At 38.2% G+C, this 288,358-nt stretch overlaps 2 protein-coding genes across 11 annotated transcripts; one reads left to right on the top strand and one right to left on the bottom strand.

Annotated features, from left to right (window-relative positions):
* Nucleotides 1–28,577: 28,577 nt before the first annotated feature.
* Nucleotides 28,578–44,529, bottom strand: SFPQ (splicing factor proline and glutamine rich). Of its 2 annotated transcripts, XM_081226689.1 has the most exons (13): nt 43,600–44,529; nt 42,706–42,894; nt 41,820–42,121; nt 41,621–41,716; nt 40,466–40,662; nt 40,280–40,364; nt 39,835–39,952; nt 39,374–39,422; nt 39,172–39,293; nt 33,530–36,712; nt 30,390–30,437; nt 29,596–29,684; nt 28,578–28,666 (listed from the first exon to the last, which is right to left on the bottom strand). In XM_081226689.1, the coding sequence occupies exons 1-10, from the start codon at nt 44,422–44,424 to the stop codon at nt 36,575–36,577; spliced, it is 2,121 nt and encodes a 706-aa protein (XP_081082815.1). In that variant the 5' UTR covers nt 44,425–44,529; the 3' UTR covers nt 28,578–28,666; nt 29,596–29,684; nt 30,390–30,437; nt 33,530–36,574. The 2 variants fall into 2 exon arrangements, with proteins under 2 accessions (XP_081082815.1, XP_081082816.1); XM_081226690.1 differs by lacking the exon at nt 33,530–36,712.
* Nucleotides 44,530–93,420: 48,891 nt separating this feature from the next.
* Nucleotides 93,421–271,978, top strand: ZMYM4 (zinc finger MYM-type containing 4). Of its 9 annotated transcripts, none has more exons than XM_081226674.1 (32): nt 93,421–93,756; nt 105,768–105,937; nt 170,830–170,875; nt 206,730–206,787; nt 210,070–210,594; nt 212,288–212,349; nt 212,698–212,868; nt 219,718–219,802; nt 220,033–220,288; nt 224,124–224,298; nt 224,410–224,622; nt 228,149–228,299; nt 228,784–228,899; nt 229,330–229,605; nt 229,779–229,929; nt 230,730–230,902; nt 231,689–231,839; nt 232,396–232,536; nt 232,870–232,907; nt 234,282–234,426; nt 236,916–237,034; nt 237,743–237,914; nt 240,795–240,848; nt 241,258–241,437; nt 242,100–242,194; nt 253,198–253,366; nt 253,548–253,643; nt 255,862–256,013; nt 258,828–258,939; nt 260,407–260,655; nt 268,965–269,094; nt 269,962–271,978. In XM_081226674.1, exons 5-32 carry the CDS (start codon nt 210,081–210,083, stop codon nt 270,167–270,169), a joined length of 4,554 nt encoding a protein of 1,517 aa, XP_081082800.1. In that variant the 5' UTR covers nt 93,421–93,756; nt 105,768–105,937; nt 170,830–170,875; nt 206,730–206,787; nt 210,070–210,080; the 3' UTR covers nt 270,170–271,978. The 9 variants fall into 9 exon arrangements, with proteins under 9 accessions (XP_081082800.1, XP_081082798.1, XP_081082799.1 ...); XM_081226672.1 differs by lacking the exon at nt 206,730–206,787 and adding an exon at nt 179,208–179,292; XM_081226673.1 differs by lacking the exon at nt 206,730–206,787.
* The last annotated feature ends 16,380 nt before the right edge of the window (nt 271,979–288,358 follow it).

Here is a 288,358-nt window from a genome sequence, read left to right as displayed (position 1 = left end):
TAGGTATTACTAATTGATTTGATTTCTTCTCAGAGGGTGCTATTCTTTAATGGAAATGAGAATGATAGCTAATAGTTTTTTCTTCCACTCTGCTTTCTATAACCAGTCAGTGTTTTTTTAATGTTTTTGTATTCTTTATAAAATTTAGACGTGATTCATTATTGAATCCTGTTTCCAATGTCGGTATGTATGTAAACATGATAGTATAGCCCTTTTTTCATACATTAATATAAATCAAATAGTATTTTTAAAAGTACAGTTTGAGCACTATATAGGTTTTTCCCCTCAGATTGTTTTCAAAAGTTTAAAGACTATAATTAACTTAATTTCTCTTTCAACCACATGAATGAGTAGTGACTGTTTCTTGTCAAGTTTGGAGACTGTATTTCCTAGCATAAACTTTCAATTGGAAAATAAACCTCATCCATGAGCTTAAAAATAATAATAATAATAGTTGGAGACTTCAATACCCTACTCACAATAACGGATAGAACAACCACAAAGAAGATAATAAGGAAATAGAAGACTTGAACAACACAATAAATCAACTAGAGCTAACAGACATAAACAGAACATTTTATGCCACAATAAAATACACATTCTTCTCAAGTTCAGGTGGGACGCTCTCCAGGACAGACCATGTGTTAGGCCACAATTAAGTCTCAGGAGATCTAAGAAGATAGATATCTTCTCTGGCCACCATGGGATGAAGTTAGAAATCAATAGCAGAAGGAAACCTGGAAAATACACAAAGTTACGGTAATCAAAACAGTGTGGTATTAGCATAAAGACAAACATATAAAACAATGCAATTGAAGAGGGAGTCCAGAAATAAACTCTCACTTATATGGAAAAATGATTTGCAGCAGGAGTTTGAAGACCACTCAAAGGGGAAAAGACAGTATTTTCAATAAATGGTGCTAAGAGAACTGGATATCTATGTGTAAAATAATGAAGTTGGACTCTTACCTAGCACCATCAAAAAAAATGATAACAAAATGGGGGAAACTTCCCTGGTGGCGCAGTGGTTAAGAATCCGCCTGCCAGTGCAGGGGACACAGGTTCGATACCTATTCCGGGAAGATCCCACATGCAGCAGAGAAACTAAGCCTGTGTGCCACAACTACAGAGCCTGTGCACTACAACTACTGAAGCCTGTGCACTCTAGGGCCCGAGTGTTGCAACTTCTAAGCCCGCGTGCTGCAACTACTGAAGCCCGCGTGCCTAGAGCCCATGTTCTGCAACAAGAGAAGCCACCATAGTGAGAAGCCCGAGCACTGCAATGAAGAGTAGCCCCCACTTGCCACAACTGGAGAAAGCCCACACCCAGCAACAAAGACCGAACACAGCCAATAAATAAATAAATAAATAAATAAATAAATATGAACAAAAAAGGGGGACTTCCCTGGTGGTCCAGTGGGTAAGACTCCACACTCCCAATGCATGGGGCACAGGTTCGATCCCTAGTTGGGGAACTAGATCCCACATGCATGCTGCAACTAAGAGTCCACATGCCACAACTAAGAAGTCCACATTGCCACAACTAAAGGTCTCACATGCTGCAAATAAACATGCCACAACAAAGATCCCACATGCCACAACTAAGACCCAGTGCAGCCTAAATAAATAAATAAATATTTAAAAAGTGAAAATGAATCCATGACCTAAATGTAAGACTTAAAACTTTAGAACTCTTAGAAGAAAACATTGGGCACAACTTTAAGACACTGGATTTGGCGATAATTTCTTGGATATGACACCAAATGTACAGGTTAAAGAAAAAGAAATAGGCAAATTGGACTTCACAAAAATTTTTAAATCTTGTGTATCAAAAGACATTATCAACATAATAAAATAGCAATAAAGAGTGGGAAAATATTTGCAATTCATATATCTGATAAAAGATTAATATTCAGAATATAGAGAACTCCTAAAACTCAACAACAACAACAAAAAAAAACAACCAAATTTTAGAATGAGCAAAGGTCTTGAATAGACACTTCTTTAAGAAGGTACACAAATGGCCCATAAACAAATGAAAAGATGCTCAATATCACTAATCATTAGGGAAATGCACACCAAAACTACAATGAGGGCTTCCTTGGTGGCACAGTGGTTAAGAATCCTCCTGCCAATGCAGGGGACACAGGTTCAAGCCCTGGTCCGGGAAGGTCCCACATGCCGCGCAGCAACTAAGCTCGTGTGCCACAATTACTGAGCCTGTGCTCTAGGGCCCATGAGCCACAACTACTGAGCCTGCATGCCCCAACTACTGAAGCCCGTGGGCCTAGAGCCCATGCTCCACAACAAGAGAAGCCACCGCAATGAGAAGCCTGTGTGCGTACCACAACAAAGAGTAGCCCCTGCTTGCCGCAACTAGAGAAAGCCCACGTGCAGCAACAAAGACCCAACACAACCAAAAATAAATAAATTTTTTAAAAAACCAAAAAACTACAATGAGAGGGAATTCCCTGGGGGTCCAGTGCTTAGGACTCTGCGCTTTCACTGCCGAGGGTCCAGCTTCAATCCCTGGTCAGGGAACTAAGATCCTGCAAGCCGTGCAGCGTGGCCAGAAACAAAAACTAAAACCTACAATGAGTCTAGCTTATATACCTATTAGGATGGCTACTTTAAACAAACAGAAAGTAACAAATGTTGGCAAAGATGTGGAGAAACTTAAACCTTTGTGCACTGTTAGTGGGAATGTAAAATTGTACAGCTTTTATGAAAAACAGTATGACAGTTCCTCAAAAAGTTAAAAATAGAACTTCCATATGGTGCAGCAGTTCCACTTCTGGGTCGATACTCAAAAGAATTGAAAGCAGGACATTGAGGAAATTCCCTGGCAGTCCAGTGGTTAGGACTCCGCGCTCTCACTGCCAAGGGCCCAGGTTCAGTCCCTGGTTGGAGAACTAAGATCTCATAAGCCATGAGGCACAGCCAAAAAGATTAAAAAAAAAAAAAACCAACAAAAAAGTCTCTACAAATAACAAATGCTGGAGAGGATGTGGAGAAAAGGGAACCCTCCTATACAGTTGGTGAGAATGTAATTTGGTACAGCCACTATGGAAAACAGTAGGGTGGTTTCTCAGAAAACTAATAATAGAACTACCATATGATCCCGCAATACCACTTCTGGGCATATATGCAGGAAAAACTCTAATCCCCAAATACACATGCACCCCAATGTTCATAGCAGCATTGTTCATAATAGCCAAGACATGGAAACAGCATAAATGTCCATTGACAGATGAATGGGTAAAGAAGATATGGTACACATATACAATGGAATATTGCTCAGCCATAAAAAAGAACAAAATAATGCCATTCGCAGCAACATGGATGAAACTACAGATTATCATACTAAGTGAAGTCAGTCAGAAAGAGAAAGACAAATATCATATGGTATCACATATATGTAGCACCTAAAATATGACACAAATGAACCTATTTATGAAACAGAAACAGACTCACAGACATAGAGAACAGACGTGAGGTTGCTAAGGGGGAGGGGGTTGGGGGAGGGATGGATTGGGAGGTTGGGGTTAGCAGATGTAAGCTATTATATATGGAATGGATAAACAGTAAGGTCCTACTGTATAGCACAGAGAACTATATTCAGTATCCTGTGATAAACCATATGGAAAAGAATATTTTAAAAAAAGAATATGTATATGTATATGCATAACTGAATCACTTTGCTGTACAGCAGAAATTAACACATTTTAAATCAACTATACTTCAATTAAAAAATGAAAAATAAAAAAGCTGGCATAGCTACATTAATATCCTAAAAATAGGGTTTATGATAAAAAACATGAATAAAGATAGAGAAGGTTACTACATAATGATAATAATTTCAGTGCATCAGAAACACAGAACAATTCTAAACTTATATGTTCCAAATTACATATTTGAAGAAAAAATACATACATTAACTGGAAAAGATGAACAAATTCACCATTATACTCAGATAATTAAACCCACCTATCTCAATTATGACAGGAAGAACAGACAAAAAAGTAAAGCCTATAAAATTTAAAGAATACAATTAGCAGGTTTGATTTATAGATATAAATAGAAGGGACTTCCCTGGTGGTCCAGTGGTTAAGAATCCACCTTCCAATGCAGGGGACATGGGTTCAATCCCTGGTTGGGGAACTAAGACCCCACATGCCACAGGGCAACTAAGCCTGCGCACCACAACTACTGAGCCCGTGCACCCTGGAGCCCACGTGCTCTGGAGTCAGCACACCACGACTAGAGAAGCCCACACACCACAACAAAGAGCCTGCACGCTGCAATGAAAGACCCCATGTGCCACAACTAAGACCAGACACAGCCAAATAAATATAAATAAATATAAAATCACCCCCCAAAAAGATATAAATAGAATGCTGCACCCCAAATTTAGGGAATATAAATTCTTCTCAAGTACAAATGGGACATTTACGAAAATTGATCACCAGGCCACAAATCAAGTCTCAACAAATTTCAAAGAATTGGTATCATACAGGCAATATTTCTTAACCACAATGCAATTGAATTACAACTCAAAGACAAAACAATTATTTTTTTAAAGTGTATGTTTTTAGGTTGCCTTTTTTTTTTCCACACCGCGTGGCCTGTGGGATCTTAGTTCCTCGACCAGGGATTGAACCCAAGCCTTCAGCAGTGAAAGCACGGAATCCTAACCACTGGACTGCCAGGGAATGCCTAAAGTGTACTTTTTTTTTTTTTTTTTTTTTTTTGCGGTATGCGGGCCTCTCACTGTTGTGGCCTCTCCTGTTGTGGAGCACAGGCTCCGGATGAGCAGGTTCAGCGGCCATGGCTCATGGGCCCAGCCGCTCCACGGCATGTGGAATCTTCCCAGACCAGGGCACGAACCCGTGTCCCCTGCATCGGCAGGCGGATTCTCAACCACTGCGCCACCAGGGAAGCCCTAAAGTGTACGTTTTTAAAAATTTAAACATATATCTAAGACTTCAGCTTTTATTATTTGTGAATTAGTAAATTTGGACCATCACTTTAGCTGAAGACAACTAAAAAGTCTACATATAATGGTTTTGTTAAATCTTCCTGAAAGTATCAAATTTCTAAAGAAATATCAGGCCAAAACCAGAGAAGCTGAACTTAACATTTGACACCATTCATAACCCAGAGGACAAACACTAATCAGAAAGAAGCTAAGAATCATTTTTTGACAGCTTTCCAAGCCGAGGACAGAAGTTGGAGTCCAGAGCCTACCAAGAGTGAGGAAACTTAATAAGCCCTCTAACCTTATAGCTGGAATCCCAAAGGGATGTAGTCTAAGAGTAAAGGTGTGCTACAAGTAAACCAGAGCTTGAATACCCTGATGCCAAGCATCATGTCAAGACTGAAGGTGGATTAAGGGGAATTAATATCCTGAAGCCCAGCTTTTTAGTGCCCTTAGGTGCCTAGCAAAAGTAAACAAAAATCCTTCTTGAGAAAGCTTTTCTAGGACAGAAATTATTTTTACAAGTAATTTTTCAAATACAATTTTCAACACACAAGCATAACTAGACTTGTGATGATACAGGACATCACGAATGAGGACAGGCACAAACAACAGAAATTTTTAAAAGATCCACAGAAACCACAGAGAGTCAGATTGCCAGACACACTGCAAAACAACTATTAGTACTATGACCATGGAGACAAAATTGAATTTTAAAATTTCAGCTACATGAAAAGTGACATAGAATTTTGTAAAATACCCACTAGAAATGCTAGACCAGAAAACTACCATAAGTAAAATTCAGAACCTGATAAATGAATAACAGCAGCTTACATAAGCCCTAGCAAAAACTAGTATATGAAAAGGTAGATCAGAAGAAACTGTGCTGAATAAAGCACAAAAACAGATAAAAATTCAGGGGAAAGACAACCACAGAATGGGAGAAAATACTAATAAGCGTTAGTACCCTGAATATATAAAGACCTCTTACAGGGACTGCCCTGGTGGCCCAGTGGTTAAGAATCCGCCTGCCAATGCAGGGGACACGGGTTCCATCCGTGGTCCGGGAAGATCCCACATGCCCCGAAGCAACTAAGCCCGTGCGCCACAACTACTGAGCCTGTGCTTTAGAGCCTGCAAGCCACAACTACTGAAGTCCACACGTCTAGACCCCGTGCTCTGCAACAAGAGAAGCCACCGCAATGAGAAGCCCCGCACCACAGCAAAGAGTAGTCCCCACTCGCCGCAACTAGAGAAAACCCATGCGCAGCAACGAAGACCCAACACAGCCAAAAATAAATAAATAAATTAATTAATTAATTATTGTTAAAGACCTCTTACAAGCCAACAACAAAAGACAACCTAACTTAAAAATACACAAAGGGGGCTTCCCTGGTGGCGCAGTGGTTGGGAGTCCGCCTGCCGATGCAGGGGACACGGGTTCGTGCCCCGGTCTGGGAGGATCCCACATGCCGCGGAGCGGCTGGGCCCGTGAGCCATGACGCTGGGCCTGCGCGTCCGGAGCCTGTGCTCCGCAGGGGGAGAGGCCACAGCAGTGAGAGGCCCGCCTACCGCAAAAAAAAAAAAAAAAAAAAAAAAAAAAAAAAAAATGCACAAAGGATTTGAGTAGACATTTTTCCAAAGAAGGTATACAAATGGCTAATAACCACAGAGAGAGACAGCAGCAGAATTAATATCTGAAGAGAGAATTGCTAAGAATTTTTTTTTAATGAAGAAGGACATTAATTCAGGGATTCAAGAAATCATACATTCCAAACGGGATTAATAAAGAGAAATCTACACCTAAATGCATCATAGTGAAGCTGCAGAAAATGAAACATGCAGAAAAAAATACAAGTTGGGAGTGGGAAGAGTTTACCTTAGAAGGAGCAATAGTTAAACTGACTCCTGGTGTTGCAATACGAACAATAGGAGCTAGATGATCTTCAAAGAGTTGGAAGAAAATCACTGACAACCTAGGAGTCTGTATCCAGTGAAAAATACCCTTCAAAAATGAGGATGACATCCAGGACTTCCCTGGTGGCCCAGTGGTTAAGACTCTACCCTCCCAATTCCGGGGGCGCTGGTTCGATCCCCCGTCAGGGAACTGAGATCCCACATGCCACAAGGTGCGGTCAAAAAAAAAAAAATGAGGATGACATAAAGATAAAGACTATTCATGGATTCTATATTTGCCAATTCACCTACTTGCTAAAATTTATTTGTGATTCAAAAATCAGCACTCGGGCTCTTTCAAGGTCCTTTGTAGACATGCAGACATGTGAGACACACACATTCCCAGCTGAAGTCAAACAAGTGGACCTTCAGCCTTCTTGTTTCAGCTCTCATACAGAGATGACCAGAGGATGGAGATGGTTGGGAACAGTACAGTTTAGTCCAAGAAGCTCCATTTCTGGGGCCAGTTGGATGGGGTTTGAATCCCAATTCTGGTGCCTGTTAGTGGGGCAGCCTCAAGCAAGTCATTTAACACTTCTCTTTTGTGAAAGAAAGAAAATGAAATCTACCAGGATGAGTTGCTTTTAGGATTTAAGATTATAATCTATGTGAGCTCTGTATGTGTGCATGTGTGTGTGTGTGTGTGTGTCCATTGGTTTTGTTTTTTGTTTTGTTCAAAATGGGTCATGTTTTCCTCCTTTTTGCATGCCTAGTAATCATCAATTTAATGGTAGAAATTGTGAATTTTACCTTGTTGAGTACTGGATTTTTTTTTTTTTTTTTTTTTTTGCGGTACTCGGGCCTCTCACCGCTGGGGCCTCTCCCGTTGCCTCTCCCGTCGCGGAGCACAGGCTCTGGACGCGCAGGCTCAGCGGCCATGGCTCACGGGCCCAGCCGCTCCGCGGCATGTGGGATCCTCCCCGACCGGGGCACGAACCCGTGTCCCCTGCATCGGCAGGTGGACCCCCAACCACTGCGCCACCAGGGAAGCTCTATTTTTGTATTTTTATAAACCTCCTTGAGCTTTGTTCTGTGATTCAGTTAAGTTACTTGGAAATAGTTTGATCCTTTTTTTTCTTGCTTTCATAATTTGTTTGGCAGCTCTGAAGCAGTGCTCAGTCTAGGGCTAATTAGACTGAGGCAAAACCTTCCCAAGTATTCTCCCAATGTCTGGTGAATTATGAGTTTTTCTAGTCTGGCTGGTAAGATCATGCACTATTCCCAGCCCTGTGTGAGTGCCAAGCACTGCTCTATAATCCATTTTAATGGCTTGTTTGTTTTTTAATTTTTATTTTATATTGGAGTATAGTTGATTTACAATGTTGTGTTAGTTTCAGGGGTATAGCAAAGTGATTCAGTGTTATATATATACATTTATCTATTCTGTTTCAGATTCTAATTTTTTTTTTTTTGCCTGACTGTGTGGCTTGTGGGATCTTGGCTCCCCGACCAGGGATCGAACGTGGGACCTCTGCAGTGAGAGTGTGGAGCCCTGACCACTGGACTGCCAGGGAATTCCCCCTAATTTTTTTTTTTTTATCTTGGCCTCAGGAAGGTTCCTCACACACATGCACTGATTTGTACTCTGCTGAATATTTGAGGGAGATTCTCTACAATTGTCCAGTTTCCAGTCTGGCACGTAAAGAGCTTAGAAGTCATCACTCCTGCCTTCACAACAAGAAAAAGCTGAACAAACTGACAATCAACAGCTCTTCTTACATTCATCAGATAGTTGAAGTCACAGGCAAATTGCTGCCCCCCACACTGGAGAGGCAGATAGGCAGATACAGCAAATCACAGTTTACTGGGAGCAGAATCCCAGGAGGAGAAGCCTGCAGCTGAAGCCAGCTCCAGTAGGAACACTTTAAACTGTAATTAACGATTTGCTGGAGAGTCAGTGTAGACAAGCTTGAGTTATAAATTCCAGGGACCCACTACCCCACTCCTAGGGAAGGGTCCACACTTTGTAAGTTTTACCTCCAGGATCCCCACTAAGTTCTCCCAGCGAAGACTGGAGACAAATCCCCCCGGTGCTTCCGGCAGAAGGAGGGGATAAGTAACCATTTTGAAATACTTGCCTATCTCTGTGTCCTCCCTAACAAGACCTGTGCTCAGGAGAAACCATTTTGCCAAAGCCTAATTGACTTGGGTTTTACTAAAGCCTGGCTGGCCTGGGGGAAGGAAAATACCCAACTCAGGCCCACTGAAAGATGGAGGCGTCTGATTATAGGACTGCAGAATACCGCCTCTCCCCATGCCTTACACCACCTCCATAGGGTTCCTGTGTAATAATAGGATTACAGCTAAAAGGAATGCAAGCCCAACCCTACCTAAAGAATCTCTAGAGACATGCAGGAGAACAAGAGAGACAAAACAAGGACACCAGAGGGAACTTTAGCCTCTGACATCAGAGCCACAGGAAACAGTAAACACAGCTTAACCCCTGTTAGCTTGTTAAACATAAAATTTCACACTAAAATCCTATCTACCTCAGTTTCTTTTATTTGATTTTTCCCCCTTCCTTCACCACAGCCTGGACACTCTCTCAAAGCGGTCAGCTGGGGCGGTCACAAACCTCTCCTCATTTGTTTCTCATGTTTCAGCAATCACTGTCCTTTGTGCCTTGAAAACCATTACTTCATATATTTTGCCTGGATTTTGGTTATTTGTTTCTGTTTTAGGTAGGAGGGTATATCTGGTTCTTATGTTTGGCATAAGTGGAAGTCTTTTTAATTTTGATACCTGGAATAGATTCTTGATTTTTTTAATATTTATTTGGCTGCACTGGCTCTTAGTTGCAGCATGCAGGATCTTTAGTTGCGGCATGTGGGATCTAGTTCCCTGACCAGGGATCAAACCCAGGCCGCCTGCATTGGGAGCGTGGAATCTTAGCCACTGGATCACCAGGGAAGTACCTGGAATAGATGCTTTTAAAGTGTGTTCAAGATTGCCCCATCTTAAACAGATGGATCCTAAACATCATCGGGCCATGATATACAGAGAGTCCTTTCTTCAAAGACAAGTAACATGTATCAATAGAGGACATTCTACCCTACAGAAACAGCTCCAGGTCACTATGTTACTTGAGTTAATTGATCTACTTTCCAGTTTTATGTACTCTCCACTGGCTCTGCACTCAATTTCAATATATATTTTTGGGGGACTGCCATTGCACTAGGCCCTATGGATAAAAAGATGAGTATAATCTGGTCACCTTCTCAAGAAGTTCACATTTTAACACACACACGGTCACACACACAGATTCATAAAACAAATTTGATGTACTTTATAAGAAATATGTTTAAAGCACCATGGGGAATTGTGAGGAGAAATCAGTTGACTCAAGGAACTGGACAAGGGGTAGGAGTTGATAAATAAGGATTGGAGAAGGTATACAAAAATGGTGACACTTGAGGCAAACTTTTTTGGCCACTCCACACAGATTTCAGGCTCTTAATTCCCCAACCAGGTATTGAACCCGTGCCCCCTTCAGTGGAAGGGCAGAGTCCTAACCACTGGACCACCAGGGAATTCCTGAGGCAAACTTCTAAGTGCCAATAGAAGTTACCTAGGTAGGAAAGAAAAAAATCTCTGCAGAAGGAGCTGCCTCTTGGCACGAGCAAACATATGGCAAGTACTCTTCATGGCCAGCATACCAAATCAAAGCAGCTCTTTTCCTACTTTACTGCTTCTGATTTGCTGGAAGCTTACAAACCAACCAACAAGCTTGCTAAAACTACCTTAAATTATTATTAAAGAGCTCAGAGGGCAAGACTTAGGGGCTTTCCTGTGAGAAAATTAAAAGTAAGAGTTTTAATACATAACCTAATAAAAACTGTTTGGGAATTAACTGATTACTTGGACTTGGGGATATTCAGATTGAGAGAAGTGTGATTGTATGTCAGAACTCATATTCACAAAAGACACTATTTGAGTTCATTACCTTTAAAAAAAAATCATACGTTTAGACCAGATTTTAAATATCTATATAATCTACCTATTTAAAGACTATAAACTCCATTATAAGTTATAGAATTTAAACAACACTATAGAGGGACTTCCCTGGTGCTCAGTGGTTAAGACTCCACGCTCCCAGTGCAGGGGGCCTGGGTTCGATCCCTGGTCAGGGAACTAGATCCCACATGCATGACGCAACTAAGAGTTCACATACCACAACTAGGGAGCCCGCATGCTGCAACTAAAGAGCCCTTGAGCTGCAAATAAGGAGACTGCCTGCACACTAAGACGTGGTGCGACGAAATAAATAAATATTTTTTTTAAATAAACAAATAAACACCACTATAGAGATGGAATATACATTAATGCCTACTAATATATATTCAAGGGATGAATTAAATTCTAAAGTTTTCCAGATGTAGGGTACAAAAGCTCTAGAAAAGTTCCCAACAGTTAACTCTTGACCAGCTCTGGACCATCCTGCCTAGGTTCTTTCCCTGTTTCTTGACTACTATGTGAACTTGATTAATTTACTTCACCTTTCCAGATTTCTCCTTCCTTATCTGTAAAAGGAAGATAATACAAGAACCTACCTCATAATGTTGTTATGAGGATTAGACATAATGTGTTTAGCCAGTGCATCAATCTAAGGACTCAACACACATTAGATAACTTTTTTATCACAACCAAAGTGTTGCTACTGTCTTTCCATTAGCTTCTCAAATTAGTTTAATTTTTCAGCAAAGAGAATTTTACTTCAGAGGCAAGTTAAAATTTTCTCTCTTCTATATTTTATTGCCTTGGAGCATTAGTTCGCAAACCTGGCAAGGCATAAGCTATTCAGATGGATTCCCATGTCTTATACCTGGAGATTCTGACTTAGTAAGTCCGGGGCAAAGCTAACGAAACTGTAATTTTAAAAGTTCCACAGGAGATTCTCATGCACAGTCAAGTTTGTGAATCACTGTGTTAGAGAAAAACTTTCAGATCAGTTGTGTCCTCTCAGGTCTATTCAGTTTGCCTGAACGTGAGCTGAAGAAGCACTTTCTATGAAAACACTGAATATAACAACTTGATGGTTGGAACCTGATACATTTTGAGTGTCTCAGTTTCCTCATAAACAAAAGAAAAGGCTTGGACTAGATGACATTTTATGGTTATATCTGCACTTAGAACATCCTGTGAAGGAAAGGCTGTGCCAAATAAGACAAGTAAGGATGACCAACAGTGAAGGAGGAGGAGGGGAAGGGAGAGAAGAGGGGAGGGGCAGGGAGGGAGAGTGAAGAAGGAGAGGGAAGGAGGACCGGTACTAAGTGGGGAAGAAAATCCACAAGAGAGAAGGAGGAGGAGGAGATGACCACAGTGGCTACATTTTAAAAGATTGAACAGGTTTGTCCAGGGAAGAAAACAAAAAGGGTGGAGGAGGAAACACTACAAGCAGTCTGTGGAAGTATGACAGCAAAGGGACCCTAGATGGTACAAAGGAAATTTAGGCTCAAAGAAAGGGGAAACAAAATGAGTATTGAATGAAATTAGAACATTCTCTAACACCATACACAAAAATAAACTCAAAATGGATTAGACTTAAATGTAAGCCCAGACACTATAAAACTCTTAGAAGAAAACATAGGCATAAATCGCAGCAATACCTTTTTGGATCCACCTCCTAGAGTAATGAAAATAAAAACAAAAATAAACAAATGGGACCTAGTTTAACTTAAAAGCTTTTGCACAACAAAGGAAACCACAAACAAGATGAAAAGACAGCCCACAGAATGGGAGAACATATTTGCAAATGAAGCAACTGACAAGGGATTAATCTCCAAAATATACAAACAGCTCATGCAGCTCTATATCAAAAAAACAAACAACCTAGTAAAAAATGGGCAGATGACCCAAATAGACATTTCTCTAAAGAAGACATACAGATGACCAAGAGGCACATGAAAAGATGTTTAACGTCGTTAACTATCAGAGAAATGCAAATCAAAACTACAATGAGATATCACCTCACTCCAGTCAGAATGGCCATCATCAAAAAATCTACCAACAGGGACTTCCCTGGTGGCACAGTGGTTGAGAATCCGCCTACTAATGCAGGGGACATGGGTTCGAGCCCTGGTCCAGGAAGATCCCGCATGCTGCAGAGTAACTAAGCCCTTGTGTCACAACTACTGAGCCTGCACACCACAACAACTGAAGCCTGTATGCCCTAGAGCCCATGTGCTGCAACTACTGAGCCCAAGTGCCACAACTTCTGAGCCCATGTGCTGCAACTACTGAAGCCCATGAACCTAGGGCCCATGCTCCGCAACAAGAGAAGCCACAATGAGAAGTCTGCGCACCACAACGAAGAGTAGCCCCTGCTCACTGCAACTAGAGAAAGCCCCCACACAGCAACAAAGACCCAACACAGCCAAAACTAAATTAAAAAAATTTTTTTAAATCTACAAACAATAAATGCTGGAGCGGGTGTGGAGAAAAGGGAACCCTCCTGCACTCTTGGTGGGAATGTAGATTGGTGCAGCCACTATGGAGAACAGTATGTAGGTTCCTTAAAAAATTAAAAATAGAACTGCCATATGATCGAGCAATCCCACTCCTGGGCACATATCCAGAGAAAACCATAATTCAAAAAGATACATGCACCCCAAAGTTCCTTGCAGCACTATTTACAATAGCCAAGATATGGAAGCAACCTAGATGTCCATCAACAGAGGAATGGATAAAGAAGCTGTGGTACATATATACAAAGGAATATTACTCAGCCATAAAAAAGAATGAAATAGGGCTTCCCTGGTGGCGCAATGGTTGAGAGTCCGCCTGCCAATGCAGGAGACACGGGTTCATGCCCCGGTCTGGGAAGATCCCACATGCCGCGGAGCGGCTAGGCCCATGAGCCATGGCTGCTGAGACTGCGCGTCCAGAGCCTGTGCTCCGCAACGGGAGAGGCCACAACAGTGAGAGGCCCATGTACTGCAAAAAAAAAAAAAAAAAAAAAGAATGAAATAATGCCATTTGCAGCAACATGGATGGACCTAGAGATTATCATACTAAGTGAAGTAAGTCAGACAAAGACAAATATCATATGATATCACTTATATGTGGAATCTAAAAAAAATGATACAAATGAACTTATTTACAGAATAGAAACAGACTCACAGTCCTCGAAAACAAACTTTTGGTTACCAAGGTGGAAACATGGTGGGGAGGGATAAATTAGGAGTTTGGGATTAACAAATATACACTACTATAGTTAAAATAAATAATCAACAAGGACCTACTGTATAGCACAGGGAACTCTACTCAGTATTCTGTAATAACCTATATGGGGGACTTCCCTGGTGGTCCAGTGGATAAGACTCCACGGTCCCAATGCAGGGGGCCTGGGTTCAATCCCTGGTCAGGGAACTAGATCCCGTATGCCACAGCTAAGAGCCCACATGCTGCATCTAAAAGAGCCCTCATGCCGCAACTAAAGATCAAGCATGCCACACTGAAGATCCCACGTGCTGCAACTAAGACCCGGTGCAGCCAAATAAATAAATAAATATGTTTAAAAAAATAACCTATATGGGAAAAGAATCTGAAGCCTGAAGAAGAATAGATATATGTATATGTATAAAGGAATCACTTTGCTGTATACCTGAAATTAACACAACATTGTAAATCAACTACACTATAATATAAAATAAAAATTTTTAGGGCTTCCCTGGTGGCTATGTGGTTAAGAATCCACCTCCCAATGCAGGGGACAAGGGTTCGAGCCCTGGTCCGGGAAGATCCCACATGCCACGGAACAACTAAGCCCATGCGCCACAACTACTGAGCCTGCACTCTAGAGCCCGTGAGCCACAACTACTGAAGCCCACGTGCCTAGAGCCCGTGCTCTGCAATGAAGAATAGCCCAAGAGTAGCCCCTGCTTGCCACAACTAGAGAAAGCCCACGTGCAGCAACAAAGACCCAACACAGCCAAAAATAAATAAAGAAATAAATAAAATTTTAAAAAAGAGTAATCACCTTAAAAAACAGTGTTTGCAGCTATTGTGTAGAACATTCCTGTTTGCAGAGTTGCAGTAAACTCTGAAGATATCCTCAGTAATAGCAGGTTTTCATCCCTGAAAAGTAGATTTGTCATTTGCTTTAAGAATGATAGATAATAAAGGATATCAAACTATTAAAAAAATAATGGAGAATACTGACATTTTAGAAAATTATAACAACTGTATAAATTAGATTGAAATTCATATGTACAAAGGAAAAAGTAAATATTACTACCAAGGATTCTGTCATGGTAACTATAAAAGAAAAACTTGCAATTTATTTTTTTTACAATCTAATTTTAAAATATCACAATCTATAAAACTTTAATAAGAACATATACAAAAAATTGGAATGACCAATCTGAATGAATAGGTTTGGCAAAGATTTCTTAAATAGGACAAAAAAGTACAAACTTTAAAAGGAAAAAACAACAAATTGTGCATACTCAGAGTTTAAAATTTCTGCTCTTCAAAAAGAGTGTTGTGAAAATGAAAAAGCAAGCCACAGACTGGAGAATAATATTTGCCAAACATATCCAACAAAAGACTTGCATCTATAGCATATAAATAATTCCTACAATTTAATAATAAGAAGACAACCTAATTTTTTTAAGTTTGCAAAAGATGTAAACAGACACTTCACCAAAGAAGATGTATGGATGACAAATAAGTACATGAAAATATACTCAACATCATTAGATATTAGGAAAATGAAAATTAAAAACTCAACGTGATACCAATATACAACCCACTAGAATGGTTAAAATTTTAAAACTGGCAAAATTTTAAAGTGTTGGCAAGTTTATGGAGCAACTGGAACTCTCATATACTGCTGGTGGGAATGTGTACAAGCACTTTGGAAAAGTTTGGCAGTTTCTTTAAAAGTTTAACATACACCTACCATATGACCTAGCCATTCTGCTCCTAGGTATTTACTTAAGGAAATGAAAGCCTACATCCATACAAAGACTTGTACACAAATATTCATAGCAGCTTCATTATAATAGCCCCAAACTGGAAACAGTCCAAATGCTCATTGTATTAGGATTCTCCAGAGAAACATAATAAGATACACACACACACACACACACACACACACACTCACACACACACACACACACATATATATATGAATATATAAGAAGAAATTTATTATAGGAATTGACTCACATAGTTATGGAGGCCAAGAAGACCCACCATCTGCCATCTGTAAGCTGGAGAACCATAAAACCTGGTGGTGTGATTCAGTCCAAGTCCAAAACTCCTAAGAACCAGGGGAGCTGATGGTGAAAGTCCTAATCTGAGTTTGAAGAACCAGGAGGAACTCCAAGGGCAAGAGAAGATGGATGTCCCAACTGAAGCAGAGAGCAAATTCACCCTTTCTCTGCATCCTCTGAATAAAGGGTTCTATTCAGGCCCTCAAGAGATTGGATGATACCCACTTGCATTGGTGAGGGTGATCTTTTTACTTAGTCTACCAATTCAAATGCTAATCTCTTCTGGAAACACCCTCACAAACACAGCAAAAAATAATGTTTTACTAGCTATTGGGGCATCCCTTAGCCCAGTCAAGTTGACAAATAAAATTAACCATCACACCCATCAACAGGTAAATGGATAAACAATTACAGTATATCCATACAATGGAATACCACTCAGAAATGAAAAGGAACAAACTATTGATACAACTACGTGGATGAATCTCGAAATAATTATGTTGAGTAAAAGAAGCTGGTTCAGGGCCTCCCTGGTGGCGCAGTGGTTGAGAGTCCGCCTGCCGATGCAGGGGATACGGGTTCGTGCCCCGGTCCGGGAGGATCCCATATGCCGCGGAGCGGCTGGGCCCGTGAGCCATGGCCGCTGAGCCTGCGCATCCAGAGCCTGTGCTCCGCAACGGGAGAGGCCACAACAGTGAGAGGCCCGCATACCGCAAAAAAAAAAAAAAAAAAAAAAAAAAAAAAGAAGCTGGTTCAAAAAAAGTAAATTCTGTATGATTTCATTTCTATTAAATTCTAGAAATGTGAACTAGTATAGAACGAGACAAAGCATCTCAGTGTTTTCCTGGGTGGGGAGAAAGGGATGGATTACAAAGAAGCAGCAGGAACTCTGGAGGATGATGAATATGTTCATTATCTCCATGCAGCGGTGGTTTCATGGGTGATCACTTAGGTCAAAACTGATCAAATTATACACTTTAAATATGTAGGTTTTATTGTGCATCAATAATACCCCAATTAAGCTGTTGTCTGAATTAGTGACTCTCTGGCACTAGGAAATCTCTAGGCACTCAGGGATACATTTTAGGGACAATTGTCAAGTAATACAAGAACATCTGTTTCATATCCAAATCGTATTTCTTAGAGGCAGAATTGGTGGGTTTCTTAAGTTTTATTCCCCCAATGCAGCACCTGAGACAAGGAATTGGATGTAAGTAGTTTATTTGAGAGGAAATCTCAGGAAGCAGAAGTGAAGGTGTGAGGAGAGTGAAATAAGGAAAGGAGTTAATGAACTGGTCACCACACAGCGAGCAAGAGCAGCTCAGTCCCACAGGGACTCTCTTGGGACCGTGCCCTGGGACCATCCCCCTGAAGGACAGGCACCTAGCCACCGATTGCCACTGCTTGCCCCCCAGAGACATTAATTTGCCTCACTTCTGGGTTGTGCCTTCAAATGGCAAGTGGTACCCTCAAGGCAGGAAAAGAGATACTCCCATATCCCTTGCTTGATGTGGGCTGATGGCAGGAGCATGAGCATTTCCACAGATATCAAAGCTGAAATTAGGTGAGCCTCTTAGGCAAGTGGAGTAAGTGCATAACAGTGGTTAAGAGCACAGGCTCCAGGGTCATTCAACCCCCAACTCCTCCACTTCCTACCTGTTTGAGCCTGAGCAAATTTAGCTGTATTAAGCTTTAGTTTCCTTGTCTATAAAAGGGTGATAAATGTTAGTACCTATCATCACAGAGTACTGCAAAGATAAATTTAGATAATGCATGCCAGGTACTTAACACAGTACTTGCCACATAGTAATAATCAGCTCAGTTATGTACCTTATTCACCACAGAAAATTCCAGATAACTTCACCCTCAAAAGGCAAAGATTGTTCATCACTAAGGATATTCTTAAATATTAACCATGGGCTTAAAGAATTAACCATGGGCTCTGAAGGCAACTGCAATCAAAGGGTACAAAAATTTAGGGCTTCCCTGATGGCACAGTGGCTAAGAGTCCACCTGCCAATGAAGGGGACACGGGTTCTAGCCCTGGTCCAGGAAGATCCCACATGCCGCGGAGCAACTAAGCCCATGCGCCACAACTACTGAGCCTGTGCTCTAGAGCCCATGAGCCACAACTACTGAGCCCACGTGCCACAGCTACTGAAGCCCGTGTGCCTAGAGCCTGTGCTCTGCAACAAGAGAAGCCACCGCAATGAGAAGCCCACGTGCTGCAATGAAGAGTAGCCCCTGCTCGCTGCAACTAGAGAAAGCCTGTGCACAGCAACGAAGACCTAAAGCAGCCAAAAATAAATTAATTAAATAAAAATTTTTAAAAGGTACAAAAATTTAACTTCTAAAAAATAGAAAAGAGAAACCTAATCAAGGTGGCTAGTCAGAGAGAAAAATGGGGATATGGATAAATAAAACAGGCTGAGTTCTTTTAAAACTGATTGTAATTCTTAAGTACGGTAAAGGGAGCACATCTTAAAAGCATTTCCAAAAATTTATTCTATCAGTTCAGTTTCTTGAGATGGAAATAAAAGAAAATGTGATTATAAGTAAATATGTTTCCAACATATTTAGGAACAAAGCCATATCTGATTTTCTGAGAAATAGGAGGAAGTTCACTTTCTTATCTAGTTGTACAAAAATATTCCATTTTAATGCTAACATTAAAATATAAAAGATCTTATACAACACACCCATGCAAGTAAAGAAAGAAATTACTCAAGTATGTTTATCTAGGAGCGAAAAAAACTCACTTACTGTCTTATTCTAAATCATGAACATGTTAAAACTCTTCTTATTTACTGACTTCTGATTCTATACTGTATTCCAGAATTTCTAGTATCTACCAAAAGATACTAAATAAACAACCTACAACAGATCTTCAAACATCTCAGGGTAGAGGAGGAATTTCTGGATACTCTTCACAAATTTAATCTGTAACTCTAATGAAGACACTGTCTCTGTCTACAAAAAAGCATCTTTACCTAAACAAGACAGCAACAATAGTCTCAAAAGTAATATGTCCAAGAATGTTGGAAGGCTCAATATATGCCTGTGACAGGTAAAGTTCTCCTCTTAAAAAGAAATAATTTTCTACATAGTATTATAAGAGTAACATTATTTTTCTCTAGGTCTTGAAGTATTCCTAGCCTTTGTTAGTTAATGAATGATGTTTAAATAGTGGTTGTCTACAGCAATGGGACGCAATGGAATCATTCTACACTATTCCTTTTATAGAGAATTTCAACTGAAAGAGGTAGAATAATTAGTTTCAGGTGCTGCTTCAAAGAGCTAGTCATGTTATTTAACCTTAAAGAAAAATGAAGTTCCTAATACTTTAGAATCTATAAATCCCTCAATTAACAAAGTAAGTCTTTATGAGGAAATCTAATGAGAAGTTGGAAAGCAAAAGTAACACATTTGTTCTAAAGTGACATTTCTTCAGAAACATGGAAATGTAGAAAATTAAACCCAATGCTCTAAGAACTACATGCATAGATATGAAGAGAGGTCACAGACTATTGAATTTTGTTTTACTCTGAACAGATTGGGTAAGTTTTCTTGGTAGAAGTTGGTGAAGTGGTAGATGAAATTTGCTCAGCAATGCATAGTGTGGAATAGAATAGCTGACAAGTGCAATTCTCTGATAAGCGGTTTTCCCCTGATGAAAGATAATTGTACAATCAGAATCAGAAACCTCAGCAGCTATGGTTGAAGCAGCTATGGTTATTCACACTAGAAAGGGAAAAAACAGATTTAGATAGAGATGACTTTTATTTATTTATTTATTTTTAATTTATTTATTTCATTTTTGGCTGCGTTGAGTCTGCGTTGCTGCGCCCCCAGGCTTTCTTTAGTTGCGGGGAGCAGGGACTACTCTTCACTGTGGTGTGCGGCTTCTCATTGTGGTGGCTTCTCTTGTAGCGGAGCACGGGCTCTAGGCGTGCGGGCTCAGTAGTTGTGGCTCGCGGGTTCTAGAGCGCAGGCCCAGTAGTTGTGGCACACAGGCTTAGTTGCTCCGCGGCATGTGGGATCTTCCTGGACCAGAGCTCAAACCTATGTCCCCAGCATTGGCAGGCGGATTCTTAACCACTGCGTCACCAGAGAAGTCCGAGATGACTTTTAAATATTGATCCTTTCTTTTGTAGAGCTTTTCAGCATTGAAATTCAATATTATATTGTATATTATGTTTAGTGCTTGACTTTTGGACATCACCAAATCCCTTAAAAATTAAAAAAATATATAATATATTGCATTACATATATATATAAACTAGACATTTAAGCCAAAGTGATATTATTCCATCCTTTCAGTAAACTGTGCACTCTAAACAAAAAATTCTAGGAGCGGGGCACCTATGCCTCCACTCTCTGTTCTGGGTAAAAATATCATCATCGATCACAGTATTAAGCCCAGACTTACCTTCAGAATCTTCACAACACAATGGCATAGCTAGCCACTACACAACCTGGAGTTACTCTGCCGAATAAACCTTAATTTGCCATTTCTGCCTAATCACTAACAAGTAGCCCTGTTCACAAAAACTTCAAAGTCAAAACCTACAAATCCAATATTCTGAGTCTCATAAAAAAAGAGTATGTCATCTCAATAATTCAATAAATGCTTACATATGCAAAGTACTTAAAATATGTCTGACCCGTATTAGGCAATACACAAGTGTTTCTGTTATGATTACTGAGTACCTATTATGACAAGACACTATTCTAGGTGGTAGGGAAACAGCAGTAAACCAAGATTTCCTGCCTTTATGAGGCTTCACTTCTGGTGATGGAAGACTGACAGGCAGAATTAATAAGTGCTGGGCTGCACCCCACAGGCCTGCAAGCTTTGTAGTTGTCCAGCAACGAGATTGAAGAAAGAGCCCAAAGAAAGAGCCCACAGGCAGCGACAGAGACATCAGTGGTTTACTGCATATGGAATCTTACAAGTCTGAAGCGAAAGTTCTGGAGTGACACCCCACTGTGTATGGCAGCAGACAGGACACAGCAACAGTCTTCACTACTTGGGGGAGGAAGAAGGCTACCTTTTATAGGGGAATTGATGTCAGGTGGGCTCATCAGTTACCAGGGAAACCAGCAGCTGGGGTGGGGGCAAGCACCTAGGTAGTTACTGTTTAAGCCTTATGATTGAGAGGATTGGAGAGTCATGTGTGTAAGATGTAGGTGATGTGCTGGGACTGGTCGAGCAGGGAATGTACAGAGAGCAAGAGAATGGCCATCTTGAGTGGCCTTACCATACACTATGTAAATTATATAATTTATTAGGTGATATATGCTTCAGAGAGAAACCAAGCAGGAGAGAAAAGCGAGGAGTGCCATATAACCCAGCCATTCCACTCTTAGGTAATTATCCAAGAAAGCTGACAGCATATGTTCTCATAAAGACTTCTACATGAACATTTATAACAGATTTATTTATAATAGCCAAAAATTGGAAATGAGTCAAATGCCAATCATATGTGAATGGATTTTTTTAAATGGTGGTATATCCATAAAAAGCAATACTTCAACAACAAAAAGGAATATATTAATAACATGAATCACTCTCAAAATAACTTATGCTGAAAGAGGCCAGATCCCCCCCCAAAAAAGGAGTTCGTGCTATATGATGCCATTTATATAAAGTTCTAGAAAATACCAACTAATCTATAGTGATAAGAAAGCAGATCAGTAGATTGGTAGAGGAAAGGAGGGTTATGGAGGGGCAGGATTCAGGGATGGCTAAGCAGCACAAGGAAATTATTGGGGGATGATGGCCATGTCCATTATCTTGATCATGGTAATGATTTCATGGTACAAACATATGTCAAATGTATCAAACTTATACTTAAAATATGTGCAGCTTATTGTATAGCAATTTTACCTCAACAAAGCTGTTTTTAAAATATATGTGTGTGTGTATATATGTGTGTGTGTGTATATATATATATACATATATATATAACATGTTTTCTAGTGTAAAATGGATACTTCTGTGAATATTTACTTTTTCCAACTTGTTCTGTCCTCTAATAAAACAAATTTATTGGATTCAGCTTCCAGCTCAGATAGAGAACTGGTACCAGATTTGCCCGTCTGCTACACACAACTAGAAAATTATGCAAAGTATATGAAACAACTGTTCTTAGACTGTGTATTAGATTGCTAAGGCTGACATAACAAAATACCACAGACTGAATGACTAAAACAGCAGAAATTTTTCTCATAGTTCTGGAAACCATATGTCCAAGACCAAGGCATCAGCAAGTTTGATTTCTTCTAAGGCCTCTCTCATTGGCTTGCAGATGGGACTTTTTGCTGTCTTCACAAGGCGCTTGCATATGGCCTTTGTACCTCTTCCCCTTCTTCTGAGGACACCATTCATATTGTTGTAGAGCCCCAACCATATGACCTCGTTTAACCTTAATTACCTCTTTAAAGGTCCTATCTCAGGGACTTCCCTGGTGGTGCAGTGGTTAAGAATCTGCCTTCCAATGCAGGGAACGCAGGTTCAATCACTGGTCGAGGAACTAAGATCCCACATGCCACGGGGCAACTAAGCCCATGTGCCGCAACTAGAGAGAAGCCCACATGCCACGGGGCAACTAAGCCCATGTGCCGCAACTAGAGAGAAGCCCACACGCCACAATAGAAGATCCCTCATGCCACAACAAAGACCCCACATGCTGCAACTAAGACCCAACATAGCCAAATAAATAAATATTTTAAAAAAGTTAAAAGAAAAAGAGTAATAAATGAGATGATTCCTACAGTTGTCATAGCTATCTGCCTGGAGACATTATCCAATCCACAGGATAGGAAGGATAACCCAAGCAGAGCATGATGGTCTTGCTGCATTGAAGAGGCAGAGATTGGTTTGATGAGGATGAAGCAGCTGGAATTGGGAATTCCCTGGCAGTCCAGTGGTTAGGACCCTGCACTTTCACTGCCAAGGGCCTGGGTTCAATCCCTGGTTGGGGAACTAAGATCTCACCAGAAAAAGAAAAAAAAGCAGCTGGGATTTGTAGAACAGAGTATTAGAAAGGAGGAAGCTGTGCAGAGAAAGAAATTTGCATTAAAGTCCTTTTGAATGCTTGGCAGAATACTAAACGGTGCATGTATAGAATGAGACTCCACAAGGTCAGACAAAAACAATTTTTGAAAAGAAGAACAAAGAAACTGTAAGATGAACAGTTCCTAGAGCTTACACAGGCCTGAAAGTCATTCATGTTCTGAGCATCCAGAATAGAGGAACCTGTTAAACACCTGGGGCATCTAGAAGAAATTAACTCTAGAGAAAAAGGCCACCTAGACTTGCTCTAACAAATCCCACTGCCTGCCAAAACAAAACTAGATACTCTTAAAAGGAAGATACTCAACAATATAACACTGCCCAACATCCAATCAAAAATTACCAGACATGTCAAGAAGTATGAAATTATGGCATGTACCAGGAGAAAAATCAGTTAATAGTAAAACAAACAAGCAAAACAAACAAAAAAGAAAACAGAGTGACAGAGATGAAACTAGCAGACAATAATGTTAAAAACAGCACTGTACCTATGTTCTTGTATATAAAAGAAAATCTGAACATAATGAGAAGAAAATATTAAAATAGAACTAATGGAACTTCTAGAGTTCTAGAAAAATACAGTTCTTCTAGGAGATACAAGACTGTATCTTTTCTAGAAGAAAAAAATACAATATCTGAAATGAAAAATTCACTTATTGGGAGTACAGTTTAGACACTACAGAAGTAAAGATTAATGAATTTGAGGACATGGTAAAATATACTGCTATGTCTTTAAGTTTGCTGAAGCCCTAAGGGAAACAAAACTAATGAAAAGAACCTCAGTGATCTGTTGGATAATGTCAAGCAATCTAACTTACATGCAATAGAAGTCTAAGAAAAGGAAGGCAGGAAAAATATTTCATTAAGTAGTGGCCAATTTTTAAAAATGTAATGAAACTATAAACCTATTGATCTAAGAATTTCAACAAACCTGAAGCAAAATAACACAAAGCAAACCATCCCAAGGCACATCATAACCAAGATGCTGAAAAACAGAGGAAAAGCTTAAAGAGATAAAGAGAAAAGCTTAAAAGCTGCTAGAGAGAAAATACACATTATAACAGAAGAACAAAGGAAAAGAAAACTAATTTCCCATCAGAAATAATGCAAGCAACTCTTTTCCAGATATTGCCACACAAGGCACAATGAGCAGCATTCTCCTGCAACACCCCTCAAAATATACACCAGTCCCTTTTCCTTTTAGGAACTGAGACATACCTAATCATCTTCTGGAAACAGAAAAAATATAAAGTTTCAACCATCTCAGCAGAGGCATCAGACATGTGAGTGAGATAGCCATCTTGGACATCTACCCCAATATTCTTCAGAAAACAACAGCTCCAGTCTCCATCCACCTTGCTGAGCCCAGTCAACCCTCAACACCATAATAATTTGTTGTCCCAAGTCATTGAGCTTAGGAGTGGTGTGTTATGAAGCATTAGATAATGGAAACTGCTGAAATGGACAACAGTGGGCAAGGGGTAAGACAATTTCGGAGGCATTTTAATAATCTGGGTCATCTCAGTGCCTCTTGCTCAAGCTGTTAGCAAAGAACAAGGAAAAGCTCTTATGATAAAGATCAAAATCCTTAATATGGCCTACAAATGATCTTACCTGTGCCTATTGATCTGGCCTCTTCTTATATATACCACTACCACAGTCTCTTTCTTTTTTTAAAAAACCGTTTTATGGGGATGCAATTCACATACCATCCAATTCACCCAAAGTGTATGATTTAATGGTTTTTAGTATATTCAGATACGTGCATGCATCACCAGTAATTTCAGAAATTTTCATTACCTCAAAAAGAAACCCTGTATCCTTCAGCAACTGCACCCTTATTCCCCACTACTCTCCCCTTTCTCAACCCCTTCCCCCCAGTCCTAAGCAACCACTTATTTACTTTGTAGATTTCCGTTCTGGCCATTTCATACAAATAGAATCATATAACATGTGGCCTTTTGTGACTGGCTTCACTTAGCATGTTTTCAAGGTTCATCTAAGTTGTAGCACGAATCACAACTTCATTCCTTTTTATGGCTGAGTAATATTCCATAGTATGGATATATCAAATTTGTTTATCCATTCATCATTGACTTTGAGTTACTTCCACCTTTTGGCTTTTATGAATAATGATGCTACAAACATTCATGTACAAACTTTTGTGTGAACATGTTTTCGTTTCTCTCAGGTTATTAGACTTGCTGGGTCATATGGTAACTGAGGAACTGCTAGACTGTTTTCCAAGGTGACTACACAATTTTACATTCCCAATAGTATACGAGGGCTCTGATTTCTCCACATTCTCGCCACATTCTAGACATCTAGTGGTTGTGAAGTGGTATTTTTTTCCTCCTCCAGCTTTGAGGTATAATTGACAAACACGATTGTAAAATAAAGTGTACATTGTGATTTAACACTTTGTGAAAGCATTCATCACCTATTTCTCTTTGTGAGAACACTTAAGTTCTACTCTCTTAGCAAATTTCAATTCTATAAAGCAGTGTTAGTAACTAGAGTCACCATGTTATACATTAGATCCTCAGACATTCATCATCTTATAGCTGAAAGTTTGAAGTGGTATTTCGGGGTTTTTATTTGCTTTTTGTTTGTTTTTGGCCAGACCGAGCAGCTTTTGGGATCTTAGTTCCACGACCAGGGATCAAACCCAGGACCCCTGCAGCAGAAGCTCAGAGTCCTAACCACTGGACCACCAGGGAATTCCCTGCATTTTCTTTTTTTTTTTTTTTTTTTTGGTACACTGGCCTCTCACTGTTGTGGCCTCTCCTGTTGTGGAGCACAGGCTCCGGACGCGCAGGCTCAGAGGCCATGGCTCACGGGCCCAGCCGCTCCGCGGCATGTGGGATCTTCCTGGATCGGGGTACGAACCCGCGTCCCCTGCATCAGCAGGCGGACTCTCAACCACTGCGCCACCAGGGAAGCCCCCTGCATTTTCTAATTGACTAATGATGCCAAGCAACGTTTCATGTACTTAACTGCCATTTTTGTATACCTCCCTTGCAGAAATTTCTATTTAAATCCTTAGCCTATTTCTCAATTGGGTTTATTTTTTACATATTCTGGATACAAGTCCCTAACCAGTTATGATTTACAAATATTTTCTTCCATTCCATGAGTTTTCACTTTCTTGATGTCCTTTAAAGCAGTGATTAATTTTGGTAAATCCAATTTGCCTTTTTTGTTGTTCATGTTTTTGGTGTCATTTAATAATCTAAGTTTTATTTCATTCTTACATTTAGGCATTTCACTTTTTTTTTTCCCCACTCTTGGTTAACTTTTGTATAGGTGTGAAGTAAGGGTCCATATGAAACTTAGAATCAGTGTTATCAATTTCAAGAAGTCAGTTGGAACATGGTAAATGAGTAATTTGGGGGAATGCCATGTCAATGAACACGGATGTTTCTCTATTTGGATCTTTTCTTTTCAGTCTTTTTCCCCTCATTCCCTCTTACCTCAAGCACGTCGAGAACCCAACCCACTTTAGATGCAAAACATTACATGCCTGATAAACCATTTGTTAAAAATCTTGAGGATTTGTTCTGAGCTTAAGCTCCCCACTCGACTCCCCATCACACTTAAAATACCAACTAATCAACATACAACCCTGCTAAGCAGGGAATTTTTTTTTTTTTTTGGCTGCACTGGGTCTTAGTTGTGGCATGCAGGATCTTCAGTTGCTGCATGCAAGCTCTTAGTTGTGGCATGTGGGATCTAGTTCACTGACCAGGGATGGAAGCTGGGCCCCCTGCATTTGAGGTGCAGAGTCTTAGCCACTGGGCCACCAGGTAAGCCCCTAGGCAGGGATTCTTAATCCTATTATAACATCATGTTAAGAGGTTATGGAAAAAAACAAACTTTTTGGCCAAACCAATATACAACTTGTCCAAGTCTAATGGCCTCTCCCAGGAATCCCAATCCCCTCAGTCCTAAGGATCTATTACTAATTTCCCCTTGTGGACTCCACGGTCTAAAAGCTTACCAAAATTAACAATTTCCTATTCTCTATAAAATATAAAAATCCTGGACCTGTTGCCTGTGAACCCTGATGACTAGTAAACTTATTTGAAAATGCCACATGCTCCTTTTGTTTTAGTCTCTGTGCAAGTTCATTGATGTACACCCATCTTTTACTCCAATGAAGAAAAAGTAGTATGTTCATCCTATTGATGAGCAAATTGCAATTCAGGCAACTTGCCAGATAATGCAACTGGGCATATTTCAGAATACGTGAACTCCAGTAGCAAGACCCCTTATACTGTAGACTTTTGCCTCGAGACCCATAAAGATGCTAAGCAAGCTGGCAATCAGAAAGGAGTTAACAGTTGAACCAAGACATGGACTCAGATGATTCTCGATTTGGGATCTCTCGTTTGCCTCTCTGAAGATATGCCAACCACAGATAATCAGAATGATTATGAACATTTAGAGCAGGATCTTGGGTCTCGTCGTCCCTGGTACTGACTACACACAGCTTTTCAAAGCAAATTCCATGGGACCAGTGACTGCTGTGGCTTTCAACTCTCTCCCTTTGCAGTTACTTTAAAAACCTAAAGGGAATTCCCTAGTGATCCAGTGATTAGGATCTGTGCTTCCACTGCAGGGGGCGCAGGTCCGATCCCTGGTCAGGGAAACTAAGATCCTGCAGGCCACGCAGCACGGCTCCACCCGCCCCCCCAAAAAAACCACCAAAAAGCAAACCCCGAATTACTTTTAATACGCACCTCGTATTAATTTGGTGTGAAAGATCCCTTTAACAGCTTGTCAAGTTTTAATGAGAGCTTCAAGAATGGAGGGGGTAAGCAGATTTTATAGTAAATTCCAGCAGTATTTTCCTTACATTTATAGGTATCCTGAGAATCTGCCCATTACACTGCATATAAAATTCAACTCCACTTTAAAGAAATTGCTACTCATGGTAACCAAAATATGGTTATTTGGCAAGATGCAATTCAGTCTCTACTCGTTAGTGAAGTAATGTCTGACTACCCATAACCATAATCTGATAATCCTTTTGTAATATACAAAATGCTTTTTAACTGCTAATCACATGGTAATCTCAGGAATAAAACTTACTAAGACTGAAGGCAATTTTAAAATAGTGATGGCTAAATCAGGTGAGTTTGATAGTGTAGGGCCATCAGGTTGATTAGTAATTAAGAGGCTGAAGCAGCTCTGCCAAAAACGCCTCAAGAAGTAGAGTCCTAAATTATGTAGTTTGTTTTATACTTACAACATGGACTGACTTTTGCTGACATATACAGAAAATTCTGGAAAACGGAAGAGTCCTCTACTTAAAAACAAAACCAAAACAAATGGAAGGACAATCTGATTTTAAAATGTCTTTATTAAACAACAGGTTGTTTATTCCTCTTTGCTCTCTTCCTCACTGGTTTTCGGGATATAGTTCACCTGATCCTGTCAATTAAAGGAAACAATTACTCCAAAAGACCCAAGAATCACATATCAAGGTCTCAAATATTTATCAGCATCAACCAAGTAAACTTCCTAACAGCAAAGTAACATTAATCAAGGAATGTGGTAGTAATAGTATTTAATGATCTTTAGATAACTAAGGATTAAAGAAGCAGAAATGATTTTAATATCAGACTCACCCAGTGAGTTTATTAAATTTTACTTCCATTTTCTACAAGAACTTTCTTACAAGGCAGATCTTTAACATTCAAGACACTCCATTAATTGGCACCCTCTTTCCAGGTATAAGATATAGCCTCAATTCTCCCATTTTTGTTAATTTCAAACTGATTATGACAGCCCTTTATACCTAAGTGACACCTTGAACGAATGCAATTTCTATAAGATGAAGGGACAGTAAGGTACCATCTACAAGCCATCTTTTTGTAAAAAAGTTTTATTGGAACACAGTCATGTCCATCTGTCTACGACTGCTTTCCAGCTAGAGCAGCAGAGTTGAGTTGCCCTTTAAAATTGCCAACCCTTCTAGATCATCATTTATTTTATCTTCTGTCTAATCTCAACTGTAGGTAATCCCACCATTTAACTATCTGATGAAAAACAGGGAACTTCAAATCTTCTGAACCTTCTTCTACATGGTCTTAAGGACCAAGAGGTGAATACAGATATATATTTTTTTATTTAAAACTTAAGTCCTGTTTTTGTGAGGCTTTAGCCAAACAGACAAGATCTACCACACCTCAGAAGGCTGTAAAAATGTTTAAATATTTAAGTGTGTGCTATAAAAACATATTTCCTGTAAGAAAGTTTTAATGTAGAATAAATTAAAATGAGATATCCACACGAGTATTTTTATACCACCCAAGAGTCCTCCTGAAGGCAGTTTACAGAGTAAGAATCACTCAACTTACCTAGATATTTCATCAGTCTAACAAGTTGTAGCTTTCCTTCTTGATCAGCTCATGCTGTGTGATGTCTTGAGAACAAATATCTTACCCACCTATCATTAAAATATTAACTGTTAAAATAACATATTCAGCATATATTACATTTTTACTAATTTTTAACATGTACATTTTATTCTGACATCAACAGGTTTTCCCTCCTACCAATGACTAGACAACTGTTCCTCACAATTTATTATGTAAAAAGGAATGGGATTTTGAATTGGTCCAAAGTTGATTTTAAGAGTACTGAAAATACATGTCTCGGGCTTCCCTGGTGGCACAGCAGTTGAGAGTCCGCCTGCCGATGCAGGGGACACGGGTTCGTGCCCCGGTCCGGGAAGATCCCACATGCCACAGAGCGGCTAGGCCCATGAGCCATGGCCGCTGAGCCTGCACATCTGGAGCCTGTGCTCCACAAAGGGAGAGGCCACAACAGTGAAAGGCCCACGTACCACAAAAAAAAAAACAAAAAAAACAAAACATGTCTCCACTAATTCAAGCCTTCTTTTCTGATCTAAATCTTTCATCTTTTTCTTCTATCGTTTGACATCTTTGTAATAAATAATCCCAACCTTTTCTCTTTCCAACTCACATACACCCACACGCATGCACACACATTTAAAAAAAAATAGGGGTATTATCTTAGGAGAGGCGAACATCTTTAAAAAAATCAGTTTTCACCCCACATAGCTAAATCAAATTATTTAACCATTAAAACCCAAAATCCTCTCCAGGTTAAGACTTCCAAGGAAACTTACTTCAACGGAATGAACACTCCAATATCAGCCAACATCAATCATTCTTACCTAAAGAATAATGAGAAAAAGTTAATATAAAAGACAAGGGCATAGAGATTTGAAAATGCTAGTTAATTTCAAAATTTAAAGAGTAAATTCCAGAGACAAAGATTGGGGGCAAGTTATAGCATAAAAAATAGGAAGAAACTTCATGGGGGGGAAAAATCTAAAATCATTCTGACGTAAGGTAGCAGTAGACACCTGAATTCGAATGAGAACTGTATCCTCTTTAAAATACAAAAGCCTAACTGCATTTTCACCAGTCTGACCACAATGAAGTTTGACTGCAACCCAAAATATACTATCCCTTATGTGAGGTATGTGACAACGTTTACCTTACCAAGTGAGTTTTAACATCGTCTCTTTTCATATAAAAGCACGTACCCTGCTCCCCACCAAGCATGTCTTCCATTCTCAGGTGGACTGACCACCTTCAGCAGGAGTCCACCAAGAGTGCCCTCCCCCTTCCACAGTACACAACAATGCAGTTGTTATCCTGCAATCCTATGTATTTGCCTCATTCTTTCCCTCTTATGTCCTCACTGAGTTTTAAGTTAGGGCAGGGAAGCTATGCCTTATCGGGACAGCAAGGAACCTGAGTTTTTCTGAGGGAGAAGACATTCACCTTCACTATATATGCCTGGCAGGGCCACAGTGCACAAAAACCAGAAAGATCAGCCTTAATTCAAATTCCAGGTTTTTCTTCCTCCCTGATTATCAGCGACTGCCAAGGATATATGAAATAGTTCCCTGTTGCACATGTACCATCCATAAGGGATACTATATCGTTTTGCATTCTTCCTCCATTCTCCAGATTATCCTATGCTGCATCCAGGCCCTTTTTCACCCTCCAAATAAATCTTTTCAGCACTGGTGTTCAAAAGCAACATTTTTATGTTTGATGGTTTACCAACTGTGAGATTTCCACAGTTGAGTCTTAAAAATTGCCAATCATTATCTAGCAGCAATGACAGATTAGGAGCAGCCAAATCCTCTGAATTCTTTCCCTAATAGGCAGCCATTTGAGAACTGCACTAGCTGACAGAGCACTGAAACATTATCAGCTAAAGCCCAAACCAAATAAAGGCCCAGAACAAACATCCTGGCTCTCTAAAACCTGTCCAAAATCGTTAAGGGAAAGGCAGTAAATGCAGGACTGTGTATCATGTCACTGCAGCTGACAATGATTAACAATAGGAAACATGCAACCCCCATTAAGGTTAAAAGTCCAAAACTAGTCACACGCATCTCTTTATTGGGGAAAAGTGAAACTATTATGCATTCTTTGTAGGTTTTGCAACCTTATGTGAAGAGCACCCATTGCATTTCTTTCATCTTTCATAAAGCACCGGTACCTGTTCCAAGGGCCTAACAGTACGAAAATGCATTCTGGCATCACACCTCTGAACTTCCGACCGTTCTCATTAAAAATAATTTTGGTTTGTAACAAGAAAAGACTATGAAATACAATGCGAGCACCTCGGTATATAGAGTTATTACTGAAACCCATTTATCCCCAGCTTTTTGACTGAGTGATTTTTTTTAAGACCCTCTGCACTAAGATTCACAAATTACAGCTACATACAAATCAAAACTAGTAAGAATTGACTAAAGTCACAGGTTTCTCATCGAAAGTGCAAAAGCCTATTCATCGAGATAAGCAGAATGAAGCAAAATTACCCCCCCACCCCAATGATGTCCATATGTTGTAACAAGTACATTCTCTCAAAATTGTTATTGACTGTTAAGAAACAAACCTGCGCTTTTATTTCTAAACAATCACTGAACCACGGCAGCAAGTGCTGGCCACCGACTTAATGGATTATGCCACAGGAAAACCCCATCAGGGATGCATGCCAATTTAGTGACACTCTTGTCACTAATACTGAGCATTATGTTTGATGTGCATTGTATTACTAATATAGAGAGCTAAACTAGTCACCATTTGCTCTTTCATCTAGCAGGAGAGTCAAGTCATTTGGTTGAATGGACTACGTATTAAAGTACAAATTTGTCCCCACCTTGTGAATCGCTTGCCAAAGAACAAGCCATTTTTCTTGATACAATGAATGAAAATTCTCATAGTCATGAAGAGTTTTACCGACATTTATGCAAAATAAACCAAACTTTCCAGTTACAGAGCAGAAAACATTATACACGAAAGCTGTTTCTCATGCATGCTAGCTAAAAACCAGTTCATAGACCAAAGTTCAGTTGAATTGAGGTCTGGAACAACAGTCGATGCAAAGCTTAAATCCTAAGCAACAAAGGAAGGTGCTTTTGAAGACTTATTGTTTTGGTAATCGAACAGTTTGGATTGTAACATCACATCCCTAAAGCTAAGGGAACCAAATTCAAAAAGCTACTCTGAACATTTGCAGTTATCCTACAGAATACGACGATGTCTTATGATTGGGAAATGATTCCCAACATGTATTCAATAGGCAAGTCAACATGCCACACCACTTTCCCCCAGGTTTAGAGTATAAACATATTTAGACAAATCACAGAACTTGAACTATTCATGTTAGATTCCCATCTATGCCCCAAGTTAGTAACAGAGGTGTTCCGATGGAGCCCATTAAAAAAAATTTTTTAATCACATTACAAAAAAAACTGTACTTTTAGTCTTAATTCACTCAACCTGCAGAGTAATCACCAAGATTACACTCAAATTGATATTGCTGACCTATGGGCAGGTCAGTTTGCTACAACAGAAACTAATTATCACATGCTATACAGTCTGTGTCAAGATGCTTAAAAGCACTCTTACTTCCGAAGTATGGTATGGTCCCCTCCCCCACACCACTGATGTGTTTGTTATCTGCAGTTACAATGCAACTAAAAACCACACAACTGAATCAGATATACCAAATAATCAAGTTTGCACTTTTTATCTGAGAACTGCAACAGCACTGAATTCTGCCTGACAAATTACAGCTCTAAACCCAAACCCACGCAGTTTTGATATAAGCTAGCTTTATCATACAGGTGTTAGGTGCTGCACTGTAATTTCATTGTCAGAAGTATGATGTCAGAATGCCCACGGAATAAAAGTACATAGCAAGTCACCAAGTTAGATTATATTGCTTGTTACCTACCTGTATGCAGTCGGCAATGAGAATCTCGGAGCAAGCAGGAATACTACATCCGGGTCCTAATGTCCATTGCCATTTGCGGTACTACGTTCCTCACAGTTACGCACTGCAGAAATGCTGGCTAAATGCAGTTATGTAGCAGGCCACTACTTTAATAGTGCATAATTGCAGTCCAAGAACACCAGAAAATATTCCGCCACAACTTAGTGGCTTGCCCAAGAAAAGCCAAGTATCTAAATTTTTATCTGCCATAATATGCCACTTATAAAAATTGCACAGGCGTAACATTACAATTTCCCAAATTATTGTCTGTTTATATCAGTGGTATAATACATCTAATAAAGAGTGGTGGGGCTTATAGTATTTCTTAGAAGTTTATCTAAGCAAAGAGGATTATGGTTTCACTAAACGTTGAGCCAATGGGTTAAGTTTCTAAAACACCTATTAAATACACTGGGATCTCTTAGAGAATGCAGTTTTTAAAGATCAGGAATTATAAGAGGAGTAATAAGTTTAAAAACAATCAGTGTTCCTCTTAAAACAAAATTATGAGAGAAAGTGGAGAAGAGGAAACGGGGGCAGGTGGTTTCTTTAAATGAGAAAAATGGCTATAATACTTCAAAAGTACTACTTTCCCTTTCCCACCCCAAGTTTCATAAATCAGCTTTTAGGAATCTACTTTTAAAGGTGATTCAAATTCACATTAGACTAAAACTATCATATACATTCCAAGACTTGTTGAAAGTCTATTTGAGTAGCTTACGACCCTTGGTACACTGCTGTTTCAGTGATTAAAGTCAAAACTTAGTTGAAACTAAGCAACATTACTTGCTAAACAACGTTTAGCAATTCTACACAGTAAGGCTATCAAAACCACAACTTTCAGATTATCCATTAGTATCCTTCACCACTCTTGAAAGGTACAGTACTACCAAAAGCTTATTTTAGGGGTCTGTGCCAGCATCCCTTATAAAGAAAGGCATGTAATCTGAAAAATAAACTGAAACATTAATTTTATAGGCAGATTTTTCCATTTCCCCACCAGCCCCCGCCCACACATTCAAGTTCACCCTGTGGGTGTCCCATGAACACCCCTTATTTTCTTATCATTAGTGGAGTCCCTACCATACAATTCAATCAAATTGTAATGGACTCCTTTCAAATCAAGACCCTTGTTTCCGGTACAGAAAATCTCATACATTATCACCAATTAATAACTTGACTTGGGACAAAACTTCCTCATTGATATAATTATGGTAGAACTACTCATTTCCAAGTGTCTTGGTGAACAGAAATAATGAACATTTTCTAATGAGATTCTCTCCCTTAATTAGCACACCAGGTACCTGTCAGTCACACAACGAGAATTCGGTGGCATGCCTTTATACTCCACTAGTGTTTTACTTTTAGTATTAACAGGTTTCCTATGCACAAGTGCACAAGTGCTCAACTGTTTCAACAACAGGTTTCCCTTTGTACTCGGGCACAATACTAAGCCTTCAGTATTTAAACAAAGATTTGGTTTAGAATTTTACTTTTGCCAATTAACACCAACAGAGGTGAAAAGGAGGAAGACACATTCCATAGTAAGAGTTCTATAATGTATACATTTGAATGGAAACATAACTAAGAACAAAGCCAAACCATTCAGTTACCTTACCTACTACTTTTAGGAAGTTATTCCTCTGCTAACAATATAAACATGGGAAAGCAGGTTCCCACTGTACTAACAGACAACAGTAACGATCTATTTTATTAGTAAGTCAAAATGTCTCTAATGAAAGGAGATTCAATGAAGTTGACGATAAACTGACAACACCATCGAAAAGCTCCAAAGCTTTATGGTGGGAGGAAGGGATATTTGTACTGTGTAGCACGAGCAACTCTCCAGATTTAGTGCTACATCAAAAGGAAACTATGGAAAAACAGGTTAAAAATATTTCACAGTAAGAATAGTTCTCTGCAACCCTATTTGTTATTAACAGTCACTACCAGCTGTTAGAAAGGAAGTTTTTTTTATAGTCCTACAGATTTTTGCCCAACAGAAGTACCACAAGGAGATGTAAAAGTTACAGAGTACAAATGTATACATAGCCAGACCTACTTTATGGTGACTATACCTTACTTTCGAGTTTAATTATTCAGACTAAACCCCATCTTTATAAATCACTTGAAGTAATACATGAAAAGACTTCATGTTTAACAATCTTTAATTCAAATGTGAAAGTTCAATACAAGCCATTTGTAGGGCTTGGGACTCGTTCTTTAAAAAACAAGAATGGAGGAATGCAACAAAATGATCTTTCCACTTGTTCTTCAGAAACTTTCAAGGAAAGGATAGATCATAGGGCCATAAAAGATCCATTTAAGTCATACCCACTTTCTCCCCCTACCAATAGCCTTACACCCATTCCATAATCTTAATACACATTCCTGAATGAAGATTTACAGTTCAGCTTTGCTTACATAGCCATTTAAAAATACTTAGCACCGGCTTGCTTCCTATAATGCCAAACAAATCAAATCATGAAACTACTTCAATTTCTTCTTTTTAAAACAAGGGGGTACTTAAATGTAGAAAGCAATACTTAGCCTACAAATACATTTCCCAGAAATGGCATATGCCATTCAAAGGCCTAGACACTCTTATGCTTTCCAAGTGGAATACCTAGCCTAATGTGCATAGAAGCATGAATGGCAAAGTTGAAGATCAAAATCTTAACTATTTTTTCTATTTATTTGAAGCACAGTAAAAAAAAAAAATTGGTACACTTTGGAAATCAGTGGCACAAGGTACACTGCCATAAATTGATGGACATTATACAGTTAAAAAAAAAAAGAAGGAAAAAAAGGAAAAAAAAATTCCCGTTTCAAACACTGCATTACATAATTTTACCTGCCCAAACAGACCATTTACAAATATTAGGTCAATAAACTGCTAACATCCATAAAAAGGTAGCTTTCTTACTAAAATGCAAGAATTTAAAAGATTGGTATCTAAACAAGAAAAGACAAAAACAAACTGGAATGAAAGCCTAGATATCACATCTAAAATCGGGGTTTTTTGTTTGGGCCTTCATACTCTTCTCTCCCTCTACCATATCCTGCCGGAGTTCCAGGCCCCATTCCTCTAGGACCCTGTCCACCCACAGGTCCCGCACCTCCCTGCCCAAAGCGCTCAGTACGCTATTGGAACAGTTAAGTAACAGTTCATTATATGTAGTTGATGTCCATGTGTGTTAAGTAAATATTTTAGAAGGTTCCGTAGTCAACGTTCGTCGATACAATCACCAATGAGTCGATCCACAGGTACCGGGAACATAGAAAGGAAAAAAGGGTAATTTGAAAATTAGTTTACGATAATACATGCCTTGTGGTATGTTCCCACTTGAGCCATTCTCATACACCTGTTTCAAAGAATAGATCTTCCCTGTAGTGCTAAAAAATTTAAGAATTAGTGCAGATGTGAAAACCCATTCCAAAATGAGTTTTAAGAAATTTCACATCAGATTAACCCACTGAAAAGCTTACACACTTCTCACTTTCAAGGTCTGAACAGGAAATTTAATTTCCAAGTAAGCCTAACAAGCCCAACCAGACAGATTCAATTCACTCAATGAAGTGACAAAGACCTACTCACCAGTTAGTGGTATGTGCTGCATAAGAAACCTTGTGCTTTTCAAGATCTTAAGACACATCTGCTAAGTTGCAGAAATCTTAAAAGGTTCAAAGTTTTAATAAAATGCTACCAGACTACAAAAAGAAAAAGAATAAAAGACTAATAGATTTAGTCACTTAACCGGCACAGTAACTTGATTTAAAAGTGTGTTGCCATATTCTCACAGGTATACCACCTTCAGAGCCATCACTGTATAACCAGAGACAATTATGTTCACAGTACTGTTCTCTATAGTTGCAAATTGACTGAATATACAGCCCACCCTCATAACAGCCCAACTTTCCCCTTAGGTCTGTGAAAAGTCCACACTGACAGTTATAATTCCGTGTTTTGGGTGTCTCCCAAACAACATTAACACCAAGCTTAAGTGACTGCAATAAAGCAGGACTTCATTATTCCATCTAGTTTTAGGTACTTCTAGTCCTAGAAACCTACGTTCCCAAACAGAAAAACCCTATAGATATGCAAAAGCACAGCAGCCTGAACTATCTCTCAAATTCTATTTAAAACAGACCAGTTATTCTGAGTATTGCTAGGAAAAAAACAAAACCCGAAAACCAGAACAAAAACCCCCCAGAAACTAAAACGGCATCAGGGTTTAACTGTTCCTATAAATGATTTCAACATGCTTCCTACCAAATACTATAGGATTACTATAAAAAGACTAAATCCTAATCCTTCAAACTATTTCAAAATCCTAAAAATTTTAGGTTTTCAGCACATTGTATGTTTTATCTCAAAAAGGTAAAGAGGAACTTTGGGGGTTTTACAATTATGTTATTACAGTATCTTAGAACCCAGGAGCTACGTGTCACATGGACTACAGAATCTTAACTGTGGGAACATCATGTCAAATTACCGTTACAAATTTGATACATACCTACACCTGCCTATTAGGAAGGATATAAACCAAAATGTTACCCACATTATTTTTAAAATGCAATTTGAAGAAGGCCAACAGCGCTACATTTAACCCAACCGGCTATTTATGATTCTAATTCTCAAAAGCCTTAAGTAGACTTTAAATAGATGAGGTCCTCCCATTCTAAATCCTTATGTTCTTATTTGTAAAATGAATCTAGTGAGCTATATGCTGCAGCTTCCCTTCTTTGCCAAAAGCCTGTAGGTGAACTGATCAGATTCAATTCAGTTGTGACAATGTACTTTTCTCCAAACCCACCTCTACAGCCAATACTCAGTTCTTCTAAGGATTGTAAAGTCCTAATACAGCCACTCACACCAATCCACGTGGCTGTTCTAAAGTATCCTGACAAGCTACCTGTACAGCTAACATATGACAGCATCAGGAAGGTTCAGGTCACCTGCACACAACTAGTATGCTGAAAATTATCATGGGCTTTTGCTACCCTGTAGCAAAACAGAGATGTCAGTTCATTTTAGAAGGTACACCTACAGACAGGCCCAACAGGTGGGAAACGACGAGTCCGAAGACTAAACAATTCCTTTTTCAAGGGTCGAAGTCACACCAAATATAGGTCAAAGTCCTACACATTGCTAAAACATGCCTGAAGCTACAAACAAGTCTGATTCACACTTTTGGCAAATACCAGCTTAACGAATGACAGCTTGCCATTTGATTACTCTCACGTGGATGTAGAATGATGTTACATTATCTAACATTTAGAATTTGGATTTGCCATGAGCTATAGTGCAAAAGTACACAAGCAATATAATGGAAAGCACCTAAGTCTACTTATTGCCAAAGATAATTCCAACATACTACTAAAAGCATTGACTTTTTGTTGGCAACCTTATCTGTTTAGGTTACCATATTGAGTTCTTCTATGTTGCCAAAGTATTCCTCAATACTACGATTTACATGATAGGGGAACTAAAAGAGGTCCAGTTACCTACTAAAAAACAAAAACAAAAACAAAAAAACACACACACATAAGTTGTGAAAACGAGAATTTCCTTTTGAACTATGTCCCACAGGATACATTACCATGTCGCTTCCCATCATGGAACCACTCATTGTTGCCGGTGGAACTCCAGGATTAGCTTCATAACCTATGCCACCACCACCACCTAGAGGTGGAAATTTCTGGCCTCCTGAACCATAGGGATCTAGGAAACAAAAATGCTGGTTACAACTCAACCAGAATACTGCTCTTCAATGGTATTACTAATTTAATTTTCATTCTTACCTCCCATGTTCATTGCTCCTCCACCACCCATTCTCATGTCTCTTTCTCTCTGAAAGAAAAAAAAACCCATTCATACACCTGTACTAAACCCATACACCAAGCATTCTTGAATACAAAAGAATTTCCAAAGCTTAAAAAAAAAAACTGTTTTTCAACTTAAGGGAAAAAAACAATAAGGTAATTTTAAAAACCAGTATTCTGAAACCAGGTGAGACTCCATTATCAAAAGACCTATAAAGCAAGCTTCTTCCCAACCAATGAAATCTTTTGGCCCACCCAAGGAAAAGATAAAACTCAAAGGAAAAGGCATATCAATCATAATACACTTGGGTTAAAAAGAGAAAAAGTGGGAGAATGGCTATAATATGAAAGATTATATTTAACTCAATAAAATTTCATCCTAGATGTCTACAAACTTTGTAGAAAACTCCACAATGATAATGCAAAAGAAATTTACTTACCGGATCCATGTAGCCCATCCGGCTGTAACTTTCCTCTCTTTGGCGTCTCATTTGTTCTTCCATCTCACGTTGACGAATCATCATCTCTTCTTCCCTCCTACGTCGTTCCTCCTCTTGCCTAGAAACATTCATCAAACATAAAAACTAAAGTTTTATCCACATTTTAAAAATTCAATTTGAAAAAAACTAGTAGTTTGCTTAAGAGCATTACAAAGTCTAGGTTAGAGCAAATACACACAAAAGCTGGGACAGTGACTAAGAATAGCCCTAAAGGTATTCCAGCAAAGTAAGTGAGCCTTATAACAAAAATCTTACACTCTATTTCAGTTTAAGCATTAAACCAACGCTGCCATAGTATTTAACACGTCTGTATTTCATCTGACTCACCTGCAAAATTTAGGTACATTTAATGGAGAAGCAAAGACTTAATTTAACAAGATTTTACCTTAATTGCATCTCTTTACGTTTCTGCATTTCTTGATTGTGAAGTTCTTCCATGCGTCTTAATTCTTCCTGGCGTCTCATCAGATCTGAACATTGGAAAATTATGTCATACATTCACATTAATGAAATTCTAGTAAGTTCAAAAGGCAAACGACCCTAACGGTAATATTCACAGAGAGTCCTTCACCTTGACGCAAAAGATTTGCCTGATGCTCATGATAGGCATCTTCCATTTCACTTTCCAATTTGTCTTTTGCATCTTTCATGTTTTTTTCAACTTGTTCCCGCTGCTGTTTTTCCATTTCATCCAGGGACTTCCACCTCTGAGAATACTCATACTCAAATGTACCATGCTGGGCAAAACGAGGAGGGGTTTCTCTCTCCCTGAAAATATTTAAGCATGAACCAATTTATAGATGCACACAAGAAATATATCTGATTTCCCCTAAAAACACTGGTCCCTTCACTGGCCTGTTACTGCTAAGAAGTACTGAAAGGTATAGATCACCTTGATTCTTAATAAGGTATTTTTACAATAAAAACAATACATGTTCCAGAACGACACAGTCAACAGTAACATGGGCGCTGAAGATAAATCCTACCTTCCTCACTTTCTAACTCGTTTCCCTAGCCAAATTCTGATTCAAGGAATATTCTGAATATTTTTTCAACCCTTAAAAATGAGAATACTGGTCAGGGAACTAAGGTCCTGCAAGCCGCATGGTGCAGCCGAAATAAATAAATAAAAATTGTTTAAAAAAAAAAATAAATGAGGATACTGGGCTTCCCTGGTGGCACACTGGTTAAGAACCTGCCTGCCAATGCAGGGGAAACAGGTTCAAGCCCTGGTCTGGGAAGATCCCACATGCCGCGGAGCAACTAAGCCCCTGCGCCTCAACTACTGAGCCCGCGTGCCACAACTACTGAAGCCTGTGCACCTAGAGCCTGTGCTCCACAACAAGAGAAGCCACCACAATGAGAAGCCCACGCACCGCAACAAAGAGCAGCCCCCACTCGCCGCAACTGGAGAAAACCTGCGTGCAGCAACGAAGACCCAACGCAGCCAAAAATAAATTAATTAAAAAAAAAGAGGACACCTACGACACATCCTAACAACTATTAAGAACAAAACAAGAATGCATGTGAAATATACCTACCTCAGAAACAACACTAGGTATTTGAGTAACTGCTTCAAAACCTCTAGCTTTCTGAGCCTGAGGTTTTCATTATGCCCATCCATTTCAAAGAACTTTGCATATTTTAAGCAAAATTGAAAAATTACTCTAGCAAGTTCTCGTTTACACTTAAATTAAGAACTGCCCAAAAGTTCAACGGATCTTACTTTTGATACATTGGATTCTTCTGTGCAAGTTTTTCAGGAAGACCATCTTCATCATCTAACTGTTCAAGTGGTTCCACAATGACTGGACGAGGAGTTCTAACAACAAAAATGGTTCCATCTTAATTTTGTTCCAGTTTCATTACATTTTCTTCATACAAGTTACCAAATAAAAGTTATTAGAATAAACATAAAAACTTACGTTGTTAGTAAGAAAACACCTTCACTGCATCTTTCAAATGCTTTTCTTGCTGCTGGTTTAGAAGCAAATTCAACAATGCCTTTCCCTGTAGATCTTCCACGATCATCCACAATTACAACAGCCCTTTCAATAGGACCAAACTGACTAAAGGCTTCTTCCAACAGTTCATTGGAAACGTAAGGTGAAAGATTTCGAACAGAAAGGGCAGCAGCATGTGTGGCAAATCGAACCCGAAGCTGTCTACCTCTCATGGGTGTATCATCAAGTTCAGCTTTAGCAATTTCAGCTAACGCTCTAGATTCCTGAAAGCATCAAGACATACAGTCACGTTAAAGACTTCAAAACTGGCTACTGCCCACCCTAAAATTGCCATAAGCCTAACTCCCGATCCTATTCTTCTGACAGCTCTCAGATCAACTATCTCCAGGCAGCCCTCCCTGACACCATTCAGGGGAGGGAGGTAAATACCTTACCCGCCCACTCCCTTCCTTTCTTAGATACCAACAATTATGCACTGTACAGCAGCTGCAACTTTTGTGTGAGTGATGAAAAATTTAAAAACTAATTTATTCTTGGTTTAAAAAACACTAGGTGGGGCTTCCCTGGTGGCGCAGTGGTTGAGAGTCCGCCTGCCGATGCAGGGGACACCGGTTCGTGCCCCGGTCTGGGAAGATCCCACATGCCGTGGAGCGGCTGGGCCCGTGAGCCATGGCCGCTGAGACTGCGTGTCCGGAGCCTGTGCTCCGCAACGGGAGAGGCCACAACAGTGAGAGGCCCGCGTACCGCAAAAAAATAAATAAACAAATAAACCCCACTATGTTTGTTGTAGGAAAAAAAGACCCTTTTAATTCCACCAAAACAAACAAACAAAAACAAAAAAACTCACAAGCTTAATAAATCCGAATCCTTTGCCTTTGTTGATAAAAACCTCTCCTGGTTCTCCATACTTAGCAAATAATCTTTTGAATTCATCCTCCGTGATATCAGCAGGTAGATTACCAACAAACAACCGACAACGCTGCGTGTAAGTTTTCTCTCCAGGCCTCCTCAAGAGAGACAAGTTGGCTTTAAACCCCTAGTGAAAAAGGAAAGGAATTTTCAGATACCAGTTACCTCTGCAAATAGGAAGACCCAATAATAATTTTCGTTTTTCCCGAACTGGGTATGTTACAGTCAAGTTGCTCTCCTGTTCCATTTCAAGTCAAAGATGCTACTACATTTACGGGATTTCCAATGTAATTAGTCCGAACATCAAAAGCCTAAACCATCCAGAACACTCTCGAGAACAGTCACAGACCTCTCTATAGAGTAGACTCTGTATCAGGAATCTTGTCAGAGGTTTATGCTAAGTGTCAAAATCAAAATCATAGTGGGCAAAAGTTAAAATGGTGGTGGGATATTAAACAAAGAAAACGACCAAAATTCCGTTGTCGACAAGCCCTGGGCCTGCGCGTGTAAGATCAGGACTCCCTCGATCTCTCCAATCCTACATTTCACGCTATACTCCACCCTATTCCGGCTCCCAGGATCCGCTAGCTTTAACAAGGCCCGTCATAGCTTCTCAGCGCCTCCTCCCGTCAGTTCTCCGCCAGCCGGGAGGCCTACCCCGGGGGGGCAGCTGGCGGACCCGAGCCATCCGCCCCTCACTCCAGCAGCCGGCCCCGCCCCCCCCACCCCCGCGCGCAGCCGCCCTTTCCGGTCTCCAACAAGATGGAGGGCGTGGGGGGGGAGGCCGCCGCCATCTTAGGGAAACCGACCCGTAGTGCAGGGAGACACTCACCTCGGAGTCAGAGATCTTCTCCTCGCTGCGGCCCCCGGGCCCGCCGGGCGGCGGCCCTTGGTGGTGCTGCTGGTGGTAGGGCGGGTGGTGTTGCCGGCCCCCGCGGGGCTCCCCGCCGCCTCGATGCGGCGGCTTGGGGTGGCCGCCAGGGGTGCTTAGGCCCGGGCCGCCGCCGGGCTTCGGCCCGCCTGGCATTTTGCCGCCTTTGGGGCCGCCGACTCCTGGGCCCTGCTTAGGCCCGGGGCCCGGGCCCCCCGCGGGTGGAGGCGGTGGGCCGCCAGCCTGAGGGGGGGTGGTGGGAACCCCGCTGCTCGGCGGCGCGGGCGGGGGCGCCCCGGGGGGCGCCGAGGTGACAGCGGGCGGCGGGGTCGGGGTGGGGCCTGGCCCCGTGGGGGCTCCCGAAGTCGGGGGTGTGGCGGGCGGCGCCGAGCCGGAGGCCGGGGGAGCGCTGCCTACTCCGGGAGCCGGGCCGGGTCCCTGAGGGACGGCAGGCTTAGATGAGTCCTGTGGCGGCGGCGGCGGCTGCTGATGCGGCGGCTGCGGATGCGGCGGCTGGTGCGGCGGCGGCTGAAGCGGCGGCGGCTGCTGTGGTGGCGGTTGCTGCGGCGGTGGCTGCTGCTGTTGCTGGTGCGGAGGCGGTGGCGGGATCGGAGGCTTGGGACCACCCTGGCCCGGGCCGGGCCCCAAAGGTCCGCGGTTCTGATTGAGGCCCATGCCGGGTGGCGGGGAGCGGAAGTCGTGGAGGCCGCCGCGGCCGCCTCCCCCTCCGCGTCGGTGGAAACCGCCACCGCCACCGCCCCGACTTCGGAACCGGTCCCGAGACATGTCTGTGATCAAGGGGCGGTCGAGGCAGAAGCGGAGAAGACGTTCAGGGAACGTGGAGGCCACCTTGCTTTGCACAAGATGGCGGATGACACAGGCGGCGCGCCGCCTTTGTCCTCTTCTTATATAGGCCGGCTGACACGGCCCCGCCTACTTCTCGATCGGTGGCTCCAAAAGCCAGTTGCAAGTACTGTACTTGATGACACTAAGTTACGAAAAACCTATCTTTCCTATTGGCTCCCGATGAGAGGCGGGAGGCGTGGAGTGGTTGAAGTTTCCAGTTGGCCAATGAACGGAAAAGGAGTTGGCTGTAGGCCACAGTGATTTGCTGGGAGATATTTGAATGGGTTCGCCGGAGCAATTTTCCCGTGAAAGCAAATAGCCAGGGCCCTATCAGCAGCTCCTAGGGAGAGATGTTAGAAGGCTCCTTTCTTTCTTGATTGCTCTTACGAGCAGCCTGCTGGTATCCTTCCCCAGAAAGAACAGCAGTCTCTGGTTCAAAAGCATAAATTAAGTGCCTGCTATCTCTTCCGCCTTGTGCTGGGCCAATAAAATTAGAGAAATAAAATCTTACCGATTTCACACACACCATCTTACTGATTTCATTTTGGAACCTCATTGGAGTACTGGTTTGGTCTAGCAGTATAAATGTCTCAATAAGCTTGAGTGCCCTCTTTGTTAAAAGAGAAAGGCCTTGATTTTGTGTGTGTGTTTATAGACTAGTAATTTACAAACACGAATCACAGAAGGAATTTAACATTTTTCTTAATTCTGCTACCTCAAAACACTTTATGAACAGATTAAGATACTTTAAAACTACAATATTAAAATATCTAGAATTGGGAGATTGGGATTGACATATATACACTAACATGTATAAAATGGGTAACTAATAAGAACCTGCTGAATTAAAAAATAAATAAAATTCAAAAATATATATATATGGGGCTTCCCTGGTGGCGCAGTGGTTAAGGATCCACCTGCCAATGCAGGGGACACAGGTTCGAGCCCTGGTCCGGGAAGATCCCACATGCCGCAGAGCAGCTAAGCCTGTGTGCCACAACTACTGAGCCCGCATGCGACTACTGAAGCCCGCGCACCTAGCGCCTGTGCTCCACGACAAGAAAAGCCACCACAGTGAGAAGCCCGCACACCACAACAGAGAGTAGACCCCACTAGCCACAACTAGAGAAAGCCTGCGCGCAGCACCGAAGACCCAACGCAGCCAAAAATAAATAAATAAAATTAATAAATTTATTTAAAAAATATATATATATCTATATGGAATCAACAAATAGACAACATCCTTCTTACTTCAAAATCTCCAACTAGGCCGCTGGACCTGCGCGTCTGGAGCCTGTGCTCCGCGGTGGGAGAGGCCGCGGCAGTGAGAGGCCCGCATAACGCAAAAAAAAAAAAAAAAACTCCAACTACTTTGAAGTGCATGAGCCATTTCCTGTAATACCTCTCCTAGTTATTGTCATCTATGGACCTTTGGGTCGATCATTCCTCCCTCAGTTAATACTAGCTCATGGCTCATTGTCTTTCTTTCTACTTCTGTACATCATTTAATATCTGTGTGGATGACCACCCGATACTCTGTTAATCCTTTACCTCCTCACCTCCAACAATCTTTCCCACCATCCTATGTCAGCCACCCCACCCACATCATATATAGTTATTCCTGTTTGTTATTGCCAGGAATAACATCCCTAAAATATCTCTATTTCAAGCATCCCAACTAACATAGTAACTTTGATTGTTTGGCTTCGTCAAAACCTCCAAACCGGGACTCGCCTAGCAGCCCAGTGGTTAAGACTCCATGCTTCCACTTTAGGGGGCATGGGTTAGATCCCTGGTCGGGGAATTAAGATCCCACAGGCTGCATGGCCAAAAGCAAAAAACAACAAACAAAACACCCAACCATTAAATGTATGACTTTTTCACTCTCACATTTTTATATTCATAACTTGTGTCACCCAGTTTAGATGTTACGATTGCCTCAACTCTTGTTTTTCTCTTTCCCCATATACTCACCTGGTAAAACCCCAATTCTGGTTGGACCAAAGAATTCACCTTCTTTAACAACGGCTGAGGCTTTCACTTTAAATTTTGACCACAGACCACAAAAGGGCATTAGACTTTCCCTGGCAATCTTACTGAATTTCTCTAGTAAGTTCACTTTCCCACTTCCAGAGATAGTGTATTTCATGCTTTCTCTGTTCAAACTCCTACACCCTCTTCTCTCACTCTACCATAACTAATGACTTCTCCTCATAGTTCTTTGAGAAAACAAAAATCAGGAACATTCTCATCCAACTAGGAGCTACAAGCCTACTTGCATCTGCACCCATCATCTCTGACTTCCTTCCTGGTACCATGTCTCTGCCCCTACCAAAGGGCAAACCGCACCCCCAGTGCTGTGGATCCCACGCCGCCACCCCCATACCTTCTCAAGGATTTTTCCTTGCTGTAGCATCAGTTACTTCTACTGAATCATTTCCATCTTAAAAATAAACAAACCCTCCCTTTTACCCAGTCATCTCATTTCTCCACTCCTCTTTGCAACAATACTAAAACAAATTGTCCACACTAGAGGTCTCCATTTCCTCACCTCTGTTTCCTCTTCAACCCAACTCAATCTGTCCACCCTTCTCTTAAACCTGAGAAGGATACAAATAAGCCACATGTTGCCAAATCCAATAAACAGTTCTCTATACTATCTCTTTTTACCTGTTAGCAGCATTCAACATAGGTGGTACTCTGTCTTTCATGAAACACTTTTCTTACTGGCCTCTGTGACACCACACCCTCCTGATTTTCCTCTTGCCTAAGTGTCCTGTCTCCTTTGCTGACTTCTCCATCTTAGGACCCCTAAATGATGAGATATTTCAGAGCTCAGTTCTGGGCCCACTTTAACAACTAGGTTCTCTTATCTAGATAGTCTCTTCAAGACTTCAAACACCATCTAAATGTTAATAATCTTTTTTTAAATATTTATTTATTTATATATGTGACTGCACCAGGTCTTAGTTGCAGCATGTGGGGTCTAGTTCCCTGACCAGGGATCGAACCCCTGCATTGGGAGCACAAAGTCTTAGCCACTGGACCACCAGGGAAATCCCTAAATGTTAATAATTTTTACGTTTTATTTCCGTGGTAGGATAGAGCTCTCCTCTGAGTTCCCAACTTATCCAACTACTTATTAGACACCTACATTTGGAGGTCTAGCTGGCATATCAGGTTTAATATGTCCAAACTGGAGCTCATGATTTTATCAACCTAACCTGTTCCTTCCAGTGTTCCCCAGCATGATAAATGGCATCATATAGTTAACAACAACAGGGATTTATCCTCTGCATGAAATCAAAAAATCAGTTCTACCTCCAAAGTATATCTTTTTTTTTTTTTTTTTGGTTGTGTTGGGTCTTCACTGCAGTGCACGGGATTCTCATTGCAGTGGCTTCTTTGTTGCAGACCACAGGCTCTAGGCGCATGGGCTTCAGTAGTTGCAGCACGTGGGCTCAGTATTTGTGACACATGGGCCCTAGAGCATGCAGGCTTCAGTAGTTGCGGTGCGTGGGCGCAGTAGTTGTGGCACATGGGCTTAGTTGCTCTGCGGCATGTGGAATCTTCCTGGACCAGGGATCGAACCCGTGTCCCCTGCATTGGCAAGTGGATTCTTTTTTTTTTTTTTTTTTTTTTTTACGGTACGCGGGCCTTTCACTGTTGTGGCCTCTCCCGTTGCAGAGCACGGGCTCAGGACGTGCAGGCTCAGTGACCATGGCTTACGGGCCCAGCCGCTCCGTGGCATGTCGATCCTCCCGGACCAGGGCACGAACCCGTGTCCCCTGCATCGGCAGGTGGACTCTCAACCACTTGTGCCACCAGAGGAGCCCAGGGCAGGTGGATTCTTAACCACTGCACCACCAGGGAAGTCCCTGTTTTCCCAGTCTTATCTCTCTAGTTCTCAGACCCCATCCACAGGGAGCCCTAATCTTTTCTGAGGATTTATCAAGTTACTTTGTCTGCGTGCTTTTTGCCTCAAGCTATTTGGTCTTGCTGTTTGCTCAGCCCAAAGTGCTCTTCCCCCAACTTTCTGCAGAGTTATGGCTTCTTCATTCTTCTATTTCAGCTTGAATGTCACACAGAAAAGCCCTCCCTGCCTCTGTTACACCATCCTATATGTGATGTAATGTATATGAGAGCTCTCTTCACAATTTGTAGTATTTATCTTGTTTATTTCTTCACTTGTTTATTGTCTGTCTTCTCTGTTAGACTGGGATTCTGTCAACGTTTTTGGTTTTTTTAAAATTAATTTATGTATTTGGTTGCACTGGGTCTTAGTTGCGGCAGGCGGCCTCCTTAGTTGTGGCATGCATGTGGGATCTAGTTCCCTGACCAGGGATCGAATCCTGGCCCCTTACATTGGGAGCTCGCAGTCTTAACCACTGCGACACCAGGGAAGTCCCTCTGTCAGAGTTCTTTAAGGCTGTACCTTTGGTACCTAACAGACATGAGGACAGTGATGCTTAATAAATATGCTGAATGAATGAATGAAAATGTAACAGTTTTCAGGCTCTGGTTTCATCTCCAGGGCCTTGTCCCAAGGTCCTTCACTTTTCTCCCACACTCCTTAGGGAAGTTGTGAGGATTATGTGAAGTGTTTTAGGGAAGTTGTGAGGATTATGTGAAGTGTTTAGTATACTTGCTAAGTGCTCAATAAATACTAGCTATTGTTATGAAAAAAATCAGAGGCTCTTGAATGTTATAGCCCAGAAGACAAACTGAGTTCAGTAATAAAAGTCTGGATAGTGTATTCTTCTCCAAGAGACAAGGTTTGTAATTACTTTTATTTTTTATAAAGCTTATTGAAGTATAGTTGATTTACAATGTTGTATTAATTTCTGCTGTACAACAAAGTGACTCAGTTATATACATATATATAATATATTCTTTTTCATATTCTTTTCATATTCTTTTGTGGTTTGTCACAGAATATTGAATATAGTTCCCTGTGCTATACAGTAGGACCTTGTTGTTTATCCATCCTATATATAATACTTTGCCTCTGCTAATCCCAAACTCCCATTCCTTCCCTCCCCTACCCACCCCGCCTTGGCAACCACAAGTCTGTTCTCTATATCTGTGAGTCTGTTTTTGTTTCATAGATATGTTGATTTGTACTGTATTTTATTCTTTTTAAAAATTTTTACTTATTTATTTTTGGCTGTGTTGGGTCTTCATTGCTGTGCATGGGCTTTCTCTAGTTGCAGGGAGCAGGGGCTACTCTTCGTTGTGTTGCACGGGTTTCTTGTTGTGGTGGCTTCTGTTCTTGCAGAGCACGGTCTCTAGGCATGCGGGCTTCAGTAGTTGTGGCAGACGGGCTTCAGTAGTTGTGGCACGCGGGCTCTAGAGCGCACGCTAAGTAGCTGTGGTGCACAGGCTTAGTTTCTCCGTGGCATGTGGGAACTTCCTGGACCAGGGCTTGAACCCGTGTCCCCTGCATTGGCAGGCAGATTCTTAACCACTGCACCACCAGGAAAGTCCTGGAATATCTTAATATTAGGAAAGTTATTAATATATTAGAGGAAAAGTATTAAGCTAATACATCCCATCAATAAATCAAATAAGAAAAAGCGTTTGGATGAGGAAAAAGCATTTGATAAAATTCAACACTCACTGACTTCTGAATTTTTTTTAAATTTGGAGCAGGAGGATAATTCTTATAAAAAAATCTTTATTATTTTATTGGGTGAAGAAGTATTCAGGTTATACCAGTCACCTCTGGAAGTGGAAATGTGCTAATTTCCTCCATTTCACATAATGGAATAGCTGCCACTTAGTGACCATTTACTTTGTACCAGGCACTCCATTATCTCAATCTTCAAAACAATGCTATGATCTACATACTATAATTATTCCCATTTACAGATGAGGAAACTGGGGTTTACAGAAGCTAAGTAACTTTCCCAGAGTTACACAGCTAATGATAGAGCTGGGATTTGAATCCAGATCTCTCTGACTAAATTTCAGGCTCTTAGCCATTCTGCTATACCTTTTCCTCTTTTATTCTGGATGTTGACTCTTAGGTTCAATTACATGCTTAGTTATTAATTTTAAAAAATTACATGAGTAGCACATTACACACGTTAACTATAAAAGATTCAAGTAATGAATATGTTTCTAGTGTAAAATCCAATCCTCATTCACTCACTCACACCCTATTGTTAAAAGTTTAGTGTGGGGCTTCCCTGGTGGCGCAGTGGTTGAGAGTCCACCTACCGATGCAGCGGACACGGGTTCCTGCCCCCGTCCGGGAAGATCCCACATGCTACGGAGTGGCATGATGGATAGGAGCTAACCAAAAAGTGGTAAGAAGGTAGCTAGGGAAAGATTATTTCAGGTGAGAGCAAGTTAAAAGAACTAAAAGGCAGCCAGTGTGACTGTGACAAAGAATGCAAGAGGGAGAGAGGGCTGGAGAGAAATGTGATGGCCAGGAAATGGAGGTTCACCTTAGGAATTTAAGAGTTTGTATTTTTCTCCGATGGGCAATATGAAGACAACAAAGGGTTTTAAAGAGAAGAGTAAGAAGCATCAGGTTTGCTTTTTTAAAAGATAATTTTGATTGCTGCCTGGAAAATAGAAGGAAAGAGGGCAGTTGTGACACCATTTTTTTTTTTTTTTTGCGGTACGCGGGCCTCTCACTGTTGCGGCCTCTCCCGTTGCGGAGCACAGGCTCCGGACGCGCAGGCTCAGCGGCCATGGCTCACAGGCCCAGCCGCTCCGCGGCATGTGGGATCTTCCTGGTTCGTGTCCCCTGCATCGGCAGGCAGACTCTCAACCACTGCGCCACCAGGGAAGCCCAAAATTGCTTCATTTGATTGGCACCCTGTGCTTGTACTCTCATAACACTCATCCCACTGTATTGTACAGAGTTTCTAAATTGTACTCTCTAGTCTGTAAGCTCATGAGGGCAATGACTGAGATTCTCTTAACCACCAAATCCCTGCAACCTGGTGGTGGATACTCAATATATATATATATATATATATTTTTTTTTTTTTTTTTTTTTTTTTTTGCGGTACGCGGGCCTCTCACTGTTGTGGTCTCTCCCGTTGCGGAGCACAGGCTCCGGACGCACAGGCTCCGGACGCACAGGCTCAGCGGCCATGGCTCACGGGCCCAGCTGCTCCGCGGCATGTGGGATCTTCCCGGACCGGGGCACGAACCCGTGTCCCCTGCATCGGCAGGCGGACTCCCAACCACTGCGCCACCAGGGAAGCCCCTCTCAATATATTTTTGAATGAATGAATAAATGAGTGAATTAACAAATCCATTAATCTCCCTTTTCTGAACTATTGAAGAATGCCCCTAGTCATAAATGACTAATTTCAGATATTAAACATAACTCCATAGTTCAAATGTGTGGAAAATTATGCTGAATGGCATGTAAAACAATCTTCAGGCTGTAATATTCTGAATATGGGTGAACTTACAATTCAAACTATAGTTTCAATAAATAGAAAGTATAATTATCTTCTGGTCTGACTTTTTATGAGGCGTAGAAGGTAGGGGATGGAGATAATATGCTTGATGAAACACATTGCTGCTCCCTAATGAATATTAATTGAATTGGCTAAATTTATGTCTTCAACTCTATCCCAGGACCTGAGTTACCTTGTTGGTCAGCTTAATTTGTGTTAATTTAGCTTCATAGATCCAACTTTGCAGAGGCTATTCAGTTTCCGGATCTATCAGCACTTATCTCTGTAGCTTCACGTAAACAATAGAGATCTCAAGTTATTTTGGAGCAGAAAAGAGGGCACCGAAGCTCCCCAAACCCACCCTCCCTGGTAATAAGGGGTTCCTAGATGGGCCCAGCTGGCAAACTCTAACGATGCAGTAAAGATCCTCACCACTAGGTGTCTCAGTGGCCAGGCCCCTTCCTCCATCTCCTTGGAAAGCTGCTAGCTGCACACACTCCGTCACTCTATTGTTATTGAGCCTCCAAGCAAATAACCTATCGGAAGGCTTGGTCTCAATACCTGGGTAAATCTTCCAGCAGATCTAATCAGAATCTAGATCACCTCTCTCAATAACAAACATTGGATTAACTGAAGTGTCTCACTCTGTTATGGCTTTCCTTTGTTAAGGGAAAACATGCTGTGTTTTGTAGAACATTTATTTATTTATTTCTCTATCTGTTTATGGGGGGAGGGTAGGGAGTCTTGGCTTCAAGTGATTTTTTTTTTTTCTTCAAGTGATTATGATGTTCTACCTGATCTTGATCACCTCTCACCCCCACAGTGAACTAAGTGTCCTTCCAGGCTTTCTCCACACAGGTACTATAGTTTTGAAGGCAGTTATCACTCTGACTGAAGCTAAATTGACCACTTGGATTGATTTCTTTTTTAATTGAAGTATAGTCGATTTACAATGTTGTGTTACTTTATGGTGTACAGCAAAGTGATTCAGTTATATATATACATATATTCTTTTTCATATTCTTTTCCTGGATTGATTTTAAACATCAAAAAAAGTTAGAATTTAAAGAATTACCAAATGGAGGAAGATAGCATAGAGACAGATCCCATATATATGAATTATTATCATAAGGGAACATCAGAAATCAATGAGAAATGAATAGTCAACAAATGATATTAAAATAACTAGTTTACAAAAAAAAAATTACCAAACTAATTCCAGATAGATGCATTAAAGAGGTAAATATATTTTAAAATCAAATCCTGAAAGAAATAGAAAAAAATAGAAGTGAATATCAGATCTTTGTCAGGAAGAGAAATTTCTAAGATTTAATATGATAAAAATAAATTACAAAACAAAATATCAATAAATTTCCCTGCATGAAGGTTGGAAATCACCATGTGAAAAAAAAAGACAAAAATTAAAAGTTAAACTGAAAAAATAATTTCAAAGAAAAATTATAAGTGGTTAATATCTTTATAAAGAATTTATATAATTTTATAAAATCACAATAAAAAACAGCCAAAATAAATGAACAAACATATGGAAAATATTCATCTTCACTGATAATTACAGAAATGCAAATAATAATGAGATGCCATTTTTCATCTAAGTTAACACAAATTGGGGACTTCCCTAGTGGTCCAGTGGTTAGGACTCTGCTTTCACTGCCAATGGCCTGGGTTCAATCCTAGTCAGGGAACTAAGATCCCACAAGCTGTGCAGTGCAGCCAAAATTAATTAAATAAATAAATAAAATTTAAAAATTAAAAAAAAATATGTTAACACAAATTGAAATAGCCACTACTGATATAACCCTTTTGGAAAATAATGTAGCATACTATTTAGCAAATTCATCCTCTCCTTTCTATTCCTTCCATCTCAGTCTGCCTATCCCTCCAGTCCTTTCCCCCCTTTCATTCATTCATTTTTATTCAACAGATACCCTCTGTGTGCCTGCTAGGTGCTGGAATCTAGCCTAAATTCTAAATACAGAAAAAGCTGTATGTACAAATTTGTTCATCTCAACACAATCAGTAATAGCCTCAAATTGAAAATATCCTACATTTTCATCCACAGACAAGGTAACCAAATGTCCTGTTTTGCTCAGGACACTTGGTTTATGCCTGATGTCCCAGTGTAATTATTAAACAGTGCCCCCATTTAGATAACCTCCTGGCTAATGGCAGTCAAGTATCTTGAGGAAGGGCCAACTTTTCTAATTTGTACAGAAGCACCACTAGGATTAGCCACTGCCCATCAAGTTACTGAGATTGGGTGATTTCTGGTTTTGTCTCTATTTTTCTGTAATTTCTGGATTTTCTAAAATGGACTTTATATGCATATGGGCTTTACATGCATTAACGCATTTAATTTTCACAACCTTATAAGGCATACTTTGTTTTATTGTGCTTCTCTTTATTATGCTTTTTACAAATTGAAGGTTTGTGGCAACACTGCCTTGTCAGATGATGGTTAGCATTTTTAGAATTTTTTAATTATGTACATTTTTTTAGACATAATACTATTGCACACTTAATAGACTACAGACTAGTGTGAATATAACTTTTATACGCACTGGGAAACCAAAAAGTCATGTGACTTGCTTTATTGCAGTATTGGGTTTATTGCAGTGGTCTGGAACCAAGCCCACAATATCTCACAGGTATGCCTGTAATTTTTTTTTCATATTTCACTGCTTTTTTAAAGATGAGGAAATTGAAGTACTGAGAGATTACTTATTTAGAGTCACACATTTATTAAGTGGTGGAATCAAGATTTATACCTAGGCAGTCTATCTCCATACCCTTAAACACTATGGTATCCTGCCCATAGGGACAACTATATCCAATTGGGCTTGTTATTCATTTATGGGGGAATAAATACTACCTATATTCATAAATGTTATTTGAAAGGTGCTTACAAATAATAGCCCAAAAAGGTCACTCTTTATCTCTTAGAAACGTAATATTTTCTCTTAAGATGACTAATTAGAAACACAATATAAATAGTTGATTTTTTGAGAAATATAAGATACAAAAATTCATAAACAAGTAAACCGTAAGAATCCCAAGCACCAAGTTACAGATGTCCTTTTTGACATACGATTATATTTCCATTTAAATTTCAACACACCTTAAATACACACAGCTAAAATACATTTAACCGTGTGTATTTACCGTTAATAACATTTAAAATGTTGTAAATGTGTTGGTGGAGGGACTTCCCTGGCAGTGCATTGGTTAGGACTCCGTGCTTCCACTGCAGGGGGCATGGGTTCGATCCATAGTCAGAGAACTAAGATCCCACATGCCTCTCAGCAAAAAAAAAAAAAAAAAAAAAAACATGTTGGTGGACAAATAATATTTTTCTTACGTGATTAATTTAATTTTAATTTTATTTTTGGCTACGTGCTGCACGTGGGTTTTCCCTAGTTGCGGCAAGCGGGGGCTACTCTTCGTTGTGGTGCACGGGCTTCTCATTGTGGTGGCTTCTCTTGTTTGTTTTGGAGCACAGGCTCTAGGCATTCAGGCTTCAGTAGTTGCAGCACGCAGCCTCAGTAGTTGTGGCTCACGGGCTCTAGAGTGCAGGCTCAGTAGTTGCAGCACACAAGCTTAGTTGCTCCCCAGCATGTGGGATCTTCCCGGACCAGGGATCGAACCCTATCCCCTGCATTGGCAGGCGGATTCTTAACCACTGTCACCAGGGAAGTCCCCTTACATGATTAAAGTGAATTAAACAATATGCATTACTAAGTGAGAAAATGTAAAAATACTTTATGAGTGTTATTGAGGATTTATAAAAACAACTGTATAATGCTACCTTTAATTGTCTGTTAATCTAAAATAAATTGTTTAACTTCAAGTCACTTTTTTTTATTATATACTACAAAAGGACAAATTTTACATTTATTTATTTATTTATTTATTTATTTATGGCTGTGTTGGGTCTTCGTTGCTGTGCATGGGCTTTCTCTAGTTGTGGCCAGCAGGAGCTACTCTAAGTTGCAGTGCGTGGGCTTCCCATTGCAGTGGCTCCTCTTGTTGTAGAGCACGGGCTCTAGGCGCACAGGCTTCAGTAGTTGTGGGGCGAGGGCTCAGTAGTTGTGGCTCACAGGCTCTAGAGCACAGGCTCAGTAGTTGTGGCGCATGGGCTTAGTTGCTCCATGGCATGTGGGATCTTCCCGGATCAGGGCCTGAACCTGTGTCCCCTGCATTGGCAGGTGGATTCTTAACCACTGCACCCCCAGGCAGCCCCCAAATTTTAAAGTATCTCCTTAAAAGGGACCCTGGTATATTGAAGTATCACCTTACCTGTCTGAATAATACTATGTTGGTATTAATCAGTTAAATTTCTTTCATGGGCTTGAGTGTTTCTAAGTCTCCTCGACTATAGATTCACAGACCATGGTGAAGGTTGGCTGTAGATGCCTCATGCATTATGTGTTGACATTTCCTAGTTTCATCTCAGACACTGAAAGCAGCATAGGTCAGCTATGGAATGAAACAGGTTCCAGGTTCCCATTCCATCTCCATCTCAGGTCATTTGTCCTTGGGCAAGTTTCTGAACCTCTCTGAGCTTCAGTTTCTTCATTTGTAAAATGATAAGGGTAATAATGCCACCTGGTGTTGGCTTAAGGATTAAGTGAAGTGGGTCATACTCCTAAAATAGAGTCTGGCTTCTGGTAAGTTCTCAATTGAATTTAGTTATTATTATCAATGTGATATCCAAGTTCTGGGAACTCAACTAGGGCTCTTATGTGGTGACTCTGGTTGGACGGGGACAGTTTTGAAAATAACCTCTCTGCTTTGAGTACTTCATTGAGTAAAGGACACAATGGAAGCACAGCTTGAGTGACATTTCCTGAGAGAACACAAGGCAACAATCTAGAAGGGTAGGGCAAAGCAGGCAAGATCATCAAGGCTGGTTGGTTTTTGGCAGGCAGTCTAGGCACGGCAGGGGTGTATCTGGGGCAAGCTGGAGTGAATTTTAATATCCTTCAGACCACAAAGGGGATAGGCTTCCTGGACTTTTGACACTGTAGTGAAAGCCACTTTGGGCACTGGCCCTCCCTTGCTAGTCGCTAGGACTGCAGCATGAGCAGCAAAAGAGCCTTTGTCTCATCTGCCTGCCCTCAGGCCCAGAATGAGGCCTTTGCTCCAGGTTAAGTCTCACTATTCAAGTCTCTCATTATCTTCTCCTAACAGCCTAAAGGTAGTACCATGGGCGGAGGAGGGCAGGAAGAGGCTGTGTGCCTACATTTCCTTTTGCCATCTTTCAAAGTTCAACTCAGGATCAAGCCTGTAAGGATTAAATGAGATAGATAATGCATATGTAGTGCAGTGCCCACCACAAAATTTTGGCTGTTATTCCTGTGCACCCCCATGCTCCCCATGACCTGGAATGCAATGGACATTGGTTAATTGAAGGTCATCTTCCCTGGACTTCCTCAGGCAGGACCTGTCACTTGCTCCTTTTTTGTTCCTAAACACTTTGTTCTTAGTCTGTCATTGTACTTAATCACTCTACATTGCATTTCTATTGTCTGCTGACTTGCAGATTTCCTCCACAAGGCTGTGAGTTCTTTGAAGTCAGGGACTGCATCTTTCATCTGTGAATTCAGCCTGTGAAATCATATCTTAGATGCTTAATGAATGTTTCATGACTGTTAAATAAAGCAAAGTATGTTGAAAAAAGTATGCATTGTGGAATTTTTATAGATCTGGATTTGAATCCCAACCTCGGCATTAAAGCTGTGTGTCTGTAGCAAGTTACTTCACTCAGTGTTTCCGTTTGCTCGCCCAAAAACATGGGAGACCTATAACCCCCTCCTAACATTGTTGTAAGGGTTAAATAGATTAAACAAAACAGTGGAAGAAAGAATATAGCCCCCAGATCTAGCCAATTTTAGGTGCTCAGTAAATGAGTTTCCTTCCCCCTCTAGGAGCTTACACCAATAAATGAAAGAAAGAAAATGCAAATCTCCTGGACTCTGAGTCTCCTTCATTTGCAAAATTCTCTTGGAGTAAGAAGATATGAGATAAATGTTAAGTACATGATGTCTTTGGCCAAACAATGGCTGTGTTAGCTGAAGGAAAAATCTAATGTGTTATTACTGAGCTTAATTAAGTCTTCTCTGATATTCTACCATAATGGATGAAAAGACGTTCTCCTTGGGGTTAATTCAAGGAACACTACTCACAAGAGGGAAAGCCTGGGGCAGGAGCTCCACCCCGCACTTCAGGCTGCAGCGTTTCTTCTCAGCCCTCTTCACAGACAGTAATAGACCCTGCTAAGTGCATCCTCCTCCTCCCATGGGGCTTCTTTGTGAATCACCCCAACCAGACCAAGGCTGGAAATACGACTCAGGATTCATCTGGCCTGGTGGATGGCTGACAACAGGGGCTGAGTCTGACAGGGGGGGTTGACTTTAGATAAACAGAAATCCGATTGGACAGCGGATAAAAGCTGAGGGGAAAAGAGGTAAACCAAAGGGGTAAATGGAGAGACTTTCCTAGGAATGCCGATGGAAGCCAGATCCCGGGGTTGCTCAGTAGCTCCTCCCCAAGTCCTGCATTACCCACCTGCCACCCCTCCCCCACTGCCTTTTCACTGCTGCTGAATTTAGACCATGAACCAAGTGCCGTGCCGGCTGCCTCTTCAGAGCCCTCCCGGGGCGTGAGAATCTGATGCTTCCGAAGCAGCCAGGTGATCCACCGCACAAACAGCCTGCTTCTTCTGTTTTCTACAGTTGGCTCCAATTATTTGGGAGGAAACGAGGCAGTCACGCAAGAGATGACACCAGGAGGCAATGGGCTAAAATTCTGAACAGCGTATTCACAAAACTGGATTAAATCTATCACCCGCCCCCAACCCCTGTGAGTTATCATTTTGGCACTCATCCACCACTGTCCACGGCCTCCTTTCTCTTTCCCACTGTGGCCCACTCAGGGGAGAATGGCCTCTTCAACCCCATTGCCTTTCCCGGGTTAAAACTTTTTTCAGAAAATTACCTCAGCCTCACAAGTCTGAAACCATAATTTTGAAAAAGCTCAAAACTCTTAATTCTGAAACATTAGCACCTTTTCTTGGGATGCTTTATCCAACTCCATAAGAAAATTGATCTATCCCTTGTTTCTCATCCTCTCAAAATTCTCAAGGAATGGTGTACCCTAGATGTCTTTTTTATATGTCATTTAAAGGAAATCAGTTCCTTTTTAATAAAAGAAAAACAACGACAAAACCAAAAATGTTTCAGGACAGAAAAGACTCACTCCTGGGAGGTAAGCTTAGCTTTTAAGCAGTATATAGAATTCTAGAACCAGACTGTCTGTTTGAATACTGGGTCTGCCAGTTTCTAGTTATATGGCTTTGTCAAGTCTCTTAACCTCTCTTGGCCTTGAGGGATGTTTCCTTCCTTGTAATATGGGGATGATAATAATAGTACTTACTTTTAGAATTAGGAGGATTAAGTGAGTATTTAAAACACACAGAACAACACATGAGACCTGCTGTAAACACGTATTCTATGATTTTACTAGAATGTAGATTTGAACTCCATTATATAGATGACAACTGGAACTTATAGCCTAGATTTTTTAAAATTTATTTATTTTATTTATTTATTTTTGACTGCGTTGGGTCTTCGTTGTTGCACGCAGGCCTTCTCTAATTGCGGCGAGTGGGGCTACTCTTCATTGCAGTGTGCAGGCTTCTCATTGCAGTGGCTTCTCTTGTTGTGGAGCACGGGCTCTAGGTGTGCAGGCTTCAGTAGTTGTGGCATGCAGGCTCAGTAGTTGTGGCATGCGGGCTCAGTAGTTGTGGCTTGCGGGCTTAGTTGCCCCACAGCATGTGGGATTTTCCCAGACCAGGGCTTGAACCCATGTCCCCTGAATTGGCAGGCGGATTCTTAACCACTGCGCCACGAGGGAAGCCCAGCCTAGATCTTTAATAGCTCAGCCACCCTGATACATTGTGACAAACCACCATTCCCATTCATTCAAACCTTATACCATTCTCCTACTTGGCTGCCTGAATGCTTGTTCTTAAAAGAATAAAGTACCTCCCATCCTTGAAAGAAGAGGAATGAACCCATCTGGTCAGAATTTCTGCTTTGATGAAACTGTAGTGGCTCAATTTCTAGGTATGAAGAGATTTCAATTCATGGAAATGAGATTGTTTGCAAAGTTGAATGGAGGGAGAGCAGCGCTCAAACCGGAGACCAAGGACTGATCTGTGAGTTAGAAGGGTGAGCAGAATCCATAATCATAGAAACAAAAGATGGATTTCAATGCCTTGAAATTCAGCTTCTTGTGCTTTGAAAGGTCACTGATGTCCCTTTGGAGCCAGTCCACGCCTTTCTTTAGCCCTTATCCTTCAATATTTGTAATTTCTTCTTGGCTCTGCACCAAAGCCTTCAAGCTCCTAACAGCTTGTTCAGGGGACAGTGGCAAAGGCACTGTTGAAAGGTTTCAAGGTAGGGGGAGTTCCCTGGCAGTCCAGTGACTAGGACTCGGCACTTTCACTGCAGTGGCTAGCTGCACTGTGCGGCCAAAAGAAAAAAAGAAGAAAGTTTACCAAGTAAAAGTTGTCACCAGAAAAAAAATTCTAACTAAGAGTGGTGATGCATATTAACTAGACTTATTGTGGTGATCATTTTACAATATATACAAAAATCAAATCATTATGTACACATGAAATTAATATAATGTTATATGTCAATTACATCTTGATGAAAAAAAATTTTTTAAAGGTTACAAGGAAACTCCACTACAACATAGAACAGTGGAGATAATATATAGGACAAAAAGAATGGAGGAAAAGGGATGAACTCTACCGAAAGCTGCTGGGTTAGACTTATTTCCTTCTCCCCCCTTTTCTTTCTATTTGCTTAAAAATTTTTTTTTAAATTTTACTGAAGTATAGTTGACTTACAATGTTGTGTTACTTTCTGCTGTAAAGCACAGTGAATCGTTGATATATATATATATATATATATATTCTTTTTCATATTCTTTTCCATTATGGTTTATCACAGGATACTGAATAGAGTTCCCTGTGCTATACAGTAGGTCCTTGTTGTTTATCTATTTGCTTTATTCATGCTAAGTATAAACTACATTACAAGGAGAAGAGACCTTTCTGGGGAGGAGGCAAGAGATTATAAGTATGTAGAAAAGTTAATAATGTTTTTGTTTCATGATGCTTATCTAATTTATCATTTTATTAATTGGTTTCTTGGTTTTTGTCCATTACTCCACTACATTGTAAGATCCAGGAGGGCAAGGAACAGACCTTCAGTCTTGCTTAGCCTTGTATCCCTAGCAACCAACACAATGCCTGGCATATTGTTATAGATTTTGACATAGAAAACAAGCTATTAAAATACTACGAGGAAATATTGGAAGACATTTATTTTTAAATTCTTGGGGTACATAAAACCTTCCTACACAAGAGGCAAAATCAAGAAGCCATGACTGACTACACACACACACACACACACACACAAATCTTTCCACCTGGAGTATAATAACCAGCAATTATTTGTCACTTTATATGTGACAGTTTCTGTTCTAAGCACTTTACATCTCTTAACTCATTTAAGCCTCCTAATAATCTTATGATGAAGGCACTATTATCATTTCCCTTTTACTATAAGGAAACTGAGGCACAACAAGATTAAATACTTTGCCCAAGACCAGCTAATATTGTGGAGCCCTGGACTAGAACTCATGCAGCCTAGATCCAGGGTCCATGCTCTCAACCATTATGTTACAGTTACCCTTGAAAAATACTACAGCAAAATTTTAAAATTAGGCAAAAGACTGGGAGCAAAATTTTGCCACATATGTAGCAGACAAAGGCTTAATATTCATAACATATAAGAGTTTCTAAAAATCAAAAAGAAAAACATAGATAATCCAGTTGAAATATTGGCAAAGAATATGAATCAAAAATTCCCTGAAGAAATAAACACATATGGTCAGTAAATATTCCTCATTAGTAAGTAGTGATTTCAAAACCTATAATAATAGTGAGCTACTACTTTTTATCCTTTGATTGGCAAAACATAAAATAGTGCTAACATCCAGTATTGTCAAGGGTATGGGGAAATAGAGTAAACTGTTAAAACTGCTTTCTTACTTTATTCACTGGGTTATTTGTCATTACGGTCACTAATGACTGACTAATCGATGACTGTTGACTTTCAAATTGTCCTAGATTTGACCAGTGGTAGCCTCTTCAAGCTGGCTCATGTGTACTTTTGACATGTCCCATCATTCTCTGAGCACTACTTACTTTCTGGCACAACAAAATATTTGCAGGCTCCTTCTGTCCCAGCCCTGTAATCAGTCATTTGTCTAAGTGTTCCTCGTTCCAAGGGTATTCAATGTTATTGTAGTGTCATTGCTTCTAGTCCTCTTGAAGGGCTAGAAAATGAATGTGCATCAAAATGCTTAATGATGGGACTTCCCTGGTGGTTTAGTGGCGAAGACTGTGCTCTCAATGCAGGGGACGTGGGTTCGATCCCTGGTCAGGGAATTAGATCCCACATGCCGCAACTAAAAGATCCCATGTACCGCAACTAAGACCTGGTGCAGCCTAAATAAATAAATAAATACTTTAAAAAAAAATGCTTAATGGGGACTTCCCTGGTGGCTCAGTGGTTTAAAATCCTCCTGCCAATGCAGGGGACAAGGATTCAAGCCCTGGTCCAGGAAGATCCCACATGCTGTGGAGCAACTAAGCCTATGCACCACAACTGCTGAGCCTGGGCTCTAGAGCCCCGAGCCACAACTACTGAAGCCCGGGTGCCTAGAGCCCGTGCTCCACAACAAGAGAAGCCACCACAGTGAGAAGCCCGAGCACAATGAAGAGTAGCCCCCACTCGCTGCAACTAGAGAAAGTCCGCGCCCAGCAACAGACCCAACGCAGCCATAAATAAATAAATAAATAAATAAATAAATAAATAAATAACTTAAAAAATAAATACATAAATGTACCACAGTTTGCTAAACCATTCAAAAAAATGCTCAATGATAAATGTTAAGTAAAATAATCAAGACAGAAAATTGTGTACACGGTATGGTAGTTTTCATTCAAAACACACAGACAGGGCTTCCTTGGTGGCGCAGTGGTTGAGAGTCCGCCTGCCGATTCAGGGGACACGGGTTCGTGCCCTGGTCCGCGAAGATCCCACATGCCACGGAGCGGCTAGGCCCGTGAGCCATGGCCGCTGAGCCTGCGCGTCCGGAGCCTGTGCTCCTCAGTGAGAGAGGCCACAACAGTGAGAGGCCTGCGTACCGCAAAAAAACCCCAAAAAATAAAAAAATAAAAACACACAGACAGATACAGCAAAATTTTGGGGGTAATTTTTTAATTAAAGTATAGTTGATTTACAATTTTGTGTTAATTTCTGCTGTACAGCGAAGTGATTCCGTTATACATATATATACATTCTTTTTTATATTCTTTTCCATTATGGTTCCTCAGAGGATACTGAATATAGTTCCCTGTGCTATACAGTAGGACCTTGTTGTTGTTTGGAATGATGGTTTTGCTTTTTGTTTTTTGGCCGCGCCATGCATGGCTTGTGGGATTTTAATTCCCCGACCAAGTATTGAACCCAGGCCCTCCGCAGTGACAGCACGGAGTCCTAACCACTGGACCACCAAGGCATTTGGGAAGATTTTTTAAATTTCAATTTGTACTCCAAATTTTCTGAAATGCTGCATGTTATTTTTTTTTAACTGCATTTTTTTTTTTTTTTTTGCGGTACGCGGGCCTCTCACTGCTGTGCCCTCTCCCGTTGTAAAACTGCATTTTGAGGCATGTTATTTTTTTATTACTTTTTCAAAAAACTTTTTATTTTAGAGTAGATTTAGATTACAGAGAAGTTGCAAACATAGAAGAGAGAGTTCTCTTATACACCACACTCAATTTGCCCTATTATTAACATATTTTGTCACAATTAATGAACCAATATTGATCATTATAATGAATTAAAGTACATACTTTCTTTAAGTGAAGTGTTATTCATGCTTTACTTAAAGGATCATTTATACTTTAACTCCGTACTAAAAGGACATTAGTTTTTACCTAATGTCGTTTTCCTGTTCCAGGATCCTATCCAGGATACCACATACAGTTATCCCTTGTTTCCAGGACACACGCAGATACCAAAATCCGAAAATGCTGAAGTCCCTTATATAAAATAGCATAGTATTTGTGTGTAACCTACATGCATCCTCCTGTATACTTTAAATCATCTATAGGTTACTCATAATACCTAATACAAAGTAAATGTTATGTAAACAGTTGCCAGTGCACAGCAAATTCAAGTTTTGCTTTATGAAACTTTCTGGAATTTTTCAAAAATATATTTGATCCACAGTTGGTTGAATCTGTGGATGTGGAACCCATGGATGTGGAGGGCTGACAACAGTTTTAGTCATTATGTCTCCTCAGGCTCCTCTTGGTTGTGACAGTTTCTCAGCCTTTCCTTGTTTTTGATGACCTTGATAGTTCAGGGGATAGTCAGTTGTTTTGTAAGATTTGTACGATGTTTTTCTCCCAATTGGACTGGAGTTATAGGTTTAGGGGAGGAAGACCACGGAAATAGAGTGCCATTCTCATCATATCAAGCGTACTTATTTCACTTCTTGGTATGTCATTTTTTTTATTTTTTATTTTTTTGCGGTACATGGGCCTCTCACTGTTGTGGCCTCTCCCGTTGCGGAGCACAGGCTCCGGACGCACAGGCTCAGTGGCCATGGCTCACGGGCCCAGCTGCTCCGCGGCATGTGGGATCTTCCCGGACCGGGGCACGAACCCGTGTCCCCTGCATCAGCAGGCGGACTCTCAACCACTGCACCACCAGGGAAGCCCGGTATGTGATTTTTATAATGAAAAAATAAATGTGCTTTTAAAAGTTCTGCCTAGGAATAAACATAATGCATTTTTGTATATTAGTTAAGGAGGTAAGTTTGGTTGCTATACAAAAAGAAAATATTAAAACATGATAGAAATTAATTTCTTTCTATCAAAAAGGTATGGACAGCACAGGCCAGAGCTGATAAGGCAACTTGCTTCACAAGGTTGATAAAAGGCCCAGGTTTCTTGTATCTAATAGCTTTTTTTTTTTTTTTTCCGGTACGCGGGCCTCTCCCGTTGCGGAGCACAGGCTCCGAACACGCAGGCCCAGCGGCCATGGCTCACGGGCCCAGCCGCTCCGCGGCACGTGGGATCCTCCCGGACCGGGGCACGAACCCATGTCCCCTGCATCGGCAGGCGGACTCTCAACCACTGCGCCACCAGGGAAGCCCTCTAAGAGCTTTATTTAACAAGTAGTTGCTGTGGCTACAGTGGAAGTTTCGGTTGTTGCATGGCTAAGGTGGGTGCTGTAGAGCCTGCCATTGCATCACATTCAGTAGAAAATGGACAATATACTCTTTGTTTTTAAAGACACACCTGGAAGTTGCACATTTCATTCATTCTGCTCATATTCCATTGGCCAGAACCTAGTCACATGGCCATACCTAGCTGCAATGGAAGCTGGGAACTGTAGTCTCATAGTATGCAGCTCTATGTTCAGCTAAAACTTCTATAAAGATTAAAGAAGGGGAGGCTGGATTTTGGGGAGACCATCAGCAGTCTCTGCCAAAGTTGGAGTGCAAGCATCCTAAGGGTGATATGGGAGGGCTTCCCTGGTGGTGCAGTGGTTAAGAATCCACCTGCCAATACAGGGGACACGGGTTCAAGCCCTGCTCCGGGGAGATCCCACACGCCACGGAGCAACTAAGCCCGTGTGCCACAACTACTGAGCCTGCGCTCTAGAGCCCGCGAGCTACAACTACTGAACCTGCGCTCTAGAGCCCGCAAGCCACAACTACTGAGCCCATGTGCCACACTACTGAAGCCTATGCGTCTAGGGCCTGTGCTCCTCAACAAGAGAAGCCACCACAATGAGAAGCCCGCGCCCCGCAACGAAGAGTAGCTGCCGCTCACTGCAGCTAGAGAGAGCCCGCGTGCAGCAACGAAGACCCAACACAGCCAAAAATAAATAAACAAATTTATATATATATAAAAAGATGGATATGGGAAAATCCAACACTTTAGTAGCTATTCATCATTGCCTTCATTACTTTACCACCAAAAATTGCAGTGTGAACACGAGGCATTCCTTTTTCTAATGTTATTTGGCTACCCCAGTGCTAAGGAACTCATACCAGCCATTTTTTTTTTCCAGCCATTTTCACTCTACATAGTCTCCAACCTCATGCCGTTTCCACATTTCTCTGTCCCATCCCAATCTTCTTTCCTCTCCCTCTCAGGGGCAAAACCAAAGTCCCCAATTTGCTTGAAGTGGTTTATCCAGCCACATCATTCCCCTAGGGTTTCACCTTCTACTTTAAGAGGATTATCAAGATATTTTCTCAAAGAAAAACTTTCCCTTAGCAAAGCTGTTAAAATTTTTGCACCTTTTCACTAAGAACATCCTTTTCACCAACAGATGAGGTAAAATTCCCTAGTGTCTAGCACTCCTTGAACATTTCCTCACATGACAACCAGGAGTATTAGCTGAAAACTATTGTCCTCTGCAGGCTCCCTGGCCCCCTGTAAGACTATAATGTTGGAAAAGTTTGTTTTCAGGTACCTTCAGTTTTTTCCTACACTCGTCCCCTCTCCCTCATCCTCTCCCCTCCTTCCTTTCCCTTTATGGCACTCCCAAGCGGTTCTCCTGCCTTTGCTTTCTCAAAACAATTCATGAACCACTTTTGACTAAGTCATAAATAACAGTGGGGCATCTAGTTACTAATTTCAGGGTCATTTACATTTCAACAGAGACTAAAGGTTGAAGCCTAAGAGGTAAATATCTAAATGGGAGAATTTCAGGTATCTCAGTTCTCAGGAGAAACTTGATCCTTGATGGTATTCAGGTAAAAAAAATGAGGTTAAAAACAAACTTTTACTGAAAAACTAGTCCATACTAGGCATTGTGTACAACACTTTCACGTAAGTCAGTGTATTTAATCCTCACATTAATTATGAGTAGCAATAGTATCCCTATTTTATGGATAAATTGAGGCTCAGAGAGATGTCGCAATTGGAACCCAGATCTGTCTGAGTTTCCAAATCTGCATTGTTATCACTATAGCAGCTGTGAATATTTGCCTGAAGAAAATAAATTAAGGATTACCACAATCCCAAGGGGCCAAATCTTCCCTGGAACTACCTCCAGATAGATCTTGGAGCAGAATTGGCAACATAGGGAGTGGTTGCAAGAGATAATTAAATTCTATACCCAGCCAGACCCAGTCTCTTCCGTGGTGTTTCTCAAGAAGGGGCCCAGGGACTTCCCTGGTGGTCCAGCGGTTAAGAATCCACCTTCCAATGCAGGGGACACAGCTTCTTTTCCTGGTGGGGGAACTAAGATCCCACATGCCAGCGGGGCAACTAAGCCCCCGTGCTGCAAACTATGGAGCCCATGCACACGCCACAGCTAAGACCCGGCACAGCCAAATAAATAAATAAATGAATAAATAAAACTGCAGGCACTGTCTTAAACATTAAAAAAAGAGAGAGAGAGAGAAGTGGCCTACATCAGAATCACCAGGGGCCATTAATCAAAATGTGGCCTCCTGAATCCCTTCTCAAACTACTGATTCCAACCTCCAGGGACACAGCCCTGGAATCTGCATTTCAAATAAGACTCTCAAAAGCACACTCAGTTTGCAAATCACTGGTTCAGTGAATAAACACTCCTACTTCCTGTGCCTGCTCATATTTTTGTAATTTTATAGTTTGTTTGCACTCTTGTCAGAGACTGAGAACCAGAAAGGCTAGGATTTGTTCTTCTAAATTATTCATTTAACAATTATTTATTGCATGCCTTCAAATGTGCCACGCATAGGAAAGCCAACACATTGCTTTTGAAATGTATTAGAAGGGAAGGAAAAACAACAGAGGGGAGGGAGATTTGAAAGCAAAGGTCAAGAAGAAATTGAGAAATTATTTGAATGGTCAGTTACTCACACAGACTCTCAGTGTCCCCAGTGAGGTAGCTGGAATAATCTGGGACTATATAGGAGTCTCTGTTTACCCGTGTGCTCCATGTTATGGTATTGGAGCCTACCTGCCTGGATTTGCTGGTCAAAGATAAGGAAACAAGAGAACCATTTCTCTTCTGCTTCCCGTGAAGAAGCCAGATCACTAGCTATTATCTAGCTTGGGAGGGATGTGTTTTTATATATGCAGTGGATCCAGGTTTAGTAGGGCCTGAGCTTCTACAGTTCTGAAGGCCCTTTCCAAGAAAAATAATACAAAATCATGAATACAATAGTAAGTATGAACGTGAATATTTCTTTAGAATGAGAAAAGAAATCAAATTATTGAAGAGTAAGTTTCAGATACTCTTTTCTGAGATCTTTAGGCAATTTTCCAGAAATGCTTCTTGATTGCAAACTACTTCCTCTCCTCAACTCCTAGACTACAACTCCCACCTCTCATGGGGTCCCCTGCACGTGAGGGGTCCTGAAACTTAAGCTTCATTAACTTTACAATAAATCTTATTTCCTTCCTTCTTTCTTTATAGGGCAAAGTGCTAATTTTTGCTCCAGTGGCCTTTGCTTGTAGGCTAGCTCCAGCAAATATGCACAAGGCCAGTTGTTAAAACTGATTTAGCTGGGGGAGCAATCTTCAGAGAGTAAAGTCTGATAATGGTGGGGGTATAGGGAGGGAAAAATGAATTATTGGATCTCAGAGAGTTAGCCCACCCCATGCACCCTGAGGAATCTGAAAATGGCAAAGGGGGTCTGTGAGGATTCCAACATAGTTTATATATTTGCTTCAGCTAGGCTGTGCAAGCTGGGTAATAAAATTCTTTTGGCTTGAATTTACTAATTAACTTAGGCTGCAAGAGGTATCTCTACCCTGCTATTCAGAAATTCTCATTGACTGTCATCCCTCCTCTGAGTAATACACACCAGGAAAGAGAATAAATAATTTCTTAATAAATGCAGTTTGTTCAGTAGATAAAAACATGATGTTCAAAGCAAGGGCCTTAGTGGAAAAATTTTGAGGAGTACTGGTCCAAGCACCTCATTTTACAGATGCTAAAACTGAGGTCAGAGAAAGGAAGAAATGTGTTCAAAACCACGTAGTCAGGCAGTAGCAGAGCCAGAACAGAATTGCTGGTCCAGGCTTCTCTTTCACCAAATAAACTTCCCAGGTCAAAATCTTGGCTTCTAATAGAAGGCACAGGAATGACCCCGGAGGCAAATAAGAATAACCTGTTAAATTGGATTTGAAGCTGCTGACAACCAGGTGTGGAGGTGATGGGCCAGGCTAGCCCTCTGTTTATGGGAAGGCAAATCAGCCTAGCCCTGCTAGAGAGTTATTTGGCAGCTAGTATCAAAAACCTTGAGCAGGAACTTCCCAGGTGGCACAGTGGTTAAGAATCCACCTGCCAGTAGTTAAGAATCCTCCTGTCAATGTAGAGGACATGGGTTCGATCCCTGGTTCTGGGAAGATCCCACATGCCGCAGAGCAACAAACCCCCGTGCGCCACTACTGAAGCCTGCATGCCTAGAGCCTCTGCTCTGCAACAAGAGAAGCCAATGCAATAAGTCCACACACTGCAACGAAGAGTAACCCTCACTCACTGCAACTAGAGAAAGCCTGTGTGCAGCAATGAAGACCCAACACAGCCAAAAATAAATACATTAATTAACTAATTTTTAAAAATTGATTACAAAGAAAAAGAATTCGCCTGCTAATGCAGGGGACATGGATTTGATCCCTGGTCCAGGAGGATCCCACATGCTGTGGAGCAACTAAGTCCAAGCGCCACAACTACTGAAGCCCTAGCGGCTAGAGCCCGTGCTCCACAACAAAAGAAGCCACCGCAGTGAGAAGCCCACACACTGCAAAGAAGAATAGCCCCTGCTCGCCTCAACTAGACAAAGCCCGCGCACAGCAAGGAAGACCCAATGCAGCCAAAAAACAAAAAACAATAAAACCCCAGAAAACAAAAACCATGAACATATGCATGCCCCCAACTTTGAAATTTTATTTCTTAGAATTGATAGTAAGGGCATAATCAGAAGTGAGTATAACGATATATATTTGCAGCATCATTTATAATTAAAAAATTAATATAAAGATTTTAATGTACATGTAATTAAAATATCAGTATGAGCTGGCTTATGAAACCTAGTCATCTTTTGCCTACCAGTGCCCACCCACTAATTCCACTCCCCAGACTCTCAACCGTGCTACCTATATTTTTTTCTGATATTTACTTTCATGTCTCTTAATCATATGCTCATACAACTATTTTTTTTTCCTTTTTTTTAAAGGCTGCTCCATGCGTCATGTGGGATCTTAGTTCCCCAACCAGGGATCGAACCCATGCCCCCTGCATTGGGAGCATGGAGTCTTAACCACTGGATCTTCAGGGAAGTCCCTGTAACCTGAGATTTCAAGAATGTGTGCCTTAAAGTGAGCCTCTTTTCATTCATTTGGTAGGCTCTTTCAATCTAGAGGCAATTTCTCTTAACATAAAGGTATATAAAATATCAATTGTGCATATATTCTTTCTTAATACACAAATAGTAATAACATAGTTTGATTCTCTTACACTTTTCTGTATTAAATTCTAAAACTTCCCAGTCTTAGAAGATGCAGGGGACTTCCCTGGCGATCCAATGGTTAAGACTCTGTGCTTCTACTTCAGGGGACGCAGGTTCAGTCCCTGGTCAGGGTAATAGGATCCCGCATGCTGCACAGCCAAAAAAAAAAAATAGAAACAATGCAGACCAGAAAGGGAGACGTTTACTGAAGTTATGAATGACCACAGAAATACTGAACCCTCCTTAAAATTGTTAAATCAATACTCATTAACTTCAAGTGGAGTATGATAACAAGCCCATGTTAAGTATACACATTTCCTAATTTTTCCTTCTTCTCACCTTCTACTCATATTAATTAATTGACTGAATTTTGCATTTCTTTGGTTCTTGAATATGTATATGTCATTTCTTCCTAATTCTTAAAACCACTGAATTTGAGGGGATCCAAGGATATGTTGTCTTCCACTTAAATTTTTGAGTTTTAAATACTTTGGAACTTGAAGGAATCTTAGAATCTTGCATTCTCACATATTCCTTCAATGAGACAATTATTCATTTTGAATATTTAAAATATCTCATTTAATTTTGAATATCTCATAGATTTTGTGAGACTTGCAGCAACAGCTGAAAACATCATTCTACCAAATTTTGAGTGCCCAGGTTTCTCCAGGGAAGCCTAAAAAGAATCATGAGACCAAATCTGCATGAGGAAAGTGAGAGGACCATGGAGAGAAGACTAGTTTTCCCTTGAAACAAAGAATTTGCTCCAAATGTTCTAACAGCAAATGTTAGGCCTTCACAATCCTAGTATTATTTATTAATAACCAATATCAAGATCACAAACGTTTCTCTAAATCCCCTTGTTGTGAATTTTACAATGCTTCCTATCAAATCTGTTGATTCATCTGTTCATTCAACACATACTGAGGGAAGCAAAGGTCTTCTCATTTACTGAGGGCCTACAATGTACCTGGCACTAGGCTAGGTATCCATAGACATGACCTTATTGAATTTTCCCAGGAACTTGCAAGATGGGCGTCATTATTCCCTCTTTACAAATGAGGAAACCGAAGTTAGGATGGTAGCTAATTTGCCCAAGTTCACCCAAGAAGGCGCTTAGCTGAATATGCTGTGAGGGAAACAGGCTTTTACTCTGGAAGTTCTACGATCTACTGGCAAGACAGATATACAAATGACTATAATATAAAACAAAGGAAATAAATAAGACAGTAAAGATACAAGCAAAATATCCAGAGAGCACACAGGAAGGGCAATTTTTCCTGATTTGGTGGGGACAGGTATTCGGGCTGGACTCTAAAGGATGAGTAGGATTTTAAATAAAATAACAAGGTCGGGGACTTCCCTGGTGGCTCAGTGGTTAAGAATCCGCCTGCCAATGCAGGGGACACGGGTGCAAGCCCTGGTCCGGGAAGATCCCACATGCCGTGGAGCAACTAAGCCCGTGCGCCACAACTACTGAGCCCGTGTGCCACAACTACTGAAGCTAGAGCCCGCACGCCACAACAAGAGAAGCCACCGCAATGAGAAGCCCGTGCACTGCAGCAAAGAGTAACCCCTGCTCGTTGTGACTAGGGAAAGCCCGCGTGCAGCAACGAAGATCCAACGTAGACCCCTGCAAATTAATTAATTAAAATTTTAAAAACAGAAGGTAGTCCCTAGAATGTTGCTTGAGCAAAGCCAGAGAAGTGTGAAAGTACATTTTGTGTTTGGGGAATAGCAACTGTCTGTGTGGTTGAAGCACAGAGAAGTAGACGCAGAGAAAGGAAATGAGGCCAGATCACGAATTGTCCTGAAGGCCATGTTGTGGAGTGTGGACTTCATTCTGAAGGTAATCGGGAGCCCACAGGTGATTTATAGCAACAGTTCTCAAGATGTCGTCCATGCGAGTCCCTGAGACCTTTCCAGAGTGTCCATGAGGTTAAAACTATTTTAATAATAATAAATATTTTGCCTTTAAAAATGGTGGTAGTGGTTAAGACTCTGCGCTTCCACTGCAGGGGACACGGGTTCGATCCCTGGTCGGGAAGTAAGATCATGCATGCCACGTGGTGCAGCCAAAAAAAAAAAAATGGTGGTAAAAAGCACATGCCATAAAAATCTATCATCTTAAACCATTTTTAAGTGTACAGTTCAATAGTGTTAAGTATATTCATATTGTTGTGCCACCATCACCATCATCCACCTCCAGAACTTTTTCATCTTTCAGAACTGAAACTCTACACCCATTAAACAATAACTCCCTATTTCCCATTTCCGCTAGCCCCTGGTAATCACCCTTCTACTTTCTGTTTCTGTGGATTGGACTACTATACATACCTCATAAAAGTGGAAGTATACAGTATTTGTCTTTTTGTGACTGGCCTATTTCACTTAGCATAATTCTTTTTTTTAATTAATTAATTTTATTTATTTTTGGCTGCATTGGGTCTTTGTTGTTGCGTGCGGGCTTTCTCTAGCTGTAGCGAGCGGGGGTTACTCTTCGTTGTGGTGCGCGGGCTTTTCATTGCAGTGTCTTCTCTTGTTGTGGAGCACAGGATCTAGGCATGCGGGCTTCAGTAGTTGTGGCATGCGGGCTCAGTAGTTGTGGCTCACGGGCTCTAGAGTGCAGGCTCAGTAGTTGTGGTGCGCAGGCTCAGTAGTTGTGGTGCATGGGCTTAGTTGCTCTGCGGCATGTGGGATCTTCCCGGTTCAGGGCTCGAACCTATGTCCCCTGCATTGGCAGGCGGATTCTTAACCACTGCGCCACCAGGGAAGTTCCATCTTTTTTTTTTTTTTTTTAAAGCCCCCATCCTGGTCTCTTATTTGTTTATTTATTTATTTATTTATTTATATTGCACTGGGTCTTAGTTGTGGCATGCAGGATCTTTACTTGCAGTGTGAGGACTTCTTAGTTGTGGCATATGGACTCTTAGTTGTGGCATGCATTTGGGATCTCTCTAGCTCCCTGACCAGGGATCAAACCCAGGCCCCCTGCATTGGGGTCTTACCCACTGGACCACCAGGGAGGTCCCACTTAGCATAATTCTTCACAGTTCATCCATGTTGTAGCATGTGTCAGAATTTCTTTCCTTTTTAATGCTGAATAATATTTCACTGTGTGTATACCACATTTTGTTTATCCATTCATTCATTGATGGACATTGGGGTTGCTTCCACCTCTTAGCTATTGTGAATAATGTTGCTACGAGCATCAGTGCGCAAGTATCTCTTTGAGATCCTGCTTTCAATTCTTTTGGATATATATCCAGAAGTGGGGTTGATAGATCATACAATAATTTTATTTTTAACTTTTTGAGGAACCGTCATACTGTTTTCCATAGTGGATGTACCATTTTACATTGTTATTTGCATTTTTAACTGTGTTGACATTTGCATTTGTGTTGCAAATCAAAAGTGGGTCAGCATAGCACAGTGGCCCCAAACTGAATCCGTATTCTTTTTTTTTTTTTTGAATCTGTATTCTTGTTGTGGTTTTTTAAATTATTTATTTATTTGGCTGGCCAGGTCTTAGTTGCTGCGTGCGGGATCTTCGTTGCAGCATGTGGGATCTTTTAGTTGCGTCGTGCGGGATCTTTTAGTTGTGGCATGTGGGATCTAGTTCCCTCACCAGGGATCCAACCTGGGCCCCCTGCACTGGGAGCATGAAGTCTTAGCCACTGGATCACCAGGGAAGTCCCTGAATCTATACTCTTTACTGTCACATAATCCCAGTAAAACAAGTGTTCTTGATGAAGCAGTAAAAATGATTAATTTTAATTTTATTAAATTTCGACTCTCGAGGATATATCATTTTAATATTCTTTGTGGCAAAATGTGATGAAGGCATAAAGCAATTGAGCTACGTATCAAAGTATGAGGTTTATTTCAAGGAAAAGCTCTTGTGAGATTGTTTGAGTTGGGGGCAGATCTGGCTTTTTTCATGTAACACCATTTTTACCTGAAAGAATGATTGACGAATGATGGTTATACAGACTTGTGTAATTGGCAGACATGTCCTCAAAATGGAACGAAATGAGACTATTACCTCAAGGAAAACAACTGACAGTATTTCTTTCAAGTTTTCATGTGAAATTATAATTTTGGAAAACTTGTATCTACTATCATAACCTTGACAGGTTTGCAATACTTGAAGACTTTTATGATAAGATTTATGGTGACATTAATGAATGAGATTTTTGATATTTTATAATGAAATGTGTCAGCATTTGGAAGATTAGCATAACATAATGAATCAATATTTTCCACATGACCTATGCATGGTGTTATAAAATTATTCTTGGGTGGAGCGTCTATTCAAGGTATAAGATAGACCAATGAATTTTAATGTAACAGAATACAGAATTCATTGATATGGCTTCAGATTCCACACTGAAACTAACCTTTCATAAACTACTATGTGTATGTAATACCAAAGAAGAATATCCACCTCCCAAAAGGCTTTTAAAATACTTTCCCTTTTCCAATAATATATCTGTGTGAGGCCAGATTTTCTTCATAGACTTCAACCGAAATAGCATATTGCAATAGATTGAATGCAGAAGATATGAGTATCCAACTGTTTCTATTAAGCCAGACATGAATGAGGTTTGCAAAAATGTAAAGCATTCTTCTCTCTAGTTTTTTTTACACTTTTCTCTCTAGTTTTTTTATTTTGGAAAATATAGTTATTTTTCATAAAATATGTCACTTATATTAACACACAGTTGGTTTATTGCTATCATTTTAAGGAAACTAAAATATATTTTAAAACTTTCTCAGTTTTAATTTCAAATATGGTAAATATACATAAACAAAAGCTCAGTAATTTTTAAGAGTGTAAAGGGGTCCTGAAACAAAGAACTTCAGAACTGGTGATTTTGGGGCTGAGTGCAACATGATTAGGACTTTTTAAGAATGTAATTCTCAAGATGTTATCTGGAAAGTCTGAAAAGGTTAAAAATTGGAGATAGGGAGGTCAGTGAGGAAGCTATTAAAATAATTGTGATGAACATCCTACAATCTGAATGCAAAGTAACAAAGAGTACAGGGAAAAGGTTTCAACCCAGTAGAAACTTTAAGAACACTCAGAACTACAGGAAGATGCCATTTTTTCATCTAACTGGTTGGCAGTGCTCAAGAAGTCTGGTGATAGATTTAGTAGGTGAAGGTGCAGAGAAACAGTCACTTTTATACACAGCCGGTGGATGAACAGATCTTCACAAAACATTAATATCTATCAATATTTAAAGTATCCCTGTATGTTGACCCAGAAATTTATACTTTTAAGAATTTATGGGGCTTCCCTGGTGGCACAGTGGTTAAGAATCCGCCTGCTAGGGCTTCCCTGGTGGCGCAGTTGTTGAGAGTCCGCCTGCTGATGCAGGGGACACGGGTTTGTGTCCTGGTCCAGGAAGATCCCACATGCCGCAGAGCAAATAAGCCTGTGAGCCACAACTACTGAGCCTGCGTGTCACAACTACTGAAGCCCTAGCGCCTAGAGCCCATGCTCTGCAACAAGAGAAGCCACCGTAATGAGAAGCCCGTGCACCGCAACTAAGAGTAGCCCCTGCTCACAGCAGCTAGAGAAAGCCCGACTGCAACAAGGAAGACCCAACACAGACAAAAATAAATAAATTAACTGATTTAAAAAAAAGAATGTATACTACAAATATATGCACATTTGTTCAAAATTACACACACACACACACATTGCATACTTATATATGGAAAGACTCTAAACGTCTGTAGAGAATGGTTAAATAAGTTAAGCTATCCATACAATGGCATAGTATGAAGCCATTGAAAAGAATGAATCAGTTTTATGGGTACAAATATAGAACTATCTCCAAAATATATTGTTAGTAAAAAAAAAAAAGGTTGAGAGCAATGGGCATAGCGTGCTATCACGTGCGAAAAATATCTGTGTGTGTGGCAGATTTGTAGCTTCTGGAAAGATATACAAGAAACTTGTAACAGTGGCTGCCTCTTAAGTGGAGATAGATGGCTGGGAGACAATAGTGGAAGGGAGATTTACTTTTCACTATATAACCTTTTATATCTTAAAACATTTCCCATCAGATATATATGTATTATTATTCAAAATTTTACTTAAATAATTAAGAAAGAGAAGATAGTTCCAGTGACAGTTGGCGAGGGTCTTACCTATGGCTGATGCAATGAAATGGAGAGGTGGAGAGAAGACAGACATCGTAAAAGTGGAATTGATTGGTTCCGACAACTGGTTTGATTTTGAAGGTATGGGTGGTGATGGGGCTGAAAGCAAAGACAAAGAGGCATTAAAGATGATTTAGTTTTCCAGACAGAGTGACTGATGGTTGCCATAACCTTGAAAGAAACAAAAAATAAGGAGCAGGTTTATGGGGGTGGTAGAGAGGGGATGAGAAATCATGAGTTTCAGGCCCAGATGCTTCTATCATTTATGGAGAATGCACATATAATTTACTAAATATATTTTTCACAAACATTGTCTCTTGAATTCAAACCAACAAATAAAATAATTGTACAAGGTAGGAATTACTCTCCCTGTTTGATAGGGACAAAGTAGCCTCTTCAATGTTAAGAAACTTGTCTAAGGCTGAACATCTATTAAGTGGGAGAGGTGGCCTTGAATGTAAGCTGTTCTTACATTCCAGAAATGTTTTTCTTCCCATATACCAAATGCCAAGCTTTAGACTGGCAGAAGAGGCTAAGAGAACAGGCTGTGGACTTGAACAGACATGGATTCAAAACCCAAGTCTGCTAATTCCAACCTGTATGACCTTGAACAAGTTACTTCAACTTTCTAAACCTCACTTTCATCCTCAGTATCTAGTAATGAGATTTAGATTAGTATATGGCAGCTCAACTGTCATATTGATTAGATACGGGAACTATCAGTTCAGTACATTGACACTAAGAACTTTACATCTGGAGTTAAGGAAGGAGGAATATAGATTTACTTCACATAAAGATCGTTCAGATAACGAGTTTTTGCCACAATGGCTCTTAAAAAATTATTCCACTTTTCAGTCAATGACTCATTTTTCCCAGTGCTACAATTTTTTTTCACTTAAAAAGCAGTATCCTCTCTTTTTATCATATAATATTTCAATACTATGGTTTTAGGTAAAGATACACTCACCACTTCATTTGGCACAACAGATTTAGAGAATATCATATGAACAAATTTGAATTGTGCTCTAGATTTAGATGAACACAAATGTTTTGTTCTGTTTTGCATATGTACGCCAAGTGAGAAAAATGAAGCATCTTCTATGATCAGTCAGATGTGTTTATGTCATTTCCATTTTTCAAAGCACTTTTGGATTTAGCCTTTATTTTGCTCTAGAGGTAGTTTTGCTTGTTATAAATTTATTTTTAAGTGTAGTTTAAGTGCAAGAAAACCATGAGCTCCTAGGGACTTCCCTGGTGGCACAGTGGTTAAGAATCCGCCTGCCAGTGCAGGGGACACGGGTTTGAGCCCTGGTCTGGGAAGATCCCACATGCCGTGCACCACAACTACTGAGCCTGCACTCTAGAGCCCACAAGCCACAACTACTGAGCCCATGTGCTGCAACTACTGAAGCCCGCGCGCCTAGAGCCTGTGCTGTACAACAAAAGAAGCCACCGCAATAAGAAGCCCACGCACCACAACGAAGAGTAGCCCCCGCTCACTGCAACTAGAGAAAGCCCACGTGCAGCAAGAAAGACCCAACACAGCCAAATAAAACGAAAAACAAAAAACCATGAGCTCCTAAAAGATTGAAAAATTGGTGAAAATGGGCAACGAAAGAGTACATCTTCTAAAGAATAACTTCCTTGTACCACTCCTCCACCAACCACCTGTCACGGTCAAGTCTTCTCTTCTTCCTTTGATAAGTTTAAAAATTAATTGAATTATATTTTATGTACAAAAGATACTAACTTTCAAATATCTGTTTATTTGAAGATTAATATGGTATATTACATGGTACACTTCATATAATATTATATTAGGCAATGGTATATATTATATTGTAATTATATGTTATATATTATAGTATGTAATGTATATCATGTAATATACCATATAATGGTATATGTTTACAATTATATATTACATTACAATTGTGTATCATTATATATATAATATGGTATAACATATAACTATGATTTTTAAGTGAAAATAATTATATATGTTATAAATCATATTATAATTAAAATATATATACCATTATCTAATTGTATATATATTGTATAATCTATTGCATAATAGATTATACAATATAATATATATAATTTATATGCAATATAATTAATATACGTTATTATATATTATAGATTATGATATACACCATTATAGCATATATATATATATTTATTTATTGGCTGAGTTGGGTCTTTTTTGCCGCACATGGGCTTTCTCTCTAGTTGCGGCGAGCAGGAGCTACCCTTCATTGCGGTGTGCGGGCTTCTCATTGCAGTGGCTTCTCTTGTTGTGGAGCACTGGCTCTAGGCAAGGGGGCTTCAGTAGTTGTGGCACTCAGGCTTAGTGGTTGTGGCCCACAGGCTTAGTTGCTTTGTGTCATATGGGATGTTCCCGGACCAGGGCTTGAACATGTGTCCCCTGCACTGGCAGGTGTATTCTTAAGCATTGTGCCACCAGCGAAGTCCTACAGTATATAATATTATATAAACCTATTTTCATTGCTTAACTGATATATTTCTTTATCTTTAAAAATTGTTTGCATATCTTGGGTTCCAAATTGGCTCCCAAAATTTCCATCCCTTTGCGTACACATTCTATAAAATCCCTACCCTTAAGGATGGGTGGGACCTGAAAATATGATGGGATATAATTTTGTCATTAGGTTATTTTATATAGCAAAAGTGAAGGGATTTTGGAGATGTAATAAGGTTTCTAATCAGTTGACTTTAATGTAATCAAAAGGGAGATTATCTTGGGTGGGCCTAACCTAATCAGCTAGGCTCTTTGAAAAGGGGCCTAGAGCTCAGAAACAGAAGTCAGAAAGATTTGAAGCACCAGAGCTGCTCATCCATTGGCTTTAAAGAGGCAAGTTGCTATGTTGTAGAGAGATCTATGTAGCAGGACATGGTGGTTGGTCTCTAAGAGCTGAGGGCCTCAATCCTACAACTAGAGGAAATTGAATTCAGCCAACAAGCAGCAAGCTTGGAAGAGGACCCTGAGCCTCAGGTGACATCAGAGTCCTGGCTGACATATTGATTTCAGCTTGATAAGAACAGAGCAGAGGACCTAGCTTACCCAAGCCCAGATTTCTGACCCATAGAAACTGAGATAATAAATGTATTATTTTAATCCACTAAGTTTCTGATAATTTGTTATGCAGTGGTAGAAAACTGGTACAGATGTGTATAAATTATCTATCGCCACAATAATTCTGTATAACAAACCATCCCAAAACTCAGCAGCTTAAAGGAACTACCATTTATTATTTGTCATGACTCTAAGGGTCACCCGGGCAGCTCTTCTGACCAGGGCTGGGCTAGGCCAGTCTCACTTGGAGTTGTTCATGAATCCATAACACCTGTTAAATTGCCTGGGGGTTGGCTAGTCTAGAGAGGCCTCAGGTGGGATGACTTGGCTTCACTCCACATGGTCTCTCATCTTTCAGCAGGCTAGCCTGTGTTTGTTCCCATGGTAGTAACAAGGTTAGAGAAGAATTAAAATTACAAAAGCAAATTTTCAGGTGTTTGTATCAAGTTTGCTATTGCCCCTGTAATGGAAACAAGTCACATGAGAAAAGAAATGAAAATATATCCATACAAAGAGTTGTGAAAAAATGTTTAGAGTAGATTTATTCATAAGAGCCAACAACAGGAAACAATCCAAATGTCCATCAGTAAGAGAAAGAATAACAAACAACCCAATTAAAAAATGGGTAGAAGACTTAAATAGAAATTTCACCAAAGAAGACATACAGATGGCCAAGAGGCACATGAAAAGATGCTCAACATCACTAATTATTAGAGAAATGAAAATCAAAACTACAATGAGTTATCATCTAACACCAGGCAGAATGGCCATCATCAAAAAAATCTAGAAACAATAAATGCTGGAGAAATAAAAGGATTGTCTCACTTTAAGATTAAAAAAAAATGCTGGAGAGGGGGTAGTGAAAAGGGAACCCTCCTGCTCTGTTGGTGGGAAAGTAAATTGATACAGCCGCTATGGAGAACAGTATTGAGGTTCCTTATAAAACTAAATATAGAACTACCATATGACTCAGCAATCCCACTATTGGGCATATACCCTGAGAAAACCATAATTCAAAAAGAGACATGTACCACAATGTTCATTGCAGCACTATTTCCAATAGCCAGGACATGGAAGCAACCTAAATGTCTATCGACAGATGAATGGATAAAGAAGATGTGGCACATATATACAATGGAATATTACTCAGCCATAAAAAGAAACAAAACTGAATTATTTGTACTGAGGTGGATGGACCTATGGACCTAGAGTCTGTCATACAGAGTGAAGTAAGTCAGAAAGAGAAAAACAAATACCATATGCTAACACATATATATGGAATCTAAAAAAAAATGGTACTGATGAACCTAGCTACAGGACAGGAATAAAGATGCAGACGTAGAGAATGGAGGTTGAGTGGAAGGGGGCATAAGGGCATTCTCTGGGTTCATGGAAATGTGCTTTATCTTGATTGGGGTGCTGGTTACAAGGGTATATTAATTTATCAAAATTCATTAAATTGTACACTTTAGATCTATGCATTTCACTGTATCAAAATTTTACCTTAAACAAACACTGATGTAGTAATAGTAAGAACATAAGCTTTGGTGTTAAAAAGGCTTGTATGTGAATACCATTTCCAATTCCTAGCTGTGTAAAGTCACTTAATCTTGATAGACTTTATTTTTTTAATCTATAAAATAGGAAATTTGTTTACTTCATTTTTTTTATTATGGTCAAGTGTATATAACATAAATATACCATTTTAACCACTTTTTTTTTTTTTTTTTGCGGTACGCGGGCCTCTCACTGTTGTGGCCTCTCCCGTTGCGGAGCACAGGCTCCGGACGCGCAGGCTCAGCGGCCATGGCTCACGGGCCCAGCCGCTCCACGGCACGTGGGATCTTCCCAGACCGGGGCACGAACCCGTGTCCCCTGCATCGGCAGGCGGACTCTCAACCACTGCGCCACCAGGGAAGCCCTTAACCACTTTTTTAATAACCATATCCCAGTCCCAATTTCTTCTTCTTCATTTTTAAAATATTTATTTATTTATTTTGGCTGCTCCGGGTCTTAGTCGTGGCACGCAGGATCTTCGTTGTGGCATGCATGTGGGATCTGGTTCTCTGACCAGAGATCGAACCCAGGACCAGGGATCAACCGGTGTCCCCTACACTGGCAGGCGGATTCTTAACCACTGTGCCACCAGGGAAGCCCTTCTGTCCTTTTAAAGGCTGAATAATATTCTATTATATGGATATACCACATTTTGTTTACCCATTCATCTGTTGATAGACACTTGGGTTGCTTCTACCTTTTGGTTACTATGAATAATGCAGCAATGGACATGGGTATACAAATATCTGTTCAAATCCCTGCTTTCATTTCTTTGGGGTATATATCCAGAAGTAGATATGTTGGATCATATAATAATTCTATGTTTAATTTTTTGAGGAACTGCAATACCCTTTTCCACAGTGGCTGTACCATTTACATTCCTACCAGCAATGTACATGGGTTCCAATTTCTCTACATCCTCATCAGCACTTGTTATTTTCTGTTTTATTTTTTTATAATAGTCATCCTAATGTGTATGCAGTGGTATCTTATTGTGGTTTTGATTGCATTTTCCAATCCTTTTCTTTTTTTAAAATTAATTTTTATTGGAGTATAGTTGCTTTACAATGTTGTGTTAGTTTCTGCAGTACAGCAAAATGAATCAGTTATACATATACATATATCCCCTCATTTTTAGATTTCCTTCCCATTTAGGTCACCACAGAGCACTGAGTAGAGTTCCTTGTGCTATACAGTAGGTTCTCATTAGTTATCTATTTTATACATAGTAGTGTATATATGGTTGAGCACCTTTCCTTATGCTTATTGACCATTTGTACATCTTCTTTGGAGAAATTCAAATCCTTTACCTTTTTTTTTTTTTTTTTGCCACACCATGCAGCTTGCTGGATCTCAGTTCCCCAACCAGGGACTGAACCTGGGCTTCAGCAGTGAAAGCCTGGAATCCTAATCACTAGGCCACCAGTGAACTCCCACATTTACTAATATTTAAAATTGTTTTGTGTTGTTGTTGTTGAACTGTAGGAGTTTTTTTTGGCTGCGTTGGGTCTTTGTTTCTGCACACAGGCTTTCTCTAGTTGCAGCGAGTGGGGGATACTCTTCGTTGCGGTGTGCAGGCTTCTCATTGCGGTGGCTTCTCTTGCTGCATGGGCAAGAGAGCATGGGTTCTAGGCACGTGGGCTTCAATAGTTGTGGCTCACGGGCTCTAGAGTGCAGGCTCAGTAGTTGTGGTGCTCGGGCTTAGTTGCTCCACGGCATATGGGATCTTCCCGGGCTAGGGTTCAAACCCGTGTCCCCTGCATTGGCAGGCGGATTCTTAACCACTGTGCCATCAGGGAAGACCAGGAGTTCTTTATGTATTCTGGATACCAAATGATATGCAAATATTTTATCCCATTCTGTGGGTTGCCTTTTCACTCTGTTGATAGTATCCTTTGATGCATAATAAAAGTTTTGAACTTTGATGAAGCCCAACTTATCTATTTTTTTTCTTTTGTTGCCTGTGCTTTTGGTGTCATGTCCAAAAAATGGTTGCCAAGTCTAATGTCATGAAGTTTTTCCCTTATGTTTTCTTCTAAGGGTTTTAGAGTTTTAGCTCTTATGTTTAGGTCTCTGATCCACTTCAAGTTAATTTTTAATACAGTGTAAGGTAGGGGTTTAAACTTCTTTCTTTTGCATGTGGCTATCAAGTTTTCCCAGCACCATTTGTTGAAAAGACTATCCTTTTCCTGTTGAATGGTCTTGGCCCACTCTTGTCAAAATCATTTGACCATTTATAGGAGAGTTTTTTTCTGAGCTCCCTATTCTACTGCAATGGTCTACATGTCTGTCTTTATATCAGTACCACAGTATTTTAATTACTGTAGCTTTGTAATTTTATTTATTTATTTTTAATTAATTTTTATTGGAGTATAGTTGCTCTACAATGTTGTGTTAGTTTCTACTGTTCAGCAAAATGAATCAGCTATACATATACATATATCCCCTGTTTTTTGGATTTCCTTCCCATTTAGGTCACCATTGTAGCTTTGTAATTTTATAATCAGGAAATATGGGACTTCCCTGGTGGCGCAGTGGTTAAGAATCCACCTGCCAATGCAGGGGACACGGGTTTGAGCCTGGTCCAAGAAGATCCCATGTGCCGTGGAGCAGCTAAGCCCACGTGCCACAACTACTGAAGCCTGCGCACCTAGAGCCCATGCTCCACAACAACCAGAAGCCACTGCAATGAGAAGGCCATGCACTGCAATGAAGAGTAGCCCCGTCACCCCAACTAGAGAAAGCCCGCGTGCAGCAATGAAGACCCAATGCAGCCAAAAATAAATAAATAAATTAATTAAAAACATGAAATTTATAAAAAATAATAAAATCAGGAAGTCTGAGTCCTTCAGCTTTGTTCTTCTCTTTCAGGACTGTTTTTGCTATTCCAGGTTCCCTGAGATTTGAGATGAATTTTAGGGTGGGTTATTTTAGCTCTGCCTAAAGGTCATTGGGATTTTGATAGGGATTGCATTGAATCTGTAGACCTCTTTGGATAGTAGTGACATTTTGACATTAATAAGTCTTCTAATCCATGAACGTGGGATATGATTTCATTTATTCATGTTTTCTTTAATTTCTTTTGGAAATGTTTTGTAGTTTTCATTGTACAAGTCTTTCACCTCTTTGGTTAAATTAATTTCTAGGTATTGTATTCTTTTTAATGCTATTGTGAATGGAATTGTTTTCGTAATTTCCTTTTCAGATTATTCAATGTTAGTGTATAGAAATGTAACTGATTTTTGTGTTAACTTTGTATCCTGTTACTTTGCTGAATTCATTTATTAGTTCTAAGAGTTTGTGTGTATGTATGTGTGTTTGTAATCTATAGAGTTTTACACATTTAAGATCATGTGTCTGTAAAATCATCTATGAAAATTTTACTTATTCTTTTCCAATTTGGATGCCTTTAATTTCTTTTTCTTATCTAATTGCTCTGACTAGGATTTCCACTACTTTATTGTATATAAGTGGTAAAGGGGAATCCTTGTCTTGTTTCTGGTCTTAGAGAAAAAGCTTTTAGTCTTTCACCATTGAGTATGCTGTTGGTTGTGGGTTTTCATATGTGGTCTTTATTATATTGAGATACTGTCCTTCTCTTCCTTGTTTGTTGAATGTTTTTTTATCATAAAAGTTTATTATATTTAGTCAAATGCTTTTTCTGCATCGCTTGAGATGATCATGTGGTTTATTTTCTTTATTCTGTTAATGTGGTGCTGATTGATTGATGTTCATTGATTGATGTTCATACATTGAACCATCCTTGCATCCTAGGACTAAATCCTATACGGTCATGTGTATAATTCTTTTAGTATGTCGTTAAATTTAGTTTGCTAGTATTTTGTTGAAGATTTTTGCTTTAGTTTTCATGAGGGATATTGGTCTATAGTTTTGCTTTCTCGTAGTCTCTTTGTCTGGCTTAGTCATTAGGGTAATGCTGACCTAATAGAATGCATTAGGAAGTATTCTCTCCCTTCAACTTTTTGGAAGAGATTGAGCAGGATTGTTGTTAATTCTGTAAATGTTTGGTGGAATTCACCAGTGGTGACATATGGTCCTGGGCTTTTCTTTGTTGAGGGTTTTCTTATTATTACTGATTCAATCTCCTTACTGGTTCAGATTTTTTTCTTCATTATTTTGTCCTGGTAAGTTATGTGTGTTTGGGAATTTATCCATTTCATCTGGTTATCCAATTTGTTGGCATATAATTGTTCATAGTACTCTGTTATGATATTTTTTATTTCTGTGGTGTCAGTAGTAATGTCCCCACTATCATTTCTCATTTTAGTTATTTGAGTCATCTCTCTTTTTTCTTAGTCAATCTAGCTAAAGTTTTGTCACTTTTGTTGATCTTTTCAAAGAAACAAGTCTTGGCTTCATTTATTTTTCTCTCACTATGTTTTTGAGGATTAAATAAGATAATGTAATACCAATTTTTAAAGAAGAAATGCAAATGGTCAAAGTCATATTTTAAAGAGTTCAGCCTCCTTAAATAATTCAAAGGATTTAAGTTAACAGTAAGATACCATTATTTTATCTAATTGTCATAGTTAGAAGCAACCCAGCTAAAAGTCACCCCCTTGTGTGTGAGTTTAGTTACTAAAAGGAAAGAGTTAGAAGGGCTTTAAGGAGGCTGGTAGTATTTTATTTATTGACCTGAGAGCTGGTTTGATGTTTTAAAAATTCATCAAGCAATTGGGTGTTATTGTTTACTAGGTACAGAGTTTCAGTTATGCAAGATGAAAAGAATTCCTGAATTGGACAGTTGTGATGGTTGCAGAACAATGCGAATGTACTTAATACCATTTGTACACTTAAAATGGTAAAGTGGTAAATTTTATATTATGTGTGTTTTACCACAATTTATAAAACCCATTGAGTGCTCGCTTTGGCAGTACATATACTAAAATTGGAACGATACAGAGAAGATTAACATGGCCCCTGCGCAAGGATGACACGCAAATTTGTGAAGCGTTCCATAATTTTAAAAAACAAAACAAAACAAAACAGAAAAAAACCCATTGAGTTGGACTTCGCTAGTGGTCCAGTGGGTAAGACTCCACACTCCTAATGCAGGGGATCTAGGTTCGATCCCTGGTTGGGGAACCAGATCCTGAATGCAAGCCACAGATAAGAGTCGGCATGCTGCAATTAAGAGTCTGCATGCCGCAACTAAGAAGTCTGCGTGCTGCAACAAAGAGTCCACATGCCACAACTATGAGCCCACATGCCTCAACTAAAAGATCCCACGTGCTGCAATGAAAGATCCTGCATGCTCCAATGAAGATTGCACGTGCCACAACTAAGACCCGGTGCAGCCAAATAAATAAATAAAAATATTTAAAAAATATAAGCCTTTGGAACTTTCCTTTTGAAAAATAATTTTCATATTATTGAAAGCAATGTTATTATCATTATTGTTATGGTAGAAAATAAAAATATCTCATGATTATTCAGCTAGCCTACAACAATTATTGCCACTTGCCAGGCTATGTCATTGATCTTTTCTTTCTGAAATTTCAAAATATCTAACTCATCAGCGTTAAATATGCTCACCTTTAATATATCCTTGTTAGTCCTGAATTTTACCCCCTCTGCTATGACCTGAAGAACAAGGTTTATACAAGCAGCACTACAGTGATATTTACCTTCTTTCACAGAAAGAAACCAATAACTATGACAACTCTACAGAATGCATTTCCCAAAGATTAAATGTTGGATGGAGCACTGGCTTCTAAAGATGGCTTGACCCCATGATGCATGATTTCCTCTTTTTGACCCACCTCATCATCCACTTCCTGGCCTTTATCCGCTCTTTCAGCCTTGTCTCCATAGCTTGTGCCATCTTGGAGGCAGAGGTCTTTGATGTTGTGTTGTCCATTTGACCTTTCTAATATGTTTGGTGATGCTTTACTATTTTTAATATGCTTTAATGATTCCCATCTTAAGAAGAACTCTCTTGACCCACAATTCCCCATATAGTATAGTGTTGCCTTGAAGGGATTTTTAGGTTCTCACAAGTCATGTCAGGTCCCCATAGTTTGCATTTCATCTGTTTTTAGTTTCTTTTTTTTTTTTTTTTCTGGTATGCAGGCCTCTCACTGTTGTGGCCTCTCCCGTTGCGGAGCACAGGCTCCGGACGCGCAGGCTCAGCGGCCATGGCTCACGGGCCTAGCCGCTCCACAGCATGTGGGATCTTCCCGGACCAGGGCACGAACGCACGTCCCCTGCATGGGCAGGCAGACTCTCAACCACTGCGCCACCAGGGAAGCCCTGCTTTTAGTTTCCTGAAGTATAAGTTTGTGTGCGGACAAAGTTAATGAGCTCAAGTTGAAACATACTTGTAATAACTGGAGCCTACAAAGCCTGGGTACGCTTCCTCTGTGCTCCCTACCATACTGGACTCACTTCTCTCTTACCACCCAGTTTAATTGTCTAATTATATGTCCACATCAGTCATTATCTTATTTATAAGATACTGTGCCTAATAACGTGCCTAATTTCTGGCATGTGCCAGGCTTACAAATAACTAAATTATGTTAAATCATCATGCAGTGGATATGAGGTTCTAGAGCTCAGAGAAAGGTCTGGACTGAAGATATCAATAGAGGCAGCCAATGAATTATGTGGTGGATGAAATTCCACCAGGAAAATTTCCCATCTTCCAGGCCCTGTAATGCTGACTCTCCTCCAGTCTCTGAGCCTCTCTCACACACCTGGAGTACATTCATGCCTTACTGGGTCACTTTTTGTGAAGGGAAATGGGGAAAATATCTTGTTCACATGAAGACAATACAATGTGCACTCATTGTTTAGGTGTTATACCCTTCTAAATATCTGTGATAGGAGATTTGTATAAAGGACACTTCTGAAAAAATTGAATTGAAAATGGGGACATTCTGTTAACAAAAGGTACAGTAAACTTGTCATAAAGAATCCAAATAACTTCAAATCAGTAACAATTTTTCCTCTATTTCCTGAATGCTACTTTTTTGAAAAATGACAAACAAAATGTCCCTTATTTCTCCAATGTACGTCAAGATGTAAGTCAGGAATGAGTCAGCCCAGCCCCCCATACCTTCTGTTAGAGAGCTAGTATGTTTGACTTGATGACCCAGCAGCACTGCAAAATCTTGGAATGTCTTCAAACCACCAAAGCAAGATTAAATTGTAGTCTGAATAGTTTTGTATGTGAATTATACTCTCATATTCTAAATTTTTGAAAATTAATTCATGCACAACATACATATTAACTACCATTTAAGCTGAATAGTCACCCTTTTTCCTAACATTTTTGGTAGATAGATGTTAATTATATTTATATTTATGTATTCAGTCCTCTGAACCGCTCTCCTCAGGCACATAAGTCCTTGAAGCTGAAAAGTTTCCATGGTCCTTTTTACTATTATTTTTTATTCTTTCAAAAAGGAACAGAAATATATTTTATTACTTGCTTAATTTTAGTTTTTCCATTGTCCTCATTTCAGAATGAGAATCTTTAAATTGTTTTTTAATTTAATTTTTTAAAAAATAATATTTGAAGGTCATTCTTTAAGTCAGAATTTTCTGCACAATGGCCTGGTATGTGAAAAGGAGATAAGCAGTATTTTCTCCATTTTAGGACAAGAAAAACAGGGGTTATCCTTTAACAAAAGAATCCTTCTTCTCCAGGTTTTGTTTTTCTTCTTCAGCTAATTAAAAGGCTTTGTTTCAAAGAAAAGCTATAGACCAGATTTCTAGGTCTTCATTATGCAAAGGGCAGTGTCAAATTGGAGGATCAACTTTTTTTCCATTCCTTCTCTCCATTCTCACTGACACAACGGCAAATACTTAAAACAGTGAGATTAAATTGCTTTATCTCAACAGCAGTCACATGAGTTTATAGAATCAAAGAAATCTAGAATTAGGAATAATTAGTAGAGCATTTAACTTAGGGATGGCATATGTGATGGGCAATGTAGCTCCCCTCCACCCCATCTCATCTGTGGCAGACATCACTAATCAATTACTGAACCTAAATGTGGCCCAACAGATGTTTTCTGCATAATGCCCCCAGCTGTCATTACCAAGTAATTGGAGCTGCCATTGAGACCCTACCTGAACTAATCTAATCACCTTACATTATAACATTGAGGCCCATAAAGGCAAGGTGACTGGCCCAAGGTCACTCAGTGGCTGACAGAGAACCCCTATTTTGTATAATGTAAAAATCTGTTCTCTTATGAACCTTGAATCAATTGACTATGTCCCAGTTCCCAGCAAGGGCACGTAAGAGTCTATACAGGGTAGGTCATTTCTATCTGGGAAGACAGGTTCCTATGGCATCAAGAAACCCAAGGGAGCAGCCAGAGACAGACAGCAAGACATTACTGCTCCTCCTCGTTATTCCAGTGAGGGCAGGGGATAGAGAGGAGGAAAATTAAGATCTTCTACAAGCCTTATAATTGTGGAATTCTTGAAACTGTCCCACCAGGTAGCAGGGAAAGAAGGAAGGTGTCCCTCTACAAGTGGCAGTCCACAAGAAGGGTGCCCAACTCCCCTTCTATTGTACTTGTTCATGTTCCCACAACTAAGGTTTAGAAGTTGTTCAGAAACTAAATAACTAAAGTAGTCCTACTTTAGTCACTTTTTATCCCAGCACCCTGTTTTACTTTCTTCTTAACATTCTCAGAATTTATCTAATATATCTAAGTGCGTAATTTTGTTTAAGACATATTTGAATCTGATGGATGAAATTCCTTTAGGTAATAACCTCTTTTGGGAAGAAACACCAAGTATTTCCTACAACTTCTCTCTACTTCTGCACATGTCCCTAAAATAGCGTTGTCGGCGTGTAGGAAGCGTTATCGGCGTGTAGGAAGCGTTATATTGCTGAGGAAGCCTGAGACCTTGGATCCATTTTGTGTCCTTGTACTATTCTCTGACTTCTCTGGATGCTCAACAACCATGTTCATCGCGAGCAGTATATCTTGTAGCGTGGCCTCACTAAGCTTGCTGAGAACATGGGGGCAAACCACAGTTCTTCCTGAGATCCGGCTATTTCTACTTTTTGTTCCCAGCCCGATCTTCAAAGCTACCTCCCCCTATTCTTGCCAGCCAGTTCTCTTGGCTACCTTCCCTATTCCTCCACAGGGTGTTTGGGAACTTCTGGATACATTCCATATCACACTGGAGCTAAGGGCCCCTCACTTGCAGAGCTCCTTCCAAAACCCTGTATCTAATTTTGTATATGGAATTTTGTGGGAAGACAGAGGCATGTGTCTCTCAATCGTTGCCTCTCTTATCTCTCTCTTCCTTCTTCCCTCTACCTTTTAATTAAGAGTCAGGCTTTTCTTTTACTTCCCTATGTCACAGGTTCATGGCAGAGCTGTCCTAGATGGAAGGAGTATCTCCTCTGGAATGTGGGAGAATATGAGATTCTTAAGATGTGAACTTCATAGGTTAAGCAGAATTAAGGAAATTTAGCAAATTCTTTTTCTCTCCACTAAGCCTATTCTAGTCTCTCCTGATTAGGGAAATAAGTCTCAGAGCTACACTTCAGACAATAGTCTATAATGGAACATAATTTAAAGAAGAAAATTAAAATGAATCAGTTTGATATTCACAAAATATTACACCATTATATTCTACATTTTTTAAAGAGAAGTCAGAAAATTGGATTAGTATGTGAAATATCCCTTTTTAAATGTTGGCATATAATCAATATCTTAATTTAAAAATTATAAAAATATATAAAATAATATGCTCTTTTGCTGTTAGGAACCAAAAATGTTCTAAGAGACTTAGAGGTATTAACTAATTATCCAAAAACCTATTTTACAGATGAGGAAACTGAGACACAGAGCAAGTAACCTGACTAAACTGTACATGGTGCAAACCAAATACATGACTGTGAGAAAAATGTCTGCAAAACCACCAATCTGCAACCTTCTGTTTATGATATATTTGCCTAAGCTAGAAAGAAAAAGGCTTTGAATTCTGACTTGGCTTCTCTGCTGAATGATATTGGACTGTCACTTAAAAAAACCACTTAACCTCGCAGTGCTCACTAAGTGGTGGTTTTTTCTTCTCTCCTTCTCCCCACATGGATGATTGCTCTGAACATTCATGGTATGCTTGTATATTATCTGGAATGCATAAATCCTGCCTACTGTTCAAGACCCAACACACTCCCAATACCTCTAGAAACAGTCTGATATAGGAGACAGCCCTAGGCTGTCTTTTCCAGTCCTGATGTTGTTCCTAATTCTTTGTGTGATCTCAAGCAAGTCACATCTTATCTCTGGGCCTCAGTGGCTCCGTCTTTAAAATGTGGAGGAAATCAATGGCTTTATACTGTATTCTGAGAAACAGAACATTTCTCTAACAGTGGGGGCATGAAAGAAGGAGAACAATGAGTGCAAGGGGGAAGCTGGGTGAACAGGCGTATGGCTTCTCCATTTCCACTTCAAATTTAGCAACTCCGTTTTAAGCCGCCAGATTTTATTAGAAGGAAATGACTAGACCTTTTATGTACCCAAATTCCCTGGAACTATCTTTTCTTGGCCTTTTTAATTCCTTCTTGTTCTTAGCATGGAACTGAAGGGTCTGACGCATCTTTTAAATTCTGGCTAAGATAACACTTATTTATTTATTTTTTATGGCTTTCTCTCCTCTTTCCTACCCAAAAGTGAAATTAACAGTGAACAAGAGTAAGCAAAGACCAGCATGGAAACTTCTAGCAGTCTCACAGAGAGTTTTCAGCAAAATGTGATGGATTAGGAAACTTCCTAGTTTCAAAATATCTACCAAGTAACATATAAAAGTTAAAGTGACACACAAAAGTTATATCTCATCATCCTGTAATTTTATGAGTTGCTCATTTGCATTTGAATATCTCTCATCATGGGGAATGCCTTTCAGGAAGCAAATTCTTTGTATTTCTTTCTTATATGATTGCCCCTAAGCTATCATTATACCTCCATTAGGGCAATTTTTCTCCATCTGAGGGTGGGGCACTGGAATGGATGAAGAGGAATGGATCAAGCCCTCATTTTCTTCAGCCATCTTCAGCTCTGGTTTTAGGGCAAGATAGACACAAATCTCCTTCCCAATTTTCTGCTTAGAGAATAAGATGCTCATGCTTTGAGTCAGATTCTTAAAGTTCCTTCGGTGGAGGTGAAGGAGGACACACAATATTTGCAAACCATCACACATCTTCAGAGGATAATTACGGTATTCTTGAAATATCATGAACTTTCATTTTTAATCTTCTAGATTAAAATGAATTTATTTCTTGTTTCGAAGACAGCTTGATGCATTGAAAACCCTGGAGGGTTGTGACTCAAGTCTTGATTCTAATTTCACACCAACCTCTACATGCTTTGGGGCAAATTACTTCCCCTGACCAGGCTGCAATTTTACCATTGGGAACTTCACAGTAGATGCTTCCTGAGATCCTTCTCGATTTAGATATTCAAAGGACAAATTACTACCGGGGAAATTATCTCCAGTTGTTTGTTCAGTCTTCAAAATCACCAAAGGATTTGGCTTTGACATCAGGCTATCAAAGTTGGCCCTTAATATTCTATGTCCTGTGCTTCAGATCGGTCTGTCTAAAGGCAGGTAAGCTGGATCTTCTTGAGATGACTGGCTTGTTCCCTCATTGCTTGGGATTCTTCACATTCAGAGGTCCACTGTGAACTTCAGCTCACCACCATCTTCTCCTTACAATGGTATCTCTGCAGTCAGGTGTAAGATGGTGATCTGGACCCCTCACTGACATTTCACCCAATACTCCAGATAGCCCTTTTACTAATTTCTTTCATTCCTCCTTCATCACTGCGTCATGGTCCCTTTAAGGGAGCGGCCATAGTTGAGTAGTGGGAGCAGCTGCTGGCTGCAAAAAGACTTGCAGGATTTGGCCTACCCTGGGCCACTCAACGCGCACGCTCGGGACCGGGGGCTTGGTGGGAAAGGAAGGAGGGGCTTAAGGTGCGCCTGCGCATCAAGGGCGCGCGCAAGGGGCTGGTTTGGTGATCCCTTTAAGAAACCGCAGGCGGAGGAATTTCTCTGAGAGAAAATAATCCTACTCACGGGGCCCCTTGGAGGCCATTAACCCCCCGAGTCCCGGCCCCCCCCCTTTCCCGGGCAGGCCCTACCGCCTACGCGCGCACCCGTGGGATCTCAAGATCTCCGACCCGGCGCGCGGCATCCGCCCCCTCCCCACTCTAAGCGCCAGGCTCGGCCAGGTCCCGGGAAGCTGCCGCGAGGCGGCCGTGCCTGCAGTGTGGGCGGGGGCCGGGGGCCCGAGAGGTTCCGCCGTCACAGTGCTGGGAGCCGCAGTGGTTCCGAGCGGGGCTCAACATGGCGGAGAGAGAGGTGGAGTCCAGCCCCCGAAAGAGGGTAGGTGAGGTGAGGCAGAACTCGGGCGGCGGGCGGCGGGCGGCGGGGGGCGGGGCGGGGGCCGCGTCCCGGGGCCGGGGCCGGGAATGGGCCATGCGTAGGCTCGTGGAGGGGTCGCCGAGGCCCGGTTGGGGAAAGGTTGCGGGCAGGACTGAGGCAACCTTGGGTCTGGAGCGCGCTTAGAGTGGTCCTTCGGCAGGTGGGACAAAGATTTGCTGCTGGTTGGGAGGGGGAGGGGCGGGGGCTGTTTGTGTTCTTTTATTTTTCCAACACTGGGGGTGGGTTATTTGGGCCAGGGGAGGGAAGGTGTCAGATACTTAAGTGCATCTTTGGTGAACCAGAGTCTGGAAGTTTAACAGGAGAGAGGTCAGGTGGGGGTGGTGGTGGCGGGAATGAGTGGTGGAGGGGTCTTCGGTGATACCATCGCGAATTCATTTTCCTGCCTCCTTTCCCCTCCCCCCCCACCGTTATCAAGACCAAGGTGGAGGTAGTGCTCTTACCTGAGTAGAAGTGGGGTTGTTGGCATGCCCTGATGTATGAGAAAGATTTTGATAACTGTGAATGTCATTTTCTAGTCTAGCCCCTTTACCAACATTTAAGAACGTGGAAGAGTGTGACAAGTTTTGTCATATCAAGGATGTACCCAAACAACCTGCAGAGGCGAAGCCAATTCCACATAGTTGTTGAGTGCCTTTTAAAGTTTGTCTTGAAACTTTTCTTATTAAATTCTGAGTGATTTTTTTTTCAGATGGAGAATAACACAGTAATGTCGATTGAGCAGTATTTTTAGATTTTTTCTTTTACCCCCTGCCGCCCTCCCGCTTAGCGTGTTAAGCAGTAAGTTTACTACCAGGAATCTTCCTTTTTGTGAACGGTATCAAAATGAAGTTAGTGTTAAGCCAACTGCCTAAAAAATTACTGCGTAATCTTTATTGAGAATGCCCTTTCGATTTATCATAAAGTTAGCAATCTCATATAGATAATACAACTAACATTTTGAGTGCTTACCATGTGCCTGGCACTGTGCTTTATAGGAAGAATTAAACCTCACATTTACTATGTAAAACCCATTTTGCAGATGAGGAAATGTAGGCATAGAGGGGTTAAATAGTTAAGATCAGATAGCTAGTTAAGAGGTTGAGCTGGGATTTGAATCCATGTTTGTCCCAACTACGGTGCTTGTTTTGGATGCCACATAGGAGTTTTTAAAATCTATGTTTCTCTCCTTGAAAGCTTAAATGGTAAATAACGAGGGAAGTGTCAAGCAGTATTTTTTCCACAATTTGTTAGGAAAATATTTTCAACTACATAGCTGAAAAAATTTACAGGGAGTGTCCATAGTATCCACCATCTAGATTCTACCATTAACATTTTACTATACTTGTTTTATCACATATTTATCCACATTTATCTCTTTATTCATCAGTTCTTATTTTAATGCATTTCACTGTAGTATTGAGCAATTAAAATTTATTGTTGATAGTCTTAGGTTTATAAAATTTTACATCTCCCTCATATAATAATTAGATCTTCCTCATACATAGGACAAATTAAGCTGTGTGATAGTATGTCCAAATAGTTCACTTATTATAAATATTGGTTATGGAATGCACGTGTTTTGAAATTTTAAATTGTTCTTCATGCTGTGAGCCAGTTTTAAACTGGATCCTCATTATGCTTGAGTGAAGGCTATGGCATGTGGTCCACCAATTAAAATATAAAGAATAAATTATTTTAGATGTGTAATGTTTATTCAAGGAGGTCTCTGAATCCAGTTACTACTAATGCTGTTGTCATTCACAGTATAAGATAGAACGTTTTAGAAAACGTCTATGTGCTTTGGTAACAAATTCAACTAGATATTAAGTACTTCTTTCTCTTCTAATACACTTAAAAGGTGCCACACTGGTAGCAGTCTAAAATTTTATTATTATTATTATTATTTTTTTGCGGTACGCGGGCCTCTCACTGTTGTGGCCTCCTCTCCCGTTGCGGAGCACAGGCTCCGGACGCGCAGGCTCAGCGGCCATGGCTCACGGGCCCAGCCGCTCCGCGGCATGTGGGATCTTCCCGGACCAGGGCACGAACCCGCGTCCCTTGCATCGGCAGGCGGACTCTAAACCACTGCGCCACCAGGGAAGCCCCTATTTTTTAACAGTATGTAATATACAGAGCACTCGTACAGGTTTTCCCCATTATTTTACCAGTTTCATTGTGGAGGAAGGTTACAGTCAGTGTCTTTTAGGCTCCATAATCCATTTTGGTTTTGATAGTTCGGTTAGAATGTTCAGTAGAGTTGTCTTAAATGGTACACATGGTGCATGTGCTTTTTTTCCTTCATTTTTTGTCTGTGCCTGTGCTTAAACTCCACGTGGATTCCATATGTGTACTCCAAGCAGATTAGTGGGGACTGTGTACAAAAGTACAGTATCTTATAAAATAGTTTGCCTTGAGGTAGTTAAACAAACATTTAATAAGTTTAGATTATTTAATCTGGAATTTCATTGATGACATGGTATTGTATTTATGATGCTTACTGCCTTTGACTTTTATCATCATAAGTCACAAAAAATTGTTGAGTACCTGTGCTAGTTCATGAACTATATGCTAGGCATTGTGCTGTGGTATATGGTATTTATGATCATTTAGAATTATATATTCTGGCTCTTCTGCTATATTGTGAACTCCATAAGGGTAGGGCCATTATATGCTTTTTGCATCTCCAACACCTATGACCTTCACATAATAGGAACTCAAAAATTGATTTTTGGTAAGAAAAGTTTACCTGTTGCATTAGAGGCTCTATGGCTTGGGTACCAAGTTATCTGGTTTTTAATTCTGGGACCTTCAGTTATCTTTCATATCACCCTTTACACCCTAAATTCTCTTCTGTGAATCCAGACTTAAGGATCTTGTGATCCTTCTGGATTACGGTTAGATGGGAGAGTGTGTTTTAAAACCATTGAGTTAACAACCTTAAACTCTTTGTAGGTCTGCCTGGTGTCTTGTGTTTGTGGGCACTTAGGACAATAGGTATTAATTAGGTAAGATTGATTTGATTGTATTCAGACTGTATCTGAATGCCAGTCTCTCAATTTGTGAACATGGGGAAGCTGAATATGTGGGTGGGTGGGCACTACATCCATCTATCATCTCTGCCTTAGAAAGAACCAAGTTCAAATGAAGGCCAGTATATATATATATATTTTAAAGACACTGAGGTGTTTTTTTTTTTTTGATGTGGACCATTTTTAAAGTCTTTATTGAATTTTGTTACAATATTGCTTCTGTTTTATGTTGTTTTGGTTTTTTGGCTGTGAGGTATGTGGGATCTTAGCTCCCTGACCAGGGATCAAACCTGCACCCCCTGCATTGGAAGGCGAAGTCTTAACCACTGGACCGCCAGGGAAGTCCCTGAAAGCCAGTATTATACACACACACTCACACTCTCTTACTTTAAAGTCAGGATACTTTTGAGATATTATTTATGAGTTTTTTTAAAGACTGTAAAATTTTTATTTTCTGAAACAAGTTATAAAATTCATTACGTAGGCTTGTAAGTAGAGGGGTTATTTTATGCATGGTTATGATAATAAACTATTAGAAGCATGAGATCTAACTAAATCTGGTGGCCATATTTTTTTGTGAAATCCCTTTATCTTTTCAAAGGTTACATACAAAATAATAATAACTTTTGTAAATGTATGTGTTATTACCTGGTCTAGTAAGTTGTGTCCATTTTCATACTTAAACTTTTCTGTATATCAAATTTGAGGTGTATGTGTTTGGCATGCTTAATAGAAAGAGAAAGCATATGTATAAGTAGTATGCTTCCATTTTTGTAAAAACAAAGTGATCTTTCTTCCTCACATATGTATCTATACTTGTAATATGTATGAGCTTGGAGAAACTTGTGGAGGACACATGTTAGGATGTTACCATTGATTACCTTTAGCAGGTGGGGATGAGAAAGGAAAGGGAGACTAAGGGGGGAGAATTTTGCAAAATGGAAAAATACTCAGGGTATAATATTAAGTGAAAATGTAATCTATTTTGTTATTGTAAGTATGTAAAAATTGAACGTGCATGTAGACAGGAATAGAAAATAACATGAACAAATGAAAACATTGATTTTACTACTGATGGAATTATGGAGAAGTTTTGTTTTGGATTTCTGTTATTTTAATATTTTATAATAAAATAATTGCAAAAGGTTTATCCCTCTTAATTCCTTAATGAACTTTTTATCTTTTGACTTTTGGCTAAATGTATTGCTTAAAAACATGGTGGTATGTATCATTAAAAATATTTGCAGATCATATGTACACAGTGTAAATTATCTACTTTAAGAATGCATTGGCTCTTCATATAGAGAGCATTTCGAAGAGACCATTCTAGTGTTGACAGTGATCCTGAATTGTTTTCACAGTGCCCATCTTGTAACTAGCAGAGGCTTCTGTAAATAATGATAATAGCTGGTATTTATAAACATTTTAATTTCCAGTCATTCTAAATATTTTATATGTAGTATGTTTTTTAATCCTCATTAATTCCATAAATAGTAGTTACTATTACTGTCCCATTTTATAAATGAGGAAACTGCAGCACAGAGAGAGCTCAAGGTCATGATATAATAGTGCAGCACAGAGAGAGCTCAAGGTCATGATATAATAGGCTAAACCAGGATCAAGTACCATTTGAAAAATTGTACTGTTTGATAAATAGTATAGGTTAGAATTCATTATAATAACATGCAGTAATTAATACACATACATTAGTTATTAATATATATGATATATAGTAATATGTATAAATAATAGTATAGGTTCAGAGTTCATTATTTGGAATTTTTGGTTGTTAAAATAATATTGAATTAGAGACTTCCCTGGTGGTCCAGTGGTTAAGACTCCTCACTTCCTCTGCAGAGGATGCAGGCTTCAATCCCTGGTTGGGGAACTAAGATCCTGCATGCCGCGTGGTGCAGCGCCCCCCCCACCCCCCAAAAAAAAAAACCAGGAAGAAACAAAACAAAAAACATTGAATTTTATTTAAATCAAATCGATGTAAATTACTTCTCAGGAAGCATCAGATTAACTTTCTGCCTATGAAATATATCTTGAGATAACCTTAAAACATGCAACTCACATGTTTACTTTTAAGAAATATACACCAAATATTTTAAAGCTATGATTCATTTTAAAGATAAAGCTTATGCTTCCTTTGAAAATAGAATGATTTTATTATATACTAAAGAGAATATAAATAGATAAATGTACAATTGCAAGTTCTCTGGATATTTAGAAGATATTTTTGAGCTCTGTATTAGGAGACCAACTTTTAAAGAAGACTAACTACTACTACTTTTTAAAAAAGACTGACATTTCCCTTAAATATTCTGATTATTTCACTATGAGTTAACAGTATGTAATTATTTTAGCAAAAGAAAGAAAAAGAAAGCATTTTAACATAGTATTGGGCTCTACCATACAAAATTGCTAATATTTGACGTACAGAAATGCCTTTTCATATGGCTTAACCCAATAGTAAGAGCATGTGGGCTTTTCAAAGTCCGGTTATGTTCATCCTCTGGTATTTAGCAATAATATACCCACACTCACTTTCTTATGCTTAGGGAATACTTATAATGTTATTTTAATTTCATTCTTATCGTCTGGCCTCCCAGAATCTTGAGTTAGCTGCCTTCCTGCCTTTGACCAAAGACAGTACCTGAACAAACCTTTTTTGTCCAACATATAGGCTACCCACTAATCTTTGAGGTCAAAGATTACATGTGTTCATCTTCCTTTACATTTCCCAAAATGTCTTACAAATTTATATATATACACTCACATGCATACTACACATTTATAGGCAAAATTAAAAAACTTTGTTTCATAATTCCATATCAATATAGAATATAAAATATAGATTGGTACAATAAACCCCATGTTCTTAATACCTAGTTTTTTTTTTTTATACCCAGTTTTGACAACTAAACAGTTATCAACATTTTGCCATTCCTGTCTCATCCAACTTTTTCCTTCCTTTCTCTTTTTCCCTTTCTTTCTTTGATGAAATAACTTCAAAGAAATCTCAGGTATCACATCACTTAATCTATAAATACTTCTGTATGTATTTCTAACAGATAATTAAAAAAAAATACAACCACAATACTATCATACCTAACAAAATTAAGAGTTTCTTAATCCAGTTCAGATTTCTCTGATTCTTTAAATGTCTTTTTACAATTGGTTTGTTTAAGTCGCTATCCAAATGAGATTTACCATTTCCTTTGGTTTATATGTCTCTTAAGTTTCTGTTAACTTTAACCATCCCCCCCCCCCCCCCCCCGTCCCCTATAGCCCCTGCACTTTTTCTCATGCTATTTATTTGTTTAAAAAACTAGCTCATTTGTCCAGGAGAATTTACCACATTCTAGTTTGGGCTGATCGAATTCTCCTGGTGTTTAACTTGTTCAATTACCCTTCATATTTTCCACAAAATAGTTAGATATAGAGCAGTGGTTCTCTACTTTGGCTGAAACATTAGAATTACGTGGCGAGCTCTTAAATATCCTGATTCCTAGGTCAATTAAATCAGAATTCATAAGGTGGATTCTAGGCATCAGTATTTTAAAAAATTTCCCAAGTGATTTCAGTCTGCAGCCAAGGTTGAGAACTTGAATTGGTAGAGCTTTATGAGATTTAGGTTCAGTTTCTTTGGAAAGAAAAATACATAAATAGAGTGATTGTATAATTTATTTCCCATCAGACAATTTTAAGAATGAAAGGGTGTGCTATTTAATAATTACAGTGGGACAATAGCCATGAACTGGGACTGTCCTGGACTAATCAGGACGTATAGTCACTCTATTAGGTGATGCAGCAAATTCTTAACTGCATCATTCCAGGAGGCAACTAAACAGTTACCAATATTTTGCCATTCCTGTCTCATCTAACTTCTTCCTTCCTTCCTTTTTCTTTCTTTCCTTGCTCCCTCCCTCCCTTCTTTCCTTCCTTTCTATGAAATAACTTCAAAGAAGTCTCAGGTATCACATCATTTAATCTGTAAGTACTTCTGTATGTATTTCTAACAGATAAGAATTAAAAGAAAAATACAACCACAATACTGTTATACCTAACAAAATTAAGAGTTCCTTAATCCAGTTCAGATTTCTTTGATTCTTTAAATGTCTTTTTACAATTGATTTGTTTAAATCACTATCCAAATGAGATTTACCATTTCATTTGGTTTATATGTCTCTTAAGTTTCTGGTGGTTGTCACACTTAATGATACTAAAATTGATCAGTTTAGGTTCTGTCAGCAGAATCCAACATAGTTCTTAACTTTTCACCTAATGGATTTATCAGCCATTGATGATTGTTGCCTAGATCCACTATTTCATTAGAAGAGTGATTTTCTATCATTTCTCCTATATTTATTCACTGGAATTCTTTTTTTATTAGTTTCTGCTTTATAACAAAGTGAATCAGTTATACATATACATCTGTTCCCATATCCCTTCCCTCTTGCATCTCCCTCCCTCCCACCCTCCCTATCCCACCCCTCTAGGTGGTCACAAAGCACCTAGCTGATCTCCCTGTGCTATGCGGCTGCTTCCCACTAGCTATCTACCTTACGTTTGGTAGCGTATATATGTCCATGCCTCTCTCTCGCTTTGTCACAGCTTACCCTTCCCCCTCCCCATATCCTCAAGTCCATTCTCAAGGAGGTCTGTGTCTTTATTCCTGTTTTACCCCTAGGTTCTTCATGACATTTTTTTTCTTCTTAAATTCCATATATATGTGTTAGCATATGGTATTTGTCTTTCTCTTTCTGACTTACTTCACTCTGTATGACAGACTCTAGGTCTATCCACCTCATTACAAATAGCTCAATTTCATTTCTTTTTATGGCTGAGTAATACTTCATTGTACATATGTGCCACATCTTCTTTATCCATTCATCGGATGATGGACACTTAGGTTGTTTCCATCTCCTGGCTATTGTAAACAGAGCTGCAATGAACATTTTGGTACATGTCTCTTTTTGAATTATGGTTTTCTCAGGGTATATGCCCAGTAGTGGGATTGCTGGGTCATGTGGTAGTTCTATTTGTAGTTTTTTAAGGAACCTCCATACTGTTCTCCATAGTGGCTGTACCAATTCACATTCCCACCAGCAGTGCAAGAGTGTTCCCTTTTCTCCACACCCTCTCCAGCATTTATTGTTTCTAGATTTTTTGATGATGGCCATTCTGACTGGTGTGAGATGATATCTCATTGTAGTTTTGATGTGCATTTCTCTAATGATTAATGATGTTGAGCATTCTTTCATGTGTTTGTTGGCAGTCTGTATATCTTCTTTGGAGAAATGTCTATTTAGGTCTTCTGCCCATTTTTGGATTGGGTTGTTTGTTTTTTTGTTATTGAGCTGCATGAGCTGCTTATAAATTTTGGAGATTAATCCTTTGTCAGTTGCTTCATTTGCAAATATTTTCTCCCATTCTGAGGGTTGTCTTTTTGTCTTGTTTATGGTTTCCTTTGCTGTGCAAAAGCTTTGAAGTTTCATTAGGTCCCATTTGTTTATTTTTGTTTTTATTTCCATTTCTCTAGGAGGTGGGTCCAAAAGGATCTTGCTGTGATTTATGTCATAGAGTGTTCTGCCTATGTTTTCCTCTAAGAGTTTGATAGTTTCTGGCCTTACATTTAGGTCTTTAATCCATTTTGAGCTTATTTTTGTGTATGGTGTTAGGGAGTGATCTAATCTCATACTTTTACATATACCTGTCTAGTTTTCCCAGCACCACTTATTGAAGAGGCTGTCTTTTCTCCACTGTACATTCTTGCCTCCTTTATCAAAGATAAGGTGACCATATGTGTGTGGGTTTAATTCTGGGCTTTCTCTCCTGTTGCATTGATCTTTCTGTTTTTGTGCCAGTACCATACTGTCTTGATTACTGTAGCTTTGTAGTATAGTCTGAAGTCAGGGAGCCTGATTCCTCCAGCTCTGTTTTTCGTTCTCAAGATTGCTTTCGCTATTCGGGGTCTTTTGTGTTTCCATACAAATTGTGAAATGTTTTGTTCTAGTTCTGTGAAAAATGCCAGTGGTAGTTTGATAGGGATTGCATTGAATCTGTAGATTGCTTTGGGTAGTAGAGTCATTTTCACAATGTTGATTCTACCAATCCAGGAACATGGTATATCTCTCCATGTGTTTGTATCATCTTTAATTTCTTTCATCAGTGTCTTATAATTTTCTGCATATAGGTCTTTTGTCTCCTTAGGTAGGTTTATTCCTAGATATTTTATTGTTTTTGTTGCAATGGTAAATGGTAGTGTTTTCTTGATTTCACTTTCAGATTTTTCATCATTAGTGTACAGGAATGCCAGAGATTTCTGTGCATTAATTTTGTATCCTGCTACTTTACTAGATTCATTGATTAGCTCTAGTAGTTTTCTGGTAGCATCTTTAGGATTCTCTATGTATAGTAGCATGTCATCTGCAAACAGTGACAGTTTTACTTCTTCTTTTCTGATTTGGATTCCTTTTATTTCCTTGGAATTCTTTCATAAAGAGTTCCTTTATCAATTACTTGGTTACCCTGTAAAATCATTTATGCAAGAGAAGCAGAATAAATGCTTATTTTTTCCCCTTTATTTACCAATTTTCAGAAGAATGAATTGATACCTTAGCAAATCCCAAAGTTGAGGTTTGGGAGGGGATACCACTGTGAACTCATGAATTTTAATATAGTTTATATATTTAAATTTATTGTGGTTAGTATTCTTTTTGATGTTTAAATTTGTCATATTTTTGATCAACGGGTGTCTGTATTAGTTTCCAAAGGCTGCCATAACAAATTACTACCAACTTGGCTTAAAACAACAGAAATTTGTTATCTCACAGTTCTGGAGGCTGGCTATCTGAAAATAAGGTGTTGGCAAGGCAGTGTTCTCTCTGAAGGCTCTAGGAAAGAATCCTTCCTTGCCTCTTCCAGCTTCTTGTGGATTGATTTGTGTTCCTTGATTTGTGGCAGTATAACTCCAGTTTCTGCCTCCATCTTCACACTGCCGCCTTCTTTCTATGTCTTTCAGTGTCTTCTAAGGGTACTCTTCATTGGATTTAGTGTCCATCCTAATTCAGGATGCTCTCATCTCAAGATCCTTACCTTAATTACATCTGCAAAACCCATTCTGCACACATTCTGAGGTTCTGTGTGGACATGTCTTTTAGGGGCCACAACTCAACCCACTACAGTCCACCCTTTTGTCCCCAAACTTCATGTCCATTCTGTATGCAAAATACATTCACCTCATCTCAACACCCTGAAAGTCTCAACTCATTACAATGTGAATTTTTAAGCCCAACTCATCTAATATCATCACCTCAGAAAGTCCCAAATCTCAGTATCTCAACCATCTAAATTAGGTATAGGTGTGACTCTGGGTATGATCCATCTGGAGTAAAATTTCTCTTTATTTGTGGACCTGTGAAACCAGAAAACAAATTTTCTACTTCCAAAATACAGTTGTGGGACAAGCATAGCATGGACATAGCTTTTCTAAAAGGAAGAAAATGGAAGGAATAAAGGGATCACTAGTCCTAATCAAGCTCAGAACCCACAAGGAGAAGAGAATAATTCTCAAGACCTGAGAATAATTCTCTGTGACTTGATCATCTGCCCTTTGGGTCCATGAAGGCACTGTAGACCCCTGTTTTGGGCCTGCTTCTCTAGCCTCTGCCTTTGTGTCTGTGGCTCTGTCTTTGGAGTCATTTTTCGTTTTCTTGAAGAGTAGCACGTGTTTGCAGCTGAGTAATTTTATTAGCTCTTTCCTGCCCATAGAATTCCAGAAGTCAGTTTTTTTTTCCCCCACTTTGTCTAGTCTCTGTTCCTTTCAGAACAGTCTGGCCGTGTTTTTTCTGGTTTAATAATGCTCAAAAACCTGTGAGTCTCCTCTATATATTAAGGGTATCCACACAGTTAGAAAAGATAGTTCTTCAGAGATCTTTCCAGGCTAATCCCATCTCTATTCCTGACTTAAGTTGAGATGATTAATTGGATCCATGAGTCACACACTTAATATCTTCAGTAAGTGGTTGCCCAGCTACACCCTTCACCCTCTCCCTAGAGCACCCTTTTCTTACAATGGATTTCCTAATTTTAGCATCCTTTGCAATCTGGATGGGCTCAAATCATTAAGAGTTGTTTCCTTTTTGCTTAATGGTTCCTTCTTCAGTTTACCTCTTTCCTTTCTCTTTTTCCTATAAGCAGCAAGGAGTATCCAGGCTCACCTCAACACTTTGCTTAGAAATCTCCAAGTTCACTGCTTCCAAGTTCTGCCTTCTACCTGACAGTAGAACACAATTCAGCTGAGTTTTCTGCTCCTTTCTAACAAGCATCACCATCTAGTTCTCAGTAACATATTCATTTCCCTCTGAGATCTCACCAGAAGCACCCTTAACATTTTTTTCCAACATTCTGTTCATAGTATATGTATTCTCTAAAGTAATAGTAGCTTTCTCTTTTTTGCTCCTCACTTCTTTCTGAACCTTCATTAGAATTGGTGAATACAGATATGTCTGTATTTGTACCAACCATCTCTTCAAGGCAATCTAGACTTTTTCTATCATGCTTCTCAAAATTCATCCACCTTCTACCCATTTCCCAATTCTAAAGTTACTTCCATATTTTTAGGTATTTATTACAGCAGCACGCCACCTCTATATACCAAAATCTGTATTATTTTCTTAGATTTGGCATACCAAATCACCAGAAACTTGGTGGCTTAAAAGAGCAGAAATTTATTTTGCATGGTTCTGGAGGCCAGAAGTCCAAAATCACGGTGTCAGCAGGACCATGCTGTCTCTGAAGACTCAGGAAGAATCCTTTGTCTCTTCCAACCTCTGGTGGACCCAGGTGTTCTTTGATTTTTGTGTCAGCATTACTCCAGTTTCTGCCTCCACCTTCACATGGCCTCCTCTTTCTGTTTCTTCTTTTCTGTCTAAGGATGATCTTCATTGAATTTAAGGCCCACCCTAATCCAGGGTGATTTCATCTCAAGATCTTTATATTAATTACATCTGCAAAGAAGTTTATTTCAAAAAGATCACATTCTTAGATTCTGGGTGGACATATCTTTTGGGGGCCACAATTCAGCCTACAACAGGGTCTTTAAGGTTAGTACCTGAATCCTTTTAAAAAATTGTTATTATTTTATATTTAAACAATTACCTTAAAATTTTCTTATGTCTTAAAATATACATAACATAAAGTTTATCATTTTAATCATTTAAAGTTTATAATTCAGTGGCATTAAGTACATTAACAGTGTTGTGTAACTATCACCACTATTTCATCCCAAACAGAAACTTTGTATGTACATTAAGGCATAACTCTCCATTGTCTTTCCCTCCAGCTCTTGATGTGTTTTCTGCCTATTCTAATCAGAATTTGCCTATTCTAGGTATTTCATATAAGTGAAATCATAAATATTTGACCTTTGGTGTCTTAGTTCACTTAGCATAATGTTTTCAAGATTTATCCATGTTGAAGCATGTATCAGAACTTCATTGTTTTAATGGCCTAATAATAGTCCATTGTATATATGTAACACGTTTTGTTTATCTGTTGCTCTGTTGATTGATGCTTGGGTTGTTTCTACCTTTACGTTGCTGTAACCATTGCCATACAAGTATCTGAGTTCCTGCTTTCAGTTGTCTTGAGTATGTACCAAGAAATGGATTTGCTGGGTCATATAGAAATTCTATGTCTGTCTTTTTGAGGAATCACCAGACTGCTTTCCACAGAGGCTGCGCCAATTTCCATTCTTACTAGCAGCGCATGGGGGTTCTGATTTCTCTACATCCTCTCCAACGCTTGTTCTTTTCTTTTGGTAATAGCTATCCTAGTGTGTGTGAAGTGGCATCTCATTGCGGGTTTTTTTCCCCAGTTTTATTGAGATATAATTGATGTACAGGACTGTATAAGTTTAAGGTGTACAGCATAATGATCTGACTTACATACATCATGAAATGATCATCACAGTAAATTTAGTGAGCATCCATCATCTCGTATAGATACAAACTTAAAGAAATAGAAAAAAAATTTTTTTCTTGTGATGAGAACTCTTAGGACTTATTCTGTTAACAACTTTCATGTGTAATATACAGCAGTATTAATTATATTTATCATGTTGTATGTTACATTCATTGTGGTTTTGATTTTTTTTCAAGTATAGTTGACTTACAATGTTCAGGTGTACAGTAGAGTGATTCAGTTATACATATATATAATCTTTTTCAGATTCTTTTCCATTATAGGTGATTACAAGATATTGAATATAGTTCCCTGTGCTCTACAGCAGGTCCTTGTTGTTTATCTATTTTATATATGGTAGTATGTATCTGTTAATCCCAAATTCCTAATTTATCCCTCATTGTGGGTTTTTTTGTTTGTTTGTTTTTTGTTTTGGCCTAGCGGCTTGGGGATTTTAGTTTTCTGACCAGGGATTGAAGCTGGGCCCTTGGCAGTGAGAGCAGAATCTTTTTTTAAAATAAATTTTATTTATTAATTAATTTATTTATTTTTGGATGCATTGGGTCTTAGTTGCTGCGCGCATGCTTTCTCTAGTTGTGACGAGCGGGGGATGTTCTTTGTTGTCGTCCACGTGCTACTCATTGTGCTGGCTTCTCTTGTTGCGGAGCATGGACTCTAGTTGCGTGGGGTTTAGTAGCTGTGACTGTAGGCTCTAGAGTGCAGGCTCAGTACTTGTGGCGCACGGGCTTAGTTGCTCCACAGCATGTGGGATCCTCCCAGACCGGGGATTGACCCCATATCCCCTGCATTGGCAGGCAGATTCTTAACCACTGTGCCACCACGGAAGTCCCAAGAGCACAGAGTCTTAACCACTGGACTGCCAGGGAAGTCCCTTGTTTACACTGTTTTGATTACTGTAGCTTTGTAGGAAGTTTGAATTGGAAAATGTAAGTCCTCCAACTTTGTTTTTTGGTTTTTTTTTTCCAAGATTGTTTTGGTTACTTGGGGTCTTTTAAAATTCCGTATGAAATTTAGGATTTTTTTCTGTTTCTGCGAAAAGTGCCATTTGAATTTTGATAGGGATTGCCTTGAATCTTTTAATCTCTTGGGTAGTATTTTTCATCCCAACACTATTAAATGTCCCAATAAATGGGATGTCTTCCAATTTATTTAGGTCTTCTTTAATTTCTTTCAGCAATGTTTTGTACAAGTCTCGCAGTGTGTAAGTCTTACACCTCCTTGGTTAAATTTGTCGAAGTATCAGTGAGCGTAATACACCACATTGATAGAATGAAGGAAAGAAACACATGATCATATTTGTCGATATAGGAAAAAAAAGCATTTAAAAAAAACCCAACACCTTTTGTAAAAGCACTCAAGAAACTAGGAATAGAAGGGAACTTTCTCAACATGATAAAGGCCATATGTGAAAAATCGTAGCTAACATCATATTTGATGATGAAAGACTGAAAATTTTTCCCCTCAGAATAGGAATAAGACAAGGATGCCCTATTTTGGCATTTCTACTCAACGTATATGAAGTTTTAGCCTGAGCAGTTAGGCAAGAAAGAAATAAAAGACATTTAAATTGGAAAGAAAGAAGTAAAACTGTATTTACAGAGGACATGATCATGTATGTAGAAACCTCTAAAAATCTACCCCCCACCAAAATCAAACCCTGTGAGAAATTCAAAAAAGTTCAGGGTAAAAAAATCAACACAAAAAATCAGTTGTATTTCTATACACTAGTAATGAACAATCCTGAAAGGAAATCAAGAAAATGATTTCATTTATATTAGCATCAAAAAGAATAAAATACTTAGGCACCTGTATCCTTTTGACTTAACTCCAGTAGTCCTTGAAAGAGTCTTCCCTTTTTAGCCAAAAAGATGTTTCTAGGCTCATCCTCTACATTACCATTTCAGATTTGGAATTAACTCCAAGAACTTCCTTTCAGTGGGAAATGGTAGTTATAGACTACAGTTTGAACTCAGGCAAGTCTTTTGACTTTGGAGTTTTTTTGAGATGGTATCAGCTGTATATTTCCCATTCACTGCTTTTCCTTCTGTTTCACCACTGAAATTCTCTTATTTTTAAAAAATTTTTTATTGGAGTATACAGTTGCTTTACAGTGTTGTGTTAGTTTCTACTGTACAGCAGAGTGAATCAGCTATATGTATACATATATCCCCTCTTTTTTGGATTTCCTTCCCATTTAGGTCACCGCAGAGCATTTAGTAGAGCTCCCTGTGCTATACAGTAGATTCTCATTAGTTATCCATTTTATACAGAGTATCGGTAGTATATATATATCAATCCCAACCTCCCAATTCATCCCACGCCCCGGAAATTCTCTTTAAGATCACTGAAATGATCTAATAATCACCAAATCTAATTGATGCTTCTTTAGAACTTTCCTTTTTTTTTAAATTAATTTATTTTTTAATCTTATTTTTGGTTGCGTTGGGTCTTTGTTGCTGCGCGTAGGCTTTCTCTAGTTGTGGCGAGCGGGGGCTTCTCTTCCTTGTGGTGCGTGGGCTTCTCATCGCAGTGGCTTCTCTTCTTCTGGAGCGTGGGCTCTAGGCAGGCGAGCTTCAGTAGTTGTGGTGCGTGGGCTCAGTAGTTGTGGCACATGAGCTTAGTTGTTCTGCGGCATGTGGGATCTTCCCAGACTAGGGCTTGAATCCTTGTCTCCTGCATTGGCAGGCAGATTCTTAACCACTGTGCCACCAGGGAAGCCCCTCCTTTTTTGATCTTTGTTAGACATCTGACCCTATTGCCCACTCCTTCCTTGAAACTTCTCCCTTATTTATAAGAAGGCATTCGCATGGTTCTTCTCTTGAATTGCTTCTTTTCAGTCATTTTGACTCTTTGTTTGCCCAGTAGGACTTGTTCCCTCAGCCTGCATTTTTCTTGGGTAATCCCTTCTACAGTGATTTTAACCACTACCCATTAAATACATTATGTGATTTCCTTTCTTCTTTGCTTCTCTGTTGTCTCTAAAACTCAAAATCAGTGTTTCCAAATGTGAGCTTTGACTTGTATTTTGATGTCTTACAAATATTGCTAAGTCACTATGCCGAAAATGGAAGAACTCTCTCTATCCTTGACAAGTACTTACTCTCCCAAACAGTGCTCTGTTCCTCCATAGCCTGTTTTTCTTCCTGTGTTATCTCACCCAAGTTAGAAACTCTGAGTTATCTTGCTTCTTCCCTTTGTCTTATTAATCCAGTTTTTGTTTTTGATTTTGTTTATTTATTTATGGCTGTGTCGCATCTTCATTGCTGCGTGCTAGCTTTCTCTAGTTGCAGTGAGCAGGGCTACTCTTTGTTGTGGTGTGCGGGCATCTCATTGCGGTGGCTTCTCTTGTTGCGGAGCATGGGCTCTAGGCGTGCGGGCTTCAGTAGTTGTGGCTCGCGGGTTCTAGAGTGCAGGCTCAGTAGCTGTGGTGCTCAGGCTTAGTTGCTCTGCGGCATGTGGGACCTGGACCAGGGCTCAAACCCATGTCCCTTGCATTGGCAGGCAGATTCTTAATCACTGCACCACTGAGGAAGTCCATTAATCCAGTTTTAATTGGTAAGTCTTGTTGAGATTATCTGATATGATTTTAATTAAATTAATTAAATAATAAAAATTAAATTTATTTTTTAAAATTTATTTTGGTTGCTTCGGGTCTTAGTTGCGGCACATGCGATCTTTTGTTGTGGCGTGCGGGCTTAGTGGCCCTGTGGCATGTGGGATCTTAGTTCCCCGAGCAGGGATCAAACCCGAGTTCCCTGCATTGGAAGGCGAATTCTTAACCACTGGACCACCAAGGAAGTCCTATGATTTTTTTTTTATATTTATTTATTTTTTTTGCTTTGTTGGGTCCTTGTTGCTACGTGCGGGCTTTCTCTAGTTGCGGCAAGCGGGGTCTACTCTTCGTTGTGGTGCGCAGCCTTCTCGTTGTGGTGGCTTCTCTTGTTGCAGAGCACGGGCTCTAGGCACGCAGGCTTCAGTAGTTGTGGCACACAGCTTCAGTAGTTGTGGCGCAGGGGCTTAGTTGCTCCGTGGCATGTGGGATCTTCCCGGACCAGGCATCGAACCCGTGTCCCCTGCATTGGCAGGTGGATTCTAAACCACTGTGCCACCAGGGAAGTCCCAACTCTCGTTTTTTTATAAGGTGATTGATCCAGAAATACTAAGTTTTCAATCTTGTTGAAAGTCTTGGAAGTCCCAAGTCCCATGATTTTTAAAACTTTATTTCTCCTGCCACCACCCTAGTTCTGGTACTTGTTTTACGTGCTTTGTCTTTTTACTTTCTTTGCCTTTATGACTCATTTTCCCTTTCCGTTCTCTACTGTTTCCTTTACCCCATTCATTTTATACGTTGGAGACTGATTTATCTTCAGAACTGAAAATCTGTTCATCTATAAGGTAACACATTGGCTCCCTCACTACTATTCTAATTCTCCAAGATAGGTACTCTTTGGATTCTCTCCGTGTGGCAAGCGGCCTCACAGCTCTTATTCTCATCCTAGAAATTTACTTTTCCTTCATGGGAGAATTTCTTTTTGGTTATCTCTGCTACTATCATGTTAGCTTTGGTAGGGGTTCTGCTTGGGCTCTGCAGCCCAAATGTGGAGACAGAATCTTTGCTTAGCTCCACCCAATACAGCTGAGATCAGGCTATGACTTTTACACAAGGCTATTAAAAGTTTAGCATAGTAGGAGGAAATTAGAAAACAAATACAACTGGCTCTTATATATGGCTGATCTAGGAGAAATGGGCAACATTTATCTACTAAGCCTTCAGCTTGTCTAGTGAGCCGAGGATATCTTTTCTTGGGAACTTGGAAGCAGTTTGAGATCTGGGGGAAAGAACTCTTTCCCCCCTCTTTCTAAGGAGCTAACATCCTGAACTATAATTTCTTGTTTTTTTGGCTGACTCACATTAAGAATAGCAGTGCACTTCAGGAGATTCAGTCTCCTTTCTTCGGAGATGTAGTGTCATGTTAGTCTTTGGCTCCAGTGGAGCAAATAGATCAACATTAGTGTAAGAGAGATTGGTTCATTCAACAAATATTTAAGACACATTTCACACATGGTTTTAGGTGCTAGAGAAATAATAATGAACAAAAGAAAAAGTCAAGATTCGTGCTAATGGGGGGGGGCAAGATAGAAAATAAACAAGAAATTGATAAAGTAATTTTAGGTAGTGAAGAACATAAGAGAGCACAGGATAATATGATAGTGAGTGATTGAGGTGGGAAGAAACAATGTTAGATATTTCTCTGAGAAGCAGTTTGTGGTATTCAAATATGAGCTCTTAAAAAGATTCCTTTAACTCCTGTGTGCAGGATGAACTTCAGGGAGCAAGGTGGGCAGCAGGGTCAGTTAGGAGGCTCTTTGGGTGTAATCCTTGTGTGAAGGTAACCATTGTTTGGGGTAGGTGGAGATGGTGAGAATTGGTTGTGATACATTTTGGAGATGGAGTCAGTAGGACTTGTTGATGGATGAATGTAGGAAAATAAAGAAGACTGCTGACTCCTGGGTTTTCACCTTGTTAAACTAGATAGTTGGTGGCACCATAAACTGAAGTGGGAAGACTGGAAAAGAATATACATAGTAATGGGGATGAAGGAGGAAACTATTATTACTTTATATAACAACTTCATTATAAAGTATAGGTTAGAGTTTCTCAATCTCAATTGACGTTTTGGACCACGTAATTGTTTGTTTGGGGCAGGGCGAATTGTTCTGTGCATTGTGGATGTTTAGCAGCATACCTGCTCTCTATCAACAAGTACATGCCAGTAGCCCTCATTCCCCATTTGTGAGAACTAAAAATATCTCCAGGCACGGCGAGATGTCTCCTGAGGGGCAAAATTGCCCCTGGTTGAGTACCAGTTCTCTAGATATTTTTACCATATATCCTAAAGACCTGTCCAAATTGTTCCAACTACTTCTCATTCCATTCTCTTATATAAATTCTGATAATACAGCCACATTGATTGACAGGCCATTTTTCTTAACCTTCGTGCCTTTTTAAAAATCATAATATTTTATTCAGGCATAACTACTACTTATATAATTTTGTGTCCTGAATTTTTTTAACCTAAATTTTTGTCCTAAGCACTGCTTCTGTTATTAAAAATATACTTGTTAACATAATTTTAATGGCATTGTAATATTCTTTCCTACAGATAAACCATAATATAGGAATATTCTCCAGTTCTTAAGTTGTTTAAAATTATTTCCTATTAAAAATGAGGCTAGGGCTTCCCTGGTGGCGCAGTGGTTGAGAGTCCGCCTGCCGATGCAGGGGACACGGGTTCGTGCCCCAGTCCGGGAAGATCCCACATGCCGCGGAGCGGCTAGGCCCGTGAGCCACGGCCACTGAGCCTGCGCGTCCGGAGCCTGTGCTCTGCAACGGGAGAGGCCACAACAGTGAAAGGCCCGCATACCGCAAAAAAAAAAAAAAAAAAAAAAAAAAATGAGGCTAAACTAGGGGAAAATGCTGGGATAAAGGAGTGATAGACAGAGGGTTTGAGATTTCTTTCTGGGGTAATGAAAATATTCTAAAATTGATTGTGGTCATGGTTGTATAGCTGAAGATACTAACACTGATTGAATTGTGCACTTTAAATAGGTGAATTATATGGCATGTGAACTACATCTCATTGAAGTTGTTACTGAAAAAGGCTAAAGCAAACAGTATTCTGTGTAATTTTTGTCTGTAACTGTAGAAGTGAAATTATTGATTCAAGGCATGTGAAAATATATGTAAGGTTTATTGAGGTAACATTTATATAGAGTAAAATTTACGTTTCTTATTGTACAATTCAGTAGGTTTTGACAAATACATATATTTCAATAACTACCAACATAGTCAAGATGTAGAACAATTCCATCAACCCCCAAATTCCTTCATGTTCCTTTACAGCCAGCCTGTCCCCTACCTCTAGCCCCGATCTGTTTTCTTTTCTGTAATTTTGTGTTTTCAGAAAGTTGTATAAATGACGTAATACAGTATGCAGCCGTATGAGTTTTGCTTCTTTCACTTAGCATAATGTATTTGAGATTCATCTGTATTGTTGCATGCATCAGCAGTTGCTTTTTATTGGTGACTAACATTCTATTTTATGGATGTAGCACAATTTGTTTATCCACTTGCCAGTTGAAAGACAATTGTATTGTTTATAGTTTTTGGTGTTTATGAATAAAGTCATAATATTTGCCTATAGGTTTTTAAAAAATACTATATTATAGTAAGAATGTACTTAATACAGTAAGAACATACCTTTAACAATTTGCTGTTTCAAAAATTTTAAAGCAAAGTATACAAATGGGAAAAAAAAACTCTTCATAAGTTTATTATGTTGGGTATAATTTTTTTTTGGCCACACTGCGTGCAGCATGTGGAATCTTAGTTCCCCAACCAGGCTTTGAACCTGTGCCCTTTACAGCGGAAGCCCAGAGTCTTAACCACTGGACCACCAGGGAAGTCCCTGGGTATAATTTCTTTATATTTGTTCAAACTTAACCCTTTCCACAATGAATTTGGGGCAGTTCATAAAAAGATATATGAAAAAAAGATTAAAAGAAATAAGGACAGGGGAGGTGGGAGCAATTAGGAGGGTGGGATTGACACATATACACTATTGATACTATGTATAAAATAGACAACTAATGAGAACATACTGTATAGCACAGGGAACTCTGTGTAATGCACTGTGGAGACCTACATGGGGAGGAAATGCAAAAACGAGGGGATCTGTGTATATGTATAGCTGATTCATTTTTCTGTACAGTAGAAACTAACACAACATTGTAAAGCAACTATACCCCAATAAGAATTAATTTAAAAAAGGGTAGAAACAGACTTAAAAAAGGACTGCAGTAGGAAAATACAGATAATTCTAATGTTGTGATTGATCAGAGAATATGATTACATAAGTGTGTGCCATTATTAACCGGAGCAAACATTACTGGATTCACTTAAAAAAACAGTATTTTCTAGCAGTGATTCTAAAAGTAATTTCAGATGTGAATCTTCAGTAGGAGACACTGAGATATAAGGAACAATAACATTTTCTTTTTAACAGAAAACAACTGAATTTCTTCCTTATAGGTTTTTGTATACACATACATTTTCATTTTAGGTAAATAACTAGGTGTGGGACTGCTGGGTCATATAATGTTTCCTTACATTGCATTTTGAGAGTTATTTATGTATTTTGGATACAAATCTTAGGTATGTGTTTTGCAAATATTTTTTCCTAGTCTATGGCTCAATTTCATTTTTTTAAAGTGTTTTTCAAAGAGCAGAAATTGAGATTGATGAATGTACACACAGACACAAATTTAATTTTGTGGGAATCAGCACACAGATCACATCAAAGGACCCTGGAGAAAACATATCATGGTGTATTTCTTTTTCTTATTTTTTTCCAAAACAAGTAAATTTTTATTGAAGTATAGTTGATTTACAGTGTTGTGTTAGTTTCAGGTATACAGCAAAGGGATTCAGTTATATGTATATTTATCTATTTTTTTCAGATTCTTTTCCATTGTAGGTTATTACAAGATATTGAATGTAGTTCCCCTGTGCCATACAGTAAGTCCTTGTTGTTTATTGTATACAGAGCAGTATGTATCTGTTATTCCCAAATTCCTAATTTATCCCTCCTCCCTTTTGCCTTTTGGTAACTGTAAGCTTGTTTTCTATGTCTGTGAGTCTATTTCTGTTTTGTAAATAAGTTCATTTGTATCATTTTTTTTAGATTCCACCTATAAGTGATATATTTGTTTTCTTTTCCAACTTGCTTCACTTAGTATGATAAATTCCAGGTCCATCCCTTTTGCTGCAAATGGCATTATTTCATTCTTTTTTTATGGCTGAGTAATACTCCTTTTTTTGTGTGTGTGTGTATATATATATATATATATATATACATTTTCTTTATGCATTCATCTGTTGATGGACATTTAGCTTATTTCCATGTCTTCTCTATTGTATATAGTGCCACTGTGAACATTGCAGTGCATGAATCTTTTTGAGTTAGAGTTTTCATCTTTTCCGGATATATGCCCAGGAGTGGGATTGCTGGATCATATGGCAACACTATTTTTAGTTTTTTAAGGAATCCCCAGACTGTTCTCCATAGTGGCTACACCAGTTTATATTCCCACAAGCAGTGTAGCAGGGTTCCCTTTTCTTCACACCCTCTCTAGCAATTATCATTTGTATGCTTATTGATGATGGCTGTTCTGACTGGTGTGAGGTGATATCTCATTGTAGTTTAGATTTGCATTTTTCTTAGTGATGTGGAGCATCTTTTCATGTGCCTGTTGGCCATCTGTATGTCTTCTTTGAAGAAATGTCTATTTAGGTTTTTTGCCCATTATTTTTTGTTGTTGTTTTTTATTTATTTGGCTGCATTGAATCTTAGTTGCAGCATGCGGGATCTTAGTTTCAGCATGTGGGATCTTTCGTTGTGGTGTGCGGGCTTCTCTCTAGTTGTGGGGCGTGGGCTCCAGAGTGTGCAGGCTCAGCAGTTGTGACATGTAGGCTTAGTTACCCCACGGCATGTGGGATCTTAATTCCCTGAGCAGGCATTGAATCCGTGTCCCCTGCATTGGAAGGTGGGTTCTTAACCACTGGACCACCTGGGAAGTCCCTGCCCATTTTTCAATTTTTTGTTTGTTTGTTTTTTTGGTATTGAGCAGTCTGAGCTGTTTGTAAATTTTGGAAATTAATCCCTTGTCAGTTGCATCATTTGCAAATATTTTCACCTATTCCATAGGTTTTCTTTTCATTTTGTTTATGGTTTCCTTTGCTCTGCAAAAGCTTTTAAGTTTAATTAGGTTCCATTTATTTATTTTAGTTTTTGTTTCCATTATTCTAGGAGATGGTTCCAAAAAAATTATTGCTGCAATTTATGTGAAAAGTGTTCTGCCTATGCTTTCCTCTAGGAGTTTAGTATCTGGTCTAACACTTAGGTCTTCAGTCCATTTTGAGTTTATTTTTGTGTATGGTGTTAGAGAATGTTCCAATTTCATTGTTTTACATGTAGCTGTCCAGTTTTCCCAGTGCCACTTACTGAAGAGACAGTCTTTTTCCACTGTACATTCTTATTTCCTTTGTCTTAGATTAATTGACCATAAGTACATGGGTATATTTCTGGGCTCTTTATCCTGTTCCATTGATCTGTGTGTCTTTTTTTTTTTTTTTTTTTGCTGTACGCGGGCCTCTCACTGTTGTGGCCTCTCCCATTGCGGAGCACAGGCTCCGGACGCGCAGGCTCAGCGGCCATGGCTCACGGGCCCAGCCGCTCCGCGGCATGTGGGATCTTCCCAGACCGGGGCACGAACCCGTGTCCCCTGCATCGGCAGGCGGACTCTCAACCACTGCGCCACCAGGGAAGCCCGATCTGTGTGTCTTTTTTAAAAAATCTGTTTGATTGCTGTAGCTTTGTAGTATAGTCTAAAGTCAGGGAGCATGATTCTTTCAGCTCCCTTTTTCCTTCTCAAGGTTGTTTTGGCTATTTAGGGTCTTTTGTGTTTCCATACGAATTTTAAAATTATTTGTTGTAGTTCTGTGAAAGATACCATTGGTAATTTGATAGGGATTGCACTGAATCTGTAGATTGCCTTGGGTAGTATGGTTATTTTAACAATATTGATTATTTCTACCGAAGAACACAGTATATCTTCTTTCTTTTTTTAAATAACAACTCTATTTGTTTATTTATGTTGACTGCGCTGGGTCTTTGTTGCCGCGTGAGGGCTTTCTGTAGTTGCGGCGAATGGGGGCTCTTCTTCATTGTCGTGTGCGCCCTTCTCATTGCGGTGGCTTTTCTTGTCGTGGAGCATGGGCTCTAGGCGCTTGGGCTTCAGTAGTTGTGGCATGCTGGCTCAGTAGTTGTGGCTCACGGGCTCTAGAGCACAGGCTCAGTAGTTGTGGTGCACGGGCTTAGTTCCTCTGAGGCATGTGGGATCTTCCCAGACCAGGGATCAAACCCATGTGCCCTGCATTGGCAGGCGGATTCTTAACCATTGCGCCACCAGGGAAGTCCCCATTCAGTTTCTATCTATCCTAGACCTTTTGAAATAGAATTGAGGGAGAAAGTGGAAGATTGCAGAGTAGGAACCACTGGCAGTAGAATTTGGCTCTGGTCCTTACCAGTAACATGGTTTGTGTTTCTTTATGGGTAAAATGGAAATAAAGACACTCTAAGTCTTAGTAGTTTTCAGTAGGTTAGTGCACATGAAATACACCAGGTGGTGATTTCTAAAAGCAAAGGGGAAAGAGTAAGAACCAAGGGTAATGTCATGGAAGCCTTAGAAGTCATTGCCAGGAACTGGGAGTGAACATTACTCTCTTCTTTTCTTACATTCCATTCTATGTGACACTTGAATTATTTTAGAAGGAAATGTTTGCTCCAATTATTCTTTTATTCAACCCCTTTTTTCTCCTGAAATTGACTGATGTTTTTGGAAGTTCTCAAATTCCAGTATATCTTAGTAACTTCTTTGCTTTTTTTATATGATCTTCATATGAGTTTTCATGAATTTATGTCAAAGTTGAAATGCTTCTCTAAAGATAGTTATAGAAAATATGCGTGTTTACTGACCTTCAGTTTTTCTTCACGTTTGATGCCTTAATATATGTATTAGAGAAGTAAGTACTTTTTTAACTGTAATTTTTATATATGGAAAATAATTTCATTTTAATTGGAAGAGTATTTGACCATAATGAAAAGTAAAAAAGGGTCCTGTGTCTATTAACAAAAGAAGATTTGCTTTATTCATTTCGTTGCCATTTGTTGGAAGGAAAGAATACAGAAAGGCACCCAAATAATTATTTTTAGGGTTGTTGTAAGAAGTTTTATTTGGAAAAAAGCTGCTTGTTTAGTGTGAGGAATACAACTGTGTTTAAGAGGTTTCTACTTGATTACTACTTTTTTTCACCTTTGTTATGAAAATTTTCAAATATAAACGAATTGTTCAACTAATGCTCATGTATTCATTATTCATCTTTTTTAAGAGTCATCAATTTTCTGCCTCTTGTTTCATCGATTCCTCCCACATTTCTTTGCCTATAAAATTTTAAAGCAAATCCTGAATATATTTCTTTTCACCTATGAATACGTAAAGTATGTATTTCTAAAAGATGAATCTTTTTTTTTTACAAATCATAATCCTAAATAATATTATCACACTTAATAAAATCAGCAGTAATTCCTTAATATCACCTAATACTCTGTTCAGTTGTTGAAACTGTTTATTTCAAAAAGTTAGGAGCTTAAATGAGATTCGTGTGTTTCTAAAACAAGGTCTTTGGGTTGCTGTGTCTCTTCAGCCTCTTTTCATCAGTAAATCTCCCCCATTTAAAAAAAAGTGCCATTTATTTTTAGAAGACACTGATTCGTTTTGCAGCATTTCCTACATTCTGGGTTTTGCTGGTTATATCCTGGTGTCATTGAACATGTTCCTCCATCCTTATGTTCCCTGTAAGCTGTTAGAAGTATGATTGGATTCAGGTTCAAAAATTTTTTTTTCCCATAGAGTTCTTAGGTGGTGCTGTATTCTTCCTACGACACCCCTACTGGAAACACGTCACTTTTAGTGATGTTTATCCTAGTTCAGGTGGTGTCAGCCTAATCCATATATTAAGAAATTCCCCTTCAGTTTTGACCTAATGGTTGTTTTTTGTTTTTTTAATTTTATTTTTGGCTGCCTTGGGTCTTAGTTGCGGCATGCAGGATCTTCATTGCAGAATGAGGGATCTTTTGTGTCACGCAGGCTCTTTGTTGCGGTGTGCAGGCTTCTCTCTAGGTGTTGTGCACGGCTCCAGAGTGCGTGGGCTCAGTAGTTGTGGCAAGAGGGCTTAATTGCCTCACGGCATGTAGGTTCTTAGTTCCCCGAGCAGGGATCAAACCCCCGTCTCCTGCATTGGAAGGTGGATCTTTTTTTTAATTTTTAAAGAAACACTTTAAAATTTTCTCCCTTTTAATAAAAATTTATTTATTTATTTATTTTTGGCTGCACTGGGTCTTCGTTGCTGCATGCGGGCTTTCTCTAGTTGAGGCAAGCAGGGGCTACTCTTTGTTGTGGTGTGCGGGTTTCTCATTACAGTGGCTTCTCTTGTTGTACGGTGGCTTCTCTTGTTGCGGAGCATAGGCTCTAGGCATGCAGGCTTCAGTAGTTGTGGTGCATGGGCTCAGTAGTTGTGGCTCACGGGCTCTAGAGCGCAGGCTCAGTAGTTATGGTGCACGGGCTTAGTTGTTATGCAGTGTGTGGGATCTTCCCGGACCAGTGATTGAACCCATGTCCCCTGCATTGGCAGGTGGATTCTTAACCACTGCTGCACCAGGGAAGTCCCTGGAAGGCGATTCTTAACCATTGGCCCACCAGGGAAGTCCTTGACCTAATAGTTTTATTGTTCATTGATTAGTTCTTGATTCACTATTTCATTAGGGGTTATAAAATGATGGTTTCCTAATTCTTTTATTTTTCTGGTATCTGTTAGCTGTGATTATTTTATAGAGAAAAATTTTTTATTGTCAATTAGCTTCCTTGTTTCCTTATTACCTTGAAATATTGTTAATACAGAAAAGACAAGATAAATACTTTATTCTTGTATTTATCATTTTTAAGAATGAGTTGATGCCTCCACAGCCTCCACAAATGACTGTTGAAGGTTGTTTTTTCGGGGTGGGGGGATGAGGGAGCTATCCTGTTCAGTCATTAAAAATGGATTTATGTATTATTTATTGCATTGTATGTCAGTCTGTTGAATGTCTTTGGTCAGTAAAAGCCTACTCAATTAGCTCTTTAGTCGTTTTGTCATGACTTCAGTAGTCTTTGGTATTATACTTGCTTTCTGGTGCAAGATGAAGCAGCGTCATCTGTATATTCTCTGCTGTAGATCTGAAATCAGCCATTACTCCCAGGAGTCCTGGTTCCTTTTGTTCAGAAATGGTATTTAGAGACTGTAACACTTGATAACCCTTTTTTTTTTTTTTTTTTGGCTGCGCCACACTGCTTGTGAATTCTTAGTTCCCTGACCAGGGATTCTAGAGCCTGGGCTCTAGAGCATAGGCTCAGTAGTTGTGGTGCATGGGCTTAGTTGCTCCATGGCATCTGGGGTCTTCCCGGACCAGGGCTCAAACCCATGTTCCATGCATTGGCAGGTGGATTCCTAACCACTGCACCACCAGGGAAGTCCCCTCATTGTAGTTTTCATTTTCGTTTCCCAAATAATAGAGACGTTGATCATCTTTTCTTATGCTTATTGGCCATTTATATATCTTCTTGGGAGAAATGTGTGTTCAAGTCCCTTCCCCCCCGCCCTTTTTAATCAAATTTTATTTTTTGGTGGTGCCACACATTATGTGGAATCTTAGTTCCCCAACCAGGGATTCAACCCATGGCTCCTGCAGTGGAAGCGCGGAGTCTTAACCACTCGACTTCCAGGGAAGTCCCCTTTGCCCCTTATTGAATTGGGGTGGTTTTTTTGTTGGGTTTTAGGAGTTTTATATATATTCTCGATGTTAATCCCTTACCAGAAGATTTGTAAGTACAGTTGACCCTTGAACAACATGGGCGTTGGGGCATCAACCCTCCATGCAGTTGAATATCCATATGTAATTCATAGTTGTCCCTCTGTATCTGTGGTTTCTCCATATGCGTGTAGTACTGTAGTATGTACTGTTGAAAAAATTCATGTGTAAGTAAACCCATACAGATCAAATCTGTGTTGTTCAAGGGTCAGCTGTATTTTAACCCATTCTGTGAGTTGTCTTTTTTTTTTTTTTTTAAGGTGTTGGGAGTAGGAGTTTATTAATTTATTTTATTTATTTTTGCTGTGTTGGGTCTTCGTTTCTGTGCGAGGGCTTTCTCTAGTTGTGGCAAGCAGGGGGCACTCTTCATTGCAGTGCGTGGGCCTCTCACTGTCGCGGCCTCTCTTGTTGCGCAGCACAGGCTCCAGACGCGCAGGCTCAGTAATTGTGGCTCACGGGCCCAGTTGCTCCGCGACATGTGGGATCCTCCTAGACCAGGGCTCGAACCCATGTCCCCTTAGCAGGCAGATTAACAGGCAGATTCTCAACCACTATGCCACCAGGGAAGCCCTGTGAGTTGTCTTTTTACTCTGTTGATACTGTCTTTTGATGCACAAAATTTTAAAACTCTCATGAAGTCTAATTTGTTTATTCTTCTGTTGCCCGTGCATTTGGTGTCATATCCAAGAAGTCATTGTCAAATGCAGTGTCATGAAGCTTTTGCTGTATGTTTTCTTCTAATAATTTTATGTTTTAGGTCTTACTTTTAGGTTTTTGATCTCTTTTGAGGTAACTTTTACATGTGGTGTGAGATAAGGGTCCAACTTAAGGGTCCAACTTCATTCCTTTGCATGTGGAGATCCAATTTTCCAATCATTTGTTGAAAAGATTGTCCTTTCCCCATTGAATGATATTGGCACAGCCTTGTCGAAATTATTTGACCACATACGTGAGGGTTTTTTTCTGAGCTCCTTGTTCGATCGGTCTGTATGTCTGTCTTATGCCAGTACCACACTGTTTTGATTACTGTAGCTTTGTAGTACGTTTTAAAATCAGGAAGTGTGAGTCCTCCAGCCTTGTCCTTTCTTTCAGGACTGTTCTGGTTATTTGGGGTCCCTTGAGATTCCATATGAATTTTGGGATGGCTTATTCTAGTTCTGCAAAAAAAAGTCACTGGGATTTTGATAGGGATTGCATTGAATCTGATTGCTTTGGGTAGTATTGATATTTTAACAATATTAAGTTTTCCAGCCCATGAACACACCATGTATTTCCATTTATTTGTCTTATTTACTTTCTTTAAGAAATGTTTTATAGTTTTCATTGTATAATTTTTTCACTTCCTTGGTTAAATGAATTTCTGGGTATGGTTTTCTTTCTGATGCTATTGTAAATAGAATCATTTTTGTAATTTCCTTTTCAAGTTATTCATTATTAGTGTATAGAAATGCAACTGACTACTGATATTTGTGTATTGGCTTTGTATTTTGTGCTACTTTGCTGAATTCATTTATTAGTTCTAAAAATAATTTGTGTGTGTATAATCTGTAAGGTTTCCTACATTTAACATAGCATCTGAATCATCATCTGAAAAATTTTTATTTCTTCCTTTCCAATTTGGATGCCTTTGATTTCTTTTTCTTGCTATCTAGGACTTCCATTACTATGTTGTAAGTAAGTGGTAAGTGTGGGTATCCTCGCCTTATTCCTGTTAGTAGAGGAAAAGCTTTCAATATTTCACCATTTGGTGTGATGTTTGCTGTGGGTTTTTATGTGTGGCCTTTATTATGTTGAGATAGTGCACTTTTTTAAAAACAATTTTTAGAAATATTTATTTGGCCGCGCCGGCGCTTAGCTGTGGCATGTGGGATCTTTGTTGCCATGTACGGGACCTTCGTTGTGGCCTGAGGGATCTTTTAGTTGCAGCATGCGAACTCTTAGTTGTAGAATGTGGGATCTAGATCCTTGACCAGGGATTGAACCCGGGTCCCCTGTATTGGGAGTGTGGAATCTTAGCCACTGGACCACCAGGGAAGTCCCAAGATAGTGTCCTTTTATTCTTAGTTTATTGAGTGTTTTTATCATGAAATTGTATTATATTTTTTCAAAAAAATTTTTTTTCTGCATCAATTGAGATGATTAGGTAATTTTTTTCCATTCTGTTGTTGTGTTATATTTTGTTGATCCATTTTCATATGTTGAACCATCTTTGCAATCTAGGAATAAATTCTACTTAGTCATGGTATATAATTCTTTTAATATGCTGCTGAATTTGTTTGCTAGTATTTTGTTAAGGGTTTTTTCTTCAGTGTTCTAAGGGATGTTGGTCTTTAGTTTTCTTGTAGTATCTTTGGCTTTGGTATTAGGGTAATCTCGGCCTCATAGAAGTGTTCCTTCTGCTTCATTTGTTTGGGAAAAACTTTGAGAAGGATTGATATTAGTTTTTCTTTAATTATTTCGTGCAATTTACCAGTGAATCAATCCATCAGGTCCAGGAGTTTCTTTTTCAGGAGATTTTTTTATTACTGATTCAATCTCCTTACTAGTTATAGGTCCATTCAGATTTTCTATTTCTTCATAATTTAGTCTTGGTAGGATTTGTGTTTCTAGGAAATTGTCCATTTAATCTAAGTTATCCAATTTGTTCGCTTAAAATTTTTCATAGTACTGTATAAGAGTCCTTTTTATTTCTGTAGAATCTACAGTAGTTATATCTCCACTTTCATGTTTGATTTTAATAATTCACATCTTCTCTCTCTTTCCTCCTACTCCATGTAGCTAAAGGTTTTCAATTTTGTTGATCTTTTCATAGTATCAGCTTTTGGTTTCATTTTTTTCTCTGGCGCTTTTCCAGTCTCTATTTTAAAAATTTCTCCTCTAATCTTTATTATTTCCATCCTCCTGCTTGCTTGTTTAGTTAGTTCTTTGTTTTTAGTTCCTTAAGCTGGAAAGCTATGTTGTTGATATATCTTACTTATTTTATAAGGTTAAGTGTTTATCGCTGTGTTTACCCCTTAGCACTGCTTTTGTTACATCCCATAAGTTTTCATATGTTGTGTTTTGTTTTCATTTGTCTCTAGGTATTTTCTAATTTTTCTTGATTTCTTCTTGGTCCTTTGGTTGCTTAAGAGTGTATTGATTTTCACAAATTTGTGAATTTTCTAATTCTACTTTTGATACTGATTTTTGACTTCATCCTGTTGTGGTTGGAGAAGATAGTTTGTATGATATCTATATTTTAAAATTTTTTGAGACAACTGTAGCCTAACATATGGTCTATTCTAGAAAATATCCCACATGCACTTGAAAAGAATGTATGTGCTGTTGTTGGGTAGAGTGTGTTGTATGTGTCTGTTGAGTCTATTTCGTTTATTGTTTAAATTCTCTATTCCCTTATTTATCTCTTGTCTGGTTGTTGTATCCATTATTGACAGTGGGATATTGAAGTCTCTGTTATTGTAGAATTGTCTGTTTCTCCCTTCAGTTCTGTCAGTTTTTGCTTCATGTATTTTAGTGGTCTATCATTAGGTGTATAAATGTTTATAATTGTTATATCTTTTTGCTTTATTAGACCTTTTATTAATATATATGTGATAGTTTTCTTCATTTCTTGCACCTTTCTGATTTAAAGTATATTTTGTCCAATGTTAGTATACCCACCCTTTGTTCTGTTTTAATTACTGTTTTCATGGAATATCTTTTGCCGTTTATCTACTTTCAACCTATTTGTTCCTTTGGATCTAAAATGAGTCTCTTGGGAGGGGGAAGGGTAAGGTGGGACAAAGTGAGAGAGTAGCACTGACATATATACACTACCAAATGTAAAATAGATAGCTAGTGGGAAGCAGCTGCATAGCACAGGGAGATCAGCTCGGTGCTTTGTGACCACCTGGAAGGGTGGGATAGGGAGGGTGGGAGGGAGACACAGGAGGGAGGGGATATAGGGATACATGTATACATACAGCTGATTCACTTTGGTATACAGTAGAAAGTAACGCAACGTTGTAAAGCAGTTATACTCCAATAAAGATGTTAAAAAAATAAAAGAAGGTATTCAAAAAATAAAAAAATAAAAAATAAAATGAGTCTCTTGAGGACAACATATAGTTAGGTGATGTGTTTTTATCAATTCTGCCAATCTCTGTTTTTATTGAAGAATTTAAGATGTTACATTGAGTAATTGATGATAAGGAGGGACTTGTCATTTTGCTAATTTTTTCTACATGCCTTGTAGCTTTTTTATTCTCATTCTCTGAATTAGTTTTCTTTTGTGTTTAGTTGATTTTATTTTGTAGTGACATATTTAAATTTCTTTCTCGTTGCATTTTGTTTATATTTTAGAGCTATTTTCTTTGTGGTTACCATGGGGATTACATTTAACATCGTAAAGTTATCACACACTAATTTGAATTTATACCAGCTTAACTTCAGTAATATAGAAAAAGTGTGTTTCTTTATAGCTTCAGCTTCATTCTTTTTGGTTACTGATGTCACAGAATAACATCTTGATACATCGTGTGCCTAAAAACATAAAGTAAGAATTTAAAAAATTGCATCCATCTCTTAAATTATGTAGAAAATTAACTTTGGAGTTATAAACCAAAGTTATAATAATACTAGCTTTTATAATTGCCCATGTATTTACCTTTATGAAGATTTTTTTTTTCGTATGGCTCTGAATTACTTTTCGTTGTCTTTTCATTTCATTCTACCCAACTTCCTTCAGCAGTATAAACTTCCTCAGGTTTTATGTATCTGGTAATGTCTTAATTTCTCCTTGAAGGAGAGTTTTACCAAATATAATATTGTGGGTTGTCTGCTTTTTCTTTCTTTTTTCTTTAAAAACATTTATTTATTTGGCTGCTCCAGGTCTTAGTTGCAACATGCGGGCTCTTTTTTGTGGCGTGTGGGATCTTTTAGTTGCAGCATGTGAACTCTTAGTTGTGGCATGTGGGATCTAGTTCCCTGACCAGGGATTGAACCTGGGCCTCCAGCATTGGGAGTGTGGAGTCTTAGCCACTGGACCACGAGGGAAGTCCCTGCTTTTTCTTTTAACATTTTGAATATATTACCTTGCTTGCTTCTGGCTTCCAATGTTTCTGATGAGAAATCTGCTTATATACTTATTGAGGATACTTCATATGTGGTGAGTCACTTGTGTCTTGCTGCTTTCAAGATTTTCTTTTTGTTTTTGACTGTCCAAAGTATCTTTATGTGGATCTCTTTGAGTTTATCTTTATGGTGTTTGTAGAGCTTCTTGGAAGTTTATGTTCATGTCTTACATCACATTTGGAGAAGTTTTCAAGTATTAATTTTTCAAATACTCTGTCTGCCCCTTTTCTCTCTCTTCTCCTTCTGGGACTCCCACAAGGTATATGTTGGTCCACTGGTTTATGTCCCAGAGATACCTTACTCTCTGTTCATTTCTTTTCTGTCATTTTTCTTTTTCTTCTTCAGACTAGATAATTTTCATTGTTTTGTCTTCAAGCTTGATTAATCTTTCTTCTGCCTGCTTAAAGCTGTCTTTGAATCTCTCTAGTGAATTTTTCATTTTAGATATTGAACTTTTTGTCTCCATAATTTCTTTTCAGTTTTTTAATAGGTTTTGCATCTCTTTATTGATGTTTCTATTTTGTTTATATATCGTTTTGTTGACTTTTTCCATATCGTCCTTTAGTTTTTTGAGCATCTTTTTTGTTTTTTTGGCTGCGCCGTGCTACGTATGGGATGTTAGCTCCCCGACCAGGGATCAAACCCATGCCCCCAGCATTGGGAGTGTGGTGTCTTAACCACTGGACCTCCAGAGAAGTCCCTCGAGCATCTTTAAGACAGTTGTTTTACTGTCTTTCCTTAGTAGATCCACCATCAGGTGTTTTCCAGGCACAGGTGCTGTTAGTTTACAGTTTTCCTTTGTATGGGTCATACTTTCCTGTTATTTGTTTTTGTTTTGTTTTGTTTTAGTGGAAAACTGGACTTGTGAATCTAATGGTATGGTAACTCTGGAAATCGCATTCTCCTCCTTCCCCAGAATTATCTGGTTTTTGTTTTCGGTGTTGGTTTTGTTTTCTGATGTTGTAGTCTGCCTTTGGGCTTAGGATCAGCCTGAGGTGTAAACTTAAGTTCTTCTCAGGTCTTTTCTCAGTCCGTGCCTTACCCTGGACATGCATTGTGGCTTTCTTGTTTTTTTTTATAAGTTTATTTAATTTATTTATTTGTGTTGGGTCTTGGTTGCTGTGCGTGGGTTTTTCTGGTTGTAGTGAGTGGGGGCTACTCTTCGTTGTGGTACACGGGCTTCTCACTGTGGTGGCTTCTTTTGTTGTGGAGCACGGGCTCTAGAGTGCAGGCTTCAGTAGTTGTAGCTCGTGGCCTCTAGAGCGCAGGCTCAGTAGTTGTGGCACACGGGCTTAGTTACTCTGCGGCATGCGGGATCTTCCCGGACCAGGGCTCAAATCCATGTCCCCTGTATTGGCAGGTGGATTCTTGACCACTGCGCCACCAGGGAAACCCATGCATTGTACCTTTCTAATTTCTTTTGTATATGCAGTTGGTTTTGAACGTCATGGTCTTTTTTAAAATCAATTAACTAATTAATTAATTTATTTTTCGCTGTGTTGGGTCTTCGTTGCTGTGCGCAGGCTTTCTCTAGTTGCAGTGAGCGGGGGCCACTCTTCGTTGTGGGGCATGGGCTTCTCGCTGCGGAGCATGGGCTCTAGGCTTGCGGGCTTCAGTAGCTGTGGCTCAAAGGCTCTATAGTGCAGGCTCAGTAGTTGTGGCGCATGGGCTTAATTGATCCGCAGCTTGTGGGATCTTCCTGGACCAGGGCTCGAACCTGTGTCTCCTGCATTGGCAGGCGGATTTTTAACCACTTTGCCACCAGGGAAGCCCCAATATCATAGTCTTTAATGTCATAGGCCTTCAAAGGGGAAAAAGAAAAAAGAAGAGGAGGGGAAGGGCACTGGCTGTTATGTGGAGAGAGTTGTACAGTGGGGTAGGTGCAACAAAAATGGCCACCTGCCTCTTTGTCTTTATATCTGTGACAAGAAGCTGCAATGTGGAATCAGACCACAGATTCTTAATATTTTCGGATACAGTCATTTTTGCCCCCCTTGGCTCTCACAAGCTGCTCCCACAAGAAGGTGTGTACAGCTGCCTGCCATGTAGTTGGAGGTGGAGGATGGGTAGCTGTTAATCTGCTAAAAAAGAAATTGATGAAAATTTTCCTTCCACGTCCTCCCCCTGGAAGTTGCAAGCTTCTGTAGCCTCTAGAGTTCCAAAATAATTTATCAGACAGACTCTACCTGTGTAGTTGTTGTCTAGCTGGGGAGATAGAATCTTGGTGCTTTCTTAGTCTTCCATCTTCTCAATGTTTACATTTAAAAAATTGAGATATAAATGACACATTAAATTGTTTTCAGATGTACAGCACAATGATTTGTTATTTATATATATTGAAAAATGACACCACAATAAGTCTAGTTAACATCAATTCATACAAGTTTTTAACATTTCATTTTTCAGGTATTTGTTGCTGGTATACAAAAATAAGATTAGATCTTTGTATTTTTATCTTTTTAACTTGGGATCTTGCTAAATTCATTAATTGTAGAAGGATTTTGGTGGTTTCTTAGGATTGACCATGGACATGATTATATTGTCTGAATAAAGATGGTTTGGGGGAATGCTGTGGAGGTCCACTGGTTAGGACTTGGTGCTTTGGCTGCCAGCCCCCACCCCCTACCAAAAAATATGGTTTTAATTTTTCTGTACTGTTTACTTTGCCTCTTCTTTGTTTTCCTTGCAATATCATGCTGGCTAGATCTTTCAGTACAATCTGAATGGAGGTGGTGAGAATGGACATTTAGATATTCCCACACATATTATGTTAGTTGTAGGATTTTCATAGATTTTGTCTCTCAGGTTTACAAGTCCCTTTTCTTTTTTTTAACATCTTTATCGGAGTATAATTGCTTTACAATGGTGTGTTAGTTTCTGCTGTATAACAAAGTGAATCAGATATACATATACATATATCCCCGTATTTCCTCCCTTTTGCGTCTCCCTCCCACCCTCCCTACCCCACCCCTCCAGGTGGACACAAAGCACTGCGATGATCTCCCTGTGCTGCTTCCCACTAGCTCTCTATTTTACATTTGGTAGTGTATATATGTATGCCACTCTCTCACTTTGTCCCAGCTTCCCCTTCCGCTTCCCGTGTCCTCAAGTCTATTCTCTATGTCTGCGTCTTTATTCCTGTCCTGCCCCTAGGTTCTTCAGAACCTTTTTTTTTTCTTTTTGTAGGTTCCATATATATGTGATAGTATACAGTATTTGCTTTTCTCTTTCTGACTTCTTTCACGCTGTGGGACAGTCTCTAGGTCCATCCACCTCACTACAAATAACTCAATTTCATTTCTTTCATGGCTGAGTAATATTCTGTTGTATATATGTGCCACATCTTCTTTACCCATTTGTCTGTCGATGGACATTTAGGTTGCTTCCATGTCCCGGCTATTGTAAATAGAGCTGCAGTGAACATTGTAGTACATAACTCTTTTTGAATTATGGTTTTTTCAGGGTGTATGTCCAGTAGTGGGATTGCTGGGTCCTATGGTAGTTCTATTTTTAGTTTTTTAAGGAACCTCCATACTGTTCTCCATAGTGGCTGTATCAATTTACATTCCCACCAACAGTGCAAGAGGGTTCTCTTTTCTCCACACCCTCTCCAGCATTTATTGTTTGTAGATTTTTTGATGATGGCCATTCTGACTGGTGTGAGGTGATACCTCATTGTAGTTTTGATTTGCATTTCTTTAATGATTAGTGATGTTGAGCATCATTTCATGCCTTTGTTGACAATCTGTGTATCTTCTTTGGAGAAATGTCTGTTTAGGTCTTCTGCCCATTTTTGGATTGAGTTGTTTGTTTTTCTGATATTGAGCTGCGTGAGCTGCTTCTAATTTTGGAGGTTAATTCTTTGTCAGTTGCTTCATTTGCAAATATTTTCTCCCATTCTGAGGGTTGTCTTTTGGTCTTGTTTATGGTTTCCTTTGTTGTGCAAAAAGCTTTTCAGTTTCATTAGGTCCCATTTGTTTGTTTTTGTTTTTATTTCCATTTCTCTAGGAGGTGGGTCCAAAAGGATCTTGCTGTGATTTCTGTCACAGAGTGTTCTGCCTAGGTTTTCCTCTAAGAGTTTGATAGTGTCTGGCCTTACATTTAGGTCTTTAATCCATGTTGAGTTTATTTTTGTGTATGGTGTTAGGGAGTGTTCTAATTTCATTCTTTTACATGTAACTGTCCAGTTTTCCCAGCACCACTTATTGAAGAGGCTGTCTTTTCTCCATTGTATATTCTTGCCTTCTTTGTCAAATATAAGGTGACCATATATGCGCGGGTTTATCTCTGGGCGTTTTATCCTGTTCCATTGATCTCTGTATCTGTTTTTGTGCCAGTACCATACTGTCTTGTAGTATAATTTGAAGTCAGGGAGCCTGAATCCTCCAGCTCCGTTTTTCTTTCTCAAGATTGCTTTGGCTGTTCGGGGTCTTTTATGTTTCCATACAAATTGTGAAATTTTTTGTTCTAGTTCTGTGAAAAATGCCATTGGTAGTTTGACAGGGATTGCATTGAATCTGTAGATTGCCTTGGGTAGTAGAGTCATTTTCACATTGTTGATTCTTCCAGTCTAAGAACATGGTATGTCTCTCCATCTCTTTGTTATCATCTTTAATTTGTTTCATCAGTGTCTTATAGTTTTCTGCATACAGGTCTTTCGTCTTCTTAGGTAGGTTTATTCCTAGGTATTTTATTCCTTTGGTTACAGTAGTAAATGGGACTGTTTCCTTAATTTGTCTTTCAGATTTTTCATCATTAGTGTATAGGAGTACAAGAGGTTTCTGTGCATTAATTTTGTATCCTGCTACTTTACCAAAATCATTGATTAGTTCTAGTAGTTTTCTTGTAGCATCTTTAGGAATCTCTATATATAGTATCATGTCATCTGCAAACACTGACAGTTTTACTTCTTTTCCGATTTGGATTCCTTTTATTTCTTTTTTTCTCTGATTTATGTGGCCAAAACTTGCAAAATTATGTTGAATAATAGTGGTGAGAGTGGGCAACCTTGTCTTGTTCCTGATCTTAGAGGAAATGGTTTCAGTTTTTCACCACTGAGAACGATGTTGGCTGTGGGTTTGTCATATATGGCCTTTATTATGTTGAAGTAAGTTCCCTCTGTGCATACTTTCTGGAGGGTTCTTATCATTAATGGATATTGAATTTTGTCAGTATCTTTTGCTGCGTTTATTAAAATCATATGGTTTTTCTTCAGTTTGTTAATATGGTATATAACATAGATTGATTTGCATATATTGAAGAATCCTTGCATTCCTGGGATAAACCCCACTTGATCTTGGTGTATGATCCTTTTAATGTGCTGTTGGATTCTGTTTGCTAGTATTTCGTTGAGGATTTTTACATCTATGTTCATCAGTGATATTGGTCTGTAGTTTTCTTTTTTTGTGATATCTTTGTCTTGTTTTGGTACTAGGGTGATGCTGGCCTCGTAGAATGAGTTTGGGAGTTTTTCTCCCTCTGCAATATTTTGGAAGACTTTGAGAAGGATAGTGGTAGCTCTTCTCTAAATGTTTTATAGGACTAGCCTGTGAAGCCATCTGGACCTGGGCTTTTGTTTGTTGGAAGATTTTTAATCACAGTTTCAATTTCAGTGCTTGTGATTGTTCAGTTTATATTTTCTATTTCTTCCTGGTTCAGTCTTGGAAAGCTGTGCTTTTTAAGAATTTGTCCATTTCTTCCAGGTTGTCTATTTTATTGGCATATAGTTGCTTGTAGTAATCTCTCATGATGCTTTGTATTTCTGCAGTGTCAGTTGTTACTTCTCCTTTTTCATTTCTAATTCTATTGATTTGAGTCGTCTCCCATTTTTTTCTTGATGAGTCTGGCTAATGGTTTATCAATTTTTCTTAACTTCTCAAAAAACCATCTTTTAGTTTTATTGATCTTTGCTGTTGTGTCCTACATTTCTTTTTCATTTATTTCTGATCTGATCTTTATGATTTATTTCCTTCTGCTAACTTTGGCGTGTTTTTGTTCTTTCTCTAATTGCTTTAGGTGTAAGGTTAGGTTTATTTGAGATGTTTCTTGTTTCTTGAGGTAGGATTGTATTGTTATAAACTTTCCTCTTAAAACTGCTTTTGCTGCATCCCATAGGTTTTGGGTCATCGTGTTTTAATTGTCATTTGTTTCTAGGTTTTTTTGATTTCCTCTTTGATTTCTTCAGTGATCTCTTGGTTATTTAGTAGTGTATTGTTTAGCCTCCATGTGTTTGTATTTTTTACAGATTTTATCCTGTAATTGATATCTAGTCTTATAGTATTGTATTTGGAAAAGATACTTGATATGATTTCAGTTTTCTTAAATATACCAAGGCTTGATTTGTGGCCCAAGATATGATCTATCTTGGAGAATGTTCCATGAGCACTTGAGAAGAAAGTGTATTCTGTTGTATTTGGATGGAATGTCCTATAAATATCAGTTAACTCCATTTTGTTTAATGTATCATTTAAAGCTTATGTTTCCTTATTTATTTTCATTTTGGATGATCTGTCCATTGGTGTAAGTGGGGTGTTAAAGTCCCCTACTATGATTGTGTTACTGTCTATTTCCCCTCTTATGGCTGTTAGCATTTGCCTTATGTATTGAGGTGCTCCTGTGTTGGGTGTATAAGTATTTACAGTTGCTATATCTTTTTCTGCTTGGATTGATCCCTTTATCATTATGTAGTGTCCTTCTTTGTCTCTTGTAATATTCTTCATTTTAAAGTCTGTTTTGTCTGATATGAGAATTGCTACTCCAGCTTTCTTTTGTTTCCATTTGCATGGAATATCCTTTCCCATCCCCTCACTTTCAGTCTGTATGTGTCCCTAGGTCTGAAGTGGGTCTCTTGTAGGCAGCATATATACGGGTCTTGTTTTTGTATCCATTCAGCCAATCTGTGTCTGTTGGTTGGAGCATTTAATCCATTTACATTTAAGGTAATTATCGATATGTATGTTCCTATTAACATTTTCTTAATTGTTCTGGGTTTTTTTTTATAAGTCTTTCCTTTCTCTTGTGTTTCCTGCATAGAGAAGTTTCTAAACATTTGTTGTAAAGCTGATTTGGTGGTGTTGAATTCTCTTAGCTTTTGCTTGTCTGTAAAGGTTTTAATTTCTCCGTCCAATCTGAATGACATCTTTGCTGGGTAGAGTAATCTTGGTTGTAGGTTTTTCCCTTTCATCACTTTAAATATGTCTTGACACTCTTGGTTTGCAGAGTTTCTGCTAAAGATCAGCTGTTAACCTTATGGGGATTACCTTGTATGTTGTTGCTTTTCCTTTGCTGCTTTTAATATTTTTTCTTTGTATTTAATTTTTGATAGTTTGATTAATATGTGTCTTGGTATGTTTCTCCTTGGATTTATCTTGTATGGAACTCTGTATGCTTCCTGGACTTGACTATTTCCTTTCCCATATTAGGGAAGTTTTCAACTATAATCTCTTCACATATTTTCTCAGTCCCTTTTTCTTTTCTCTTTTTCTTCTGGGACCCCTATAATTCGAATATTGGTGCATTTAATGTTGTCCCAGAAGTTTCTGAGATTGTCCTCAATTCTTTTCATTCTTTTTTCTTACTTCTGATCTGCGGTAGTTATTTCCACTGTTTTATTTTCCAGGTCACTTATCTGTTTTTGTGCCTCAGTTATTCTGCTATTGATTCCTTCTGTAGGATTTTTAATTTCATGTATTGTGTTGTTCATCGTTTTTTGTTTGCTCCTTAGTACTTGTAAGTCCTTGTTAAACATTTCTTGTATTTTTTCCATTCTATTTCAAAGATTTTGGATCCTCTTTACTATCATTACTCTGAATTCTCTTTCAGGTAGACTGCTTATTTCCTCATTTGTTTGGTCAGGTGGGTTTTTACCTTGCTCCTTCATCTGCTGCGTATCTTTCTGTCTTCTCATTTTGCTTAACTTAGTGTGTTTGGCGTCTCCTTTTCGTAGGCTGCAGGTTCGTCATTCACGTTTTCGGAGTCTGCTCCCAGTGGGTAAGGTTGGTTCAGTGTGAGTTGTGTAGGCTTCCTGGTGGAGGGGACTGGTGCTTGTGTTCTGGTGGATGAGGCTGAACCTTGTCTTTCTCGTGGACAGGACCATGTACGGTGATGTTTTGGGTGTCTGTGAACTTATTATTATTTGAGGCAGCCTCTCTGCTAATGGGTGGGGTTGTGTTCCTGTCTTGCTAGTTGTTTGGCATAGGGTGTCCAGCGCTGTAGCTTGCTGATCGTTGAGTGGAGCTGGGTCTTAGTGTTGAGATGGAGATCTCTGGGAGAGCTTTTGCCGTTTAGTATTACATGGGGCTGGAGGTCTCTGGTGGACCAATGTCCTGAACTCGGCCCTTCCACCTCAGAGGGTCAGGCCTGACACCGGGCCAGAGCACGAAGATCCTGTCAGCTACATGGCTCAGAAGAAAAGAGAGAAAAAAAAAGGAAAGAAAAAAAAGCAAAGTTAAAAAATAAAGTTAATAAAATAAAAAAATTATTAAAAGTAAAAAATAAGTAATAGAAAGGAAGAAGAGAACAACGAAACCAAAAAAGAAATCCATCAACGATAGTGAGTGCTAAAAACTATACGCCCCCCCCAAGAAAAATAGAACCCTAGGGCAAATGGTAATAGTAAAGCTATACAGACAAAATCACACAAGCATACACATACATACTCACAAAAAGAGAACAAGGAAAAGAGACATTAAAAAAAAAGAGAGCAAGCAAATAAATAAACTACAAATGATAATAAGCTCTAAATATTAAACTAAACCAAACATAAAACCAGAAACAAATTAGATGTAGAAAGCAGACTGCAAGTATACAGTTGCTCCCAAAGTCCAGCGCCTCAGTTTTGGGATGATTTGTTGTCTCTTCAGGTATTCCACATATGCAGGGTACATCAAGTTGATTGTGGAGATTTAATCCGCTGCTCCTGAGGCTTCTGGGAGAAATTGCCCTTTCTCTTCTTTGTTCGCACAGCTCCTGGGGTTCAGGTTTGGATTTCACCCTGCCTCTGTGTGTAGGTTGCTCTCTGGTGTCTGTTCTTCACCTAGACAGGAGGGGGTTAAAGGAGCGGATGATTAGGGTGCTCTAGCTCACTCATACCAGGGGTAGGGAGGGGTACGGAATGCGGGGCAAACCTGAGGTGACAAGATGCCGGCATGACGTTGCAACAGCCTGAGTCTTGCCGTGTGTTCTCCTGGGGAAGTTGTCCCTGGTTCACGGGACGCTGGCAGTGGTGGACTGCACAGGCTCCCGGGAGGGGAGGTGTGGATAGTGACCTGTGCTTGCACACAGGCTTCTTGGTGGCTGCAGGAGCAGCTTTAGCGTTTCATGCCTGTCTCTGGGATCCGTGCTGATAGCCGCGGCTTGCACCTGTCTCTGGAGCTCGTTTAAGCAGCGCTCTGAATCCCTTCTCCTCGTGCACCCCAAAACAATGGTCTTTTGCCTCTTAGGCAGGTCCAGACTTTTTCCTGGACTCCCTCCCGGCTAGCTGTGGCACACTAGCCCCTTTCAGGCTGTGTTCACGCAGCCATCCCCAGTCCTCTCCCTGGAATCTGACCTCCGAAGCCTGAGCCTCAGCTCCCAGCTCCCACCTGTCTTGGTGGGTGAGCAGGGAAGCCTCTCCGGCTGGTGAGTGCTGGTTGGTACCGATCCTCTGTGTGGGTATCTCTCCTCTTTCCCACTGCACCCGTGTTGCTGCGCTCTCCTCCGTGGCTCCAAAGCTTCCCCCACCTCCGGCTCTGCCCAGGAAGGGGCTTCCTAGTGTGTGGAAACTTTTCCTCCTTCACAGCTCCCTCCCAGAGGGGCAGGTCCCATCCCTATTCTTTTGTCTCTGTTTTTCCTTTTTTCTCTTGCCTTACCCAGCTACTTGGGAGTTTCTTGCCTTTTGGGAAGTCTGAAGTCTTCTGCCAGTGTTCAGTAGGTGTTCCGTAGGAGTTGTTCCACATGTAGATGTAGTTTTGATGTGTTTGTGGGGAGGAAGGTGATCTCCACTTCTTATTCCTCCGCCATTTTTTTTTTTTTTTTGCATGGTATGTGGGCCTTTCACTGTTGTGGCCTCTCCAGTCACGGAGCACAGGCTCCGGACGCGCAGGCTCAGCGGCCATGGCTCACGGGCCTAGCTGCTCCACGGCATGTTGGATCTTCCCGGACTGGGGCACGAACCTATGTCCCCTGCATCTGCAGGCGGGCTCTCAACCACTGCACCACCAGGGAAGCCCTTCCTCCACCATTTTGAAGGCAGCTCCTAGGAAGTCGCTTCTATTATTTGTTTGCTGAGGGTGTTTTTTTTTTATATAATGGAGTTAAACTTTGTGAAATGCTTTTTCTGAATGTGTTGCAGAGATTATGTAGTTTCTTCTATTTGAGTCTGTTCATTTGGTTTTTAAATGTTAAACTAACCTTGCATTCCTGTTGTAATCTCTGTATGATAATGATGGATAATACTTTTTATATGTTGCTGGTTAGTTTTGTAATATTTTGATGAGAATTTTGGTATTTTGTTCATGTGGAATATTGATTAGCAGTTTTATTTTCTTGTACTGTCTTTGTCTGGTTTGGGTATCAGAGTAATGTAGGCCTTATAAATTGCATTTGGGACTATGCCTTCCTCCTAATTTTTGAATAAGCTTGTGTGAGATTACTGTTATATCTTTCTTAAATCTTTGATTAAAAAGAAAATTATTTAGGCTGCTCTGGGTCTTAGTTGCACCATGCAGGAGCTTTAGTTGTGTCATGTGAACTCATAGCTGCGGCATGTGGGACCTAGTTCCCTGACCAGGGATTGAACCTGCATTGGGAGTGTAGGGTCATAACCATTGGACCACCAGGGAAGTCCCCAAATGTTTGATATTTTTGTCAGTAAATTCATTTGGGCCTGGAATTTTCTTTATGAGAAGTTCACTTATTCATTTGAGTTTTAAAGCAGGTACAGGAATTTCTAGTTTTTCTTGTTTTATTTTTGGTGACTTGCATGTCTTGAGAAGTTTTTCCATTTCATCTTAAGTAATTCAGTTTATTGGCATAAAATTCCCTTATTGTTTTAATGACTGTTTTACAGACTATGTGTAGTTGTGTCTCTTCTTTGATATTTATTGTCAATTTGTGTCTTCTTTATTTTTTCTTTGATCAGCCTAGCTAGGTGTTTTTCAATTATATTAATATTTTGAAAGAAAGGAATTTCGATTTCACTGATTTTTTTTTTGGTTTTTCATTTTCTGTTTAATTGATTTTTGTTTATATCTTTATTATTTCCTTTTCACTGCCTTTGGGTTTATTTTGTTTTCTATTCCTAGCTGCTTGATTTGACACCCTTTTGAAAAATACAAAGGAATTTAAAACTAAACATCTCTAAGTACTGCTTTAAATAAGTTCCAAAACTTAGTTTTGTTTTCATTATCATTTAGCTCTAAATATTATATTATTTCCTCTGTGATTTAAAAAAATCTGACACTTGCATTATTATAAACATATTTAGTGTATAAATGTTGGTGTTATTATTTGTTAGCTATATCTAATATACTGGAAGTTAATAAATGTACTGTCTTTTATTTTTATTGATGCTTTTTTTTTTTTTTATGGTACAGCATGTGTATATCTTGGTGCTTGTTCTAGGTACACTTAAAAAAGGAGTATATAGGGCTTCCCTGGTGGCGCAGTGGTTGAGAATCCGATTGCCGATGCAAGTGACAGGGGTTTGTGCCCCAGTCCGGGAAGATCCCACATGCCGTGGAGCGGCTGGGCCCGTGAACCATGGCCGCTGAGCCTGCGCATCCGGAGCCTGTGCTCCGCAAAGCGAGAGGCCACAACAGTGAGAAGCCCGCATATCGCAAAAAAAAAAAAAAAAGGAGTATATAGTACAGTTCCTTGGTGTTTCATAAGTATCAATTCGGTCTAGTTTTTTGATCGAGTCATTAACACTTTTTGTGTCTTCTTTTTTTTTGTCTCCTTGTTCTAAAACTGCTGATACCTAAAATCTACAATCATAGTTGGAGATTTTATCACTTAGGTTCTATTTTTTGCTTCATGTATTTTTTTTTTTTTGCGGTACACGGGCCTCTCACTGTTGTGGCCTCTCCCATTGCGGAGTGCAGGCTCCGGACGCGCAGGCTCAGCGGCCATGGCTCACGGGCCCAGCCGCTCCGCGGCACGTGGGATCCTCCCAGACTGGGGCACGAACCCGTGTCCCCTGCATTGGCAGGCGGACTCTCAACCACTGCGCCACCAGGGAAGCCCCTGCTTCATGTATTTTTTAAAAATTAATTTATTTTTGGCTGTGTTGGGTCTTCGTTACTGTGCGCAGGCTTTCTTTACTTGTGGCGAGCAGGGGCTACCCTTTGTTGTTGTGCGGTGGCTTCTCATTGCAGAACACAGGCTCTAGGCATGCGGGCTTCAGTAGTTGTGGCCCATGGGCACTAGAGCGCAGGCTCAGTAGTTGTGGCTCGCGGGCTCTAGGGTGCAGGCTCAGTAGTTGTGGTGCACGAGCTTAGTTGCTCCGTGGCATGTGGGATCTTCCCTGACCATGGTTTGAACCCATATCCCCTGCACTGGCAAGCGGATTCTTAACCACGGCACCCCCAGGGAAGTCCCTGCTTCATGTATTTTTAAGTTGTGTTAATCAGTTGCCAACACTTTTAGAACTATACCTTGTTGATGATCTTATATTAAATGACTGTTTTTGTAATACTCTTTTTATTCAAGTCTACTTTATCTGAAATTAGTGTAGTTAAATCAGGTTTGTTGTGCTTAGTATCTGAATGGCATGTGTTTCCCTGTCTCCTTTTACTTTCAGCGTATCTGTGTCTTCATGTTTAAAATGTGTTTTTTGTAATACCATGTAGTTGCGTCTTACTCTTGTCTTGTGTGACACTTCTTAATTGTTGCATTTATTCCTTTTAGAGGTAATGTAGTTATTTTTATAGTTAGGTTTAAGTTTTCTATCTTGAAATCTGTGTTTTTTATTTATTCATTTATTCTTCATTCCTCCCTTGTAGTTGTGTTGCGTCTCTCTCATTGTTCCATTTTGAGTGTTTAGGAGTTCGTTTTTGTGTCATTTTTCCTTTTAGAAGTTGCCCTAGAAATTACAACATATATCTTTTCAGTTAACATCTTTAAAACTTATTTTATTTGGTAATTCACTGGCTGTCCAGTGGTTAGGACTCGGTGCTTTCACTGCCGTGCCTGGGTTCAGTCCCTGGTTGGGGAACTAAGATCCCAGAAGCTGTGGGGTGCAGCCAAAAAAAAAATATATATATATATATTTTTTCTCTCTTTTTTTTTTTTTTTTTTAAAGAGTTTTCTTTTTTTTTAAATTTATTTATTTATTTTTGGCTGTGTTGGGTCTTCGTTTCTGTGCAAGGGCTTTCTCCAGTTGCAGCGAGCGGAGGCCACTCTTCATCGCGGTGCGCGGGCCTCTCACTGTCACGGCCTCTCCCATTGTGGAGCACAGGCTCCAGACGCGCAGGCTCAGTAGTTGTGGCTCACGGGCTTAGTTGCTCCGCGGCATGTGGGATCTTCCCAGACCAGGGCTCGAACCCGTGTCCCCTGCATTGGCAGGCAGACTCTTAACCACTGCGCCACCAGGGAAGCCCTTTTCTCTCTTTTTTTTTATTGGTTAGTTCAGTAAGCTTTATTCTTTGGGTGTACTTTTGGAAATTTAGCTTATTTCTTTGATGCAGATTGAAAGTGTATATTTTCGATAGGTTATAAGAGTAGCTTTATCTTTTCATTATTCAGTCAATAAACATATTCATTATTGAAATTGTACCAGGTACTGTCTTAGGCTTATCGTATAAGGAAAGGATAAGTTTGTTTTGTTTTGTTTGTTTGAATTTAATTTTATTTTTATATACAGCAGATTCTTATTAGTTACCTATTTTATAGAGATTAGTGTATATATGTCATTCCCAATCTCCCAGTTCACCCTCCCCAACTCCCCCACCAACCCTTGGTGTCCATATGTTTGTTCTCTACATCTGTGTCTCTATTTCTGCCTTGCAGACTGGTTCATCTGTACCATTTTTGTAGATTCCACATATATGCGTTAATGTACGATATTTATTTTTCTTTTTCTGACTTACTTCACTCTGTATGACAGTCTCTAGGTCCATCCACAGCTCTACAAATGACCCAATTTCGTTCCTTTTTATGACTGAGTAATATTCCATTGTATTATATGTACCACTGCTTCTTTATCCATTTGTCTGTCAATGGGCATTTAGGTTGCTTCCATTACCTGGCTATTGTAAATAGTGCTGCAGTGAACATTGGGGTGCATGTCTCTTTTGAATTATGGTTTTCTCTGGGTATATGCCCAGTAGTGGGATTGCTGGGTCATATGGTAATTCTGTTTTTAGTTTTTTAAGGAACCTCCGTACTGTTCTTCATAGTGGCTTTATCAATTTACATTCCCACCAACTGTGCAAGAGGGTTCCCTTTTTTCCATACCCCCTCCAGCATTTGTTGTTTGTAGATTTTCTGATGATGCCCATTCTAACTGGTGTGTGATGATACCTCACTGTAGTTTTGATTTGCATAATTAGTGATGTTGAGCAGCTTTTCATGTGCCTCTTGGCCATCTGTATCTCTTCTTCGGAGAAATGTCTATTTAGATCTTCTGCCCATTTTTTAACTGGGTTGTTTGTTTTTTTAATATTGAGCTGCATGAGCTGTTTATATATTTTGGAGATTAATCCTTTGTCCGCTGATGCATTTGCAAATATTTTCTCCCATTCTGAGGATTGTTTTTTCATCTTGTTTATGGTTTCCTTTGCTGTGCAAAATCTTTTAAGTTTCATTAGGTCCCATTTGTTTATTTTTGTTTTTATTTCCATTACTCTAGGAGGTGGCTCACAAAAGATCTTATGTGATTCATGTCTAAGCGTGTGATTTCTATGTTTTCCTCTAAGAGCTTTATGATGTCTGGTCTTACATTTAGGTCCTTAATCCATATTAAAAACTTTTTTTTTAAAATTATGAGGAAATTTTCCTTTAAATTTATTTATTTATTCTTGTCTGTGTTGGATCTTCATTTCTGTGTGAGGGCTTTCTCTAGTTGTGGCAAGCGGGGGCCACTCGTCATTGCGGTGCGCGGGCCTCTCACTACTGCGGCCTCTCTTGTTGCGGAGCACAGGCTCCAGATGCGCAGGCTCAGTAGTTGTGGCTCACGGGCCCAGTTGCTCCGCGGCATGTGGGATCTTCCCATACCAGGGCTCGAACCCGTGTCCCCTGCATTAGCAGGCAGACTCTCAACCACTGTGCCACCAGGGAAGCCCCTTAATCCATATTGAGTTTATTTTTGTGTATGGTATTAGGGAGTGGTCTAATTTCATTCTTTTACATGTAGCTGTCCAGTTTTCCCAGCACCATTTATTGAAGAGGCTGTCTTTTCTCCATTGTATACCCTTGCTTCCTTTATCAAAAATAAGGTGACCGGGCCTCCCTGGTGGCGCAGTGGTTGAGAGTCCACCTGCCGATGCAGGGGATACGGGTTCGTGCCCCGGTCCGGGAGGATCCCATATGCCATGGAGCGGCTGGGCCCGTGAGCCATGGCCGCTGAGCCTGCGCATCCGGAGCCTGTGCTCCGCAACGGGAGAGGCCACAACAGTGAGAGGCCCGTGTACCGCAAAAAAAAAAAAAAAAAAAGGTGACCATGTGTGTGTGGGTTTATTTCTGGGCTTTCTATCCTGTTCCATTGATCTGTATTTCTGTTTTTTTGCCAGTACCATATTATCTCGATTACTGTAGCTTTCTAGTATAGTCTGAAGTCTGGGAGCCCGATTCCTCCAGCTCCGTTTCTTTCTCAAGATTGCTTTGGCTATTCAGGGTCCTTTGTGTTTCCATACAAATTGTAAAATTTTTTGTTCTAGTTCTGTGAAAAACGCCGTTGGTAGTTTGATAGGGATTGCATTGAATCTGTAGATTGCTTTGAGTAGTATAGTCATTTTCACCATATTGATTCTTCCAAGAACATGATTTATCTCACTCTTTGTGTCATCTTTGATTTCTTTCATCAGTGTCTTATAGTTTTCTGAGTACAGGTCTTTCACCTCCATAGGTTGGTTTATTCGTAGGTATTTTATTCTTTTTGTTGCAGTGGTGAATGGGATTGTTTCCTTAATTTCTCTTTCTGTTCTTTCATTGTTAGTGTATATGAATGCAAGAGATTTCTGTGCATTAATTTTGTATCCTGCTACTTTACCACATTCATTGATTAACTGTAGTATTTTTCTGGTGGCATCTTTAGGATTCTCTATGTATAGTATTATGTCATCTGCAAACAGTTACAGTTTTATTTCTTCTTTTCCAATTTGGATTCCTTTCATTTCTTTTTCTTCTCTGACTGTAGTGGCTAGGACTTGCAAAACTGAATAATAGTGGCGAGAGTGGACACCCTTGTCTTGTTCCTGATCTTAGAGGAGATGCTTTCAGTTTTTCACCATTGAGAATGATGTGTGCTGTGGGTTTGTCATATATGGCCTTTATTATGTTGAGGTAGGTTCCCTCGGCCACTTTCTGGATAGAGTTTATCATAAATGTGTGTTGAATTTGGTCAAAAGCTTTTTCTGCATCTATTGAGATGATCACACGGTTTTTATTCTTCAGTTTGTTAATATGATGTCTCACATTGATTGATTTGCGTATATTGAAGAATCCTTGCATCCCTGGGATAAATCCCACTTGTACATGGTATATGATCCTTTTAATGTGTTGTTGGATTCTGTTTGCTAGTATTTTGTTGAGGATTTTTGCATCTATATTCATCAGTGTTGTTGTCTGTAATTTTCTGTTTTTGTAGTATGTCTTGTTTTGGTATCAGGGTGATGGAAGCCTCGTAGAGTGGGTTTGGGACGTTCCTTCCTCTGCAATTTTTTGGAAGAGTTTGAGAAGGATGGGTGTTAGCTCTTCTCTAAATGTTTGATAGAATTCATCTGTGAAGCCATCTGGTCCTGGACTGTTGTTTGTTGGAAGATTTTTACTCACAGTTTAAACTTCATACTTGTGATTGGTCTGTTCATATTTTCTATTTCTTCCTGGTTCAGTCTTGGAAGGTTATACCTTTCTAAGAATTTGTCCATTTCTTCCAGATTGTCCACTTTATTGGCATAGAGTTGCTTGTAGTAGTCTCTTATGATGCTTTGTATTTCTGCGGTGTCCGTTGTAACTTCTCCTTTTTCATTTACAATTTTATTGATTTGAGTTCTCTCCCTCTTCCTCTTGGTGAGTGTGGCTAAAGGTTTATCAATTTTGTTTATCTTCTCAAAGAACCAGGTTTTAGTTTTATTGGTCTTTGCTGTTTTCTTTGTTTCTATTTCATTTACGTGTGCTCTGATCTTAATGATTTCTTTCCTTCTCCTAACTTTGGGTTTTCTTTGTTCTTCTTTCTCTACCTCCTTTAGGTGTAAGTTTAGATTGTTTGAGGTTTTTCTTGTTTCTTGAGCTAAGATTGTATTGCTATGAACTTGCCTCTTAGATCTGCTTTTGCTGCATCCCATAGGTTTTGGATCATCGTGTTTTCATTTTCACTTGTCTCTAGGTATTGTATGATTTTCTCCTTGATTTCTTCAGTGATCTGTTTGTTATTTAGTAACATATTGTTTAGCCTCCACGTGTTTGTGTTTCTTATGTTACTTTTCCTCTAGTTTATTTCTAATGTCATAGCGTTGTGCCCTCAAACAATGCTTGATATGATTTCAGTTTTCTAAAATTTACCAAGGCTTGATTTGTGACCCAAGATGTGATATATCCTGGAGATTGTTCTATGTGCATTTGAGAAGAAAGTGTAATCTGCTGTTATCGGTTGGAAAGTCCTATGAATATCAATTAAATCTATCTGGTATTGTGTCATTTAAGGCTTGTGTTTTGGGCTTCCCTGGTGGCGCAGTGGTCAAGAATCCACCTGCCAATGCAGGGGACATGGGTTTGAGCCCTCGCCTGGGAAGATCCCACGTGCTGTGGAGCAACTAAGCCTGTGAGCCACAACTACTGTGCCTGTGCTCTAGAGCCCATGCCACAACTACTGAGCCCGTGTGCCTAGAGCTCATGCTCCACAACAAGAGGAGCCACCATAATGAGAAGCCTGCGCACCACAACGAAGTGTAGCCCCCACTTACCACGAATAAAGCCCATGTGTAGGAACGAAGACCCAATACAGCCAAAAATAAATATTTTTTTTTTAAAAAGCTTGTTTTTCTTTTTAATTTTCTGCTTGGATGAAATGTCCATTGATGTAATTGAGGTGTTAAAGTCTCCCAGTATTGTGTTGCTGACGATTTCCTGTTTTATAGTTGTTTGCGTTTCCCTTATGTATTGAAGTGCTTCTATGTTGGGTGCATATGTATTTATAATAGTTACATCTTGTTCTTGGATTGATCCCTTGATCATTATGTAGTGTCCTTCCTTGTCTTTTGTAACATTCTTTATTTTAAAGTCTATTTTATTGGATATGAGTTTTGTTACTCCAGCTTTCTTTCAATTTCCATTTGCATGGGTTATCTTTTTCCATTCCCTCATTTTCAGTCTGTATGTGTCCCTAGGTCTGAAGTGGGTCTCTTGCAGACAGCATATATATGGGTCTTGTATTTGTATCCATTCAGTGAGCCTGTGTCTTTTGGTTGTAGCACTTAATCTATTCATATTTAAGGTAATTATTGATATGTATGTTCCTATTACTGTTTTCTTAATTGTTTTGGGTTTGTTTTTGTAGGTCCTTTTCTTCTGTTGTGTTTCCCACTTAGAGAAGTTCCTTTAGCATTTGTTGTAGAGCTAGTTTGGTTGTGCCTAATTCTCTTAGCTTTTACTTCTCTGTAAAGCCTTTGATTTCTCCGTAGAAGCTGAATGAGAACCTTGTTGGGTAGAGTAATCTTGGTTGTAGGTTTTTCCCTTTCATGACTTTAAATATATCATGTCACTTCCTTCTGGCCTGTAGAGTTTCTACTGAGAAATCAGCTGTTAACCTTATGGGAGTTCACTTGTATGTTATTTGTTGTTTTTTCCTTTGTTGCTTTGAATAATTTTTCTTTGTCTTTAATTTTTTTTAAATTTATTTATTTATTTATGGCTGCATTGGGTCTGCATTGCTGCACGTGGGCTTTTTCTAGTTGCGGTGAGCAGGGACTACTCTTTGTTGTGTTATGCGGGCTTCTCATTGTGGTGGCTTCTCTCATTGCGGAGCTCTGGCTTCAGGTATGCAGGCTTCAGTAGTTGTTGCACGTCTGCTCAGTGGTTGTAGCTTGCAGACTCTAGAGTGCAGGCTGAGTAGTTGTGGTGCACGTTCTTAGTTGCTCTGTGGCATGTGGGATATTCCTGGATCATGGCTCGAACCTGTGTCCCCAGCATTGGTGGGTGGATTCTTAACCAATGCGCCACCAGGGAAGCCCTGTTGTTAATTTTTTTTTTTTTTTTTTTTTTTTGCGGTATGTGGGCCTCTCACTGTTGTGGCCTCTCCCATTGCGGAGCACAGGCTCCGGACGCACAGGCCCAGCGGCCATGGCTCACGGGCCCAGCCGCTCCGCGGCATGTGGGATCTTCCCAGACCGGGGCACGAACCCGTTTCCCCTGCATCGGCAGGTGGACTCTCAACCACTGCGCCACCAGGGAAGCCCCCTGTTGTTAATTTTGTCAGTTTGATTGCTATGTGCCTCGGCATGTTTCTCCTTTTCCTGCTTGGGACTCTCTGTGCTTCCTGGAATTGGGTGGCTGTTTCCTTTCCCATGTTTGGGAAGTTTTCGACTATAATCTCTTCACATTTTTTCTTGGAATTTTCTCTGTCTCTTCTTCTGGGGCTCCTACAATGTGAACGTTGGTGTGCTTAATATTGTTCCAGAAGTTTCTTAGGCTGTCTTTCATTTGTTTTGATTCTTTTTTCTTTATTCTGTTCCATGGCAGTGAATTCCATTATTCTGTCTTCCAGGTCACTTATCCATTATTCTGAATCAGTTATTCTGCTGTTGATACCTTTTAGTGTATTTTTCGTTTCAGTTATTGTATTGTGCATCTCTGTCCTTTAATTCTTCTAGGTCTTTGTTAAACATTTCTTGCATCTTCTTGATCTTTGCCTCCATTCCTTTTCCAAGGTCCTTGATTGTCTTCACTATCATTATTCTGAGTTCTCTTTCAGGAAGGTTGCGTATCTCCACTTCATTTAGCTGTTTTTCTGGGGTTTTATCTTGTTCCTTCATCTGGTACATAGTCCTTTGCCTTTTCATTTTGTCTGTCTTTCTGTGAATGTGGTTTTCGTTCCACAGTCTACAGGATTGTAGTTTTTCTTGCTTATGCTGTCTGCCCTCTGGTGGATGAGACTATCTAAGAGGCTTGTGCAAGCTTCCTGATGGGAGGAACTGGTGGCGTGTAGATCTGGTTATTGCTCTGTTGGGCAGAGCTCAGTAAAAGTTTAATCCGCTTGTCTGCTGATGGGTGATTATCATTTATGTAGGTTATTCCAGCTCCTTGTCTGAAATGATTGTAATGATTTGTATATATTGTGAAATGATCACCACAGCAGGTCACACACATCACCATAGTGTTAGAAGTTTTTTTCTTTGATGAGATCTTTGAAGATCTGCTCTTTAGTAACTTTTAAGTATGTAGTATAGCATTATTAACTGTAGTCATCATGCTGTACATAATATCCTTACGACTTATTTGTTTTACTAGTGGAAGTTTGTACCTTTTGACCCCTTTCCCCGATTTTGCCTACCCCTTTCCCCCCAACCTCTGGCAACCATCAATGTGTTCTCTGTATCTATAAGCTTTGTTTGTTTCTCTTTTTTTTTTTTTTTTTTTGATTCTACGTGTAAGTGAGATCATGCAGTAGTTGTCTGTCTGTCTTATTTTACTTAGTATAATGCTTTCAAGGTATATTCATGTTGCTGCCCATGGCAAGACTTCCCCCTTTTCTATGGCTGAATAATATCCATTGTGTATCTGTGCCACATTTTTTTAATCTGTTCAGCTATTGATGTGCACTTAGGTTGCTTCCATGTCTTGGCTATTGTAAATAATGCTGCAGTGAACATGGGGGTGCATATATCTTTTCAAGTTAGAGTTTTCATTTTCTTTGGTAAATTCTCAGAAGTGGAATTGCTCAATCATATGTCAATTCTGTTTTTAATTTCTTTTTTAAAATAAATTTATTTTATGTATTTATTTTGGGCTTCATTGGGTCTTAGTTGCTGCGCCCGGGCTTTCTCTAGTTGCAGTGAGTGGGGGCTACTCTTTGTTGCGGTGCGGGGGCTTCTCATTGCGGTGGCTTCTCGTCGAGAAGCACGGGCTCTAGGCTCGCAGGCTTCTGTAGTTGTGGCATGCGGGCTCTAGGGAGCAGGCTTGGTAGTTGTGGCGCACGGGCTTGGTTGCTCCGTGGCATGTGGGGTCTTCCTGGACCAGGGCTCAAACCTGTGTCCCCTGCATTGGCAGGCGGATTCTTAACCACTGTGCCATGAGGGAAGACCTATTTTTAATTTCTTGAGCAATCTGCATACTGTTTTACATAGTACCTGCACCAGTTTACGTTGTCACCAACAGTACATAAGGGTTCCCTTTTCTCACCATCCTCACAAGAAGTTGTTATTTCTTGTCTTTTTATTAATAGCCATCGTAACAGGTTTGTGGTTTTGAGTTGTATTTCCCTGATGATGAATGATTTTTAGCTCATTTTTCTTTACCTGTTCATCATCAGTATGTCTTTGGAAAATATTTGTTTAGATCCTCTGCCCCATTTTTAATTGGAGTGTTTTCTCTTTTCCTATTGGGTTGTATGAGTTTTTGGTATACTTTGGATATTAATCTCATCAGATGTATGATCTGCAAATATTTTCTCCTGTATGTTGCCCTTTCATTTGGTCGATGGTTTCCTTTGGTGTGCAGAAGGTTTTTAGTTTGATGTAAACCCACCTTTTTTTTTTTCTTTCTTTGCCTTTGATTTTTGGTGTTAAACCCAAAAAATCATCTGCAAAATTGATGTCAAGGAGCTTACTGTGTATGTTTTCCTAGGAACTTTATGGTTTCAGTTCTTACATTCATGTCTTTAACGATTTGGGGTTACTTTTTGTGTATGGTGTAAGATAGTGGTCCAGTTTCATTCTTTTGCATGTGGCTGTACAGTTTAATATGACTCTTTAGAGTCCTTGGGATTATTTGTTGTAAATTTTGAGAGAGGGCAATTCATTGTGAGAGAATGGAGTGGGGGTTAGATAGCAGCTGTTGGCTGTTATTATTAAGCTTTACACTTTGAGATCTCAGAATACGTTGTGTTATTTTTTTGTGTGTGTGGGATAGGTATTTATTTATTTATTTGGCTGCATTGGGTCTTCGTTGCTTCACACAGGCTTTCTCTAGTTGTGGCAAGCAGGGGGCTTCTCATTGCAGTGACTTCTCTTGTTGCAGAGCACAGGCTCTATGCTTGCAGGCTTCAGTTGTTGCAGCACATGGGCTCAGTAGCTGTGGCACGTGGTCCCTAGACTGCGCTGGCTTCAGTAGTTGTGGCACATGTGCTTAGTTGCTCTGCGGCATGTGGGATCTTCCTGGACCAGGGATTGAACCCATGTCCCCTGCATTGGCAGGCAGATTTTTAACCACTGTGCTACCAGTGAGGTCCCACGTTACGTTCTAATTTTTCGTTTTTCAAGTAATGCTATTTGTGAACTGTACTTAAGTGGCATATTCATAGTTTAAGTATATTTTGGTTATTTTTGAATCATTTTATTTTATTACAAAAGCATTTAGTCATTTTAGACAGTTTGAAAGATTTTAAAAAGATATAAAAATAAAAATCTTTTGTAATTTCACTGCTCAGTATATTTATTTATGACTATGTATAAGCTTATCTTACATGTGTATGTGTATTTTATTTTAGAAATGAACAAATGCTAAAATTTCTTTTTTTGGATTTGGTGTATAGTTGTATGAATTTTGAACACAGACATAGATTCCTGTAACCAGCACTACAAACAAGATTCCTAACAATCCTGTCACTACTCTAGTGTGATTTTTTTTTTTATAGTCCTATTATCTGTTCCTGCTTAACCACTGGCAACCACTGTTTTGTTTTCTGTCAGTATAATTTTGTCTTTTGGAGACTTGTGAAAGGTGAACTGAAACAGAATGTTAACATTTTGAGACTGGCTTCTTAGAATCAATGTTTCATCACTTCACGTGAAATTTAGATACCACCATACCCTTCCCTTTTATATTGTTGTTGTCATATTTCATATACATACCAAATTTCTATTGTATAATGTTATAATTTTTATATTCAGATGTCAAATATATGTTAAAAGAACTCAGGGGTAGAAGATTGGTCTGTGTTCATAGTTATTCAGATAGGTGCTAGTTTCTGTTGCTCTTTCTTCATTCCTGATATTCTGAATTTTTTTGATATCATTTCACTTGGGTCAAGAAACTTTCTTAACAATTCTTTTAGAGCAGGTCCACTGATAGTGAATGCTTTTAGTTTTCCTCATCAAAGAATATCCTTATGTCACCTTTATTCCAAAAGGTATATTCATTCTATATAGATTTATGAGTTAACAGTTCTTTTTTCCCAGCACTTTAAAAATAGTTTCCATTTTTTTTTAGCATCCAAGATTTCTGATGAGAAATATGCAGTGATAAGTAAAATGGTGTTTTTCTCTGCCTGTTTTTGAGATTTTTTTTTTGTTTTTAGTTTTCAGCAGTTTAATTATAAGTGTCTTAATGTGAATATCTTTAGATTTATCCTGTTTGGGGTTTGCTTATCTTAAATCTGCAGATATATATGTGTTTTTTCAAGCTTGTGAAGTTTTCAGCCATTATTTCTTCAAGTATTTTTTCTGCACTCCAGGTTTTCTTTCCTTCTGGGATTCTGATTACATGAATGTTGTATTTTGATATGGCTCACAGATTTCTGAGGCACCATTCTTTTTTATCCCCCCCAGTCTTTTTTTCTTTTTTTTTTTAAGATTAGGTGATTCTGTTGATCTATTTTCATGACTCTTTCCTCTCCATCTCTGTTTTGCTAATGAGCCCATGAATGAGGGTTTGTTTTATTCATTATGCATTTTTTTTATTGTGGTAAAGTATACATAACAAAATTTACTATTTCACCCATTTTTAAGTGTTGAATTAATTGGCGTTAATAACTTTCACATTGATGTGTAAACCCTATCCATCTTCAGAACTATTCCATTATCCCAAACTGAAACTCTTTACCCATTAAATAATGACTATCCCGTTACCCCTTGCCCCTCCCCCCAGCCCCTGGTAACCACTCAGTGAGTTCTTATTGTGGTTTTCTGATTTTTCAGTTTTAAAACTTTAATCTATTCTTTCATCATATCTTCTGTTTCCTTATTGAGACATTGGTCTTTCTGTTAGTTCTTCTGTCCTTAAGTTGTTTCACGGTTTTAAATCTTTCTGTTTTCGCTCAGTGTATGTGTCCCATCAAAGTAGTATATTCAGATCTACCTTATTTGTGTGTGTGTGTCTATGTTGTTAAAATATACATAACATTTGCCATTTTAATCATTTTTAAGTTCAGTGGCAATAAGTATATTCAGAATATTAGGCAAACACCATCTCCATCCATCTCCAGAACTTTCTACCTTATTCTTTGTAAAATCTGCATAGAATTCCATAGTATAATATGTATTAATAAATAACTTAATTGTTTCCCTGCATAGGGGATTTTTAGTAATTTTTCGTAGTTGAAAATTATGTGGCAAAAATGTCTGTCCTGCATGTTTTTAAAAATAAGCTTTTATCTGTCCTTTTGTTCCCAGGGACAGTTCTGGAAGTTAGGATATTTGTAAAAGGGTGTGTGTGTGTGTGTGTGTGTGTGTGTGTGCGTGTGTGTGTGCGTGCGTGTGTGCGCGCGCGCTAAGATAAAGACCTTTATTGTATTATCAGTTATTGCATATTAGGCCACTTCAGCGGGGTCTGCGCTATGGCCTCAGGCAGGCTGGCCTGCATAGGTCTGGTCCCTTGCGTCTGCGCTCCCTGGGTCTAAGGCGGTCGATGGGATGGAGTGCTGTGGAGCATGAGGTGGCGCCCGCCATGGGGCTGGGGCAGCACGAGAGCCTGCCGAGAGGCTTGGGTACGGCGGGCGCCAGACCTGAGGCCTACCCTGCAGGGAGCAACCTGGTGGCGGGCTATGGGGGCAGAGTGGGGCTGCTGCCACGCTGAGCTGTGAGCCCCGCGCTTCCACTGCCGCCGCCTCGGCTCCTCGCGAAGCGCCGGGCAGCTCGGGAACATGACCCTGGAGCAGCTCTGCTCAGTCCTCAAAGTGTTGTTAATAACAGTACTTGGAGTGGAAGGGGCTGCTGTGGCCAAAAGACCCAAGGTGGACAAAATATTGGAATCAAGCACATTCCTGCAACCCAGTGTGGGATTTGGGTTCGAACCAGCAATAGAAGTCATTTTGCTTCACCAAATTATCCTGACTGATATCCACCAAACAAAGAATGTATCTACATTTTGGAAGCTGCTCCATGTCAAAAAACAGAGTTGACCTTTGATGAACATTATTATATAGAACCATCATTTGAAAGTCAGTTTGATCACTTGGGAGTTCAAGATGGGCCGTTTGGTTTCTCTCCACTTGTAGATCGTTACTGTGGTGAGAAAAGCCCTCCATTAATTAGATCACCAGGGAGATTCACGTGGATTAAGTTCAGTTCTGATGAAGAACTTGAAGGACTGGGATTTCCAGCAAAATATTCGTTTATTCCAGATCCAGACTTTACCTACCTAGGAGATTGCCAGTTTGAGCTGTCAGGAGCTGACGGAATAGTACATTCTAGTCAGGTAGAACAAGAGGAAAAATACAAAACCTGGCCAAGCAGTTGATTGCATATGGACGATTAAAGCTACTCCAAAAGCTAAGTTGACATGGAAAGTGGATCAAGGGACTTCTGTGGTGGCGCACTGGTTAAGAATCTGCCTACCAATGCAGGGGACATGTGTTGGAGCCCTGGTCTGGGAAGATCCCACATGCCGCAGAGCAGCTAAGCCCGTGCACCACAACTACCGAGCCTGCGTTCTAGAGCCTGCAAGCCACAACTACTGAGCCTGCGTGCTCTAGGGCCCGTGAGCCACAACTGCTGAGCCCGTGTGCCACAACTACCCAAGGCCGCACACCTAGAGCCCATGCTCCACAGGAGAAGCCAGAGAAGCTACCGCAATGAGAAGCCCGCGCACTGCAACGAAGAGTAGCCTCCACTCGCTGCAACTAGAGAAAGCCCATGCACAGCAACGAAGACCCAACACAGCCAAAAATAAATAAATAAACAAACAAATAAATAAATAAATTTATTTTAAAAAGTTATATTCAAAGTGTATATATTTTAATTGTGTATATAGTATAACTTATCTGGGCTTACAATTTTATTTTTTGTTTATCACAGTGATACATGATTATTTAAAATTTTGAATGTTACGTAAGTGCTTATAATTGAGATTATATATATCAATTCTTATGTAATTTATGCATGCATATAGTTATTATATATTCTTGGTTTAAAGAGGTATGTTTCAGGTGTATGTCCTTTCAAAAAGGGAGCAGCTAATCTTTAAATAATTCTAAAACCGCATTTATAGAATTTCATTAGCTAAGAGTTTTACAGACAAATGATTGAGTTCATCCAGTTTCTCTAGCCAGGAAATTTTATATAGATTGTCTTTTCCTCACTTTTGGAAAGAGAGAGCACACATAGACATATCTCAGAGATATTGTGTGTTCAGTTCTAGATCACTGTAATAAATCGAATATATCAATAAAGCAACTCACATGAATTTTCGGTTTCCTAGTGCATATGAAAGTTATATTTATACTGTATTATAGTCTACTGTGTGCAATAGCATTGTATCTAAAAAAGCAATATGTATACCTTAATTTTAAAATACTTTATTGCTTAAAAATGCTAACCATTATCTGAGCATTCAGCAAATCATATTCTTTCTGGTGGAAGGGCCTCCTGCCTTGATGTTGATGGCTGCTGACTGAATAGGGTGGTGATTGCTGAAGATTGTGGCAACTGTGGCAATTTCTTAAAATAAGACAACAATTAAGTTTGCTGCATGAATTGACCCTTCCTTTCACAAACGATTTCTCTCTAGCATGTAATGCTGTTTGATAGCATTTTACCCACAGTAAAATTTCAATATTGGAATCATTCCTCTCAAACCCCGTCACTACTTTATCAGCTAAATTTATATGATGTTCTAAGTCCTTTGTTGTTATTTTAACAGTCTTCACAGCATCTTCACCAGGAGTAGATTTCTTCTCAAGAAACCACTTTTTTGCTCATCCCTAAGGAGTAACTCCTTGTTGGTTATAATTTCATCATGAGATTGCAGAAATTCAATCACATTGTCAGGGTCCAATTCTAATTCTGTTTCTCTTGCTGTTTCTACCACATCTGCAATTACTTCTTCCACCAAAGTCTTAAACCCTTCAAAGTCATCCATGAAGGTTGAAATCAACTTCCTCCAAACTCCTGTTAATGTTGATATTTTGACCTCTTTCCATGAACCATGAATGTTCTTAATGACATCTGGAATGGTGAATCCTTGCCAGAAGGCTTCCAGTTGGCTTTGCCCAGATCCAGCAGAGGAAATCACTGTCTGTTGCAGCTATAGCCTTATGAAATGTATTTCTTAAGTAATAAGACTTGAAAGCCACAGTGACCTCTTGATCCATGGGCTGCAGAATGAATGTTGTGTTAGCAGACACAAAACAACATTAATCTCCATTGGAGCTCTTGAGTGACCAGGTGCATTGTCAGTAAGCAGTAATATTTTGAAAGGAATTTTTTTTCCTGAGCAGTAGATCTCGACAGTGGGCTTAAAATACTCAGTAAACCATCTTTTCAACAGATGTGCTGTCGTCTAGGCTTTGTTGTTGTATTTGTAGAGCACAGGCAGAGTAGATTTAGCATAATTCTTAAGGGCCCTTGGATTTTCAGAATGGTAAGTGAGCTTTGGCTTCAACTTCAAGTCACCAGCTACATTAGCCCCTACGCGAGAGTCAGCCTGTCCTTTGAAACTTTGAAGCCAGGCATTGACTTCTCTATGAAAGTCCTAGATAGCATCTTATTTCAGTAGAAGGCTGTTTCATCTACCTTGAAAATCTGCTGTTTAGTGTAACCACCTTCATTAATTATCTTAGATCTTCTGGATAACTTTCTGCAGCTTCTACATCAATACTTGCTGCTTCACCTTGTACTTTGATGTTATGGAGATGGCTTCTTTCCTTAAACCCCATGAACTAACCTCTGCCAGCTTCAGTCTTTTTTCTGTGGCTTTCTCACCTCTCTCAGCCTTCATAGAACTGAAGATAGAGTTAGAGCCTTGCTCTGGATTAGGCTTTGGCTCAAGGGAGTGTTGTGGCTGCTTTGATCTTCTCTCCAGACCACTAAAACTTTCTCTGTATCAGTAATAAGGCTCTTCTGCATTCGTATCATTCGTGTGTTCACTGGAGTAGCACTTTTTATTTCCTACAATTATTTCTCCTTTGCATTCACATCTTGGCCAACTGTTTGGTGCAAGAAGCCTAGCTTTTGTCCTGTCGGCATTTGACATGTCTTCCTCACTAAGCTTAATCATTTCTAGTTTTTGATTTAAAACGAGAGGTGTGCAGCTCTTTCTTTTACTTGAACACTTAGAAGCGATTGTTGGGTTATTAACTGGCCTAATTTCAATATTGTTTTGTCTCAGGGAACAGGGAGGCCTGAGGAGAGGGAGAGAGAGGGGGAGATGGCTGGTTAGTGGAGCAGTCAGAACGCACACACTTATCAGTTAAATTCATTGTCTTATATAGCTGTAGTTCGTGACACCCTGAAAAGATTACGGTGTTACTATCAAAAGGTCACTGATCACAGACCACCATAAAAATATAATAATAATGAAAAAATTGAAATATTGTGAGAATTACCAAAACGTGACTCAGAGACAGAAAGTGAGAAGCTTTTGGAAAAAAGGTGCTGATAGGCTTACTTGATGCAGGATTGCCACAAATCTTCAATTTGTAAAAAACTCAATGTGTAAAGTGCAATAAAATGAGGCGTAATAAAACAAGGTATGCCTGTATGCATTTAACAAAAAGTTCATTTAAAATGACAAATAGGGCTTCCCTGGTGGCGCAGTGGTTGAGAGTCTGCCTGCTGATGCAGGGGACACGGGTTCGTGCCCCAGTCCGGGAAGATCCCACATGCCGCGGAGCTGCTGAGCCCGTGAGCCATGGCCACTGAGCCTGCGCATCCAGAGCCTGTGCTCCGCAATGAGAGAGGCCACAACAGTGAAAGGCCCGCATACCACACACACACACAAAAAAAGACAACTCTTTTTTTTTAATCTTTATTTATTTATTTTTGGCTGTGTTGGTTCTTTGTTGCTGCGCGTGGGCTTTCTGTAGTTGCAGCGAGCGGGGGCTACTCTTCGTTGCAGTGCACGGGCTTCTGATTGCAGTGGCTTCTTTTGTTGTGGAGCACGGGTTCTAGGCGCGCGGGCTTCAGTAGTTGTGGCACACGGCCTCAGTAGTTGTGGCTCGCGAGCTCTAGAGTGCAGGCTCAGTAGTTGTGGTGCACGGGCTTAGTTGCTCTGTGACATATGGGATCTTCCCGGACCAGGGACGAACCCGTGTCCCCTGCATTGGCAGGTGGATTCTAAACCACTGCACCACCAGGGAAGTCCCAACTCTCGTTTTTTTATAAGGTGAATGATCCAGAAATGCTAAATTTTCAATCTTGTTAGACATTTTTATTGGTTTCTTTTTTACTGGTCTGTCAGATTATCTGGGATTAACATAATATGACACAGTAAATTAGGTGTGAGAACTAAAAACTATGAAAATTTAGTTAAAAATTACTTTTTAACTAAAAATAATTTTTTTTAGTGACAACTTAAGTTTGATCCTTCTGGCCTCTCCCTATATTATCTTGTTTAATATATTAAATGTTACACTAAAGTCTAATTACACACAATCTTATTACCATACATTAATTGTGGCTTTGTAAAAAACACAGAAAACTTAGATTTTGTAAATGTCTTTTGTGATAGAAATAGTGGGTTATCACTAAAGGAATTAATATTTTAATTTCAATTAAACTTGAACTGACTGGGCTTGCTTTTAAGTTATTCGTTAAATAGAAGTGCTTGATCATGTCTGGTTAATTCTACGAGATACTCTCTCTTAAGAAATTTAAATTTTTTTTTTTTTTTGCGATATGAGGGCCTCTCACTGCCATGGCCTCTCCCGTTGCTGAGCACAGGCTCCGGACGCACAGGCTCAGCGGCCATGGCTCACGAGCCTAGCCGCTTCGCGGCATGTGGGATCCTCCTGGACCGGGGCACGAACCCACATCCCCTGCATCGGCAGGCGGACTCTGAACAACTGCGCCACCAGGGAAGCCCCAAGAAATTTTAAATATTTAAATCATATTTTCTTTCTAATATATATGCATGACATCCATTATTGGGCAGTGATGAATACACTCAACGACCAGTACAGTTTGGTGCTACTGCCTAAGGGGCCAGTAGTTGTACCCAGAATTGATTTTGTACCATTAGTGCAAATGTGAACATGGTAAAAATACAAGGAATGTCTTAGTATTACTGTGAAAATAGTTTTGACTTTGGGGGGCTTCTGAAAGTATTCTGGGATCCTTATGGTCTAAGAACTACATGTAGAGAACCACTGCTTCTGGGGTTTTCTTTTTCAAAGGTTTCTTAGATGGAGGCAGATATTTGTAGGCTGAGTAATCTTTGTTTGCCTTTGTTTTTTCATTCCACAGATACTTTGAAGCTAGATATCTGTTAACTTTTCAATGTTTTGTCAATATATGATTTAGGAGATTTCTTCGGATTGATTTTTACTTTTTTGGGTTGTGGCAGTTTGCACCTTGATGTCAGGGATCCGAGGTTTTTATTTTTACCTTAAATAATTGAAGAAAACTTTTATTTGTTGTAAGTTTTATAATTTACAAGTTTGTATTTGTTGTAGATGTTAGGAAGCAGTGAACATATTTTCCTTGAGGGATATCACAAATTTTATTATTATGTTTTTGTTTTTTGTTTTTTGCTTTCGTTTTTTTCTGGCCGCACTGTGTGGCCTGTGGGATCTTAATAACAGTGAATATTATTTGTTTTGTTTTATTTTGTTTTGGCCATCTGACATGTGGGATCTTAGTTCCCCGACCAGGGATTGAACCCTCGCTCTCTGCATTGGAAACTTGGAGTCTTAACCACTGGACTGCCAGGGAAGTCCCATGAATTTTATAATAAATGTTCCTGAGCTTCCAAATGAGGAACCAAATTTATACATCATTTTGGAGTAGAAAATTTGATGACAAAAATATAGCTAAACAGTTTCAAACATATTATAAAGAATCATGGGAGCACATATTTTCCTTCTTCCTTAGTTTATGTTTCAGGGTAAATGTAGCATTCTATCAATACATATTCAGATTGAAAGGGAGACATTGTCCACCTATTCAAAAATGACTTTTCTTTTTCCTTTTAAAATCTGGATAGCTTAATTTTCTCCTTAGCTGTTGTGAAAAAAGTCATAAAAGAAGTTATTTTAGGATGATAGCTTTTCACAGTTGAGTCTGATTTTTATTTGAAGTTTTTTTCTCAGCGATGACTGAGAATCTGTACTCTGTCTATATTTGGTGATAAATATTGTCCATTTTATTTATTAGGTTTTTGTAGCTATTTGAACAAATACTTTTTCCATTAAAATATGCATGTTAATTAAGCAGTGAAATGATACATTCTGTGAATCTTTAGTAATACATTTCTATTGTCTGAGTTCAATATAATTCTGAATTTGAAATTAATTCAGTTGCTTCATTTCATGGAATTATGAATTTGTAAAATCCAACTTACTTCAGTTGTTTCTTTTGTTTTAAAAATTAATTAATTTTTGGCTGCGTTGGGTCTTCGTTGCTGCGTGTGGGCTTTCTCTAGTTGCGGCAATTTGAGGCTACTCTTCGTTGTGGTGCACGGGCTTCTCATTGCAGTGGCTTCTCTTGTTGCGGAGCACAGGCTCTAGGCACGCGGGCTTCAGTAGTTGTGGCATGCGGGCTTAGTAGTTGTGGGTTGTGGGCTCTAGAGCGCAGGCTCAGTAGTTGTGGCACATGGGCTTAGTTGCTCCATGGCATGTGGGTTCTTCCCGGACCAGGGCTCGAACCTGTGTCCCCTGCATTGGCAGGCGGGTTCTTAACCACTGCGCCACCAGGAAAGTCCACTTAAGTTGCTTCTAGTTGTAACTTTGGTTTTCTACATAGCACTTAAAAAACGCTACTAATAAGGTGTGCTGACAGCACACGGGATACTAATTACAAACACTAAGTATACTTATAGTAAGTTGGTAGTGATTCAGTATTGTTTTGTTGGAGAAATCAAGCCTATTTAAGTTTTAGTTCATGTCAAAGTAATTTTAGTGGAAATAATTATTACATTTTACTTTACATAAATTTTAGAATGAATAAAAATGTGAAAGGAGTGCAGATTTGATGCCATTTTAAGGGAAGACTTGTCAATATCTTAAGTCATTTAATTGGGAAAAAAGAACCTAAGGAGAGAGAGTGAGGTCTACTCTTTTAGTGTCTTCATCAAGTTTTCAGTCTCAGTTACACCAATTTGAGTTTTTAGTTTATGCCTAGCTTGAAGTGAATTGTGAGCATCAAGTTTGAGAGTCTGGAGAGAACTTTTAGGATATTGTAGACCAACTTCGTTCATTTATATGGGTTGAAGAATTTGAGCCACGGAAGAGTTAAGTCTCTAGCTTAAGGTCTGTTAGTGAATTAGAAGCAGAGTAGCATCTAGAAACTCTACTGATGCTAACAGTCTTTCTTGAGACCTATTACATATTTGACAGCAAATATTTTCCACATCTAACTACATACTTACATTTTGTTTTCTCTGTACAGTCAGTCTTCACTTTGCAGGCTTCTGATATGCTCGAATTTCTGTTGGTATAATTTAGTTAAAAAACACCGGTCACCTAACAACACAGTTCAACTGTCATTTACCATGGTATTAACTATACATAATTGTGTAGTGTATAAACTTTGATGCTCGCTCTTCAGTTCACAGATCACTACATACATCAATAGATAGGTGCTCATCATAATTGGTGACCAGTCACATTACTTCTCCCAAAGTCTGTTGGAGGTTGGTCACTGTGAGTCTTTTATTCATTTTTTGTACAGATAGCAAAGTGTACAGATGTGTTACCTCCTTGTTTTCCAATGATAAATTCATGTGACATTTTACAAAACTGGACAAAGGAGAGAGTTGACCAGCAAAGATGGAAGTTCATCAAAGAAATGAAAGGTGATAATACTAGATCTGAAAAATTGGATGTTATAGAAGATTTGAGAATAGTGGCAGGTAGTGAAGATAGGACAAGTACTTTTCCTGTATGAAGGTTTGGTATGAACTGTATTGAAAACATGAGATGAATATAAAAAAGAAGGTAAAATTGCTTCAACATCATATAGTTTAAATTGTAATAGAAACAGATCTCAATCAGTTTGGCTAGCATTCATGCCAAGCTGCATTGAAGGAAAACTAATTACAAGGAGACTGAAGAAATTTTCATTACCAGTAAAGGCTGGTTTCATTTCAGAATCAGCATGGATTAAAGCTGCTAGAGCAGATAGGGATGCTGCTGTGAATTTTACTCCCAGATTCCAAAGATTAGTTGAGCAAATAATCATCAACTATTTAATGTGGGATAGGCCTGTTTTGGAAGGCAATCTCGTCAGTAATTTATGTGATGGAAGACATAGGATCATGAAGTGGTCATAAGGTGCGGAATATAGATATAAAGTCTGAGGAACTTAGTAAAGGGAAATTTATGAACATAAATGAAGAAAAGTGATTGTGACAGAAAGGATGAAGATGTCTCAGAGGAAGTGACTGGCAAAAATATCACGTTAAAGGAACTTGGAAGTATATGACAAGATTGAAAGGGCAAAGGATAAAATGTTGCATGTCCAACCAAACTTGGAAAGATTTATGACATTTTGCCAAGGCTTGGAAGAGATACTTATTCTGTATCATAAGTTATATGAGGAAAAGAAGGAGGTAAACACTGTCTTACTTCCTTGGTAAGGTTTTTTTTTTTTTTTTTTCAAAATTTATTTATTTTATTTATTTATGTTTGGCTGTGTTGGGTCTTCGTTGCTGCACGTGGGTTCTCTCTAGTTGCGTCATGCGGGGGCTATTCTTTGTTGCAGTGCGTGGGAGCATGGGCTCTAGGCGCACGGGCTTCAGTAGTTGTGGCACGTGGGCTCAGTAGTTGTGGCTCGCGGGCTCTAGAGCGCAGGCTCAGTAGTTGTGGCGCACGGGCTTAGTCACTCCGCGGCATGTGGGATCTTCCCGGACCAGGACTCAAACCCGTGTCCCCTCCACTGGCAGGCGGATTCTTAACCACTGCACCACCAGGGAAGCCCTCTTGGTAAGGTTTTTACAAAGAAACAAAATACTGATTCTCAATGTTTCTTATGTTTTAAATTATAAAATAGTAAATATTACACAGTATTCTTCATTTCTCTATACATTTTAGCTAACAGTAAAAGAATCTTAAACAGAACAATGTAATTTTTTCCCTTTAATTATTCAGATTGCTTTGCTTGATTTCAGATTGCAAAGTCATTTTTATGGTCTTGCACTACAGTGCAAAGTGAGCACTTCCTGTATAAAAGTATGTTTTTCCCATAAGAAATTTGTTATATTTTCCAAGTTGATAAAATGATTATAAAGGTTATCAATAGGAATAAATTTGAAGCTTTCAGTAAAGGATGTTTGAATTGGAGTAGCAATAGGGAAAAAAGACTAGCATTACAGTTGTGGGGATGAGGGAAGAGGATTGGACATTTAATTTGGAGTGGTCTGTTGCAAGCATAAAAACTATTTGATGCTCCTGCTTAATTTTTGAGATACTTGCAAATTTTAAAGTAAACTTAGGATGTTTAAGTTTTTAATATAAAATGAGTTTAAAATACTTATTAACTAGTAAAAGTAATTCTTTTGTTCAGCAAACATTTATTGATCTTCTGTATGTTAGGCATTGTTGTTGTAGGTGCTAGGCTTACAGCAGTATGGAACCAGACACAGATCTCTCTAGACTAGAATATACTTTAACTTTCTTCCTGCTTTGAACTGGTAAGAACAGATACTACACTTGATCTTAGCCGAAAGGCCGAGAAGTGATTCCCTGCTTTGAGAAATGTGGAATCTCTAATTCTTTATGAGTCTTGGTTTCATTTGGGTTCTGTTGAAAGTAGCTAGATTATTTTTACTTTTTATATAACTTTAAAGGCTTTTGTGTAGACAGTGTTTATTGTTCCTTTTTTAGATAGTCTCCAAAATGGGGTTACAACTCCAGGTTTATATAACCCCTGTCAATGGGACATTTCATGATACAGCTTCAGAGATGTGGATGAGTACTTGATTTCTTATAGAATCCCCAACTTGGGAGTAAAGTTTTTATAGTTGCTGTCATAGACGCATCTGTAGGTGTAGAGCTGGGAAAGAGTTGTGAATTCTACCTTGTTCAGGATGTTGGATGTTTGTGGATTATGTGAAATTATGGCATCGTTAAAGAGTTGTAACTTTAGTTTAGGCATGAAGGCTGAGTAGGCATTAGCTATTGATTTTAAGACTGGAGAAGCTTAAACACTGCACAGTGGTCTAGAGAGATGAAACTACGTGATCGATTGGGTGAGCTGTAGGTCATTAGCTAGAGCATTTGCTCTGGGGATGGGGATGTAATGGGTATATGAAGGCAGAAAAAGATGAAGCAGTAGAGGAAGTAGGGCCAGATTGTGGAGGGTCAGAAGTTTGGGCTTTTTTCTGGGGAGCCTTTTTCACAGCTCTATGTGTGTGTACTTTTAAACCTCAGTACCTCCATTTCTTCACCTACAAAGTAGAGGTGTTAACTGTACTTACTTGATGAGATTTTGAGGAGGTTAAATTGAATTGTCATGTAAAGTGCTTGAAAAAGACCAGGCACAAGGTAAGGTTCTTGCTAAGTATTGACCACTAATCATTATGGTTTGTGAACCATTGCATCAGGTAATCTAAAAAATTCTGTGATCAGGCAGTTGATAGAAATGATAATCACAAATGGTTAATAACTATATGGAAAGATTCTTCAAAATTTCAAAAATGAAAATGAAAGCAATTAAATGTAAATAAAACAGCAAAATGCAAATTTAAATGAGGTAACATCTTTTTCCTACCAAATTGAGGATGATGAATAAAACTTCATGCCAAATGGTGGAAAAGTTCTATAATATATTTGGAAAAAATATCTGATCACAGAACTCTTTTTTCCTTAGAGCCCCTTGAAGGTTTTGCATAACAAATACTGAGAAATGCAAAGTTATGATATTCACTTTATATAAAAGATATTGAGAGATTATACAACACAATGTGCTAGGGCCTGTAGGTATCCCACGATAAAAAAGATTTATCTAGAAAGTGATACTGACACATACATAAGTTAACTGTGCCACAAGTGACTGTAAATGAAATATGAATCAAGTGCTACAGAGAAGGAGTCAAGAATTCTAAATGGGTTATCAGAAAAGGCCTTATTGAAGAGCTGTATTTTAAAGAAGCATTGGAGAGAATTCCCTGGTGGTCCAGTGGTTAGAACTCCACGCTTCCACTGCTAGTGGCTCCGATTCAATCCCTGGTCGGGTAACTAATCCTGCAAGCTGCGTGGGTAACTAAGATCCTGCAAGCTGCGCGGCACGGCAGAAAAAAAAAACAAACCAAAAAACCCAGCAGTAGCATTGGAATTTTATCAGATAGAAGTCATTCCCAGTAGAAAGAAAACAATATGAGAATGGTATGATGAGAACTTTGGGTAGGAGTAAGAAATAACCTTACTCCATAGAGTAATTTTCAGAACACGCATCTTCCTTCTTGCCATCTCCTTCAGTTTTTTTTCTTAGGATAAAGTCCAGTGTCTAAACATGACTAATACTTAGGGTGACCAAACTGAGACTTTTTTTTCTTTGCTTTTTTTTTTTTTGGCTGAACCCTGTGGCATGCAGGATCCTTGTTCCCTGACCAGGGATCAAAACCTGCGCCCCCTGCATTGGAAGCGGGGAGTCTTAACCACTGTACTGCCAAGGAAGTCCCAAACTGAGACACTTTTGAGAGTGAAAGGGAGCACATTAACAATTACATGGGGATGATAGGCCTAAGCTGAGATGCTTTTGGCTAACTGGAATATGTGGTCACCCTGTCTGTGAAGAATGTCCAGTGTTTGGCCCATGATTTGTCATCAGCTTTATTTTACAGTGCTGACCTGCTTTACTCCCAGAATTCTTATCCACCTAGTCTTTCTGATTTTTGAATTCTCTATTTTTTCTCCTGCTAAGAACCTTTACATTTGCTGTTCTTTTCTTGAACCTTTTCTCCCATCTTTTCACCTGTTTTAATTCTTAGTCATCCTTCAGATCTTAAATTACAGAACAGTGTTTCTTTGTCTTTCCTGACCTCCTGTATAGGTTAGCTCATCATGGAGAGTAGTGGTTTATCTAAAACCCTAAGATGTGTTAGAAATATAAATGATAGTTCTAACTACTGATCAGTTGAAGAGAATGGAGGAAAAGTTTTGAGAGTTCTTGTTTGACTTCCAGGGTGTTGGGGCTCCTACTAAAATGAAAAAAAGGTGAAAAGAGTAGGTTTTAGAGAAGAAGATGCTGAAGCACGTTTGATAGTTTTCAGTATCTGCTTAATCATTGAAAAATCCACCTTCAGCTCCCGGAACTATTTTACAGCTATTGGTCTGTTGTTTAGTTTTCATTGAATAAGTTTATCATATAAACTCTCAAATTGTTACAAATATTAAAAACAGTTTGAGAAAAGTGTTTATGGTATTAGGCATTCTAGCAATTATGTCCAGGGAATTTGTGAAGTTGTATGGAGGATCAAAGAGAAAATTAACTTTTTTTTTTTTTTTTTTTCCCGGTACACGGGCCTCTCACTGTTGTGGCCTCTCCCGATGTGGAGCACAGGCTCCGGACGCGCAGGCTCAGTGGCCATGGCTCACGGGCCTAGCTGTTCCGTGGCATGTGGGATCTTCCCGGACCGGGGCACGAACCTGTGTCCCCTGCATCGGCAGGTGGACTCTCAACCACTGCGCCACCAGGGTAGCCCAAATTAACTTGTTTTTAAATAAAAATTATTGGTTTAGGATCCAATAAGTTTCTTTTTTAAAAAAAATTATTTTATTCTTGGCTGCATCGGGTCTTAGTTGCGGCACATGGGATCTTCATTGCAGTGCGTGTGCTTCTGTCTAGTTGTGGTGTGTGAGTTTTCTCTCTCTAGTTGTGGCACGTGGGCTCTGTAGTTTGCAGCATGTGGGCTCTCTAGTTGAGGCACGTGGGCTCAGTAGTTGTGGCATGTGGGCTTAGTTGCCCCATGGCATGTGGGATCTTAGTTCCCCGACCAGGGATTGAACCTCTGTCCCCTGCATTGGAAGGTGGACTCTTTACCACTGGACCACCAGGGAAGTCCCAATAAATTTCTAACTGTGATTTTTTTTTTTGGCCATGCCACGTGGCATGTGGGATTAGTTCCCTGACCAGAGATGGAACCCGGGCCCCCTGCAGTGGAAGCGCAGAGTCCTAACCACTGGCAACCAGGGGATTTCCTCTAACTGTGATTTTTTAAATGTTTAAATTTTTTTCTGCAGGTGGCTGTGGGTGGTGTTTATCAATTCACAGTATACTGGGATTTTTAATTCCTCCAGGGTTAGGGAACTTGAGTGTTCTGTTTTGTAAGTAAAAATATAGTTTATCTCCAGTGCTTAATTTTTGAAATACAGAGGGCTGAAACATTTGCCCAGTGCTTTCCTTTTGTTTTAAGCAGTGGACACATTTTTACAAGTGAAATGCTGTAGTGAACCCTAATTTTTAAAACAAGGGAAGATATCTTTTATTAGTGTAATCATATTGCTCACATTTACTGTATATTTACAATTTGCTAAGTACCATGCTAAATGCTTTTCATTTAATCATCCTAACAATCCTGGGAAGTGTAAGTATCACTATATCTATATTTTGTGGATAAGGAAATTTGAAAGTAAAAACCTCTTAAAGTTATTTATTTTATAAATTTAAATATGAACAGTTATATGTTTTTTTTTGTTTTTTTGGTTTTTTTTTGTGGTACGCGGGCCTCTCACTGTTGTGGCTTCTCCCATTGCTGAGCAGAGGCTCCGGACGCACAGGCTCAGCGGCCATGGCTCATGGGCCCAGCCGCTCCGCGGCATGTGGGATCTTCCTGGACCGGGGCACGAACCCGTGTCCCCTGCATCGGCAGGCGGATTCTCAAACACTGCGCCACCAGGGAAACCCTAGTTATATGTTTTGAATGGGTAGAACCTATGAGACTATTTTGATAACTAAAAATGAACCGGTAATTTTTTGTCTTAAATTAATATCTATATTCATTTATTTTTAAAATTTTAATTTTAGGTTTTATAGTGTTGAGAAAATCCTTGCCCATACGAAATATTTATTATGGATTTTAAAAAATATATTTATTTATTTATTTGGTTGCACCAAGTCTTAGTTGCGGCAAATAGGTTCCTCAGTTGTGGCTCCAGGGCTCCTTAGTTGCGGCATGTGGACTCCTCAGTTGTGGCACGTGAACTCAGTTGCGGCATGCATGTGGGATCTAGTTCCCTGCGTTGGGAGCTCGGAGTCTCATCCACAGTGCCACCAGGGAAGTCCCAAAGTCAGCTTGGCTTTTAAGTCCAATTAAATCTTTCATGAAACTTGAGCGATGAGTAGTACATTAATTTCAAAGCTAAATTACTGTTTGTATCTAATTTCTTATTTATAAATATACAGGCTGGACAAGAAGCACCCAAACACATTTAGCCAAATCACTATATTGTAACAAAGATAAGTCTTATTACTTGTACGTTTGTTGTCACCCCATTGGTGAGATTATAGGCCAAGCAGGTGTTCTGGAGTCCTGATGGAGTCCATAATTGAGAGTGATGTTAGTGTTACCTGCTTGTGCAATGTTAAGTGAGTAGTCACCAGCAGGTTTGAATTAGAACAAATAAAAACTCAAAAAAAACCACACAACCCAATCAAAAAATGGGCAGAAGATCTCAACAGACATTTCTCTAAAGAAGACATATACATGGCCAATAGGCACATGAAAAGATGCTCAACGTCACTAATTATTAGAGAAATGTAAATCAAAGCTACAATGCGGTATCACCTCACACCAGTCAGAATGGCCATCCTCAAAAAGTCTACAAATAATAAATTCTGGAGAGGGTGTGGAGAAAAGGGAACCCTGCTACACTGTTGGTGGGAATGTAAATGGTACAGCCACTATGGAGAACAGTATGGAGGTTCCTTAAAAACCTAAAAATAGAGCTATAATATGATTCAGCAGTCCCACTACTGGGCATTTATCTGGAAAAAAACCATAATTTGAAAAGATACATGCACCCCAATGTTCACTGCAGTACTATCTACAATAGCCAAGACATGGAAGCAACCTAAATCACCATCAACAGATGAATGGATAAAGAAGATGTACATATATATAATGGAATATAACTCAGCCATTTTAAAAAAGAATGAAATAATACCATTTGCAGCAACATGGATGGACCTAGAGATTATTTTACTAAGTGAAGTAAGTCAAAGATAAATATCATATGATATCACTTATATGTGGAAACAAAAAATGAAACAAATGAACTTATTTTCAAAACAGAAAGAGACTCAGAGACTTCAAAAACAAATCTAAGGTTACCAAAGGGGAAAGGTGGGTGGGAGGGATAAATTAGGAGGTTGGGATTAACATACATACTACTATATATAAAATAATCAACAAGGACCTATTATATAGCACAGGGAACTCTCCTCAATACTCTGTAGTAACCTATATGGGAAAAGAATTTGAAAAAGAATAGGTATGTGTATATGTATAACTGAGTCACTTTGCTGTATACCTGAAACTAACACAACATTGTAAATCAACTATACTCCAATATAAAATAAAAAAGATTTTTAAAGAAGAAAACAACAACAACAAAATCAAAATGAGTCAAAGATAGACTCTCCCTTAATTGATGCTCTGCCTTATCAAGAAGTTCAAATACATAAAGAGGTTAGCACTAAAATGAGGTAACCTCATCACACAGGAGATTGTACTTGAGGGACTTCATTGTATTAAACATATTATTTATTTAACACATTTGAATGTATATTTTAAAAATTACTCTTTAAAAAATACGGGTATATGCCCACATAACATCTCCCTATTAATCTTGTTTCAGTAGTGCCTTTTGGTTTTTAATACCTAAACTTCATAGCAGTATTTTTCTCAATGTGTTTTTAAAACAGCTTAATAGAGATGTGATTCATATGTCATGCAGCTCACCCATTTAAAGCGCATAATTCAGTAGCTGTATTTTCACAGTTGTGCAGCCACATCAACGTTAGAACATTTTCATCACCAGAAAAAGGAAAGGCAGTATTGTACAAAAAGTGCATTATCTTCAAATACTCGGATCCCCTTCTTTCTTTTTTTTTTCTTACATATTTTAATTTATTTTTAAAATTTTTATTGGAGTATAGTTGCTTTACAATGTTGTGTTAGTTTCTACTGTACAGCAAAATGAATCAGCTATACATATACATATATCCCCTCTTTTTTGGATTTCCTTCCCATTTAGGTCACCACAGAGGACTGAGTAGAATTCCCTGAGCTGTACAGTAGGTTCTCATTAGTTATCTATTTTATATGTAGTATCAATAGTGTATATATGTCGATCCCAATCTTCCAATTCATCCTGCCACCCTCGGATCCCTTTCAGTGCAGACAAATGCTTTCATTCTTTGGCTTGCAGAGTCACATCTCCCATTTCCCTTTTATTCTAGAGCATAGCTCATTGAGTGGAATGGTAGGTAGAATGACCTTTACTATTTCTTTTCTTTGCTTTCCTTTTCAGTGTTCATATCATTAAATTCAGTTATGTTAAATGTGTTTAATGAATCACCTGCACTATAATTTTTTATTTTCTCTTTTTGTTTGCTTTTGGAAACTCTGAAATTTCACCAGGATGTATCTCTTTTTTTCGCTTTCTCTTTGTTATTTGGTGGACCCATTCAATCTCAAATATTCATTTATTTAGTTCAGGGAAATGTTCTTCTGTTATTTCACCTGTCTGTTGTTCTCTTCTTTGGATTTGCCTTTGAGATTTCTGTTACACCTAATCGTTTAATCTTCCATGTTTTCATATAAAATATCTTCCAACTCTTTGACTTTTTTTTTGGAAACTGATTGATAACTCTGTCGTTAGCTTGTCTGGTAAGATTTTTATTTTTGCTGCCATTTTCTTGTTTCCAAATATTTTCTCATGTCTCCTTTTCATGGTCCATTTAAATATTTTCTCATGTTTAGTTTTTTGTATCAGTAGCCTCTCAGATATCTCAGATATCACTTAAAATATTTTTTAGAAGTTTGTTTTCTGTAAATTGTTTCCTTCTGGAGTGGTTATTCTGTTTATTCACCTTGGGCCTTCTCTTTCCCATAGTTAATTTCTTTCAGAAACCTGGGATCCTCGTTGTCTGTCTGTTCACACTTATGAGTGTTAGCTAGCTGTTGTGTTGTGTTTCATCTGTCATTACATAGGTAGCTAGGTAGTTCTTTATCCCTGAAGTTTTTCCCTTGACTGGGGAGATTCACTCTGTAGCTTAGTAGGCGAGGTTTATCACAAAGCTGACTTGCTTCTGTTTTTGCCTCATTGATGAGTAGTAGGTAGAGAAGCAGGAGGTTGGAATGCTCAAACTTGCCAAAGTGAGGAGACCTGTAAAGACTAGGAGTGAAACATGCTAGTAGTGTCTTTATTAGCTTCTGGGTGGAGTTGCCGCTGTTTTACTTTTTTACCCGCTATGTCTGTTTTAAAGGCCTGAAATTACGTCAGAGTTGGCTCTGCTTCTGTCTTGGGCCCTAACATACTCAAAAAGGAACCATTCCTGTAATATGGCTTACTTTCATTTAAAGAGAAGCAGAGGGACTTCCCTGGTGGTCCAGTGGTTAAGGATCTATCTTGCAATGCAGGGGACACTGCTTTGATCCCTGGTCAGGAAACTAAGATCCCACATTCCACAGGGCAACTAAGCCCGCTCACCGCAATGAAGAGCCCGAGTGCCACAACGAAAGATCCCGCGTGCTGCAACTAAGACCCGATGTAGCCAATAAATAAATAAATAAATATTAAAGAGCAGCAGATTTCTGGCTTTAGCCCAAGAGCAAAACCTATTGATGCTGGTTGTTCTGTTCAGTTTTTTTTTTTTTTTTTTTTTTTTCTTTTTGCGGTATGTGGGCCTCTCACTGTTGTGGCCTCTCCCGTTGCGGAGCACAGGCTCCGGACGCGCAGGCCCAGAGGCCATGGCTCACGGGCCCAGCCGCTCCGCAGCATATGGGATCCTCCCAGACCGGGGCACGAACCCGTATCCCCTGCATCGGCAGGCGGACTCTCAACCACTGCGCCACCAGGGAGGCCCCAGTTTTTTTTTTTAATTAATTAATTTTGGTTGCGTTGGGTCTTCATTGCTGCACGTGGGCTTTCTTTAGTTGCCTCAAGTGGGGGCTACTCTTCATTGGGTGTGTGAGCTTCTCATTGCAATGGCTTCTCTTGTTGCAGAGCACAGGCTCTAGAGTGTAGGCTCAGTAGTTGTGGCGCATGGGCTCAGTAGTTGTGGCTTGCAGGCTCTAGTGCACAGGCTCAGTAGTTGTGGCACACAGGCTTAGTTGCTCCGCAGCATGTTGCATCTTCCTGGACCAGGGCTCGAACCCGTGTCCCCTGCATTGGCAGGCAGATTCTTAACCAATGTGCCACCAGCGAAACCCTGTTCTGTTCAGTTTTGATTAGAAGTTTTATACATAGTTCTTAATAATAAGTGTTGTTAGTTCTCAGTAAGTGTTGGCTGTGTTTTTTATTATTATTATTACAAAAGTATATGATCCTCTGTATTTTGTGATAGAAAAGTGATTTTTGAAAAATAAGTAGCTTTTTTGAATCACTTTTTTGTACACCTGAAACATTGTAAAACAACTATACTTCAGTTTTTTAAAAAAACTTAAAAAAATAAAATAAGTAGCTTTTTTATAGTGAGGGCATGTATTTATGTCTTCATTTTTGGGTTGCAGGCTTTGGCCTGAGAACCCTTTTATTCATTCTGAATTTTACTTTACTCTGTTTGGTGGTGTTTTTGTTTATGTTGTTGTGAATTCATATACTTTGGGTTGAAGATTACAGCTCTAAGGAGAGCAAGGAGGGACACTAAAGGGTATGAATGAAGGATATGATAATAATGTTACTTTTTCTTTTTTTGCTTTTTCAGTTTGAGCAGAAAACTGGTGCAGTTTTTGATGAAATTGTAGAGAACTGTAAGTACCGTTCTAGAAAGAAACCAATCATGTCTTTAGATAGATAATAAATGTGTCTAGAGAAAACATTAATCTATAACAGTGATTAGTTAGGGCTAATTAATGTGATGGTCCAATTTGATTTAAGTTTAGATCTTATCACACCCTGTTAGTATTTTAATAAAGTTAATCTGAATTGTAAGAATCTTACTCTTTTCTTTAAATATTTTATTCTCATAGTTATTAATGTTGAAATATAGCCATGCTCTGTGTATGTGTGGATCATATTGAACTTATCACTCAGTAAAGGTTTCTACTTTGTTTACAGGGTCTCTTAATTTTCTATTCATATTTTTTCCATTGTTATATGGTTTTCTTAAAAGAAACTTTGTTTCTTAGATTATAAAAGTAATACATTCTATTTTATAATACAAAAATGAATAAAGCAGAAAATAAAAGCCTTTACCATTCTCCAAGGAGAATCAGTTTTAAACATGTAATATATATCTTTCCAGACTTTTTTCTATGAATGTAAATGTATATCTCTATGTGATGGGTGGGGATTTATGTATCCTATGAATGTTGTTCTTGCTTTTTTCATACAACGGCCTAGATATATTCTATGTCAGTGGATATGGACCTATTGCATCCTTTCTAGTGGGTACTCAGTATTTTATTGTATGGCTGTACTATAAGTTAATCAGATTGCTCTTTTACATGTGTGTATATTATTTTCAACTTTTTACTATTACAGACAATATTAAGTATGCATTTCTATACACATCTTTGTCTACTTGCCGAAGTGTTTTTGTAGGATAAATTCTAAGGATAGACTTTTTCTTCTGTTTTATTGACATATAATTGACATAATGTTTTGACTTACATACATCGTGAAATGATTACCACAATAAGTTTAGTGAATCTAACAGTAGAATTGACGAATCATCAAAGGATGTTCATGCAGTTATTTATGAAGGATAAATTTTATCATCTAGAATTCCTGAGTCAAGGAGAATGTTCATTTCTTTTGTTTTTTGTTTACTTTCACCAGAAGGATCTGTGAGTACCTTCTTTCTCTTTGGAATTAATTTGTTTATATTTTTTGAGTGATAACAGTTTTCAGACTACATGTTGAGAAGTAACTAGCTCTCCTGATCCTCATTGGGCTTAGTTATTGAATATCCTTTCTGTTGCATGTAAGCAAGAAAAATAGACTCTTGCTCGCTTATCCAGAAAAAAACTTTAGAAGTATATTGGGGTATTTCACAGAGTTTAGGGAGGAGGTAAAGAACAAGTTTTCCCCAGGGAACTCAGTGAAATGTGATTGTGGGCTTGCTCTTTCTAGTACTGCCAGAAAGCAGTTATGCTCCAATGACTTTTAGTCTTCCTTTTTATCCACTTTAGATTTTAAGTTCCTAGGAAGAAGATTATGATTGGGCCAGCTTGCATCCGATGTTTATCTTTGAACCAGTCATCTGTGGTCAGGGGGAACAGGGATCAAAAAGTAAAACATGGGGCTGTTAGAAGGTATCCCTCAGCCATTATGTCTCACTTTTAGCAAATAATTTTTGATTTCCTGCTTCTGGATATGCCTTTGCTCAAGTCTGTATACTAGTAATAGAAATTAATCAAATAGCTTTCTAATGATGGTTTTAATCTGATGCTTTGTTAAAGATGTTGCAGTAACAACAATCTTAAAGTGGTAGCAGAAATCTTAAGGCAGTAACCAAGCTGCTATACAATGGGTCTGTACACACAACATTTGGGGTTTATGTTTCTGGTGCCTGGTGCTTTTTTTGCTTCATCCCTGCAAACATTTTTAGGCTGGAGGTTTACAAGCAGGGGATTTTATGCCAAATGTTAAGTGCAAATGGTATGGTAAAGGTTACCTTTATCGCCCCCTTTTTGGTAGTTTATAATTAAGGGGCTGTTGAAGGCAGAGAAGTGACTAGCTTGGAAGAGGAGACTGGTCTCCCTCCGTGAAGGGAACTCAGGAACACAGACACCTATTCAGGAGAGATAAGGGCAGACTGCTACATAGATGATATTCAGGAAGTGCTTGATTCCAAAGATGGTCATTTGAGGCCTACCATTTTGTCTTGATGTCGATGTCCAGAAAAAAGAAGAATCACTGTTTCTCAGGCAAGTGCATCAAAATGTTTTGTGTAATACCAGACTTACCATATGTTCATTGCCCAAGACCACCAGGACGTGTGGCTTCACATATTTGGTTTTATAGATCAAGTTCAGCCCTTCTGTGGCACAATCCTTCTGAAACTTTCAGCAGACTATAGTGTCTGCTAATTGTTGGGACACATAAACTGATAGAATGTAACTCCATCAGTGAGGACTTTGGGAAATTTGGTTTAAACATGAAAAAGCTGAATTGACTTTCCAAATATGTAGTGTTTTCAATGAAAGGGATTTAAAAGAAAAAAGCCTTCAATATTTTATGCAAATCAAAAGAGAGAGTAGGGTTGTCCAACTTCTAGTTCATCATTTGGAGGATTTGTGCTGTGGATTATTCAAGATAACGTGGTGATAGTGGAAGTGACTGATATACAGTGCATTACCCTAATTCATGTTCCCTTAACCATTGCCAGTTTATGTGAAGTTTGAAAGAAGTTCAGATAGAATAGAGAGGGACTTCCCTGGTGGTCCAGTGATTAGACTCCACGCTCCCAATACAGGGGTCCGGGTTCCATCCCTGGTCAGGGAACTAGATCCCGCATGCCGAAACTAAGAGTCCACATGCGCAGCTCAAGATCCCACATGCCGCAACTAAAAAAGATCCTGCACGTGGCCACAAAGATTTCGCATGTCGCAACTAAGACCTGGTGCAGCCAAATAAATAAATAAATATTAAAAAAATAGATTAAAAAACATTTTTTTATTGAAGTATAGTTGATTTACAAAGTTGTGTTAATTTCTGAATTGCCCCCTAGTTCACTGGAATCACAGGTTTTGAATTATAATTGTTATTTGGTAGAAATAAAGGAATAATTGGTAAAAGAGATTTCTGTGCATTAATTTTGTATCCTGCTACTTTACGAAATTCATCGATTAGCTCTAGTAGTTTTTTGGTAGCATTTTTAAGATTCTCTATGTATAGTATCATGTCACCTGATGCGATTTTAAATGGGATTTTTTTTTAAACTTTCTTTTTGAGATTTCATTGTTAGCGTAAAGAAATGCAACAGATATCTTTACATTAAGCTTGTGTCCTTTTACCTTGCTGAATGCATTTATTAGTTCTAATAGTTTTTGTGTGGAGTCTTTAGGGTTTTCTATATAGAGTATTGTGTCATCTGTGTACAATGACAATTTTACCTCTTGCCTTCCAATTTGGATATGTTTTCTTTTTCTTGTCTGATTTCTGTGGCTAGGACTTCCAGTGTTATGTTTGAATAGAAGTGGTGAGATTGGGCATCCTTGTGTTGTTCCAGAATTTAGCAGGAAGGCTTTCAGGTTTTCACCACTGAGTGCTGTATTGACTGTGGGTTTGTCATAAATGGCTTTTATTATGTTGAGATATGTTCCCTCTGTACCCATTTTGGTGAGAGTTTTTATCATGAATGGATGTTGAATTTTATCAAATGCTTTTTCTGCATCTGTTGGTTTTTGTCTTTTGTTGATGTGATGTATCACATTGATTGCTTTGCATATGTTGAACTATCCCGGTGACCCTGGAATAAATCCAAGTTGATCATGTTGTATAATCCTTCTTATGTGTTGTTGGATTCTGTTTGCTAATATTTTGTTGAGGATTTTTGCACCCGTTTTCATCAAAGATATTGGCCTGTAATTTTCTCTTCTTGTATTTTCTTTGTCTGGTTTTGGTGTTAGGGTGTAGGTGGCTTCATAGAATGACTGCGGGAGTCATTGACCCTTCTCTTCAATCATGACCCTCCTCTTCAATCCTTTGGAAGAGTTGTAGAAGTATAGGTATGAGTTCTTCTATGTATGTTTGGTAGAATTACCCAGTGAAGCCTTACAGTCCTGGATTTTGTTTGCAGGGAAGGTTTCGTTTGTTTGTTTGTTTTTTATTACAGATTCTGTTTCACTTCTAGTGATTGGTCTGTTCAAATTATCTGTTTCTTCTTGATTCAGTTTTGGCAGGCTGTATGTTTCTAGGATCTTGTCTATTCTAGGTTGTATATTTTATTGGCATATAACTGTTCATACTAATTCCTTAGGATTTTTTGAGTTTCTGCTGTATTGGTTTTTATTTCTCCTCTTTCATTTCTTATTTTGTTTATTTGGCTTTTCTCTCTTTTCTTCCTAGTGATCCTGGCCAGTGATTTGTCAATTTTGTTTATCCTTTCAGAAAATCAGCTCTTGGTTTTATTGATTTTTTAAAAAATCTCTATTTATTTCCTCTCTGATTTTTATTATTTCCTTCCTTCTTCTGACATTAAGTTTTGTTTGTTCTTCTTTTTCTAATTATTGTAGGTGGTAGGTTAGGTTGCTTATTTGAGATTTTTCTTCTTTTTTGAGGAAGGCCTGTATCTCTGTGAACTTCCCTCTTAGATCTGCTTTTGTTGCATCCCATAGATTTTATATGGTTTTGTTTTCATTGTCATTTATCTCGAGGTATTTTTTAATTTCCTCTTTGATTTCATTGTTGACCCATTAGTTTTTTAGTAGCATGTTGTTTAGTCTCCATGTAATCGTTTTTTTTCTTGTTTTTCTCTCTGTGGTTGATTTCTAGTTTCATGCCTTTGTGGTCAGAGAAGGTGCTTGAAATAATTTCTGTCCTTTTAAATTTGTTGAGGCTTGTTTTGGGCCACAGACTGTGGTCTATCCTAGAGAGTGTTTCACGCACTCTCGAAAAGAATGTGTGTTCTGGTTGTTTTGGCTATAGTGTCCTATAGATATCAATTCAGTCTAACTGTTCTATGGTGTCGTTTAGAGTCTGTGTTGCCTTATTAGTTTTCTGTCTGGAAAATCTGTCCGTTGATGTCAGTGGGGTTCTAAAATCTGCTATTATTGTGTTCCCGTCAGTTTCTCCTCTTCTGTCTGTTAGTATTTTGTGTTTGGGTGCTCCTATATTAGGTGCATTTATCTTAATGAGTGTAATATCCTCTTCTTGTATTGATCCTTTTATCATTATATAGTGTCCTTCTTTGCCTTTTTTTATACCCTTTGTGTTAAAGTCTATTTATCTGATATGAGTGTTGCTGTCCCCACTTTCTCGTCATTTCCATTTGCATGAAATATCTTTTGCCATCCCCTCACTTTCAATCCATTCATGTCTTTTGCCCTAAAGAGGGTCTCTTGTAGGCAGCATATTTTACGTTCTTGTTTTATTATCCAATCAGTCACTCTGTACTTTTTACTGGAGCTTTTAGTCCAGTGACATTTACAGTAATTATTGATAAGTATGTATTTATTGCCATTTTTCCTTGCTTTTCTTTATAGTTTTTAACTACATTTTCATTGTTGATCAATATATTGTTTAGTTTTGCTTATTTATGAACTCTGTATTATTTTTAAATCATACTGTATATGTTACCACTTTGTTTTATCATTGTATATTCTTTTTCTTAAAATTAATTTATTTTTGGCTGCATTGGGTCTTCATTGCTGTGTGTGGTTTTTCTCTAGTTGTGGCGAGTGGGGGCTGCTCTTCGTTATGGTGCGCGGGCTTCTCATTGCAGTGGCTTCTCTTGTTGCAGAGCATGGGCTCTAGGCATCTAGGCTTCAGTAGTTGTGGCACATGGGCTCAGTAGTTGTGGTGCACGGGTTTAGCTGCTCTGAGCCACGTGGGATCTTCCCGGACCAGGGCTCGAACCCACGTCCCCTGCATTGGCAGGCGGATTCTTAACCACTGCACCAACAGGGATGCCTGGCAGGCGGATTCTTAGCCACTGCACCACCAGGGAGGTCCGTTATTGTATATTCTTGAGATTTGTCTGTACTGATCATTTAGCTCTCATTCATTCATCACTGATGTATAGTAGTTCATTATATAAACATTATATATATATATTTTTAAAGAAGACGTTGGGGGTAGGAGTTTATTAATTAATTAATTAATTTTTGCTGTGTTGGGTCTTCGTTTCTGTGCGAGGGCTTTCTCTAGTTGTGGCAAGCGGGGGCCACTCTTCATCGCAGTGTGCAGGCCTCTCACTATCGCGGCCTCTCGTTGCGGAGCACAGGCTCCAGATGCTCAGGCTCAGTAGTTGTGACTCATGGGCCTAGTTGCTCCGCAGCATGTGGGATCCTCCCAGACCAGGGTTCGAACCCGTGTCCCCTGCATTAGCAGGCAGATTCTCAACCACTGCACCACCAGGGAAGCCCATAATTTTCATTTCTTCATTTTAAATTGTGGTAAAAAAAACACATAATGTAAAAATTTACCATCTTAAACATTTTTAAGTGTATAGTTCCATAATATTAAGTACATTCACGTTTTTATGCAACAAATCTGTAGAAGTATTTTATCTTGCAATACTGAAATTTCTATATCCATTGAACAAAAATTTCCCTCCCCTCTTAAGATTTATACATGTTGTAACATGTATTGGGATGTCCTTCCTTTCTAAGGCTGAATAATATTCTGCTGTATGGGTAGTACCACATTTTGTTTATCCATTCACCTGTTGATGGGCATTTGGATTGCTTCTGCCTCTTGGTTTTTGTGAATGATGCTGCACTGAACACGGTGAGCAAATATCCCTTCATGATTCTGCTTTCATTTGTCTTGGATATATACCCAGAAATGGGATTGCTTGTTCATATGGTAATTCTGTTTTCATTTTGTTTTGAGGACTTGCCATACTGTTTTCAGGAGCGGTGGCACTGTTTTACATTTGCACTAACACAGGGATTCCAGTTTCTCCACATCCTTGTCAACACTTGTCACTTTCTGTGTTTTTTTTTTTTTTTTTTTTTTTTTTTTTTTTTTTTTTTTTTTTTTTTTGCTGTACGCGGGCCTCTCACTGCCGTGGCCTCTCCCGTTGCGGAGCACAGGCTCCGGACACACAGGCTCCGCGGCCATGGCTCGCGGGCCCAGCCGCTGCGCGGCATGTGGGATCCTCCGGGATAGGGGCACGAACCCGTGTCCCCTGCATCGGCAGGCGGACCCTCAACCACTGCGCCACCAGGGAAGCCCACTTTCTGTGTTTTTGATCGTAACCATCCTAATGGGTGTGAGGTGATACCTCATTGTAGTTTTGATTAGCACTTCTCTAATGATTAGTAATGTTGAGCGTCTTTCGATATGCTTGTTGGCCATTTGTCTTCTTGGAGAAATGTCTTTTTCCAAGTCCTTTTGCCAGTTTTGAATTGGGTTATTTGTTTTTTTTCTTATTGTTGATTTGTAAGAGTTCTTTATATATTCTGGGTATTACCCCTGTCAGATGTATGATTTGCAAGTACTTGCTTCCATTCCATGTGTTACCTTTTCACACTGTTGGTGGTTTCTTTTGACATCCAGAAGTCTTAAAAATTTGATGTAGTAGTCCCATTTGTTTATTTTTGCTTTTGTTGCCTGTGTTTTTGGTGTCATATCCAAGAAATAATTGCCTAATCCAGTGTCATGAAGGTTTACCCTGTTTTCTTTTAGGAGTTTTATACTTTTAGGTCTTATGTTTAAAATATATCAAAATTTCAAAATCCATTTTAGCATATATATATATTGGGTTGGCCAAAAAGTTCCTTTGGGTTTTTTTTTTTCTCTTTTTTTTGTGGTACGCGGGCCTCTCACTGTTGTGGCCTCTCTCGTTGCGGAGCACAGGCTCCGGACACGCAGGCTCAGCAGCCATGGCTCACGGGCCCAGCCACTCTGTGGAATGTGGGATCTTCCTGGACCGGGGCACGAACCCGCGTCCCCTGCATCAGCAGGCGGACTCTCAACCACTGCGCCACCAGGGAAGCCTGTTCCTTTGGTTTTTAAGTAAAAATAAAAGGCACATTTTTCGTTTTCACCAAGAACTTTATTGAGCAACGTATTCACCCTTTTGTTCTATTTCTACCATTTTTCAGGCAACTGCATAATTCCATCTTCGCAAGACTTTTTATCTTTTTGAGCAAAGAACTGTTCCAAGTGCCTTTTAACAGTCTTCCAGGGAATTGAAATTTTTTCCATTAAGAGAATTTTGAAAAGACTGAAATAAATGGAAATTCGAAGGTGCAGTGTCTGGTGAATATGGCAGATGAATCACAACTTCCCGGCCAAGCTGTAATAGTTTTTGCCTGGTCATCAAAGAAAGATGCAGTCTTGTAGTATCCTGACGGAAGATTATGCATTTTCTGTTGACTAATTCTGGATGCTTTTATAGTTGAATGCTGCTTTCAGTTGGTCTAGTTGGGAACAGTACTTGTTGGAATTAATCGTTTGGTTTTCCAGAAGGAGCTCATAATAGAGGACCCCCTTCCAGTCCCACCATATACACAACATCACCTTCTTTGGATGAAGACCGGAATTTGGTGTGGTTGGTGGTGGTTCATTTCGCTTGCCCCACAGTCTCTTCCATTCCATATTATTGTACAGTATCCATTTTTCATCGCCTGTCACAATTTGTTTTAAAAACGAATGTTTTCCTTACGTTTAAGTAGAGAATCACACGTGGAAATACAGTCAAGAAGGTTTTTTTCGCTTGATTTACGTGGGACCCAAATATCAAAGCGATTAACATAACCAAGCTGGTGTAAATGATTTTCAACGCTTGATTTGTATATTTTGAGTATGTTGGCTATCTCCCATGTGGTACAGCGTTGACTGTTCTCACTTAATGTCTCGATTTGATCACTGTCAACTTCAACTGGTCTACTTGACTGTGGAGCATTGTCCAGCAACGAATCTTCAGCACGGAACTTTGCAAACCACTTTTGACATGTTCAGTCAGTCACAGCACCTTCTCCATATACTGCACAAATTTTTTTTTTGCATTTCAGTTGCGTTTTTACCTTTCTTGAAATAATAAAGCATAATATGCCGAAAATGTTGCTTTCTTGCGTTTTTACCTTTCTTGAAATAATAAAGCATAATATGCTGAAAATGTTGCTTTCTTGCTTCCATCTTCAATATTAAAATGGCTACACAAAAGTTCACCATTTTTGATGTTTTTTTTTTTAAGTACTTGCTGATAAGACAGCTGTCACAATACAGCTGTCACAATACACAAAATTGTTTTGAATGAAGTTTAAAGACAGCTAAGTGCTGCTAGAGCCATCCTACAGAAAAAGACGAATGAACCTTTTGGCCAATCCAATACTAATTGATGTTGCTAGTTTTTCCATTACAAATCTTTCCTCTGTGAACATCCTTGCATGTTTTCTGATTCATACAAGAAAGTACCATGTATGGAGTTCAATGTGAAATCTATTTCTTGTGGTGAGTCTGTCAAAAACAAGTTTAGAATATATTTCTTTAGGACAGGAATTGTCAAACTTTTTCTCTAAAAGACCAGATAGTAAATATTTTAGGCTTTATAGGTATGCTTTCTCTGTTACAGCATTCAGCTCTGACTTTTTAGCATGAAAGCAGTCATAGACAATACAAGAAGGGATTAGAGTGTTTGTTTCCAATTAAACTTTATTGGCACTGAATTTTGAATTTAGTGTAATTTTCATGTGTCAAGAAATATCTTTCTTTTGATTTTTTTTTTAACCACTTAAAAATGTGAAAACCGTTCTTAGCTCATGGGTTATACAAATACAACACAGGTGGCTTCCGGATTTAGCATGCAGACACAATTTACCTACCCCTGCTCTAGGGTGTATGTGGAAGGTGATTGCTCAGGCATTGGATGTGTACATTCTCAACTTACTAGAAATGCAAAACTCATTTTTTTCCGTAGTTTCATCCATTTATAATTCTACCATTGTTTAGAGTTTTGGTCACTATGCATTTGGCCGACACTTGAGATTATCAGACTTTTAAACTTTGTAATTATAGCAGGTATAACATGGAATTCATTTTTGAAAATTTACATTTTCCTGATTAATAATTTAGTTGAACATTTTTTCATGTTTTTTTGGCCATTTCTGATTCCTCTTTTGCAAAATCTGTTGCCCACTTGCTATTGGGTTGTTGGTCTTTTCTTAACTGCATTGTAGTTCTCTAAATATCCTGAAGAATAAACTTGTCAGTTATAGATATTGAAAATAAATTTTCCTAACTCATGACTTATCTTTATAAGTCTTTGCATAAGCAGAAATTAATTTTAACTTATTTGAATGATAATAAATGTATCAGTCTTTTCCTTTATGGTTTGATTTTCTTTTTTTTTTAAATTTTATTTAGGTAAACCTTTTCTAGGTTGAGGTCAGAAAGATCTTTCATATTATTTCCTAAAATGTTCATTGGTTTTACTTTATCATAGAATTAACCGTTTTATGGTTTGACTTAGGGAACTAATTTTATTTCTTTCCATAATACTAACAAATTGTCTCACCACCATTTATGAAATACTATTTCCTTTACATAGTTACCTGAAAAGCTACTCTGTAGTGTATACCTATGGGCTTTTTCTCCACCTTCTCCAATGGAAGTTTTGTTTATTTCTGTGCCATGTTCCTTTAATTAATTTAGTTTTTATAATAAGTCTTGATAACCTGATGGTTGACAACATCCTTGAAAATTTTTCTTCAGGAATGTTTCACCTGTTCTTGCTACTGTTCATTTTAGAAGTATCTTGCCAAGTCGCTAACAAAACAAAATCAAATAAGCGCAAAATTTTGATGGGATTGTCTTTGAGTCTATAGATGAACTGAGAGAGAATTGGCATGTTTATGATAGTGAGTCATTCTGTCTATGAACTTTGTGTGTCTTTTCATTTATTTAAATCTTTAATGCTTTTCAATAAAATTTTATAATCTATAAAGGATTATCTTAGAAGATTTTATATTATATTTTAGCATTTAAGTCTTAGTTTGATATTTATTTTTGGATTTAGGATAAGATTGGGGTCCACTTTCTTCAGATGAGTAGCTGATTGTGCTGACATGTTAAAAATTTATCTTTTCCTCTTAGTAGTTAATATTTTTATCAGTGAATTGAATTGGCGCTATGAGGTATATTTAGGTTCTATATATAAGGGAATCTTTTTCTGTATTTCTGTTAAATTCTATATTTATATATTTACATGTTAATTTTTACAGTAAATATTAATATTTAATTCTATATTGTCATTGATTTTATTAGTATATATTATTATAAGAAATATTTTTTGGCATTGAGGTATAGACATTTATCTGCTATGTCAAGCCAATGTCTTAGTTTTAATTTGTTATTTTAAAGCTTTTCTTTAGGCTGTTCATCCACTGAATTTTAATGTGATTGTATTGAAGATCCAAAAATAGTCCGTTGGAATTCTAATTGAAAATGCATACCTTTATATGTTACTTTTTAGGGAGAATCAGTAGTTTACTATATTTTTCTATTCAGGAGCAGACTATATCTTATACAGATTTTGGTTTATGCCATTTACTTAAATTTTATAGTTGCTTACAAGTAATATGTATTGTGCTTTTCTTGTATCATTTGAACTTTGCAAATGGAGTTTTTTTTTCATTTCTACGTTCTTATTACAAGAACAGTCTATTATTTTACTTAATTTCCTTATTAAATCTAATAGTCTTTTAAAATTTGAGTCTAGTTTTCCAGTCATAAAACTGTAACAACTAAAAATATTTTATTTCTTTATCCCAATGACTACTCAAATTATGTATTTAATGTTTTTGCCAGACCTCATAGGATTTTATTGTAAGTGATAATCAAGGTAGTTGTTGTCACTTTTGACTAATTTTTGAGTCCAGTTAAGTAGTTCTCATATTTTATCATTTAGGGATAATTATTGTAGGTTTCTGTCACATTTGCTAAGGCTTTATTACATTTTTAAAAATTATTATTCCCATTTTACATTGAGGAATGGGTGAAGAATATTAGTATTTAAAAATTACTGGGATCAATTTGCTAATATTTCATTAAGGATTTTTCTAACAGACTTTGTGTACGATTGGAGTTATAGCTTTATGAAATGTTTTATAGGATTCACCAATAAAACCATCTTGGCTTGGAGATTTCTTGGTGTGAGTTTGTAAATTATGAATTCAAGTTTTCAGATAGATACAGGATTATTTATATTTTATATTTAATCTTGTGTGAGATTTGGTAAATTGTGTTTTTCAAGTAATTTGTTCATTTCATTTAAGTGGTCTTTGTCTTTTGAATTACAGTTTTTTTAAAAAATGGGAATGATAGTAGCAACTCATTGTAGTTTTAATTTGCATTTCCCTGCTGACTAATGATTTTGAATATCTTTTCAGTGTGTGTATTGGCCATTCTTTTTTTTATATATAAATTTATTTATTTTTGGCTGTGTTGGGTCTTCGTTGCCGTGTGCGGGCTTTCTCTAGTTGCGGTGAGCAGGGGCTACTGTTTGTTGCGGTGCGCGGTCTTCTCATTGTCGTGACTTCTCTTGTTGCAGAACATGGGCTCTAGGCAGGCAGGCTTCAGTAGTTGTGGCTTGTGGGCTGTAGAGCTCAGTCTCAGTAGTTGTGGTGCACGGGCTTAGTTGCTACGCGGCAGGTGGAATCTTCCCAGGCCGGGGCTTGAACCCGCGTCCCCTCCATTGGCAGGCAGATTCTTAACAACTGCGCCTCCAGGGAAGCCCATATTGGGCATTCTTAAAATGTTCTTTTGTAAAGTGTCTGTTCAGATCTTTGCCCCTTTTAAAAATTAGTCAGTTTTTCTTTTCTATTATTAAGTTGTAAGGGTTTTTTTTACATATTCTGGATACAAATCTTCTGTTTTATAGATCATTAGAAATAGATGTGGATAACTCTATCTCCATCCATCTGTATCTATATGGCTCTTTCCATATCTGTCCATCCACCCACTCATTCATTCATCCATCCATCCATCCATGTATTCTGTGGCTGACCTTTTCATTGTCTCAGTGGTGTCCTTTGAAAAGCACAAGTTTTAATTTTGATGAAGTTCTGTTTTTTAATTATTATATTTTTGTGGGCTGTATTCTGACTAGAAGACCTATTGCAAGATCAAGAATATGTTCATGTGTTTATTCCTAGAAACTTAATAGTTTTAGCCTTATCTTTTAGTTTTTATTTTGTTTCTTTTCTTTGCTATTTTAAAATTCATTTATTTTCTTTCTTTTTTTCTTTTTTCTTTCCTTTTTCTTTCTTTTTTTTTTCAGGTCTTAGTTGCAGCACATGGGGTCTTCATTGAGGCATGCGAGATCTTTCGTTGCAGTGGGGGCTGTTTGTTGTGGTGTGCGGGTTTTCTCTCTCTAGTTGTAGTGCTCAGCCTCCAGGGCGCATGGGCTCTGTAGTTAGCAGTACGCGGGCTCTCTCATTGAGGTGTGGGAGCTAAGTAGTTGCGGCACATGGGCTTAGTTGCCCCGTGGCATGTGGGATCTTAGTTCCCTCACCAAGGATCAAATCCGCATCCCCTGCATTGGAAAGCGGATTCTTTACCACTGGACCACCAGGGAAGTCCCTAGCCTTAGCTTTTATGACTAGGTTTATTATCCATTTCAAGTTAGTTTTTGTGTATAGTGTTATTTAAGAGTCAAAATAAATAATTTTTGCATATGGATATCTAGTTGTATCAGCAATATTTGTTGAAGAGAGTGTTCTTTCTGATTGATTTACCTTGGTATTTTTGTTGAAAATCAGTTGATCTGTATGTTTGAATTTATTTCGGGACTCAGTCTGATCCAAGGATCTGTATGCCTTTCCTTAAGTCAGTACCTCACTGTCTTAATTACTTTATTTTTATATTAAATCAGATATTCTAAGTAATTTTTTTCAAAGTTGTTTTTGCTATTCCAGATCTTTTGCATTTTCATGGAATTTCTTAGAAGCACCTTGTCATTTTCTATAAAAAATCTTCCTGGGTTTGTGATTGGGATTGTGTTGGATCTATAGATGAGTTTGGGGAGAACTTCTATCTAAATACTAGTGTTTTCCAATTCACTATGTATGATATGTCTTTCAATTTATTTAGCTCTTCTTTCCTTTCAGCAGTGTTTTGTAGTTTTCAAGTACAGGTCTTATGCATATTTTGTTATCCCTGTACATTTAAAATTTCTTGTGCTATTGTAAATGAAATTTTAAAAAATAAATTTGCTGAAGTATAATTTACAGATAAAAATATACTGTATTTTGAAATCATTTTTATTTATTTATTTATTTTTAAATTTAAAAAAATTGGGGTATATTTGTTTTACAATGTCATATTAGTTTCTACTGTACAGTGAAGTGGAGTTCCCTGTACTATACAGCAGGTTCTCATTATTTATCTATTTTATATATATTAGTATTGTATGTTAATGCCAGTCTTTCAATTCATTCCACCCTCCTTTCCCCCCTTCATGTCCATACGTTTGTTCTCTCCGTCTGTGTCTCTATTTCTGCCTTGCAAACAGGTTCATCTGTACCATTGCTCTAGATTCCACATATATGTGTTAATATACAATATCGTTTTCTTTCTGACTTACTTCACTCTGTATGACAGTCTCCAGGTCCATCCACATGTCTACAAATGATCCCATTTCGTTCCTTTTTACAGCTGAAATCATTTTTATTTTAACTTTAACTTTGAAATAATTACAGACTTATAAAACAAGTTACTATAAGGCATTCAACTCTGTTCTTAAAAAAAATTGCTTTGTCTATTCAAGTCCTTTGCATTTATACATAGAATCAACATGTAAATGTATCAATATACAGATAAGCCATTAGGAGTTCTATTGGAATTGCATTAAATCTGTAGATTAATTTGGAGGAGAATTGACATCTTAAATATATCCATGAACATGGCATATTTCTGAATTTATTTAGTTCTTTAAATCTGTAAATAATTTCTAAATTATTAAATTTCTAAATAACCTTTTGCAGTTCTCAGTCCATAGATTTTACACATATTTAAGAAACTTAGGGCCTAGAGACTCTTTGGTGGGGCTAATGGCAGATTCCAGGAGGGCTCATGCCAAGGAGTACTTCCCAGAGCTTCTGCTGCCAGTGTCCTTGTCCCCGTAGTGGGCGACAGCCACCCCCCACCTCTGCAGGAGACCCTCGAACACTAGCAGCCGTGTGGCTGACAGGGTCTTGGTACTCCGGCCAGGTATCAGGCCTGTGTGTCTGAGGTGGGAGAGACGAGTTCAGGACATTGGTCTACCAGAGACCTCCTGGCTCCATGTAATATCAAATGGCGAAAGCTCTCCCAGAGATCTCCATCTCAATGCTAAGACCCAGCTCCACTCAGTGACCAGCAAACTAGAGTGCTGGACACCCTATGCCAAACAACTAGCAAGACAGGAACACAACCCTACCCATTAACAGAGAGGCTGCCTGAAATCATAATAAGGTCACAGACACCCCAATACACACCGCCGGACGTGCTTCTGCCCACCAGAAAGACAAGATTCAGCCATCCACCACAACACGGGCACTCGTCCCCTCCACCAGGAAACGTACACAACCCACTGAACCAACCTTAGCCACTGGGGGCAGACACAAAAACAATAGGAACTACAGACCTGCAGCCTGTGAAAAGGGGACCCCAAACACAGTAAGTTAAGCAAAATAAGAAGTCAGAGATACACACAGCAGATGAAGGAGCAAGGTAAAAACCCACCAGACCAAACAAATGAAGAGGAAATAGGCAGTCTACGTGAAAAAGAATTCAGAGTAATGATAGTAAAGATGATCCAGAATCTTGGAAATAGAATTTAGAAAATACAAGAAACATTTAACAAGGACCTAGAAGAACTAAAGAGCAAACAAACAATGATGAACAACACAATAAATGAAATTAAAAATTCTCTAGAAGGAATCAATAGCAGAATAACTGAGGCAGAACAACGGATAAGTGACCTGGAAGATAAAATAGTGGAAATAACTACAGCCGAGCAGAATAAAGGAAAAAGAATGAAAAGAATTGAGGACAATCTCAGAGACCTCTGGGACAACATTAAACACACCAACATTCGCATTATAGGGGTCCCAGAAGAAGAGAAAAATAAAGGGACTGAGAAAATATTTGAAGAGATTATAGTTGAAAACTTCCCTAATATAGGAAAGGAAATAGTCAATCAACTCCAGGAAGCGCACAGAGTCGTCCCATACAGGATAAATCCAAGGAGAAACATGCCAAGACAGACATTAATCAAACTATCAAAAATTAAATACAAAGAAAAAATATTAAAAGCAGCAAGGGAAAAACAACAAATAACATACAAGGGAATCCCCATAAGGTTAACAGCTAATCTTTCAGCAGAAACTCTGCAAGCCAGAAGGGAGTGGCAGGACATATTTAAAGTGATGATAGGGAAAAACCTAGAACCAAGATTTCTCTACCCAGCAAGGATCTCGTTCAGATTCAGTGGAGAAATTACAACCTTTACAGACAAGCAAAAGCTAAGAGAATTCAGCACCACCAAACCAGCTTTACAACAAATGCTAAAGGAACTTTTCTAGGCAGGAAACACAAGAGAAGGAAAAGACTTAGAATAACAAACCCAAAACAATTAAGAAAATGGTAGTAGAAACATACATATCGATAATTACCTTAAATGTAAATGGACTAGATGCTCCAACCAAAAGACAATGACTGGCTGAATGGATACAAAACCAAGACCCATATATATGCTGTCTACAAGAGGCCCACTTCAGACCTAGGGGCACATACAGACTGAAAATGAGGGGATGGAAAAAGATATTCCATGCAAATGGAAATCAAAAGAAAGCTGGAGTAGCAATTCTCATATCATACAAAATTGACTTTAAAGACTGTTACAAGAGACAAAGAAGGACACTACATAATGATAAAGGGATCAATCCAAGAAGAAGATATAACAACTGTAAATATTTATGCAGCCAACATAGGAGCACCTCAATACATAAGGCAAATACTAACAGCCTTGAAGGGGGAAATCAACAGTAACACAATCATAGTAGGGGACTTTAACATAGCACTTTCACCAGTGGATAGATGATCCAAACTGAAAATAAATAAGGAAACACAAGCTTTACATGATACATTAAACAAGATGGACTTAATTGATATTTACAGGACATTCCATCTAAAAACAACAGAATACACTTTCTTCTCAAGTGCTCATGGAACATTCTCCAGGATAGATCATATCTTGGGTCACAAATGAAGCCTTGGTAAATTTAAGAAAACTGAAATCATATCAAATATCTTTTCTAAATACAACACTATAAGACTAGATACCAATTACAGGAAAAAATCTGTAAAAAATAGAAACAAATGGAGGCTGAAGAATACACTACTTAATAACCAAGAGATCACTGAAGAAATCAAAGAGGAAATCAAAAAATACCTAGGAACAAATGACAATGAAAACACAATGACCCAAAACCTATGGGATGCAGCAAAAGCAGTTCTAAGAGGGAAGTTTATAGCAATACAATCCTACCTCAAGAAACAAGAACCATCTCAAATAAACAACCTAACCTTACACCTGAAGCAATTAGAGAAAGAAGAACAAAAAAATCCGAAAGTTAGCAGAAGGAAAGAAATTATAAAGATCAGATCAGAAATAAATGAAAAAGAAATGAAGGAAACAATAGGAAAGATCAGTAAAACTAAAAGCTGGTTCTTTGAGATGATAAACAAAATTGATAAACCATTAGCCAGACTCATTAAGAAAAAAAGGGAAATGACTCAAATCAGTAAAATTAAAAATGAAAAAGGAAAGTAACAGCTGACACCGCAGAAATCCAAAGTACCATGAGAGATTACTACAAGCCCCTATATGCCAATAAAATGGACAATCTGGAAGAAATGGACAAATTCTTAGAAAAGCACAACCTTCCAAGACTGAACCAGGAAGAAATAGAAAATATAAACAGACCAATCACAGGCACTGAAATTGAGACTGTGATTAAAAATCTTCCAACAAACAGAAGCCCAGTATGAGATGGCTTCACAGGCAAATTCTATCAAACATTTAGAGAATAGTTAACACCTGTCCTTCTCAAATTCTTCCAAAATATAGCAGAGGGAGGAACACTCCCAAACTTATTCTATGAGGCCACCATCACTCTGATACCAAAATGAGACAAAAATGTCACAAAGAAAGAAAACTACAGGCCAATATCACTGATGAACATAGATGCAAAAATCCTCAACAAAATACTAGCAAACAGAATCCAACAGCACATTAAAAGGGGATCATACACCACGATAAAGTGGGGTTTATCCCAGGAATGCAAGGGTTCTTCAATATACGCAAATCAATAAATGTGATACACCATATTAACAAACTGAAGGAGAAAAACCATATGCTAATCTCAATAGATGAAGAAGAAGCTCTCGAAAAAATTCAACACCCATTTATGATAAAAACTCTCCAGAAAGTAGGGGTAGAGGGAACTTACTGCAACATAATAAAGGCCATATATGACAAACCCACAGCCAACATCGTTCTCAATGGTGAAAAACTGAAACCATTTCCACTAAGATCAGGAACAAGACAAGGTTGCCCACTCTCACCAATGTTATTCAATATAGTTTTGGAAGTTTTAGCCACAGCAGTCAGAGAAGAAAAAGAAATAAAAGGAATCCAAATCGGAAAAGAAGTAAAGCTGTCACTGTTTGCAGGTGACATGATACTATACATAGGGAATCCTAAAGATGCTACCAGAAAACTACTAGAGCTAATCAATGAATTTGGTAAAGTAGCAGGATACAAAATTAGTGCACAAAAATCTCTGGCATTCGTATACACTAATGATGAAAAAGCTGAAAGAAAAATTAAGGAAACAGTCCCATTTACCATTGCAACAAAACGAATAAAATACCTAGGATAAACCTACCGAAGGAGACAAAAGACCTGTAGGCAGAAAACTATAAGACACTGATGAAAGAAATCAAAGATGACACAAACAGAGGGAGAGATACATCATGTTCTTGTATTGGAAGAATCAACACTGTGAAAATGACGATACTACCCAGAGCAAACTACAGATTCAGTGTAATCCCTATCAAACTACCTATGGTATTTTTCACAGAACTAGAACAAAATTTCCATATGGTCCTTCCACTTCCACAAAGGACTCCGAATAGCCAAAGCAATCTTGAGAAAGAAAAACAGAGGTGGAGGAATCAGGCTCCCTGACTTCGGACTATACTACAAAGCTACAGTAATCAAGACAGTTTGGTTCTGGCACAAAAACAGAAATATAGATCAATGGAACAGGATAGAAAGCCAAGAGATAAACCCATGCACATATGGTCACCTTATTTTTGATAAAGGAGGTAAGAATATACAATGCAGAAAAGACAGCCTCTTCAATAAGTGGTGCTGGGAAAACTGGACAGCTACATGTAAAAGAATGAAATTAGAACACTCCCTAACATCATACACAAAAATAAACTCAACATGGATTAAAGATCTAAATGTAAGGCCAGACACTATAAAATGCTTAGAGGAAAACATAGGCAGAACACTCTATGACATAAATCACAGCAAGATCCTTTTTGACCCACCTACTAGAGAAATGGAAATAAAGACAAAAATAAACACATGGGACCTAATGAAACTTAAAAGCTTTTGAACAGTAAAGGAAACCATAAACAAGACCAAAAGACAACCCTCAGAATGGGAGAAAATATTTGCAAATGAAGCAACTGACAAAGCATTAATCTCCAAAATTTACAAGCAGCTTATGAACCTCAATAACAAAAAAACAAACAACCCAATCCAAAAATGGGCAGAAGACCTAAAGAGACATTTTCCAAAGAAGGTATACAGATTGCCGACAAACACATGAAAGGATGCTCAACATCACTAATCATTACAGAAATGCAAATCAAAACTACAATGAGGGATCACCTCACACCGGTCAGAATGGCCATCAACAAAAACTCTACAAACAATAAGTGCTGGAGAGGGTGTGGAGAAAAGGGATACCTCTTGCACTGTTGGTGGGAATGTAAATTGATACAGCCACTAAGGAAAACAGTATGGAGGTTCCTTAAAAAACTAAAAATAGAACTACCATATGACTCAGGAATCCCACTACTGGGCATATACCCTGAGAAAACCATAATTCAGAAAGAGTCATGTACCATAACGTTCATTGCAGCTCTACTTAACAATAGCCAGGACATGTAAGCAACCTAAGTGTCCATTGACAGACTAATGGATAAAGAAGATGTGGCACATATATGCAATGGAATATTACTCAGCCATAAAAAGAAATGAAATTGAGTTATTTGTAGTGAGGTAGATGGACCTAGAGTCTGTCATGCAGAGTGAAGTAAGTCAAAAAGAGAAAAACAAATACTGTATGCTAATACATATATATGGAATGTAAAAAAAAAATGAGGACACAGGGAGGGGGAGGGATAAGCTGGGACGAAGTGAGATAGTGGCATGGACATATATACACTACAAAATGTAAAATAGCTAGTGGGAAGCAGCCGCATAGCACAAGGAGATCAGCTTGGTGCTTCATGACCACCTAGAGGGGTGGGATGGGGGGGTGGGAGGGAGACGCAGGAGGCAGGAGATATGGGGATATATGTATATGTATAGCTGATTCACTTTCTTCCAAAGCAGAAACTAACACACCATTGTAAAGCAGTTATACTCCAATAAAGATGTTAAAATAAATAAATAAATAAAAATAATGGGAAATTTAGGGCTTGCCTTGTGGCACAGTGGTTAAGGATCCACCTGTCAATTCAGGGGCCACAGGTTTGAGCCCTGGTCCAGGAAGATCTCACATGCCGTGGAGCAGCTAGGCCTGTGTGCTACAACTAATGAGCCTGCACTCTAGAGCCTGCGAGCCTCATCTGCTGAAGACCCCACGCCTGGAGCCCATGCTCTGCAACAAGAGAAACCACCTCAATGAGAAACCTGCGCACTGCAACGAAGAGTAGCCCCCGTTCTCCACAACTAGAGAAAAGCCCTCTCATAGCAACGAAGACCAAATGCAGCCAGAAATAAATAAATAAAATAAATACATTTATTAAAAAAAAAAAGAGGGCTTCCCTGGTGGCGCAGTGGTTGAGAGTCCGCCTGCCGATGCAGGGGACACGGGTTCGTGCCCCTATCCCGGAAGATCCCACATGCCGCGGAGCGGCTGGGCCCGCGAGCCATGGCCGCAGAGCCTGTGTGTCCGGAGCCTGTGCTCCGCAACGGGAGAGGCCACAGCAGTGAGAGGCCCGTGTACAGCAAAAAAAAAAAAAAGAAATTTGGCCTTCTTATTTTTTGTGTTTTCAATATTTTGTCTGGATTTTGTGTGTGTGTGGATGAATTGAGGGACAGTTTTCCCCCATAGGACTAGCCAATTTTTCTTTTCAAAGTTAGTGAATAATAATCCATTCTTTCCTTACTAACTTGAAATGTAATATTCCTATTTTTTATTCTATTATAATGATTTAAAAAATTTTTTTAAGTTTCCAGTTGATCATTGTTATCTTTGTAGATGCCTTTTCTCAGGCCGAGGATCTTCTCTATATTTGCTGAACGATTTTTTTCAGTGAATGAATATTTTGTCAAATGGTTCATTTTCATCTGCTGAAATGATCATGTTTTTCTTTATTGTGTTAATGTGATGAGTTGATTTTTGAATCTTAAACCCACCTTGCATTCATGGGATAAATCCTACTTTGTCATGATCTATTATTTGTTTCATATCTTTTAAATCTCAATTTGCTAATATTTTAAGTATGCTGATTTTTATGTACCTATGTTTATGAAGGATATTGGTATATAGTTTTCTTTGGTTGTCACGTCTTTCTCTGGTTTGATTCCAGGGTGATAATGGCTTCATACAATTAGTTGGGAAGTGTTCCTTTCCCTTATATTTGCTGAAAGAGTTCATTCAAGATGGGTATTATTCTTCCTTAAATATTTTACTTCGTTTACGTCACCTGGGCTTGATGTTGTTCATATTTTCTATTTATTGTGTGTAACTTGCACCTTTCAAGACATTTTCTCATAAGACAGCACAGTCTGGTAGAACTTTCTGTGACACTTGAAATGTTTTATATGTACACTCTTAAAGTACAGTAGCCACTGACTACCTGTGGCAGTTGAGTACTTGAAATGTGATGAGTGCAGAGCTGCAGTTTTAATTTTATTTAAATTGTCACAGGTGGCTGTTGGCTTACTGCACTGGCTATTGTAGCTCTAAGTTGTAAATTCATTTCTATAAAATTGTTAATAAATTTTAAATTTACTGTCATAAAGTTCATAGTTTTAAAATTTGTTTCTATAAAGTTGTTTGTAGGTAATTCCCTGGGGTCCAGTGGTTAGGACTCTGTACTTCCAGTGCCGGGGGCCCAGGTTTGATCCCTGGTTGGTGAACTAAGATCCTGCAAGCTTCACAGTGTGGCAAATATATATGTATGTATGTATGTGTGTGTGTGTGTGTGTGTATATATATATATATATATATATATATATATATATATATGTATATATATGTATGTATATATATAGAGAGAGACACACATACACACACACACATATATATATGGAGATACAAAGTTGTTTATAATTTTTTCTTAATTTATTTTTACTCTCTAATGAAATCTTTAGTGCTCTTTTATTCGTGAGATTGGTAATTTGTGTCATCTTCTCTTTGTCTCCTTTCCTCCCCCCTCAACTCTCTTTGTATTTTTGCATTAAACTATTTTAAGGGTAAAATACACAGAAACTAAAATTTACCATTTTATCATTTTTAAGTGTCCAGTTCAATAGTGTTAATTACACTCATATTGTTGTGCAGCCAACCTCCATAACTTTTCATCTTGCATGACTGAAATTCTTTTCTTTTTTAAAAAAATATTTATTTATTTGTTTCGCTGTGCCCAGTCTTAGTTATGGCATGCGGGATCTTCGTTGCATTGTGTGGGATCCAGTTCCCTCACCAGGGATTGAACCCGTGCCCCCTGTATTGGGAACGCGTATTCTTAGCCACTGGATCACCAGGGAAGTCCCCCAAACTGAACTAGACAGCTCCCTGTTTCTCCTTGCAGCTGTGTCAACCACCTTTTTACTGTCTGTCTGTATGAATTTGACTACTCTGGGTACCTCATATAAGTGGAGTCATAGTGTTTGTCTTTATGGGACTGGCTTATTTCATTTAGCATAATGTCCTTGAGGTATATCTATGTTGAAGCATATGTCAGAATTTCTTTCCTTTTTTAAGGCTGAGTAATATTCCATTGTATGGATATATCACATTTTATCAGTTTATTCATCAGTGGACAGACACTTGGATTATTTCCATCTTTAAGCCATTGTGAATAATGCTGCAATGAGCAGCATTTGTACAAATATAAATATCTCTTACAGACCCTGCTTTTAATTCTTTTCAGATTATATGGTAATTCTATTTTCAAGTTTTTGAGGAACTGCCATACTGTTTTCCATAACAGCTGTACCATTTTGCATCCACACCACTAGTGCACAAGGGTTCCAATTTGTCCACATCCTCACCAGTGTGGTTATTTTTGTCCTTATGATGGTAATCAGCCTACTGGGTGTGAGGTGATATCTCATTGTAATTTTCATTTATATTTCCCAAATGGTTAGTGATGTTGAACATCTTTTTTTTTTTTTTTTTTTTTTTCTGGTACGCGGGCCTCACTGTTGTGGCCTCTCCTGTTGCGGAGCACAGCCTCCGGACGCACAGGCTCAGCGGCCATGGCTCACAGGCCCAGCCGCTCTGTGGCATGTGGGATCTTCCCAGACCGGGGCACGAACCCGTGTCCCCTGCTTTGGCAGGCGGACTCTCAACCACTGCGCTACCAGGGAAGCCCATGTTGAACATCTTTTTCATGTACTTGTTTGCCTTTTGTACTTCTCTCTCTTTATGGTCAGTTTGTCTAGGAGTTTATCATTTTTGTTCTTTTCAAAGATCTTGCTCTTGGTTTCCTTAGATTTTCTTCACTGTTTATTTTCTATTACATAGACTTTTCTTTTATCATTAGTTTTCCTTCTACTTTGTACTTAATTTGATCTTTTTCTTGCTTCTGAAGCCAGAAGTTTAGGTCATAGATTTTAGAATTTTTCTTGATACAAGTGTATAAATCCATAAGTTTCCCTCTGAGGACTTCTTTTACCGCACTTCTCAAATTTTGGTAAGTTGTGTTTTCATTGCCATTCAGTTCATATTTTCTAATTTTCCTTGTGATTTCTTCTTTGACCTATGGCTTTTTTTCAAAGAAGTATTTCTAAATATTTGGGGGTTTTCCACGTGTGCTTTTGTTATTGAATACATTTTGATCAAAGTAGATGTTCTGTATGAGTTCCATTGTTTGATAATTTTACCATGCAGTATTTCCATCATTTATCATGTGATCAGTGTTGGTGATAGTTCCACGTGTATTGGAAAGGAATATGTGTTCTGCCATTTTGGAGTTAACATTTTATAATGTCATTTAGGTTTAATTGATAGCATCTTTTCAGGTCTTGTCTATTTTTCTTGATTTTCTGACTGTTCAATTACTGGCAGAGAAATGTTGAACCATTCATATATTACTATGGGGTTATCTGTTTTTGCTTTTAATTCTGTCAGTTTCCAGTGTTCATTCTCTTGTTGAGATTCAGGTTTCCATCAGGTGTCTTTTTCCTTCTAGCTAAAGAACTTTAACATTTCTTGTCATGCAGGTCTGTTGGTAACATATTCTTTCAGCTTTCATCTAAAAATATTTTTATTTCATCTTCCTTTTAGAAGATTATTTTCTCTTATAGAATTCTAGGTTGACAAGATTTTTTTCCTGGCACTTTTAGGTTCAACTGCTTTAGAAAGTATTTATTTCTTCAAATACCGATCTCTGCAACTCCAATTAAATACGTTAGCCTGCTTAATATTGTATCACATGTCTGACACTTATTTTTCAACCTTAAACTCTATGCTTCTTTCTGTATAATTTTTTACTGCCCTCTCTTCCTGTTTCACTGTTATTTTCTTCTACATGGTCTAATGTGCAGTTAACCCATTTAGTTGATTTTTCATTTCAGCTGTATTTTTCAGTTTAGAAGTTTCTTTTTAAAAATACAGCTTCTAATTTTATTCTCATCAAGTTCATGTTTTCCATTAAATCTTTATACTTTTTTGTAACTTTTCAAGTCCTTTGTGGTAATTCTAATTCCATCATTTGTATTATTTCCGGCCCCATTTCCATTGGCTGAATTGTCTTCTGGTTATGGCTCTCATGTCTTGCTTTTTCAAATGTGTGATAATGTTTGATTGGATGCTGGGTTACACTGTAACATTGCTGAGTGTCAGATTATATTTTATATTCTGTATTCTCTTTCCTTTAGGAGAGTTGATTTTCATTCTGACATGCAGTTAGTTTGTTTTGGATCAGCTTGATCTTTCTGAGACTTTTTTTTTTTACATCTTTATTGGAGTATAATTGCTTTACAATGTTGTGTTAGTTTCTGCTGTATAACAGAGTGAATCAGCTATATGTATACATATATCCCCATATACCCTGCCTCTTGTGCCTCCATCCCACCCTCCCCATCCCATCCCTCTAGGTGGTCACAAAGCAGCGAGCTGACCTCCCTCTGGTATGCAGCTGCTTCCCACTAGCTATCTATTTTACATTTGGTAGTGTATATATGTCAGTGCTACTCTCTCACTTCATCCCAGCTTCCCCTCCCTCCCATGTCCTCAAGTCCATTCTCTACGTGTGCATCTTTATTCCTGTCCTGCCCCTATGTTCATCAGAACCATTTTTTTTTAGATTCCATATATATGTGTTAGCATACAGTATTTATTTTTCTCTTTCTGACTTACTTCACTCTGTATGACAGACTCTAGGTCCATCCACCTCACTACAAATAACTCAATTTCCTTTCTTTTTATGGCTGAATAATATTCCATTGTGTATTTGTGCCACATCTTTATCCATTCATCTGTCAATGGACACTTAGGTTGCTTCCATGTCCTGGCTATTGTAAATAGAGGTGCAATGAACATTGTGGTACATGACTCTTTTTGAATTATGATTTTCTTAAGGTATATGCCCAGTAATGGGATTGCTGGGCCGTATGGTATTTCTATTTTTAGTTTTTTAAGGAACCTTCATACTGTTTTCCTTAGTGGCTGTATCAATTTACATTCCCACCAACAGTGCAAGAGATATCCCTTTTCTCCACACCCTCTCCAGCATTTATTGTTTGTAGAGTTTTTATTGATGGCCATTCTGACCAGTGTGAGGTGATCCCTCATTGTAGTTTTGATTTGTATTTCTGTAATGATTAGTGATGTTGAGCATCCGTTCATGTGTTTGTTGGCAATCTGTATATCTTTTTTGGAGAAATGTCTATTTAGGTTTTCTGCCCATTTTTGGATTGGGTTGTTTATTTTTTTGATATTGTGCTGCTTGTAAATTTTGGAGATTAATCCTTTGTCAGTTGCTTCATTTGCAGATATTTTCTTCCATTCTTAGGGTTTTTTCCATTGTTTTCATCTTGTTCAGAGTTTCCTTTACTGTTCAAAAGCTTTTAAGTTTCATTAGGTCCCATTTGTTTATTTTTGTTTTTATTTCCATTTCTCTAGGAAGCTGGGTCAAAAAGGATCTTGCTGTGATTTATGTCATAGAGTGTTCTGCCTATGTTTTCCTCTAAGCATTTTATAGTGTCTGTCCTTACATTTAGGTCTTTAATCCATGTTGAGTTTACTTTTGTGTATGGTGTTAGGGAGTGTTCTAATTTCATTCTTTTACATGTAGCTGTCCAGTTTTCCCAGCACCACTTATTGAAGAGGCTGTCTTTTCTGCATTGTATATTCTTACCTCCTTTATCAAAAATAAGGTGACCATAAGTGCATGGGTTTATCTCTTGGCTTTCTATCCTGTTCCATTGATCTATATTTCTGGTTTTTTTTTTTTTGCCAGTACCGTACTGTCTTGATTACTGTAGCTTTGTAGTATAGTCTGAAGTCCAGGAACCTGATTCCTCCAACTCTGTTCTTCTTTCTCAAGATTGCTTTGGCTATTTGGGGTCTTTTGTGTTTCCATACAAATTGTGAAATTTTTTGTTCTAGTTCTGTGAAAAATGCCATTGGTAGTTTGATAGGGATTGCAGTGAATCTGTAGATTGCTTTGGGTAGTATAGTCATTTTCACAATTTGATTCTTCTAATCCAGGAACATGGTATGTCTCTCCATGTGTTTGTATCATCTTTAATTTCTTTCATCAGTGTCTTATAGTTTTCTGCATAGAGGTCTTTTGTCTCCTTAGGTAGGTTTATTCCTAGGTATTTTATTCTTTTTGTTGCAATGGTAAATGGGAGTGTTTCCTTAATTTTTCTTTCAGCTTTTTCATCATTAGCGTATAGGAATGCCAGAGATTTCTGTGCATTAATTTTGTATCCTGCTAGTTTACCAAATTCATTGACTAGCTCTAGTAGTTTTCTCGTAGCATCATAGGATTTGAGACTCGTTTTTAAAGCTTTTTAGGGCAGCTCTAGGATTGGCTTTACTTTAGAATTAGTTTAGCCCTACTTTTATTTCATTTTCAAAAAATATTTATTTATTTATATTTTTGGCTGCACCGGGTCTTAGTTGTAGCACACAGGATCTTCATTGACGCCTGTGGGGTGTTATATTTGCAGCATGCAGGATCTTTTAGTTGCATCATGCAGGATCTAGTTCCCTGATCAGGGATTGAGCCCTGGCCCCCTGCATTGGGAGTGTGGAGTCTTAACCACTGGACCACCAGGGAAGTCCCCCAGCCCTACTTTTAATGTGTGACTTTTCAGAGGTCTCCATTGATTCTCCCAGTTGTTTGACCAGGTCTCTTTTTCTTTTGTAAAAATAGACTTTAATTTTTAGAGCATTTTTTAAGTTCACAGAAGAATTGAGCAGAATGTACAGAGTTCCCATATGTTCCCTTACATCACACAAGCATAACCTTCCCCACTGTCTCATGTGTGGTTTACTTTCAGGCAGATAATTTCTAGTCCTCTTTCTGTGGGTCTTTGTCTTTTCTTTGGTAATCTGTCCTGCAAATACCAGCTCCTTTAGCTTTCTCAGTCTGTTGTCTCCCCAGTTTATTGAGACTGGTGTTCTCTACTTGAGTTTTCCCTCTCTATACTGGAACTTGCTATATGTTCCCAGGCAGAAAGCCTAGGACAGTCACCTTGTTAGTTCGTTTTCTCAGAGATCAGTCTTTTGTTGATTGTTGTCCATACTTTGAATACATTTGTTTTATATATTTTGTTAAGCTTTTTATTCACAGCAGGAGAATTATTCTTCTATCAGTACTGTGCCACAGCTGGAAGTAGAGGTTTATGACAGTGAATTGTAGCTAGTGCCTAATTTACAATTTCTTTGTTCTAAATCATTAAAAATTTTTTTAAATTTTATTTTTTGTTTTATCTTTGTCTGCGTTGGGTGGTTGTTGCTGCGTGTGGGCTTTTCTCTAGTTGCGGCGAGCGGGGTCTACTCTTTGTTGCAATGCACGGGCTTCTCATGCAGCGGCTTCTCCTTGTGGAGCTTGGGCTCTAGGCATGCGGGCTTCGGTAGTTTTGTCACTCGGGTTCAGTAGTTGTGGCTCACGGTTTCTAGAGCACAGGCTCAGTAATTGTGGTACACGGGCTTAGTTGCTCCATGGCATGTAGGATCTTCTCGGACCAGGGCTCGAACCTGTGTTCCCTGCCTTGGCAGGCGGATTCTTAACCACTGAGCCACCAGGGAAGCACTGTTCTAAATCATTTTGGATATAGCTCACAAATAGTTCTGGAGATAATTGCCCTAAGGACTTTCCTATGCCTATTTAGCTTCGTATGTTTTTCTGGCATGATGCAGTTATACTGTGTGAACTACACTGAGCAATATTCCTGTAGGCAGGGCTCAGGAAATCTTTTCTGAAAAAGGCCAAATAGTAAACATTTAAGCTCTGTTGGGTGTAGTCAGAAAACATGGTGTCCTGTGTATTCTTCTCTTCCTCCTCTTCCTCCCTCTCCCTCCCCTCTCTTTTTTTTTTTTTTTTTTTTTTTTTTTTTTTTTTTCTTTTTGCGGTACGCGGGCCTCTCACTGTTGTGGCCTCTCCCGTTGCGGAGCACAGGCTCCAGATGCGCAGGCCCAGCGGCCATGGCTCACGGGCCCAGCCGCTCCGCGGCATATGGGATCCTCCCAGACCGGGGCACGAACCCGTATCCCCTGCATCGGCAGGCGGACTCTCAACCACTGCGCCACCAGGGAGGCCCTCTCCCCTCTCTTTTGTCTTCTTTTTTCTACTCTCTCAAAAATGTAGTAACTATTTTTAGTTCAGGGGCCATCCCTTGGTCAAGGGTTGTAGTTTACCAACCGCTACTATAAGATTGTTCAAGTAGGACTTTATCTTTCTTTGTTTAAATCTCTGTTGACCATTGTCGCAGGTAATACGTGCCAGTAGAATTGGTGTATCTTGTGTTTAGTGAGTTCATGAGAGTAACAGTGTGGAATTGTTATAAGTTTACTAATGCCATTGAAGGGGGAAAAGTGCAAGTTACTATGTTTCTACAGTTTTTGTTTTTTTTTTTGTGGTACGCGGGCCTCTCACTGCTGTGGCCTCTCCCGTTGCAGAGCACAGGCTCCGGATGCTCATGCTCAGTGGCCATGGCTCACGGGCCCAGCCGCTCCGCGGCATGTGGGATCTTCCTGGACCGGGGCACGAACCCGTGTCCCCTGCATTGGCAGGCGGACTCTCAACCACTGCGCCATCAGGGAAGCCCCGTTTCTGCAGTTTTAAAGCCCTTAAAAATGATTATTTTAATGTTGCATTTTTTCCCGGTTAAAAGGGATAAAAAATTAGGTTCAGGACTGGAACAGATCCTTGTTTATCTGTAAATATATTAGAGAAGTTTTAGAATTAGCAGGAATAGCAGGAATGTTGTAGAACTGTGGTTTGGGACGCATTTTGGAACTTTCTCTCCATACCTCTGTGGCATTGTGCTTCTGCAACTATTAGCATAAATTACTTTTGCTTTTGTTTTGTTAAAATGTCATTGTTTTCTACTTATAGAAGAAACATGTTTTCTGAAATGTTATAAAAACATATAAACATTTTATTCCATTAAAATGTACAATGTTCTGTTGTAGTGATATACTTCAGTTTTAATAGACCCTGGACAATTTTTAGGTACATGCACAATATATCCATTTATAGATATCTCTGATCTTCTTGATCATTGCTTTCAGAGCACTGTAAATGTCAATGAGTAAAGTCTGTTGTATTTATTTCAGTTGTCCTCATAGTGATGAAGAAATAGTTAATGTGTTTTGTTTTATAATGTGTGTTAAATTATATTTTAGCTTTAATAGTGTACAAGTGGATTATTGAAATTAGTAAAACGTAACTGATTTCTATTAGAGGTGTTTCAAGTGTTCACATTTGTTAATGACCTTTTAGTAAGTTATAAAATCAAGTTGTTCTAAGTATTCCACCGGTTTCAAACTGTTTTTTCCCCACTGTTGGAACAAATAAAAGCAAAAATTAGTGAAAGTAAGTTCTGTGAATCTCACTTATGAGTCTCATCTCTCCTCATTGAATGTATAGAATGAACAGTGGCATACCTTAATAGTATGCCACAGTAACAAGACGTATTTAAATGAAAACAAGAAAAGAGAGCTGTAATCTTTTTTTTTTTGTGGTACGTGGGCCTCTCACTGTTGTGGCCTCTCCTGTTGAGGAGCACAGGCTCCGGACACCCAGGCCCAGCGGCCATGGCTCACGGGCCTAGCCGCTCCGCGGCATGTGGGATCTTCCTGGACCAGGGCATGAACCTGTGTCCCCTGCATCGGCAGGTGGACTCTCAACCACTGCGCCACCAGGGAAGCCCCTGAGAGCTGTAATCTTTAGTTATGACTCCCTGATAAAACTAATTCATCTTCATTAGTACTTAACATGGGTTGTTTGTGAACTATCATAAATGGTTCATCTCTGGTGTGGTAGAGCATTCAGTGGTTCATCTTTGTAGGTATAACATTCAAAGGGATGGTTGACCACTTGGGGTTTTGTGGAATAAATTCAGCCATCTGATAAGAGATTGGACTTGATGAATCTGAAGATTGCTGTTCAGCCTCTGAGTACAGTGATTTATTACCTGCAGTTTATTTATGCCTGGTTCATAAAAAACTAGAGCCTGTTACTCAAAGTGTGGTAGGGCATCAGCAGTATTAGCGTCACCTGAGAGTATGTTAGAAGTCAGATCCTTGGCTGCCACCCTTGACCTGCTGAACCAGAATCTTTAGAAGTGAAGCTCAGGAATCCATTTCCAAGCTCACCAAGAGATTCTGTTATCCAGTAATTGTTGAGAGGCATTGTTTAGTTCAGTGATCCTCAAGCATTGTTGTGCATCAGAAGCAAAATTATCTTAGGGGTGCTTGTTTTTGTTTTGTTTAAGACATTTTTAAAAATTGAGATAAAATTGACATATAACATTGTATTGGTTTTAGGTATACAACACAATGATTTGCTCTATGTATATATTGCAAAATGATTATCATAATACATTTAGTTAACATCCATTACCACTGTTTTTTTTAAATTTTGAAACACTGTTAGAAATATATTTTACATTGAGACCTACTTGTGTGTGTGTGTGTGTACAGGTGTTTTGTAGCATTACTTGTTGTCACTCTGAATTATGTTCTTTGTTTTCTATTCTAGCCTATTAAAAAAAAAATATCATGGCCCTGGCTCACTAATGGGTTGATACTTGGAATTTGAAAGAACACTGGATTGTTGTGTTTCACTTATTGTCCCATTTTCATGAAAAGTTTTCTGTTGGTTATTGGCCTTTTAGTAGCTAAGATTCTTTTTCAGCTTAGGATCATAATTAAGAATTACCATTCTTCTTGTTACTGTAAATTGTGCCTCATTGAGAATGAGGATCTGTCATTAAGGGAAGAAGCTAGAGTGGCTATTGAGGAGCATCTAGTAGTTTCAGACAAGGACAGCTTGATTCAGCTCTTGATGGATTGCATGCTTAGCAAGAGTCAGTTGTTCCCAAACCTGTTTATTCAAGTAGTACTTGTCATTGTAATTAAATAATTTTTATTGTACCATTTTGACACTAATAAAATTTCCTCTGAAAAGTAAATTGTTGTTTCTGTGAATAATTTTAATGCTTTAGAAAGACTTAGTAGGTAAAGTCAGTAAAAAGGTGGAGGGGCAAGTGTCTTTATTTTCTCATTTCATTTTTTAAAAATATTTATTTATTTATTTAACTTATCTTTGGCTACATGGGGTCTTAGTTGTGGCACATTGCAGCACGTGGACTTCTCTCTAGTTGTGGCATGAGGGTTTTCTCTTCTCTAGTTGTGGCATGTGGGATCCAGGGTGTGTGAGCTCTGTATTTGTGGCGTGTGGGTTCCAGACCATGTGGGCTCTGTAGTTTGTGGCATGCAGGCTATCTCTAGTTGAGGCGCGTGAGCACAGTAGTTGTGGTGTGAGGGCTTAGTTGCCCCATGGGCAGGTGGGATCTTTGTTCCCTGATCAGGGATCAGACCTGTGTCCCCTGCATTGTAAGGCGGATTCTTTACCACTGGACCACCAGGGAAGTCCTTCATGCCATTTTAAAGAAACCAAAGTTGCAATCATGAAGATTGCATTATGGCTGTGATTTGTTCAAGAAAGAACTCAAATTAGCATACCCATTTCCAAAGTCTTGATTGATCATCATTGATTGGCCAAGGTGCTTTTTTATATATTCCAAGTAAAAATAAATGTTTAAGGCATGTAAGTTTCATTTTTAAGATTCCTGACTTTATTGGTCAATGATTGGCCAATGTGCTTTTTTATATATTCGAAGTAAAAATAAATGTTTAAGGCATGTACATTTCATTTTTAAGATTCCTGACTTTATTGGACTTCTAACTGGTGACTGCATTCCTGATCTTATAGTTTAAAGAGGCTTTTATTATTTAGGAGATTGTATTTTATTGAAAATAAATCATCTCTTAGAAACAAAATGCAGATTTAAGTTTTTATTTAAGGTGAACCAAGATTACCTCATTTTTATGCTTATTATTTGTTTTGCATTCTTTGGAGTTTGTGGGGTTTTTTTCTTTTGATCCTTTGTTTCTTTATATAAGAGAGAAAAACAGTGTCAGAGAATTGTTAAAGAACCATAACTTCTGAACTTAAAATTATAATTGATATTAGTTTAGTTCTGAAAATTATCCTTTGATTAAAACAAACATGTATGGAGGTAATTGAGTAATATATTGGCAATGAAAGTAACTAACAGCCCTTTCATAATGTTCATCTATGTGGGTTCCTTGTTGGTGGTTGTACCTTAAAATGAAATGATTCTTCGGTATAGTATATAAATATCAATATGCCACTAAAGCAAGGACTGAGCAAAAGGAGGACAAGGAGTAAAAGTTGATTTGACATCATGAAATTTATTTTCATTATCAGACACAAATATTGTACTTAAATTGCTTAAAATAACTTTCATTCTCCTTTTACAAAATCTAACAACCTACCTGCATTTAACCCATGTGCTCCTTTCATTCTTTCACAAAGGGAAATTATGTACTGATCACATGCCCTGTAGCACAAAGATTTTCCCTCTGAACTTACTAGTTATTCCCTCTTTTTTTAAATTAATTTTTTTATTGGAGAATAGCTGATTTACAGTGTTGTGTTAGTTTCTGCTGTACAGCAAAGTGAGTCAGTTATACATACACATATATCCACTCTTTTTCAGATTCTATTCCCATAGTTATTGCTTCTTTATTGGATCATTCGCATGAGTATACTGTAAGCTGTAATATTCTCCATCTTTAGAAAAACAATCTCACCGAAAAAAAAAACAAAACAAAAATACAAAGTCAGAAAAACTTTCCACTCCAGATTTTAGTCCAGTTTCTGCTCATTTTCTTTAATTTAGATCAAAACTCCTCTAAAGAGTTGTTTGTACTTAAGTTTCCCCAGTTCTCTCCTCTCAGTCTCTTTATGGGATCACCCCACTCCAGCTTTTGTGTACCCATTTTTTCACTGATATAGCTCTTGTCAAGGAAGAAGTTTGTTTCATCTTTCCCAATATTAATAATCAATCTTCAGTCTTCATTTTATGTGTTATCTCAACAACATTCATTATGGTTGGCCACTTCTTTCTTATTGAAATATTTTCTTCACTTTGCTTCTATAACATCACCCACCTAATTTTCCTCTTACCTCATTGGCTGTTCCATTTTAGCCTCTTTCTCTGATTCCTTCCTTTCTACAGATTTCTAAAAGTTGAAATATCTCAGGACTCTCAGCTCTCTTCCATCAGTAGTAAGTACAGTCACTAGGTGATCTTAACTAGTCCCATGAACTTCATTGATGACTCCCAAATTTATATGTCATTTCTTGGCAAGAGTCTCCTCTTTAACTCTTTAATACATCCAATTGCCTTCTTGATATCTCCATTTGAAGGTTTAATAAGGTTCTCAAAATCAGTGGGTCCAAACCAAACTATTCATTCTACCCCTCTCAGTCTGTTACTCCCTTAGTGTTTACATCTCAAGAAATGGCACCCTGTTGTGCTCTTTTTGACTTTTTTTTTTTTTTTTTTTTTTTTTTTTTTTTTTGCGGTAGGCGGGCCTCTCACTGTTGTGGCCTCTCCCCTTGCAGAGCACAGGCTCCGGACGCGCAGGCTCAGCAGCCATGGCTCACGGGCCCAGCCGCTCCGCGGCATGTGGGATCCTCCCAGACCGGGGCACGAACCCGTGTCCCCTGCATCGGCAGGCGGACTCTCAACCACTGCGCCACCAGGGAAGCCCTCTTTTTGACTTTTTATATTCAGTTTCTCATATACCAAGAAATGCCTCTACTTTCAAATTATACCCAAATCTGACTACTCTTTCTCACATTCACCATTACTATCCTGGTCTTAGCCACCAGTTTTCCCTTGGATTATTGCATTAGCCTCCTATGTGGTGTTCTTCCTTCCCTTCTTCACTCCCTGTAACATTTAACAGTCTTAAAATACTCCTGCAGAAGCTGGGGTGTTCCTTGTAAAACGTAAATCATGGAATTCCTCTTTGGGATCTTTTTTGTGGTTTGCAGATTCCTAATATATCTATCCTCTAGGTTTTTCTCTTTTGTCATTTTTAAGCACTCTTCCTCATGCCTGTTCAATTCCAGCCCTATATTCCTTGCTTTCCCTCAAACATACCAAGCCTGTTCACAGTGTCTAAAAACTATCTAGGAATCTTCTGTGAGAAATTTGTTTTCAAGTGTTTCATTATCTACTGTGATCCCCAAATATAATTTTAGTGTTGAATTTTTTCTGTAGATGTAGGCTCTGAGAAATAGAAGCTATTTCTTTTATTTGGGCCACAAGAATGAGTATAAGTCTGTTCCAGTTAATTATATATATTAATATAACTAACATAATTTAATCTCATAAGATTTTATGCAGCCTACAGATTTATTGTGTGATAACTAGCAAAATTGCAAATTCAAATTAAATGCTTTATTAGAAATTGCCATCTCTGAAAAAGCTTGAGTGCATTCTCAGATAAGGATAAAAAAATTTTTTTCAATAGACAATAGATGCATGTGCTTCAAAACTCAAGATACAGAAGGATATGCTTTGAAGAGTTAGTGTTTCTGTCTTATAGCCACCTGATTCTGGTGTCACAGAAAATCAGTGGAAGGTATTTTAATGTATAAACAGTTGTACATACACATAAATTATAAAACATACAGCAGCGGTAGGATAACATATGTATGTATATTCTTCCTCACTCAGATATTTTTACTGATTGACCCTGAGAACTTGTATAAAGTCGCCTCATTCTTTTTAACAGCTATATGGTATTCCATTATAGGTATGTACTGTAATTAATTGAGCCTCACTGTAGAACAGATAGGCTGTTTCCAGTCCTTGCTGCTTATACATGTTCTTTTTCATAGATCTTTTGAGAAATATCTGTAGGATAAATTCTTAGAAGTTGAATTGCTGGATCAAGAGGTATGTGTATTTAAAGTATCATAAATATTGCCTGGTTGCTCTTTTTTACAACTGTACCATTTTATACTTCCTCTAATAGTATTCTACTACAGGGATTGGCAGACTTTTTTTCTGTTAAGGGCCACATAGTAAATATTAATATTTTAGGCTTTTCAGCTCATATATGGTCTATGCCACACTCTTCTTTGTATACTTTTCTGGCCTCAGGTCATAGTCTGGCAGCTTTGGCCAATAGCATAGCTGCCAGGCTGTTATCAAAACCTTTTGTCTTTATCAGCCTGCTGTATGAACATGTTATCTAATTGCATTATTAATTAGCATTTCACTTATGAGCAAAGTTCAACCTTAGTGTTTCCTTTCCTGTGAAATGTTTGTTCAGATCCTTTGCTTTTACAAATGTATTTGGTTGTAGGTATCTTTATTGAACTATGAGTCTTACTCTTTATCCATTAGGGAAATGACCTTTCATGATATAAAGTGCAGTAAAATGTTTTCAACAACTTTGTCTTTAATCTTTTGGTTTGGATTATGTTTTCTTTAGGAATTTTTTTATAGTCACATTTGGTCTTTTATTCTTTTATTCAGTAAATCAGTCTTTTGTTCTAGGTTTTGTCATTCTTAGAGAGGTTTTTCCCCTAAAAATAATTCTTCCATGGTGTTTTTAATACTAGTGTTTTATTTTCTATGTCTAAACCTTAAATACATCTGGAAGTTACTTTGGTATGAGTTAGGGATCCAGTTTTTTCAGGTGATTACCTTTTTTCCTAGTACCATATCCTGGATTAAAACATAGAGATTTTGGAAGTTGCTTTCAATATTCCTTTTTAGTTGACTTCTTATGTACTATAGAACTTAGATTAAACTGTTGATCACACAAAGTGCATATTTCATGCATGAAACAGTTACTGAGCATATGCTGTGTGGTCAGGTAGTAAGGATAAACTGTTGTAAAGAAGAGGTTCTAACCGTGACCTTTAGTTGCTTACAGTCTGGCAAATTTATCACACTATATGTATGTGTGTGTTATAACACCCTGCTTCTATATTTATATTTTATCCCTAACCTTCTATTATTATGAAAATTTTCAAATAGAACAATTGAAGGAACAGTATAGTGAATATCTGTAGTTTTGTGCATGCTCTCTCATCCCTCCCTGCTTTTCTCTCTGTAATATATATACTATGTGAAAGTAAGTTGTAGAAATTCCTAAGATTTTAGCATCTTTGTTTGAATTAATTACTTAGTTATGTGAAAATGATGATTTTCTAATTTTATTATTTCCCCCATTTGTCTGTTTTTCTGGTTCGCTGAGGAGAGGGAATCATAGCTATCTTTTTCATCTAGCATAGTACTTATCACGGAGTGATTTCCTAATAAATATGTGCTAAATGAATGAGTGAGTACTTTAGGCTGTGGGATGTTATTGAAGGATTTCAAGTGAAGGTATAATGTAGAATGATTAATGGTGTAGAAAGATAATTCTGATGTCTTTATGGAGGAGAGCAACTTGAAGAAAGCTTTTGTTTGGACCCTGTATCAGTTAGGACTTGATTATAAGTAATCCAACTCAAATCAGCTTGAACAAAAAGAGGAATTTTTCCTGGATCATGGAACCCAGGGAATGATTTGAAGATTCAGCCACACAAAGGGTTCATCTCGGCTTCAGGAACAAATAAAAGCAAGGCTGTCGGTGCCACTAATATTTTTAGTCTTTGCTTCACTCTGTGTTTTTACCAGTTCTCATTTGTCTGCTCATAGACCAATTAAATATGGTTTCAGGGCAGGATTTGTAAGAATATGGTTGCCTCCTAGATATCATGTGGATTGAGTTAGTACACTGTCAACAGGAAGAGATGTGGAGTGTTGGAATGGTACCAAGTGGAGGAGATGGATTTGAGAGAGATATTAATTAATACAGTTTGCAGAATTTGTCCAAGGGGAAGGAGAATTGGAGTGATTCTCTTTTTTATCTTGAGCAAATTGCTGACTTGGTGATGCTGTTAATTAAATGACGGGAAAACAAGAAAGTATGCTTGGAACGGGAACATGATGAATTTGGTTTTAGAAGTGCTAAGTTAAAGGTCCCTAGGGAACCTATAGAAGCTAATTGAATATAGATATCTGAAGTTTGGAAGAAAGGTCTAAGCTAAAACGCTTAGGAAGTCAACAGCAAAAGTCAAGGCTATAGTGGTGAATAAAAGAGTCTGAGTGTATAAAATGAGACGAGAATTGGAATATTGAGCACATAAAGCAGAGGAAGAGACGTATGAAATAAATTAATAGGACAATTATAAAATTAGGGAACAATACAAAAAAACCAAAGGTATTTTATCTAGGAGGGATATGCCACATAAGGATTGAAAAAATAATTGGACTTGACCATGAGGAAATCATTGATGATATTAATGAGAGAAGTTCCGATGCGAGTTGGGAACCAGATTGCATTAAGTTCAAAGGATTAATGATTGGGAGATGAAGTAGAAACAAACCAATGTAAACTTTTTCCCTAGGACTTTGTGAAAGAAAGGTGAATTAGGTCAGGAAAAAGAAATACAGGGCTGGGGTTTTTTTGTTTGTTTTATTTTGGAATGGAAGAGACTTTTAGCATGTCGTTTTGAACACTAAACAGTTTTTAATATATATTCTGGCTTGGATAAATTTTATTTTTATGTTTAAATATTTACCATTATAAACATTAAGTGCTATAAGTGTTTATTAGAGTTAGTGCAGAGAAATTAGGACTCTGAGGTCAGAGATCTGGGTCCTGATCTCAGCTCCCCAGAGTAGTCTCTATGATAACTATAATGATCACTTTTATATTCCCTTCTATGTGTCAGTCACTGTGTTATTAGGCCCTTTTTACATACTGTCATTAAACCTCACCACAAATTAACCTCCAAGGTGAGTATTACACTGTTTTACAGATAAAGAAGCCTGAGAGTTTACTTCTCAGGATCACATAGATTTTCAGTTAATCATGCTATGATTCCAACACAGATATGTCTAATTCTGAAGTTGGTGCTCTTTTTTTCTATATTTCATTGACTTTCTTTCTAACCTGAAATAGTTTCTCAAGTTTTACGTCCCTATTTCCTTATCTGTCAGATAGGGATATTTTATCTGTCACACCTATATCAAAAGTGCTAATGGAATACCACAGTATTATTATCTATATTTTGTTTGAAAAGAAAAAATATATATTTGGTTAAATGCCAGACAGACCTTATAAATATGGTCATCTTTAGCACTATCATTTGTCTAAACAGTATTTTACTTTTTAAGGTGGTGGTATCATGGATACAGAAATGTCTGAAGATATAGACCACAACTTAACTCCTACCCTTGACAGCATGTCTTATGGAATGCCGAATCAAACAGGATCTGAAAATTCATTGCTGGATGAAGATGATTATTTTTTGAACTCTGGGGATCTTGCAGGAATTCCAGTCGTTGGTAGTGACAATGAGGATGAACAGGATTTTAGTTCAAAGGACAATCTTGTTTCTTCAATTCATACTGATGATAGCTTGGAAGTAGAGAGAAGAGTCACACAGCATGAATCAGACAATGAAAATGAAATACAGATTCAAAATAAATTAAAAAAAGACTTTCCTAAACAATTTGATCAGGTTTCTGTCTTTAAATCAATACGGAAAGATTTTAGTCTAGTAAGAGAAAACAGCAAAGAGACTTTTTCTGGAAAGGAGAAAAATAGAGACCTAACTTATCTTGAACGTGAAAAACGGTTGGATAAACCCCATAAAGAGTTGGATTCAAGGTTGAAAAGCAGTTTTTTTGATAAAGCAGGTAATAATTGTTGGAATAGAGCCATAAAACACAATAAATAACAACGTACTGATAATAATACAGCTTTTATTACTTCTGATGCTAAGCAAAGTATGAACAGTTAAATTCATTGTAAGCTTGTCATTTTTCTTTTATCCTTGTTCTTTGCAGAGTGACTGAATTTCTCCCAGTAACTATTGGTAATGGTATAAATGGTTGAAAAATAGCTCTAAACCTCATTTCTCCCTCCCCTGGTTGCAATATTTTGATGAGAAGGCAAGATACTCGAATCACCTGTTCATTTTCTTTGGTTGAACATTGGAACCTGAAGTTGGATTTAACTTCTTTGTGCTGTAAGCACTAATTCAAACTGCTGTCCCACCAATTAGTTCAAATTAGGGAGGGTTTTTCTTTTTGATAACATTTCTATTTTATGTTTTAGAAGTTTCTTGAGACTCCTCTTGAGCCTCTTTGCCCAGCGTACCCTATACTTAGCTTCAGTTCCATTCTTGAATATATACATTTTCTTATTTCTGTGCCTCTCTTTCCTCCTGCTACTCCATTTGCCTGAATGTCGTTTTCTCTCTTTGTATATATGCCTGTAAAAGTGCTTCTTATCCAGCAACACCTAACTCATAAACCTCTTCTACCCTATGGTCATCCCTAACCTCTCTACATCAAGAATGTTTGTTTCCTTATCTATATTTCCATAGCATTTTGTTTATGCCTCATTATTTATAGTACTTACCACACGGTATTATAGCTCTATTTGTTTTGCCTTACGTGCTAGTGTAGGAGTTTATTGAGGGCCAGATTGTATCTTAGTCATCTTTGTGTTCTTGGGGCCTAACCTGGTGTAGTGAAAATAGTAATATTTCAATAAGTTTTCAATAGGTGTGAAAGAAAGCTTGGTAGAATATACCAATCCTTATATTTCTTTTGACAGTGCTAGGAAAACTATGATTGAAAGAACAAATCAGTATTGTTAAAAATAACAATTAATTTAAGTATCCATTATGTACAAGACTGTACAAGGGTATACTGTATTTTTCAGTATATATTATTCAATATGTATTTTCAGTATCCCTATGAGGGGTAAATTATAAGGGTACTTATCTTCAAGGAACATAGTGTCTAATAGCAGAAGGGACAAGACAAGTCAAGTAGCAGAAGTGTCAACGAACAGTTGAAAAGCATAAAACAATTTATAATTATAGACAGTAGTAGAAGAGTTTGTTATAAGGCAGTATAATAAAATTTCTATCAAATAACTGAAACTGTTTTAGGTATTCTTAGGAGAGAGATGATTTTTAACGCAGTGGACAAGGGCAGGTTTTATAGAGGTGAATTTTGAACTGAGCTGAGTCTGGAAGACTGTGTAAATATTAGGATAGAGGGGACTTGGAATAATATAAGCAGAAATGGGGAAGAACAAACAAGTAATTTTCAGAACATAATGAATAAAGTAACCACTTTATTTAGGTTTGAACAAGGAAAGAGCATGAGGCAAGGCTAAAAGTTAGATGGGGCCAGATTGTTTGTTTTGAGTGAAACTATCTTTTAGGTATTTTTTGGTACCCATTTCACTCTAATGAGCAGCTTCGTTGGAAAAGAGAGCTGATTATCAAATGATAGCTTTTTAGGTCACTCTTTGTAAGATTTGTTATTCATATACATGTGTTTGTTTTGTTTTGTTTTGTTTTTCTTTCAATAGCTAATCAAGTTGAAGAAACATTACATACCCATTTACCACAAACCCCAGAAACAAACTTTAGGGTAAGTTTTCAGTGTGTATGTAGATTGCTGTAACTGTGGCAAGTTTTCTTTATGTGATTTTCTAAACTGTAACTATATGTGTTAGGTAGAGCGCTGATTTTAGTTTTTTTAATTTCCTTTATTATTTTCGTAAGGACATCTTTGGAGATGTTCTCAGAAGCCTCTGCTCTTAGATTCTTTATTTGTATTTGATATTTAGACATATATCACATTTACTTGTAAGCATAGGGACTCTAATGAATGTCCGTAGAGTTCTTCATTTCCAGTGAGCTTTTCTTTGGGTGTTAAACCTGAAGAGGAATAATTTTAAAATCTGAATATTTATTAATCCTTTATATTGTGTTTTAGGATTCCAGCTATCCATTTGCCAATAAAGAATCCATTGGTTCGGAACTGGGGAATTCCTTTGCATCAAATATTAGAATTAAAGAAGAACCTTTGGATGATGAGTATGACAAAGCAATGGCACCACAGCAGGGACTACTAGACAAAATTAAAGATGAACCTGACAATGCTCAAGTAAACATTTCACCTTTTTTTCCCCCTTCTTTTTGTTCCACACATGAATTATTCATTCAAGAAAGGAAGTTCTTGATTAAGAAGTGAAGTGTTTTGTTGATGGGGTGAGACTCTTAATGAAGGTTGAGGCAATTGAATTATCTTATAAGAATAATACTAAGGAATCAACCAGAGTTATAGGAAACTTTGTCCAAGTAGTAGTTAAGGCTTTTAATCCACATCGTTCCTTAATACCACTGTTCTGTGAATTTTACAGTTTCAGTGCAGGATTAGCGAAAGTGAGTCTTCAAGGATTTGGGATTGATACAGCAGACATGGCTGAAAGTTTATGGTGGTTTATGAGTTTATGGTGTGATTGAGTTTATATAAGGTAGTAAGCCTTTTGCAGTTGCTGCTAATGAAGTATAGGCTATGTATGGATTTAAGTGTTTTTCAGGAGGGATTAATGGGATTAATTAATCTTGGGAAAAATTAATTGATTGAGGAGCCAGTTCATTAGATCAGTGGGTAGAAGATAAAGGAGGTTTTGATGCTTTGATGGGTGATATAGGATTCCAGTTTTGAGATCTGTGAGTAGTAAGGGTAAGGATAGAGCTCTGTTATTTCAAGGTTGCTCTGGAGGTAAAAGTCATAAAGATTCTGTAAGTGTGAATGCTGAAGTCAGTGAAGTTATCCATGCAATTAATGACATTGCAGTGGTTGGAACGGAATAAAGATGCTGTAATCATTTTGGAACGTAGGAAAAGGACCAAGGGATGAATATGCAATAGAGCAGTTGTTTGAGGGTGTTCTGTGTTTTATACAGCTGGTATGAGGCTGAGAAGTAAAGATAGCATGAATTAGCTATTTTTTTGAAATGGCATTTGATGTGGAGAAAGCTTACCTTTCCATATCTTTCTTTTATATTAGGGGGGTTGAGAATGTGAGACTTCTGTGGAAGAAGTTATTTTCACTCAGATGTCTCTTAGCAGGGTTTCTTGGCACTATTGACATTTGGGGCCAGATAATTCTTTGTTGTGAGGGGCTGTCCTGTGCACTGTAGGATGTTTAGAAGCATCCTTGACCTCTACCTACTAGATACCAGTAGTACCATGTCTCCAGACATTGCCAAATGTCCCCTGGGGGACAAAATCCTCTGCTATTGAGAACCACTCTTTTAGAGTAAGGAAATGGAAGAATAGGTGATTTATAGATGTAGGTGATTTATATGAGTCAGATTGATGCTTCAATTAAATGAGAATGCCATGGTGCCCAGTGGAGGGTAGCTGTATAGGGTAGTGATGATAAAGCTGTAGAGTTGGATGGGTGTGAGTGTGGTAGCTACAAAGATGGTAGAGAAGGAATATGAAAATATCTGAATAATGAAAGCATGTTAATAAAAGCAGGCAAAATGGAGGTCGTGGATATCTGAATTAGAGATAAGGAAGTGTCCTGACACCTAGGGGAGGTTCATATGGCAGTGTATGCTTCAGAAGACTACTACCATGTCTATACAGGGCAGATCTTCTGTCTTTTAAGTACCCCAATCTGGACATGGGAAATCCATAAGAAATCATAATGCTGGCAGGGTACCAGAGACATCACTTTCTCCCTGTACATGACCCAGTGACACTTTCCTTGAGCTGAAAAGGCAGTTATAGCAAAGACCAAATACATTGTGGGAAGAGGGCATCAGGAAAGGTTATTTGTATTGGGTTGCCCAGAAGGTTCGTTCAGGTTTTTCTGTAATGTCTTACGGAAAAACCTGAATGAACCTTCTGGCCAACCCAATATTACTGTCTTGAAAACAATCAGAGATTCCAGTGACTGGAGAATACCAACAGGATGGAACAGTCAGGACACAGAAACACCTACATTTTTATCGCTATTCAAAGTGTAATAATGTGTTATAAAATGCCATATATGAAGTTTCATCATGATTTTGGGGAAGAACTTCCCTAAGGGCTCACCACCTGATTGACTGGACTCTTAAAAACCAAGCAGGAATCTGTGTAAGTCCTAGGCATAAGGTCCAGAAGCATTCTTTGCCCGGACCCCACAATAAGGCAGTTCCAGCATGTGAGTGGGTAAGGCTAGGTGTTCTCTGAGAAGTCCTTTCTGTTATCAGCTACACCAATCCTGTGGGATCATATCTTTGATAACTCTTCTAGAAATCCCTGACCTCATGTTAAACTATGGATACATGGTTCTTTCTTCTCCATCCCTTCCTTACCTTCTCTCTCCCCCTCCTCTCCCTTTCCCTCCTACTTCCTCTCCCCCCCTCCGATTTCCTCTCCCCTTCTCCCACCTCCTTCTTCACTGTCCTGTTCTTGTAGGTATTTCTCCTCAGTGACCATTGGAAATCTATATTCCTTGTTCAACACTGCCTAATGCTTTATCATTCTTACTCTATTCCCATAGACTGGAAAAAGGAGTTCCAACAAATTATTCTCTTAGACTCTGAAACAGTACTATTAACCTAATGCTCATAAAATACTGATAGATTTAACAGCTGTGGTCAGTCTTTACTTTTGACCATCAGTTACTTGTAATAACTTTTCTCTTGGTGTAATAAGATCATAGCTTTAGCGTCTGGCACCTTGTCAAAACCTCCCTTGGCTTTTCTCTTTGCTTAACTTGTAGCTCTGCTTTCAACTCACTTTCTTATTCTCCTTTTTACACAGTTCACTTTGGTCTTAATTTTTTTACTTTCCCATATAAATCACTAAGATACTGAAATGTATGTTTATATATATATTTACTTCTTCCCAATTGTTCTTGATTATGTCTTCAGTTAAAATTTTCTGGGTTTGCCAGTTGTCATCCTCCTGCCTCTGTTACTGGCAGAGCATCATTTGTCCTCCCAGTTACATTTCTTCATTCAAATCCTATTGCATGTTACTATATTATATTCTGTATATAATACTTACAGATACTTTTATGTGTACTATGTTGTTTCATCCTCCAATATAAGAGGGCCAGAGTAGATGATATTAACTCTATTTTTAGGTGAGGGAACTGAGATTCATAGAGGTTAATAAGTTAGTTACTCAAGGCCATACGGCCAGGAAGGAGCCAATCAGGGGCCTTCACAAGGCCTTATTATTATAGTCTACCAAACTTTCTATAAATAAAAGTTGTTTAAAAAAATGACTAGAGAAGTTTTTAAAATAAAAACTTTAAAGAGCCAGAGACATCATTTTTTCTTCTCTCCTTTTCTATAGTTTCTGAAAGCTGGAAATTCAGTAAATATCACATTAAAATCATGATTTTTTTTTTCTTTTCTTTTTGCTCATAATAAAAGGAGAGCTAATCTGTAATCTCTCATTGAAGTAAATGGATTAGAATGGGAAAGCAAATCAATTAATTGTCACAATAGTGAGTCATACAGTCTTGGAAAATGGAATGCAGTAATTAAATGTTGGGGCTTGTTTTTTTAGCCATGTCAGGTTAACTTGGTTATAGAAACTGGGTTCTTCATTTCTAAAATACTGTCTTGGGATACTGATACATACTTTATGGTAAATAAAGGGAAGGTAAAGATATTGGTAGAGGATTTTTGGGTTTTGTTTTGACACCTGTTTTTCTGTTTCTGAAAGCTTTTGGGTCATTAGATTTTCACTTCTCAAGTTATTAGTCATTGATTTTTTATTAAATATTTGTAAAATTAATCATTGTTGGGAGGATACTAACCTAAACATGATTATGCCTTGAAGGCACTGTGGGGTGTACAAGCAGAGTACTTAAGATATATTTTTACTTTACTATATTAATATAAGTAATATGTACTTGAGGCTTAAGGAATGTATTAGAAGTTTGAAATAACTGTCACAGACAGTGAGAAAGAGAGCTGACTGGAGACCATGAAAGTATGCCCATGAATACTGATTTTTTTTCTGGAGTTTTCTGAGATTTAAAAAAAATTTTTACTTGTAATATGCTTTCATATACTATATAATGTAGGAATGTTATGATGAATCAATATTAGAAAATCTCTTAATATATGTAACTTCATCAACAGGTCAAATAAGACTAGATATATAGATAGATAGACAGATGCCGAAAGACATTTCATGTAATTCACTATGCATTTCTTATAATAGATACTCTCTTGATCAGGTAAGGAAATATCTACTTCTGATCAATAACAGTCATTGAATTTAAAAGTAAAATGATGGAAACCTTCTGTTAATAATAACTAAATGAACACAAATTACTGATGTCAGCATTATTATTTAACTCTTGTTGGATTTTCGACCCAATACATGTTAAAGAAATTAGAAGAAATAATGGAAAAGGGGAGACAAAATTATCATCATTTACTGGTAAGGATCTTTATTAGAAAATTAATAGAATTCATGAAAGTTTAGTGGAGTAGCTAGTTGAATTTTAGTTATATAAAACAGAGCAATATTTCTATAAATCAGTTGTTTCCCAGTTAGACAATATGATGAAAAGATATACTGTTTCCTACAGCAAAACAACTAAAAAGTGCTTGTATCAGATAAAACAACTTGAATGAATGCAGAGACTTTTTTTTAATATAAGATATTAGTTATTCCTAAATTAAGATACAGTTTTGATACAATTATGAAACTATCAATGGTTTCTTATGTTTTGAAGAAAAATAAATAGGCATGCACACACATTATGTTACATGTATGTTCTAAAAATTAGAGATGTGGCGAACTATTAAATGATTAAACATCTCACAATTATTTTCATTAGGATAGTGTGATATCATAAGAGTAGTCAACCTGATAGTGATGCAGAATAGATTGCCATAAAAGAGATGTTTTTAGAGGAAGTTGATACGTTAATGGTGAGTGGAAGGAATTCATCAGCTATTCAAAGAAAGAAAAAGAAAAATGCTCATATATCAAACTAAATATCAATAAATCACAGATGGATTAAAGCAGGAGTTGGCAATTATCTTTCAGCAGTGGGCCAAATCCATCCTGCCCTTTTTGTTTTTCTGCATACTGTTTTTATAGTTTTATTGGATCATTGCCACATTCATTCATTTACATATTATCTATGGGTACTTTTGCTCTACCAGGGCAGAGTTGAGTAGTTGTGATAGCATGGCCTGGAAAGTCAAAAATATTTAGTATCTGGCCCTTTGCAGATAAAGTTTGCTGACCTCTGGATTAAAGGACTGTATTATAAACAATGAAAACTTTCTTAGTATTTTATTGCGGAAGTAGAACTTTGTCAGAAATAGAAGGAATCGCAAAGGTAAAAACCGTCAATTTTTTGGCATAAAATGGAAACTTCAGTATGTAAAATTTATCTCATAGTACATATTGAGGAAATGCTGATAACAGATGCTATCGGAGGTTAATCTTGTTACCTTATGCTTTTTTTGTAAATGGATATTTAAAAAATTGGAAATTAAAACAAGAATGGGAAGAGACTTTTAAGTGGCTTTTATCACAAATTGCTAGAATAAATAAAATTAAGGTTTTAAAAAACAATCTGTCATTGTGCATCAAGAACCTTTACTATGTACGTATTTACCTAGTAATTCCACTTTAAGATTCTTTCCTTAGGAGATAATCCTAAATATGAGTGTATGAGTATCCACAGAGATGTTCATCATGGCATTACCGATTAAAGCAAATGTGTGGAAACAAGTGAACCAACACTGGGTTGTGGTTATGTAATTTCAATGCCATACAGGGCTATCAAATTGGAGACTGAGGCCAAGGGAAAAATTAGCAATACTGATCCTGTCTTTACTTATTTAAAGTTCTGGTATTTTGTTTATCATGGATTATGGCATTTTAAAAAATATTACTGAGATTTTTGGTGCCTTAATTTGTGCCTGAGGCAAGTGCCTCACCTCACCCCAGTCTCATCCTTATGTAATCTGATATGTCTATTAAATAATATATATCAGTATTTTCTCGAATTCCAGTAATGTACAGACACCTCTTATCACAAAAAAAGGGGGTATGTTGGAGTTGCCTGAGAATCCCAAGAATAAGACTTCTTTCAGGGTTTTGCAAGTTTCAGTGTGATAAACAGTGAATTACAATAAAAAGTTAAATCTACCACTTAGGGGTTTCACAATGCAATAATCTAATTGTAAAAGCTAACAACAGCACTAAAAACTTGTTGTATAACTCAGTTATATGTGGTTATTCATGACTAAAAATATACTTACATTCACTAAAAAAATTATTGAAATAAGAACCCAGACTTTTAAAATATTTTTTTTAGAATTCTCAGACTGCCTGATCTGCCTTTACAGACCTCAGGGATTCTTGGACTCCAACCTTAGAAACACTGATATTTAGCCACTAGGATTTATTTTGGAGTAATATGTGATAATATACAAATGTTCAGTTGATTTAAGTGACCAAAAAATCATTTTATAAGAATGCTGTATTCAGTATAATTACAACTGTGTGAAGAAACACATATGGCAGGGGAAAAGACTGGAAAGAAATATAACAAAAGAGTAACAGTGGTTGTTTTGGGGTAATGGAAATATGATTAGAATTTTTTTCTCATTTCTACTTGTCTAAATTTTGTATAGTAAGTGTGTATTACTTTTATAATAGATAAACAGCAACTTAAAATACTGTAATAATATTAAGAATTAAAAAAATAATTTGTGAATATCTGGTAGTGCTATAGGCTAGATAGCTACTGTCATTTTTTACCTCAACTCTCAACGTGTATAAACATGTTATACCCTTATTGTAATTATAGTTTGCTTGCTATTATTTCTTATTAATGTTAATGTAGTAAACATTTTCCACCCCTATATAGCCATAGTAAAATGTCTTGAATATCTGGATTTCTTTAGATACATTGTATTTATTTTTTCTTTACATATTTATTTATTTTTCTTTTTAAAAGGAGTATAGTCATGGCCAACAGCAAAAAACTCAAGAAGGGGAACTGAAAATTAGTGCTGTGTTTTCAGTCAGTGGCAGTCCTCTTGGTAAGAAGCAGAACTGAATGAATGAATCATGTTTATTTATTCTGACCAGTATGAGTGAGAGGAAGTATCTACTTATATTAGTAAACTAGGCAGTTTAGAATGGCTTTAATTGTGTATTGCATAATTAGTGTTGGGTTTCAAGACTAGCTCTAGAAGAGAAAGAAAGGATGCCTACTTAAAATTCATGGTAAAAAGTAAAACTTTTTTTTTTAAATTTTTTTTTTTTAAAGCTCCACAGTTGACTACTGGCTTTCAGCCTTCACTGGCATCATCTGGCATGAATAAAATGCTTCCTTCAGTTCCAGCCACAGCTGTTCGAGTTTCCTGTTCTGGTTGTAAAAAAATCCTCCAGAAGGGGCAAACTGCTTATCAGAGGAAAGGGTCTACTCAGCTATTCTGCTCTACACTGTGCCTCACTGGATATACAGTTCCACCTGCCCGCCCACCGCCTCCTCCCACTAAGAAAACTTGTTCAAGTTGCTCAAAGTATAGCAGAATTCTTAATTATCGTCTTTGCTTTCTTTCTTTCAAGATACTTTGTTCTTATTTATGTATTGTTTAATTTTCTACCTTTCTGTGTATTTTGAGAAATATCACATTGTTTACTACGAACATGTTGCTGCTTTTAGTCTTTCTGGACGCTAGGTGCTCAGCTTTCTTTTAACTTTAAGTAATGTGCCTTTTATATAATAAGAGGTGCTTTTGAAATGTACTTTACTATCCTTGTTAGTTGAGATGCTTGAGAAAACAAAAACTATACCATTTAGGGGTATTACGTGACCACAATATTTTATCTTGTAACTGTAGGCAATAGATGCTTAAATGCAACAAATATTTAATGTTTATGTAATGTTTTCTATTAGGTAGTTGGAATTCATTTAATACTTTTCATCTTAACTTTAATTGGATTCCAGTGTATGTATTTTTATTTTCTCAGAATCTCAGGTATCTCAGAGGTTGTATTTCAGTGTTTAACAACAAAAGATTATGACCTTAGATCCTAATAAAATCATCTTGATATATTTGAGGAATATGAACTAATTTAGGCTAATTTTGCAACGTGGTCATTAGATGCTGTTTAAATAAATCAGAAAAAGATGAATAATGCTCTTGTTCTGAAATATTTTGGCTTCTATTATTAAGCTACTCAAACCATGATTTATTAGTTTCAATATTTGTACTTAGAGTACCTCACATGGATGCTGCCCTTTCTCTGTCTAGAAAGGGAAAAAGATGCTCCCTCTTCTGGTTCAGTTGGAAAACGTATAGAAAGAAACTTCTAAAAGAAATTTGAGTATGGTTAGATGTTCTAGAAGTTATATTTGCATTCCTTTATGTTTCAAGTTTAATTTAGTAAAAATAGACTTCTGTTTGAATTATGAAACATACTTTAAAAAAGAGTGCTTATAGATAAAACCTAATTTCTATATTCCAGTATATTCATCATTTCTAAGATCAAATCAACTAGAAAATTATAATTTTATAAGGTTTTTTCTTTTCCTATTTTGCTATGAAATAATTTCACGTAATAACTTCCTTTTATGTTTATTTAATTCTTTCTTAAGCAATCAATGCTTTCTAAAATTTCAGCAGTATTTCTCCTTTCATAATAATAGTCATAGATACTTAGTGCAAAGATTTAACAGTGAATTAAAAATGACCATAGGAAACTCATGGAAGTTTTAAAATGTGTGCCCTCTTTCTGTGTTTTTTAATTCTTGTCCATACATGTTGTTCTTCTCATCTAAATTTACTATAATATATCTCTTTGGTCTCTGGTGTTTGCCTCGCTTTATCTGGAGATGATCATTTTTACCTGCATGTCATATCTTAGCTCTGTCTGATCTGATGTAATTTAATTATTTTTCAGATTAAATTTTCTTCTTTTGTAATGTTTGGTCTTATCCATAAATTTTAACCTGTTGTTCTTTGACTTTTAACTGTTCTACCTCTTCATTCACTTATTCTGTTATCTTTTTTTTTTATCCCTTGTTCTTTTCCATTCGCCCCTTTCTGTTCTTCTTTCAGGTACTCCTTGCCTGCCTATCACCTCAACTTTTCTTTTTCATTTTCTGTCTTTCTTAATTTTCACCCCTTCTCTTCTTACAGAATACCTTTTTCTCTTGTTGCTCAGTTCTCAACGATTTATCAGTCTTGTTTTTCTTTGTATTCCATTTCATTTTCTGTACTACTCTTTCATCTCCTTTTCACCACTTTTCCTTTCCTTCCCTTTTTTCTCTCCTATTTACACAGTCATTACAACAGTTTGGGATAGTCTGGTTTATCTGATTATAAAATTATTGATTTGGATTGTGCCTTAAATATAAGGAAATTAGATTCAAAGAAGTTAAATGATTTGCTCAGTGTCACATAGCTGGGTAGTTCTGGCACATGCATTTTCCCCTCTAGATAGTCCATGTAGTCAAACAGGTTTAATTTGTGTCAGTCCCTATAAGAAGGATTTTTACTGTAATTTGAATAGGTGGAGATAGAAAAGATTTCCTTCCTGATAACTACTGCTGTTTTTGTAGACCACTAGAAATACAGCAGCAGCACTTAGGTTGAAAGAAACTCCTTAGCTGTTTGGAGTAACAATTTTATTTTTGTTAATCTTTTATTAACCAAATCTCTTAGCATCTTGAATTTAACCTAAACTCTGAATATATTTTGGCTAATCATCATTTAATTTTTAGATTTCATTAGTAATAGGGACCTAACAGTTTGTTTTCAAAAAACCCAGTTTCAAATCCTACACTTTAAAAGAGGTAACTTGGAGGGTACTTTTGTTAATACTGTTAGAAAGATCAGTTTTCTTGATATAATGGCAGTAAGAGAGGTAACTATTTCAGGATTGTCTGTACCATCTGAATTTTTACTATCTGAAATGAGATTGCTCCTTCTCATTCTGATAAGATGTAATCTGTTACAATAAAATGTAATGCAGTTGGATGTTAAGCATACTGAGAGTAGTGAGAAGTAGCTACTTTTATGATTCTATTGCCTTGATCCACGCTGTTCTCCAACTTTTATCTCCTTAGCCTTCTAGAAAGCATCTATTTAAGGTCCAGCTAAAATATCACCTTTTGGGTAGCTTTTCATGTCACATCTTGTCTGAAATAATTGTTTCTTCATTTCTATTTCTGTAGTACATTTTATGTATATAAATACGTTTTTCAAAATTATTTTACTTTTTTATATTAAGAATGCTTCTTTTATGGTATTTTATATATCATTTGTCTATTTGTCCCAGTATACTGTGAGCTCCTTGAGGGCTTGTACCATATCTTGACATAGGGCTGGGTTAGTCCCTGGCTCAAGGTAACTGCTCATTAAATACCCTTATAAATGAAATAGATTAAAACCCAATAAAAAGTAGCTGGAAAGGCCAGAAAAAAAAAATGCAGATAATAGAGCACTCTCAAGCTACTAAGTATTGAAGATGAGATGTGATGTTGTGTATTACAGCATAGTACAATATCAGGTGCTCCTTGTGATGAGTCCCATTATATTTACTATTATCTTTTTTTGAAGCGGAGATATTTGTAATCTTTTCTAAAAAGTACTATATTAGTATAATCTGTTTAAAATGTAAGAGTGAATATAACAGTTTATTTACTAAATACTATGTGAGTGTATACTCATGGGAGAGAGACATTGTTTACAGAATTTCATCAAGTTGTTTTTAAAATTGGTTTTTAAAATGGTTTGTACTTAAGCGATAAACTACTATGTAGGAAGAGTAATTTGGGAGTGGGATAAGGGGTGGAGTGGTAGGGAGTCTTAAACCTTAGGGTTTTAATCTTCATTGTCTTTTACTGCTAATGCTTACAAATGAGTTATTTAGATCTGGAAATGTTCAGTTTTATATAATCATGCTAGAATATGCACTGTGTAGTTTGAAATGTATTCCTACTTTTAAAAGATAGTGGCTTTAAAAATTTTCAAGTGTAATGTTAAAGAGTATTTTTGAACATAATAGGAGAGCCTAAGGAAGAAAATGAAAATCTTCTATAATCCTACCTACTAGAGATAGTGAATGATAAATGTTTGATGTATATCTTTTTAATCTTGAAACATAGTGTACTGATCCTCACAACAGTTCTATGAACTAAGCCGTGTATTAGTTTCATTTCATACAACAGAAGTTGAGGATCAAAGTGATTTATCACTTTATTCAAGAAAACCCAGGTTTTCGGATTTAAATACCAATGCCCTTTCCCTATGCTTTTAATTGCCTTTGTTTTATTTGATATTTTTAGTTGACAAAAAGGAAAAAAATGAATTACACTATGGCTTATTTTATCTTTGTTGTCATTTTTAGAGACATTTTAAATCCAAAGGATGTGATCAGTGCCCAGTTTGAAAATACCACCACTAGTAAAGATTTCTGTAGTCAGTCATGTTTGTCAACATATGAACTGAAAAGAAAACCTGTTGTTACCATAAATACGAATAGCATTTCAACCAAATGCAGCATGTGTCAGAAGAATGCTGTTGTAAGTTATCTTTTTACTTTAGTGGGGGAAGGAGTCTGATATTTGTGCTTAAAGGACAGCTTTTAATGGTCTTTGCTTGTTGTTTCTAAGTTATTACTTTATAATTCCTAGATTCGACATGAAGTTAATTACCAGAATGTGGTACATAAACTTTGCAGTGATGCCTGCTTTTCTAAGTTTCGCTCTGCTAACAACCTCACCATGAACTGTTGTGAAAACTGTGGGGGTTACTGCTACAGTGGCTCTGGACAATGCCACATGCTACAGATAGAGGGACAGGCTAAGAAGTTTTGTAGTTCCACGTGTGTCACAGCCTATAAGCAGGTACATGACCATATTTAATCCTGACGTCTTTGTTCATTTCAGAAGAATTGAATTTTTTTGGTAGAAGTTATTTATGAAAATGTCACAAAAATATTAAGTTCTTGTTATTAGCTTAATATTTTTTACATGTAAATAGTATTTGTCGAATGCATGTGTGTTAAAAACTCTTGTTATACAGTTTTATAAGTACCATATACAGTTGTACCTCAGTATCCATGGGGAATTGGTTCCAGGAACCCTGAGGATACCAAAATCTGAGAGTTCTCAAGTCCCTTATATAAAATGGTGTAGTAATTGTATATAACCTACACACATTCTCCTGCATACTTTAAATCATCTCTAGATTATTTATAATACCTAATACAATGTAAATGCCATGTAAATAGTTGCCAGTGTGCAGCAAATTCTTTTCCTTTTTGGAGTTTTCTGCAATTTTTTTCCTGGAATATTTTCGATCTACATTTGGTTAAATCTGCAGATGTGGGACCCAGGGATACGGAGGGCAGACTGTATTTCTCTTAATGCATTTGAAATATCGATACATGTTTTTAGGGTATGGATTATTTTATTTAAAATATGATTAATGTTTTTGAACAAGATTTTGAAAATGCAGAAAAGCACAAAGAAGAAAAAATTAGGCATCTCCCAGAGTTACCCAGTCCCATCATTTTGCTGTATACCTTCTAATCTTTGCTAATCCCAAACTCTCAATCCATCCCTCTCCCACTCCCATCCCCCTTGGCAACCACCAATTTATTCTCTATGTCCCTCATTCTGTTTCTCATTCATAGATAGGTTCATTTGTGTCAGATTTTAGATTCCACATATAAGTGATATCATATGGTATTTGTCTTTCTCTTTTTGACTTACTTCACTTAGTGTGATAATCTCTAGTGGCATCCATGTTGCTGCAGATGGTATTATTTTGTTCTTTTTTATGGCTGAGTAGTATTCCATTGTATATATGTACCACATCTTCTTTATCCATTCTTCTGTTGATGGACATTTAGGTTGTTTCCATGTCTTGGCTATTGTTAATAGTGCTGCTGTGAACATAGGTGTGCATGTATCTTTCTGAATTACAGTTTTGTTTGGATATGTGCCCAGGAGTGGGATTGCTGTATCATGTGGTAATTCTACTTTTAGTTTTCTGAGGAACCTCCATACTGTTTTCCACAGTGGTTGCACCAATTTACATTCCTACCAACAGTGTAGGAGGGTTCCCTTTTCTCCATACCCTCTCTGGCATTTGTTATTTGTAGACTTTTTAATGATGGCCATTCTGACTGGCGTGAGGTGGTACCTCATTGTGGTTTTGATTTGCATTTCTCCAATAATTAGCAATGTTGGCAGTTTTATTTATACTAGATTTATATTTTGTTAGTAAATTTTGATCAAAAGTTCAATTTTAAAATTGGTAAACCCAAAGGAATAGTAAGAACTTTTTACATTTTCAGTTTTACAATGTTTTCCTGTTTCACTGCATTTGCTGATCATTCTTTTTCTTAGAATAGTAAATTTTTATACAGTTTACCAAAATTGGTGAATTTAATAATGTTGATTTGGAAATTTCTCTTAAATGTTCTTAAAACTTTGCAATGATTTTGTAATTTTAAACATTCTAGTGTTTCAATTTATTTCTCGTTAATATACAAGCACATTAAAAAGGGTTAGTGTTGGTTACTATTTATTTCTTCCTTAGAAACACCTTGTTTTTGTTCTCAAAGGGGGAAAAAAACCCAGTATCTTCATTAGCTTTATTCTTGTACAAAGGACAGTTTTCCTGATATTGTATCACATTCTAAAAGTTACTTTGATTCAGTCCATTGAAAGATGGTATACATTCCATAAGAGAAGTATTTTGAAATATCTTAATTTTAAATTTATTACTTTTAATTTAACCAATACCTATTAAAATTTTCACATATTAGTGTGTACTGTGGTTTAGAGAAAGAACATGGATTTAGAAGTAAAGCAGATCTTGGTTTGATTCCCAGACTTTCTATTCAAATAGAATTTAACCTTGGGGAAAGCAGTTAAACTCCCTGAGTCCATTTTCTTATCTGTAAATGGGTATATACTAGCAATGTCACTGGGATGTTTTTAGGATTATATGAAGTAAGAATGAGAAAGCACCTAGCGTAGAACCTGGAACATTGTAGATGGTCATTTCTGCTACTTTTCTTTTCTTCCTTATATAAAATGTATTCAACAAACATTAGATGTGATTCCTGTTTTGAGGTGTTACATGTCCCTTGGGGGAGATACAGGTATGTAGAGATGTTATGATAGAAGTGTTATGGGATGTAGAGGGGCACAGTGGAAGCAAGGTCAGTTCTACTTGATAGTTTCAGAGATAACCCTTGACCTAATTCTTATAAATGAAGTTTGTGTTTGCAGTCCTGATGGAGGAGGAAAGGAGAAATAGGGTTGGAGATACAGGAGAGATTCCAGAATGTAGGAATATGCTCACTTGAATATGTATTTATTTTAATAGTAAGTCTAACAGAATTATCCTTGAAGAGGACATAGAGGTCTTGAAATCCTCTTAATGGGTGCTGGATATACCTTATAAGTTATCCTGAATGTATGACATGTTAATAGTATTTAGCATTATTTGCTGCTAAATCACTGAGTGGAAATTTAAGATAACAGACTTTCGTTGCTTATATTTGGACATTTGGGATATGCAAAGTTTCCTCCCACTTTATTGCTTAGAGTGTGCTTTGTTGTTGTTGTTGTTATTATTTGTTTTGGCTGCACCACGCGGCATGCGGGATCTTAGTTCCCTGACCAGGGATCGAACCCACGCCCCCTGAAGTGGAAACGCGGAGTCTTAACCACTGGACCATCAGGGAAGTCCCTGTGCTTTGTTATTATTAGTGGTAGAATATTTGAGTGTGAATTTTCTAGTAAGTTTATTAATTTCCTTGGATTCACATTTCATTGCTATATATAGCACCTTTTGTGGGAAGTTCTTCCAATTCTTTGAATAGTGTAAGAGCATGAATTCCCTGTCGTGTAATTTTTTAAATAGTGGGTTTTTTTGTTTGTTTTTTTGGAGGTTTTGTACAATATATTCTTGCAGCTTATTTATTTTATACATAGTATTTTGTACTTAACCCTGTACCCTTATCTTGGGGGAAGGCTAAAATAGTGTGTTTAAAACTATAGTTATAACAAATTAATAGATCCCAAAATTAATTGCTAGGTTATGCCCAACATATTTTTTAATGAAGTAGAGTGGAAAAATATCAAAGTGCATCACATGTTATCATGATATATATTGTTTTATAAAACCTTCCAGTTTTATATACATACATATTTAATACACAAACACAAAACCTCAGAAGTATGTGTTACTGGGTCACTTTGTAAAATTTATTTCTTACTGAGGATTGTAATCATAAAAGTTTGGAAGCCACTAATTTAAAATATTTCAACAGTGTTAAGTATAAACATTTCAAAGAATTATGCTTTTACTTGTAACTTGGTAAAAATGAATGTTATTTTATTCTCTTAATAGAAATCAGCCAAAATTACACCATGTGCGCTTTGCAAATCATTGAGATCCTCAGCAGAAATGATTGAAAATACCAATAGCTTGGGAAAGACAGAGCTTTTCTGTTCTGTTAATTGCTTATCTGCTTACAGAGTTAAAATGGTTACATCTGCAGGTAATATTGGTTTCATAAACTTTATAAATATAATAGTTGAATAAATTGTGGTTATTGCTTTGTTGTTATAACACAGATTTTTGTCCAAATTTAGTTGATTTTTAACGCAAATTTAAAATACTTCAGATCTGTGTTGTAAAATATCACCTATTATCTTGATTGCTTAATTGCTTGCCTATTTGTGCATTCTTTCTTACCAAAAGAATTTATGGCTTTTAAAATGTATTTTCTTTATCTACACCTGATTTATTTCAAGATTCATTTATTTTTTAGTTTCAGGGTGTAGACTGTGACAACTTTAAATAAACAGAAATATTTTTAACATTGTTAGTTTTTGTCTATATGTGAGGTAACTAAGTTTAATTTCAGTTCCTGCAACTTGACTTGGCCTTTGAATTTTCATGTACTGTATAATACTTATTTTCTCATACATTTGTGTACATTTGTATGTATTACTCATTAGCTTTTATTTTGATTTGCTAAGGTGTACAAGTTCAGTGTAACAGTTGTAAAACCTCAGCAATCCCTCAGTATCACCTAGCCATGTCAGATGGAAGTATTCGCAACTTCTGCAGCTACAGTTGTGTGGTAGCTTTCCAGGTATGGCTTCAGGGCTCTTCCTTTTCTCCAGTTAGTTGCCTGTGATAGTAAAGTAAACCTATTAGGTGGTTGCTAAGTGCCTGGATTGCCTAAATTTCTATCGCAGTCTTGTTAAACTTGGGTTCTTTGGTCCATCCTATTTTTGGAGGCATGTTATTTAATTGTCTTCTGTGAAATTAAATGGTACTATTATTACCTAGATTATCTATTGGGAGGATATTATTTTTAAAGAATATTATTAAATTATTTCACTTTTTAATATAAATATCACTCCCCCCATTCAGCTATAAGCTGCTCAAAGGCAGGGATGTTTGCCTTTTCACAAATGTATGTTAAGTGCCTAGAACTGTGCTTGACATAGATAGGTATTCAGTACCTTCTTGTTTGAACAAATGAGTAGATTGATCTTTTTGTTTGTTTCTTCTTTCAGAATTTGTTCAACAAACCAGCAGGAATGAATTCTTCAGTGGTGCCCTTGTCTCAGGGCCAAGTAATTGTAAGCATCCCTACAGGTTCAACAGTGTCAGCAGGAGGCAGTAACACCTCTGCTGTTTCTCCCACCTCCATCAGTAGCTCTGCTGCAGCTGGTCTCCAGCGTCTTGCTGCCCAATCCCAACATGTTGGGTTTGCACGAAGTGTTGTAAAACTCAAGTGTCAGCACTGTAACCGTCTCTTTGCCACAAAACCAGAACTTCTTGATTATAAGGTAGAGTATAGGAGCATGATAGAGGGTTTGAGTATAAACTGGTCTATCTGTAAACTTATTTCTGGCTATTCACCTTTCAGAATTACACTATTTGTTTTGAAAATAAGAGGGATAAAGATTTCCACAAGATAAACCAAATGTTTAATTAGTACTTAATGATTATTTCTTTGCAGGGTAAAATGTTTCAGTTCTGTGGCAAAAATTGTTCTGATGAATATAAGAAAATAAATAATGTAATGGCAATGTGTGAATATTGTAAAATTGAGAAAATTGTAAAGGAGACTGTGCGATTCTCAGGTGCTGACAAGTCATTCTGTAGTGAAGGTAAAGATAGAAGATTATCTTACCTACTGAGCATGTTCGTTGTTTCAAAAGTAGTTGATGATTTAAGCTGTCACTATGTAAGTTTATTTTATCCTTTGTGTATAACACCAAAACCCTTTTGTTTTGTTTATACGTGTTTCGCTCTTTTCTGATCTAATTCTTCATATTATATAGATGTTAAAATGAAGAAAAATCTCCTCAATGTGTATAGCAAAAAATGGTGGTGATGTGAAAAACATTTAATGTTAGTTATTAGGTTGATAGGGGTCCTTTAGTCTTGTATTTATTTTTCTAAAGGGAACTGCTTAAATTTTGGTAGCATCCTAATATAATACTTTTATTGTTTTAAACATCCATTATGTTTCTGAATATAAATGATCTGAATATGTGAATCAGTGTCTTCCTTATTTAGATGACTATAAGGTTAGAATGTTTTGTTTTACTCTAAAACCATGCAGGATTAGCCTCCTAGACTAGTGGCTTTCAAACCTTTTGACCACGACACAAACAGGACATACATTTTACATTGTGACCCAGTGTATGTTCACATACCCAATAAAACAAAAGTTTCATGAAACAAAACTGACTTTTACCATATATGATGCACTGTAATATTTGCTCTGCTGTCTTACTTTGTTTAAAAAAAGAAAATGATAGTATTAATCCTCTAAATTGATCTCTTGATCTACTAATTGGTGAGAACCCAAATGTGCAGACTTTGTCGTAGGACATTTAAATTAAAGATGTAGATACTTATTATTTCTCCCTAATGTTAATTTTATCTTCTCTGATTTTTTTAGGTTGCAAATTGCTTTATAAACATGACTTGGCAAAACGCTGGGGAAATCACTGTAAAATGTGCAGTTATTGTTTACAGACATCTCCCAAATTGGTACAGAATAATTTAGGGGGGAAAGTAGAAGAGTTTTGTTGTGAAGAGTGCATGTCCAAATATACAGTTCTGTTCTATCAGGTAAATATAATGAACATTCCTGGGTTTTTCAAGTCAGGGCATATTTTTCCCTTCTTTTTTTCTTTCAAATAGTGTGAAGGGCAATTAATGATTTAAAACTTTTAAGTATTAAATGTATCCTGTTCTCCTCTAGTATTAATATAAGATTTAAAAAAGACTTTAATGTCACTGAAGTTACATTACTTTTGTTCTTAATTTCCTTGTAGAAGACATATCAGTCTTAAAACATTAAAATATTTAAAATTATAATTTTATTCATTTATTAACTAAAATGAATTGTGTTCTGATGTCTTTAAGGAAGATCGGTCTATTTCCATTTCACTTATTTTAAAATTACTATTTATTGGCGTCTCTATAATGTGACCTTTTTTAATGTTGTATAAAATAGTTGATAGATAAGTAATTATTTCCAAATTTAGGATCGTTAACCTTCATTTTAAAAAAAACTGAATTATAGTTGAGGTATGATATTATATAAGTTAACAGGTGTACAATATAGTGATTCACATTTTTTAAAGGTTATACTTAATTTATAGTTATTATAAAATATTGACTGTATTCCCTGTGTTGTACAATATATCCTTATAACTTATTTTGTACATAATTGTTTGTACCTCTTAGTCCCCTACCTCTATATTGCCCCTCTCCCCAGGATAGTTAACCTTCATTTTTGTGATCTAAATTCTAAGTAAATTTCCTCACTTGTTACCTGTGGCCTGCTTTTATTCCATCAGACCATAGACAGTTTGTTTTTTACTTCTTTACTATTTTCTGTTTCTTTTTCAGATGGCCAAATGTGATGGTTGTAAGCGACAGGGTAAGCTCAGTGAGTCCTTGAAATGGCGGGGAGAAATGAAACATTTCTGTAACCTGCTTTGTATCTTGATGTTCTGTAATCAGCAAAGTATGTGTGACCCACCTTCACAAAATAATGCAGGTAAAATTAAACTTTAGTCTTTGGTCAGTGCCAGGGACTAACTACTGTTCTACAAGTTGAGAACTTTAAATAGTTGTCAATAATTTCATGAAACGTAAATTTCATTCTATTCAAATGACATTAACATTTAGATCTCTTTCTGTTTAACACCTTAGATTAATGCCCTGTAAAAACGAGTTCTTTTAGTTTTCCCTGAGCATGTTGAGTCAAATAAACTCTGTAAGAACTTTACGGGAAAGAATAGCAGTTAATGTTTTATGATTGAAGGTATACATCTTGACTTTCTTAGAAAAGGATTTGAGAGAAAGAACATAGAATCTAAATCACATAGCCTTTTAAATATACCACATGCATAGTTACGCAAGAGAAAGTACATGGAATACTTCAAGGTTCACTAATTAAAAAACAAAAAAATCCAGTTAATCCTGAAGTGACACTTGGCTCCAATAGAATTTACTCTAACCTAAAAGCATTGTTTAACCTCCTTGAAATGTTGGTTTTGTGTATGTGCATATAAATTACATGAGATTTTCTTATTTTTGTTTATTTTAATCAGCAAGTATTTCCATGGTGCCAGCTGCTTCAGCAGGGCCCCCATCTCAAAGAAAAGATTCAACTCCAGTTATAGCTAATGTAGTATCATTAGCAAGTGCTCCTGCTGCTCAGCCCACAGTGAATTCTAACAGTGTCTTACAAGGTATGACTTGATTTGAAAGCATTTATCTAGCCTTTTTGCGGTTGAATATAGGGCTTCTCTACCTTTTTTTGTCAGTGTTCATTTTCATGTGTTTGTCACATTCATATTAGGAATGGTGGCTCACTATGTGCTGCTATGGCATTTAAACAGTGTTTTTGTAGTTTACAGATCTCTTTTTCTCATATTAGACTTTAGGTGTTACTCTTCCCCTGAATTAAAGTAAGATAATACATGTTTTTATTATGAAACTTTGTGTTTATTTTCCAAATATCAGCTTTTAATACTAATGTTTAAATAATAAGATCCTACATTATATGTTTTTATTTATATCAGGTGCAGTTCCAACAGTAACAGCGAAAATCATTGGGGATGTAAGTTTTATTATTTTTACTGGTATTACCACTGTCTTTTCCCTTTTTATGCAGTATGACTATGTCTAAGCTGATTTGCCCTCCTTTATTTTTTGTTTGTTATATAAAACAAATTTCACGGGGCTTCCCTGGTGGCGCAGTGGTTGAGAGTCCGCCTGCCTGTGCGGGGGACGCAGGTTCGTGCCCCGGTCCGGGAAGATCCCACATGCTGTGGAGCGGCTGGGCCCGTGAGCCATGGCCACTGGGCCTGCGCATCCGGAGCCTGTGCTCCGCAACGGGAGAGGCCACAACAGTGAGAGGCCAGCGTACTGCAAAGAAAAAAAAAAAAAACAAATTTCATGAGTTCAGGAATAGGATTTTCTGATTATTTAGTTAGGTCTTTTATGTACTTTTATGTACTTTAATTTCTTTGAATGCTTGGTATCTCTACAATAGTAACTATATAATAGTTACTGAAGGTTTTTGTTTTTGTTATTTTTTAATTGTACAGAATTAAAGTAAATTGTACAGAATTCAGGCATAAAAGGTTTGGGGGGCATTTTGTAACATAGTCAGATTGTAAATAAAGTACTTATAAAATATAGTTTATTTCCCACTCCGTGCAGATTACACTGTAAATAAGCATTCTTTTTTTTTTTTAAACTCAATATTTTTGTGCTTTTTCTCTTAAAAAAAAGAAAAAAATAAATAATGAGAAAAACTTATGACTAGAACGGTGGCATTTTTAAAGTGTTTCCTGGTCTCTGGGATAATTTTCATGTCATCTTTTTTCAGGTTACTTAAATGATCATAAGTGATCCTATTACTTCTAGTTATCTTGAAACTAATTTTTTTTTTTTTTTCTGTACGCGGGCCTCTCACTGTTGTGTCCTCGCCCGTTGCGGAGCACAGGCTCTGGACGCGCAGGCTCACGGGCCCAGCCGCTCCACGGCATGTGGGATCTTCCCGGACCAGGGCACGAACCCGTGTCCCCTGCATCGGCAGGCGGACTTCCAACCACTGCGCCACCAGGGAAGCCTGAAACTAGTTCTTTTAAGACTTAACTCAGTCAAGAAACAACAGTTCTCATTTTAAGCTCAACCACCATTGTTATTGATCAACAGTATGTCACAATACAAACAGCATTTTTCTTGGTAAACAGAACTGGTAATTAGATACATTCAGGGTCAATATATAGTTATCAAAATATTCCTTTATTGCTATTGATATTTCAGGAATATTATATTCCTTACATATTTAGTTGAATATTTATATTCTGTGTCTTCCAAGTAATTCCAATATAGTATTTCTTTTGAAATTATATTTTGAAATATAATATTTATAATTCTTGTAATTAATGATAAGCTTTTGGTTTCTGACTTATGTTTTTACTAGGCAAGTACACAAACAGATGCCCTCAAACTGCCACCTTCCCAGCCTCCAAGACTTTTGAAGAATAAAGCTTTATTGTGCAAACCCATCACGCAGACCAAGGCCACTTCTTGCAAACCACATACCCAAAACAAAGAATGCCAGACAGGTGTGTTCCTTGTGCTTTCTTCATTTAATTTTTCCTAGGGGAAAGTAATCTGGGATCTGGTTACATTAATTAAGTGCCTTCTATTTCATAGGTGTTGTGTTTGTTTGCTTATATTCGCTGCCCAATTGAGTTCTCACGATATCCCTGTGGGTTAGGTATTTTCATCAACTTAACAAGTTATGGCAAAGAGAAGGTAGTTGATAATACCATACTCTGAATGCTTCATTTAATTTCCTTATTCATGATAGTGTAGTATTATGGGGTAAGCATAGACTTTGGAATTATATAAACAGGGTCTTAGTTAAGAGGAACTATTATTTTCCAGAGCACCCTTAGGTTTGAACTTTTCCACACTCTATTTCAAATAACGTCAGTTCCTTTGGGGAGAGCTTTAGGGCTTTCTTTTCTTATGAACTGCCTGTACCCTCTTTGAGCTACTATTTTTCTGAATGATGGGCATGGTGAGAGCTTCTGATCTTCTCAGCTTGCCTCTCCTAGCATGGAATCTCTGCCCTACAAGTGATCTAGGTTGAAGGTAGTTCAGACCCTAGTTTTCTTGGCCTGCTATTCCTATAGTAGGTTTTCTTTTTGTGGGTGGTAGCTGTACTCACTAGGAAATTAACCTCTTTAACCTGGAGTTTGATGGGATAAGAAATGATGGTGGCCTGTCCCTCCTGGTGAGATACAGTAACCCTTGATGGGAGCTGAGGAAGAGGAGCCCATTCTTTCTGGTCCCACCCATTCCAGAGTCGAGTTTCTATCATATTTAGCTGGCTGAGGCAGGGATGTGGAGCAGGTAGTAGATCAAAAGTCATAGATGCCTACTGTTCTTACTGTATTTAGTAGATTTTCTTGAATAAATATTTCTCCATTTGCTGTATGCCTTTAGGACAATTTCCAAAGAATTTAAATGGTTATTTTTTAGGTTTTCACCAGCTTTGCTTGTTTCCCTAGAGAATGGGTCTCTGGCATGCTGCCATCTGAAAATCCCAGAATTTTTAAAGTGGAAAGGAATCCTAGATTCTTAGATCTGGAAGGTTATCCTCTAGGCCAGTACTTCTCAAACATTAATATGCATGTGAATTATTTGGGAATGTTACTAAGTGGATTCTGATTTAGTGGTGCTGAGGTTTTGCATCTTTTAAGTTCCCGGGTAATGTCAGTGCTGCTGATCGAGGGATCATGTTGAATAGCAAGGCTATAGATGACTTAGTCCTGTATTTTTATTGTATCAACAGTGACTTTATAAAAAATTTATTAAAAATTTTTTTTTAGTTTATCATTTTTTTTTACAGTAGGTCCTCGTTATCTGTTTTAAATATAGCCATGTGTACATGTCAGTTCCAAAATAGTGACAATTTAGCATTATGTAGCTTGGTTATCAGACATCTCTAATCAGATACCTTTTTTTTTATGTCCACTGCACCATGGTAAAATTGATCCCATATTATTTCCCACTTCTAACCCTAGTCAAATTGTCAGCTTTTCACTTCTTTTTACTAGCATTACCTTTCTCTTACATTAATGATTTTACAGTTATCTAACATATTTTTCTGGCCTACAGAAAAGACTCTGTAGATACTTGTTAAATAATTGAATGACTTCTACTTCCATCCTTCCCACTTTTTCCCTACTCATGTTTAAGTTAGTTCCCAAAGTTCTGTTTCCTTTTTTTTTTTAATATCTTAGAACCTCTGCTGTGTATACTTATTTTTTTTCCTGCAGGTATCATAACCACCCTAGTTCAGGCCCTCATCATCTTAGCTCTATATATTATAGTTGCCTCCCACGTTGTATACTTTCTATTCCATGTGAAGATGGCAGCCAAATTAATCTTTTTAAAGCCATTTTTATCACATTACTTTGTGCTAACCAATCTGTAGTAGTTTCCCACTGTCTAATGATTTTAAATGTGTATTATAGCCTCACAAAAATGTCCCTTCTACCTATTCAGTCTCCTCTTTAACATACACTACTTATTCATGTTAAGTTTTCTATACCTTTCTTCTAAGATAACTGTTCCATTCATCCATCCAAATTATATCCTTCATTCATCTTATCCTCGTATCATTGATAATTATTGTGTTGCCCACTTTTTTTAGTGCTGTTATACTCAAGCCTTGCTATTTCTCCTTTCTGTGAATTCCTAGTATCATAGATGATTCTTTTTTTAATTTAATTTAATTTATTTGGTTGCATCAGGTCTTAGTTGCAGCATGCGTGTGGGATCTAGTTTCCTGACCGGGGATCAAACCTGGGCCCCCTGCATTGGGAGCACAGAGTCTTATCCACTGTGCCACCAGGGAAGTCTCTCATAGATACTTCTTTTGAACTGTAAATGTCCACATGCTTTAAAAATTTTTATTTAATTAAAATTACACTTCTTTTGAATTATAAGTCTTCATATGCCTAAAATTTTTTTTTAAATTAAAATGTCGTTTCTAACCCTCTTTGTTTTTTTGTGGGTTTTTTTTTTTCCCTTCCATTAGAAGACACTCCAACTCAGCCCCAAGTTATTGTGGTGCCAGTTCCAGTACCAGTGTTCGTACCTATACCTCTTCATCTTTATACTCAGTATGCCCCAGTCCCATTTGGAATTCCAGTTCCAGTGAGTAATCATTTAGAGATTAAGGCTAATTTAGTTCACATTTTTCTCAATTAAGATTTGACAGCTCCATAAAAAAACCTTTTACTTGTTGGTAAAATATACCTGACTCTGGTTGGCTATTAATCATACTGTTATATTACTTAAATATGGAATATATAAAGGACTGCTTCTATTTGTACCCTGCCTTGTCAGAAGAGGTTATGATTTAGCTTTTTAAAAACATTTTAAACACAAAAGACCACTAACATAGAAAAAGATCAGAAACAGTGTGTGAATGTTAGAATCCTAGATTGTAGCAAGAATGAAAAGAGGAATACTGTGATTTACAGGATTGACTTTTCGTTAAAGAAAAATGTATTCATTTTTTATTGGAAATATATATTTTCTCAATACTGAATTCTTAAGAGAAACACTTGTGTGAAAATATTAAGCAAGAAATATAGTCCAAAACAAAACGAAAATTCATTACTTAATTATTCTTTTAGATGATTCAGAGACACGTTTTGTTAAGTATCCAGAAAAGCACTTACTGAATTTCTATTTAAATGGCTGCAGTCTTATAAAAACGAACTAGCAAGACTATTTTAATCATTAGCAATAGAAATATCTTGAATTTGTTTATTAATAATTTTTATATTTAAATGATCTCACAAATAATAGTTTTGATGGTCGACCAAGAAACTCTTCAGTCTGTCCTTGGTCTTTCAGATGCCTGTCCCTATGCTTATTCCGTCCTCAACGGATAATGAAGATAAAGTCACCGAGAGTATTGAAGACATTAAGGAAAAACTTCCCTCACATCCTTTTGAAGCTGATCTCCTTGAGATGGCAGAAATGATTGCAGAAGATGAAGAGAAGGAGAAGACTCTATCTCAGGGAGGTTGGTATAATTTTAAAGTAAAAAAAGAAAAACACACCTATAAATTTTATTTATTTTTAAATATGAAGTCTATGGGCTTGTTAAACTTGTTGATAACTCTGGAGCTCTGTCCTGTTTATGAAAGAAACTGAGTTTTGATACGGTTTCTAGTTCTTAATGATTCCAGAAAAATAACCTATAAATCCATGTTTCATGATCATGTTCTGGTTTTATCCCCTGCAGTCAAAGCCATGGTCCCCAGATAAAAATTACTGTTGTAAAATAATCAACATGTTGGTAGAAGGTAAAAAGAATTTTAGGGTGGAAAACCATTTGGTTCAAAATAACCTATAGATAAATCCCATTTTATGAGTGTAGAATAATGAACAGTAGTTAACATTTATGTGCTTGCTGTACTCTAGGCATTGTCTTAAATGCACTGTGTGCATCACCTCATTTAATCTTCACAACAACCCTATGAGTGAGGTACTGTTTACTTTAGATTCCTCTTTTGGAAAATAGGCTTGCCGTGGTTATGAAATCAGGAAATAATGGAATCAGAAGTTGAATCCAGGTTTGACTCCAAAGAAAGGATTTTAAACAGAACTCAGTAGTATAAATTCCAGAAAGGTATCCAGCCTTAATTAGCACCGCCTCGATTTTTGGATATAAGAAGAGATACAGGAAATGGTGTTAAAGGTAGTTGCAATGTATAGGTGAATTTTTGCAATGGCCTATTTTTTATTTATTTATTTATTTTATTTTTGGCTGCATTGGGTCTTCATGGCTGCACGCGGGCTTTCCCTAGTCGCGGTGAGCAAGAGCTGCTCTTCATTGCGGTGTGCGGGCTTCTCACTGCGGTGGCTTCTCTTGTTGCGGAGCACAGGCTCTAGGTGCACAGGCTTCAGTAGTTGTGGCTCGTGGGTTCTAGAGCACAGGCTCAGTAGTTGTGGTGCATGGGCTTAGTTGCTTTGCAGCATGTGGGATCTTCCCTGACCAGGGCTCGAACTCATGTCCCCTCCATTGGCAGGCGGATTCTTAACCACTGTGCCACCAGGGAAGCCCACAGTGGCCTTTTCACATATAATTGATGAACCAAGAAATTACTCTTTCCTGACAATTCTTTTTTTCGGTGATGGTTTTTATAAAGCTAGCCACTGGGTTCTGATTTTGCGTAATACATTCTAGCTGGTTTTCTGAACACTACAGCATTTGAAAAAACTACTGTCAACTTTTCTGTTGTGTTGCCAGTATGTTTTTAAATCAGATATACTCCAAGAGATGGGTACAAAGCTTTTTGTTATTATCCCAAAGTTTCTGGTCTCATTTTGCTCTTTGGTGTATAATCTCAATTCTGACCCATTTATATGTGGATCTTAAAGTCTTAGAATATTGCCCTTGGGCTTCCCTGGTGGCACAGTGGTTAAGAATCCGCCTGCCAATGCAGGGGACACGGGTTCGAGCCCTGGTCCATGAAAATCCCACATGCCGCAGAGCAACTAAGCCCATGCACCACAACTACTGAGTCTACGCTCTAGAACCTGCAAACCACAGCTACTGAAGCCCGCGCTCTGCAGCAAGAGAAGCCACTGCAGCAAGAATCCCGCGCGCCGCAACAAAGAGTAGCTCCCGCTGGCCGCAACTAGAGAAAGCCCACGCACAGCAACGAAGACCCAGCGCAGCCATAAATAAATAAATAAATTTATTTTAAAAAAAGAGTATTGCACCTATGCTTGATCTTCTAATTTCCGATACTTATTTTGCAAGTTACAGCAGTTCCTGATGAGAAACCTCATTTTAAGTTGGCTTCTCCATTCACATTAATAGTCAGCATTTATCAAATATTTCCTCTGTACAAATACTGTGACTTTGCCTTTGCCTACAGTTGAGTCAAACAGAAAAACTTTAAAGACTGAGCTTCAAGACAGATAGTTTTAATCATCATAGTGTTGTAAGTAAAATCAAATGGTTTAGAAATATAAAGGGGGGAGAAATTAATTCCAACTGAAAGGATCTGGCTCATTTATCTTTGATTTCAGGGAAAAGAGACAATTTTCCTTGGTTTTTAAAAAATATCTTTTTTTTTTAATACTTAAATCTTTAAACTCTTTACTTTTTTTCTTCTTCCCTTTTTTTTTTTTTCTTTTGTTTTTTCTTGGCCACATTGTGCAGCTTGTGGGATCTTAGTTCCCTGACCAGGGTTTGAACCTGGACCCCAGCAGTGAAAGCTCTAGGTCCTAACCACTGGATGCCAGGGAATTCCCTAAACTCTTTACTTTTAAAGTAGTTTATAGGGACTTCCCTGGAGGTCCAGTGGTTAAGATTCCACACTTCCACTGCAGAGGGCACTCGTTCAATTCCTGGTCGGGGAACCAAGATCCCACATGCTGCATGGTGTGGCCCAAAAACTTAAAAAAAGAAAAAATTTAAGTAGTTTATAATTGATAGAACATTGTTCTGTTTAGTTCCATGTTCTGATTGCTCATGTATTTATATTCTAAGTCTGTTGGCTTTCCACTGCATGGTAAAGCATATTTTATTTAGGGAAGGAAAAAGCAATTTAAAACAGATTTGTCAACCTGTGAGTAAATCAATAGTGTGTGTGTGTGTTGTGGTTAAAAAAAAAAAGAAAGAATTTCAGATAGCACAGAATCCAAAATAAAGGTCTCTCTTGCCATGACTTCTTTCATACTGCTTGCTATCTAGAAGTGTAACCACTGTCATCAATTGTAATTTAACTGTATTTATCACTAATGCCTGACTCTTATTAATGAATCATTCTTTTCTGCATATAAAGGCTATTTACGTAGAACCTCCCTAGTGCATTCATTTCATTTGAAATGCAGTTTGTTTTTGGTATACATATAAATTGACTTATTATGTGCTTTTCTTTTTCTTTAGGATCCCAAACTTCTGAACAGGAGCTCTTTCTAGACACCAAGATATTTGAAAAAGGTTTGTAATTGTAAATGTATTTTGAATCTTAGAAATATTATCCTCTGTTAGTGATACAAACCCATAAAGTATTTAAATTAGCATCCTTGGATTTAATATTTGCAATTTTAGCTGTTTGTAGGGGGCATCAGACATCTATGATTTTGTGCTAATTTGTAGAGAGACTAATAAAAACTACCTCAGATATTGATTTTAAGGATTAATTGAAATAATGCTCTAAAGTGTGTACCAAGAATATAAATCTAGTTCTGTGATATTGGTGAACAGTTACTTCATTCTTGAGTGTACCTGTGGAATTGTCCAGCAACCATACCTGACTTTTTGGTATTTAGGGTTTCAGAGAGGTTTCTGAGTATGTCAAGCGTCTTATCTCATTTTGAGAGCTTGTTTGTTTTTCTGCATATTTCAGACCAAGGAAGTACTTACAGTGGTGATCTTGAATCAGAGGCAGTATCTACTCCACATAGCTGGGAGGAAGAATTAAATCATTATGCCTTAAAGTCAAATACTGTGCAAGAGGCTGATTTAGAAGTGAAGCAGTTCTCAAAAGGGGAAACTGAACAGGATCTGGAAGCAGATTTTCCATCAGGTTTGTGCAGTGTAACCTGTCTGTTGAAAGTCCTTTATTAGAAGATTGGTACAACTCTGAATTGGCATAATGAAGCAGTTATAATGTATGATAACTATCTAGGGCACACGTGGTCCCTGCCTTTGAAGGTATTAATTCATACCATATTGTTCTTTATAAGGGGTTAATTTGTTTTTGTTGTTGTTGTTTTTAAGTTTCCCACAGTAATCATATAGGGGGTTTTCTTGATTGTTAATAAAGTTTTTTTTTTTTTTATTTTGCGGTACACGGGCTTCTCACTGTTGTGGCCTCTCCCGTTGTGGAGCACAGGCTCCGGACGCGCAGGCCCAGCGGCCATGGCTCATGGGCCCAGCCATTCCGCAGCATGTGGGATCTTCCCGGACCGGGGCACGAACCCGTATCCCCTGCATTGGCAGGCAGACTCTCAACCACTGCGCCACCAGGGAAGCTCCCCCCCCCCCTTTTTTCTTTGCGAGATAATAAAGTTTTTATACATGCTGTATCTCCTTGTTTTCTTATGTATATAAGTAAAGTCCATATTTTATCATAAACAAAATAATGAATATAGTGATGATTACCTGATATTTCCTCCTTCACCCTAAGTGTTTATTTAAGTCTGTGAGTGATTTATCTCACGTTATGCTTTCTCTTGGTTATCATAGAATCCTTTGACCCACTGAATAAAGGACAGGGAATCCAGGCACGTTCCCGAACAAGAAGACGACACAGAGATGGCTTCCCCCAGCCCAGACGAAGAGTAAGCAGTAGCTTAATTTTTCTAGCATTTTCTTTTCTTTGTTGTTTTCCAAGCTTGTATTTTTGTCCTTTTGTTTTTGTTTTTTTGAAGTCAAAAGCCATATCTTTTATTTTATATTTCTTCAGGAGGGACTTTTTATTTTGTTTCTATAATCAAAGGATTTTTCTGTTTGTTTTTTATAATCGTTGTTACACACTTTCCTCTTTTATTATTTTTTTCTTTTGCGGTACGCGGGCCTCTCACTGTTGTGGCCTCTCCCGTTGCGGAGCACAGGCTCCGGACACGCAGTCTCAGCGGCCATGGCTCATGGGCCCAGCCGCTCCGCAGCATGTGGGATCTTCCCAGACCGGGGCACGAACCCGTGTCCCCTGCATCGGCAGGCGGACTCTCAACCACTGCGCCACCAGGGAAGCCCTGCACATTTTTTTTTTTTTTTTTTTTTTTTTTGCGGTACGCGGGCCTCTCACTGTTGTGGCCTCTCCCGTTGCGGGGCACAGGCTCCGGACGCGCAGGCTCAGCGGCCATGGCTCACAGGCCCAGCCTCTCCGCGGCATGTGGGATCTTCCCAGACCGGGGCACGAACCCGTGTCCCCTGCATCAGCAGGCGGACTCTCAACCACTGCGCCACCAGGGAAGCCCTGCACATTTTTTGTTTTTAATTGGGTTAGTTGTCATCTTATTGAGTTGTGTTTTTTATTATGGATATAATTCTTTTGTCAAATACGACTTTTCCTCCTATTCTGTGACTTCATTTTTATTTTCTTAATAGTGAAAAACAACTATTTCCCTATTTGCATGGTTCATTTATTTATTTTCTTCCAGTTTTATTGAGATATAATTGACATAACAGGACTAAGTTTAAGGTGTAGAGCATAATGATTTGCCTTACATACATCATGAAATGAATACCACAGTAAGATCGTAAACATTCATCATCTCATATAGATAAAAAATTAAACTAAAAAAATTTTTTTTCTTACTATGAGAACTCTTAGGATTTACTCTCTTCACAACTTGCATATATAGCACAGAGCAGTGTTCATTATATATATCATGTTGTACGTTATACCCCTAGTACTTACTCAAACTGGAAATTTACGCCTTTTGACTACCTTCATCCAGTCTCCCTCCCCCTACTCCCTGCTTCTGGTAGCCACAAATCTGATCTCTTTTTCTAAGAATTTGTTTGTTTGTTTCTGAAATATAATTGACCAACAATACTTCGTTAGTTCTTGGAGCACCACATACTGTTCAACATTTCTACATATTTCAAAATGTTCACTAGGATAAGTCTAGTTACAATATGTCAACATACAAAGATATTACATAATTATAATTGTGTGATTGTATTCCCCACACTGTACATTTCATAACATAACCATGACTCATTTACTTCGTGACTGGAAGTTTGTACCTCTTAATCTCCCTCACCTATGTCTCTCATCCCCCAACCCCCTCCCCTGTGAGAACCACTTGTTTATTCTCTGTATCTATAATTCTGTTTCTGTTTTATTGTTTGTTCATTTGTTTTTTAGATTCCAGATCTAAGTGAAATCATATAGTATTTGTCTTTCTCTGTCTGATTTGTTTCACTTACCATAATACCCTCTAGGTCCATCCCTGCTGTCACAAATGGCAAGATATCATTCTTTTTTGTGGTTGAGTAATAATTCCATTGTATGTAACTGTGTGTGTGTGTGTGTGTGTGTGTATGTGTGTGTGTACCACATCATCTTTATTCATTCATCTAGGACGCTTAGGTTGTTTCCATATCTTGGCTGTTGTCAGTAATGCTGCAGTGGACTTAGGGGTGCATATATATCTTTTTGAATTAGTGTTTTTGTTTTCTTTGGGTAAAAAATACCCAGAAGTGGAATTGCTGGATCAAATGGTAGTTCTATGTTTAATTTTTGAGGAAGCGCCATACTGTTTTCCACAATGGCTGTACCAATTTACATTCCCACCAACAGTGCATGAGTGTTCCCCTTTTTACACATCATTGCCAACACTTGATATCTCTTGTCCCTTTCATTGTAGTCATTCTGACAGGTGTGCGGTGATATTTCACTGTGGTTTTGACTTGCATTTCCCTGGTGATTAGTGATGTGGAGCATCTTTCTGTGTGTCTGTTGGCAATCTGTATGTCCCTTTTGGGAAAATGGCTCTTCAGATCCTCTGTCCATTTTTTAATTCCATTTTTTGTTTGTTTGTTTGTTTGTTGGATATTGAGTTATTTATACATTTTAGATATTAACCTGTTTCCAGATATATAATTTGGAAATATCCTGTCCCATTCAGTAGGTTGCCTTTACATTTTGTTGAGGGTTTCCTTTGCTATGCAAAATCTTTTTAGTTTGATGTGGTCCCATTTGTTTATTTTTGCTTTGGTTGTCTTTACATGAGGGGACAGACCCAAAAAATATTACTAAAACCGATGTCAAAGTTTCCTGCCTGTGTTTTCCTCTAGGACTTTCATGGTTTCAGGTCTTACATTTGTCTTTAATCCATTTTCAGTTTAATTTTGTATATGGTATGAAAAAGTGGTCCAGTTTCATTCTTTTCCATGTAGCTGTCCACTTTTCCCAATGCTGTTTACTGAAGAGTCAGTCTTTTCTTCATTGTACAATATAGTCTTGCCTCTTTTGTCATAGATTAATTGACCATATAAGCATAGGTTTGTCTGGGCTATCTATTATGTTCCATTGATCTGTGTGTATGTTTTTGTGCCACTACCATACTGTTTTGATTACTGTAGTTTTTAGCATAGTTTGAAATCAGGGAGTATGATACCTCTAGCTTTGTCCTCCTTTCTCAAGGTTGTTTTGGCTATTCTGGGTGTTTTATGTTTCCTAATGAATTTTAGAATGATTTGTTCTAGTTCTGTGAAAAATGCCATTGGTGTTTTGATTTTATTGCATTGAATCTGTAGTTTGCCTTGGATAGTATGGTTATTTTGACAATATTCTTCTAATTCACGAGAATGGTATATTTTTCCATTTGTTTGTTTAATCTTCAGTTTCTTTCATCAGTGTCTTATAGTTTTCTGAGTCGGGTCTTTTACCTCCTTTGTTAGATTTATTCCTAGGTATTTTATTCTTTTTAATGTGATTGTAAACAGGATTGTTTTTAAAATCTCTCTGACAGTTTGTTGTTAGTGTATAGAAATGCAACAGATTTTGTATATTTTGTATCATGCAACTTAACTGAATTTATTGGTGAGTTCTCATAACTTTTTGGTGGTGTCTTTAGGATTTCCTATGTATAGTATGGTGTTATCTGCAAACAGTGACAGTTTTCTTCCTTTCCAATTTGGATTCCTTTTATTTCTTTTTCTTCTCTGATTGCTGTGGCTGGGACTTCCAATACCATGTTGAATAAAAGTGGCAGAATGGGCACCCTTGTCTTATTCCTGATCTTAGAGGAAATTGTTTCAGTTTTTCATCATTCGATATGATGTTAGCTGTGGGTCTGTCATATATGGCCTTTATTACATTGGGGTGTGTTCCCGCTATAGCCATTTTGTGGAGAATTTTTATCATAAATGAATGTTGAATTTTGTCAAAGGCTTTTTTTGCATCTATTGAGATGATCATATGACTTTTATTCTTCAGTTTGTTAATGTGATGTATCACATTGGTTTGCAAATACCAAATTATTCTTTGCATCCCTGGGATAAATCCCACTTGCTCATGGTGTGTGATCCTTGTAATGTATTGTTGAATTTGGTATGCTGATATTTTGTTGAGGATTTTTGTATGTATGTTCATTGGTGATATTGGCCTGTAATTGTCTTCTTTTATGGTCATCTGCTTTTGGTATCAGAGTGATACTGGCCTTGTAGAATGAATTCGTAAGTGTTGCTTTCTCTGCTATTTTTTGTAATAGTTTGAGAAGGATAGGTATTAACTCTTCTCTAAATGTTTGGTCAACTTCATCTGTGAAGCTATCTGGTCCTAGACTTTTGTTTGTTGGGAGTTTTATGATTACTGATTCAATTTCATTACTAGTAATTGGTCTGTTCATATTTTCTGTGTATTTTTGAGTCAGTCTTAGGAGAGTGTACATTTCTAAAATTTGTCCATTTCTTCTAGGTGGTTCTTTTGGTGTATAATTGTTCATAGTAATCTCTTAAGATCCTTTACATTTCTGTGTTGTTTGTTGTAACTTCTCTCTTCTCATTTTTTTTTTAAATTTATTTGTACCTTTCTTTTTTTTTTTTTTTTTTTTTGCAGTACGTGGGCCTCTCACTGCTGTGGCCTCTCCTGTTGCGGAGCACAGGCTCCGGACATGCAGGCTCAGCGGCCATGGCTCACGAGCCCAGCCGCTGCGCGGCATGTGGGATCTTCCCGGACCGGAGCACGAACCCGTGTCCCCTGCATCGGCAGGTGGACTCTCAACCACTGCGCCACCAGGGAAGCCCTGTACCTTTCTTTTTTCCTTGATGAGTCCAGCTGAAGGTTTATCCACTTTGCTTATCTTTTAAAAAGATCAGCTCTTGGTTTCATTGATCTTTTCTATTGCTTTTTAGTCTCTAGTTTATTTTTGCTCTGATCTTTATGATTTCTTTCCTTTACCAACTTTCGGTTTTCTTTTTCTATTTCCCTTAGGGTATAAGGTTAGGTTGTTTATTTGAGATTTTTCTTGTTTCCTTAAGTAGGCTTGTCACTATAAACTTACCTCTTAGAACTGCTTTTGCTGTATTCCATAGATTTTGGATAATTGTCTTCATTTTCATTGGTCTCCAGGTATATCTTGATTTCCTCTTTAATTTCTTTGGTGACCCATTGGTTGTTTAGTAACATATTGTTTAGTCTTCTGTGCTGTGTGTTTTTTACAGTTTTTTCGTGTATTTGGTTTCTAGTCTCATAGCATTGCGGTTGGAAAAGATGCTTGATATGATTTTACTTTTCTTAAATTTACTGAGACTTGTTTTGTGGCCTAGCAAGTGATAATAGAGAATGTTCCACGTGAACTTGAAAAGAATGTGTATTCTGCTGCTTTTGGGTGAAATATTATATATATATATATATATACACACACACACACACACACACACACACACACACACACACACAAACATATGCGTGTGTGTGTTTATTCTGTATATAGCTATTAAATCCATCTCTTGTAATGTGTCATTTATGGCCAGTGTTTCCTTACTTATTTTCTTTATTTATCTCTGTCCATTGATGTAAGCGAGGTTTTAAAGTCCCGTACTCTTGTTGTGTTACTGTCCATTTCTCCCTTTATATCTGTCAATGTTTGCTTTATGTATTTAGGTGCACCTTTCCTATCCTCTCACATTCAGTCTTTGTGTGCCTTTAGATTTGATTGTGAGTCTCTTTTAGACAGCACTAAGGGTCTTGTTTTTGCATCAATTTAGCCACCCTGTGTCTTTTTATTGGAGTATTTAGTCCATTTACATGTAAAGTAATTATTGATAGGTATGTACTTATTGCCATTTTGTTAATTGCTTTGTGGTTGTTTTTGTAGCTCTTTTTTGTTCCTCATTGTTTTGCTCTCATCGCCTGTGATTTGATGACTATCTTTAGTGTTATTTTGGGGTTCCTTTCTCTTTTTTGTGTGTATATCTATTACTGATTTTTGGTTTGTTGTTACCACGAGGTTTATGTATACCAGTCTATTTATGTTTATACATGATTATTTTAAGTGCTGATCTCTTAATTTTGAATACATTTTACCAACCCTGAATTTTTACTCTCCCCACATTTAATGTTTCTGACATCATATTTTACGTTTTTTGGTTTGTGTATTCATTACTACTTATTATGGATATAGATAATTTTACTACTTTTGTCTTAATCTTTCTAGTAGATAGTACTGATCTACTATCTTTACTGTATGTTTGTCTTTACCAGTGAAATTTTTCCTTTTTTAATTTTCATTTTTCTAGTTACTTTTTCTTTTCTGCTTAGAGAATTCCCTTTAACATTTCTTATAAACCTGGTTTTGTTGTTCTGAATTATTTTAACTTTGCTTGTCTGTAAAAAACTCTTAATCTCTCTATCAAATCTGAATGAAAGGCTTGCTGGGTATAGTATTCTTCGTTGTAGGTTTTTTCCCTTTCATCACTTTACATATATGGTGCCAGTCCCTTCTGGCCTGCAGAATTTCTGCTGAAAAATCAGCTGATAGTCTTATGGGATTTTCCTTTAACGTAACTAGTTGCTTTTCCTTTGATGCTTTTAAATTCTCTCTTTATCCTTAATGTTTGCTATTTTAATTATAATGTGTCTTTGAGCGGAAATCTTTGGATTGAGTCTGTTTGGGACTTTCTGTACTTCTTGGACTTGGATGTCTGGTTCCTTTCCCAGATTAGGGTCGTTTTCAGCTATTATGTCTTCAAATACGTCCTCTGCTCCGTCCATGCTCCCTTCCTCCAGGACCTCTACAATGCAAATGTTAGTACACTTGAAGTTGTCTCAGAGTTCTCTTGAACTGTCCTCATTTTTTTAAATTCTTTTTCTTTTTTCTCTTCAGTTTGAGAATGATTTTGACTACACTGTCTTCCAGTTTGCTGATCTGTTCCTCTGTATCAGCTAACCTACTGTTAATTCCTTTTATTTCAATTATTGTATTTTTTGGCTCTGTTTGCCCGTTCATTATATTTTCTAACTCTTTGTTAGAAACTTCTAATGTCTCACTGTGTTCATTCTTCTCCTGAGTTCTTTGAGCATCTTTACAGTCATTACCTTGCAGTCTTATTGGGTAGAATGCTTCCCTTTGGAACATATTCCTCTGTTGCTTTATCTTGCCTAGTTCTTTGTTTTTATTTCTATGTATTTCATAGGTTGGTTCCATTTACCAATCTTAGATAAGTGACCTTATGTAAGAGACATTCTATGGGGCTGGGCAGCAGACTCCCCTCTAGTCACCAGAGCTGTATGCTCTAGGGGTGCCCTGTATATGCACTGCATGGGCCCTTATGACTGGCTGACTACTGTGGGCGTGCTGGTGAGTGTGGTCAGCGTGGCTGACTACTGTGGGCATGCTGGGACCAGAAAGTCCCAGACTGGTTGATTGCCAGGCCCTGCCTAATGCAGAGGCCTCTGGCTCTGGTGTGGTTGGCTGCAGCCCGGGGAGTTCTGGTCCTGGTGCTGGCCCACTGGTGGGCAGGGCCAGGTCATGAGGCAGCTGGCTGCAGAGCCCTGAGGAGTTCCCAGGCTAGTGCTGTCCTGCTGGTGGGTGGGACTGGGTGGAGGGTGGGTGTTCTCGGCCTGGTTTTGACCCACTGGGTTACAGGCTGGGTCCTGACACAGGTGGCTATAGGGCTGTGGTATACCCAGGGGCTAGTGTCTGCTCTCTAGTGGGCAGGGCCAGGGCTCATGGGATCCCAGGGCTGGTGCCAACCACTGGTGGGTGAGGCTGTATCCTGGGACTAGTTCTGTTCCATTGGTGCGCAGAGCTGGGTCCCAGGGTCTCTGGCTGGGGGACCTGGTTCCTGAAGCTGGTATTGGCTTGTGGATATATTGGTCTGGGTCCCATGGTATCGTGGGGCTAGTGTTGGTCCACTGGTGGGAAGAGCCTGCTCTGGCTGTGGGGCCCTGATGATCCTAGAGTTGGTGTCAGCCTGCTGGTGGGAAAGGCCAGGGCCCAGGAGGTCCTGGGACTAGTGCCTATCCACTGGTGGGCAGAGCCTTGTTCAGGGTGGCTGGGGGTTCATGGGAGCCTAAGGCAGCAAACTTGCTGGTGTTTGGGGCTGTGTCCCCACCTGGCTAGCTTCTTGGCCTGAAGCATCCCAGGATTGGTGGCAACTGGCTGGTGGGCAGGCTGGTTCCAGTTCTCATTTAGTGGGAGGAGTCCAAAATGGTGCTTGCTAGCAGCAGTATTCTCATTGTAGAGTGAGCTCCCCAAAATGGCTACCGCCAGCATCTATGTCCCCAGGGTGAGTCCCAGTTTCCTCTTGACTCTCTGGGAGGCTCTCTAAAATCAGGTGGGTCTGACCCAGGCTCCTTTCAAATTACTGCTTTTGCCCTGGGTCTCAGATCATGTGAGATTTTGTGTGTACCCTTTGAGAGTGGGAGTTTCTTGTTTCCTACAGCCCTCTGGCTCTCCTGAAAACAAGCCCCGCTGGCCTTCAAAACCAAGTGTTCTGGAGGTTTATCTTCCCAGTGCAGGAGCCCTGGACTGGGGAGCCCTATATGGGGCTCAGACCTCTCACTTCTTGGGGAGAACATCTGCAATTGTGATTATCTTCCCATTTGTGTGTCACTTAACCTGGTGGTGTGGGTCTTGATTATACCATGTCTTTGCCCCTTTCTACCCATCTTGTAGTTCCTTTATATCTTTAGCTGTAGAAGATCTTTTCTGCTAGTCTTCAGGTCATTTTTATGGAAAGTTGCTCTGTACATAGTAATAATTTTGGTGTGCCCATGGGAGGTGGGGAGTTCAGGGTCCTCCTACTCTGCCATCTTGGTCACCCACACCAGGACAGAACTTTTTACTTTTGAGAAGTCCACTTTATCAGTTTTTATTCTTTTATAATTTGTGCTTTTTATTATCCCATCTAAAAATGTTTGCTTAACTTCACTATGGTAATTAAGATTTTCTCTTACATTTTCTCCTAGTTTTATAATTTTCTTTTATGTTTTCTGTGATCCATTTTGAGATAATTTTTATGTATAAGTTAAGGCGTCACATTTCATTTTTTTGTGTGTATGGATATACAGTTGTTCCAGTACCACTTTTGTAAATGCTGTCTTTTCCCCTTCGGTTACATTGGCACTTTTGTTAAAGTCAACTGACCATATATGTCTTGGTCTGTTTCTGAAACTATTCTGTTCCATTGATATACATGTCTATTTTTATACCAGTACCAACTGACTTGATTAATGTAGCTTTACAGTGAGTCTTGAAATAGGAGTGTAGGTCTTCCATCTTTGTTCATCTTCTTCAAAGGTTTTGTTTGAATTTCCATACACATTTTAGAATCAGCTTGTCAATTTTTACAAAAAAGTCTGCTGAAATTTTGATTGGGGCTGTTCTTAATCCATGGATCAATTTGCAGAGAATTGACATCCTAGCAACTTTGAGCCATCCAATCCATAAGGATGGTATCTTTCACCTTTATTCAGGTTATCTTAATTTCTCCCAACAGTGTTTTGTATTTTTCATTTTACAAGTCTTATACTTTGTCAGATTTATCTAATAAGTATTTTAATATATTTTTGATCCTGTTGTGAATAGCATTATTTTTAAATTTCCTTTTCTAGTGTTCTACATTGACATAGAAATAGAGATGGTTTTGTATATTGATTTTATATATGGTGATTTTGCTCAACTGAAATCCTTAGGATTTTCTGCCTACACAATCATATTATCTGTAAGTGAAGGCAGTTTCACTTTTTCCTTTACAATCTTAGTGCACTTTCTTTCTTTTTTTGATTTATTGCATTAACAAGGATCTTTAGTACAATGTTTAATATAAGTAATGAGTGCAGGCCTTCATGCCTCTTCCCAATTTTAGGGAAGTATTCAGCCTTACAATATTGAGTATGATGTTACCTATATGTTTCTCATAGATGACCTCTACAAGTTCAGGAAGTTCTCTTCTATTTCTAATTGCTCAGAGTGTTTTTGATTGTGTTTTGAACTTTGTCAGGTGATCTCTTGAGATGATCATCTGGTTTTTCTTTTCTGAGTCTTTTAAAGTGGTGAAATACATTAATTTTTTAAATTATAAACTAACCTTTCATTTATGGGATGAGCACTACTTTCTTTTGATGTTTTTATTCTTCTATATGTTGCTGGATTCAGTTTGCTAATATTTGTTAAGGTTTTAAGTGTCTCAGTTTAAAAGAGCTATTGATCTGTTTTCTAGTGATGACTTTATCTGGCCTTGCTGTCAGGATAATAGTAACGTAAGTGAGTTAGTGTTCCTCCTCTTCTATTTTCTGAAATACAGTTTATATAATTACTTTAATTCTTGGGTAGACTTCAACAGTGAAGCCATCTGGGTCTGGATTATTTCTTATGGGTAAGTTTTAAAATATGAATTGAATTTCTCTAGCTACTTAGGTTATCTGTTTCTTCTAGAGCAAGCTTTGTTAGTTTGTGTCTTTCAAGAAATTTGTTCAATTTATCTAAGCTGTCTAGTTTATTGTCATAATGATGTTCACAGTTTTCTCTTATTATTCTTTTTATATGTGTGGGGTTAGGTGTTGATAATTTGTGTCTTTTTTCTTTTATCCCTGATCATTCTAGCTAGAGAATTATCAGGTTTTTTTAACCTTCTAAAAGTACCAGCTCTTCATTTTATTGATTTTTCCTTTATCTTTTTTTTTTTTTTTTGATTTTTGCTCTTATTTTGATTATTTCCTTACTTTGGGTTTTAATGAAGCCTTTTTTCTAGTTTCTTAACAGAGAGGCTAGATTATTGATTTTAGACTTCTTTCACTTCTCATAGAAGCATTTTAATACTGTAAATGCCCTTATAAGCACTGCTTTAGCACTATTACATAAAGTTTGATACGTTTTGTTTTCATTTTTACTTAAGTTCAAAATATTCTCTAATTGTATTTGTGGTTTCTTAACATGTGTTTTTTAATTTCTAAGTTTTAAGGATTTTTCTAACATTATTTCATTACCGATTTCTGGCTGAATTCCATTGTAGTTAGAGAATTTATTAAGGCTTCTTTTAGAGCCATCTATTCGTACGTTCCATTAAATAGATCTGAGTGGTAATAACTATTATTCATACCTCATTGGGTGGGTCCAGCATCCGGAACATAGTAAATACTCAAATGTTAGTGATTATTAAAATATTACCTTCTACACTTCCATTTTCTCTTTTTTTCTTTTCTCATATGGATTGGATTAGATGACTTCTAAAGCTCTTTCTAGCTCTAAGAAGTCTGAATCTTTGGGATCTAATACTAAATTGCATTTTCTGTAAATTTATGCCCATTCTGTCTTTGAGAATCCCGATTGTTAAAGCTCTGAAACTAAATTTTATATTCTGTAAATTTTTGGAATTCTTACAGGGACGGAAGAAGTCTATAGTGTCTGTGGAGCCCAGGAGTCTTATTCAAGGAGCCTTTCAAGGGTGCTCAGTGTCTGGGATGACGCTGAAATACATGTATGGGGTAAATGCCTGGAAGAACTGGGTTCAGTGGAAAAATGCCAAGGAAGAGCAGGGGGATCTGAAATGTGGTAAATACATGGCATGAATTTGTGTCTCGATTTAGGGGGTGGGAGGAATACAGATAAAGTTATAACTCTACTCAAAAGGGATAAATAGTAGGTCAGAAATCCCATAAAACTTTGATTTTGGCTTTACTTAATTTTTTTCCCCATCTTTGTTTATTCTCATTAATTTTTCTTTCTTTGTCAGGAGTTGAACATGCCTCATCTAGCCCGTGTTCTGACCCTTTAGGAAGTGCTCAAGACCAGGCACTCTCTCAAGAATCTTCAGAGCCAGGCTGTAGAGGTAAAACTTCTCTCCTTGTGATCTGAATTGCTTGTAATATTATTGTTGATTTTAAATTTATAAATGGAATATTTAAAATTATTTAAAATTTGAAGTTTATGTTTAAAAAGAGAAATTAATATCTACTCCCAATTTTAAAGAGCTTGTTATAAAGGTAAGGTTGTAACTTCTGATCATGAGTTTCTTATGCAAATATAAGGAATTTTGTTTCTTTTCCTAACACTATGCAAGTAACTCAAATCTGTCTTCTTGAGCCCTATATTTGTAGAATAACCAGTGTGGAACCCAGTGTAACACTTTTTTGTTGTTGTTGTTGTTAAGAAGAATACCTGGAAAAGCCTTGCTGTTACTGTAGGAATTTTTCCTATCAAGGAGCTGTATATGATTGACCATGTTTGCAGGTTTCATTTTTGGTGCCAAGAACTTTGGAACCCAATAAACAGTTCAAACAGAGCAACACTGTATAATTTTAGAACCCTAATCATTAGCTTTCTTTTTTCCCTGGTTGTTCTATTCTAAACTTTGTTTTCAGTTTGTATTTTGCCTTTTTATTATCTGTGTTGTATATAAGATACTTATACAATCTTTGTGGGATGAGATGGGGCAGGAATGAATGAGTATGTCCTTGTAACTAGATTTTTTTGTCCCTTTCCAACTATATCTTCTCTCTAATACCTGGGTGATTGCATGCACTCTTGGCTTTGCCTCAGTCTACCCTCATTATTGGAGCAGTTAGTTGCTGCTGTGGTCTGTGACTGACTCATTGAGTTCCCACAGATCAAGTATAATCTCTCTGCTCCAGAGTGATATAAATATACTCCTGTATGGGGGTTTACTATGCCTTTCACCTTCCAGTTTGAGCCACAACATTTCTAAGAAAGAAGGAAGGGTAGGGACTTCCTTGGTGGTCCAGTAGTTAAGACTCCGTTCTCCCAAAGCAGGGGGCACAGGTTCAGTCCCCTATTGGGGAACTAAGATCCTGCATGCTGCACAGCGTGGCCAAAAAATAGACAAACGAAACAGTGGATATGTAAGTCAACTGTACTTCAATTTAAAAAAATAAAAATTTAAAAAAGAAAGAAAAAAGGAGGGGTAGTGAAAATGGAGAAGTACTATTGTATTAGACCACCAAGCCTAAATGCAATAGCCACAGGGGATGCCTACTCATTTCAGCTACTCATTCATCCAAAAAAATACTTACTGAATATACCTGTTATGTATCAGGCATGGTTGTAGGCACTCAGGTGAAAAGATAAGACATGGTCCTTGCCCTCATGAATCACCTATTTCAATTTGCAAAACCAACTCAGGGGAGCTCAAGTGTATCTTTGGAGACATGCAGTGTTTTCTAAATGCAGAAAAGCAATAACTAGAAAGAGTGTTTCAACTCATCCCACAGTGTGGACCAGTCTGTTGAAGTAAGATCTCTACAAGTCAAATTAGATAACTCTCCCGCCTAAAACTAATTCAGTTCTTAGTTGTCTTCAAACTCTTAATGTAATATATGAGGCTTACCATGATCTGCCCCCATCTGCCCTCTTTTCTTTTCTGCTGTTTACCTGAGTCCCCTGAACCTTTTCACTTTTGTGGCTGAGCACATACTATATTTTCTGGCATTTTCAAAGGCATGAAGTTATATGTTATTTGAAGTGTTCCTTATTCAAATAAATATGACTTTAAAGAAGGTTAAACAGCATTCTTTTTTGCAGATATCTCCAGAGCCTTTAATATGTTAAAAAAACATTGTGAATTCTTTAGAGGCAGGTATAACATACTGCTGTTTTCCAAATTTATCAGATCTTAGAAACCCAGTTTTCTTGAGCTCTCACATGATTAGTATTTTGTGGAGTATACTTCGGGAAATCTTTTTATATCCTCAAATTGGAATTCTTTATCCACTTGTTTAATTCTTCTCCACCTTTCACATCCCCCAGAATCTAACATGACCCTTCCCTGTCTATTAGATGGCCCTTATTTTTTTCATAGAATTTTATTTAGATAAAACCCTGTCATAGCACCCTATTACGTCATATATACTTCATTGTCTTTATTTCTTTACCTAAAAAAGCCTTGAGATCAGGATCTGTCTTTAATCCATGTATTCACCAGTGTACACCACAATACCTGGGGCAGTGTAATCAGTGTTTATTCAGTGAATTGAGTAATGTTATTATTTTTCTATAAGTTAGTATTTCAGATGTTTTCTACCTTTCCACAGTCCGCTCTATCAAGCTGAAGGAAGATATTCTGTCCTGCACTTTTGCTGAGTTGAGTTTAGGCTTATGCCAGTTTATTCAAGAAGTGCGGAGACCAAATGGTGAAAAGTATGATCCAGACAGTATCTTATACTTGTGCCTTGGAATTCAGCAGGTATGAAATTCAGTAATTGTTACGAAATCTATTGCATTTTTAATAATTCTGATAGAACTTGTGAATTAAGCTGAAAAATTATAGTGTATATTGTTTGTTTGGTATTGCTCGTATACTCTCTTCTTAATGAACTACTGACCCTGATTTAAAAGTCTTGGTCATATAAGCCTTTTATAAGTTAAAGTGAGACTGTTAGAATAAGAGAAATTGAGGTTGGTGCATTTTATTGGTAAATGCACAAAAAAGGCATAAATAGCAGTTCACAAAAGAAGTGACATAGGTGATTTGACGTAGGTAACAGGAGACATCCTTGTCAAAAATCGTTTGACTAAATAGGCATGTGTTTATTTTGGACTCTCAGTTTTTAATACATTGGTTTATGGCTATTCTTATGGCAGTACTCACTATTTTGATTACTATAGGTTTGTAGTAAGTTTTGAAATTGGGAAATGTGATTCCTCAAGATTCTTTTGGCTATCGAGGTTCCTTGCAATTTCATATCAATTTTAGGATCAACTTTTCCATTTCTTCAAAAAATAAAAACTAAACCATTGGGATTTTGATAGGATTGTATTGAATCTATAGATTGCTTTGGGGAATATTGCTGTTTGAACAATTTTGTCTTTAGATCCATGAGTACAAGATGTTTTTCCTAGGTGTTCTTTAATTTCAGCAGTTTTATGTAGTTTTAAGTGTGTAAACCACATACCTCTTCTGTTAAATTTATTCTTAAGTATTTTATTCTATCTGATGCTGTCGTAAATGGAATTTTCTTAATTTTCTCTTTGGATAGTTTATTACAACTGATTTTGTGTTGCTTATTACTCTGCAGCTTTACTAAGTTCATTTACTAGCTCTAATAACTAGTTTTTTTATAGACTCTTTAGAATTTTCTATATATAGGTTTATGTCACTGCATATAGAGATGGTTTTCCTTCTTCCTTTCCTATTTCAGTACTTTTTATTTCTCTTTCTTGCCTGATTACTCTGGCTAGGATTTCCTGTACAATGTTCAGTAGAAGTGGCATTTTTATCTTGTTTCTGATCTAAGGGGGAAGTGATTTTTTTTAAACCCATGTATTTTATAGGTACTCATATTTGAGTAAATGTACAAAATTCAATTCTGTGTATTCATAAAGGAAATTTTTTTTAAGATTGAAATAACTCCTGACTGTTAACAGTAGTTGCGTTTGTGTAGTGAGTTTGAGTGTATCTTTCTTCCACCTTTTCTGTGTTTTAAACTCTTTCCATAATGAGGATATAATATTTTTAAGTTGTGAAAATAACTTTATTAAAATAAAGAAGAAAATGAAGAATACTTTTCAACAACAAAACTGTAATCTGGCAATACGATCATAAATTGCCTTTGAAGAGGCCTATAAAAATGCATGTTGAAATGGTGTGTAATTTTTATTAGCCGGAATAAATTTAAGTGGAAATAAAAATTTACTACAAGTCATACATAGATCAAAAAGCAGGAAACCAAGATAGCCATAGATAAATAAGTTTAAAATACCCAATCTTAAAAACACTAGAGGCTTCCCTGGTGGCACAGTGGTTGAGAGTCCGCCTGCCGATGCAGGGGACACGGGTTCATGCCCCGGTCTGGGAAGATCCCACATGCCACGGAGCGGCTGGGCCCGTGAGCCATGGCCACTGAGCCTGCGCGTCCGGAGCCTGTGCTCCGCAACGGGAGAGGCCACAACAGTGAGAGACCCGTGTACCACACACACACAAAAAAAAAACACTGAAAGATTTTTAGCATATAATTATGCTACTTTGTGTTATTCTCTTGTTCTGTTCATTGTATTTCTCTGAAGTGGTTGAATCTGACCTGACCTGCACCGTCAAAATATTTAACAGTAATTTACTCAAGCTGCTGCGTGTTTCCCATTCTGTGATGTGATTCTTTTTTTTGGGGGGGGGGTTGCTGCATTGGGTCTTTTTTTGTTGCTTTGCGCGGGCTTTCTCTAGTTGTGGTGAGTGGGGACTAGTCTTCATTGCGGTGCGTGGGCTTCTCATTGTGGTGGCTTCTCGTTGCGGAGCACAGGCTTTAGGCACATGGACTCAGTAGTTGTGACTCACAGGCTCAGTAGTTGCGGCACACGGGCTTAGTTGCTCTGCAGCATGTGGGATCTTCCCGGACCAGGGCTTGAACCCATGTCCCCTGCATTGGCAGGTGGATTCTTAACCACTGTGCCACCAGGGAAGGCCATGTGATATGATTCTTGATGGTTATAATTAGCATACTTTTAAGTCGTATAATTAGACTTGAACTTTTTGAAGGCTGGATTGTGAGGCAGAGAGTTAGTTGAGAGCTGTGGTTAGAAGCTTCCAAATAAATAGTTTTAAATTTTGGATAGCCTCAGGTTATCTGACACTAGATAACTATATTATTTGCAGGAAGTCATCTTATAACTAGGCTAAAAAACAAACAGAAACTGCTAAGAGCACACCTCAGACACTGAGAATTAGAAAAATGATTTGAGAAATTTGAATTAGGACTAATTTTTAGTATATCAGTTTTATTAACTAACTAAAAGGTACTTAACTTATTATAAATATTTTATACCTTTCATGTTTTTAAAAGGAAATAGAAAACTTTAGTTTACAAGCTCAGTGCCCAAGATAATGTTAATTCATGTGAAAAGGATCTTTAGCTTAAATTCTGGTGTTTTAACTGTATCCTTAAAATGGTTCACAGTATTGTAAGGACAAAAACTAAGGGTAAACTATATTCCTAAAAATATTATTTTTAAAAACTTGTGGGTTTTTTTGTATCAACGTATATGTTTCCATTTTTTTCTCTTGTAGTACCTGTTTGAAAATGGTAGAATAGATAACATTTTTACTGAGCCCTATTCCAGATTTATGATTGAACTTACCAAACTCTTGAAAATATGGGAACCTACAATTCTTCCTAATGGTAGGATGATTATATTTTGATTCTTTTCATGATACGCCTTCTTAAATTGCTTGTTTTGTGATTCTTTTTATAAATTGTTCATTTTATATTTGTCTTCATTTATAACATATTTGGACTTTTGAGGAGAAAGTCTTTGGTTTATTATCAATTATTTTAGTAAAACTATACCTTCCATACAGTACATGAATAGATACTAACTATTGAATATAAGAAACAACTGAAGGTTACATTTACTTTTTAGAAACCATTTTTGATCTGGTAGTTTTGGTAAAGTTGTACATGGTATCAGTAGCTGGCACATATGCTACTTTTAGACTCTGTGAGCAGTGGACCTTTTTCAGTAGTTTATAAAAAGTACCCTGAACTGGTTGTTAAAGAGAGTTAAGTCTTCATCCTTGAATTGTCTGTGACCATATGTCTTTGGACAAGTCCCTAATTCACTCCTGGTCTCATGCTCCTTGGCTATGAATGGAGAGGTTGAATGTGATGCCCAGAAATGTGTGCCCTTTCTGTTGGGCTACAGGGCACCTTTGAAGCATTATGAGCAATGTGGTGGCATGATGCATTTAGCATTCAAAGAGGGGGCTAGAGACATAGATTTGCAAGTAATAAATCTGTGTTCATGGATAGTCTTCCAGGAATAGAATGCAGAAGCAGCAACAAAGAGGATTGGGGAGAGAACGTTAGGAAAGACCTGTGTTTAAGGGGTATCATGAGGAAGGTGCATTTAAAAGTATACTTATTTTAATTTTTCTGACCTCTGCTTTTCAAGAAAAATCCAGATAAGTTATCGTGAAGGAATTGTTCTTAATATAAATTTAAAATAAGAAGAGATAGAAGGGAGAGAGGGAGCTATCTGCCCTCTAAAGATATTCGACAAATAAAACTGAACCAGTTAACAGTAAATAGAATGATCTCAAACAGGAGTCTGCAAACTGCAGTTCATGGGCCAGATCAGGCCTGCTGCCTGTTTCTGTATAGTACATGAGCTAAAAATATTTTTTACATTTCTAAATAGTTGGGAAACAAATGAAAAATATTTTGTGGCATGTGAAAATTGAATGAAATTCAAATTTGTTTCTATAAATAAATTTTACAAATAGCCACACCTATTTGTTTATGTATTGTCTACACTTCCTTATCTTTTACAACAACAAAGTTGTTTTCAAAGCCCTTATGGCCCACAGTGCTTATAATATGTTTACCATCTGGCTCTTCACAGAAAAAGTTTACCAACCCCTGGTCTAAAATAACAATAGATTAAAACTGTTTCAGGGGAGTGCTCACAATGTCTGCTTCAGTGGAATCATCTGCCCTTTTCTTTACAGTGCTTTTTCTATTTTTCTGTATGAGGAAGAGAGGAACAGTCTTTTCCTTAGTATCTTCCTGTCTGAGGATTAGAGAAATTACTTAGTCCCATTTAGCAGGAGCTTAGTACTGTTTCTTTTTCCCCTTTCTTCTGTTTAGGTTACATGTTCTCTCGCATTGAAGAAGAGCATTTGTGGGAGTGCAAACAGCTGGGCGCTTACTCACCAATCGTCCTCTTGAACACCCTCCTTTTCTTCAATACCAAATACTTTCAACTAAAGAATGTTACTGAGCACTTGAAGCTTTCCTTTGCCCATGTGATGAGACGGACCAGGACTCTGAAGTACAGTACCAAGATGACATATCTGAGGTTCTTCCCACCTTCACAAAAGCAGGAGACAGAACCAGGTGTGTGGTGCAGTTTTTAAGATTTCTTTCTTTCATTCTTTTTTTTAATTGAAGTATAGTTGATGTACAATATTATGTTAGTTTCAGGTGTGCAACATAGAGACTTGACATTTAAATACATTATGAAATGATCACCATGATAAGTCTAGTAACTATCTGTCTCCGTACAAAGTTATTCCAATATTATTGGCCATATTCCTTATGCTGTATGTTACCTCCTTGTGCCTTATCTTATAACTGGAAGTTTGTTCCTCTTAATCCCCTTCACCTGTTTTGCCCATCCCCCACCCCTCTTCCCTCTGGCAACCACCAATTTGTTCTCTGTAGCTGTGAGTCTGTTTCTGTTTTGTTTGTTCATTTGTTTTATTTTTTATATTCTACATATAGGTGAAATCATACGGTATTTTTCTTTTTCTCACTGACTTATTTCATTTAGCATAACACCCTCTGTTGTCACAAATGGCAAGATTTCATTCTTTTTTATAGCTGAGTGAATTAATCCATTCTTTTGATGGATACTTCCATATTTTGGCTATAATCAGTAATGCTGCAGTGGACATAGGGGTGCATACATATCTTTTTGAATTAGTGTTTTTGTTTTCTTTGGGTAAAAAATACCCAGAAGTGGAATTGCTGGATCATGTGGTAGTTCTCTGTTTAATTTTTGAGGAAGCTCCATACTGTTTTTTACAGTGTCCGCACCAGTTTACATTCCCACCAACAGTACATGAGTGTTCCCCTTTTTACACATCCTCGCCAACACTTGATGTCTCTTGTCCCTTTCATTGCAGTCATTCTGACAAGTGTGAGGCATTGTCTCATTGTGGTTTTGACTTGTTTTCCCTGATGATTAGTGATGTGGAGCATCTTTCCGTGTGTCTGTTGGCAATCTGTATGTTCCTTTTGGGAATGGCTATTCAGATCCTCTGCCCATTTTTTAATTGCATCTTTTGTTTGTTTGTTTTTTGGATATTGAGTTCTCTGAGTTCTTTATACATTTTGGATATTAACCCCTTTCCAGATATATAATTTGCAAATATCCTCTCCCATTCAGTAGGTTGCCTTTTCATTTTGTTAAGGGTTTCCTTTGCTATGCAAAATCTTTTTAGTTTGATATGGTCCCATTTGGTTTTTTTTGCTTTGGTTGTCTTTACCTGAGGAGACAGATCCAAACAAATATTATTAAAACTGATGTCAAAGTTTCCTGCCTGTGTTTTCTTCTAGGACTTTTATGGTTTCAGTTCTTAACGTTTAAGTCTTTAATCCGTTTTGAGTTTAATTTTGTATATGATGTGAAAAAAGTGGTCCAGTTTCATTCTTTTCCATGTAGCTGTCCAGTTTTCTCAACTCCATTTATTGAAGAGTCTGTCCTTTCCCCATTGTATGTTCTTGCTTCCTTTGTCATACGTTAATTGGCCATATAAGCATGGGTTTATGTCTGGGCGAGCTATTCTGTTCCATTGATCTGTGTGTTTGTTTTTGTGCCACTGTCATACTGTTTTGATTACTATGGCTTTGTGGTATGCAGTTGACCCTTAAACAATACGTAGGTTGGGCCACCAACCCTACTCACAGTCCAAAATCCGCATATAATTTTACAGTCAGCCCTCCTTATCCACAGTTTCACATCTGCAGATTCAAACAGCCATGATTGTATAGTACTGTAGTATCTAATTATTGAAAAAAATCCATGTATAAGTGGATCCACATTGTTCAAACTTGTGTTGTTAAAGGGTCAACTGTAGTTTGAAGTCAGGGAGTGTGAACCTCCAGCTTTGTTCTTCTTACTCAAGATAGCTTTGGCTATTTGGGGTCTTCTGTGATTCCATATAAATTTTAGGAGTATCTGCTCTATTTTTGTGAAAAATGCCACTGGTATTTTGATAGCATTGCATTGAATCTGTAAGTTATTTTAGGATGGACATTTTAACACTATTAATTCTTTCAATCCATGAGCATGGTGTATCTTTCCATTTATTTGTGTTGTCTTTGATTTCTTTCATCAGTGTCTTACAGTTTTTAGAGTACAGGTCTTTCACCTGTACTTTTATGATTACTGATTCAGTTTCATTATTGGTAATTGGTCTGTTCATGTTTTCTATTTCTTGCCTGATTTAGTCTTGAAAGATAGTATGTTTCTAGGAATTTATCCATTTCCTCTCGGTTGTCCAATCTGTTGGCGTATAGTTGTTCATAGTAATCTCTTATGATCTATTGTATTTCTGTGGTGTCAATTGTAACTTCTGTTTCATTTTTCATTTTATTTATTTGGGCCCTCTCTTTTTTTTTCTTGATGAATCTGGCTAAAGGTTTGTCAATTTTGTTCATCTCTTCAAAGGACAGGCCCTTTTCTATTGTTTTTTTTTTTTTTTTTTTTTTTTTTTTAGTCTCTGTTTCATTTATTTTCATTTCGATCTTTATCATTTCCTTCCTTCTGCTCATTTCGGGTTTTGGTTGTTCTTTTTCTAGTTCCTTTAGGTGTAAGGTTAGATTATTTGAGATTTTTCTTGTTTCCTAAGGTAGACCTATATTGCTATTAATTTCTCTCTTAGAACTGTTTTTGCTGCATCCCATAGATTTTGTCTCAAAGTATGTTTTGATTTCCTCTTTGATTTCTTCAGTGATCCATTGGTTGTTTAGTAGCGTGTTATTTAGACTCCACATATTTGTTTTTGCCAGTGGTTTTCTTTTAGTTGATTTCTAGTCTGGTACAGTTGTGGTTAGGAAAGGTGCTTAATATGATTTCAGTTTTCTTAAACTTATTGAGATTTGTAGCCTAACATGTGGTCTATCCTGGAGAATGTTCCATGTGTACTTGAAAAGAATGTTATGCTATTTTGGGGTGGAATGTACTATTTATTAAGTCCATCTGGTCAAATGTGTCATTTAAGGCCAATGTTTCCTTATTTATTTTGTGTTTGGATGATCTGTTCATTGATGTAAGTGGAGTGTTAAAGTCCCCTACTGTTAGTGTGTTACTGTCACTTACTTATGTCTCATTATTTGCTTTATATATTTAGGTGCTCCTGTGTAGGATGCATACATATATACAAGTGTTTCTTCTTATTGTTGGACTGATCCCTTTATCATTATGCAGTGTCCTTTATCATTATGCATTCAATTATGCAGTGTCCTTCTTTGACTCTTTGTTTTAAAGTCTGTTTCGTCTCATATGAGTATTGCCACCCCAGCTGTCTTTTCGTTTCCATTTGCATGGAATATCTTTTTCTATCCCCTTGCTTTCAGTCTGTGTGTTTTCTTTAGATCTGAAGTGAGTCTCTGGTAGGCAGCAGCATATATATGGATCTTATTTTGGTATCCAGTCAGCCACCCTGTGTCTTTAGATTGCAGCATTTAGTCTATTTACATGTAAAGTAATTACTGATAGGTATGTACTTATTACCATTTTGTTCATTGTTTTCTGGTTGGTTGTATTGTTCTTGTCTGTTTCTTTTTCTCTTGCTCTATTCCCTTGCGATTTGATGGCTTTGTAGTGTTATGTTTGTATTCTTTTTTCTTTCTCATGTGTATATCTTTTTTTTTTTGTGGTACGCGGGCCTCTCACTGTTGTGTCCTCTCCCGTTGCGGAGCACAGGCTCCAGACACGCAGGCTCAGCGGCCATGGCTCACGGGCCCAGCCGCTCCGCGGCATGTGGGATCCTCCCGGACTGGGGCACAAACCCGTGTCCCCTGCATCGGCAGGCAGATTCTCAACCACTGCGCCACCAGGGAAGCCCTCGTGTGTATATCTGTTATTGGGTTTTGGTTTGTTGTTATCATAAGGCTGTTATATAACAACTTATGTATATAGCAGTCTATTTTAAGTTGATGGTTGCTTAAGTTTGAGTGCATTCTAAAAGTACTACATTTTTACTCCCCCCCTCACCTTTTATGTTTTTGACATACTTTACTTTTTAAAAATTTTGTATATTCTTTAATACTTATAGATTATATGATCTTACTACTTTTTTAATCTCCATACTAGGTACATAGGTGGTTGATTCACTACCTTTACTATGTGTTTGCCTTTACATTGAGATTTTTTTTCTTCCGTAATTTTCATATTTCTAGTTATGGCCTTTTCTTATGTTTAAAGAAGTCCTTTGAACGTTTATTGTAAGGTCAGTTTAGTAATGATAAACTCTTTTAGTTTCTGCTTCTCTGGGAAACTTTATTTCTCCTTTAATTCTGAATGATAATCTTGACAGATAGAGTAGTCTTGGTTGTAAATTTTTTCCTTTCAGCATTTTGGACATCTCATGCCATTCCCTTCTGGCCTGTAAAGTTTCTGCTGAAAAGCCAGCTGATGGTCTTATGCAGGCTCCCCTATATGTAACTAATTGTTTTTCTCTCTCTATCTTTAACTTTTGACATTTTAATTATAATGTATCTTGGTGTGGGTTTCTTTGGGTTCATCTTGTTTGGGACTCTCTGTTTCCTGAAATTGGATGACTTCTCCAGGTTAGTCAAGTTTTCAGTCATTTTTTTCTTCAAATAAGTTTTCTGTTTCTTTTTCTCTCCTCCTTCTGGAGTCCTTGTAATGCAAATGTTAGTATGCTTGATGTTGTCCCCAGAGGTAAGCTATGCTCAGTTTTTTTTTTTCCCTTTTGCTGTTCCAGTGGGGTGATTTCTACCACTCTTTCTTCCAGGTCACTGATGCATTCTTCTGCTTCATCTAATCTGCTGTTGATTCCCTCTAGTGGACTTTTTCATTTCAGTCATTGTATTCTTTATCTCTGATTGGTTCTTTTTTATTTTCTTTATCTCTTCGTTGAAGGTCTCACAGTGGTCTTCCATTCTTCTCCTGAATTCGGTTAATATCTTTATGACCATTATTTTGAACTCTTTATCTGGTAGATTGTCTATCTTTGTTTTGTTTAGTTCTTTTTTTTTTTTTTTGAGGTTTTTGTCTTGTTGTTTCCTTTGGAACAATTCCTTTGCCTCCTCAGTTTTCCTAGCTCTCTGTGTTTGTTTCTATGTACTAGATAGATCAGCTACATCTCCCATTTTTAAAAGCATGGCTTTATGTAAAAGGTATCCTATGAGGTCCAGTAGCACAAGGCTGCATGCACCCCGCTGTCGTGGCTGGGCCATGATGGCTGCGGGTGTGCTAGTGTGCAGGGCTGGCCCCTGACACAGCTGGCTATAATGCCCAGCTGTGACTTGCAGGTACTCTGGTGTGCGGGGCCATCTCCTAGGGTGGGAGCTGCTTTTGGAGGGGCTCCCAGTACCAGCTGAGGGAGCCTGCTGGGAGTGGCAGGATGGTGGGATGCTTTGGGCTCTAGTGCTTGCTGAAGCCATCTGCTGAGTATGATAGCGTAGGGAGTTGCTTTGGAGGAGTGCCAACTGGGGTGGATCTACAGGTGGACCTGGGGTGAGATGTGGAGAGTCATAAATGGTGCCCACCAGCACTGTACCAGCTAGGTGTAGAAGGTGAACAAAAAATCCTGGTGTTGCCCAGTGGCTACATAATCAGAGAAAATTACAAAAGATCCCTGACTCTCCTACACACACCATAAAATCAGTCAATGAATCTCCTTTACGTATGACCCAGGTATTTTTCAAACCACTGCCTCTGCAATGGGACTTGGAGCAAGAGCGTTTTTGCATGTGCCCTTTAGAGTGGAGTTTCAGTTTCTTACAGCCCTCTGGACATAAGTCCCACTGGTTTTCAAAGCCAGTTGTTATGGGGGTTTGTCTTTCTGGTGATGGCTCCCCCGAGGCTGGGGAGCTTAGTGGGGTTTGGACCCTTTGCTCCTCAGAAGGACCTCTGCAGTTGTGATCTCCTCCCTGCTTGTGGATCCCTGCGCCAGAGGTATGGATCCTGGCCAGATACCATCTCCACCCCTCCTACCCATCTTAATGAGGATTTTCTTTTCATCCTTAGTTGTGGAAAATCTTTTCTGCCAGTCTTCAGGTCTTTCTCAGGGATGGTTCCTCTATCTGTAGTTGTAATTTTGGTGTGTTCATGGAAGATGAGCCCAGGATCTTCCTACTCTGCCATCTTGTCCCCCTCTTGTAAGATTGCTATTTGAAGTCTTATTAATATTAAATAGACACATTACAGAAGGGTAATTGCAAATTCTAGACATGGAAGAGTGTCTAGTGAAGCATTTAACATTTAAATGCTTTTCTTTATTGTCAGGGCCAGGTTAAAGCCTCAACTCAAAATTAGAGGAATCACTTCTATTGGGGTTTTTTTTTTCTTGCTGTGCTGCGTGGCTTGTAGGATCTTAGTTCCCAGACCAGGGATCAAACCTGTGCCCCCTGCAGTGGAAGCACAGAGTCTTAACCATTGGACCGACAGGGAAGTCCTGTTTTATTGGCTTTTAAATTAGAAATTCTGATTTAATTGGTCTATAGCCCAGATAATCTGCATTTTAAAACGTGGCAGGGAATTTAAATACAAAGCCAAGGTTGTGAATCACTGATTTAGAGGCACCAGATAGGTCAATTCCTAGTTAAAAGGAACTTGCTTAACTTTTAAATCTACTGTTTCTAAAACTTTTTTTTTTTGACTAGAGTGCTCCATCTTAGCTAACGTCAAAATATGAAGGAACTTAAACCTGACCTAGAGTATATTGCCTTCATACACAGTAGAATAATATCAGCAGTGACTGTTTTATTAGAAGGTTTATGGTCTTGCATTCCAGAAACAGCCTATTAAGTAATAGTTTGTTTTTAATGTTTAAAAAATTAATGTTGTTATTATGGAACTAGAAATTACATTTATTAATTTTGAAGAAAATTGTAAGTTCTAAAATTCCCCAAATCAAGCTGTTACTTCCTTGGGAAAAGAGTGGAGTATATGTTTTCAATGTGAGAATTTTAAATTACTGAGACTAAAATCTATAAAGAATAATTGTGATGTTCATCGTTGTGTTAACTTTTTTCTCAGTTGCTCCTTTACTTCAGAAAATACTAAGATTATCTTGCTTTTTCACCATGTGTCCATGTCCTCTTTCCTTTATTGTGTTCATATATAGCCCACTTTATGCTCTTAATTGATGTTAATTCAGGGAGACAGAGGCAAGGAGGCAACATTTCCCTGTTTTCTGATTAGGTGCTTTACCAGATTGGTAATAAATTTAGCTTCTTTTTCTGAATGAGCAGCTAGCAAATTATTTAGGTAGTCTCTAAATGGAAAACTGGATGACTTTTGTTTAAGTCATAACTAATACAGGAAGATGGAGAAAGTTCTGGATCAGTTGTTAAAAGTATCTATAAGAAAAAAAGAAGAAAACCTTTTTCCTCAGGTTTTCAGATCCACCTAATACTCTCTTGAAAATTGAATGGAGAAAGTGGGAAAGAAACAGCCTACCTTCCATGTCTTTACCCTGGCTTCTTTCTTTTTTTTTTTTTTTTTCCCAGTACCCGAGCCTCTCACTGTTGTGGCCTCTCCCGTTGTGGAGCACAGGCTCCAGACGCGCAGGCTCAGCGGCCATGGCTCACGGGCCCAGCCACTCCGCGGCATGTGGAATCTTCCTGGACTGGGGCACAAACCCCCCTTTTTATTTTTTTTAAGATTTTTTTTTTATGTGGACCATTTTTAAAGTCTTTATTGAATTTGTTACAATATTGCTTCTGTTTTGTTTTGGTGGGGTTTTTGCTGCAAGGCACGTGGGATCTTAGCTCCTCAACCAGGGATCAAACCCGCACCACCTGCATTGGAACGCGCAGAGTCTTAACAACTGGACTGCCAGGGAAGTCTCACCCTGGCTTCTTTCTGATAACCCTTGGCCTCTGCAAAATTCTGTTGGTGAAAAAGGGTTTGCTCTTTCCTTATCAAATGGTCAACTTACTGAGAATTTCTTTTCCCAACAAAGATTTCATTTCTCATAATACTATGCAAATGAAAGAAACTTAAACAAATGCCCAGTGGACACGGGTGCCCCACAGGAGAAATATTTTCACAGAAAGAGATCAACTTCTGTCTTGATCTCTACTATAGAAGAACATATGGAACGCTTTTTTCTCTTTATTTTGCTGTGGCTTAACAACCCTATGCCTAATAAAATCTCTTAAAGTCAGGCTCAGAATTGAGACGTACTCTCAAGCATCAATGCTTTTTGTCATGCTGCCTCCACTTTGGTGAGAAGGGAAACATAAATTTTACAGGACAGGGACTTTGTTTGATTAACCCAGCGCTAATCTGGTGCCTCCATAGGTCCTCAATAAATGTTGAACCAGTGAGTAAGTGAAAGGAAGGGAGAGGGAGTGAGTGACTAGAAGCAAAGCTCATTCATTGGGTGTCTTAAGACTTGAAGAAAGACTTTTCTAATACTTTGATTATAATTTCCTGTCTCAAGATAAACTAACTGTTGGCAAGAGGAAACGAAGCGAAGATGATGAGGTTCCAGTGGGTGTGGAGATGGCAGAAAATACTGACAACCCACTAAGATGCCCAGTCCGACTTTATGAGTTTTACCTGTCCAAATGGTAAGTGATTTTCCTCTGAACTAGATATAACACACTGCAAAAAATAGTTAAAATACTATAGATTTCAGAAATGTAGTTGGTCTGTAACTCTAAACAAGGATTTACTTATAATTTTATTTTTTCCCCATTCTCATATCTGCCTGGATTTTGAACCAAGAAACAAATTGCTTTACCTTGGTAAATTTTTTTCCCAAAAATCTCTTGAAAAGCAAGAATCACTGCCATTGTTTGATCTTTACAACTGTCACTCAACTTTATGTGATATCTAAACTGCTGTGAATTTATTTATTTATATAGAAAAGAAGGGGAAAAGTTGTAGTACTACCTCTATAAATAGGAAAACAATTTATTTTTAAAGAATTGAAATTTTTTGAGTGGTGTTTTCCTTACAGAAACTTTATGACTTTAAAGAGTTGTAAGATCCACACTAAAGCATTTTTTTCTCAAAGAAATATAATCACTGGGTTTGTTCTTTGCTAATGTGTATTGAGTGCTCTTGGGATTCATTCCAGGACATTGGGCACTGAGGATATGTGGTTCTCAGCCATAGTGTCACATGTGAGTTGAATTATTTGTTACTCCTGGTAATGTTTTAAGTACTAAAGTTTGAAAGATTTACACTTTGTCATGTATTAACATTATACTCACTTTCAATCCAGTGTGATTCTTGAGTGTGGGAGAAAAAATACAGTTACAGGTTGCTCCTGGAGCGTAAATGCCTATAAACTTATTTATCTCTGTGGGTGCATTGTTTATTAGTCACAGTATGGAAAAGTTGAGAGCCGTTACATTTAAAGAGTAGTTACATATTTCCTATACTCTCTGATCCCAATTTTCTTTCTTTTTCTTTTTTTTTCCTGTGGATAGTTCTGAAAGTGTGAAGCAGAGGAATGATGTGTTTTACCTTCAACCTGAGCGCTCCTGTGTTCCAAATAGCCCCATGTGGTACTCCACGTTTCCAATAGACCCTGGGACCCTGGACACCATGTTAACACGTATTCTCATGGTGAGGGAGGTACACGAAGAACTTGCCAAAGCCAAATCAGAAGACTCTGATGTTGAATTATCAGATTAAAGTGGAAGTGGGGGTTCCTATTTTCATACACGTTGGTATGCACCAAACTGTGAATGCATCCAGTTTTGGAAAACGATCTATAAGTCCAAGTCCTCTTGACTTGATTATAAGATAATGGAAAACAGACGACTCGTGAACCACAGTGTGGATGTACAAATGAAAATTGAAGGAAAGAATATGAACTAAGAAATGTTGTTCTTTGGCAGTGATATAGTTCTTAGACATCTTCAGAATGACTAACCAATTTCTCTGAGTGGTGCATAATCTTATTTTGTTTGGGAATAACAAATTGTGGAATATTTTTAAGGAAAACTGTTGTATAAAACTCTACCATAGTAACCTTAGACCTTAGAGAGGTAGCTTTGGAGTGAAACCTTGGCTGCAGTAGGCTACTTGGGCAAGCCCTATGTAAAAGTCAGGGGAGAAATCAGTACAGAGCTAAGAGTGGCATCAGATGAGGACTGTGGGACCCAGACTTGAAGACCCAATAAAAATACTCAACTTTTTTTAAAAGGTAGAGAGTGAAGTGGTCTTGATTTTGATTTTCACTGCCAAGCCAATTCTGTGAAGGATAGAAGCCTCTGGTGCTTTTGCCGTGGGGTCCCTCAAATCAGGGGAAAAGGCCTTCACTGCTGTTCATGCAGTAATGTGTCCCTTTCACTTTCTGGGTCTAGCCTTCTCAGCTGTGGGTCTGGATGTGGGTAAATTAAGTCCAAGGGGCTGAAACTCTGCAAAATGATGATGCACACAGAAAATCTGTGGAGCCCATTAGACCCCAAGTGTCTTGAAATGTTTGTAGAAAACCCACTGAAATGCCCACTTCTCTGGGTGTCAGCCTTTATTGCTGCTGTCCCACAGCATGAGCTGTGGTACACAAAAATGGGGGTTTTCCTTTTGTTTTCATTTTATCCCCAAATGGCAGCTTTTCTCCCATTGTTTTATCTTCCTGTTTCCCAGATAATTCCTATCATTTTGTTTTTTGCACCAGTTTCTGGAGGCCCTTGTCATTTCAAAAAGAAGAGTCTCTCTCCTTACTCTGGCAAGCCTGTGGGTGATTCCACAAAGACACAGTGTTACTTAGCTATCAGAATTATGGTAGAAGAGGTCCTAGTATATTCCTATATAAAGCATTTGGAAGATGAGCTTGTTGCCCTAAGAAACTTGAAAATAGGATTTTGGGGTTAGGATACAAAGACACTGACTGTCTTTCATATCCACAAGCAGGTCTTCTTATAGCATTATTCCAGACTCTAGCTGTTTTAGTAGTTCTATGAGGATTGCAAGTCCTGGGTGTGTTTGGCATATGGATCCTTCTTCTTCATCTCCATTCTGTTTCTTCCCCACAAAATTTTGAATCAAAGCGTTTATGATATCGGCCAATCACAGAATTTCATTAGCTGAGGTTAATTTGACCCTTTAATAGAAATGAGAGAAGTCTAAAAAGCCTCTTAGAAACTTTAACCTTGAAAGACTTTACAATATGTCCCATTTTTCAGATGGGGGTGACAGGTTGTTTTTGTTTTTTGGGTTTTTTTTCAATAAATAAACTCTTTAACTACAATAAAACTTTAAAAGTAGGCCTTTTGACATTGTGTACTTATGGTTCTGTCCCTCTGCCTGTAACAAATTTTGTTTTTGTTACCAAGAACTATGTGAAAGAAGTAAATCTGCCCCAGTTCTGTATGATTAATTCCATCTGTGTTTGTCATTTCTGACTGGAAAACTTCTTACTTCCAGACCTTGTTTGATATGGAGGAAAAACAGTTGGATTGTCTGATAAGTCTGCCAATAAACTATCCAGAAACATCAGGTGTAATAGTCCCCAGTATACAAATTTTATGGTTTATATAAACACTAATATTTCCCCTTCTGTAGAAAAACAAATATATGGCATAGTAGATAAACTATTATAAAACACTAGAGAGAAAAAAAAATCTGTATCTTTTAATTGAGAACAGCCAATATCCAGGTAAATGGCTGTACCAGGATGTCAATTGCATGTTAGTCCACAGAGTTGTCCAGATCCTGAATTAATTCGTAAAAGAAAATATTAATTATTGGTCATTCCTCATAAGCATAGCCATTGATATGTGTGTCTGGTTATTTGCTTTTTAAAATTTTATTAAAATTATGTTAAATTACATTTTTCCCCCCCAGGGGAGAAAAAATATCAAACAAGAGAAAACATTAAATTATCCATTCTGTTCTTTTTTGTTTTTTAAACACTTGGTTTTCACCTTGCAGAAACCACAGAAATATTCCCTTAGAATAAAACAGTATATTTGTATTTGATGGGTGAATTATTCCTTTTTGTTACGTCTTGAAAGAATTTAAAATATTTTTTCCTGTTTGACCCTATTGGTATGACCTAACAGATGGCATATTACAAAGAAAGAGAGCACTTTTCAGAAAATTGTTTGATTTTTACTCAGTCCAGAAAACATACTGGTCACTGCAAAATCTTTTCAAATTTTTTTTCCCATCAAAGACTTGTTCTGATTTTTAATCTGTTAACTATATTCAAAGCCCTGAAAGCTAGAAGTATCAAGTATCATGTATATATTTCATTTCAGGCAGACTGTTTTTTTTTGAGATTCACAAAGCTTGCCTCATTCAACTTGAATCATTTTGAAATCATGAAATTAAAATAAAGAATATATCCATTCTTAAGTATAAATACATATTTAATTTGGGAATGTGAGACTAAGTGGCATTTTCCTTAGACTCTAGAGCTATATTGGTATTGTGCAAATATACCTTCAAATTCCACAGATTGTTTCTATCTACCTGCCCTGTGGCATTCCTAATTTTGTATAGTAGGACTTTCCCAAAAAGTTTTAAGTAAAATGAAATTCTGTAAATGAATCCCAGTTTTTCTAGTAATTTCAAATTTTAATTTACCATGCAAATAGAAAAGTTCCTTATGGTTCTGAGTTGAAATTTTAGGAAAGAATTAAGCAATAATATCCCCAACTCCTCTTGTCTGTCATCATCGTAATTTATTATCATCATTGAGAGGCATTGTTACAGAGTGGGAAGATCGGAAGCTTCAGAGCCTAGTCTTTCTACTTACTGTTTGTATAGCTTTAGGTAAGTTACCTAACGTCTCTGTGCTTCAGTTTTCTCATGAAGTGAGAATAATAATAACTATTTATAACTTGTCCCTGGCACATGGTAGGTTTTCAAATGTCAACTATTTTTTACTTATATGAAAATTCTAGGCATATAGTAAAATTTTAAATGAGGGATAATTCCCCCACTACAGCCTGAATTTTCACTAAGTTCAGTGCTTCAGATTTTGCAAAACATAATACCTGACATCATCAGTTCTATATATTTGAATCAAATATTTAGAAAAACTAAATACTATATACACTAAATCATAAGTTCTTCACTCGTGCTTATATGCATATGAATTGTAATCAACATTACAAAAATCCATTGATACACTTCACTGCATTGAAGAAGGTAAGAAGTAATACATGGTATATCAATGGATACAAGAAGAGCATGTGATATAGTTTTTTTTTTTTTTTTTTTTTTGCGGTACGCGAGCCTCTCACCGTTGTGGCCTCTCCCGTTGCGGAGCACAGGCTCCGGATGTGCGGGCTCAGTGGCCATGGCTCACGGGCCCAGCCGCTCTGCGGCATGTGGGATCTTCCCGGACCAGGGCACGAACCCGTGTCCCCTGCATCGGCAGGCAGACTGTCAACCACTGTGCCACCAGGGAAGCCCTATCTTTTTTTTTTAATTGGAGAAACTCTTAATCTGATATTTCTTTTACTGGTAATGGTTATATACCATCACATAGGAAGAAGACAGCTGTACAGTATACATCTTCATTCTTCCTCATTACAGAACCCCCGTAGCTTCCTGGTAAGAGACTGCATTTTCCAGGGTATCTTGCAGCTAGGTGTAAACAAGTGACTAGGTTTTGACCAGTGGGATGGAAGCAGAAATAAATAACAACCAGGCCACATCCTTAAAAGGAAAGAGCCCACCCTCCTCTTCTAATTTCCTCTTTTCCATGCACCAGAATGTAAACATAGTCAGTGGTCATGGCAAACCAGTTTTGTCTATGTGGGAAAGGGCAACGTATCTTAAGCACATTAATCTCATGGAGTAGCCACTTACCTCCTGAACTGCCTACTACCTCAGACCTTAACATAAAAAAGAAAGAAACCTTCCATCTGACTGAAGCCATTGTTATTTGGCCTCTACTAAAGTAGCCAAACCAGTATCCTAACTAATAGACCTACTATGCCCAGTATCATGCTACTGCTTAATATAGAACTGGAAGTTCTGATCCAGACTATAAGGAAAGAAAAAGAAACAGCTTATCAATATTGGCAAGTGAGAAGTAAAACTCATTATATTTAAGTCATTATTTTCAGATGTTCAGGAACATCTGTAAAAAACCAAGAGAGAGAATTCCCTGGCAGTCCAGTGGTTAGGACTCCATGCTTTCACTGCTGTGGGCCCGGGTTCGATCCCTGATCAGGGAACTTAAGAGCCAGCCCACAAGCCATGCCACAAGGCCAAAAATAAAAATTAAGCCAAAAGAAACAACATACCATTAAAAATAAGTTTATAAAAACTTCAGGCATTTTCCCACAAGAGCAATAGCCAATTAGATAATGTAATTAAAAGGAAAAGATAATATTCACAGTAGCTATGCAAGCTATAAAGTATTTAGTGATTAATCATATCTGTCAATAAAGGATGACAAACAGATGACAAGCTCAGAGAGATGCTTGTGTAAAACCACCAAAGGATTTATACCTCGAATATACAAAAAACTGCTGAATTGTAAAGAAAACTGAACAAAGAATGATAGTTCATAGATGAGGAGCCCAAAAGGGTAACAAATATATGATCATGGGATTTTATAAAAGAGCTGTCACTTTACATCCTTAAGACTGGCCAAAATTAGAAAAATGGATAATGCCAAGTGGTGGTGGTGATGTAGGGACATAAAAACCCTTACATATTGCAAGAATAAGAGTAGAACTCTGTATATCCATTCTGTAGAGCAATTTTAAACATCGAGTTAAAGAAGGTTGATAGTTTTTACTAAGAAATTTCCCCTTTCCTCTCATGAAATAAATGATTAATGTTATTAAGTGGTCTTTTTTGTGTGTGTGTCCATATAATTTTTATCCTTATTCATTTGCCAGAATACCTTGATGGATTTTTCCAATATTGAACCATCCCTGCATTCCTTGATGAAATACTAATTAATCGTGATTTTTAAATATATATATATATATATATATATATATATATATACACACACACACACTATTGGATTAGATATATAATTTTTACCAAGTTAAGGATATTACCTTCCTAGTTTGCCATCAGTTTTTCTTTAAATTATAAATGTGTTAAACTTACCAAATGCTCTTTTTTTTTGGATTTTTATACATAGTCATCTTACTTTTCTGTCTTTGTTAATGTTGTGAAGTACATTGAATGGTTCTTGCATCCCTTGGATACACCTTTGTTTATATATATATATATATATATATATATATATATATATATATATATATATATATATACTGTTAGATTTGGCTTGCTAATACCTTACTTAGTTTTTGTTTTGTTTTTACATCTATAATCAAAAGTGAAAAATTTTCTTCCCTTGAATTCTCATCTGATTTTGGAATCATTGTTAGAAAAAGAAGTAAGCAAATTTTATTCTTTTTCCATTTTGTGGAACAATTTATATAAAACTTATATTGCTGAAAGTGCAGTCAAACTATAAAACTTTTAATTGTTTATTTTTCAAAATTCCTCTAAGGGCATCTCTTTGCCATTTTGGTTTATGTAATGCTCATTGGTTTATTTAAGTTTTTGATGTCAATTTGGATTTTTTATGTTTCTCTGTAATTTTCTCAGTTTCATCTGTATGTTCAGGTTTATTAGCATATGGTTCATAATTCCTTATTCCATTCTGCACTTTTTGTTCTTCTGTTTTGTTTGCATTTTCTTTTTCCTGATCAGTCTTTTTTCTTTTTTTCTTCTTTCTTTTTAAATTTTTATTGGAGTGTAGTTGATTTACAATGTTCTGTTAGTTTCTGCTGTATAGCAAAGTGAATCAGTTAAACATATACATATATCCACTCTTTTTTAGATTCTTTCCCATATAGGTCATCACAGAGTATTGAGTAGAGTTCCCTGTACTATACGGTAGGTCCTTATTATCTATTTTATATATAGTAGTGTGTATATGTCAATCCCAATCTCCCAATTTATCCCTCCCCCCCTTCCCCCCTGGTAACCATAAGATTGTTTCTACATCTGTGGCTCTCTTTCTGTTTTGTAAATAAGTTCATTTGTACCATTTTTAAAGATTTCGTAGGTAAGCGATATCATATGGTATTTGTCTTTGTCTGACTTATTTCACTCATTATAACAATCTCCAGGTCCATCCATGTTGCTGCAGATGGCATTATTTCATTCTTTTTTATGGCTGAGTAATATTCCATCATATATATGTACCACATCTTCTTTATCCATTCATCTGTCGGTGGACATCTAGGTTGCTTTCATGTCCTGGCTATTGTAAATAGTGCTGCAATGAACATTGGGGTGCATGTATTTTTCGAATTACAGTTTTCTCTAGGTATATGCCCAGGAGTGGGATTGCTGGATCATATGTTAGCTCTATTTTTAGTTTTTTAAGGAACCTCCATACTTTTCTCCATAGTGGCTGTACCAATTTACATTCCCACCAACAGTGTAAAAGGGTTCCCTTTTCTTCACACCCTCTCCAGCATTTATCGTTTGTAGATTATTTTATGATGCCCACTCTGACCAGTGTGAGGTGATACCTCACTGTAGTTTTGATTTGCATTTCTCTCATAATTAGTGATGTTGAGCATCTTTTCATTTGCTTTTTAACCATCTGTATGTCTTCTTTGGAGAAATGTCTATTTAGATCTTCTGCCCATTTTTTGATTGGGTTTTTTGTCTTTTTGTTATTGAGCTGCATGAGCTCTTTGTATACTTTGGAGATTAATCCCTTGTCAGTAGCTTTATGGCAAATGTTTTTTCCCATTCTGTGGGTTGTCTTTTTGTCTTGTTTATGGTTTCCTTTCCTGTGCAAAAGCTTTTACATTTCATTAGGCCCCATTTGTTTATTTTTGTTTTTATTTTCATTACTCTAGGAGGTGGATCAAAAAAGATCTTGCTTTGTCAGAGATTGTTCTGCCTATGTTTTCCTCTAAGAGTTTTTTTTTTTTTTTTTTTTTTTTTGCGGTACGCAGGCCTCTCACTGTTGCGGCCTCTCCCGTTGCAGAGCACAGGCTCCGGACGTGGAGGCTCAGCGGCCATGGCTCACGGGCCCAGCTGCTCCGCATCATGTGGGATCCTCCTGGACCGGGGCACGAACCTGTGTCCCCTGCATCGGCAGGCGGACTCTCAACCACTGCACCACCAGGGAAGCCCCCTCTAAGAGTTTTATAGTGTCCGGCCTTACATTTAGGTCTTTGACCCATTTTGTGTTTATTTCAGTGTATGGTGTTAGGGAGTATTCTAATTTCATTTTTTTACATGTAGCTGTCCAGTTTTCCCAGCACCACTTACTGAACAGGCTGTCTTTTCTCCATTATATATCCTTGCCTCCTTTGTCATGGATTAGTTGACCATAGGTATGTGGGTTTATCTCTGGACTTTATATCCTGTTCCACTGATCTATATTTCTGATTTTGTGCCAGTATCATACTACTTTGATTACTGTAGCTTTGTAGTATAGTCTGAAGTCAGGGAGCCTGATTCCTCCAGCTCTGTTTCTCAAAATTGCTTTGGCTATTCGGGGTCTTCTATGTTTCCATATAAATTGTAAAGGCTTTTGTTCTAATTCTATGAAAAATGCTGTTGGTAATTTGATAGCGATTGCATTGAATCTGTAGATTGCTTTGGGTATTACAGTCATTTTGATAATATTGATTCTTCCAATCCAAGAAAATGGTATATTGCTCCATGTGTTTGTGTCATCTTTGATTTCTTTCATCAGTGTTTTAGAGTTTTCTGAGTATAGGTGTTTTGCCTCCTGAGGTAGGTTTATTCCTAGGTATTTTAATCTTTTTGTTGCGATGGTAAATAGGATTGTTTCCTTAATTTCTCTTTCTGATCTTTTGTCGTTAGTATATAGGAATGCAGGAGATTTCTGTGCATTAATTTTGTATCCTGCAACTTTACCAAATTCATTGTGAGCTCCAGTAGTTTTCTGGTGGCATCTTTAGGATTTTCTATGTATAGTATCATGTCATCTGCAAACATTGACAGTTTTACTTCTTCTTTTCCAATTTGGATTCCTTATATTTCTTTTTCTTCTCTGATTGCCATGGCTAGGACTTCCAAAACTATGTTGAATAAGAGTGCTGAGTGGGACATCTTTGTCTTGTTCCTGATCTTAGAGGAAATGCTTTCAGTTTTTCACCATTGAGAATGGTTTGTCATATATGGCCTTTATTATGTTGAGGTAGGTTCCCTCTGCCCAGTTTCTGGAGAATTTTTTCATAAATCAGTGTTGAATTTTGTCAAAAGCTTTTTCTGCATCTGTTGAGATGATCATATGGTTTTTATTTTTTAATTTGTTAACATGGTGTATCAAGTTGTTTGATTTGCATATATTGAAGAAAATCCTTGCGTTCCTGGGATAAATCCCACTGGATCAGGGTGTATGATCTTTTAATGTGTTGTTGGATTTGTCTTGCTTGTATTTTGTTGAGTATTTTTGCGTTTATGTTCATCAGTTATATTGGCCTGTAACTTTCTTTTTTGTGCTATCTGTCTGGTTTTGGTATCCAGGTGATGGTGGCCTCATAGAATGAGCTTGGGAGTGTTTCTTCCTCTGCAATTTTTTGAAGAGTTTGAGAAGGATGGGTGTTAACTCTTCTCTAAATGTTTGATAGAATTCGCCTGTGAAGCCATCTGCTCCTGGACTTTGGTTTGTTGGAAGTTTTTTAAATTACAGTTTCAATTTCACTACTCGTTATGGGTCTGTTCATATTTTCTATTTCTTCCTGTTTCAGTCTTGGAAGATTGTACCTTTCTAAGAATTTGTCCATTTCTTCTAGGTTGTCCATTATATTGGTATATCGTTGCTTATAGTAGTCTCTTATCATCCTTTATATTTCTGTGGTGTCAGTTATAACTTCTCCTTTTTCAGTTCTGATTTTATTGATGTGAGCCCTCTCCCTTTTTTCTTGATGAGTCTGGCTAAAAGTTTATCAATTTTGTTTATCTTTTTAAAGAACTAGCTTTTCGTTTCATTGATCTTTTCTATTGTTATCTTCATCTTTATTTATTTCTACTCTGATCTTTATGATTTCTTTCCTTCTACTAACTTTGAGGCTTTTTTTTTTTTCTTCTTTCTCTAATTGCTTTAGGTGTAAGGTTAGGTTGCTTATTTGAGACTTTTCTTGTTTCTTGAAGATTGTATTGCTATAAACTTCCCTCTTAGAACTGCTTTTGCTGCGTCCCATACTTTTTTTTTTTTTTAATATTTATTTGGCTGCGCTGGATCTTAGTTGTAGCACGCAGGGTCTTCGTCACTGTGTGCGGGATGTTTGTTGCTGCATGCAGGATCTTTTTTTCTTTTTCTTTAAGTTGTGGCATGTGGGATGTTTCAGTTGTGGCATGTGAGATCTTTAGTTGCAGCATTCAGGATCTAGTTCCCTGAGCAGGGATCGAACCCAGGCCCCCTGAGTTGGGAGCGCAGAGTGTTAAGCCACTGGACCCCCCAGGGAAGTCCCCCCACAGGTTTTTGATCGTGTTTTCATTGTCATTTGTCTCTTGGTATTTTTTGATTTCCTCTTTGATTTCTTCGATGATCCATTGGTTGTTTAATAACATATTGTTTAGTCTCCATGTGTTTGTGTTTTTTACAGGTTTTTTTCCCCTGTAATTTATTTCTAATCTCATAGCATTGTGGTTGGAAAAGATGCTTGATATGATTTCAGTTTTCTTAAATTTACCAAGGCTTGATTTGTGGCCCCATATGTGATGTATCCTGGAGAATGTTCCAATGTGCATTTGAGAAGAAAGTGTATTCTGCCGCTTTCAGATGGAATGTTCTGTAAATATTAATTAAGTCCATCGGTCTAATGTGTCATTTAAGGCCTGTGTTTCCTTATTCATTTTCTGTCCATATGATCTGTCCACTGGTATAAGTGGGGTGTTAAAGTCCCCCACTGTTACTGTGTTACTGTCAGTTTCCCCTCTTGTGGCTGTCAGTGTTTGGCTTATATACTGAGGTGCTCCTTTGTTGGGTGCATATACATTTACAATTGTTATATCTTCTTGGATTGATCCCTTGATCATTATGTAGTGTCCTTCCTTGTCTCTTGTAACAGTCTTTATTTTAATCTATTTTGTCTGAGTATTCCTACTCCAGCTTTCTTTTGGTTTCCATTTGCATGGAATACCTTTTTCCATTCCCTCACTTTCAGTCTGTATGTGGGTCTCTTGTAGACAGTATATATGGGTCTTGTTTTTGTACGTATTCAGCCAGTCTGTGTCTTTTGGTTGGAGCATTTAATCCATTTACATTTAAGGTAATTATCAATATGTATGTTCCCATTGACATTTCCTTAATTGTTTTCCATTTGTTTTTGTAGGTCTTTTTTCTTCCCTTCCTCTTTTGTTTCCTTTGTGATTTGAATGACTATCATCTTTGGTGTTGTGTTTGGATTGCTTTTTCTTTTGTGTGTGTGTATCTCTTGTAGATTTTTGGTTTGCTGTTCCCATGAGGTTTTGATATAGCAGTCTATATATATAGAAGGTTGTTTTAAGTTGCTGGTCTCTTTCCTGCCTAGAGACGTTCCTTTAGCATTTGTTGTAAAGCTGGTTTGGTTGTGCTGAATTCTCTTAGCATTTGCCTGTCTGTAAAGCTTTTGATTTCTCCATTGAATCTGAATGCAAGCCTTGCTGGGTAGAGTATTCTTGGTTGTAGGTTTTTCCATTTCATCACTTTAAATATATCGTGCCACTCCCTTCTAGCCTGCAGAGTTTCTGCTGAGAAATCAGCTGATAACCTTATGGGGATTCCCTTGTGTGTTATTTGTTGCTTTTTGATCAGTCTTATCTATCTTCTTTTTTTTTTCTTTTTGCGGTACGCGGGCCTCTCACTTGTGGCCTCTCCCACTGCGGAGCACAGGCTCCAGACACGCAGGCTCAGCGGCCATGGCTCACGGGCCCAGCCGCTCCGCGGCATGTGGGATCCTCCCGGACCGGGGCACGAACCCGTGTCCCCTGCATCGGCAGGCAGACTCTCAACTACTGTGCCGCCAGGGAAGCCCCCCATCTTATCTATCTTAAAAATCTTTTTAAAGAACCATCATTTGGTTTTGTCAGTCTTCTCTTTTCCATCTCTGATTTTATTACTGTTTTTCCTCTTTTTTCTTGTTTTTTTCCCGTTTATTCTTTTTTTTCCCATCATTTTTGCCCTAAATTGCTGGGTTTTTCAAAAAGAATTCATATTGGGTCTTTAAAATTTTTTATACATTTATGTATATCAGTATAGAGTCATAGATTCCTATTTCATTTATTAGGTTATAATTCAATACCCATTTATTTTGATACTCAAATTGCCCTAGATTTAATTAATGGAAGCCCCTTCTGGCTGGCTTCTTCGTCCTTCTGACATGTCCCCATTATTTTTTCAGCATTTAGTTACTCAAAACCAGATGTTCCAGCATTATTTTGTACTTTCCCTTCCCCAGTCTTAGACTCAGCCATGAAGCCCTAATGCCTGAGCAATATTATGCTTGTTGCTACTAAGATAAAATTGTTCCTATGCCCTGTCAGTGGATAGACTCAGTCCATAAGCAAATATGTACACGTTTATATAACTATATACAACTCTACCATCTATCTGCCTATCTATCATCTATCGATCAATCTATCATCTGTCTGTCATATATATGAACCTGTGAGTTCATACCATTTCTTCCAATTTGAGTTCAATACCTCGGGAGAAAGCCTTCTCCCTTTCCATGTTCATAAATCCTTTCTTAAACACTGAGAAATCTGTCTCCCATTATCCTCAATATATATCATTATTTTCTCAGTCAGTTAATGTATTTGCACAACATAATCAGGCTCCTATTCCAGTCACCTACTGTCTCACTTGCCCTGTTGCTGGTCTGCTTCACTGTGCACCCCCCCTTCCCCTTCACCAGTGGGCTTCCGTGGGCTCCAGGCCCACCGGTTACTCCCTTTACGTGCATTTACTTCCTCAAACACTAATGTCCATTCAGGGAGGGCAAGTGAAGATGGAAAAGAAGGGGTGAGTCTGTCTTAGTTAAGTTTAAGATGTTTACATTCATTTTAACCACTGCTGTTAAACCATATTTCTGCTGTTATTTCACAATTTCTACTTAGTGTACTTTTTTCCCCCTTGCTTTCCACTGAGTAGCAATGGAAAATTTTCTTCTACCTGTTTAAAAGTAATACATTCTACTTTTTTATTGATGTTAATACTAAACATGCTTGTTTACCCCTATTGGTTTCTTTAACTGTCATCTAAATCTTCTTCCTAGTAAGATTTTGGTCTTCCCAACCCTACCATGCTGATATTTTTTAGAATTTTGGCTCTGGATTGTTAATATACTTCATCATTTTCCTTTCCTTCCCCTTCCTCTCTTCTCTTTCCCCTTCCTCTCTTCTCTTTCCCCTTCCTCTCTTCTCTTCCCCCTTCCTCTTCTCTCCTCCCCACTTCCTCTCCTTTCCTTCTAGCTGTTTCAGACTACAGATCTTCCTCAACTTACGATGGTGTTATGTCCCAATAAACCCATCATAAGTTGAAAATACTGTAAGTTAAAAATGCGTTTAATGGGACTTCCCTGGTGGCGCAGTGGTTAGGAATCCGCCTGCCAATGCAGGGGACACGGGTTCGAGCCCTGGTCTGGGAAGATCCCACATGCCACGGAGCAACTAAGCCTGTGCACCACAACTACTGAGCCTGCACTCTAGAGCCTGCGAGCCACAACTACTGAGCCTGTGTGCTACAACTGAAGCCTATGCGCCTAGAGCCCGTGCTCCACAAGAGAAGCCACCACAATGAGAAGCCCACGCACCACAACAAAGAGTAGCCCCCGCTCACCTCAACTAGAGAAAGCCCGCTTGCAGCAATGAGGACCCAACGCAGCCAATAAATTAATTTTTAAAAATGCATTTAACACACCTAACCTGAACATCATAGCTTAGACTAGCCTACCTTAAAGGTGCCCAGAACACCTAAATTAGCCTGCATTAACATTAATTGGGCAATACCATCTTACACAAAGCCTATTCTATAATAAAGTGTTGAATATCTCATGTAATTTATTGAATATTGTACTGAAAGTGAAAAACAGATGGGTTGTATGGATACAAAATAGTTGTGTCGGTTTTTTACCCTTGTGATCGTGTGGCTGACTGGGAGCTGTGGCCGCTGCCACTGCCCAGCATCACGAGAAGGTGTCCTTCCACATACTGCTAGCTCAGGAAATGATTAAAATTCAAAAGATGGTTTCTACTGAATCTGTATCACTTTCACACCATCATGAAGTTGAAAAATCTTAAACCATCGTAAGTTGGGGACCATCTGTACAAACTTTGCCAAAGTATTTATTTGCTCACCCTTACTTCCTATATGTCTCCCCATGTCTAAATTTATTTTTCATATTTAACCACTTCTAAGTATATTTTAGGTGGATCTATTGTGAAAAAATTCTGAAGCTTTGTATCCCTGAGAATATTTTTTATTCTACTTTCATGTTTAAATGGGTTTGTTTTGATATGAACTTTGAGTTCAAAATTCTTTTCCTTCAGCATTTTGAAAACGTGATTCCTTTGTCTTCTTTCATCTAAGGATACTGTTAGGAAACCTGATGTCAATCTGATTCTTGCTCCTTTGTAATTGATCTGCTATTTCTCTCTGGGGGCTTTCAGAATTTTTCATTTTCTTAGGTGGTCTTAAATCTCTTACTGCAGTGTTTCTGGTTGTATGTTTTCCTTAATCATCCATGAGTTCCTTCATCTTTCTTTAATTCTGATCAACCTATGCTCATTATTTCTTCAAATATTTCCTCCTTTTTTCTCGTCTTTTCGGACTCCCATTTAGTCAGATGTTGGCACTTCTACTCTACTGCTGGACTGCTGTGTGTGTGTGTGTGTCTTCTGACCATTTCCTGCTTCGTTTTGGTAAAGACCTTGAGATGATGCTCCAACTAATTGGTTTTGACCTGTATCTGTCCCTCTATCCCATCCATTATATTTTTCATACTTAATATTTTCACTTGGTTCTTGTTCCTGCTTCATATTGCTAATATTTTCCTGTATTTTTATTTTGCTTTATTTTCAATTCTTGGTTAGCGAGTATATGTTTAGTTTGCTGTCTTTGGGGGCCAGGGGTTGTATTCTGGTTATTTTGGCCTGTGAGCTCATGTCCCTCCAGAGCATTAGCTCTTCTGTCTGGTAGTATTTATTGGTGAAAGGTCAAGGCCATGCTCTATGCTGTCCCTTTCAATTAAGAAGGGGAAGGTAATGGCCTCTGGGTACCTCACAGTCACTGTCAACCACTCTACCAGTAACTGCTCAAAGATTTACTTTCAGAGCCTTAGGAAGAAGCAGCAATTCCTAATTGTCATCTACCAGCCCTGGGGCTTTGGAGGGGGGAAAGGTTTTAATCCCAAGAGCAGCTGCCTAGCCCACCCCCTCTTTTCACCCCAGCAGAGCTTTTGGGCTGACTCGGTAGTGTCCCTCTAACACCAGAGACTTGGCTGTGTGTCTCATGTTCAGCAAGAGTAAACAACACACTGATGTCCTACCTGCCCTTACAGTTTCTGATGACCTTCAGTGTCCTAGGGGTTCTTAACAGGATTGGGGGAGATTTCTTGTCGGCTTGGTTTTTGGTGGTGGCTCCTCAGATTTATGCTATTTCCTAAGGTGTATTGTTTTCCTAGGGTTAATTTTTGAGGAAGGGAGCCAGTAGCCTATGCTACTTCATTGTCTTAATAGGAACCAAAACCCCCAGTATATCTTTGCTGTCCTTTTATTTTCAATCTCTGTATGCTACATTTTAGGTGTCTCTTGTGAATATAGTTTTACAGGTATATCCCATCTGTTAACTTCTGTTTGGAGGTGGTAGTGGTGGTTGTTTTAATATCCAATCTGACAACTTCTGCCTATTAAGTGATCAAATTTTTAATGCTGCAGTTTTACCTCTATTCCTGCTTTCCGTTTGGTTGACTGAAGTATTTTAATTTTTTCTTTCCTCTTCTGGTTTAGATATTCTAGTTCTGAATTTTTAGTGGCTTACTCAATATTTATAACATGAACACCTGACTTCAATTCTAAAGTTAATCAGCATTTTTACTGTCCTTCTATGAAAGGACCTTAGATTACTTTCAATTACCACCCTACCTCTATCTTAAATGGCATTCATTGTTTAGTGTTTTAATTCCGTCTTTTTATTCTCCCCCTCAAGTAGCATTACCTGGGAGCTTATTCAGCCAGGTTCCCTTGGAGTGTCAGCTCAGCGGTGACCAGATCCTCTTCCCTCTTCAGCTGGTGTGTTTTGAGAAGCCACGTCTTCTGCATCCCTGGCTTGGTCAGTCTGTGCTAGGCTCTGTGTTCATCCTGGGCATGCTTTCAAGTGCATGCCAGCCACCGTTAAGATGACATGGGCACTTTGGGAATGCTGAAGTTGACACTGCTTTTCCAAACAAGAATATGGCATTTTGGGGCTTCCCTGGTGGCTCAGTGGTTAAGAATCCACCTGCCAATGCAGGGGACACGGGTTTGAGCCCCACTCCGGGAAGATCCCACATGCCACGGACCAACTAAGCCCGTGTGCCACAACTACTGAGCCTGTGCTCTAGAACCCGCGAGCCACAACTACGGAGCCCACATGTCACAACTACTGAAGCCCAAGTGCCTCAAGCCCGTGCTCCACAACAAGAGAAGCCACTGCAATGAGAAGCCCATGCACCGCAATGAAGAGTAGTCCCTGCTCACCGCAACTAAAGAAAGCCTGCAGGCGGCAACAAAGACCCAACACAGCCAAAAATAAATAAATAAATAAACAACAAAACAAAAAAACAATACGGCATTTAATAGATCCAAAGAGTACCATGTTTAAAAGCACTTCATGCTTTTGATAGAGATAGCTTGGGATTTTTGAGCAAAGGTAGGGATAGAGTGGTGTCTGTGCTTTCTCCAGAGCTGCCTGTTGTTGGCATCAATCACTGATGAGCACGTGCAGATTACGGGCAGCATGACAGGAACCCTCGTCTGAGGCACAGGTGTTTGAGACATGTTTTGTCTCCAGGTAACCCATCAGAATCAGAAGAGTGTTATAAAACACAAGGTGGCTCCACAGCCTCATGAACTTGTAAGCAAGTAGGAGGCAGGAGGTTGAGTGCTGTATAGAGTGTACAGGCACATGAGTCACTGTAGCCCCAGACGTAGCCCCGGGTTTTAGAGAGAGATTCTAGGCTGCTAGGAGGCAGCCTACTTGAATCTAGTCTACTTGAAGGCTGGAGGGCATTGCCTGGGGAAAGCTTAAACTGCTCTAAGGGGATGGCACTTTATCTGCTTCAATTTATTTAGCCAACTAATAAATGCCAAGAAAAAGCATGTGACTCAGATATTCCCATGATTCAATTCCCCATTTTGGGCTCTACAGTTCAAACTGGGAGCCGAGGTCTGACTCCAAGTGTATACGGACATTGTTTTTCTTAAGGGCACTGGACTCCTTCAGAGACTCAGGGTGTGTGTGGTTACCTGCAGATTACAACAACAATGACTTTCCTCCACGTAGCCATATTTCCAGTTCAATACTAAAATGCTGTAGTCGTTCACAGCACAAAGTTTGAATTAAACACTTTTTGCACTGGATTTGTCCTGGCTCTTCCTTTAAGCTTTTCTAATTTTATTATTATTATTATCTTTTAATCATAGAAATGGGTGTTGGTTTGAAAATCTTCAGTTTTCTGGGCTACAAGATATAGTAACAATTGAGATATCGCCTGTCAACAGATTGGAAGTTCCCACACACACAGATCTAGTTTAAGTTTCAGATTGCTGCTGATTATTCCTCTCCAAGCCCTCAAATTCCCAAACCACACGCTACAGGTAATCAGACCCCTGAGGATCCCTAAGCATGTATGCCCTTATCCTAAGGGAGGATCTGAGTTATTACTGTCTGCTCTTCAGAAAACAAAGGGCATGTGACCTAGAACGGTATGGCCAAGACTGTGGGATGCCTTAGTTCTCCAGCTGCCCCTCCGGCAGCCCACGTGGCTGTCACAGAGCCCTGGGCTGAGGCATCTTTGTCTACCCTGCTAGCTTACTTGGGCCCAGAGAGGCCTGTCAAAGGAGAGCCTGGGCCCACAATCTTAACACCAGCCATTAGTTTTTTTGTTTTTTGGCCGCGCCGCACGTCATGTGGGATCTTAGTTCCCTGACCAGGGATCGAACCCATGCCCCTTGCGTTGGGAGTGCAGAGTCTTAACCACTGGACCGCCAGGGAAGCCCCCTACTTTTTAAAAAAAATGCATTGGCTAGTACAATAAAGTTCATTTCTCTCCTCACAATCCAACGGCCATTCTGGTAGAGCAGCTCTCTTCTAGATGGTGGTTTAGGAACTGGGCTCGCTCCACCATGCATGTCTCTCCCATGGCCTCAGAGTCCCCCGAGTGCTCCTCTGCATCTGGCCAGCAGATGGAGGAGGGGGGCATGACACAGAAGTTTCTAATGGGTCAGGGCTGAAGATGGAACACCTCTCTTCTGCCCATATTGTGCAGAAGGCTGGAGATGAAGTGAGTTGTGTCCCAGAAAAGGACTCTGGTTTGGCAAGCAGCTGATCTCGGCCACACCCAACTTCAAGGGCTTCTCCCTGAGGTGGTTAAGAGGAACTGGGTGTCTGGGTACTTACCCTCTTTGTCTCCAAATCCAGCTGGTTTGCAAGTCTTTTGGAACTGAGCTGCTAAGGGCCGTTTTCCCCCTTGTCAAGGGTATGGTATGGGTGCACAAATATTCTGAGGAATTAATAAAAGATCAGTTAAATCACAATAACCTATGGGGTGTGGGTTCCAGGCATCAGTATGTTTTAAAAGTTGCACAGGTGATTCTAATGTGCAGCCAGTGTGAGAACCACTGATGTCGATACACAAGAACATGATTAGTTAG

Source organism: Mesoplodon bidens (genome assembly GCF_964165515.1).
Source record: "Mesoplodon bidens genome assembly, chromosome: 2".
Lineage (NCBI taxonomy): Eukaryota > Metazoa > Chordata > Mammalia > Artiodactyla > Ziphiidae > Mesoplodon > Mesoplodon bidens.
The sequence above is the reverse complement of the archived record's forward strand: the minus strand, read 5'-3'. Positions and strand labels throughout refer to the sequence as shown.

Bases quoted from the DNA above. Each gene is read 5' to 3' on its own strand.
- SFPQ (XM_081226689.1), bottom strand. From the start codon at position 44,424: ATGTCTCGGGACCGGTTCCGAAGTCGGGGCGGTGGCGGTGGCGGTTTC. The intron at 40,365-40,465 runs GTGAAGGACTCT...TCCAATGTTCAG, and splicing joins GGCAAATCTTTTGCGTCAAG to ATCTGATGAGACGCCAGGAA. The intron at 39,423-39,834 runs GTAAGTAAATTT...TTTTTCTTTCAG, and splicing joins GGATGGGCTACATGGATCCG to AGAGAAAGAGACATGAGAAT.
- ZMYM4 (XM_081226669.1), top strand. From the start codon at position 93,718: ATGGCGGAGAGAGAGGTGGAGTCCAGCCCCCGAAAGAGGGTAGGTGAG. The intron at 179,293-210,069 runs GTTGGTGGTGGT...TTACTTTTTAAG, and splicing joins GAAGACCGGAATTTGGTGTG to GTGGTGGTATCATGGATACA. The intron at 242,195-253,197 runs GTAAGCAGTAGC...GAATTCTTACAG, and splicing joins TCCCCCAGCCCAGACGAAGA to GGACGGAAGAAGTCTATAGT.